Consider the following 288,358-nt stretch of genomic DNA (forward strand, 5'->3'; position numbering starts at 1 on the left):
AAAAACCAAGGGAAGACGTTAAAAGAGAACACAGGGCCCGGATCTTCTGTCCCACGTGTCTCCATTCCAGCGTTACCTCTGCTTCCCATCGCCTTCTGTGTCCTCAGTCCTTGTGGACCTCAAGCTGAGCAGGGAGAGGGCCCGGTTCTCGGCCGTTCTCCTCACACAGGAGCTGCAGAGGGCCGGGCCGGGGCGGCACGACTGCCTCCGGGCGAGTTCATAGGTGCTGAGGGGAAGACCGAGCGCCCGGACCTTCGTGCCGTCTGGAGTCTGAGCCCTGTCTCAACTAGCGGGGAAAATGAAAGCCTCGGGGAGCAGGAATTGGCGGGTAACTACAAGTTCACAAACCGAACATCCCTGAGCATCGACTCCAACATCAGAGGGCACCAGACCCACTGTCCGGGGCCCGCGGCGGGCCGCAAGACGGGGAGGTGCTGGAGGATCTCTGGAACTTGTAGTTCGCCACGGCCCCCTCGGGGACGCCCGACCGCGGCCTGGAACTACAACTCCCAGGTGGCATCGCGCGCCGCCCGTCCCTCGGCCCCTCCCCTCTCGGGCCCGCGCAGGAAGCCCCCGGGCCTGGCGGCGCGGCCCCGCCCCCCAACGCCGTCACGCTTGTTTACCCCGAGGCCCCGCCCCGCGCGCCCGCCCGCGGGGTCGCTGTCACGCGGGTAATGCATATTCATGAGGCGCGCCGCCCGCCGGCCTCCCGCCCGGCGCTCCCGGCGCGCGATTAATATTCAATGAGGCCGGCTCGGCGGCTGGCTAGGCGGCGCGAGGCGAGGGGCGGGCCGGGGGCGGTGGCGGCCGGGCGGGCGCGCGGGATGGAACACCGAGACGCCGACGGAGCGCTCCGAGCAGCCACATAATCGCCTGGAACGGCCGCGCGAACGCCACTGGCGGCGCCGCCGCCCCCCGCTCGCTGTGCGCCCGCCGGCCCCCGAACCGGGGCCGCGCCGAGCCCCGCCGCCATGGAGCCCGCGGCCGCGGAGACCCGCGCGGAGGGCCGGGCCGCGGCGGGCGGCCCCGGGCCCGCGCTGACCGCGGCGCCGGGCCGGGCGGGAGGCGCGGCTCGCAGGCGGCGGCGCGGCCCGGCGCCCCTGCCCGCCGCCGGCGGGGCCGCTCCGGGGCCGGGCGCCAGCTCGCTGCTGCTGAGGAGAAGCCGGCTGAAGAGGAACGCGTCCGCCGCCGCCGCCCCGCGCCCCGCCGGCCTCCCCGCCCCCGGCCCGGCCGCGGCGCCGCCGTGCTCGCGGAGCCTGGACCGCCGGGCTCTGCTCCCGCGGCCCCGGCAGATGCTGCCGCTGCAGCCGTCGGACCGGGACTGGGTGCGGCACCAGCTCCAGCGCGGCTGCGTGCACGTCCTCGACCGCCACCCGGCCGCCAGCCGCCTGCGCCCGGTGCTCTGCACGCTGGACACCACGGCCGGCGAGGTGGCCGCCCGCCTGCTGCAGGCGGGCCCCAGGGCCGGCGGAGTGCTGAAGGTGCCGGGCCGGGGCCCCGCGGGGCCGCCGCCCGGGAAGGCCGCGCTGGCCGCCGTCGGGGGGCCGCCGCCGCGCCGCGCCTCCCGCGCCGGCCCCGCGCCCGCGGGCTGCAGCCTGGGCACCCTGCGGGCCCCGGACGGCGCGGGCCCGGCCCCCGAGCCCGAGAGCCCCCGGCCGAGCCCGGGCCCCGAGGGCGCGTCGGGCCGGCCGGATCCCTACTGCTCGTCGTCATCCGAGGAGCTCGAGGCTGACCCGGGCCAGCCCCGCCTACGCGGCCGCTCTTCGGGCGCCCGGCCGCTCTCCCCGGCCGCCTCCCCGCCACCGCCGACGGCCCCGAGAGGCGTCGAGGCCTCGGGCGGCGCCGCCCGCGATCGGCCGGCGGAGGAGAGCCCGGACGGGGACGCGGCGGCCGCGGAGAAGGCGCCCCCGCCGCCCACCCTGTATGTGCAGCTGCACGGGGAGACCGCGCGGCGCCTGGAGGCGGATGAGAAGCCGCTGCAGATCCAGAACGACTACCTCTTCCAGCTGGGCTTCGGGGCGCTGTGGAGGGTGCAGGAGGAGGGCCTGGACTCGGAGGTCGGCTGCCTCATCCGCTTCTACGCAGGTAAGGCGGTCACCTGCACCCGCGCCGCGCGCGCCCTCGGGGCTCTGTTAGCCCTTCGCGGCTCGCGCGGACGACCCGTGGGACCGAGCCGAGCGCTTCCCGCCGCGGGCGCGGGGCAGGCGGCGGGGCCCCGGGTGCACATGCTCCTGAGAGGAGCCCCGCAGTGCCAGTGCCGCCTTCGGGCTGCGGGGCTTGGGGCTTCAGGGCAACTTCACGTGCAGTGAAACCAGCGGAGGAAAAGGACCGCGGGAAACGTTCCGGAGCACCCGGCCTGCGTGCGACCGTGCGCGGCCGGCGGCGCCCGCCCCGAGCTCAGTCCGGGTCGGCCGGTGCCCTGCTCCTGCTCCCCGTCCTGTCCTTTACCCACTTGGTCCTCGGTGGAACCCGGCAGCCACGATCCTCTTTAGTGATACTTTTCCTTAGCGCTTCTTGGCTTTATTTCAGTCTCCTCTGCAAGTGTACTTCTTGCATCAGAAGTGGTTTTGCCTATTTCTTTCTCTCAGTTTCTCCCCTCTAACCTTTATAGCCAGAACTGACAATGTGACTTCCAATAGGGATACATAGGGGTCACAGTAGGACTTTTGATTGTCGTCTCTCACTGAGTGTGATCTAAAATCCTCCGCATCCTTTTTCATTTCTAGATTAAAGATCTTAAATTTTTTCATTGGGATAGAATTGATACATTAGATCAAGTTCTTGACCAGGGGTGACTAGTGTTTCTCTTTTAAAGAGTTGGCTGGTGCTAAATTAGGGAGCTATGGGTCCTGGCTATATATTTGAGCTTAATAAGTTCTTTATGTCCTTTTCCTCTGCTGGTTTGAAGAATCATGTTTTAGTGGCAAGGAATTTTATTTAAAACAAGGTTAGTGTAATAGTTAGACAAGAAGTTACATCTTCCCCAAATTTACTAAAGTAGTAAATTACTTCTGCGCTTAGGCTGTAGGTGTGGTGGAAAGAGAGTCAGGCTTGGAATCGCATCCTCTGCAGCCATTCCCTCCACCTTCATGCTTCTGGTCCACTCTTGTGTTGTAGTTGCAGTTTAGCCAGTTTGAATGAAGAGCTCTTTACTCCTACACTGAGATATGCAAGACTGGTAGCATTCCTGGCGAGATGTTCCTTTATGTTTAATTGAGGTTTTTCTGCAATTCACGTGGATTTCTGATGGATTTTGGCCTCATAAAGAAAACCGTATCGTAGTACAATAGCATTTGCAGTACCTGAAGATAATGTCCCAACCGGATGACAAGTCTTTAAAAAGATTATGGCCTAGAAAATAGGTGATATTTTTTTTTTTTTATAATGTGGGAGCAACAACTAAATTCTCCTCTCTTGCGGCTCATGTAATTTATAAAATACTGTTATTTTATGAAAGCGTTAAATGATAATCATGCTTGGAATGAGTGTTTTGTTAACATGAGAATGGTAAATGCCTGTGTGTGTGTCTGTGTGTGTGTAAAGAAGCAAGGGCTGTGTTAAGCATATTTTGAACATATTGAACATATTTTGCATGGAAAGAGCTCTGCATGCCTCATTTTCCTCATGATTGAGTTGTTGATCATGAAAAATGTCCATGGGAAGGGTTTTAGGTGTCCTAGTCATGGCATTTAAATCTTTGATTCCCCTTGATTGTCTCTTCAAGTGTGTCTGAAATGTTCTAAGTGGATGATATATAGGTGTTTTTTTCTTTCTTTTTGTTTTTTAAACTTATCTCGGTGTAAAGTTTACAGATTATCTTTCTGGTTAAATCTCAAATTTCTGGTGTGCACATTTTAATCTTTTTGTTCTGTTCTTCATGAAAAGCAGTAATTGTTACTTCACTCTAAACTTAACTTGCTCTGCTGTAGTATGCACAGCATAAATACATATACCCCTCTGTGTATACGCTTGTAAAGGTAGCTAATAAAATGGGGAAGCCACACATAGCATCCAGCCTATTCTTGAAAATGAAGCCTGTATACAGGAGTCCTAGAAGGAAGGTGCCTGATCAAGATGTCTAACTGCACATTTTATACAAAATTGAGTTTAAGCCAAAGTTAATATATCAAACATCTCTTTTGCTGTTCTTTGCCATAGAACAATCTTGAACCTTTGCAAGGAAATGTAATTGTTGATGAACAAAAGGGCTTTGTTATAAGGTGGTCTCGCTTATCACAGGAACATTATCAAGACTTCACATGTCATGGAGGTTTGCATTGAGCTGGGAGGAGATTCCCAGAAATTACCCCTTTGGAATGTAGGACACCCAACAAGAAAGTAGTCATTCTTTTCCTCAAGAAGAGAATTAACATTTGTTTCACAGGAGACCCTTTGAGTGGGTGTTTGTACCACATTTGTTCTTAGAATTTTGCATGTAACTTACTTTTACATTTGTCGCTTTGCGTCCCTGTGTTTATGTGTGGCTGGGGTTAAGGGTAGACTGGGAAGCTGCCTTTGGAGGCTTCTGAACGTTTTCCTGTGTTTAAATGGAGCTCGTTACCTGTTGTTTATATAGTTTGTCTGTTTATCAGTTGCTTTTTTTTTTTAGAAGCTCTTGTTGGGGGAGACTTCATTCTCTTGAGGTCACCTTTCAATTAAATTTTAGTGTTTATAACTTGGCCCAAGTGATTCTCAAAAAGGCTTTGGAAGCCATTTGTGGTTTTTTTTTTTTTTTAATATTTAAATATTTATTTAGGCAAAGTAAAATGAAAGTCTTTAATGAACTGAAAGGATTTGGACTCAGGGTTCTTTGTGATTGCAGAGCTGTGATAGAAACTTTAGTTTGAAAATCGTTACTGCTCCTCTCAAGAAGCCATGCTCTTAGCTGACTTAAAATGAGAAAAAAATTAATTGTGGCTGTATCCGAAATAACTTGCATGAAGTATTAAGTCTGTTAGGTACATTAACATTTAATTTGCTTTTAAGATCAACCATCTTAAATTTTACTTGACAGAGAGTACATTTAGGTGGAAAAAAAAATTCAAGAATTTATGTTGCTCACCATCGGTAATCAGGCTGTGTTTTGGACTCCCTGGGGGCACCTGAGTCGTTGATCAAGGGCGGTGTTACATGGTATTTCTTTATATTATTGACTCTCTTCTGCCTTTTTGGGTTAGTCATCTCGCTGTTTCAGCTCAGACTGTGACGGGGAAAGGATGTTGACAGAACAGAGAGCACTCCCACTGTGCCTGGTGAACCTTGGACAGGATATTTTTATGTGTGGCTTTCTGGGATTGCTCTGGAAAAGAGACTTCTCACCCGCTCCTATTTCTCTTCCTTTTCTCTTCTGGGAATGATCAGACCTTACATGGTTTCCTATGTGAACTCGAGGCGGGGTGGTTCAGCATTAAGCTGCAATATTGACGAGCAGTGTCTTGCTGCTGTAATCACAGCGGTGTTGAGTAGCGTGGTAGGACATGTGACACCAGCGTGTGCTTCAGCTCCTTTTAAGAACAAAGGACTTAACTCTGTTTTTTACATTTATATTTTATACTTGTTTTTGATGTAAAGTGCATGCTGTCTTGTCCTTCATTAACTGTGGTTTGATAACATCTATTAATATGTTGGGTTTATTATCTTCAAAAATCTTAAAAGAGCTTTCACATAAATTATCTCGTGTCCTTTCAGAAGCATTTTTAGGGAGGAGTCAGTGTCAATCCTCTTTTCAGACAGAGAAGCTGACTGTAAAGAGTTCTGATTCTTGCTTGTGGTTTTTCAGCTCTTGGCAGAGCTAAGAGAGCATGCCCGTTCTGTCTTAAAATTCATGTCACTTTCCATGAATCGATCTCATTTATGTTTGGATTTTTAACTTGGTTAAAAGCATTCAGGAAATACGCAATTTTTTGCTGGTAATGAGGTGATAGTATCCTCTAGTCCCAAGTGGTATTCCTTGTAAAATGTGGACGGCTCTATTTTGATCACGCTGCCTTTACCATGAAGAAGCAAGACTGGACAGTGAGGGGCAATACAGAAGGAGCACGGAAGGGCTCCGAGTGTCCCGGGGCAGATCGTCCTACGTGCATTCAAGTTGGTGTGAAATACAGCTCACCAAATGGTTCTTGATTCTCTTGCTTGAGCATGTCTCAGTTGTTAAACCATAAAATTGTCACTGGCTATAGAGTATTAGCACTTGATCTGAAAAGTGGATAAGTTCTGAAGATGGAGGTGTGACACTTCAGTTCCTTTAAAACATAGCTTTTAAGTGTCAAAAATAGCTATCATGAAAGATTTGCACAAATCTTTTATTTGAAGTAAACTTATTTGTACTTTAGTGATCAATAGTGCTTTATTAATGTCACTATGCTGTTCAGTTTTTGTAATTTCTGTATTATACAGGGCCAGAGAGTAAGTACTCTCCCTAAGTTTCATAGTTATTCCTAAAATGATGTGTGTGTGTGTGTTTTAATTGTAGGGAAAGGAGATGAGTGTAAATAAGTTTATGAAGTTTCTTTTTTGTATCTGTAAGATTGTTAAATGATTGATTTCCCCAAGATTCTTATTATTTTTTAAAGTGTAAGGTGTTTTATTTTGTTGTTCTCTTTCTTTATAGAATGCTGAATTTGATTTCTTGGTAACATAGCATTTATTGAGGTCGTGTATGATCCAAGGCTCGTATAATACTTGGCACTTTAGTTTAAACATTTGTTGAGTTGAATCTGTGAATTTTGTGAAGCAGCTGATGGTGTGTGTCCTGAATCTTCGGCTTTCCTTCCTGTTTCCCCAGGGATTGTGTTAAATGCACACACACATCTCTCCCAGGACACAGCCCTCTCCCAGGACACACACACCCACACCCACACACCCCTGCCTACTTACCTGCCTACCTCCCAGGGCAGGAGATTGGAGGTGTTAATACCTTCACGTGAATGAAGCTCTGTGTGGATTTTGAGATCCTCTCTCAAAGTTTTCTTAGGAGTTAAGGTGTGCCCCCCTCCTTTTCACAGGCATCTCTTACCTCAACTTTGAGATGAATTTAATGAGGCATCTATCAAATGAGGCGTCTCAGATTTAATGATTTGATTATGTGCCAGGGTTGAACACGGTTCAGTCTACCTGGACAGGAGAAGGGTTTAATTGTGCTGTGACAGTTGAGAGACCCTGAAGCCACTCAGTAGAAAAGCCTTTTCTTTAAAGATGCTGACATTTTGAAAAAGAGAAAGAAATGTTATTAAAACGTCCAAAATAGTCTGGGTAAATTAAGCCTTTTTTTTTTTTTCCTCTGAAAGTCTCACCTTCTAAAACCTACTGCACTCCAGGCTTCAGGGACAACACTGACGAGAGGTTTTGAGTCTGGCTTCAGGTCCCTGTGCTTCTTGGGCAGACTTTTATACTTGCCTTTGGTTTTCTAAAGACAGTAGAGTTAAAGTAAAACCAAAGAAAATTGACCATATGGATTCTTTAGACGTATTAGCTGCTTATAACCTAAGTCTGTGTGACTGGTTGTTATGAAACTTCCTCTCTAGGCTTTGGAAAGTTTTCATAAATTGAAATTCCAGGGCCTGGAAAAAATAGACTTTAATGATAGTTTGATTAAAGAACATTAGGATATTTGGTCAACTAAGAAATAGCAGCTCTTTCAAGTTATGTGATAATTGTACTTTATAATCAAGAATAGTAATGGTTACTGGATTACTGAAGGGTAATTACATGTCAATTTAGAGATAGAATGGTGTTGTTTTATATATATATATAAAATACATGCCTGGTATGCCTTTTAGTATGTTAAATGAAGCAAAGCATAACCATCCCATAATGCCACATTAATGCTGAAATGTTTCCCTGTTGTATTTTTACATTTGAGATTGCTTTAATACATTGTAAAATGTATTAATAATAAAGTGTCTTACTAAGGTACAAGTCCAGTGACTTCAGAGTTTGGGACTTAGAAGTTCTATTGGAGTGAAATATTTTGGTTATACATTATACATATTTTGTAAGTTTGTAGATGTTGATACTTTAGCAAAACAAAAAAAAATCCAGAATTTAAAAAGCTGTTTATTTGACGGCATCAGGCCTTCGTTGTAGTACGGAAGATGTTCGTCACATCATATGAAATCCTGTGGTAGGCACGTGGGCTCCATTGCCCTGTGGCACGTGGGATCTGAGTTCCCGCCCAGGGATCAAAGCCCCGTCCACTGCACCGCAGAGCAGGCTCTTAACCACTGGATCACCGAGGAAGTCCCCCGGATCCAGGATTTTTGACATGTATTTTCTGAAATGAAGCTTGTTAGAAGTAAATTTGGAGAAGGAAATGGCAACCCACTCCAGTGTTCTTGCCTGGAGAATCCCAGGGACGGCGGAGCCTGGTGGGCTGCTGTCTATGGGGTTGCACAGAGTCGGACACGACTGAAGCGACTTAGCAGCAGCAGCAGCAGTAGCAGCAGCAGCAGCAGTAGCAGCAGCAGAAGTAAATTAGTCCCCCTAATGTTACACGAAAGCATTTGGTTGATACTTGAATAAAATTTGCAATAATTTTGTTTTGGACAGTGTCAATAATGAATGGGAAAAACTAGAAATTTGAGATAATTTGAATTGGTTGATTTTTTTGTCCCGCCTCCCCCGCCCCACGTTCTTTTCAAGCAGGAAGAATTTCGTGCTTGTTGGTGTCTGGTTCTGCTGGCTTGCACATCTGATGAAGAGCAGGTGGAGAGTGTGTTTTCATGTGTCAACCTCCGTTAGTAATATGTTAGAATGTTTGAGTTTTCTTTCAGATACCAGGCATGCTTTTAAATACAGCGAAAGAAAGTACAAACTGTATTTGTTTCCACTGCCTATTTAATAATTATCTGGGTTTTACAGTCAGCTCACTCCTGACACATGGTCCAAAGAGTGTGATTCTATGAACAGAACCAGTTTTTGACTTTTATTGTCATGTATGAGAAATACATCCTTAAGGAATTGTTTCTTTGTTTCTAACCATATATTGGGAGAGCTTTTTGGGTATACTTTAGCACCTGAATGGGCTTCCCTGGTAAGTGGGGCTGGGCTTCCCTGGTGGCTCAGACAGTAAAGAGTCTGCCTGCAGTGTGGGAGACCCAGGTTCTATCCCCGGGTTGGGAAGATCCCCTGGAGAAGGGAATGGCAACCCACTCCAGTATTCCTGCCTGGAGAGTCGCATGGACGGAGGAGCCTGGGGGGCCATAGTCCATGGGGTCGCAAAGAGTCAGACATGAGTGAGTGGCGGACACTGCTCGTACTGGAATGGGGGCCACGTCTTAGGGCTTCGGAGTTTGGCTGCTGTGACCTGAGCTGGGGTCTTTAGTTTAGAGAAACAAGTCTGAGTGGGGAAGCTCGCTGTGCCTGTGGGCGTCCATTTTAACCTGCCCTGGGCTCCGAGCTCCTCCTCAGTGAGTGAGGAGCCTGGGGTAGAATAGGGTATGATCTCTTCCAGCTCCTAACATCCTGGGGCTCCGTTGGAGGGTCTGTCCTTCAGATTAGAAGGGCTAAATGTTGTCGTTGTGTTAAGTTCTCTAACCCTATCTCTCATTGGAGAAGGAAATGGCAACCCACTCCAGTGTTCTTGCCTGGAGAATCCCAGGGATGGGGGAGCCCAGTAGGCTGCCATCTTTGGGGTCGCACAGAGTCGGACACGACTGAAGCGACTTAGCAGCAGCAGCAACCCCTATCTTTGGGTTTAAAAACAGCCGAACCCCCTGCCTTTTGTCATGGAGAAAGGAACGTCCTTGGACCTAATGCAGTCAGCCTGAGGTTGCCAGCCAAAGCAGAGAACCTTTCTGGAGTAGATTAGGACCAGTGACTGGACAGACAGCACGGGGTCGCCCTCTGCCTCTCCAAGTAGGAAGTAGGAGCATACGAGATACTCGTTTATCCCGAGGACAAGTTTTATATGGAAGTCAATCTATGGAGTCCGTTAGTTCCTCAGAGATGACTGTTCTTTCTTACTGTTGGAAAGGGAACTTTGTCAAGCGCAGAAGTACGACGGGTGAAAACACATGCCTCCGGCCTGTGTCCTCCAGATCTGAAACGGGGCGTTTCTCTGGATAGTCTCTGCGGCGGCACGTGGCCGAGGGAGCTGCTGTGCAGGTCTGTGCGGTGGCTGCGCCTCTCCTGGGGGGGTGACACCTCTGGAGTTGGAGGAGACGTGCACTCTTCCTTACACACGTGTGTACACGATACACGCACACACGTTTTCCATTGAGTGTGGGGGGAATAATGGGAGGTGGTGGGTATATTTGTGGGTTGAAGGGCGTGGGTGGGGTAGATAGTCTTGGGGGGGATCTCCATTTAAAAAATCATGGTCCTTAATTATGTAGGTCTCTTTCCCCCATGTTTTAGTTGGTGACTTATTTCTCTTGTGAATGGCGTTTTCATGTCCCTTGTCCCTTTTCTATTTGTTGCTTGTGTTTTTCCTTCTGCCTTACAGATTTGCTTCTGGGGAGGGTATAGCTAGGGAAACCAACTTTGTTTTGCAGGTCGCTGCTTTCTTTGTCTGTTGGTGCTTTTACGTCAGTCTTTTCCTCTAGGCATTCAGGCTTCCGTGTCATGCATAGGAAGGCCTCCGCATCCTAAAATTTAAGAGGGGTGGGCAGGTTTAAAATAAATGTCCCGTATTTTCCTGTGGTATTTTATAGTTTTGTTTATTTCAGCCTATGTTGTTTAAGAAAGGAAGTAGGAGCGAACAAGCTGTCCACACACCTTTTATTGGAGAATAGAGTATTTCATTAGTGACTTAAACTGTCACTTTTCCTCAGTTGATGTTTTTTGTTTTTTAACTGATAGACATCTATATCATTCTTACGATGTGCTAGGCACTGTGTTAAGTGCTTTATAAATACGAGCTCATTTAATCCTCATAACAACCCAGTGAGGCGGACAGTGTTACCACCGGAGGGTTACAGGTAGACTGAGTTAATAGAGCAGTTTATTTAGTACTCTGGATTTGTCAAGCCAGCAGCTTCCTTAGGTGGTGCTAGTGGTAAAGAACCCATTTGCTAATGAGACGAGAGACACGGGTTCGATCTCTGGGTTGGGAAGATCCCCTGGAGGAGGGCATGGCTACCCAGTCTCAGTATCCTTACCTGGAGAATCACGTGGACAGAGGGGCCTGGTGGGCTACAGAGTCAGAGTTGCAAAGAGTCAGACGTGACTGAAGGGACTCAGCACTTAGCAGTATGTAATAGCCTGACTTGCTGAATGTGAAAACCTTGTCCTTAATGACCTTCGGGGGCCAGTTGGAGCAGGTCAGCGTTTGGGGAGCGTGCACTCTGAAGCAGTTGGAGCTGAGGCCTGCGTTCTGACCGTGGCCCTGACCCCGGAGCTCTGGCTCCCTCTTTCCTGTTTTGTGGAGGCAGGTAACGACCTTGAACCACATGGGGTCATTAAGATCAAATGGGGTGAGGGCAAGTACCTAGGACGGCAGGGCCCGTGTCACCCAGGCCCTGGGTCTGAGGCTGGAAGGAGCGCTGATGGAGGAGCTAAGACCTGGGCTTGACCGCCGGCTCCTTTTTTCTTGATGTGAGGTCTATGATGAACCCTTTACTCTCCTTAAGCCTCATTTATTAGAGAGAGAAGAGGTGATAAAAAAACCTGTCTTGGAGCCCTTCGTGAGGTTCAGATTTGATAACACACGTGGAAGTGCTTTGTAAACTGTGAGATGTTCTACAGATGTAGTTTGGTGCCGTTATTTTTAGAACTAGTAAATTGCCACAAATGTTAATTAGAGGTAATTAGGGCTCATTAAGGAAGATGGGCTATGCTGTTGCTCAGTGACACTGGCAGACTGTACACTTTCACTCATTCATTCAATCCCATAATTACTCTGAGTACGTACCATGTCACATGTATTTTTGATTCACAGATAACCAATTTTAATTTTCTAGGATCCCTTGAAATACCTGTAGATTTGAGGGCATGTTTGTGGAAACAAGTGAGCCAGTGTTTAGACAACAAAGGTGGAAAATGTTCTGATAGGCAGCGGTTCACCCATGACGGTAGTCACGGGGAAGGCCAGGCTCCTGGCCCACGCTGTGTGTCCCAGAAGGGCCTTGAGCCGTCATGGAGGGCCAGCGGGGGCAGGCTCTGCCATGACTCTGGGCTCCGGAGCTGTTTGCAGAAGTAATCATCAGTTATTAGTAGGACAAAGTCTAGTCGGACTAAGTTTAGGGTTAGTAATTCCAGATACTTCTTTAAGATTTACCAACCCTTTTTACCAAGCCTTTTACCCGTTTGGATCGTTTGGGCTTCACTGGGTATCATCATTTGTGAGGATCTAAGTTCTGGGTTAAGCAGATGTTAATTTTGCTCTCTTTAAGTGGCAAATACGCATACGTTCAAGGTTGCTCTGAGCCTGGCAGGGACCTCCAGAACTCTTGAAAGTCCAGTCTCTCATTTCTTCTGTAAGGCCTGCGAGGGTTTTGCTTTCTTTGGATTTGTGAGGTTTATGGGAGGTGCTGTCTTTATCTTCCAGAACGAGATACTTCCTCTTAGTTTGGTGTCACGTAAACCGACATATTAATGTAAAATTCGGAAGATGAGGAATGGTCATAACCTGAGGGTGTTGGCCTTAACTTTGCCCGTCTACTGTCTGAATTGTCATTGGTGGAGGAGATTTTAAAAACCTCTTAAGTGGACTAGGAGGAAACACAACTCTTAAGTGTTCACATAGGCAAAAACAACTGTTTTATCCATGGCTGTAAAACCCACACTACAGTTAATGGTAAATTAAGTCTTGGCTAATGGCCTGTTACAAATTTAAGTGGAAGACAAAATGTCTCTGTGAAACATTGTCTCATGTCGTAACGTGAATGGATGACACTAGAAAGAATCTTTATTGCTTTTTATGTTCTAAAAGTATGATAAACACCCTGTTTTTTTTTTTTTTAAAGTTATGCAGATCCTGGTTGACTAAGATAAGTCATGCTTCTGATTAAAATGAAAATACCTGTGATTCAGACTAATCGACATTCAGGCTGAGTACCTGCCGGTGTGTATTTCCCGCCGTCAGTGCACCGTTCTGTCCTCTGTGACAAGTCTTTAGAGACCTCACTTAACTCATTAGAATAGTATCAACACCCGACAACCTGAGTTTACGGGGAATGTTACCAGAAATGCTGGCATCAGTGTAATTACAGGGGGAACAGTTGCTATTAGCCTTTGTGATTATAGACACTAAAATTCTCGTCAGTCAGGTCAGTCGCTCAGGCGTGTCTGACTCTGTGTGACCCCATGGACTGCAGCACGCCAGGCCTCCCTGTCCATCACCCAATTCCCGGAGTTTGCTTAAACTCATTTCCATCGAGTCAATGACTCCATCCAGCCATCTCATCCTCTGTCGTCCCCTTCTCTTCCTGCTTTCAATCTTTCCCAGCATCAGGGTCTTTTCAAATGAGTCAGTTCTTCGCATCAGGTAGACAAAGTATTGGAGCTTCAGCTTCACTTGTAACTGAGTCCTGAGAAGAGCTTAATGTATTGAACCAAAATCTTAGCAATACTGTCTCTTTGATAAATTGTTGTTGTTCTGTAGTCTCTGAGTCATGTCCTACTCTTTGTGACCCCTTGGACTGTAGTCCACCAGGCTCCTCTGTGGGATTTCCTGGGCAAGAATACTGGAGTAGGTTGCCATTCCCTTCTGCAAGGGTCTTCCGTACCAAGGGATCAAACCCGAGTCTGCACCACTGGCAGGTGGATTCTTCGCGGTAAATACACAGGTACACATTGATAAATGCACAAGGACAGAAGTTTTATAAACCTGTATGTTGGGACTGCTAAAGAAGTGATGTCATTGTGAAGATACTGCACCAGGGTCCATTTCTGAGAGCAGGGGTCCCCTTGTAGTCACTACGCTTGGAATGCTGTGTTTTTTTTTTTTAAATCTCAGATTGACTTGCAGCTGCTAATAGAGAATTGGGAACTCTCTCTCATTGCTTCCTGCTTCTATACATGTTCATGAGGTCTCCCACCCCAGCCCTCAGCGATTTAAAACGGTCAATAGCCTCTTGGTTCTGAGAAGCTGATAGATTAACCCAAGCGGTGTTGACCTCTAGATAATACTGATGGATACAGGGAAGTGCTGGTGATCGTTTATCTTTAAGGCACTTTCCTAAGTACGACTGTATCAAGCGCCTTGTACAGTATCTTCTTTATCTTTTAGAAACATTTGTAATATTGGACTAAACCAGCATTGTCTTAATCATTCAGAATCTGCCGCACCCAGTGCCAGGTGTCGTGTGAACTGAGCTGCAGGCCTCACACCCTGTGTTAGGGTGACTTGGAGGTCTCTGGTGTGGTTGACTCCAGTCCCCTCATCAAATAGGAAAAGGAGTACGTCAAGGCTGTATATTGTCACCCTGCTTATTTAACTTCTATGCAGAGTACATCATGAGAAACGCTGGACTGGAAGAAACATAAGCTGGAATCAAGATTGCCAGGAGAAATATCAATACCTCAGAAATGCAGATGACACCACCCTTATGGCAGAAAGTGAAGAAGAACTAAAGAGCCTCTTGATGAAAGTGAAAGAGGAGAGTGAAGAAGTTGGCTTAAAGCTCAACATTCAGAAAACTAAGATCAGGGCATCTGGTCCCATCACTTCGTGGCAAATAGATGGGGAAACAGTGGAAATAGTGTCAGACTTTATTTTTTTGGGCTCCAAAATCACTGCAGATGGTGATTGCAGCCATGAAATTAAAAAGATGCTTACTCCTTGGAAGGAAAGTTATGACCAACCTAGACAGCAGAGACATTACTTTGCCAACAAAGATCCGTCTAGTCAAGGCTATGGTTTTCCCAGTGGTCATGTATGGATGTGAGAGTTGGACTGTGAAGAAAGCTGAGCGCTGAAGAATTGATGCTTTTGAACTGTGGTGTTGGAGAAGATTCTTGAGAGTCCCTTGGATTGCAAGGAGATCCAACCAGTCCATTCTGAAGGAGATCAGCCCTGGGGTTTCTTTGGAAGGAATGATGCTAAAGCTGAAACTCCAGTACTTTGGCCACCTCATGCGAAGAGTTGACTCATTGGAAAAGACTCTGATGCTGGGAGGGATTGGGGGCAGGAGGAGAAGGGGACGACAGAGGATGAGATGGTGGATGGCATCACTGACTCCATGGATGTGAGTCTGGGGGAACTCCGGGAGTTGGTGATGGACAGGGAGGCCTGGCGTGCTGCGATTCATGGGGTTGCAAAGAGTCAGACATGACCGAGCGACTGAACTGGACTGAGTCCCCTCACCGACACGCAGAAGAGAGGAGCAGGAATTGGCTGCAGGGTGCGGGGGAGAGATGGTGAATTCACTTTGGGTTGTGTTGCATGTAAGGTGCCTGAGGGCCGTCCAGGCGCATCTGCGGCGCTCAGGTTGCCGTGTGTAGGTGGTGGTTACAGTCCTTGTGCCGAGGGAGGCTGCTCGGTCACATGGGTGCAGGGAGGAGAGGCTGTGGAGGCAGCGCCAAGGAGCGCCTGTTTGAAAGTGGTGCGGTGGACTGTGACGCGTGAAGGATTTCAGATATGGAGACGGACACTCGATGGCGTGTGTATGAAGGATGGTTACCCGGAGAGGGACGCTCGATGGCGTGTGTATGAACTTCACGTTAACCGGCAACGTGAAGTTCGGGGGGAGATGATGCTAGTTGTTACCTTTCAGGGGGACATTGATGGAAAGGGGCTCGAGCCATCTGCTGTTGATAATGCTCTTTGCATTTTTCTGGGTTTTCTTTTCCTGGGTGTATGCATATACAAAAATGTATTAACTGTACCCTTATGGCTTGTGTGCTTTACTAGATGTAAGCTATCCCTCGGGAGAAAGAAGAGGTGTCCTGAAGGAGGAAGCCTGAACGATGTTTCTTGTGTCTCAAAGGGGAGGGAGAGGAGGGTGACAGCTGACTGGAGAGGGAGGTGAACAAGGGAACGTCCTGGGAGAAGGAAGACGGGGGAGCCTGAGCCCTCGTGGAGCTCACCGCGGGCAGGACGAGGCCCGCCTGTTCTCTGAGATTGCTAGGAAGGACGGGGCAAGACACAGGTCCCCTGTGACGTTCAGGAAGTCGGGCTGAGAAGGTGAGGAAAGTCACGTCTCAGTGTTTACTGCATGCAGCGTGGTTTTTCTGAGTGGATCAGTCAGCTAATCATCATCCACGCCGCTTTGGGGAACTTGTGACTGGGGCTTCCATCTGCACTGAATTTTCCGCAGGGCGATCCTTTCTTGGCCGTCCAAAGGCACCTGCCCCTTAGGGGAGGGGAGGGGAGGGTGGTCAGCCCGAGGTGGAGACGACCGCGGCGCGGGCTTGCGGGCTGGCGGGCTGGCGGCGCTTGCATCAGGTGGTGCGTCCGAGCCCAGTGGTTCCCTCCTCCCCATCTCTAAGTGTGTGTTTAGGCAGCGGTGGGCCACTGGGGTAGGGGTGTATGGACGTGGAGGCAGGTCAAAAACTTCAGAAATGCTTTGACGAAGCTGGGATCATGCCTTCCCTTAGCTTCTGTTTCCTTGCTGTTTAAAAGTCACTTACGGAGCAGTGAAACTCCTGTGATAGCCTTGTTTTCTCATGATGAACCAGCTACGCTTGCAGACCTGAAGGCTGGTTCTGAAGAATGTGTTTCCCATCCCTAGGTTGTCAGAGTGACTTGTGGCTTGAATCTGTTTATAAAGTGAGCATGAAGGCATGATAAATTATAAATTTAGATAGATGTAAGTCAGATTGTATAGGAGACAGTTATTCTGAATGCTCTTAAGAAGCCACGCTACACCCATGTTTTTCCTCTTGTGAGTTGTAGTAAGTGTTGGATTTCTGTTTTGTGCTCAGCACTGGACTGGATGCTGAGATTTCAAATTGTGGTTATTGAAACACAAGCACAGCTAGGTTGTTCTTAAGAATGTAATTGCCCCATTATTTACTGAAGTAACTAGACCCATCTAGTTATGTTATATTCTGGTTACAGTTTGTTTCTAAGATTTGAGTAAAGACCTTTTGGGTCACAGGATAGAAAGTCTTGAGAAAGAAACGTAATTGTTAACTCTTTGTATCAAACAGTAATTAACTTCATATCAAACAAGGTAGATTGCCAAACACACTCCCTGAGGCAGGGAGCCCAGCACGCTCTGGGAAGACCCAGAGGGAGGGCTGGAAGGAGCACCAGGCGAAGCTGGCGAGGTCAGCAGGTCAGGTGGGTGCGCATGCTCTGGCAAGTTCCGCGTGCTGTGATCTTCACGCTGCTTCCTTGCCTGCCCCTTAAATGAAATGCAAGACTGGTAGATGTGCCCTCTTGGTTGTGTCTGGCTGTAAGGGTCTTAAAGGCCACAGTTAGTGTTTTGGAACTGATTATAAATCTAATAGGAAAACATCCCATTGAGTCATCAAGCGTCACGCAGGTGTGTCTCTTTCAAGGACAGGGGCCACAGTCGTGGCATCACAGTGATGGTCATTTTATAACTTCCTCCCATCTCCTCGGTCAGAAGATAAAGTCAGGGTAGACATAGCCCTGTGTTTTCTGAGTTCACTAGCCTCTGTCTGGGACTCCTGACGGGCCCCTCTCTGCTCTTCCTGCACAGCCCACAGACGCGTTCTCACCTCACCCGGGGCTGCGCTGACTGCGCTGCAAACCCAGCATGCTCCCCAGCTGCGTGGGGCCGTGGTGTGAGAACAGAGGGCCTGTTTTTTTTTTTTAAACTGGTCTCACATTAGTTTTTACAGAAAGCTTCATTTTACCCTCTTTTTGTCCCACCCTAGCCCACTTATTTTCCCTTTCTTAGAAAAGTTAGCGTCTCTCAGTGAACGAGTATCTAAACATTCCCTGCTGTACACTCTTAACTTCCGAACTCATCCCAGCATTAAGCTGAGCTTAAACATCAGGTGAGTTTGATTGGGGAAATCAAAAAACACCAATTCAGGGGCTCTCTTGACACTTCAGCAACCCTTCCATTTTAATGAAAACGTGATACAGTGTTACAAGTGTCATACCCTGTTAGGGAGACATTTAGTGAGGTTATACCTGCTTAGGGTTTCTTTTCCCTACACTTTTGATCCACAGATCACAGATGAGAGAGAGCCCGAGGTCGTTTGTGCACAGTCGATCATTTTTGGGTCACAGGCGGGTTGACCAGCCTCGTTGTGGTCGTTCCTGCAGCTCACTCTTTGCTCGCCCTAACCCTGTCCTGGTCAGTCACCTCTTCAGTCCTTTTCCTACTCTCTTGATGAGATCACATCCTAGGACACAGGAACGAGGTTAAAAACAGCTCTTTATTTTAGGGTTCTGTTGTTATTATGGAAAGCATAAAAATTTTAAAAGTAGGCAGAAGAATGTTACGACTTCCTGTGTACTCGCCGCCGCGCGTCGGCAGGGAGTCACTGCTGTGCCATTCTTGTTTTAGCTCTTCTGCCTCGATTACTCGGAAGCAAATCCTAGACTTCACATCATCTCATCTCTGCATTTCTCTCAAGTATCCCTAAAACGCATGATACCGTGTTTTTTTTTTTTTTTAAATTAACACTAATTCCCATTTTTCAGTGAAGTCAGTGTTCAGATTTCCAGGTGTCTTAAATTTTTATGTGAAATATGATCCAAGGGTGGTCAGTGCGTTTGTGATTTCTTTGTTTTGTTTTGTCTTCTCAATGTCTCTTCATTTTAGTTTCCCTTCTCTCCTCTTCCACCCTTCCCACTCCTTTCCCTTGCGGTTTACTTGTTGGGGAAAAACAGGTTATTTGTTCTGTAGTATTTCCCATAGTCTGGACATTTGTGACTACATCCTCGTGGTGTTTACAGGAGTATGTTGAGAATTTGGGTATGTACTTTTGGTTTTTTCTTTTTGTTTTGAGTTTCACTTAGTTTTTTTTTTTTTTTTTTTGGTATTGATCACGTGAGTTAAGCTGGATCTTCTTTTGGAGGACAGAGCCAGTGCCGTGTGTCACATGTGGCTCACAGACCTGCTGTGTTTCGTGACGCGGTTTGAAATATTTTCAAATTAACTGCCATCAGCTTAGCATCGTAAAGTTCCCCATAAAAGTCAAGGCTTCTGTGTTTCTTCTCTGTCTTCAGTCAGAAGATCCAGGCATCCTGGGCTTCTGTGGCGATGCCCACGGTGTAGTGACGAGAGGTGACAACACCCTTCAGAGGGCACCATCTGCTCCGGGAGACCCCAGGCTCCATTAGAGGTCTCCTGAAGCGCTGGTACGGTCTGCGAGCCCTGCCGCGGCGCAACCGCAGTTACTTTTGTCTGCGTGGTCTCCCTTAAATTTTATGCGTGACAGTTTAATTCTGACTTTTTGCACGTTTTACTCTAAGCTGATGTTCAGGCTGTTTTCCTATCTAACAATCAGTGTTTGTTCAGAAGGTCAGAGCGCCAGCTCGAATTCCGACTGTGCTTTGTCTGTCGATCGTAAGGCATCAGAGCATTGCATTGTGTTCTCATGCCCTGTGGAAATTGGTACAGACACTTCTAGAACCTAACAGAACACTTGGAACATAGTAGGCATTCAATAAATTCTTGTTGACTGAGTGGAGGAAGAAAGGAGCCAGCAAACAAACTACCAGATTAAACAAACAGGGAAGAGAAAGGAGAGCACTGGATGGGCGTCCGGGTTTGGATTTCAGCCGTGTCGTCTCTCTGCTCCTCTCACTAGCGCGTGTTAGCAGAAGGTGGCTGTGGTGTGTCCGGGTTTGGATTTCAGCCGTGTCGTCTCTCTGCTCCTTTCACTAGCACGTGTTAGCAGAAGGTGGCTGTGGTTACCGTGTGTCTCTCTGCTCCTCTCACTAGCGCCTGTTAGCAGAAGGTGGCTGTGGTCACCTTGTGTTATCCACCGTGGGCTTCGCGGATGCCTGCCTGCCACAGCTGAGGGTTCCATCCCTGGGTCGGGAAGATCCGCTGGAGGAGGAAATGGCAACCCACTCCAGTATTCTTGCTTGGAAAATCCATGGACGGAGGAGCCTGGTGGGCTGCAGTCTATTGGGTTGCAGAATCAGACACGATTGACCGTGTGTGCACACACACACACACACACACACACACACTACAGTATGCTACACAATTTAGAAGTAACTTCTCTGTAGGTTTGCAAATGTTTATCTCATACGTCAATAACAGGTAAGTTGGGGATAGATTTCCTAAGAAGAGATTTCAGTTTATTTGTGCTTTGGAAAACAGACTAGCTGGGTTTTCCTATTTTGCCATAAGAACTTGGAGTGTAATTCTCCCTTTGGAACATCTCCTGTGTTAACAAGCACTTGCAGCAAGTGTGAAAGAGGAGAGGTGTCCAGCTGGGAAAGAGCACGAAACTTGAGGATCTTAGCAGCTGCATCGGGCATAATTTGGTGAGGCTTTGAAATCTGGCATTTGGATATTACTGAATATAATAATTTAAAAATGCTCTTGCATTTTAGGGTTTAATAATCTTATGTTATACTTACACATCCTTTAAAAATTATAATTGAGGTTTTGGTCTCTCTTTTGGCATGTAGGACGCCTACCTTAACTTCTTCTTGCTTACTGACAGACACCTTTCATACAAAGTGTGAGTGAGGATAAGTTCTATACACTTCGACTCAAAGAGGATGTTTAATTTATCAGGGGTAAAAGAACAGAAAAACAAATACCAGTAAGCATGCTCTCGCACCACCTGAGGTAGTGATGATATGTGAAATGTAATTTGGATGACCCTCAGCCATCAATACACTGACCTTTCATTAAGAAGTCTAACTCATTTTGCACATCTTTAACTGTGCTGAAATTAAAAAATGCTTAACTCCTTGGAAGGAAAGTTATGACTAACCTAGATAGCATATTAAAAAGCAGAGACGTTACTTTGCCAACAAAGGTCCGTCTAGTCAAGGCTATGGTTTTTCTAGTGGTCACGTATGGATGTGAGAGTTGGACTGTGAAGAAAGCTGAGCACCGAAGAGTTGATGCTTTTGAACTGTGGTGTTGGAGAAGACTCTTGAGAGTCCCTTGGACTGCAAGGAGGTCCAACCAGTCCATTCTAAAGGAGATCAGGCCTGGGTGTTCATTGGAAGGACTGATGCTAAAGCTGAAACTCCAATACTTTGGCCACCTGATGCGAAGAGCTGACTCATTTGAAAAGACCCTGATGCTGGGAGGGATTGGGGGCAGGAGGAGAAGGGGACGACAGAGAATGAGTTGGCTGGATGGCATCACCGACTCGATGGACATGGGTTTGAATAAGCTCTGGGAGTTGGTGATGGACAGGGAGGCCTGGCGTGCTGCGATTCATGGGGTCGCAAAGAGTTGGACGCGACTGAGCGACTGAACTGAACTGAAAGGAACAACTACTACTATTAAAAGTGAGCAGTTTCACTTTGAAAGAATCCTTCAGTGGTGTTTGTGGGTGGTGAGAAGTGATAAACTCTTATTGAAAGTGTGTGGTATCTTCACATAGTGAGGTTGAGCATTACAGGGAAGTACCGTAATACTGAAAGAAATTAGAGGCTTTTTCCTATTAGTTGATCTTAGTAAGAACGAGGCTTCCCAGGTGGCGCTAGTGGTAAAGAACCCGCCCGCCAGTGCAGGAGATAAGAGATACCGGTTCAATCTCTGGGTCAGGAAGATCCCCTGGAGGAGGGCATGGCAACCACTCCAGTGTTCTTGCCTGGAGAATCCCACGGACAGAGGAGCCTGGTGGGCTACAGTCCATAGGGTCTTCCATACGAGTGCAGAGTCGGACACAACTGAAGTGACTTAGCACGCATAGTGAGAACAACAATAATAATATCACCATCTTGTATGTAGAAATGCTTTACATTTTTCAGAGCACTTTGAGTATTGAAATAAGAATCAGTGGATCAAATCTCTGAGACTTTTCCTGATTAAAAGAAAAATTCTTAATGTTACTGTTGTTCCTTTAATTCCTGTTTATTTTTTTAAGTTAGTTGCTGGTAGTAAATGTTAGCCAATGTTTCTTTTCTTACATAAAGAAGAATCTTTGCAATTTGGAGGAAAACTGGTTTAAATTGAGGATTTGAAACTGAAATCCTATGCTAATTTCAAATGAATTGAGTCAGAGACAGTGTCAGAGGTGTTAAATCTAGATGGCTGACCACAGGATTTATTTCCAGGCCCCCAGGGAAGACAGTAATGTGTGCCTAGTGGACTGCCTTATGTATTGATAATCGGAGAAAGGTAGTTGGAAGCAAACTAAGTTTTTTATAGTGAGGCATCAGATGCTGCTGCTGCTGTCACTTTTTTTTGACGCAACTTGATTTTCTTCTTCCGTCCTACATGCTGCCTGTGACGGCCTTTGAAACCTGGGAGGCGGGCGCCATCTGAATGATGTGCTTAAGTAACGGTTTAGTTTGCCTCTGTCCAAGTAATTTTAGCTTTGCAGTATTTTTTTCTTTTGAAATAATTTCTTGTGGGCTCTTTCAACCCTGAAGTTGAGTAGTATAAAAAACACTTGTGTAACTGTCCCAGCCTTACTGAATTTAGCATTTTGCATTATTTGTTCCACATGTAATTGTTTTAAAGATGTAACCCTGTGTACACCTCATGATGTTAGCAATCTAGCACATGCTTCATGAGATTCATTCTTGTATATTATACGTTAAAAAAACGTATTTTTATTATATTTTATTATACGTTAAAAAAACATATTATTATTTAAAAGTGGTGGGTTTACAGTCTTCAAAATTGTTTGGTGGTACATAGCGATGCAGTTTGATCTTAACTAGCAACCTTGCTGAGATACTTTTAGTAATTTGTATATTTGTATGAATTTTGTGTAGTCACTCATATCTCTTGCAAATAGTTGGTGGTGGTATTTTGAGTCGTATACATGTAATTTCTTTTTCTTGTTTGTTAACACCAGTTAGAACTTTTAATATAGTGCTAAAAGAAGCTGGTGGTAGGAAACTTTGAATTTTATTCTTTATTTAAAGCAAATATGTTTTGCCATTTAATTTGATTTGATTCTAGTTGATAAAATTTATAAGTGTTAAGAATGGTATGAGAAGTTTGTTTTTAAAATCATGAAAGGAGTATTAATTTTACTGATTAGTTTTCTGTAACCTAGAGATCTTATGGTGGTGTTTTTCCCCTCCTTGAATCCGTGCAATGTGATAAATAATATATTTAGATTTTTTTTATGTTAAGTGATCCATGTATTCTTGAAGTTTAAAAAAATCACCTTGCTGAATTCAATTAGCTAATACTTTATATTTAGGAGTGCTTTATTTATGTTATACAAGTAGAACTGGCTTAAACTTCCTTTCTTCAAATGTTCTTCCCTGTTTTGGTTTCACTCAGAAGGTGAATATTCCCCCTTTTTATTTTTACTGTAACAGTTTGTATAAGATAGAAGTTACCGGTTAGTTCCTTGAAGGTTTGGTAGAATTTGCTTAAACTTTCTGGCACTGGCAGCTTCTATAGTGGTATTTCCTTTGCTCGGTCGCTTCAGTCCTGTCCAGCTGCGACTATGTGGACTGCGGCCCGCCAGGCTCCTCTGTCCCTGGGATGCTCCAGGCGAGAGTACTGGCGTGGGCTGCTCGGCCCTCCTCCAGGGGGTCTTTCCCACCCAGGGTTTGGCAGGTGGATTCTTTACCACTAGCGCCACCTGTTTCCCTTTATCTGATGGTAATGGCTCTATGAAGGTTTTCTAATTCTTCTGTAGTAAGTTTTGGGAAGATGCAGTTTTCTAAAAACATTTGAAATCTGTTTTTCAGCACTGTTGAAACCTATCACATTTTGCAATATGCCTTTTCTTTACTGTGGGTCTCACCATGGATTTGTAACTGTTATTATTCGTATTTTGAAAGAACGAACTTTAGGTTTTATCGAAGCTTTTATTATTCCCTTCCTCGCATATTTAATTAATGTATGCTTTTATTTTTAATTCCATCATTTTTTTAGTAGGAGTTCTCTTGTATCATTCCTAACTAAAGTCAGATGCTCAGCTTATTAATTTTCAGCCCTTCTTTTCTAAGACCATGTTCAGGCATTTCGGGCTGCTGTAACAAAGTACCGTGTGGACTGGGTGGGTTGCACGTCACAGAAGTTTATTCCTTGTGGTTCTGGAGACTGGACGTGTCCGACCCGGGTGCCGCATGGCTGGGCTCTGGTGCCAGCCCTCTTGCAGGTGGTGAACTGCTGACTCTCTGTGACCTCATACCTCTGAAGGGGAGAGGGGCCGTCTGGGTCTCTTTCTATATCTGAGGGCTAAGCCCACCCAGGCAGGCTCTCTCCTCATGACCTAAGCATCTCTGAAAGGCCCACGTCCTCATACCATCATATTAGCGATTAGGTTTCAACACAGGAACTTGGGGAGGACCCATAGCTGTCTATAGCAGATCATAAATATCTCGAATACACTTCAGTGAAATCCCACACATTTTAATATGAGGTGCATTAGTTTCCTTTTTTTAAAAATTTATTCTTTAATTGGAAGAAAATTGCTTTACAATGTTGTATTGGTTTCTGCCATACGACACTGCAGTTCAGCCATAATTATACATACATCACCCTCCTGAGCCTGCCTCCCCTCCCCACCCGCACCTCTCTCCATCATCACAGAGCGCCAGGCTGAGCTCCCTGGGTTATATAGCAACTTCTCACCAGCTATCTGTAGTTTTCATTTGATATGCAGTTCTAAATATTTTGTAATTTTTTTGTGCTCTTTATTTTATCAATTCTTTTGAAGGGCTTTCCAACATTTTCAAATGCATTAGAATTTTGGAAATCTAAACTGTATCATTTATCTCTAATTTTTTAGCACAATTGTCAGAGAAAGTGCCTGTATGATACTGATTCTTTGGTATTTGTTGAGGTTGACTTTGTGCCCTGGTATGTTTTTATAATTGCTCCATGTCAGCTTGAAAAGATGCATTCTACTTGTTGAGTGTTGGGCTATAATATGGGCTTCCCTGGTGACTCATTCAAACTTTCTGTAGCCTTACTAATTTCTGACTGCTCAATCTACTGAGAGTATGTTAAAATCTTTCTCAGTGGTTGTGAATTCATTAAATTTCCCCTTTAATTCATTTGATATTTGCCCTATGTATTTTGAGGCGATACTGATAAATTGCAGGTGAATCCAGAATTTTAATCTTGTTGACTGCATCTTTTTCTCATTGTTATATGACTGTTTTTTCTTTCCAAATGTGGCTTTTGTCTTAATGGTTATTTTGTTTGATATTAATATGATTCTATTAGCTCTCTTTGGTTAATATTTACTTGATAAATTTTTTCCTTTGTGTTCTTTCTGTACTGCAATTGTTGCCCTTCTTAACAGCAGATAACAGGCTCAAAATTTAATCTGAGAGTCTGGAAAGTCAATCTGTGTAATTACATTTCTATCTCTTTACTTTTAATTTTGTGTTCCCCTCACCTTTTTAGGTTTTGATTTTTCTCGATAAGGTTTTCTCCAGTTCTCATTTTACTTATTGCTCATCTGACAGTAAAACTTACTGTTTTATAATTTGCTTTATTATTTTAGTGATTATCTTAAAATACTTGAATATGTGACCTAAAAAGTTTATAGTCTCCATTTCTTCAGCATCCTTTCCTTAAAAACAACAAAAAAGTCTTTAGACTAACTTTTATAATCCTTTACCTAACATTCATGTAATTTTTACTAGTTCAGTTCAGTTGCTCAGTCGTGTCTGACTCTTTGCGACCCCATGAACCGCAGCACGCTAGGCCTCCCTGAACTCCCGGAGTCTACCCAAACCCATGTCCATTGAGTCAGTGATGCCATCCAGCCATCTCATCCTCTGTCGTCCCCTTCTCCTCCTGTCCTCAATCTTTCCCAGCATCAGGGTCTTTTCCAATGAGTCAGCTCTTTGCATCAGGTGGCCAAAGTATTGGAGTTTCAGCTTCAACATCAGTCCTTCCAATGAACACCCAGGACTGATTACCTGACCTGCCTCTTGAGAAACCTGTATGCAGGTCAGGAAGCAACAGTTAGAACTGGACAGGGAACAACAGACTGGTTCCAAATAGGAAAAGGAGTACGTCAAGGCTGTTTATTGTCACCCTGCTTATTTAACTTATATGCGGAGTATATCATGAGAAATGCTGGGCTGGAAGAAGCACAAGCTGGAATCAAGATGGCCAGGAGAAATATCAATAACCTCAGATATGCAGATGACACCACCCTTATGGCAGAAAGTGAAGAACTAAAGAGCCTCTTGATGAAAGTGAAAGAGGAGAGTGAAAAAGTTGGCTTAAAGCTCAACATTCAGAAAACTTAGCTCATGGCATCTGGTCCCATCACTTCATGGGAAATAGATGGGGAAACAGTGGAAACAGTGTTAGACTTTTATTTTGGGGGGCTCCAAAATCACTGCAGATGGTGACTGCAGCCATGAAATTAAGATGCTTACTCCTTGGAAGGAAAGTTATGACCAACCTAGATAGCATATTAAAAAGCAGAGACATTACTTTGCCAACAAAGGTCCGTCTAGTCAAGGCTATGGTTTTTCCAGTGGTCATGTATGGATGTGAGAGTTGGACCATAAAGAAAGCTGAGCACCAAAGAATTGATGCTTTTGAACTGTGGTGTTGGAGAAGACTCTTGAGAGTCCCCTTGGACTGCGAGGAGATCCAACCAGTCCATCCTAAAGGAGATCAGTCCTGGGTGTTCATTTTTACTAGTTATTTTTTTTTATTTTTCTTAACTTTTTACCCCTGAAGTTACATGCTATTACTTTTATTTAGTCAACACATACTTAGATTTACCCATAGGCTTACTGGTACTCTAAATACATAAATACACAAGGAGAATTTGTTTTAAGAATTGAGGTTTTGCAGCCTCATTTTATCAAACTCCAGACCTCTTGAGATTTGGGGGGAAAGGACAAATTTCACCCCCCGCCCCATGAAAAAGGGCACCAAAACACTGTGGTTTCATTATGAAAACGCACGTAGGAGAAAGTGCAAGCTCTGGAGCTTGGACCAGCTGATCTCTTCCTCCCGCTTCTGCCTCCTCCCGGTCTCTCTCCCCGTGTCAGCTTCCCAGTGCTCATAACAGACCACGGACCAGGCGGCCGGAACCACGGAAGGGTGTTTCTTGGGAGTCTGGATTAGAAGTCCAAGTTCAGGGGCAGGTTTGGTTTCTTCTGAGGGCTCTCTCCTCGGTTCACAGGTATCTGTCTTCTCACTGTTCTCACGGAAGCCTTTCCTCTGCACTTGCAACCCTGGTGTCTCTTTGTGTATCCAAATTTCCTCTTGTAAGGAAAGCAGTCAGATTGGATTGGGGCCCACCCTAATGGTCTCATTTTAATTTAATCACTTTTTTAAATCACCTCCAAATATAGTCACATTCTGAGGTACAGAGGTGAAGTCTTCAGCATATGAATTATGGGAAACACAGCTCATAATACTCCAATACTTTGGCCACTTGATGCTAAGAAACCAACTCATTGGAAAAGATCCTGGTGCTGGGAGAGATTGAAGGCAGGAGGAGAAGGGGAAGACAGAGGATGAGATGGCTGGATGGCATCACCCCTTCAGTGGACATGAGTTAGCACAAACCCCAGAGATAGTGAAGGGCAGGGAAGCCTGGCGTGCTGCAGTCCTCGGGGTCGCAGAGTCAGACGTGACTTAGCGACTGAACAACAACTCTCAGTACCTATGATACCCGTCTTCCAGCCTCTTTGTTTTGGCACTTGCTTTGTTGATTGTCTCCAGGTACAGATGTTGTTCGCTGGGGGCGCAGCTGTGAACGAGGCCGCAGCAGTTCATACCCTCACAAGGCTTAGTCCTAGAGAAGTCTGGTAATAGTTGCTTCCCTTCCCTGCACACGTACACACACATCCACGATACTTGTTCTGTGTTCACTGATATAACCACTGTTTTATGTACATGGAGGTATTGAGTCTTGAGGCACTTATGTTTTTATTGTTTTTCTTAGAGCTCTTAGATTCAAATTCTGTCCAGACTTATATTGAATTTTTGTGTTTGAATTTATTGCTCTTTCTCTTCCCTGTACTTTTCAGCTACTTGTGTGACTTATTGTTGTCATGCAAAGACTATTCTACAGTTCTGATTGTAGGAGACTGAATTTGCTAGGGGTCTGGGGTCTCTACGTTCTTCTGTAGTTCGTAATAACATTTTTTTTTCCTGCATCTCAAAAAAGCTATTTCTTCCTCTCTTTAGATCCCAAAGTCACCCCGTTTTGGGTGGAGGGCCTTGGCAGAAGAATGAAGAGAGAAAACGAAAGGGTTCAGGTTCAAGAATTATTGTTCCCTTCAAACACTGTTTCTCACGTACCCCAGGTTCCTCAGGGACCCAAAGTAAGGTCTGCACTTTTTTTGGTTTCAGTTTTGTTTGTTGGTTGGTTTTGTTTGAAAGCGGTAGTAATTCCCATTTGAGTTTTGAGAACTGCAGCTCAGGTGCAGGTCACCCAGAGTGGATCTTGGATTGGTTCTTAGGACGGCCGCACATCTGACTGAGCTGTGTGATAAGTTTTTTCCACTTACCATAAATCTAGTAGGCAGAATTATTCTGGAAACATTCTGTAGTATTATTTATCATCATGGTTTTAAAGTAAGTGTGAAGCATGTGGGTGTTTCTGGGGGGAAGAAGGTAGTCTTTCCCTGTTTTTGAACACTGTCTCTAAAATAATTTATTTGTATGGGAATCTGTGAAGGAGTCAAACTCAGAGGTCCCTCAGAAGTTGACCTTGAGGTAAGAGAGAATCTGTACTTCGTACGGGTGGATGAAATCATTTCATCCAGCCAACTTCCTGGTGAAATGTTTGTGTAAGAGTAAGAACAGCTCAGCTCTCGGGGGGAAGTCGGGGGAGAGAGTCTCTGGCCTTGCAGTGCAGGCCTTGGGAAAGGCTTTGGCTGGTGTGCTGCCTGATTATACTGTGGAGGAAAAGGCCGAATCCTTTCACTAGCCAGGCCCTTTGTGGAGCTCCTGAATTCCTTTAATTTAGTGGCTGCACAGAAGCTGTATTCAGAGCGTTCAGAGCCCCGTGCATCTTTCCTGTCTGGATGCCAGGCCCTATTCATGGTGCCCTCACTGCAGGGAGTTCTCACATTCATCTGGGGGCGGGGGCGGGGGAGGTGGGGTGGGAGGCAGAGGCTGTGTGGATCTTTTCTTCCCCCTCCGTTTCCTGCTTTTGCTCCTTAAAAGCGAAACAAAACCAAACCCCAGACAAAAAGCAAACTCAAGAAGATAGCTCTAAAGGAAGTTCTCAAGTGACTCCGTGGATTGATAACTCCTGGTGAATCACAGAAAAGTTGTGTCTGCCTCTGGCCTCTATTTACAAATAGTACTAGAACACCCAGAAAAAGCATTTCGGGTCAGATGAGGGTAGGAGGCACTGGAAGAATAGATGGCAGTGTGTTCCAGAGGATTTATTTCCTTCAACTGAATGTATTTTAAAGGACCTTTTTCAACCCCCTCCCAGTAAAGAATAGCTCTACGGTTGTATTAGCCGTCAAGTTGGGAGCTGACACAGAGACACGAGAGAAGAGTTCAAGTGAGCATCTGAAAATCGGAATGAGGGAGTATAAAGAGGCCAGGGGATGTTTTTCATTGCCTCTGTCTGCCGATTTTTTTTAGAAAATAAGCACTATTTTGGATTTGGTTCTGAATATGTGATTCTTGATTAATAGATGCTGGATTGCTGCTTACATTTCCAGGTTTTAAAATTAGGTATGCACTTAGGGAGAGAGCTGGGATTATCTAGATTTTGTTTTGTTCTGCGAGGCTGGTGATGGTGGAAAATAAAGGAATGATGAGTATAGATGGACTCTTGCGAGTAAATAAATAGTGCTCCAGTTTTGAATTGCCCGGATGTTATCTTAATGGGTGATGGGTAGTTAATGGTTATGGGTAATGGGTAGTTCTGTAAAAAAGGGAAGTTTGGCTTAATGATTTTTTTTGCGGGGGGTGGGGGGTGGCCTAGAAATCTTGATAAATGAATTGGATCCCTGTTAGTCTCTTCCTGTTATATACTTAGTGTCTTTTTCAGGACTTTTAGGTATGTGGTATTATTTCTAGTTTCTGAGTGGATCCTTATTGTAGCTGACCATGCAGTTATACCAAAATCAAACCAACCCTCATCTCTGTAAAACCTTCAGTGGAGAGCGAGGGGTGAACAGTTGGATGAGAGCTAAAGGAAAGGGGAGTGTGTAGTTGTGTGTTGTGCTGTGCCTTGTACTGTGTTACACATTTTTAAAATATAAACACACAAAAAATAGTTACTTAAGGGATTTGTTAAGAAGAATTTCTGACACATGGAGGCCTTGACTGGATGCATAGGAAACCAGGTATTAGAGGCAAGACAAAGAATTTTGAATATTCAGCAGTTTTCATTGAGAGAAATACTGCAGAATTTTTGTTTTCATTTTTCAGTGAGGTGAGAACGCTAATGTGTTGCAATATGTTTAAGTATATAGTTAGATTACATTGTCTTTTCTATGGAAAGCGGATAAAAATATTTCTAGTTGAATTTGTAGTAAATCTTGCACTAGAGGTTATCTTGTGTACTGATGACTAGATATTAAAATAATTTACAAAAGAGAAACGGGTCATATTTTCCTACAGTATTCTCAAGCTTTTTTGTTTCCATGCCTCAGGAAAGTGATTTCTCAGATAAAACCATGATATTTAAATTAGTTTCTTCCCTTTTTTGCATTCCCTTTCTGTATCATTTGTCGTATTTGCTAATGAACGTTATTATTTTTGAGAAACTAGTTCTCAGCTTTATGTCAGTTGTTACTCATGATGTGATATTTATCTTTTAGGATATGTGCTTGTGTAAATGACTGCTTTAAGTTTTAGCTGAATCGAGGCCAGGGGTGTGGTTAAACACCCTACAAAACACAGGACAGCCCCCCACAACAAAGACTTATCTGGCTCTGTTAATGATGCTGGAGTTTAAAAGCCTTGATCTAGAAAACATAGCCTAAGGAGCAAAAATGGAGGTCTTTGATTTAATCCCACAGCATATACCTGCCCACCAAGAACTTTAAAGGAAGAGGCAGGCTTTTATGGGAAGAACACTGTGGTTCCCAAGACTGAGAAACAAATAGACCATAATTGGAAACTAATGCCGCGCGAGGCGTTTACTTAGCCGAGTTGGAGCCTGCTGTGTTCCTCCTGCGCCTGTGCGCCTTCTGCTGGGTCCGGGCATCGTGAGGCCCTGGGGAGGGCACGCGGGCTTGGCGGGGCTGGGCCCGGCTGCACAGAGCCCCTGCAGCCCCTCAGACGGCGCTCTGGTCGGCGTGGGCACCGGGAGCTGTGCTGGGGGCCCAGCGAAGGGAGGGGTCCCTCAGCCTGGGGACCCAGGGCCGCCGTCTCCACGGAAACCGTGAAATTAAACAAGTGAAAAGTGTGAGATGAAGCTCGTTGAAGATGTCTAGGAGATGAAGCGTTTTGCCAGGTGAAGAAAGTTGGGGTACCAGCCTCGTTGTGGGTGGAGGCAGGAAACCTGAACGGCGGCCTGAGACCCTGAGAGAGTGCGGGTTTGGGGAAAGGGGCTCGGTTTGTGTGGCTGCAATGAAGGCTGCGCTGGAGGGGTGGCAGGGGATGACCGCGTCCCGCCTGGAGTAGCCCCGTGTCAGCCGCCTGCCTGCCGGCTCGTGCTGAGCGTGGACGTCAGTTTGTAGGCATGGGGAAAGCTGATTATTCGTTTCAAAAGGTTGCTTTAGGTCAGAATAAGAGGGACAGAAACAAGGAGACCAGTTAGAAGTTAATTTGACAGAGAACAAGGCAATGAGAGTGGAAACGGGGGTAAAGGAGAGCAGCTTCGGAGATGCTTTGAAAAAGAGCCTGTAGGTTTGGTGAAGACAGGATGAGGACGTAAGGTAAAAAAAAAATGAGACTGGGTTGTAGCTGCAGTGGAAATGAGGGATGGATTCTAGCTCCAAGGGACATGAAGAAGTAAACCACACAGGTCTGAGGAGGCGCGAGGGGGGCCTGGTGTTAGGTCCTCCGTTTTCAGGTGCTGCTGAGTGCTGAGGCCCCAGAAGGCTGGGGATCTTCTGTAGGGTCCTACGGGTAGGCTTGTGCCAGGGTGGGAATGCCACTCTGCTCTCTGCCTAGAGTGCGTTGCTGTGGGTTTGTGAGCTCTGCTCTGCGTGAGTCCTGGGGTGCTGCTGATGTAGACCAGGGTATAAACCCCGGGGTTGGGGTGCTCCCCAGAGCCCCCTCCTTGCGCTGGAAACAGAGGAGGCAGGGGTTCTTTCAGTAAGGTTTCAATGAAATGCACTTGTGTTTAATCCCTGTAATAACATGTTTAGGTGAATATAGTTATTTTGGAGAACCTGAGATGTTAGGAAGTCCATTCTTTCAAGCTTGTTCACTGTAATAGTGTGTTTGGAGCCCATCTTTACTGAAGAGGGGCAAGTGCATTGTCAGGGACTGGACTATGTATTTTGGGCTTCCCGGGACCTCAGTGATAAGGAATCCACCAGCCACTGCAGGAGGCTCAGGCTCCATCCCTGGGTTGGAAGATCCCTGAAGGAGGAGATGGCACCCCACTCCAGGATTCTTGCTTGGAGAATCCCACGGACAGAGGAGCCTGGCGGGCTCCCATCTATGGCGTCGCAAAGAGTCGGACACGACTGAGCGACTAAACCACACCGACAGGACTACGTGTCTTACTGTTCTGCCTGGTTCAGATGGTGGTGGTGGAGGAGTAGAGAGGACCGTGGAGCGGAGCTGTTCTCAGATGAGGCAAGGCCTGTTCCACGCAGCAGCTTCCCCTCAAGGTCATCTCCGCGAGGCTGGGAGGCTGCTCTCTGTGTGCTTCCATGGTCCTCCCCTGCTGGCTGAGTCGAATACTCTATTGGCTACTTCTTCAGAATATATCCAGGATTTGTCTTGTCTCCTCTGCTCCCTCCTCAGTTCAAGTCCTGTCGTCTCCCCTGGATTTATTACACAAGCCTCTTAATGTCCTATCTCCCTGCTTCCCAGCCAAATGAACCAGGTTCATTAAAGTCAGATCATGACACTGCTCTCAGAACTAATGGTTTCTGTCTCAGAGTAAAGGGCAAAGTCCTTACCAGTTCCTGGAACAGTGCTTGGCCTGCGTTGGGCACTCAACACTTGTTGAACAAATGAATGGCTCCCACTTTGAAGAAACAGGAACGGTGTTTTAGATAATGCATTATGAGTTTGTACTTGGCTCTGCATCAAAAGATTGATAAATGAATACACGTTTGTTTTATGTTAAAATATAGTTTTTGAAGGTATTTATGTTCACATTATTCTAAATGTTTTCATTTCAAACCAAAAAATGGCTCTTTTTTGATAATCAACTGGGTCTATATAAGTCATATACAAAGACTTACGAGATATATGGTGAATTTGATTAGAGGAAAATAACTGAGGACTTATTTTAATAATAATTAGTATGATAACTGTTGTATATTGAGCCTCCACAGTGCTCCGTAGGCGGTACAGACAGTGTGTGAGTATTGCTGGCATCTGATTTGGTTCCCTGACAGGTCTGAGTCCTCTATTCACTGCCTCTAAGAATCTGATCACTGTTATGTCAGGAAATGTGTGCAGATGCATTCAGGTGCATCTGAACAGTCCTGCCAAGTAGTGGGACTTTTGAAGTTTATTAGTTACTGGTTGCAGCATAAATATTGAAGCAGGACATGCCATACCCGTGTTCCTGACACTCTGGATGAACTTCACCTTATTCAGGATATGACATGCCTGGCATGACTTGTTTATGTACCTTCCAAGCAATTAGATGAAGAAGGGTAGTTTCCTCAAGATAAGGACTTTAGTAAAAGTTTGGCTTTTTTTTTTCCTCTGTGACTCTCCTTAGAGAAACGGTCTGTTTTATAGTTTCTTATCATGGGCCAAAGAAAAAGATTCCACAGAGATTTTTTGGATGCTCTGGGATTGAGGCTCTTGCTTTTCGTCGAAGTTGCCTCTTGGAGTTGAGTTTATTTCCTTGAGCAGGTCCTGCTTGCTGGGTCCTGACGAGGGCTGAGTGCCGGCAGCTCGTCCCAGCCCTGCAGCCTGCTGGCCCCGCCCCTCCTCCCGGCCCCGCCCCTCCGGCCTGCCCGGCCCCGCCCCTCCGGCCTGCCCGCAGCTGTTCCCCAGCCGGCGCTCTGTCTCTCCTCCCCAGGCGGGCGGGGTGCCCGCTCTGCGGCCCACGGAGAGGCCCTGCTCAGCTGTCCGCTCCGCTCTGGGGCTCCTTCCATCCTGTGGGACAGGCACGCCCATCACCTGTCCTGTCACTCTGGCCGACTGTGCCTGGGGCCAGGCCGCGCGCGTGCACGCGTGTGTAAAGGTGGGGGTGGGGGAAGGTAGGGTGTGTGTGTGCACACAGCAGTGCACGCAGGCTCCGCTCTGTGAGTTTGGCCGCTCCTGGAGCTGTGGAGGCTGTGGCCACCACACTTTGTGAAGCGCTTTTCCCGCCCGGAATCTATTATGAAATGTGTTTGCTTTCACAGAAAGCCTTCTGGTGAACAGTTTTGCTCAGAGAGGGGAGAGGGTTTGGGGGCTTGTGGTGGAAGAGACTAAAAGGCGTTTTAGAAACTTAGTCGCCTGGGCTGACTGGATCGGCAGTGGGGCCCTTCTGACAGAAACGCCAGCAGGCTGGGCTGTGCAGCTTTTGTGTCAGAGGGTAATTGCCTTGTCCTTTCTCCTCTGTATTTGCTGGAAGAGGAATTTGATGACACACTCCATGTACCAAATTCCGCATGTAAGTTAAGAGAGGAGCAGCTGAGTCGAGGTGGGCGTTTCTGTGTTGTGTGATAGAAAGCCTCAGATTGCTGTCCTCGGGATCCCTAATGTGTCTCTAGGACTAAAACAGTCTTCTTGAAATTAACAGCTCGCAGGTTCTTGTTCTTGAGATAGCCAGGTAGCGCTTTGGAATAACTGAGGAGTCAAATGAGCTAATAACTATGTTTTGTAGGCTGTAAAGGTTTAGACATTGTATTCTTGTCTTTGCTGTCCTTTGGACAGACGATCATTATAATCCGTTCACTCCATGCAGATGAGGAAAGTTGAAAGGCCCTTTGCGTTTGTGACTGGCTGGCTCGTCCAGAATCTGATCCCATCATTCTCTGTGAGCCCCCTGGCCCTTTCTTTTCTTTTCAGGTTCTTACCCAGACTGGTCTTCTCCATAAGTTACTCCTTTCCCTGGAGTAAAGAGGGAAAAGTTTAGATAGGAAGCTGCTTTAGTATTGTACTGGTAAGGTCATTTGTAGCTGCTTTGGTTCTGTTGAGCTGGGCATTCACTGTCAGGGGTTTCTTAGAAGGTGCTGCTCTCCCTTCAGGTAACGGTTCTTGCTTACTTTCCCTTAGCCAGCCCTTCTTGCCATTTCTTCACATCTGGGTAAACAGAAACATGATTTGTGAGACAGTTTTATTTTTCCCTTTTTATGTGTGCTCACTGGGAACCCAGGTTAATGTTTCTTTCATTTGTTTTTCTTTTTATTTTAAAATGTTTTAGCCTAGTTTGTATGTTTGTGCTTAGTCACTCAGTCATGTCTGACTCTTTGCAACCCCATGGATTGTAACCCACCAGGCTCCTCTGTCCATGGGATTCTCCAGACAGAAACATGAGTGGGTTGCCATTCCCTTCTCCAGAGGATCTTCCCAACCCAGGGATCGAACCCGGGTCTCCTGCACTGCAGGCGGATTCTTTACCACTGAGCCATCAGGGGGTTAGACTAGCTTATGTTACACTAAAAATTCCCAAATGATTTTAGTGGCTTAAAATAGCAAAGGTTTCATTCCTGTTTGTGTTATTGACTGTGCGTTGCCAGTGGGTGGGGGTGAGAGGGGGCCTGCACTCAGGAATCCAGGCTGATGGAGCAGATGCTCTCCAGAACGTTGCGAGTTGCCTGACAGAGGGGAAGGAGTTCCAGAGAGCATCATCTCACATGGCTTACGTGACCCGACCCCACACAACCACAAGGAGCCAGGGAGAGCAGCCCTCCCAGTGCCCGGGAGGGAGGCCCACCCCGCAGCTGGGTCATTAGGATGCCTCTGGCTGCACATGATGGACAGCCTGAATCAAGCAAGCTTAAATCATGAGGGAATGTAGGATGTCACACGCTGAGAAGCTGGAAGCCTATGGGGTCCAGACAGCAGGGCGTATGCTTAGCAGCTCAGTGACATCTTCAAGAACTGGAGTCCTTTCTGTCTCTCAGCTCTACCAGGTTGGCGTCCCTCTAGGTCAGAAGCTGCTTCAGCAGTTGCAGTTGGCACTTCCAGTAATGTTAAAGTCTCAGAAGAAGACACAGAAGAACAGCATTCTTCCTAGGAGATCTTTCCCAGAAGCCCTCAGTTAGATATCTCATGTTTCACATGTGCATTCTAAAGCAGTTACCATGGTGAGTTTAGAAATGACGATCTACTTGTTGGAGCTAAAACTAGAGGGGACTTTCCCTGAAGCACGTGACTGTGGGTAGGAGAGGTGGGCACTTAACAGAAAGAGGGTCTGGTCAAGGGTGTTGTGGAACGAGCTGCCAGCAACGTAGGCCACGTCCTCTGCAGCCAGGATGCTTGTGCATGAGGCTTTCATCTCTAGAGGTGATCGTCATGCATCTAGGTAATCTGTCTAGGGATTGAGTTATCTATCTAGACATAGTCATTTCTTGATGAGTGTAAAATGGTACATAGAATGGAGATTTGTGTGGCCAAGAGGTAACCTTTAAACCTCTTTTTCAAATAGTTGAGCAGATACAGGACTGTTTTCACAGAAGTCAGCATTACGTGCAAAGCGCCGCAGTAGGGGCCGGGTAATGCGTTACAGGAGAGGAAAGGCCTCAGCGGCGGGTAATGCGTTACAGAGGAGAAGAGGCCTCAGCGGCGTCCTCCGTTTACAGATCTGCTGCCCGATCAGCTGCTTACACTAAACAAACCAGAAATGGGCCGTTGCTTCTAGTATCTCTGCAAGTTTAATTTTCACTTGGATGGGATAAAACTCCAGTGCGACTTTAGTTTTTATTCATTTCTTGCTCTCTGTAGAGATATATCAGTAACGTTGTAGTGACTTTTCCTGCTGTGTTTCAAATAAGGCTTGATACTTCTCTGAGATTTAGAAAAAGATGTGTTCTGTCTCCTCCCTACCTCTCTGCGCAGGCTGACTGGCGATGTGCTGTGCTCGGTCGCTTCAGTCGTGTCTGACTCTGCGAATCCATGGGCTGTAGCCCACCAGGCTCCTCTGTCCATGGGATTTTCCAGGCAAGAATACTGGAGTGGGTTGCCATGCCTTCCTCCAAGGGATCTTCCTGACCCAGGGATTGAACCCATGTCTCCTGTGTCTCCAGCATTGCAGGAGGATTCTTCACCATTATTCCACTGGGGCAGCCCCAACTTCCACCCATTTTGATGAGATGGCCGCATTTTAACTCCTGAAAACCTTGTTTCTATTCTGTTCTTGTAGAGTTGCGCTTCGTTCCTCTGTCCAACCTCTGTGATGCCCAGGAAGGGTGCTGGTCCCTCAGACAGTGTAGCACACCAGGTAGAGGCGTACTTTACCCCCTTACAGCTTTATGTTTGCTGGTTTTCTTTGATTCTTCAGCAGGACTCCAGGGGCCAGCCCTGCAGCTCCTTTCCTGGCAGGGGACACCTGATCGCCTTGGTACTGGCTCTGGGTCACCCCACGCTCGTTTCCAGCGTTGCCGTTTAGCTTCCAGCCTTCCTCCCTGGCTTGCTCTTTCACCTGTTTGCAGGCTTGTGTGAACAGATCAACCTGTGAGTAGTACTTCTTGCAAATACCTTTTCATCTCGCCTGTTTGATTCTAGACCCTTAAGGTATCTGTTTTTATGAGCAAGGCCTTTTTCATTTGTGTGTTTAGGGTTTGAGACGAGTAAGTTCAATTAGTTTTCAGCTGTGGATAGTTCCAGATTATGGGCACTTCTAAATAAATACTCCTAGATTAGAGAATGGTGAAGACAGCTTGCAGTTTGACCCCCATGAACTGGTTTCCATGAGTGTAAAATGCTTTTCTTCTCCAAGTACTTGAAAAATATTCTGTGACTGTAAAGTCCATTATTATCAGATAGCAGTTATCTTTTTTCCCACTTCTAAGAAAATTTATTACTTGGATGACAGAATTACTTGATTATAGTGGTGAACTCTTTATTTTTTTTTTAACCTTTCAGGGTGTGTTTATCAAAGTAAATCATACCCTCATCACCTTGTCATCCAGGAAATTAATGCATAGCTTTTTTTTTTTTTAAAGATGAAATGGAACACCTCATTCAGGGACAGTGAACTGACATTCATCTCCCAAGATGAGAACACGGGCAAAGAGAAGCAGAGTAACTTGATGGAGAATATGTGGCTGATTGGGCTTCCCTTGTGGCGCTAGTGGTAAAGAACCCGCCTGCCAGTGCAGGAGACATGGATTTGATCCCTGGTTGGGGAAGATCCCCTGGAGGAGGGCACGGCAACCCACTCCAGTATTCTAGACTAGAAGATATGATGGACAGAGGAGTCTGGTGGGCTGCTGTCCATAGGGTCGCAAAGGGTCAGACACGACTGAAGTATCTTACCTTAGTATTGTAGACACACGCGTGCGGGCACGTCTGATAAAGGGGCAGCTTTCTGTGCTCAACCATGCTGTTACGCCACTCGTCTCGTCTTCATCTTTTCTTTTAGCTTTTCTCTCTTTCTTTCCTTTGGTATAGTTCATATTTTGCTTAGAAAAAAATGAGAGGAAGGTCAGAGCTATGCATTTCTTCCACATTTTTATTCTTTTTTAGTGAAACTTTAACAGAACTTTTAATTTTTAGTGAAACTTTTGATGAACTTATCTTTTAAACAAAAAAAAAATACAAAAGCAAAATCTTTTTTCTTCCTCTACATTTTTGTGTAGTTACAGAAACCCATAATTATCCAACAACAACAAAAAAAGTAGAGTTTCTTTTAACTTCCTAAATGTTTCCAGTGAATTGGTCTGAGGCAGAGCTGAAACATCTTGCTGTTAAGTTTATTACTTTGCTTAGTAAATCCGTTGCAGAAAAGAAAGTTTCAGTTAAGGTCTACACTTGAATTTTGCTTGTGGAAAACTTGTACCACTGGAGTGAACTATTTCCTTAAGAGTTTTTTAAAAAAAGAAGAAATCTTTTTATTTCCTCCCATCTCTGAAAATTCTTTCCTTCTGAGGATAATGAGTGCAAATTAACTTCTTTTCATATGGTGATTCTGTGATAGAAGGGTTGTAAGGTTAAATCTCTGCAGAACGGAGGCTCTTGTTGAATCAGTCCACTTCTTTATAAACCAAGAAAAAAGGAAAATCTTGTGTCTGATACCAATGTAATGTTTATAAGAACCAACTGTGATGTTTATAAGTCAAAACAGGATTTATATGGAAGTTGTATTAGTTGAATTTTTGAGTCTTACTTTCTGGGAAATATTGAGAATGGAGAGAATAGTCCTCGAGGTAACTCACAGCTGATTTTCAAACATCGGGGTGGAGTTTACCAAGTGGCCATGCTGCTACGAGAACGCTCCTGCAGAAGAATCAGAGGTAAAGAGAATTGTCTTGGGGCCTCAGGTAAAGCTTGGGAAAATGTTTTCTTTGCAAACAAAAAGTCACCATTTTCCTGTCCACCGAGAACATCCTCTAACTCCTGGGCTGCTTCATGCTTTCTGAGATGCTGGCACGTTTGCAGCTGAGTTGTTTTGAATGCATTCACAAACGTGTTTCTTTGAAACTGCAACTGATTTGGAATGCACTGAGAGATAGGAAGAGTTAACTGTGCTGGTTATGTTCTCGTTTGTGCCATTTGTTTAAAAACACTTGTTAAAATCCCTTGAATATGTGACATATTTGTTTTAAATTTCAAGATCTTCCTTGAACTGTCACACACTGATAAGGTTTACTTTCCCTTGGCAAGAACTAAGTGAAAAGGACTCATTGCATACAAGGTTGGCCAAGCCCACAGCGTAGTATACTGGTTTTGATGATCAGTTTCCTTGACCCTTATGTGCGGTTCCCACTGATATTTTTTGGTTATTGGGTCTTTTATCTCTTACCCCATTTATTTGTTTTCTAAACCCCGAAGTACTTTGCTTTTCCTTTTCGGGCCTGTTGGACAGATTAGGGTTAACTAGGGATCTTCCGATTTTGGTTTTAAAAATGAATCACTTCAGATATGTGTGTTCACGGTAAACAGCTATCAAAATACTGAAATAATTGGGGAAAATATAAATTTAATTGTTAAAGATTTCTCTTACGTTTTTACCCTGTCTGGTAATTAGATTTTTTGGCTGTCAACATCCAAGCCTCCTAAGTATCTAAATGTAATTACAGGATGAAATTATTTTTCACTTATTGGAAATCTCAGCTTCATCATCCTGTTTAATGGCATTTTTTATGGTGCTTGAGAACTATTATGTATATACTTGTATGTATCTTCAGGAACATCAGTGTACTTTTGAAATGTAGAAATTCATTGAAGTGGTGTAAGCCTGGGATTTCCCACCGCTGCCCAAATATTAAGCGGTTCAGAATTGGTGATGTTACAGTTTCCTTAACTGGTGGTTTAACTGCCTGAGAGTAGGTTGCGCCTGGACATTAGAATCGTTCCTCTGCCGCTGGTCTGTTCCTCCTCCGTGCCTCTCTCTTTTTCTTTCTTTAACTTTGGGAAAGTTCACAACTGAAGAAAGAGAACGAAGAATATTGCTAATAACGGATTTCAGCTTCGAGGAAGCAGACGCGTGACTGATCCCACTCCGTAGTCTCCCCTGTTCTCACCACACTTTGAGCTGTGAGCAGTGAGCTCACCTCCCCGCGCTTTGGGTTCCATACTTGACTATTTCTGTTTCTGTCAAAAACCATAGTGGTGCCTGCAGATAGTAGTTCCTGTCTTGCAGGTCCAGGGAGTGGATGCTGGTGGTCCACGGATTTATATTGTTTGAGCAGGACATGCTTAAAAAACTGTCAGTATTTTTAAAAAATGAGTTTATTTCCAGTATCTCTCAGAAAGAAGCAGAAAGTCTGGCGATGTGCCCACGTTTCTGCATAGAGTGAAGCATAGCTCCTGCTTCGCGTGATGTGCACAGTTCCCCGTCCCCAGTTCCGCTGAATCGCCTGCATTTTCTGTTTCTTGCCGGCCCCATAGGCACCTGCAGTCTGCAGTTCTGCTCTCGAAGCCTTCTTCCTGCAGGTTCTTCCTCGATTTTATGGCCTTCGACTTTCTGCCTTTACTGTGGCAGTAAACACTCGGCTGTATTCTCGTTTATAATCAGATGATCTAAGACCTAGTAAAGATCTAATAGTTTCTGTTCAGTATGCAGTGACTTAAATGATAGCATTTATCGTCTTTAATGGCATTTCTTGTTCTGGGAGAAAGATGTACTTGGTTTTGAAGCTTGGTTTTACCATTTTCCCAGCTGGGCGTCTTTGGACAAATTTTACATCACACCCCAGAACCCTCCAACGTGAATGGGTGTGATTATCACCTTCACTGCTCTTCGAACAGCTTCTCTCTCCGTGACTCCGACTGCTTCTGAAATGACTGTAGTGTAATGGCCTGACCCGTGTTGTCTCATCTCTTGGGATTCGGGCGGGAGCAGGGTGCTGGTGGGAGAGCAGGGGGAAGAGAGTGACCCGGAAGGCTGCTGTGGAGCTCTGAGCACCCGCTGCCATGGCCTCCACCTTGTCCGTGGGTTGCCGGCACGCAGCGCGCCCTCTGGAAGCCTCGTCAGTCTGTACCAGACCAGGGCTGCACGCCTGCCCACGGGCTGCGGCGGAAGGAAGCCGGGGACGCAGGCCCGCCTGCGGAACGTCCCATCCCTCCCAGCTCTTACCGTGTCTCGGCCCGTCCTCGTGGTGCCTGCGTGCAAGTCAGCCCCGTGTGGCCCTGGGACCCCGCTCGGCCTGTGACCTGGCGTGGCCCTGGGACCGCGCTCGGCCTGGGACCCTGCTCGGTACCCTGCTCCAGTCTCTCCCGGGTGTCCTTCCCGCCTCCTCTCTGGATGCTTGAGATCGCGCTCCTGTTCTCTCTAAACCTGACTGTTCCCAGTGGCCTTGGATGTTTTTCCCGTTGGACAGACCTAGATTCTGTCACTTCAGTTCATCAACGCTTCAAAGGGTTCAGAGAACCTCCATCTTAAACCAAAACCCCTCAGAACGAAACCCCTTTCTAGCTCCTGCTCCTGTTTCCCCTCATCTCCCTCTTTTCTTGGATAAGCAGTCATCCTTTACCCTCTTCTTTCTCAACTCGAATTTGTTCTCAGCCTCATCCAAGCTGGACTCTGCCTTTATTGTGGAAGTGATCTTCTCAGTGGGGATGGTAATAATACTTACTCATTGGATTCTGGGGAGGATTAAATGAGTTAATACTTGTAAAGCTCTTGGAACAGTGTGCCTGGAAGTGGCAAACACTCAGTAGATGCTGCTGACTCTCAGCGACCCCATGGACTGCAGCCCACCAGGCTCCTCTCTGTCAATGGGATTCTCCAGGCAGGAATACTGGAGTGGGTGGCCATGCCCTTCTCCAGGGGATCTTCCCTACCCAAGGATTGAACCCAAGTCTCTTAGATCTCCTCCATGGCAGGCAGGTTCTTTACCACTAGCACCACCTGGGAAGCCCTTTGTGGAGGAGGTGGTCTCTGAAGAGGGGTGCTCGCATTGTAGGGAGAATGCAGATATGTGCGTTTGGATGTGGGGAGAAAATGTTAAAGCTTGTGTTTACGCTTAAATTAAGCTTTACTAATATTTTATGTGTGCACTGATATTAGTAGCCATCATTATATCTAAGACATTGGGTCACGTGTCTTGAAATATCTCAAGAGAAGAATGCAAATGAGTTAACAGCCCTCCACTGTTTTTTGCTTTTTGGCATATAGAAGTCTGTTACAGGTTTTGTGGCTGTGTAAGTGGATTTATAGAGAATCAGTTTTTATTCTGTCTATTTTAGTTTTGGCTAGGCCGGGTCTCCATTGCTGTGCCGGCTCCGCTCTGGTTGTGGTGAGCGGTTCTCTGGCTGTGGCTGCTCTTGGACGTCGGAGCTGCGGCTCCCACTGCTGAGCCCAGGCTCAGCGCTTGTGGCATCTTCGCAGACTGGTTTGACACTGGGTCAGTGGCAGGCAGAGTCTTCACTACTAACCTGCTAGGGAAGCCCCATCACCTAGTTTTTAGTAAGCAAAGATTTCTGCAAATAGGAGGGTTGACGAAAGCGTGAATAATGCACGTGAACAGGGTTTGGACAGAGGAGACAGGGAAACGTTTCAGTCCAAGAGAGCAGTGTGGGGACTTGGGAGCTTCCTGCCGGCTGCAGGGCTCGGCCCCTGGTGCAGAGTGTGAGTCTGCGCTGCTCCTCAGAGGGAGTTGGCTCCGGGGGCCCGCATGCCCTCCTCCCTCGGGCAGGAGACGGTGTCTGGTCCAGCACGTCTTGCCCTGCAGACAGTCTGCATGGGGCCCTGTCCCGTCACGCTCTCAGGGTCACAGGGCAGGCCCCTGCAGGAAGGTGACGGGGTGGATAAAGCGGCCTAACAGTAGTAGCAACAAGGGCTGAAACAGCAGCAAGGCCGCTTGGGCAACTGACCTGTGCCACCCTATCCAGCCAAGGCTTTGTTAGTAGTAAAGCTCTTTATCTCCCTCTGTCTGGTTTCCTCGCTGTTTCTCACTAGCTCCAAGCTTTGCTGGGAAGAGGGGTGGGCGCACAGGCGTGGAAGGTACTGAATCTTTCACCTCAGCTCCAAAGCCTTCATCTAAACCGGCTCACTGCTCGCAGACTCTGAGGGTAAAAGACAACCAGTTTTGAAAACTAAACTGTCCACAAATGTATGCGTGCATGCTGACTCTCTTTAGTTATGTCCAACTCTTCAAGCCTATGGACTGTAGCCCACCAGGCTCCTCTGTCTGTGTGACTCTCCAGGCAAGAACCCCGGAGGGGGTTGCCAGGCCCCCCCCCCCCCCCCCCCGCGGGACCTTCCCGACCCACAGATCAGACCTGCTTCTCTCGTGTCTCCTGCATTGGCAGGCGGGTTCTTTACCACTAGTGCCACTTGGGAAGCCCAAATGTATAGTTTATGAATATTCTTGGGAGTGGAAACAATTAGGACCTGTTACTTTTATAATTCGTTGCCGTCCATAGATAGCTCCTGCAGCCAGCCCCCTGCCAAACCCTTGGGTTCCCGGGAGTGCTGCTGGGGGAGGCGAGTGGGAAGAGCAAATAGCGCAGGTGTCTCCTCAAGTAAAGCTTAGGTCCTGGGCTCTAAAGTAGTGTTGTGGTATCCCAGAATACTGAAATGAGGCAGTATCAGATCAAAAAGTTAATTTACCAACAAGAATGGAGAAAGTTAAAGTTAAAATGAGTAATTTCAAAGGGATGACCTTTCAGAAGCCCGGTGCGTCATCTGGCCCTTGGCTCACGGTGGGAAGTGGGCTCTCTGGGTCATGGGAGCCAAACCACAGTGGCTCCCACGGGGGAAGCCCTAGAGTTGGAGGGAAGGCACCGTCACTGCAGGAGACTAGAGACAGAGTCGTCTGCAGCTCTCTTTTGGGGTTGATCCTTTCCTCTGTTTCTGAGCGTTTACAGTGAGGTGTTTCAATGGTTTGGGGCCTGACTCACCTGCGGCCTAGGCGTGGAATCGTCAGTAATGACTCATTCGAGTTAATGCTGCTGTGGGGCTTTAGAGCACAGGCACTGAGCTCTCTGAAAACATTTATATTTAATTGCATTTCTGACTAGGGAAGTAGGCAGCAGCTGTTTGAACCTGGCGGTAGCATGTGGTTGGGGACGCAGAGGAGAAGATATAGCACATGCTTTTATGTTAGAGAAATTGTTCCTCCCTCACCCCAAGTCTGCTTTTATAGAACATAATAGCAGAAAGCTAATCGGTTCAAGAAGTGGCCCACTTAAAACCTGGCCGCTTTATCCAAGAAGTGGTTTGGAACAAAAGATGCTAAGATGCAGTGTTTGTCTGGCACTAATTAACCACACAGAATGTGAGGAAGAGGGTTGATGTGGGGCTCCAGGGTTCCAGGCGTCTTTGGGCTCCTAGGAGAGGGACAAGATCCCGCCAGCACTTCTGTGTCTGGGAAAAGGGGGTTGCCAGGAAGCCCTGTTTTGTAAATTTATCGAATGTCTATTTTAGAAACTATGCAGAGAAGCCTAAAATGAAGTTTGAGAACTGCAGTGTGGTAGTTAAAGAAGCCACAGCTTGGCTGCAAAATTTCAGCTGCTATGATTGAAGAAAAACAAAAATGAAAAATATTACAAAGACGACATTCTCTCCTGCTCCTCAACCCCAAATCTGTGAGTAGGCACCTTGAGAAGCAGAGGTTGAATGCAATGGAGAAGATCCAAAAACGGAACCAGACCTGACCTGTAAGGCAGGAAGTACTTCCTTATTGAGCCTGTTCTTGAAAACAACTCAGGGATGGTATCACCGTTGGGGCTGGAGAAGGCTGTTTTATAACACTCTTGGAATTTGAGTTTAAAAATTGTATTTCTCTGCAAACAGCAGAAACAACAACAAAAGACTCTCTCACAGCCTCACTTGTGTGTCTGGAATATAGGCAAAAACAGGAAAATAGGCAGAAAAAATGCTCTGAATTTTCCAAATTAGTGCCAGTAACCCGTACTGAGCTCAAACTTCATTATCTTTAATATAATTCTGCTAAGCTTGGTTATGTGGTTATATTAGAAATATGCAGTTGGGAAAGAGGCTGCTCACAGACATTCGAAGTGATAGTATGAAGCAAGCACGTGGGTGGAGACAAAGTATATCATTACCTAATCATGAAAAGGAGATGAAAAATATGATTGAAAAGCAAACACAGGGATTTAAAATCTCAGAAGCTGGGTCTATTAGGATAAAACAGTTTATATCTAGGTAAGCCTTTAAGTATTAGAACTATAGTTAAGTTATTTTATAGGCATCAAAACAGTGGTTTACATGCTGTCCTCTCTAGGGTTTTGGTGTTGGTGGGGACGACCGTCTGTTAGTGATGTCTGCTACACTCCCTAATCATCACTGCTGGATAGGGGACAGACTTCTGAAAGTTTAATGCATCATGTATAAAGTGATTGCTAATAAGGATAATGGTGAGGATTCAGGGAAAAAATGACTTCCCTGATGGTCTAGTGGTTAGGACTCGGCTCTGCCAGTGAGGAGGGGGCACAGGTGCATCCCTGGCCAGGAGGCTAAGGGCCCACATGGTTCAGCCAAAAAATTAAAAAAAAAAAAAAAGTACCAAACTTTGATGTCTAGAAAATCATTAAGAGCTGTTCACTTAGCATTCTGTATACAAAGTTTCCGAGATGATTAGTTTAAAGAAACAGAGTAGTCAGTGGGATTTGAAGCTGTAGATTAGACAGACATACATTTGAATTTTAATAGGCTGTTGGATGTAAGTCTTGACTAAAATTTTCAGTTCTGTGAAATCAGGAGTCTGGAGATAAGAAGGGTCTTAAAGAAGATTTCATGTGACCCCTGGTTTCCAGGCTGTTCTACAGAGTTTTGAAGCTTATAAAGATTATTGACCAGCTGAAAAAGATGATTTCTGATTTTGAAATGAGTAATTAGCTTTGATTGCTATGGAGATGGAAGATAAGTAACCATAATTTTCAACAAACTCTTGTTTAAATCATGCCAGGATTCAAAAGTACATGTTTTATCTTTGTAGAAGACATCTTTTAAGCTTTCACAGAGCTGACTCAAAGCTGCTTTATTCTTCCATATATGAGGAAAAATAACCTGTTACCATTTTTCAATCTGGGTTAAATGGCTCCTTGAAAGTTTTTCTTTTTAAGCCATTTTACAAATAATTTGCAGAACAATATAATGATAATGAGAAACAACTATATTAGGACTATTAAATAAGAATTTAAGAATCAGTTCGGTCGCTCAGTCGTGTCCGACTCTTTGCGACCCCATGAATCGCAGCACGCCAGGCCTCCCTGTCCATCACCAACTCCCGGAGTTCACTCAGACTCACGTCCATCGAGTCAGTGATGCCATCCAGCCATCTCATCCTCTGTCGTCCCCTTCTCCTCCTGCCCCCAATCCCTTCCAGCATCAGTCTTTTCCAATGAGTCAACTCTTTGCATGAGGTGGCCAAAGTACTGGAGTTTCAGCTTTAGCATCATTCCTTCTGAGAACACCCAGACTGATCTCCTTAAGAATGGACTGGTTGGATCTCCTTCCAGTCCAAGGGACTCTCGAGAGTCTTCTCCAACACCACAGTTCAAAAGCATCAATTCTTCAGCGCTCAGCTTTCTTCACAGTCCAACTCTCACATCCATACATGACCACTGGAAAAACCATAGCCTTGACTAGACGGACCTTTGTTGGCAAAGTAATATCTCTGCTTTTGAATATGGTGTCTAGGTTGGTCATAGCTTTCCTTCCAAGGAGTAAGCGTCTTTTAATTTCATGGCTGCAGTCACCATCTGCAGTGATTTTGGAGCCCCCAAAAATAAAAGTCTAACACTGTTTCCACTGTTTCCCCCTCTATTTCCCATGAAGTGATGGGACCAGATGCCATGATCTTCGTTTGCTGAATGTTGAGCTTTAAGCCAACTTTTTCACTCTCCTCTTTCACTTTCATCAAGAGGCTTTTTAGTTCTTCTTCACTTTCTGCCATAAGGGTGGTGTCATCTGCATATCTGAGGTTACTGATATTTCTCCCAGCAATCTTGATTCCAGCTTGTGCTTCTTCCAGCCCAGCATTTCTCATGATGTACTCTGCATAAAAGTTAAATAAGCAGGGTGACAATAAACAGCCTTGACATACTCCTTTTACTATTTGGAACCCGTCTGTTGTTCCATGTCCAGCTCTAACTGTTGCTTTCTGACGTGCATATAGGTTTCTCAAGAGGCAGGTCAGGTGGTCTGGTATTCCCATCTCTTTCAGAATTTTCCACAGTTGGTTGTGATCCACACAGTCAGAGGCTTTGGCATAGTCAATAAAGCAGAAATAGATGTTTTTCTGGAACTCTCTTGGTTTTTCGATGATCCAGAGGATGTTGGCAATCTGATCTCTGGTTCCTCTGCCTTTTCTAAAACCAGCTTGAAATCTGGAAGTTCACGGTTCACATATTGCTGAAGCCTGGCTTGGAGAATTTTGAGCATTACTTTTACTAGTGTGTGAGATGAGTGCAATTGTGCGGTAGTTTGAGCATTTTTTGGCATTGCCTTTCTTTGGGATTGGCATGAAAACTGACCTTTTCCAGTCCTGTGGCCACTGCTGAGTTTTCCAAATTTGCTGGCATATTGAGTGAAGCACTTTCACAGTGTCCTCTTTCAGGATTTGAATTAGCTCAAGTGGAATGCCATCATCTCCACTAGCTTTGTTTGTAGTGATGCTTTCTAAGGCCTACTTGACTTCACATTCCAGGATGTCTGGCTCTAGGTGAGTGATCACACCATCGTGATTATCTTGGTCATGAAGATCTTTTTTGTACAGTTCTTCTGTGTATTCTTGCCACCTCTTAATATGTTCTGCTTCTTTTAGGTCCATACCATTTCTGTCCTTTATCGAGCCTATCTTTGCATGAATGTTCCCTTGGTATCTCTTAATTTTCTTGAAGAGATCTCTTTAAGAGTATTTAAGGATAGTGAACCCAAATTCTTATTCCACGTTTTCTAGATTTTTAAAGTGTGTACATTCAAAGTGGGTAGCATTCTCTGAATACAATTAAATGCTGGCCATGTGTCATGCATACATCTAGAGATGCTCATCTTGTAAGTAGGATTCCATATTTAAATACGGGTCTAATGGTGCATCGTCCCTTCTTGTTCTTCTCACACTTGCATCATGAAAGGCCATGCTTGAGGGATTTTTTTGAAATCATGGACACCATAGTTCTGTTGACTAGAAGGCCATCATCTTTGCCCCATAATTTTCAAACATTTTCATTCAAACTAGGTTTGTAGATGCCAATTAACATGGCCAGTCTAATGAATATTTTCATTTCCAGATGTGTTATCATGTATTTCCTTTCAGTATTGGAAATGCTGGCATTTCCAATGTCTCCAGCATGTCAACTTGCAATCTACTAAGGAACCATATGAAGTAAATTTTGATGCATAAACATCATAATAGATGAATGAATACAGTTACAAACTTTTTTAAACAAAATAGTGTGGTCCAAGTTCTTGTTGCAAACTGTTGGATCGTGTCGCATTTTCTTGCTGTTTATGTGTGTGTCCTCTTTGTTCGTACTTCTTTGTCAGCACAGGGTGCCAGACTTGAGGAAAGCTCGGGGGAAAGAGTGTTCTGCTTGTTTGTTCTTAGAGAAAATGTAAAGAATTTTAACTATGAAGAAATGCAAAGAAGTGAAAAGGTGTTCTTGATGCTGCTGTGAATTTTGTGAAAAAATGACAACCTTCTTGTGACATAAGTTGGCTCACTCTGCCTGTCGTCCAGGATCTGCTTAGCTGGGATCTGTTCAAGGCCATGTAAGATATGGTCCAAGCAGTGTTTTTCCTCTTGCCTCATGTCACTCACTGCAGCTGAATGAAATGGCCTTGCTTTCCTGAGACTCCTCTGCGCCGTCAGGCACGCAGCAGGCCATGGGGAAGTGAGAGGGCGCTGGAGTCGGGGCAGCTGCGTCTCGAGCCTTGCTCTGCTGCCAGCTAAAGTGTTGACCTTAGAAAGTCACTTATCTGAGCCTCTCATGCTTGATCTGCAAACGGATTGGAAAGTTGTGATGTTTAAATTGATGATAAATGTGAAAGCTTTTGACATAACGGCCACTTAGTATCAATAAATCATCTCTACCCTTACCCTGGACTGAGCTAATATCTTGACAGTCCCTATCCTTTCTTTTAAAAGAGGCATCACCCACACTTCAAATCGTAGTAAATTTGAAAGTTGTCCTCACTTCTTGAGATGGCTATTTAAGTAACAGCCCCTCCTGTGTCCTGCCCTCCCTCGGAAACCTTGTCCCTCTCTGTTGCGTCACAGTCTGCCTGCGTTGTGAGCGAATTCTCTCAGGCTGTAAAAGCATCCGCTTTTTTCCTATGTACAAATCAAACAATAATACGTAAAATCAAATAGCAGAAGCAGAACTCAAACAAAAATAGCTCTTCCAAAAAGAAAACTTTTTGGTTCTCATTCCTATGTATCACCTTCTTATTCACTCTCTGTTTTAAGTAGCTCTTCAAAAAATAACCATAACAGTATAGTTGTTCTAAATTTTTTTGCTTTGTAAGACTGACTTCAGTGCAGCTTTCAGCCCTGTTACTATATTGAAACTGCTTTCCCTGAGGTTCTGAAAGACTCAGTGGCCTAATCCATGGGATAGAGGCAGGTGTGCATATTGAGTTTGTTCTTTGGAGGATTTTTAAATGGAGATAGCATTAAAGTTCTAACAGGCATCTCCTTAAATCGTTTTATGACTGCTGTTCTCGTTAGTACACAGGCTGAGTATCCAGAAAATAAAACAATTTAGCCTGTAAAGTGGCTATGTGTTAATGTATTGCTTAAATGTTTATAGGTTGATGATATGGTATAGATTCTGAGTCATTCCTTAGCATGTTTGCTCAGACTGTGCTATGGAGATATTTTAAATTAAACTTTCTTAATGTGACTTCCTGTGGTCCCATGAGGTTGGCTGTGGGCTTGTATACCTTTAGTTCAGGTAATGAGAGTTGCTGGCAGAGATGGGGGGGGTCAGTGATAAACTCACAGGCAGGTTTAGAATTTGTAATGACTGTGTTGTGTTCATAAGTAATCAGATCCCCTTCTGCTCCTATTAGAAGCCTTCCTGGGGTTTCCCATTGCACTGAGAATGAAATCCAAACACCCTCCCACACCTGCAAGCTCCAGCCTTCTGCCTCGCTCCCTGTCCCCCGGGAGCTGGCCCAGCCCCTCTGCCTCCAGCACACCCGTCACTGCTCCTCGGCCTTTGCACTTGCGGTCACCTCTGCCTGTAATCCTCTTCCTCCAGACCCTCCACTACCTGCCCGAGTCTCAGATCAAATGTCGCCCCCTCAGAGTCTTCAGCAGAGCCTCCCCTCACGGCACCCTGCTCGTGACCCTGCTTGGCCGCCTCCGCCCCCGGGCTGGTCAGGGATCTGCAGGAGAGCCAGGCCTGGCCACTGGTCACTCCTTGCCCTCCGTGCTGCGTCCCTGTGTCTGGAGGTGCCTCATACCTAGATGAATGGGACCCTTAGAATTATCCCCACGGAATCAAAGCAATAAAAGCAACATGTGGCTAAACAGGTACTAATTCATACAGTTGTCTGTTTGAATTACTCAATAACTGATTCACCATTTCATTACATGGTACAGAATTCAATTAGGGTGGAAGCAGATACTGTCTCTTGGGGCTGGAGCTGGTGCAGATGCGAGAATCTATCTTCGGTTCAGTTTGTCAGGTCATGATTTCTGTTGATTCTTTAAGAGAAACAGCCGAATAGTGTACATAATACGTGTGTGTGTGTGTGTATGTGTGTGTCACTCACTCACTCGTATCAGACTCTTTGCGACCCCAAGGACTATAGCCTGCCAGGCTCCTTTCTCCATGGAATTTTCCAGGCAAGGATACTGGAGTGGGTAGCCATGCCCCTCTCCAGGGGATCTTCTTGACCCAGGGATTGAACCCAGGTCTCCTGCATTACAAGCAGATGCTTTACCATCTGAGATACTAGGGAAGCCCTAGTTTTAAATATATAAAACTTTAAAGTTTTAAATTTAAAACTTTAAATTTATGTTCTAGAGGATTTTTGGAAATTGCTGAAATATCATTAGGTCTTTCTTTTTTAAAAAAAAAATTAGGTTAAATCATGGCTGAGGCAGAGTGGTAGTTGACAGCATTCTGGACTGCAGATCAGAAGGCCCAGACTCTGTTTTAGTTCTTGTTGTTCAGTCGCTCGGTCATGTCCGATTCTTTGCAACCCCGTAGACTGCAGCATACCAGGCTTCCCTGTCCATCACTGTCTCCTGCAGTTTGCTCAAACTCATGTCCATTGAGTTGGTGATGCCATCCAACCATCTCATCCTGTCATCCCCTTCTCCTCCTGCCTTCAATCTTTCCCAGCATCAGGGACTTTTCCAATGAGAGTTGGCTCTTTACATCAGGTGGCCAAAGTATAGGAGCTTCAGCTTTAGCATCAGTCCTTCCAATGAATATTCAGGGTTGATTTCCTTTAGGATGGACTGGTTTGATCTCCTTGCTGTCTGAGGGACTCTCAAGAGTTTTAGTTCTGTGAGCAGCCAGCTCATCACATGAGTCTTTTGGTCCTCATTTCCCTAATTTATAAAATAATAGGGTCTAATGAAATGACTGTAAATGTCTGTTCTCTTTTAACACTGTAAAATTATCTAATTTCAAACATGAGCCAGTCATTTTTTCATTTGGGAATTTTTATAGGTTGTGTAAATATGGGATAGTTCTCCAGATATCATTAAGCTTTTGCAACAATGGAAGATTGAATTTATCAGAACCTTAAAGCATTTAAAAGGTTGAAAAATGGTCTAGTTTGTCACAGTTGTAATTTTTTTTTGGTAGCACCTGTGGTAAGAAACACTGTATATGATTTATTGGAGGTTTGTCTTTAATAAGGGTTTGTCTTTAGGATGCTGTTTTTGGCTTTATCACTGTTTCAAGAATTCCAATCATTTTTTCCTTTGGAAATCATCTGAGACTTTATAATTGACTTGGCTTAATGCATCTACTTTACCATATCAGTTTTAAAGTTCATATAATTCTTCATTGACATTAGATACATGTCAGTTTTAAGAAATACTATAGAGTACTATGTCCCATTCTGCATTCTGTATTTCACTGGTCCTCAAACTTTAGCAGGGTTATCAACATTGCCTCTGAAAGTGAAAGCAAGTCAAATGTTAACCACTCAGTTGTGTCCAGCTCATTGTGACCATGTGGACTGTAGCCTGCCAGGCTCTTCTGTCCATGTAATTCTCCAGGAAAGAATACTGGAGTGGGTTGCCATTCCCTTCTCCAGGCAATCTTCCCGACCCAAGGATTGAACCTGGGTCTCCTGCAGTTCAAGTAGATTCTTTGCTGAGCCCCAAATTTTGGGAAGCCCCAGATTTTGCCTCTGAGGTTGGTGAGACACAGATGACTGCCCCATCCTGAGTGTCTCATCTAGTAGGACTGGGATGAGGCTGAGAACGTACGTCGCTGAATTCCCAGATACACTGATGCTGCCGATCGGAGACCTGGCCGTGGTCTGTCCAGTGCTTGACTTGTGCTTGCTGCCAGCACCTTGATCCAGAGGAGTCGAGGTCCCGCTGTTTTCACAGTGACGCGTCTCAGCAGCACCAGCCCTCTTTCCCTCTTCACATTGTGGTCACTGGTTTTATAAGCTATCTCACGTCCTTCCAGTCTCCTGCGAAGTGTGACACGTAACAAATGGTGAAACGCGACTGGAACCTCAGGCAGCATACTGCCAGTCACTTTAACCTTTGGATTGTGTGTTCAATCCAAATGTGCATTCAGAGGGGATAGGCAATTTATTCTTGTCAGTTTGACAACAGTGGCTTTAGAATCAGAAATACCTGGGTTCATAGGTTAGCTCTGCCTCTTATTGGCTATTTGAATTTGGGAAAATATAGCTTTTCCAAATCTTAAGTTTCCTTCTTGCTGAGGTGGGTTGATCGTATTTGCCTTATAGGATTTTTGTGGTGGTGGTTTAGTTGCTAAGTCATATCCGACTCTTGCGACCCCATGGACTGTAGCCTGCCAGGCCCCTCTGTCCATGGGATTCTGCAGGCAAGAATACTGGAGTGGGTTGCCATTTCCTTCTCCAGGGGATCTTCCTGATTCAGGGATTGAACTCAGGTCTTCTGCATTGCAAGCAGATTCTTTATCCACTGAGCTATGAGGGAAGTTACAGGATTTCTGTGAGGACTTATTAGATAAGGTACATAAAGTACTTTGTAGGCACTCAATAATTGGTGGCTTATAGAAAGTCGGGCTGAATAGTCATAACTTGGGTGTGTTTTCTGTCGGAGCGCTGCTCCCGTCTTGCTCTCATGTGGGTTGCTCCCCCAGCCTGTCTGCAGGAGGCCGGCCCCGGGCTGGAGACAGGGCACTGCTGCTTCCTCTTGCTTGTCTGGAGATGCTACGTTTTGTCCCTGTCTGAGCTGGCCCTGTACCCCCGGGCGCTGAGCTCTGGCTTCTGCTGCTCACGTCAGGCCCTCCCTGCTGAGGACCTGTCTCAGCCTGTCTCCCTGCCTCTGCCCTCTCTGTGTTCTGAGGTGACCTTACACTCCTCTTTCTGGCTCCATGTGGAAACCAATGTATTTGGAGGTAAGTAGCTCAGCGGTAAAGAATCTGCCTGCAATGCAAGAGATGCGGGTTCAGTCCTTGGGTCAGGAAGATCCCCTGGAGAAGGGAATGGCAGCCCACTCCAGTATTCTTCTGGGGAAACTCAGTCCGTGGGGTCACAAGGAGCCACAACACGAAGGGTCCCACGGGGACACGATTGAAGCGACTGAAGCGACTGAGCACACACACAGCTCCTCCCCCACCTGGCGTGGCAAAATTAACCTTCCCACCTTTATTAAATCTGTCTTTCAAAATGTGTATGATTTAATTTTACTGGATGCAGAGCAAGTTTTTCTTGTGCACTTGAAGCTCCAGTTTTCATCCTGGATGTTCAGTGAACACATAGCCCAGAGAAAAGAGCTTGGCCTTACTGTGTGTCCTCTTCAAAAGTACCTGTAGTCACTGGAGTTTAGCTGGTTTGGGATACATTGGGGAACTTTTCTACTGTGATTTCTGTTGACTGGGTAGAGAATTGCCTAAGAAGCTGTCTTGGCCACTAAGGAATGTTTGGTGAGAAAGTGCCAGTCGCTCCCGTCACAGACGGTGCCTGGTGGCAGTGTGAGGGGCTCCGTGGCTCTTCATTGTCGCTCTGCATTGTTTTCGATGTGGCCGTGAAGTCTCCGCTGTCCCAAGGCCTATTGTGATGCTGTGCCGTCCGCCATGTTTATGATTTCATGCTTCTCAGAAACAGAAGCGGTTTGTCTTTGTTGCATATTTACACCAACACTTTGCTGCCTGTTTCCTTTTCAGTGTGCTAATGCTGATCTAATTCACTTGCTTGCATTTGCAAGTGTGTGTAGAAAGAACAGAAGCATCAGGTTGACTACCCCAATGTATCCCAAACCAACTAAACTCCAGTGACTATAGGTACTTTTAAAGAGGATACACAGTAAGGCCAAGCTCTTTTCTCTGGGTTATGTGTCTTTGACATACACAAATGCGGTGTTTATCCAAAACATGGAGTGCGTATATATATATATGTTGACTACCATTTATTTACATAATTACAAAAATGTACAATGGATGTAAGGAACAAGACACAGCAATTTTCCTTGATTGAATTGGGATATTTAAATATTGGTACAATACTTTAGGATTGGGGCACAATATAAAGGAAATCAACCCTGAATATTCACTGGAAGGACTGATGCTGAAGCTCCAATACTTTGGCCACCTGCTGAGAAGAGCTGACTCACTGGAAAAGACCCTGATGCTGGGAAAGATCGAAGGCAAAAGGAGAGTCATCAGAGGATGAGATGGTTGGATGGCAAGACCACCTCAGAGGATATGAATTTGAGCAAGCTCCCTGAGATAGTGAAGGACAGAGGAGCCTGGTATGCTTTGGTCCATGAGGACGCAGAGTCAGACTTGATTTAGCAACTGAACAATAACAACAACATTATTGCCTTAAAAGAGATCACTTTTTATAGTCGTGTCTACATGGTACTGAAAGATATGACTTCACAGTATGAAGGACTGAATAATACGTAATAGAGCTCTCCTTGCCATTTATGAATTCTTGGTCAAAACTGTTTCATTATAGTGTAGACATGTCATGTGCAAATTTAACTTACATGAATTCAGCCACATATACATGTGCGCTCTGTGTTTTGGATAAACATCGCATTTGTACATGTCATAGAATTTACAAATGAATTTACAAGGATAATTACAGTAATATATGTGATTCTTATCCTATTCTTCACTGACTTTCATATCTATCCCTGAGTAAGATGCAACCAAGGGTAGAAAAAGTAACAAGGATAATAATTTTCAGTGCTGGAGATTGTATAGCAAAGTGCAGTGTAGTTTTTGACAGATTAAGATCAGATGTTTTTGGAGCAGAGCACTGTTTGTTTTTTTTTGGCATCAATTTGTGTTGGAGTGAAATGAATTTATTTCCTTTTATAACATTTTGAGCACTCACCATGGTTTGGGTTGATTTCAGCTCTCATTAGTAAATAGCTTTGGTGAAAGTTTATGAGACTCTCTTAAATAGTTTAGGGACCGATAAAACATCGTTCTTACCGGAAGATGGAAATGGTGCCCGTGCTAAATAAAGCTTGATGCATTAAAATATTTGTTCTTGGAGTTTAAAAAAAAACTAAAGGTAAGGTGAGTCAGCTGAGTAGTTACTTGACTTTGCTGCCGCTCCTCGGAAACCTTCATCTGAATGCTGCATTGTCACGGGCATTGCAGCAAGAGGCCAGTGTGCTGGCCCGTGAGATGGATATCTTTCTTGGCTCATGAATACCACCATTATCGGGGGATACTTGAAGCCTTGAAGAAAAGCTTTTCTTTGCCCTTTCTCCCCCCCCCCGCCTTTAAGCAGCTACCGGTTGTATCTTAACCTAATTAAAGTATCTTTCATACAGGGCGAAATGAGTGACTGTAGCATAACAGCCCCAGTAATGGGAAAAAGGGAACATTTATACTTTTAGCCAACTCATACTTGTCCAAATCTAGATCCGATTTCTCATCCAAGGGCCTGAGGATGAGAAGAAGGCTGTCCAGGGCAAGGAGGGACCCCTGCCCGCCCGCCCGTCAGAGCTGAGGCAGCGGGGGCCGCAGCTGCTCCAGACCCCGCGTTGTGGGCCTGTTGGTCTTCAGCGTCTAGACCGCGGGGAGCATCGTGCCGGCGTGCTCGCTCTGTCCCATGGCCCTCACCCTCGGCTTCGTATGGAAGCAGAGAGCGGACCGTCTCGGAGGCAGCTGCTCACCTGTGGGACAGTTTTGCCTCCCGTGAGACGTCTTTGGCTGTCACACCAGGGGGTTGTTCCTGACATCTCTGGTCACGGACAGCTGAGTGCCCATCACCACAGGAGAGCGCCTCCGGAAAGGCTCAGAGAGCCCAAATGGCAGTAGTGTCACAGTCAAAAGCCTGCTGCTGAAGCATCCTCTCGAAGGGAAAGCAGAGATTTCTGGTGTGATTGACAATCTCGCCCTGAGCGGTTTTGAGAAAGAAAACAGGAGCAGGCTCTGATTTTAGTTCCTGCCTTAAACGATGGGATAGAGATTGGTGAGTGTGGCAAAGTCATGACACAGGTTTTGTGGCCTCATCCACAAACCCTCGTCTTTAAGGAAAGAAGAGCTCACCGTCTACACTCCAGTGCAGGCCATCTCATATTTAAGTGAGTGGGTGCAAAGTCAGAGACTGCTGAAGCCACAAACATGTCTGTGTGCTCGAGAAATGAGGAAATGATCGCTAGAAGCCTCTCACTTGACTTAGAAAATGGGATATAGCCTGCTTCGGTGTGTCGGAGAAGGAAATGGCAACCCACTCCAGTACTCTTGCCTGGGAAACCCTGTGGACGGAGGAGCCTGCTGGGCTACAGTCTGTGGGGTCACAAAGAACTGACTCGACTGAGCGACTAAACAGCAAAGTGTGTGTTGCGTCGGTGGATCTGCATTTTCCTGTCATTTCATTCGGTCTTAATTTGGCTTTCTCTGTGAACTGGATCAGGGCACAAATCTACTCTCACTGACGCTTAAATCAGCAGAAGATTACAGGGATCTCTTTTTGGACTTTAGTAACTGTGGCTTCTTTTTTGACATAGTTTGCTGTAACCAAGAAACTGAAGCATGGTCTGCTCAGGGCAAAATGAGTCATGAAGTCAGGAAAAATATATATACTTGTGGAAAAAAGATTAATATGACCTAAGTGCTAGAGGAGGGGAGAATAATTTGAAAACTCATTATTTGTAACTTAAGCAAATAAATCATAGCTCCAAAATTATGTTGTTCTGAAACATGGAAAACCAGATAATTCGTATGTTTTTCTGTTTGACTCTCAATTTTAAAGGACTCTAATTGATGTATTGTTTATATTGCTCACTAAACACAGTGTCTGGATGGTGGGGAGGGAGAGAAGGCACGTGATCGCAGCTCAGACGTGCAGCGCTTCTCGCCCGAAGCAGCCCCAGTGCAGCGGCTGCCAGGCTGTCGCGGTCTGCAGAGAAAGAGCCGTTTAAGGCTCTTTTAACCATCGTCAGAAGGACCAAGAGGCTTTGGGCAGAAGCTGAAGCAGTGTTAAGATTCCCATTGTGTTCCTCGGTTTGGTTGCCTTAAACGATAGTTTCCAAAATTTAATTACATATACAATTTACAGATGATATTCAGCATCATCCAGAAAAAAGAGACAGTCGTCTCTATAGGGGCAAAGCAGTTGCTCTCTCTGTTAGAGCGGAAGCAGAAACCAGGAACAGTACTTGGGGACCCAGATGGAGAAAATGATGCTGGTTTCTAACTTAGTAACGTGACTTTTAGAGGTGGCGTTGAGCAAGCCTGACCTAGCTAGATAGTAAAATTTAATCCTGTTTATTAAGATGTGTAGCATCGCTTTTTGGAGAGGAAAATGACATTAACATAGACGTTAAGTGGTGTATGAGGCGAAAAAAGCTTCCTTATAGTCAGAAAGCGCCTGGCCTAAACCTTTCGCTTATGGTCAGAAAGCGCCTGGCCTAAACCTTTCGCTTATGGTCAGAAAGCGCCTGGCCTAAACTTTCGTCTAAGTGCTGGAACGTCTTCACTGTCAGCTGTACACGGTGCTTTTTCGCCAAGTTTCTGGCGAGTGTCTTTTCCCTGGATTACCTTGTTGGAGCTTCCAGTAGAAAGCAGTGTGCTGTCCAGCATCTCTGTTTTCGAGAGGAGAAAACCACGCCTTTCATTTCGAGAGTCTCAAAAACTGGGTGAGTGAGTTGAATTTTATCTGTATTTTGAGGACTGTTGATCAGGATGTGGAGAAATGGGAACCCGTGTGCGCTGTTGATGCTGCTGCTGCTAAGTTGCTTCAGTCGTGTCCAACTCTGTGCGACCCCATAGACTGCAGCCCACCAGGCTCCCCCGTCCCTGGGATTCTCCAGGCAAGAACACTGGAGTGGGCTGCCATTTCCTTCTCCAATGCATGAAAGTGAAAAGTGAAAGTGAAGGCGCTCAGTCGTGTCCGACTCTTAGCGACCCCATGGACTGCAGCCTACCAGGCTCCTCCGTCCATGGGATTTTCCAGGCAAAAATACTGGAGTGGGGTACCATTGCCTTTTCCGGTGCTGTTGATGAGAATATATTAATAAAATGGTCCATTTGCTATGGAAAATAATGTGTTTGTTACTAAAAAAATAAAAATTGCCTTATAATACAGCAGTTCCACTTCTGAGCATACATATACCCCAAAAGGATTGAAAGGAGAATCTGGAAGATATAGTTATAAACCCATGTTCATAACAGATAATTCCCCGTAGTCAAAAGGTAGAAGCACCCCAAGTGTCCACTGACAGATGGGTAAACAGTGTATTTCAGCCTTGTGCGTGCGTGTGCTTAGTCACTCAGTCGTGTCCAACTCTGCGACCCCGTGGACTGAAGTCCATCAGGCTCCTCTGTCCATGGGATTTTCCAGGCAAGAGCACTGGAGTGGGTTGCCATGCTCTCCTCCAGGAGATCTTCCCAATCAGGGAATCGAATCCAGGTCTCCCACATTGCAGGCTGATTCTTTGCTGTCTGAGCCACCAGAGAAGCCCCATTTTGGCCTTAAAAAGGGAGAAAACTCTGACATACGCTGCAGCATAGATGACCCCTGAGGACATTACGATCGGTCAGCGAGCCGGTTACAGAGGACAGATCCTGTGTGATTCCCTTTATATGAGGCATGTGCCTAGAGTCGTCAGCTTGTCAGATTCATTCTACCTTAGAGAGTAGAATGGTGGTTCCCGGGGCTGGGAGGAGGGGAGACGGGGGATCAGTGTTGAAAGGACACAAGGTGTTAGTTTGGGAGAAAGTCCTGCAGGTGCGGTGGTGACGCTCGCCCAACAGTGTGAACCTGCTCAGTGTCACAGAACTGTACACTTGGAAGTGGTGCACTTGGTGGGAGCGTAAATTGATACAGCCACCATGAAGGAGGGTATGGAGGTTCCTGAAAACTAGGAAAACCACCACATGACCTAGCAATTCCACTCCTAGGCACATACCCCCAGGAAAGCAAAATTGAAAAAACACCTGTATCCCATTGTTCATGCAGCACTGTTTACAATAGTAGAACATGGAAGCAACATGGATGTCCATGGACAGATGAATGGATAAAGAAGCTGTGGTACTTATACACAGTGAAATATTACTCGGCCATAAAAAGGAACGCCTTTGAGTCAGTTCTAATGAGGTGGATGAACCTAGAATTCTATTATACAGAGTGAAGTAAGTCAGAAAGATAACTATCGTACTCTAATGCATGTATATGCAATCTAGAAAAATGGTACTGAAGAGTTTACTTCCAGGGCAGCAGTGGAGAAACAGATGTAGAGCACAGACGTGGGGCCATGGGAGAGGGGAGGGGAGGGGAGATGCGTGGAGAGAGTCTCAGGGACACTTACACAACCATGTGTAAGCCCGCCAGCCAGCGGGAACGTGCTGTGTGGCTCAGGAAACTCAAACAGGGGCTCTGTATCAACCAGAGGGGTGGGATGGGGAGGGAGGGGGGAGGGAGGTTCAAGAGGGAGAGGATATATGTATACCTATGGCTGATTCATGCTGAGGCTTGACAGAAAACAACAATTATCATTCAATAAAAAATGAAATAAAATGGTGAAGCTGGGAATAAAATGGTGAGGTTGGTAAATTTTTTGTTGTGTCTTTTATCACAATATTTTAAAAAAGAATAACTGCTGTCATAAGCTTTTGTCATCTCTTTTTGCCACAGACTTTTCATTTAAATATATGGTTCTCTTGATCAGTACTAAGGAGAAGACCAGCATCTATAATTTAAGGATGCAGTTTACAAAGCAGAGGAGTAAAAGGTTGACTTTTCCACATCCACACTTATTTAAGAGTGTCTGACACCGTTGCCCTAAACAGCAGCTGCGTGTGGTGGGGTTAATGCGGGAAGCCGGCACTGAGGGCCTGCTCTGCCTCGGCCTGCTAGACGACCTCCCTGGAAGCGGCACGACTGCCACTTGGGTCAAACAGGTGATGGCATTTCGTTTTTGCACCTTTGAACAGTTTGTGTTAAGTTTGTTTCATAAGGTTGGGCCTAGCATTTAGTCGGTTAATTGAAGAAGTTGGTCAAAGTAGAGCATGAAATGGTTTCAGGTAATTTTTTGTACTTTCCTTATCCTAGACTTTGTGTGGAGGCATGGCGGTGAGACACCTCTGAAGCGTCGTCGTGAAGAGAGGATCTGAGAGGAGCAGAGAGCCCCAGTCCCTCGGGTAGCACTCCTAGGCTGACTGATAGTTGCAAGAGCTAAGCCACTAACAAACAGCTGTTCTCGCTGTTGCCTCAGGACCAGGGGGCTCAACTTTATCAGTGCCCTCCTAGTTCCAGTTTCTCCACAAACCTATTTTAATATTATTTTGTTAATTGATTCACTTTATTGAGTTTATCCAAAGCATTCAGTTTAGTTATACATATTTGTGAAGTGCAGTGAAAGTCGCTCAGTCGTGTCCAACTGTTTGAGACCCCATGGTCTATATAGTCCATGAAATTCTCCAGAATGCTGGAGTGGGTAGCCTATCCCTTCTCCAGGGGATCTTCTTGACCCAGGGATGGAACCCAGGTCTCCTGCATTGCAGATGGATTCTTTACCAGCAGAGCCACAAGGGAAGCCGTGTGTGTGTGCTTGTGTGCGTGTATATGTATGTATTTATTGTGTCACATGTTTATTTATTGTATCAGTTTATTAGGCTGTGTCACGTCTGTGGTGCACAGGTTTCTCCAGTTGTAGCTCACAGGCTTAGTTGCCACTCGGCAGGTGGGATCTTTGTTGCCCAACCAGGGATTGAGCCTGCATCCCTTGCGCTGGAAGGTGGACTCCTAATCTCTGGACCTATCAGGGAAGTCCCTCAGTTTACTTCCTTACAGCTCTCTGTTTATTTGAAAGTTAATATTATTGCAGAGTACATTGTGAGAAACACTGGGCTGGAAGAAGCATAAGCTAGAATCAAGATTGCTGGGAGAAATATCAATAACCTCAGATATGCAGATGATACCACCCTTACGGCAGAAAGTGAAGAGGAACTAAAAAGCCTCTTGATGAAGGTAAAAGAGGAGAGTGAAAAAGTTGGCTTAAAACTCAACATTCAGAAAATGAAGATCATGGCATCTGGTCCCATCACTTCATGGGAAATAGATGGGGAAACAGTGTCAGACTTTATTTTTTTGGGCTCCAAAATCACTGCAGATGGTGACTGCAGTCATGAAATTAAAAGACGCTTACTCCTTGGAAGGAAAGTTATGACCAATCTAGATAGCGTATTCAAAAGCAGAGACATTACTTTGCCAACAAAGGTCTGTCTAGTCAAGGCTGTTACGGTTTTTCCAGTAGTCACGTATGGATGTGAGAGTTGAACTGTGAAGAAAGCTGAGTGCCGAAGAATTGATGCTTTTGAACTGTGGTGTTGGAGAAGACTCTTGAGAGTCCCTTGGACTGCAAGGAGATCCAACCAATCCATTCTGAAGGAGATCAGCCCTGGGATTTCTTTGGAAGGAATGATGCTAAAGCTGAAACTCCAGTACTTTGGCCACCTCATGCGAAGAGTTGACTCATTGGAAAAGACTCTGTGGGGCAGGAGGAAAGGGGGACGACAGAGGATGAGATGGCTGGATGGCATCACTGACTCGATGGACGTGAGTCTGAGTGAACTCCGGGAGATGGTGAGAGACAGGGAGGCCTAGCGTGCTGCGATTCATGGGGTTGCCAAGAGTCGGACACGACTGAGCGACTGAACTGAACTGAACTGAATATTATTGCAAATTCAGTTGGCCTTACAGGTCTGGTTTGCACCCCCCTCAGTAGGTGCAAGTGGGGATGAGCTCTGCTGCTGTGGGGGCCGCACAGTGGGGGGCATGACGGGCACATGTCACTGCAGGGGTGCAGACGGTATTCATCTGGCGGGTGGGTTGAAAGGAGGTTGGTTAAGAGTGTTTCCTGTGTTCAGAGTCTTTACCTAGTCTCTGGGCTTGGGGAGAATGTTTCGAGTTTTATTGGACCTCAGGGGCAGAGTATTCATTCAGTACCTTCCTACCAAACATCTCATGTCTGTTTTGTGTCGTTTGGCGTGTTCTGGTAGTTTGTCTGTGAGGAAGCTGTGCCAATAGCATTTTCTGTCTGTTGAAGGCTGTGGCCTCCTGAGCGCATCTGGGAGGCCCTTTATGTTTGTTTTCTTTGAACTGCTTTGGGTCACTTGTTGCAGAAGCCCCGGGTGGTATTTCTGAGAGGTGGGTCTCGCTGCCCGGGTGTTAATGTTTTGGCGCCCTTGCGCTTCTCTGTAGGAGCTGAATGCCAGGGCTGTGGGAGGTGGTAGGGCGGGAGCCTCTGTCCAGCCGCCTGTGGCCGCCTGCAACAACTGCCCTCCCTGGGAGGGGCCCCGCCCCACGCGCAGTCCGCCCCCGCCCTCGCCTCGTCCTGGAATTGTGCCTTCTCAGAAAAGTAAAAAGCTTTCCCCTTCTGTATGCTATTTATAACAGAGCATCATTTTATGTGGTTCAAGTGAGCCTTCAGAAGCAGATGGATGAGTGAGGTTTTTTTTTTTTTTTTAAATTAAACCTAGGGTTCTCCGGAGAAGGCAATGGCACCCCACTCCAGTACTCTTGCCTGGAAAATCCCATGGACGGAGGAGCCTGGTGGGCTGCAGTCTATGGGGTCACTAAGAGTCGGACACGACTGAGCGACTTCACTTTCACTTTTCACTTTCATGCATTGGAGAAGGAAATGCAACCCACTCCAGTGTTCTTGCCTGGAGAATCCCAGGGACGGGGGAGCCTGGTGGGCTGCCGTCTATGGGGTCGCACAGAGTCGGACACGACTGAAGCGACTTAGCAGCAGCAGCAGCAGCAGCAGGGCTGTTCTCATTCGGTCTACTGGGGTGTGTCACCATAAACTGTAGTTAAAGCTTGTTATATCTTATATGTTTAAAAACACCAATCTTGAGTTTAAAATCACCATAGCAAAGCTTGATAAGGCACAGCTTCTGCTTTTGATACTGGATGAATAAACCTAAAACAGGCAGATTTATGTGAAAAGATAATCTGGATTCCAAAGGAAAGATGATTTACTCAGGATGTCTTTTTCTCCTTTTTCTTTCTTTGCTTAGCAAATTGCTCTCAATTTTTGAAATATGGTTAACTCCAATTAATTTTATGTGGACTGTAGGCAAGTAAAATCTTCCAGAATATCTTGGCCACCCCCACCCATTCTTTCCTTCCTGTCTTTTCTCCTGCAGTCATTAGTTTTGCATGTTCACAGAGTGCAAACTAATACTAATTTTGGCCCAAGCTTCCCAAAAATCACATTAAAGAATGATTTTGGGGGTAGTATCCAGAATTTACATTCCATTGTTTCCTTGTTAGCTTGCTTAATTGTATGCAGAAACTTCTTACATCTTATATTCTTTTTTTTTTCCCATTTGTATTCTTATGTCTGTTTCTGTATTGTGCAAAGGGAACCAGTTCTTCCAGGCCTTCCAACTTGGTGTTAGGAAATCAGGAGAGAGTGAAAAACCAGCTTTAACCTGCCATTGGGGTGCTAGCTTTATTTTGATCACGGGAGATGTCACCGTTGTGGCAGGGAAGCCCATAAAACTAAATTAAACAAAGCCACATCAAGGCTTGTGTCAAGGCAGTAAACCAGATGGGGAGGGCGACTCTGCCTCCGTGTCAGGTGAACACGTGGGCATGTGGGAGAGGAGGGTTGTGAATAATACTTTAGGAGTCGGAGCCGTGCTGGGCAGTTTCTTTCCTTGAGCCCTAGTGAGTCTATGCAAGACTTTTTGTTTTCGTAGAAACAAACATTCCTGGTGAACATTTCACATTCACGAGAAACATTGCTATCCTGAGAGATTCACTGCTTGAAAAATTTGAGATGGTTTTTTTGTGTGTATATGTAGCTATATGCCAGTCAAATAGTAATTTTAGTTGTTTTTGAGTGAAAGCCAAACAGTGCTTTTGTTTTTGAAGAACCTAGCACACAAGTGTCGGAGAGGGCAATGGCACCCACTCCAGCGTTCGTGCCTGGCAGATCCCATGGACGGAGGAGCCTGGTGGGCTGCTGTCTCTGGGGTCGCACAGAGTCAGACACGACTGAAGCGACTTAGCAGCAGCAGCAGCAGCAGCAGCACACAAGTGCATCTCAGATTTTGTAAAATCCTGAACTTTGGCCGGAATGCTCGAGGTGTTGTAGGTTGCAGGGGAGGGCGGAAGCCCCGGGCAGTGGGGGCTGAGCCTCCCCTGCCCGGTAGTGCCCCCTTGCTCAACACCAGGCCTTCCTCACCTCTGCTGTCCAGGCGCCAGGTGTCACAGCCCTGCCCTCCGGCTTGTGTTTCTTCACGCCACAGATCCCTGGTGTCCGTTCAGAAGGTAGCTTTTATCTGTGGCTGCAGAAATTCTGACTCGTGAAGGTAAATAGTTCCCGGCTCCCCTTGAGACCAGTTCTCTTTATATATAGCGCACATACACACACACGCCTACATACAAGAAAACTAAACGTACAAACCTTTAATGCTTTCATAGCAACAACTTAAGTTCTCTGGCTGTTTCTCTAGACACTCCATAAGGGCTTTACTGTGGTTGTGGTCCTGTGTGAAGTACACTTGCGTGTGTGCTAAGTCTCGTCAGTCGTGTCCAGCTCTTTGCCACCCCATGGACTTGTAGCCAGCCAAGCTCCTCTGTCCATCGGATTTTCCAGGCAAGAATAGTGGAGTGGGTAGCCGTGCCCTCCTCCAGAGGATCTTTCCAACCCTGGGATCGAACCTGGGTCTCATGTCTACGAACATTGGCAGATGGGTTCTTTACCTTTAGCTCCACCTGGGAAGCTCATACGTACACTTATTTGCCAGCTAATTTTAAAATAAATTCTGTGTGAGGCTATTAATTTGATGATAAAACAGTATATAGGAATAATAGGAAACATAGATTGCATATACAGTCACTGCCTTCACAGATTTTCAAAGAATTTGGAAAGATAACACTTTGTTTTTTTCAGTATCACAGTAATCCAAGTCTACGCCCTGACCTTTAACACTGAAGAAGCTGAAGTTGAATGGTTCTATGAAGACCTTACAGAACTAACAAGATAGAACTAACACCCAAAACAGATGTCCTTCTCATTATAGGGGACTGGAATGCAAAATTAGGAAGTCAAGAAACACCTGGAATAACAGGCAAATTTGGCCTTGGAGTACAGAATGAAGCAGGGCAAAGGCTAACAGAGTTTTGCCAAGAAAACACACTGGTCATAGCAAACACCCTCTTCCAACAACACAAGAGAAGACCCTACACATGGACATCACTAGATGGTCAATACCAAAATCAGATTGATTATATTCTTTGCAGCCGAAGATGGAGAAGCTCTATACAGTCAACAAAAATAAGACCAGGAGCTGACTGTGGCTCAGATCATAAACTCCTTATTGCCAGATTCAGACTTAAATTAAGGAAAGTAGGGAAAACCACTAGACCATTCAGGTATGACCTAAATCAAATCCCTTATGATTATACAGTGGAAGTGAGAAATAGATTTAAGGGACTAGATCTGATAGACTGCCTGATGAACTATGGACAGAGGTTCATGACATTGTACAGGAGAAAGGGATCAAGACCATCCCCATGGAAAAGAAATGCAAAAAAACAAAATGGCTGTCTGAGGAGGCCTTACAAATAGCTGTGAAAAGAAGAGAAGCAAAAAGCAAAGGAGGGCGAAAAGCAAAAATATATCCATTTGAATGCAGAGTTCCAAAGAATAGCAAGGAGAGATAAGAAAGCCTTCATCAGTGATCGATGCAAAGAAATAGAAGAAAACAACAGAATGGTAAAGACTAGAGATTGCTTCAAGAAAATTAGAGATACCAAGGGAACATTTCATGCAAAGATGGGCTTGATAAAGGACAGAAATGGTATGGACCTAACAGAAGCAGAAGATATTAAGAAGAGCTGGCAAGAATACACAGAAGAATTGTACAAAAAAGATCTTCATGACCCAGATAATCACAATGGTGTGATCACTCACCTAGAGCCAGACATCCTGGAATGTGAAGTCAAGTGGGCCTTAGGAAGCATCACTACGAACAAAGCTAGTGGAGGTGATGGAATTCCAGTTGAGTTATTTCAAATCCTGAAATATGATGCTGTGAAAGTGCTGCACTCAATATGCCAGCAAATATGGAAAGCTCAGCAGTGGCCACAGGACTGGAAAAGGTCAATTTTCATTCCAATCCCTAAGAAAGGCAATGCCAAAGAATGCTCAAACTACTGCACAATTGCACTCATCTCACATGCTAGTAAAGTAATGCTCAAAATTCTCCAAGCCAGGCTTCAGCAAAACATGAACTGTGAACTTCCAGATATTCAAGCTGGTTTTAGAAAGGGCAGAGGAACCATAGATCAAATTGCCAACATCCGCTGGATCATCAGAAAAGCAAGAGAATTCCAGAAGAACATCTGTTTCTGCTTTATTGATTATGCCAAAGCCTTTGACTGTGTGGATCACAATAAACTGTGGAAAATTCTGAAAGAGATGGGAATACCAGACCACCTGACCTGCCTCTTGAGAAACCTATATGCAGGCCAGGAAGCAACAGTTAGAACTGTACATGGAACAACAGAGCAGTTCCAAATTGGGAAAGGAGTACGTCAAAGCTGTATATTGTCACCCTGCTTATTTAACTTCTATGCAGAGTACATCCTGTGAAATGCTGGGCTGGATGAAGTACAAGCTGGAATCAAGATTGCCAGGAAAAATGTCAATAACCTCAGATATGCAGATGACACCACCCTTATGGCAGAAAGTGAAGAACTAAAGAGCCTCTTGATGAAAGTGAAAGAGGAGAGTGTGAAAGTTGGCTTAAAGCTCAACATTCAGAAAACTAAGATTGTGGAATCCAGTCCCATCACTTTATGGCACATGGATGGGGAAACAGTGGAAACAGTGGCAGACTTTATTTTTGGGGCTTCAAAATCACTGCAGATGGTGACTGCAGCCATGAAATTAAAAGATGCTTACTCCTTGGAAGAAAAGTTATGACCAACCTAGATAGCATATTAAAAAGCAGAGACAGTACTTTGCCAACAAAGTCTAACTAGTCAAGGCTATGGTTTTTCCAGTAGTCATGTATGGATGTGAGAGTTGGACTATAACGAAAGCTGAGCACCAAATAATTGATGCTTATGAACTGTGGTGTTGGAGAAGAGTCTTGAGAGTCCCTTGGATAGCAAGGAGATCCAACCAGTTCATCCTAAATGAAATCACTCCAGACTATTCATTGGAAGGACTGATGTTGAAGCTGGAATGCCAATACTTTGGCCATCTGATGCAAAGAACTGACTCATTGGAAAAGACCCTGATGCTGGGAAAGATTGAAGGTGGGAGGAGACGGGGGCGACAGAGGATGAGATGGTTGGATGGCATCACCGACTCAATGGACATGAGTTTGGGTAAACTCCAGGAGTTGGTGATGGACAGGGAGGCCTGGTGTGCTACAGTCCATGGGGTCGCAAAGAGTCAGACGTGACTGAACTGAACACTTTATGAATAAGTTGAATATACATTTCAAGCGTCAAGTACATCTCAAGGAAAAGAAAAAACATAAAAACTATAGGTTCATCTCCCTGTTTTGGTTATCTGCCGAGGTCCAGCCCCAGCTGATCCAGGGTACTCGAAGGGGAGACGGCGTCGGCGATTAATTTAAATATTCATCAAAGATATAAAGAGTGAGGATAGCTCAGTAGGAAAATTCAGTGGAGAAAAGAGGCTGAGTAGCTTGGTTTACACAGAAAATCAGTATAACCTGTGACACCATGTTAGCTCTGACCACAGAGGCTGCAGGCGCCCTCTCGAATAGCGGAAGGTGCCCCACCTTAGACACCTTCTCGAGTGGGTCTTAGAAGCCCAGGCAAATAAATGATCACAGAGGACCTCCGCGCTCCAGATGGAGACTCAGCTGGAATGTGAAAAGAAAGAATGACATGGGGAGACCAAGCTTGGGTGAGCAAGGCCTGTAGCTTTATTTTCAACCGGGGCTTTTATACCCTAAGTTACACATAGAGGATAATAGGGGATGTGAAATCATGCAAAGTCAGCAGTCTCTGATCCTTATCAAAAACCAGGGTTTCTTTCCTGCAAATTTATCGTATACAAATGGTTTAGGTGATTTACATCATCTTCTGGCCAGAAGGCCTATTAATATTTTATGACTCTTGACAAAGGTTTGTCAACCGTAAGACTTATTTTCTCTGAGAGTAATTATTTTAAGGTTTGGCGCCATCCTCCGAAGGTGTTAGATAAAGTTGCATTCCTATAGGGCAGAGGTGCAGTGGGTTTACAACAAAGGAAAGAATTTATTACCTTAAGGGTCTAAAGTTGCTAACACCAAGGCCACTACTTATTTTTTCTACATACCAACTATGTTAATTAATACACATTCAAGGATACAATACAGGGGATGTGGAAACTTTGCAGCAAGCATTGGCTCATCAATGAAATCCTTTACTAGTTTATTCTGACAGTTTCTAACTCTCTGAGAGGCTCTAAGTTATTTGAATATCTTAAGCTTCCTGTGCCTCTCGAGGCTGGGAGACTGTAAACAATCATATGCATATCTGTAGGAGTCTGAGTAAACTTGTCAGGCGAATTAGAGAGCTATCTGAGGCGTTTGGATTTAAATACTCCTAATGCCCAGGAACTTTATTAACTGGAGCTGTAAGTTAACTCTTTATCAGAGAGAGCGAAATGGTGGTGGGGGACAGCCCCCAGTAAAGTCAGAGGTGAGAGCACAAAGCAGTAAAGTAGGCAGACTGTGGTTTTTGGGGGTAGATGCTCGAGAATCTCCAGGGGGACTCCTGAGGCTCGATCCCGCCTTTACGTATGCTGAGCCTCCTTCCTCATGACCTTTGTCGTGAGTGGAGTGCCTCTCGCCAGCTCCCGGCAGTTATCAGGCAGTGTTGTCAATAGCAGATACAACTTTGTGCCAGGAAGCTAGTAGAAGGCCACTGAATAGCCTGGATAGACACTGGAGTATTTAAGTGCAAGCCCTGGGGTTTGGCAGAAGCGGCAGTCATAAGGTGGGAGCCTGTCAGCCTGGGACCTCAGAACTCCCCGAGGACATTTTCATGAATATCATTTATTATACTCTTACATATCCTTTAATAATGATGACTCAAGGCAATCAAAAGAGTATTAAGCATTTATTTGAATTTTGACAAGGCAGGGCAAGTTGTGGTATATTCAAAAGTATTGGAATAAAAGTTATTGCCAAAAGGATAAATTCTTGAACACCTATAAAAGCTTGGTAATCTAGAACAGCTCATGGTCCCTAGGTTTAGGAAGCCAAGGTATTCTTGTTAAAAGTACTCCATGGATTTGGAATGTTCCAGAGAAAGTCACCAGCTTTAAGTGGGCCGGGAAGAGGGTCCCCTCCCCTCCCCGTGTGGTCACGTGGCGCGCTGTGCGGAGGCAGGGCTGGGGAGGGTAGTTGGCTGTGGCTGGAGTTGCGAGGGTAGGGGGGTCATGGGCAGGAACCAGCTCTGCTGGTGGTTGTGGGGCGCGGAGGGAGCGAAGGTGCAGGATGCTGTGGGTGCGGATGCTGCAGGGTGCAGGGTGCGCTGTGAAGGGGGCCTGGGTGGAGAGTCCGAACCGGCCCTAGACTGCGGGACTGGGGCCCCAGAGGTGCTCTGCGGCTGTTCTGAAACAGGCGGAGACTGGCTTGCTTTCCTTGTTGCCTTGGCGAGTGCTTAGTAATTATTGGTTGGTTTGTACTTCTTTGGAGTTTTGTGGGATGGTTGGATTTGCTTGAAACAAATTTCGTGCAGTCACATGGTTTTGCTCGCAAGTAAAACGCCCGTCCTTAAGCCTGCTCACACACACGAGTAGGAAGAGAAGCGAGGGCAGGCCAGCCTGACTTGGCCGTGAAACCTGAAGTTTTCTCTTGAAATGTTAACGTAAAATCTCCATTGTGCTCCATCATATTTATTTTATATAATTTTTAAAAAGCTTTAATAAAGAGCATCAGTCCACAGTGAAGTTTCTGACCGCGTCTCTCTGTGGTCTGTTTGGTCCTGCACAGGTGCACTTTATTTGAGCTGCAAAGGGAAACCCAGTTTCTTGTCAGCAATTTGACAGCCCTTTGGTCATGGTTGAATGTTCTTGCTGCAGTATTTCCATGATCTTTGGACGAATGTTCTAAATTAGCCAAGTATTATGAAGTTCTGTTAAGAAAGCAAGATAGTACACCTTACATGATTGAAACTTTTTGGGAGGCAGGATTTTTAAGAGGATAATAAGGGATGACTATTAACTGAAGTGGCTAGTTAAGACTTTTTATTGAAAAGGGTGCTTTGTATTGAAATGGGTAATTAGTAACTGCAGATAGTCTCATGAATGGTTAGGAATCCAAATAGATAAGTGAGAGGATGTGAGAGAGGTCAGACATTCAGGGACTTGGTTTGATACCTTTTTCAAAAAATCACTACCCTGCATATTAATGAGCACATTACCTTTTCCTGCAGTGAGACACTTTCTTTGTTGATGAATAAGGAAATGATGAAAAGCAGTTTTTCCAGTCGGAGTGTAATCAGCCTGGATTCCTACAGGCCAGGGGAGGATTCCTGTATCACAACCTTGAGCAGACACCTTTCTCTTCACAGTGATCACATCAAGCCCGTCTTTCCATGCTGGCACCGTATCTCAAGTGAATGTTGTAGAAACAGGAAACTAAAGTCAGAGGCAGTATAGAGTACTGGCTAAGTTTCACTTCTGGACTTGGAAAGTTTCCCACCTTTCAAAGTGCTGGGGCCTGAAGACAGTTTAGGAAAAGAGTATAATCTCAGGCATAGCTTATTGAGTCTCCGGTGAGTATCTTTCAGTGTCAGGATAGACTGGGATTCGCTGTCGCATCTGCGCCCTGCTCCCCAGTGTGAAATGGGGATTTATTGCTAGTGTCCTTTCAGTGTGAATGACTTCTCGTAATTGTTTCAAATGGCATTGTACTTGTTTTCTTGGGAAAATAAATTCTGATTTTCCTGTCTTCTAACCTTCCCCTTTTGCCTCGCTCTGGGTGGCTTGCGGCGTCCTGGTTTCCTGGCCAGGCTCGAGCCCAGGGCCCGGCCACGATGGTATGAGTCCTCGCCGTCTGGGGGCTCACCCCTTCGCCTGTGTCAATCAGTGACTTCTGGTGACTTTCCTAAACACGGGCTTCCCCAGATCGAATGCAGAGGAGCGCCGTTGATGAACAAGTTTAAAAGCACGTTCTCTCTTGTATCATTAAGCTCTGAGTTTGAGTTTTTGTTGTTTTTCTTTCTTTCTTTCCTTTTTTTTTTTTTAATAATTCAACAATCCAGTAAAGGTTTTCTTTTTAAATCCCCCCTTTTTTCTTACCTGTCTTTTGAAAGTGTGGGTTTTCCCCTAAATTTGATGCTTTATAAATACCACACAAAGAAATTCCCTTGCAGTTAAGAATAAAATGTACCCACTGAAATAGAGATGAGAGCGCCATTCCATTAGAAACTTTGCGTAAGATTTATCCAGTGAAGGCAGATTACAAGGGGGTACTTGTCATGATCTGCAAGTCACTAAGCTATTTGCAAAGAAAAATCAGTCCTGAAAAAATGACTTAATGAATTAACTGGTGGGGTTTTATGTGCTAAGAAACACGACTTCCGCACATTTTGCAGCAGCGTCCCAATACTCAGCAGTACCGATTAGGAACCAGATGCACTTTAACAGTTTCCTCTTTAACACAGAGACACCAGCCTCTGCCTGCTCTTCAGCACCGGCAGCAAAGTCCATTCATCAAGTCCTGTGATGCGGAGAGGAGTGAGATAGCCTCAGTCCTGAAGAGCATTTTCGAGCAGTTGTCTTGACTGAGTTTTGTAAGAGGAGAAGAGGGGTTAACCTGCGTAGGAGGTCAGGAGGAACATTCCAAACAGAGGGGCATCCGTGAGACGTGAGCGTGTTTTGGGGTGTTTGGGGTACCACCGGTGGGTCTGGTGTGACCAGAGCAGTGGATGGCTAAAATCGAACATGCAGAGAGATGAGCCAGCAGAGGTGAAAGAGCTTTCCTCTGTGTGCTAGGGGTTTAGGTGAGGCGGTCATTGTGCAGTGGTTAAGAGCGTGGCTCTGGGTTGGATCCTGGCTTTGCCACCTGCTAACCTGCTTTACGACCTGGGAAAGCTCCTTTGATATCTGTTGCCTCCTCTGTCAGTTGGAGGTGATAATTGTACCCACCTCACAGGAAAGTGAAGAGAGTAAGTGCTCAGTAAGTGTTAGTTCCTGTTGGTGGTGGTGATGTAATTATTGTTACTGTCATCTAAAAGTTGTGGAGGGATCAGTAAGGGATATTTCACAGGGGAGGAATTAGTGACTTTAGAATTTTAGAGAACTGTTCTTGGCAAGCAGGGTGGAAGGATGAGGTATAAAAAGTAAGGTGGATAAGGCGCGTTATTGCAGTGGTCATCTGGGTGAGACAGACGAGGGCCTGAATGAAATCACTTGCAAGGGGAGTGGAGGGAGGAAAGGGTGGATTAGAGAGATTGAGAATGGAGATTTGGCTGCCGATAAATGAGGTATGGGCAGGGTGGGGGAACCCCAGTGTGTCCAAGGTAACTGGGAGGTTTTAGATTTGAGAAACAAGGGGGAAGCCAGAGAGAAATATGTGAGGAGGAGAAACTTGAGATAAGAAGATGGTGAGTTTAATTTGGATTTAAATTTCATATTTGAGGGTCTTCCTAGAAGAGAAGTCCAACAGCCAGTTAGGTACCAGTGTATAGTTCGGGAAAAGAGATCTGAGCTGACCCTGAGATGTCAGAGTTAAGAGTGAAGTCATGGAGGTGAGTGGCGGTGAGGAGCCTGACAAGCCAGAGCTGAAACTACCCACATTTATAGAAACGCCCCATATTTAGAGACCTTGGTGACGGGGGCTTCCATTAGAAGGGATCCCATTTAAAGAGATTAAAAAGAGTCTAGGGAAGTAGAAGGAAACTGAAAAATGGGAAGGTTACAGAAGTCAGGATGCGATGGGGTGGGCAGGGTGGTTCCAGAGGGAGTGTGTTCATGGAATGATGGGGACCCGGACATGGGAGGTAAAGCTGGGAGTCGGGTCCTTTCCAAAGAGACCTGGGTCCCAGGGAAGGAGAGATTCCTGTGCATCACCAGAGTTCCCGGCCCGGACCTTCTGGTCTGCGGCCGCGGTTCCCAACAGCCTCCCTTCTGGGAAAGCCTCACACCGGTTTCAGCTCCACGTGGTGTTTCGGGACCAGCGTGACCAGGATCAAGGCAGTGTGGCTGCCGGGTCCCAGCCGTGCCCGTGTTGCGTTTCTCGGGTGGAAACTGAGCCCTTGCCTTGTACTGGGGGCCCCTTTCTCCCCTCAGACGCCTCCCCTTCCCTGCCTCGTCCTGTCCCCTCCCTGCCCACCCTGAGCTCCTTCCCCGGCCCCCCGCCAGCTCTTCAGTCGCTGGGAGACTAAGGCTCTGCCCTCCCTTTCAGTTCCTTGTCTCACGGGTAAAGGCTCAAAGCTGGGTTTACCACTCACTGCTGATTCACCCTCGTGCCCGCCCGCCTGCCCGTTTGAGCCATCTCACTCTACAGAGTCACCTGACGATGGCGCTTGTTTTTCTGTGGCCGTTCCTCACACTGAGGGTCCCGGCGCTGTCTCCAATAGCCTGCTGCTCAGCTCTCCCGTGACAACAGGCGTGGCCGGTATTTGCTGCACATGGAGCTCTGCACACGCACACTGTAACCTTAGTTACAGCGACTGAGAGCTTGCCCTGTGTCGGGCACTGTGCCGCATGCTGTGCAGGTGCCCAATGTAGACAGTGGTTCAGCCTGTTTCTCAAATGAACACACTGAGGCTTGGTTTAGCGACTTGTCCCAGCTCACACCGAAAGAGTGAACCAGCAGGCAGCCCCGGGCTCAGACCCCAGAGCCTGCGCTCCACTCACACTCGTGCTGCTAGGCCATGCCCTCCCTGCCTCGGGCCAGCTGAAGGACCCTCAGACCTCAGAGCCTGCGCTCGCCACTCGCACACCGTGCTGCTAGGCCGTGCCCTCCCTGCCGTGCCGCGGGCCAGCTGAAGGGCTCTCAGACTGGGGCCCACTGGCCTGTGATTTGGGTGTTGGTTTCCAATGTGTCCAATCATCCTTCAGACCTCAGTTTGGTTTCCTGATACGGATGGGTCTCAGTGGTTGTTACCCACACGTACAGTGACTTTTTACCATAACTAATTTGCTTTCCTGAAAGGTAAGTTTTCTTTAAGAAATTTAAAATCAGCATTTTTATTCTGGGCATAAGTGGCTCTCTCCAAGATTGTGATCAGCCTTCTTTAAGAACAAGTAGAAATGTCATATAGACACATTACGCACATATATATTTCGTATATATTTGGAGTGCTTTTTTTGTGTGTGTGTTTTGAGGTGAGGAAGAAGTTTCAAGTCCTTGCCTAGAACTTTTGGTAGCTCAATATACTAGTTTGATTTTGGAGCTTGGAAAAAAATGACTTTTCATTCCACAAGCATTTATATTTGTGGGTAGTTTGTTACTGTTTTAATCTACATTTCACAGTTTCAAGTACTAGCTTTTTTAAACATGAATCACTTGGATTTTATATGTATTTATTGTTGATGACAAAAAAGGATGAAGGGCTCAGAATTGGTCCTTGTTATGTAAATATTCAGAGTGGACTCTGTAGGCCTGGGGTTTGCAGTGTTGGGGGGGTGGTTTAGTGAGTATTAGAGTTTTACTTTCATAATCATGTTCAGGATTATTTAAGTAAGTGGAATAGAAAACAAAACTCTTCTCTTGAGGCAGCAGAGGAGAGAGTAGGAAAAAACGGAAATCATGGGCCTTACTCTATGTAGCCTCTAACCTCTGAATTATCCATCTGTTCCAGCTTATTTTGGAATATGCCTCAATAGTGCTTTACGGGCAGAAGTTGGCAGAGTCTTTTCTGTAGAGAGCTGGGTAGGAGGTATTTAAGCTGTGCAGATCCCATAAATCTCTGTTGCATATTCCTGTTTTGTTATTGTTTGTTTACAACCCTTTAAAATTTTACTTTAAAAATCTAAGTCATTCTTAGCTCACCAGCCATATAAAAACAAGCCACAGGCTGGACTTGGCCCCTGGGCAGTAGTTTGCAGACCCTTGCTCTGCAGGAACCCTTTCAGTTGAGCCCTGTGATCCTCTGAAATCAGTGTAAGCTCATCTTCCATCCCATCCTCCAGAAAGGATGGTGTTTCTTTCCACCCCTAGTACCCTCTTGCTCCTCTGACTCTCAGACATTTTAGTATGGCCCGTCTCCCCTTCCTTTCCAGGTTCGCCATGTGATCTAAACTCTTATGACTCTGTTGCCTGGATTGTTAGTAATTGCCTGCTCTGCAGGTTTCTCTGCTTCCAGCCTTTGTCATTGTTCAGTTGCTGGGTTGTGTTCTACTCTTTGTGACCCCATAGACTGCAACCTGGCAGGCTTCCCTGACCTTCACCATCTCCCAGAGTTTTCTCAAACTCATGTCTGTTGAGTCAGCGATGCCATCCCACCGTCTCATCCTCTGTCACCCCCTTCTCCTCCTGCCCTCAATCTTTCCCAGCATAAGGGTCTTTTCCACCGAGTTGGCTGTTCGCATCGGGTGGCCGAAGTGTTGGAGCTTCAGCATCAGTCCTTTCAATGAATATTCAGGACTGATTTCCTTTATGATGGACTGGTTGGATCTCCTTGCAGTCCAAGGGACTCTCAAGAGTCTTCTCCAGCACCACAGTTCAAAGGCATCAATTCTTTGGCTCTCAGACTTCTTTCAGTCTTCTACTGGTTTATAAACTGTCCTGTACATAGTTCTTGAAGTAATGTTTTCTGGAAATACAGTGATACTGTGTCATCTTTTTACTCAAGGTACATTAATTTCTTGTTGTGTGACACTTAAAACTCTTCCTTCTTATCTCTCTTTAAAAAGTTATGGAGCGACCCATACTTAGAACCAGCCATATAAACCATCTTATTCATTTCCTATGTGAAGCCACAGTTTATAAAGCATATTATATCCTGTGATTACTTTCTGGACACATCTAAAATTGTTGATCATAATGGATTTTGTTGAAGTAAATTGTTAAAAGTAAATTCCAAGTTTATAAGACTCAAGGTAATATTCAGAGGCTATTAACAATGGTAAGTGCAGAGTCAGTCACTGGACTTTATGGATAGATCAGCCTCTTTAGCCTTCACAGCAGAGCAATGAGGAGGGTCCCCCTTTGCAGGCAGGGCACTAAGGCATAGGGGAGTGAGGGCAATATCAGGGTTCAGACCTAGGCTCTCTGGTGCCAGAATCCGTAGTTTTGAACCACTTTGCTACAGTGTTTCCTCAGTGAATTAATCGTTAAAAGAAAGACTTTGAACCTAGTAGAGGAAAGGAAGGAATCATTCAAACATAGCTTTAACCTTCATCTCTTTTCCTGCCAAGGTCCCAGCTCTCTTTGTATTTTGTTGTTTTGCCAGATAGTTTGTGAACTTGGCTGAACTTCATAGATGGAAGTATTTGAACGTTTGAAACAGGGAAGAGTTGAAGGTTATCAGAACAGAAAAGAGTGCAGCTCTTCTCCTGGAGAACAGTCAGGTGCGTGTAGATAAATGTGCCAGGACTCTGTCTGTAGGCAGAGAGGAGAGAAAGCATTGAACGTGATTATTCATTGTGAAAATTTGTTAAAAACATCAACAAAGCTCTGTTTTGGTCAGCCATCTGCTGGAAGATAGAAATGAACTTGTTAAGAATTTGCAGTTATTTCAGAAAACTGTTGATTACTGTTTTGTTTGTGGATTGCATATTGTCATCTGGATTGTTAATTGCTTGGGAAGAGAGATTCTATTTTCTGTTTCTTTGGCAGTCTAAGCCCAAATTGCTGTTTCTTAGAATTCTGTGTATGAGTGGGTGTTCTGTGAATGTTGACCAAGTAAGGTACAGATAGGCGATCTTATTGGACAATAGTTAACTTTGATCTTCACCTATTTGTTTCAGTTAAATCCTCAGACACTTAAGATTTTTTAAATAAATAATGCAACCCCGTTGACTGCAGCATGCCAGCTTCCCTGTCCTTCACCATCTCCTGGAGTTTGCTCAGACTCACGTCCATTGAGTCGATGATGCCATCCAACCATCTTATCCTCTGTCCCCCTCTTCTCCTGCCCTCAATCTTTCCCGGAATCAAGGTCTTTTCCAGTGAGTCGGTTCTTCGCATCAGGTGGCCAAAGCATTGGAGCGTCAGCCAGTATCAGTCCTTCGAGTGAATTTTCAGGGTTGATTTCCTTGAGGATGGACTGGTTTGATCTCCTTGAGATCAAAGTCCAAGGGACTTTCAAGAGTCTTCTCCAACACCACAGTTCGAAAGCATCAATTCTTTGGTGCTCAGCCTCTCATGACTACTGGAAAAACCATAGTTTTGACTATATGGACCTATATGGTTTCTATATATACTTACTGTCAAATAAAAACTCACTTTATTGAATGCTTTCTGTGATGCCTGAGGTTGTGAAGACTTTATACGTGTCTTCCTTCACTCTCATAACAATCTGATTTGATGTAATTTTCATTTTACAGCTAAGGAAACTGAATCCAGAGAGGTTAAGTATTTTTATTAACCGATGGGGTTGTTTTGAGTTTATACTACGTGCCAGCGTTTTTCTGGGTGCTGCGCTGACAAAAACACTGAAACGAAGAACAACAACAAAATTTCTGCATCAGGGGCTGTTGAGGAACCTGCCGGCAGTGGCAGAGCTCCTGAGGACAGAGCTGGGCTTTGGACTGAAGCAGTAGGACCCCACAGCATGCACTCTCCAGGACTTGTTTTTATGCCCATGTATATGGGCTGTGCTAAGTCGCTCAGTCGTGTCTGACTCTTTGCAGCCCTCTGGACTGTAGCCCGCCAGGCTCCTCTGTCCATGGGATTCTCCAGGCAAGAACACTGGAGTGGGTTGCCATGCCGTCCTTCGGGGGTCTTCCCGACCCGAGGACCGAACCTGCTTCTCTTAAATCTCCTGACCTGGCAGCTGGTGCTTCACCACTACTGCCGCCTGGGAGCCCAGTGTCTCCCTTACTTATGGTGTAAGATAAAGAAAGGTCAGTTCTCTTTTTCCCCTTCATCTGTATGGGTAGCTTGGATCCGTATGTTTAAGTTTCACCTCCACCAATACTTTTAAATGACTTAAAATGCTCTTAATTGAAAATGATTGTTCTGTTTCTGATGTAGTATCCAAAATTGGTGTAGTATACGAAACTGCAGACTGGTTTCTCTGCATGAACATCTACTTCTCTTTGTCTCTTTATGGAGAACAATACAAAAACTCAAGCTCAAGAGTTTTATATACTATCTTTCTCCTCAGAGTCATGTATTCATATTTTTGTTGGACACAAGAAATATCCTCCAACTTTGAGGTCATCATTTGGGTATGTGTGTATAGTCAGGTGGAGAATTGGTAAATAAAATTTTGGTAGCCTCTCAGGAAAACCAGTGATTTCTATTACCTGATTCCTTTCTATTTTAATTCTTCTAGACTGATATATTGTGATTCCGAAAAGAATACATTGATAGATTCATAAGGAAAGGAAATTATTCTTCCTAGTATTTATTGTGTATATTTTTTCTTTTCTCCTGCTGTCCTCATTTTTACACATAAGGCAAAAAAATGGTTATAGGAGTGGGACTGGCGAGCAAGTCTATTACACTTCCGCATTATTGGTTAGTTGATTCTTTTGTCGTTGTTATTTGTATTAGCCCTAAGAGTTTGAGAAAACCTTTTTCTTCCAAAAGGTAAATAATACTTCCAAGGCAAATATTTTGTAGGAAATTGGAAAGATTGTAGATGAGACTTCCGTAGTGCATTGTATATATTATGCATACACTACTTCTCTCGGTGAAGTGAGTGAAAGTCGCTCAGTCGTGTCCAATCTTTGCGACCCCATGGACTATACAGTCCATGGAATTCTCCAGGCCAGACTACTGGAGTGGGTAGACCTTTCCCTTCTCCAGGGGATCTTCCCAGTCTCCCGCATTGCAGGCGGATTCTTTACCAACTGAGCCATCAGGGAAGCCCCAAAATACTGGAGTGGGTAGCCTATCCCTTCTCCAGCAGATCTTCTGACCCAGAAATCAAACCAAGGTCTCCTGCATTGCAGGTGGATTCTTTACCAGCTGAGCTACCAGGGAAGCCCACTTCTCTCAGTAGTTGGACTATCTAAATATTGTTTGCAATGTTGAAATGTTATCTTTGAGGATGAGTTTAACATCTGTTTTTAAATCCATAATTCCCTATCTAAACAGGACTTTGCCTTCAGATCTTAGTATGAGATTAGATTCTTTGAATCTAAAGCCCTTAAGTATAGTTTTATTTTGCCCATAAATTTGTTTGGGATTATATGAGCTGAAGTGTTGTCTAAAGGGAAGATAAGAGAGTCAGAAGCTATTTGAGGAAACCCCCCAAAAATAAAATCTTGAGGTGAATACTTAATTCATTATGAATTTAAATTTGTATGTTATTTATCCAAACGTTATCAGCTTTTAGTTTAAGTCTACTCTTATGGTTTCTACTCTTATTCCCTTTCATAATAAAATCTTCTGGTTTAGTGCATGGTGAATATATTAATTGTGCTTTCTGTTTTCAAATTACGAGTCATTAAGGATTATTGTAGTATGCAGTCATTAAATTTTCTTCTTTAATATGAAATGGAAACTCTCATCTTTTAACATAGTTATTGGTAAAATGTATAGGGCTTACCCAGTGGCTCAGGGATCCACCTGCAAAGCAGGAGTCACAGGGGATGTGGGTTTGATTTGGAATACCACTCCAGTATTCTTGCCTGAAAAATTACATGGACTGAGGAGCCTGGCGGGATGTGATCCACGGGGTCACGAAGAGTCAGACACAACTGAGCGTGTACATGTGCGTGCCCGTGTGCGCGCACACACCACTCTCTCTCAGTGGTGGAGGAGAGTTCTTATAAACATCTATCTCAGTTTGTCTGCAAAGTTCTGTTTTCCATTAATTCTGTTTACTCTAAAACTAAAGGACATAAAATTAAGAAACTAGGTTAAAATTTTAAGTAATTTTAATTGTGTATATTGAAGGTTTGCCTTAAGGCTTATGGTCTTGGGAGTAGAAGCATGGACAGGAAGGCCCCAGTATTGTACTCACATGGTTATTTTAGCTTATATACCATGCGAGTACAAACAAGCTAAAGCAGAGCTAAGGTGTGTGTACCTGTGGATTATTCTGAGGGGAGCGTGTGGACACAGTTGGTTCAGGTGTATTGCAGAACTCTTCTGCTGTGTGGGGGGGGTGGGGGGGGATCCAGACTGGCAGGAGGGTGTGCTTGTGGCGGGCGCTCACGGGACGTCCGTCCACAGCGCGCGTGTGCTTCAGGGCTGGGCGGCGTTCCGCCCTCACGTCAGGGTTGGAGAAGTTTCCTCGTCACCCGACCCTGTGAGCTGACTGGCTTGTGAGAGTGAAGGTGCAGACAGGCAGAGGCTGATGAACAAGGACTGAGTGAAGGAAGAACGTTCGTTCTTCTGATCTTGGTATAAAACAGCTAGTCATGACTCAAAAGTGACTAATGCTGCCATAAAGGAGTTTGTTACTGTTAACAGTGATAACTACGGAAAATGAAAGATTTTTTAAATTTAGTATAAGACATTTTGTCATAAACGTAGTCTCTTAGAAAGTTTTATGCTTGATGTTCTTTGTTCACTGTAGTACATAATTTTGTATCCATAGCTGGTAATTAGTTTTCTTTGCGCCTAAAAACACAAAGGATTTAAATTTAGTATTTTGTTTGTGTGAAGGACAAGTTTTGTAATGGGCTTGGTTAGTTGTAAATCTGCTCTTCTTTCTGAATAGTCTGTTGGCTAAATTGTTCTTCCTCAGCTTATTTTGCTTTTATAGCTTAGGTAATTGAGGCAATGTCTTTTGTATTTGGTTTATTATTAGAAAATACCATTTATAAATGGAATTTTTCTCCTCGCGAGAAGTGTTTTCATATTTCTCATCCGCGGTTAGTTCAGCTAATTTGTTTAGACTTTTATTGAATGCCCGCTGTGTGTCTGTCATTGGTCAAGGTCATCTGAGAATAGAAAAGTAAGAGGCGTGACAATCGCTCCTGCACTGACAGGAGACAGAGAGGCTAACACTTACAATGTTCATGTGGATCATTCTCCAGGTATGACGTGTGTATAAAGTGCTATGGGACGACAGGTGAGGGAGAAGTTAATTCAGTAGGCAAAGAAAGGCACAGAGGTGGGGTGTTTTTAAGCAGGGTCTTGAAGGATGGGTAAGAATTGGTTTTCCGACTTAAATACAGACTTTAAGAGAAAATGTATTACATTATATAGAATTATATAGGCTGAACTCCATTGCAACAAGTATAACACATTTCAATAATTCATCTCCCCTCAAATTTCCAAGATCCTGTCAGCACTGTTCTTAGATTAAAAAAATAAAAAAGTTCCAATAATTCTCAGAAAGATTTCCATAAGAGATTTGAGCAGGCTTGAGACAGTTCTAAAAAATCTAATTATTGTAGTGATCCATACTTTTGATATAATTTTAAGAAATCTGTGCTTTTCCTGAAAATAAGTTAGTCCATTTTCAGATTTTGGTTCGCTCTCTGTGTGATGAGTGTTCTCTTGCTATTCTGTTGATTCAGGACTTTTTTGCCCTAGCTGTCAGATTGTATCTGAGCTGACGAGGCATAATGTGTAGATTCGTCCTACTACACGATGTAATTTAATATTTTTACTCATTGGCAGTTAGTGAATTAATCATGTTAGTGTTAAGTACCAACAGGCAAGAATAAATGCCATTTAAAACTTCTTAAAAATTGTTAATATAGAAGACTCCCAATTCCAAATGTGAAATCCCCAAATTAATGTAGAAGTTTTAGGTGGTTAGCCTCAGAATTTAGTGACTTAGAGTAGAGGGGGGCATGGAAATAACCAGGGTAGTATTTGGGGATGGGAATGTGTACGATTAATTGAAACGCTTTGTGACAAGGCGGCCCGTGTGGCTGGGAGGACATGGGCCTGTGTGATGGGACCGTGGGACCAGGAGTTGCTGAAGGGCCAGTTCCGCAGAACCTGCTAGGCTGTTACACACGTTGGCTGTTACTCTGAGTTAGGAAGTTACAGAAAACTTTTGAACAGCATAATGAACACAATCCGATCTGTCTTTAAAAGTACGTTTCTGGATGCTGTGTTGAGAACAGTCAAGTGCTGTTCTGTGGGTTTGGAAGGAAGGATGGAATTGCCTTTTCCAAAGATGGGTTACTCCTAGAGGAGTAGAGGAGACATACAAGTAGACAGATGGTTTAAGGGAACTGGAGTTCAAGGCAAGACGGGCTGGAGACACAGACTTGAGAAGCTGAAAGTGTGATGTCATGAATCCATACTTTACATTCCATTCATGCGTGAAGTCATGTAATTGTTGCACTAATTATATGCAAACAGATACTTGTTAATCTCTTGCGCTGAGTACTTGTCTACAATAATTGCTTTCGTTTGGAATCAGTATCTAATGTGATCTCCTAGCACGCTGTACTTTTTCTCTCACGGTTTCTATCAGATTATACTGTACTTGCCTGGTTATCTGACTGGAGACTGTGAGGTTTTCCTGTCTTCTAGTAGAGAGATACTCCGATCACGTAGAACTCAATTTACTATCTATGTAAGGACTGGAGTACTAAGTGTTACTACATTTGAATTTTTCTCTTTTTTTAATATTTATTTTACATGGAAGTATCATTGATGAAATTTTCATTTCTTAAGAATATATATCTTAGGGAGCTCCCTGGTGGTCCTGTGTTGGGATTCCTGTGCTCAGGGCCCAGCCTCAGTCCCTGGTGGGGAACTAGAATTCCATAAGCCATGAGGCCAGAGAAAGAGGAAAAAGAACATGTATGTTATAGGAAAGCTGGAAACCAAAACTGTACTGCTGCAGACAAAAATGCCTGCGTTTTTTTTTTCCCTCTTTCTCTTATCCTTGAAGGGGTTACCTTTGGAGAGTCAAGACCTCTGTGGATCACAATGAAAATTAAGTCATAACTATGTAGCTTTTTAAAGGACTCCACATCATTAGTTTGAGAGAAGCTCAGAGTGGCTATACTGTGACTGTCTTATTCTATCCAGAGTTGAATACTTCTGAAGAGGTATGAAGGGTAAGCATTAGAAAGCCTGTGAAAGTGCAAACATGCTGCTTTTCCTTTTAGCGTTAACTTGCACGCCTGACCATCCTCCTCAGTGATAACCCCACAGCTGGATGAGCAGAGACGCACCGCGTTCTGTCTTTAAAACCTTGATTTTAGCAGATCGCTCACAGAAATGACAGCTACATCACACACACGTCTGACGGGGTCCCTCTGCCCTCTTCCAGAAGAAGATAAGCCAGAAAAAGGTACAACAGTAACTGAAGGAACTATTACCATTATTTAGAAAAGTCAGGAACACTAGGGAGCCGCTATAAACACAGATGATTAAAGAGATATCAGAGGAATAGTTCACATGTAAGTCATAGAAAGCTGCAACTTTGTACCAAGGAGGACTTCTGATGATCTGCGGGTGTATGTTTTCCCTGAGAGCATCTTAAAGGAAATACTGTTCAGGTGACTCCCTTCTAAATAGATCACTGCTTTATTAGGAGTTGGATTGGGGGAAAGATGGAACTTAAGGCCACTGAGAACACTGATGTTCCCATTTCCTATCCCACTTGAGAGAATAAAGGCCTAGAGAAGTGAAGGACTTAGCTAAAATCATAGAGCCAGCCAGCGGCAAAGCCTGCCCCAGAATTCAGGTTTCCTAACGCTCAATCCAGTCTCACCCTTTGTAATTCTCACTTTAGAATGAAATAGTGATATTGTATTTAAAGTAATAGTAATATATTTATTATTAGCCTTTATTTAAAACCATGAGAAATCTGTTCTATATATTAAGTTAAAGACATTTTTCCCCCCTTTCCGAATCCATGAGAGAAACCAAAACTCAATACCCACAGCGTGAACGAAACACGGGTTTGGTTTTGGTTGAACTTGACCTGCGTGCTCCTCCGTGGACTAGCGTGTTGTCTGCCGGCGAAAGGTGGATCGGAGCCAGCACAGGTGCGACATCTGCAGCAGCTCAGGGCCCTGGAGCGCGCTGCCGCGGCGCCGTGTCTGGGTTACCCAGCTCTTCTCGTGCCGTTGGGCCAGGTCCTGGTGACGGCATGACCGTGTCTCTTTCTTTCTCTTAAGAGAGCCTCCAGAAGCGAGCAGCAAGGACCAGATTTGCCCCCAAACCTCTGGAGGGAGGGACGCTCTGCCAGCACCTGTTTCCTGGGGCTGTTGCAACAAGTGATGACAAGCTGGGTGACTGAACACAACAGAAATTTGTTCCTTCGTATTTCTGGAGGCTGTAAGTGCTCCCCTGAAGGCTGAGGGGACTCATCCTTGGTTTACCCAGCGTCTGCGGTTTCCAGCAGTCCCTGGGCTCCCTGGCTCTGCAGCTGCCTCCCTTAGTCTCTCGCTGTCGTCACGTGGCCCCTGTCCCTCTGTGGGCCTGTGTCCAAGCTTCTTTTAAGGACACTAGTCACGGGATTAGGGCTTATTCTAGTCCAGCATCACCTTATCTTAACTTGATTGCATCTGCAAAGACCCCGTTTCCATATAAGGTTGCGTTCACAGCCACCAGGGGTAGGGCTTAAACATTTCAGCTCATGGCAGAGGACGTGAATGACTGCCGCTGTGGCTGAGAGGGTGGAGTCTGTTGTTGGCAAAGGATGACCGCGGTTAGACCAGCGGTGTTTGGGGGACAGGGGTGGCGAGACTGCTCCACTGCTATGCACATACAGTTGTTGATCCAAGAAAGTGAGAAGGTTAGATTTGTAGTGATGACCTTGAATACATTTAAGCAATTAAAAACTTTATTGGTGTTTCTCAGCACGTCGTGCTACTAACTGAATGTTGGGGACTATTTTTTGGTGATTTTTCTTACCCAGAATGTTGGTTAAATAAGTAAGTGTGTTCTGTTTGCAGGCCAAGTCATTTCAGTCATGTCTGACGCTTTGAGACCCTGTGGACCAGAGCCCGCCAGGCCCCTCTGTCCGTGGGATTCTCCAGCAAGAACACTGGAGGGGGTCGCCGTGCCTTTCTCCAGGGGGCCTTCCCAAGCCAGGGACAGAACCCATCTCTCACGTCTCCCACGTCGGTGGGAGGGCTCTTTACTACTGCCCCGCCTTCATGGGGACAGAACACCCACGCTCTGTTTAGCGTGTGACAACCGTCGTGCGCATCCTCTGCACCCGAGCGGGCATTTCAGTTCGCCCTCCAGTGGGTTTATTTAATCGGTGGATGCTGGTGGTGTTGGGGGTTGTTAATAGGCAGCAAAAGTATGTAAAATTATTGAAAAAATATGTTAAGACTGTGATAGTCTTCAGGGTTAATCTTCATGGTTTTTAAGTCCTCTTCGAGTGCTAAGAGCTTTTCTTAAATATAGTTAAATAAACAATGAGGTTTGTTTAACTTAGAGGGAAGTGAAGTGCTAACACTGTCAGTCGACTAATGTACTGATCACTGGACTTCAGCCAAGCCCATCGCCCGACTGCAAACAGAGTCGTGAGCTGCTTCATGTGTCTTCAGTAGTTTGAATTTCTGCATGTGACGCTTAGAGACAGGATACTTTCTGGCTGGGGCATTTTTGTGCTTAACAGTTAAAAGTCCAAATGCTGTATTGTACCTAGCATTCTTTTTGGAGCTCTGCTAACAAGAATTACTTAATCTTAGGTGATACTTCATGATTAAATGAGTTTTACGTGTAAGCTGAATGTATTGAAAATGTACTCTGATAATACTAAAGGCAGTACTATATTTAATTCTCAAATTTAAAATGCTGTAAAGTTAGAGAAAATAAGATTTCTTTAGATCTGGTATCAAAAGTGTAGTAGTAGATGTCCTTCCAAAGTTCATGTCCACCCAAAATCTCTCAGTGTGACCTCAGAATTGTTGCAGATATAATTAATTAAGATGAGGTCTTACTGGACTAAAGTGGGCCCTCAATTCAGCAACTGGTGTCCCCCAGAGGGAGGAAGAGGACGCACAGAGACCCAGAGAAGAAGGTGACGTGTCAGCGGGGCTGAGGTTGGCATTACACTGCACAGCCAGGGAGGGTTGAGGGTCGCCACGAGCAGTGAGGAGACAGGCTCGGGGCACACACTGCACCCAGGCTCCAGACTCCAGAACTGTGAGAAGGTGGATTCTGTTGTCTTAAGCCACCCGTTTGTGGTGGTTTGTTGTGGCAGACTTAGGCAGCTAACACAGTTTAAGATTCCAAGACTGACCTCGTTGAAATGAAAGATGGATCATTTGCTGTTCTTTGAGTCACTCTACCTACTTTTTAAGCTGCTGCTCAGAGTCACTCTTGTTGATAACTGGCTACCATTGCGGTGACTTGAGAAGAGTGTATCCCTTCATTGTCACAGCCCCACGCCCCTTCTGTGACAGGCAGCCTGACCAGTCACAGCCCTCTTCCCTGGGTCTTCGAAGAAAGATAGAAGTTCGGCCACCTACTGATGCATGTTGGGGTTCCCAGTTCGGAAAGTTTGCTTATGGGATATGGTGGGAAGAGATGGTTGGATAACATCACCGACTCAAAGGGCATGAATTTGAGCAAACTGGGAGATAGTAGAGGACAGAGGAGGCTGGCGTGCTGCAGTCCATGGGGTCACAAAGAGTCGGACATGACTTAGCAACTGAACAACAACAAAAATAACTGTGTTAGGGAAGTTCTAGCTACTGCACCAACCAGCCATGCTGATCTTATGCTTTAACGGAAATTCTAGCTACTGCACCAGCCAGCCATGCTGATCTTACGCTTTTTCATAATACAGATTTCTTTTGTTCTTGTGGTCTAGTCCATTGCTGATGTTTCTAGTCAGGCATCTCCAGCTCAAGTGACTGAGGGACCTGGGCTCCTTCTGTCTTGGGGTTTCGCATCCCCTTGAGCCTCCTCAGAGAGTTCTTCCTGCACCATCTTTATCCAGCCGATCAGGGGTGAGGAGCCTGCGAAGGAACACTAGGATTGCAGGAGTGGTGGAGGCCACGTTTGTTGGCCAGAATCAGTTACGTAGCTCTTCCTGAATTCCAAGAGAGGCTGAGAGATGTGGTTATTGTGTGTCCAGGAAGATGAAATGGGATTGTTGGCCATCCAGCCAGTCTCTTCCAAAGTAACATGTGTGATATATGCTAGTGTATACAAGATAGCACTTTGGTACATTTATATTTTAAACATCATCTGAATATATTTAGTAGCCGTGAAGCTTGTGTTTTATTACTTTGGATGTGGGATTTTGATGTTTCCAGTGTATGTTCTAAGTCATTTCTCTCAAACCCCCGGGGTGTTTTGAGTAATGAATTTTTAAAATTTGTTGCCATACTAAAATTAAAACTTCTCTTTGGTAACTTAAGATTGAAAGGTATGACCTGGAATTGCAATACAATTGTAAATAAGTCTATTACAATAATATATCGCTTCTGTAAACCATGGTGAAAAGGAAGAGCTGACTTTTGCATTTCTGGTACGAGATTCCATTCTAGTACCTAGAAATTCACGTTTCTCGAGAGTTCTTATTCTGACCACTTCATTGTCTGGAGAATGAGCTAGCAAGCACTTCTTTCCTATTATCAGCAGGTTCTGGAGGCAGATGTTGCTCTCTAGTTTTCAGGGACACTGAGAATGACGGATAAATGGGCGTGAATCCTGTTTAAACACAAGCCTTCCTTTACCCTCCAGTCTGATTCTTTCTCTTCTAGGTATCATCTCTGTCACTCATCTTTGTGTCAGAGCTGTTTTGTTTGAATGTTTATACGTGTATTGTTTTATTATCATACTCATACATTATGATGAAAATAAGACAGACTTTTTTCAAAACTGTGTATATACAGTAATGAATTCAGCTGAATGACTCACATTTGCCCATTGATAGTATCTCTTTTCCTTAAAAAAAAAAAATCCCTGTGTTTCTAGGAGAAGAAGCTTGAAATAGTTGGCTGATAATTCCAGGCAGATGTTTTCCTTTATAATATAACAAGATTCCTAAAGCCTGGGAAATGGATTGTGAACCACCTCTTTTCTCTCCCATCCCTTCTTTCCCCCAAAAACGTAGCTATAGTTTTTGTAATTTTTCCGTGGATGTTGAGAACTGGCTGCTTTCTTTTGCCCAAACATTGGAGCGATCCCGTTGATGCAGCAGGTGCTTGTCGAGCCCTCGGGCGGTTCCGCGTACTGCACTGGGCTTTGGGCCTGCACGCTGTAAAAGCCACACCGAGGAGGCTGTGTGCTGCGTGTCTGGGCTACACTGGGGTCTCCAGGCCAAGGGCTGTGGTAGTTGAAGGAACTCCAAATCCCAGGACGACTGAAGTTCTGGGGTTCCTGATCCCTTTGAAAATTAGAAGAATTACTAAGGATTACTAAGAAGAATAAATTATTTGGTTACCAAGGAATTAAATCAGAATTTTAGATCTGAAAGACTTAATAAATAGCTTTTACAATAGCAAGCAGGGTAAAATTCTTGCTCGTCAACTACAGCTGTTTCCTTCTCAGTGTGGTTATCTGAAAATGCTCTTTTTTACCCATTGCTAGGGTTTTGCTGCTTTTTTAAAGTTACAATCAGTGAATAACTTATGGCAGAGTAACGGTTCTCTCTAACTTTTCCTGTTTGATGAAAAGCTGTTCTTTGATGGGGTTGGGAGCAGAAAGGAAAAACAGTATGGAGTCCTGCGTGAAATTCGAATGCTACCGTATTTGTCTATGTACAGATACAAAAGTGTTTCTCCCATAAATTATAGGGTTGTGTTTTTTTTTCTGAAGTTAATTTTAACCTTTCTTTGAAAAGTAGTGACTTCACATGTCTTAGTCAAACACAACTACAGGTATCAACAATGTGAAACCTGCTTTCATTGTGGGTAGTGGATGTGGGTTCATTTTTATTAATAACGTGGCTTAGTGGGCTGTTTTTTTTCCACGCGTTCTTAGGATTTCTGGAAAAGTTATTCATTTCTTTGGGGAAAATAGTAGAGGCATGCTTATTTTTGCTTGTTTTGATTTATAGCTGATTTTGAGTTGCTGGCTGGGAAGAATTGGTAAAATTGAAGAGGGGTTTTAGGAATCATAAAAAATACAAGTCATGAACTTTGATTTAGCAGTTCATAGAATGAAAATTCAGAAATAATCATCAATAATGAAGAAATGAATAAACAAATAATAGTATATGGAGTATCTTGCAAGTCTTTAGACAGAAAGGCTGAGAACTTGGGAGAGTATATGATATAATTTGAGGAGGCTAAGTAAAGCAGGACATAACATGCTGTGCATGTCGTCAGTATGTAAATGATTCAAAATTTAAAAAAGAACTGAAAAAATTCACCAAAATGTTTATAATACTGTGGAGAAATTGGGATTATGTTGATTTTCTTGTTTTTAATTCCCCTTTCTCTTAAACTTTTCATGATAGAGCTGTGCTTAAGATAATAATTGAAAAAATTTAAGTGCTAATGTAGTGGATTATATGTGTGATTCTGAGAAAGTTCAAAATAAATATCTTGAAGTTTCCTGTAAGTAAATTGTAGAAATGGGCTAATTGTGGGAGATTTTGTAATTTTTTTAAGAGATTTCTTATAAGTTGAGGAATAGTCATTTGTTTGGAATGTGGCTGAGTGTTAGACATTTCTGATGTTTGTTGTTGTTTAAGGACAGTTTTAGAACTCCTGAATCTAGATTTAACATCTTTGACGTAATCAGCCTTGTAGGGAAAAGGGTAGGAAGTCAAATGAATGTTATCTAACACGGTAGAGGAGTGGAAAATAAGGTTTTCAGAAAATTGTTTTGCTCTTGAAATCTTTGTTTTTATTTATAAAAGTCAAATTATACATTGTCAGTATGTATTATAAAATGAAAAGTGAAGTCTAACCCCATCTCTCAGAGAGAACCATTGTGGAAAAGATTTTTGAATCACACTGCGTCTTAATGTGGCTTTGTAGACGTTGTTCTTTGTAACCCTGTCAAGGCATCTTGGCTGAAGTCTATTCTTCTAAACAGAGTAAACTGAAATACAGTGTTTGTTTTGTTTTTTGCTACGTCTTAGAGAGGAGTAATGTTGTGGGTTATCCAAACATTGTTCATGCTGGACTTCAGAATTTTTATCTTAGTATTTGCTTATGCATGTGTGTGCCTGGCTGGAATGTTCCTAATAAAGCGCCGCGCAGTGAAGCCTTGGCTCAGCTGGAGCTGCGGAGCTGCCTTGCTTCATCGTCCTGATTCCCACACCCGCAGCAGTCTTCGTCACCTCTGACACAAGTCACAATTCGTGTCTCCAGGAGGGAGTGAGTGTGTTGTTTATTCTTTTGAGAGCGGATACTGGATTTAGGCATTCTCAGATTTGAGATCTAGTTATTCCTGAGGCCTCTAAAACCTCGTGATATATAGTAATTCGTAATTTTTTGGAGACGCAAATTTTGAATCGAGCTTGAGGCCCGCTGCCCAGCTTGGTCATTTCAGAGAAGTTCAGCTGCTTCTCTTCACAAATGGTGTTTTATGCTTTAATGCTGGTGCCTTATGCTGTTATTCTTTGTGGAGAGGCACCACAAAAAGCAAGGCAGCTGAGAAAGCAGGTGATGAAAATTTGGAAGTCTACCAAAGTGATCTTTTTTTTTTTGCCAGAAAATAGAAGTTATAGGTAATTTAAGAATGTCAAATGTGGTAAAAAGCTTAACAAACCTATGGACCCAAGCAAGTCTACCATTCACTGGGGTGGAAATGGCAACAAAAAGTTAATCAAACTGTTTCAGTGACTGTTCTAACCAAGGATGGGGGCGGGGAATGCTCATCAAATGAGGAAGAAAACTCAGGAGAATGTTGGAAAGGCTTTCGGTATGGTCTGACCGTCACAGGAAAGATGAGACTGCCACTTCTGGGAAGTAACAGATGGTGAAGGCATGGAACTGACAGGTGCAGGTGGATTTGGTGAAGTTTTTTAAATGTGGATTTTTGCCAGATACGAAGTTAATGAGAGGAGACCACACCAGCTAACCATCGAGGGCTCCTGGAAGTGAGCTGAAGATGCTCATAAAGCAGCAAAGGGTTAGCATCTCTACGAATGCTAAATTGTAATGAAACCTACATTTGAAAAAAATGGCTTCTCTAAATACATGTCCCATGAAGAGACGTGAGCATCAGATATTGAGACAACTGAGAATAATTTTGATGATGGAGGGGAGGGAACTTTAAAGATGTCTGGGAAACAAATCTAGTTCCGTGTGAGGACAGAAGTATGGGAAGGAAGGAAGGGAGTTAAGAGGCAGCCCCGTTCATCCTGGCTGGCTATCTCATCTCCCCAGAGTCACTCACCTGCTTCTTCCGTCAGTGTTAGTCAGCCACATGCTGATGATCCACCAGCTCAAACAGACATTGGTAACCTGAGAGCAGAACTCAATGGGTTTGAAGTTGTGGTGCTCAGACCTGCAGCATCAGCAAAATCTCATACCCCCACCCAGAATTACTGAGTCAGAAACTCTGGGTGGTGGAGCCTCGAAGTCTGTGTATAGCGAGGTTTTCCTGGTGGGTTCAGTTCAGTTCAGTCACTCAGTCGTGTCCAACTCTCTGCGACCCTGTGGACTGCAGCACGCCAGGCCTCCATGTCCACCCCCAACTCCCAGAGTTTACTCAAACTCATGTCCATTGAGTTGGTGATGGCATTCAACCATGTCATCCTTGGTCGTCCCCTTCTCCTCCCGCCTTCAATCTTTCCCAGCATCAGGGTCTTTTCCAGTGAGTCAGTTCTTCACATCAGGAGGCCAAAGTATTGGTGCTTCAGCTTCAGCATCAGTCCTTCCAATGACTGTTGAGGACTGATTTCCTTTAGGATGAACTAATTAGATCTCCTTGCAGTCTAAGAAACACTCAAGAGTCTTCTCCAACACCACAGTTCAAAAGCGTCAATTCTTTGGTGCTCAGCTTTCTTTATAGTCCAACTCTCACATCCATACATGACCACTGGAAAAACCATAGCTTTGACTGGACAGACCTTTGTTGGCAAAGTAATGTCTCTGCTTTTTAATATGCCGTATAGGTTGGTCATAACGTTCCTTCCAAGGAGTAAGCGTCTTTTAATTTCATGGCTGCAGTCACCGTCTGCAGTGATCTTTGAACCCAAGAAAATAAAGTCTGTCACTGTTTCCCCATCTATTTCCCATGAAGTGATGGGACCAGATGCCATGATCTTAGTTTTCTGAATGTTGAGTTTTAAGCCAAGTTTTTCACTCTCGTCTTTCACTTTCATCAAGAGGCCCTTTAGTTCTTCTTTACTTTCTGCCATAAGTGTGGTGTCATCTTTTCCCCAGCAATCTTGATTCCAGCATGTGCTTTATCCAGTCCAGCATTTCTCATGATGTACTCTGCATATAAGTAAGCAGAGTGACAGTATACAGCTTTGACGTACTCCTTTCCCGATTTGGAACCAGTCTGTTGTTCCATGTCCAGTTGTAACTGTTGCTTGCTGACCTGCATACAGATTTCTCAGGAGGCAGGTCAGGTGGTCTGGTATTCCCATCTCTTTCAGAATTTTCCACAGTTTGTTGTGATCCAGACAGTCAAAGACTTTGGCATAGTCAATAAAGCAGAAGTAGATGTTTTTCTGGGACTCTCTTCTTCGATGATCCAGTGATCATCCTGGTGGTTTGGTGTGCGCTGAAGGCTGAGGCCCTCTGCTGTAGGTTGTCTTCATGCAGCAGTTGCTTTGGCATTTTATTAATGTCATTTGGTATATACTAGACTCATCTGCAGAGAAGGCAATGGCACCCCACTCCAGTACTCTTGCCTGGAAAATCCCGTGGACAGAGGAGCCTGGTGGGCTGCAGTCCATGAGGTCGCTAAGAGTCGGACACGACTGAGCTACTTCACTTTGACTTTTTGCTTTCATGCACTGGAGAAGGAAATGGCAACCCACTCCAGTGTTCTTGCCTGGAGAATCCCAGGGACGGGGGAGCCTGGTGGGCTGCAGTCCATGAGGTCGCACAGTCGGACACGACTGAAGCGACTTAGCAGCGACTTAGCTGCAGCTTAGCAGCAGGCTCACCTGACTCTATGGAGAAATTGAGCAAACTCTTGGAGATAGTGGAGGACAAAGGATCCTGGTGTGCTACCAGGGATGCAAAGAGTCAGGCATCACTTAGCGACTGAACAACAACGTACATTACACAGAATGTATAGTCATAGTTCATTCCTTTGTTTTTATAAATTCATGGCTACTTTTACTAGCTAATTTTGTAGTTTATATTAGAATTTGCTTTGATGGGTTTTTTTTTCCCCCTCAATTACTTTGGGCCTGTGTTTACATAATCTGTAAGAATGTGAAGGGCTAGCACACGTCTTCCAGGCACTGTTTTCATGAAATTATATGAACTCTAGTGGTAGTCAAGAACTTAGAGATTAGAGAAAGGTTCATGGCATGGCATTTCTCGACAAATTCATGGCTACTTTTACTAGCTAATTTTGTAGTTTATATTAGAATTTGCTTTGATGGGTTTTTTTTTCCCCCTCAATTACTTTGGGCCTGTGTTTACATAATCTGTAAGAATGTGAAGGGCTAGCACACGTCTTCCAGGCACTGTTTTCATGACTATTATAGGGGAAATTATATGAACTCTAGTGGTAGTCAAGAACTTAGAGATTAGAGAAAGGTTCATGGCATGGCATTTCTCGACAAAAAGGGTCTACCCTAATTTGGGAGATATAAATAAGCCTAATCAGATTGAGTAGCTGTCAGTAAGAAGCAAGATTTACTGGGCAGTTGACTTTGTATATTTTGATCGGATGCATAAATGAATGCTCCTTGAATTCATTTAGCAGCTGGCTGTCATCTCCATTAGCTGAAAGCAACGAGTCTTGGTTCTGCTTCAGAGCTGCTGCTAGCATGCCTTGCTGAGCTTACTTAGATTTTCAGCTCAAAAATTCCCAGCTGCCAGTTCAGAGAGAGGTCTCTGGACCTTATTATAAGGTCATCTAAATCCTTCTGCCCAATCTTGAAATGATCTTGGGCAGGTAATTTAATTCAGTCTTTCTGACACTGCAGGTGGTCAAGAAGGATTTAAGGATTTATATGCAATAAGAAACACTCTTTAGAGTTTTGTCAGTCTTAGCTCTGAAGGTAGAGAAGATGAGGTGAGAGTTGAATGCTCTGAGTCATTCCTGACCATTTTCAGCTCTAGGGACATGGTAAATTCTTCCACCAACCCTTACTTTTTGGTGCTGTGTTATCATGCCAATGCAGGAGACCTGGGTTCTATTCCTGGATCAGGAAGATCTCCTGGAGAAGGAAATGGCAACCCTCTCCAGTGTTCTTGCCTAGGAAATCCCATGGACAGAGGAGCCTGGAGGGCTATAGTCTGTGGGGTTGCAAAGAGTCAAACATGACTGAGTGACTGAACAACAACATTATCGTGAATACTTTCTATCTCCAAAGTTTTAGAAATTGTGATTGCTTCAGTGCTGTTCTTATTCTTTCTTTTGACTGTTTCAGTTACACCAGACCCTCTTAAGTTATATGTGCTCATATGAGCTCAGTTGCTAAGTCATGTCCGATCTTTGCAACCCTGTGAGCTATAGCCTACCAGGCTCCTCTGCTCATGGGATTTTCCAGGCAGAAATACTGGAGTGGGTTGCTATTTCTTTCTCCAGGGAATCTTCCCAATGCTGGGACCGAACTTGCAGCTCCTATGTTAGCAGGCAGGTTCTTTACCGCTGAGCCACCAGGGAAGCTCCACTAAGTTCCACAACATTCTGTAAATATTTTTGTAGATTATTTTAGGGAAATGGAGGCTATTAATGCTTCGCTATGTTCAGGTAAACAGAACTAAGTGAAGCCAGCACAGTAAGGTTGTCTTAGTTATTGCCTCAGAACTCAGTGGCTTAAAACTGCACACATTTATGGTCTCACAATTTCCGAGTCAGGAATTCTGGAGTGGCTCAGCTGTCTCACTCTGGCCACATTATTGTGAAGACTGCAGCCAAGGTGTCCTGGGGGCAGAGTTCTCTGGCTTGACCAGGACTGGAGGGTCTTTCCCGTGTGGCTTGCTCACGTGGCTGCAGAGGAGGCCTCAGCTCCGTATTGGCTGTTGGCAGGAGGGTTTAGTTCCTCACCTGGTTGGCTTTTTCATGAGGTTCCTTGTGTGTCCTCATGACATGGCAGCTGGCTTCTCCAGAGAGAGTAATGCTAGCAGAGGTAGGGTGGAAGCTGTGCTTTTTATGACCTGGTTTCAGAAATCACCAGTGGCTCAGACGACAAAGAATCTGCCTGCAATTCAGGAGACCCAGGTCCAATCCCTGGGTCGGGAAGATGCCCTGGAGGAGAAAATGGCAACCCACTCCAGTATTCTTGCCTGGAAAATCCCATGGACTACAGTCCATAGGGTTGCAAAAGAGCTGGACACGACCGAGCAACTAAGACCTTGACTTTCTCACTTTTCAGAAGTTGCAGCGGCCGTTGAGTCGGCTACACTCTGTTTGTTAGAAGCGAGTCACCGAGTGCGGCCACAGCAGAGGCAATGGGGTTGGGCTCCACCTTTGAAGGGGGGTGGGGGGAGAATTTTTAAAAATTGGTGGACTTATTTTTAAACTACCACAGTGATAGGCATTGGAATATATTAATATTTGGCAAAGACATGTAATTGGTAACAGCCAAATTTGCAGTAATTTCTATGGTGTTCAGCGGTCTCCTAGTTAAAGCAGGTGTTTCCACTGCTATATCTGTTCCTGAAGCTTCTCATATTTTCCAGAGTTGAAGATTAAATGGGTTTATGGGAAAATAGAACTCGAGAGAGGTAGGACTTTAAGTCCAAGCATCTTTATAACCAAAACACTAACAGAAATAGTAACGGATACCTCAGGAGATAACCTGGACAGTGTAGCCTGGTCTCTTACTGTGGGAGTTGAGTTACCTTAGGGAATATTAAAAATGCACAGTAACGTAAGAGTAGAAATGTTGGCTTGTGGGCATTGAGACTGAGTTTGCTATGGGCTTTTCCCTCTGTTTTTGAAAGTTATAATTCCACTCCCAGTATTCTGGCTCCCCTTGCCTACAATAAATCCTTGTGGACGAATGCTATACATACCATGCTGACTTCATTCCCCTCTGTGTGAGCTGTTGTTTAGTTTCTAAGTCATGTCTCATTGATTGTGACCGCATGGACTGTAGCCTGCCAGTCCAAGCTTCTCTGTCCATGGGATTTCCAGGCAAGAATACTGGAGTGGGTTGCCAGGGGATCTTCCCAACCCAGGGATCGAACCCACATCTCTAGTGTCTCCTGCATGGGCAGGTGGATTTTTCACCATAGGGCCTCCTAGGAAGCCCATATATGAGTTAATTAGTATTAATGAAACATATCGTGGCGGAACAGACTGTTGGGCTTCCTAGCTGGCACTAGTGGTAAAGAGCCCGCCTGCCAATGCAGGAGACATAAGAGACGTGGGTTTGATCCCTGGGTCAGGAAGATCCCCTGGAGGAGGAGATGGCAACCCACTCCAGTGTTCTTGCCTGGAGAATCCCACGGGCAGAGGAGCCTGCTGGGCTACAGTCCATGAGGTAGCAAAGAGTCGGACACGACTGAAAGCAGTGTTGCGCTAGCTAGACTGTGGTCCGTTTTCTTTAAGTACTTCTCTTCTAATCCTGTTTGTTTATTTATTTAACAGAATTCCCTACTGGACTCGCCTGGTGGTCCAGAGGTTGGGAATCTGTTTGCTAATGCAGGGGGACACGAGTTGGAGCCCTGGTCTGGGGAGGTCCCACATGCTGGGGAGCGGCTGTGCCCCGAGCCAGAGCTCCTGGGCCCACGCTCTGCGGCACGAGGAGCCCCCGTGCTGCAGCCACAGAGCAGCCCCTGCACAGCAGCGAGTCCCCACGTTTGTGGCAGTGCAGAGATTGTTCTGTTTACATTTGTTTTCAAAGGTAGTATGACGACACCCCGCCTACCCAGAAGTGACCCGTTTGGAAGCCCGCACTACTTAGATTAATACTTTTAAATACAGAAGTCAAGCAGGACGGACCTCTGAGTGGAGGAAAAGACTTACCACAAAGTTTAGTCCTTTACTTGGAAGAAGGGTAGAAAGCTAGCTTTCAGCCTTTTGTTTTAGGATCGATTGTAAAGTAAGGTAATACATTAGAAATTCTTTATATACTCATTACTGTCAGTCATTGGAAAAGAAGAGCCAAAGAACTATGGTAATGCTGAAGCTTGGAGGTGTTTTTAGACAAGAGCAGATAGCTCTTCTAGTCCATTGGATTCACTGAATTTCTGAATGTAGTAATATAGTGAGAATCCACACCTTAAAGAAAATATGTTAAACATACTTGTATAATCTATGAAAGTGAATGGTAGGTGTTTGAGAGAGTTAAATTTAACTCTGTGGCACTTCGTTCCAGCCAACATGGAGTGACAGAGACTGCATTTACTCTTTAACCTAAAAGAAATAAACAACTAAAAACCAGGTGAAATACATGAATCAGCTGTCAGACACTGAGCATCAGGCAGCACAGGACACAAAACTCCACATCACACGCACGTTGAGAGAAGCAAAACAGGTTGAAACAGGCCTACAAAGGTGCCCTCTCACTGATGGTGGGAGAGCGTTCAGGCTTCAGTTGCAAGGAGGAGGAACCCAGGCAGAACCTGGTATTGACCCTGCATTCAGGAGACAGCTGGGAGTCCATTGAGGCTACATAGTTTGAGTATAAAGAGTAAGGTGCTGGAGGGAGAAGAGCCACTCAGAGTCCTGGAGATGTGCGGGGAGTCGTCACTGAGCCTTCAGCTTCGTGCTGACCCGTCGTGCGTGAGGAAGATACTGTGAGGCTGGGGCTAAAAACCACTGAGGAAGAGCAGGGGGACTAAACCCGGACGCTTGCCCAGGGCCAGGCCCAGAGAGAGCCTCACAAGTCAGAAGGCATCCGTTAACAGTACTGCTTACTAATACTGTCATTATAAATCTAGACTTAAGGCGGCTCAGGTCTAATATGACAAATCCCAGAAAACAAGCCTTGTAAGAACCAAAGTGTTTTCAGCTAACTTAATTGTGTCCCAGAACAAAACTCCATCATATTCATAAAGATACAAGAATATCCAGTTTTCAACGAGATAAAATTCATAATGACTAGCTTACAAACAAGTGACCATGTGTGCAAAGAAGCAGGAAAATATGACCCATAAGAGAAAACCATAAAGCTGACACAAACGATACAGATGATAGAATTAGTTGACAGGTACATTTAAGTAGCCATTCTAATTACATTTCATATATTTATGAAGATAAAGCAGAATTAGGAGTGACATCGAAGATACATACATATCTTTTGTATGTTTGTATACATATCTTTTGTGTGTTCGTATGTGTATATAAGTATGTTTACCCACATATACCCAGATCTAACTTAGAGGTGAAAAGTACACTGGATAGAATTAACAGGAATTAAACACTGCAAAAGAAAAGGTTAGTGAGCCTGAACCACAGCTTGCAGGAATTTGTGGAACGCCGTTAAAGCAGTACTTAGACGGAGGTTTATAGCATTTAAATGTGTATGTTAAGAAAAGGAAAAGTGACCTCAGCTTTCATGTTAAGAAAATAGAAAATAAGTAAAAATTAATCCTAAAATTAGTAAGAGAAATAAGAATCATAAGAACAGAAATAAATGAAACAGTCAACAGAAAAACAATAGAGAATGAAACCAAAACCGGTTTTTTTGTGATGTTTGATAAAATTGGTAATGTAATTAGACTGATACAAGTATATGTCTCCTAAACTAATGAAGTAAAAACAAAAATAAACAAATGGGGCCTAATTAATCACAAAAGCTTTTGCACAGTGAAGGAAACCAGAAACAAAGCAAAATGGCACCCTGCAGAATGGGAGAAAATATTTGCAAACAATGTGGGCTGAAAGGGATTAATTTCCAAAATTTACACACAGCTTATACAACTCAGTATGGGCAGAAGACCTAAAGAGACATTTCTCCAAAGAAGACATACACATGGCCAACAGGTACATGAGAGAATGCCGAGCATCAATAGTTGTTAGAAAAGCGCAAATCAAAACTGCAGTGAAGTATCACCTCACTGCACCGGTGACCGGAGGGTCAGAATGGCCATCATCGGAAATTCCACAAGTAGTAAATGCTGAAAGGTTGTGGAAAAAAAGGAATGCTCCTGCACTGTTAATGGGAATGTAAATTGGTGGAACCACTAAAAAACTAAAAATAGCATTACCATAGAATCCTGCAATCCCACTCTTGGGCATGTATCCAGAGAAAACCCTAATTTGAAAAGATACATGCACCCCAGTGTTAATTGCAGAACTGTTTACAATAACCAAGACATGTAAGCAGCCCAAGTGTCCATCAACAGATGAATAAAGAGGATGTGGTGTGTGTATGTACATACACCGATGGAACATTACTCAGCCATAAAGAGAAGGAGATAATGCCATTTGCAGTCACCTGGATGGACCTAAAGATTATCAGACTAAGAGAAGTAAGCCAGGCAGAGAAGGACAGTATCATAGGATAATGCTTATATGTGATATCTTAAATACAAATGAACTTATTTACAGAAGAGGAAAAAAAAGTCATGTTAGCAATATCAGAAATGAGAGAGGTGATAATTACAAATTTTTATTAATATTAAAAGTATAATAAGGAACTATTGTGGACAACTTTATGTCAACTATATGAAAAATGAAATGAGCAAGCCTTTAAAAGGTCAGACTCCAAAGTTAACTCAAGAATAACTAGATAATGGAATAACATAGTCCAAACTCTAGTATAAAGTTGAAATTGAAGTTAAATACCCGCTCCCTGCAAAAAAAAGCAAAAAACAAAGACCAGAAAAAATAAGACCCCAGATCCAGAAGTCTGCACTGAGAAATTCAATCACTATCGTGGTGATCAGTGCACTTAGTTTTTAGCTCATTTATAGGTGTGTATATGTCACATCTTATCAAATTGCCATGTGCCAAGTGATCAGAGAGGAAAAGAATGTTTTAAATCATTGTGCTGTGGTCAGGTTTCTCTCTCAGCTTGAGACACTTGTTCTCGCTGTCCATCTTTCCTCTCAGATCATGCAAGAGAGGCCTTAAATCTGAAGGATATTTCTAAAGGAGGAGTTGTAACAATGGATCCAACTGTAAATTGATGGACATTGGTTCCTTGTGTGATGTGAATATTTATTAGAGCATAGACAATTTGAATGCCTGTGATTTGAGAAGTTTCAGAATTGACAGCTAAAATAATTTGCGTCATAGAATAAGGAAGTCTGATGCAAAGGGCTGTGCCCCTGGCTGACTGCCAAGCTGTCAATTACTTGCTCCTCTCTGGGTTCCCCAGAGCCCAGGTGACACGCAGCCTCGTTCTGAGGGTGCGCCTGAGCTGGGGGCCCCTGGCAGGGGAAGCAGTCAGCAAGGACATTTAAATCCAGAGCAGACGAGAGCGATTTGATTCAGACTGGGGTGTTAGGGCATTCCTGGGACAGACTAACCTTGAGAGCGTCTAGGACTGTTCAGGCCCTGTGGAATTTTTCTAAGGGGGGAGTAAAAAGCCAGTCTCTGTTGATATCCCGTATTTTTCTCTTGTGGTACCGCTTCCAGCCTTAGCCGTGTCTATCGGGGACTTCCTAGTCCTCTCTATTTGCTGTGGGGCTTTTTTAGGATTCTTGAGGAGTTGGAGAATTGAAGGGCTGCTCCTTATGTACTGCTGTCATCTTTTTCTTCAGTGTAATTACTCACAGGTCTGTATACACGTGACAGGTGAAGGAGTGTCCTTGAATCCACACTCAGATGTGGCTCAACAAAATGCCTGCTTCTTGTATTCGTGTGTGTGTGGTGTGTAAGTGTTTACAACAGATCCCTTGTTAGAGAATGTTAGTGTATTGCAGTCACGGAAATTGGATTTGGGAAATCCAGTTGCCCAGTGTCTATTAGTTTTAGCCTTGCACAGGCCTTTCCCTCTCTTCTGAATCTCTTCTTCTGTCCCCCTTCCTTCGAGGAGGAGACTGTACTGTGGAAAGCGGAACTGACGCTGGGAGCCTGGGCGTCTTTCTGTCTGAGGCTCAATGGACTTAGCAGATCAGGGCAAGTGGGTGGCTGTGGGCAGATCCACCACTGGCAGGCTCTGTCAAGTCACATCTAGTTTGAAGTCTCCTGGGCTTCCTATCCCGTTGTGGGAATGTCAGCATTGGGGTAGACAGACAACTCAGTGGAGCTCTCCACAGAGGATGCTAGCTGTGTAGTTGTTTACTAGGCCAGAGTTCAAAAAGCTGAAACCCTTTTAGATTTCATTCTCGCCCAATGCCAGGAAATTCATGCAGTGTACAGTATGTATTTTATAAAGCACTCTGATATACTTGGAGAAAGAGGAAGTGAAATTCAAACCCACTGGTTTTGTTATTTGCAAACATTTTTGCCCAAAGGTATGTATTCAGTTCAGTCGCTCAGTTGTGTCTGTTCTTTGCGACCCCATGGACTGCAGCACACCAGGCATCCCTGTCCATCACTAACTCCCGGAGCTTACTTAAACTCATGTCCATCGAGTTGGTGATGCCATCCAACCATCTCACTCTCTGTCGTCCCCTTCTCCTCCTGCCTTCAATCTTTCCCAGCATCAGGGTCTTTTCCAATGAGTCAGTTCTTTGCATCAGGTGGCCAGAGAATTGGTGCTTCAGCTTCAGCATCAGTCCTTCCAATGAACACTCAGGACTGACTTCCTTTAGGATGGACTGGTTGGATCTCCTTGCAGTCCAAGCGACTCTCAAGAGAATTCTCCAACACCACAGTTCAAAAGCATCAATTCTTTGGTGCTCAGCTTTCTTTATAGTCCAACTCTCACATCCATACATGACTACTGGAAAAACCATAGCTTTCACTAGATGGACCTTTGTTGGCAAAGTAATGTCTCTGCTTTTTAATATGCCATCTACACTGGTCTTAACTTTTCCTCCAAAGAGCAAGCATCTTTTAATTTCATGGCTGCAGTCACCATCTGCAGTGATTTTTGAGCCCCGCAAAATAAAATCTGTCACTGTTTCCATTGTTTGCCATCTATTTGCCATGAAGTGATGGGACCAGATGCCATGATCTTAGTCTTCTGAATGTTGAGCTTTAAGCCAAGTTTTTCACTCTCCTCTTTCACTTTCATCAAGAGGCTCTTTAGTTCTTCACTTTCTGCCATAAGGGTGGTGTCATCTGCATATCTGAGGTTATTGAGATTTCTCCTTGCCATCTGGATTCCAGCTTGCACTTCTTCTAGCCCAGCATTTCTCATGACGTACTCTGCATATAAGTTAAATAAGCAGGGTGACAATATACGGCCTTGATGTACTCCTTTTCCTATTTGGAACCCGTCTGTTTTCCATGTCCAATTCTAACGGTTGGTTTCTTGACCTGCATACAGATTTCTCAGGAGGCAGGTCAGGTGGTCTGGTATTCCCATCTCTTTCAGAATTTTCCACAGTTTGTTGTGATCCACACAGTCAGAGGCTTTGGCGTAGTCAGTAAAGCAGAAGTGGATATTTTTCTGCAACTCCCTTGCTTTTTCGATGATCCAGCGGATGTTGGCAATTTGAGCTCTGGTTCCTCTGCCTTTTCTAAAACCAGCTTGAACATCTGGAAGTTCACAGTTCATGTAGTGTTGAATCTGGGCTTGGAGAATTTTGAGCATTACTTTACTAGCATGTGAGATGAGTGCAATTGTGCAGTAGTTTAAGAATTCTTTGGCATTGCCTTTCTTTGGGATTGCAATGAAAACTGACCTTTTCCAGTCCTGTGGCCACTGTCGAGTTTTCCAAATTTGCTGGCATATTGAATGCAGCGCTTTCACAGTATCATCTTTTAGGATTTGAAATCGCTCAGCTGGAATTGCATCACCTCCACTAGCTTTGTTCGTAGTGATGCTTCCTAAGGCCCACTTGACCTCACATTCCAGGATGTTTGGCTCTAGGTGAGGGATCACACCATCATGATTATCTGGGTCTTGAAGATCTTTTTTGTACAGTTTTTCTGCATATTCTTGCCACTTCTTCTTAATATCTTCTGCTTCTGTTCGGTCCATACCATTTCTGTCCTTTATCGAGCCCATCTTTGCATGAAATGTTCCCTTGGTATCTCTAATTTTCTTCTCTTTCTTTGCATTGATCACTGAGGAAGGCTTTCTTATCTCTCCTTGCTATTCTCTGGAACTCCGCATTCAAATGGGTATATCTTTCCTTTCCTCCTTTGCCTCTTTTCACACCTATTTGTAAGGCCTCCTCAGACAACCATTTTGCCTTTTTCCATTTCTTTTTCTTGGGGATGCTCTTGATCCCTGTCTCCTGTACAGTGTCAGGAACCTCTGTCCATAGGTCTTCAGGCACTCTATCAGATCTAATCCTTTGAATCTATTTGTCATTTCCAGTGTATAATGGTAAGGGATTTGATTTAGGTCATACCTGAATGGTCTAGTGGTTTTCCCTACTGTCTTCAATTTAAGTCTGAATTTGGCAATAAGGAGTTCATGATCTGAGCCACAGTCAGCTCCCAGTCTTGTTTTTGCTGACTGTATAGAGCTTCTCCATTTTTTGGCTACAAAGAATATCAATCTGATTTCGGTGTTGACCATCTGGTGATGTCCACGTGTAGAGTCTTGGGTTGTTGGAAGAGGGTGTTTGCTATGACCAGTGTGTTCTCTTGGCAAAACTCTGTTAGCCTTCGCCCTGCTTCATTCTGTACTCCAAGGCCAAATTTGCCTGTTACTCCAGGTATGTATTGGGAGGGGGTCAGATAGTTGTTGGATTTTCTTGAGACCTATCTTTGGTGTTGCTGCTCTTCCTTTTTCCTTCTCCAGTAGATATTTGACATCTACCAAAACCACTTGGCGTTTACGTTAGTTTTAATATTCATAAGAATACAGTCTCTTGAATCTGTTTCTTCTGCTAGCCCTTGGCAACTACAGCAAACTTCCAAATAAATAAGACCTCCTGGCTTGGGACCTGTTCAGGGGCACGTGCCCCCATCAGTTTGTGAGCGTGGCCTTCGGCGCTCTCTGATAAATAGTCTGTGTCTAGTACTGAGAAGTATCCTCCTTCTCGTTAATACAACTCCGTCACTCAGTATCCAGTGATTCTCCACTCAGTTGATGGGACTTGTCTGAATGTCACTCTTCCACGTTTACTCATCTGGGAACTGAGGCCTCTTCAGACCTCAGTTCTCTGTCTGCGTCTCTGTGCATCTTTGTCCGCCTCCCTCCCTGATTTACAGGCACTGCAGCACACCATCCTTCTTAGACTGGCAGTAATTACCTTTGAAGGCTTAGCTATGTTTATAGAGTGGTATTTTCTTACTAGAAAAGTCATTCATTTTTAATCTCCTTGATACTCAATGTACATTGAATAGCTGTAGGAAAAAGAATATCAGGGTAATCACATTAAAAATGATTAGTTTCGTTAAATGCCAGCTCTTGAATGTTATCTTTCTATATCAGTCTGTATAATATTTTCTTCTTAGTATACTTAAATTAAGTCTCTCATTCATTAAAATTTTGAAGTCATTTCTTTTTTAAATGTTAAGTGAAATTGTGAAGGAAAGAGCAGAAAACAAAACTTGGGTTTACAGCACACAAGTTAAAATGGCTTTTTCCCTGGGGTTTTAAGGAAAAAGTTCTTCTTCACTTATATGAAAAAGAACATGTGGAGGTAGATATAGTAGATCTTATCATGGTGTATTACTGCTGGTTTCAGATTCTCTTAATTGTAAATTAGAGCCTCAGTTATCATTTAGATGGTTCTAGTGTAATTCTTTTCCGTTGTCCAGGTAATTTATCTGCTATGCTGATGAGTAGCAAAACACCCATTTCTCTAAGACTAAGCTGTTTGTTTGTGCTTGTTGTAGGCAAACCTCACAGCACCGGTAGCTCTGAGCGGATTCAGCTCTCAGGAACGTACAATGTCCGTAAAGGCAAGATGCACTTGCCAGTGAACCGATGGACCAGACGCCAAGTCATCCTGTGTGGGACCTGCCTGATCGTGTCATCTGTGAAGGACAGTGTGGCCGGGAAGATGCACGTGCTGCCGCTCATCGGTGGCAAAGTAAGTGGAAAACAAGCCAAGCAGGGCAGGCTTTCCCGCCTCCTGAGGAGCTTTGCTTTGAGCCGTCCCTGTAGTGAGGGGCGGGTGGTTTTCACTCATCATTCCTGTCGTGCGTCCGTCGGGGCATTTTGGGTGGTGGAGTTTTGGAATACATCACTGCCATTGGCTCACACGAGGCCTTGGTGATGCTTGCTTCATTAGTGTGTGTATCTTGGGGCTTCCCTGGTGGCTCAGACCGTAAAGGATCTGCTGGCAGTGCAGGAGACCCAGGTTCAGTCCCCGGGTCGGGAAGAGCCCCTGGAGAAGGGAATGACTACCCACTCCAGTATTCTTGCCTGGAGAATTCTGTGGACAGAGGAGCCTGGTGGGCTGCAGTCCACGGGCTCACAGAGTTGGACACACTGAGCGACTAACACTTTCACTTTTTCACTCAGTTTCTCGTGCCTCATGGTTACGAGACTGAAAATAGAGCAACTGGAATTTCACTATTATATTTTAGACTATTGGTGATTATTTATGAGAAGATATCTTTTGATATTGTGATAACATATTTTGTAGTGTAGTATAGTGATCCCTGGATTCCCTGGTGACTCAGACAGTAAAGTGTCTTTCTACAATGCGGGAGACCCGGGTTCGAGCCCTAGGTTGGGAAGCTCCCCTGGAGAAGGAAATGGCAATCCACTCCAGGACTATTGCCTGGAGAATCCCATGGACAGAGCAGCCTGGTAGGCTACAGTCCATGCGGTCTCAAAGAGTCGGACACGACTGAGCGACTTCACTCTCTCACTCTCATAGTGATCCCCAGTCCATGACTTTAGGATCATTCAGGCGTGCTTATCGAAGGTTAGACTCTTCAGCAGGAATCTCTGATTCTGCTTTGCCTCACCTCTCTGCTTGTGTTCTTGTGACCAGTGGGGTTAGCATGCTTAGTTTATCACTACAGCTAGTCGTGACTTGTGAACCTGAAATGCGTCTCCTTTCAGAGAAAGCCCATGATCCAGCTGATAGATATTCCCAGCATACTGACTGCTTTCCTTTGGACATGTTAGCTATTTTATTTCTATCATTTACAAAATAGAAAGAAAGAGGTTGCGTCGGAAGATGTTCTATTCTTGTCTTTGCCAGATTTATTTATAAACCCCAAGCATTGGTAAGAGTATCATTACCATAATTATATGTCAGTATTTCCTGATTTTTAAATGATATGACAACCTGTTAATAAAGGGAAAGGCAAATTTAGATTAAAAAAAAAAAACAGATTTTTGGAAATCAGGACCATATTAAGAATTGTTTTCTTGGGCTTCCGTGGTGACTGACTGGTAAAGAATCTGGCTGCCAATGCAAGAGACATGGGTTCAATCCCAGGTCCAGGAAGATCCCAGGTGCCACAGAGCAGCTAGGCCCGTGAGCCTATGCTCTAGAGTCACACCTGCTGAAGCCTGTACGCTCAGAGCCTGTTCCCCACGAGAAGCACCAGGTCCTTGGCGCTGCAGCGAGGAGCAGCCCTCACTCTCCACACGCAGCAGCGGAGACCTGGCATGGCCAAAAATAAAAATAAATAAATAAGTGATTTTTTAAAAAGCATTAAAAATTTTTTTTTCATTACCATTTTCCCCCTGAACAGGCATGGGAAAGCAATCAGGACATGGAAATTAAAAAGAGAGGAATATAAACTAAATATAAAGTAATTTACTCTGTTAAAGTAATTTTTTTTTAACTGGCAAATGTTTGATTTGTTGATTTCAGGGATTAGAAATCAAGAGGGAAAGAAAAGACCAGATGTGTGCAGTAGTAAATGGTGTTTTGTTCACCTGCTGGGTAGCCCAACTTCATTCATGAGTTTAAGTTGTTCTTTCCGAATGCGTAAACAGCCCATGTCAATTCCTCCCCCCCCCCCCCGCTATTATCTATTCTAGTCTTAACTCTAATACTTGATTGTTAACAAATAGATGTGGCTGGTCTGTGAGGCATGTTTAGGTCTGTTTCATTCGTCTGTTTTGAAACTTTGGCTTCTTAACTTCTGTCTGAGCATTGAGTTAGTGGCAATTTGGATGGATGAATTACTGAAAACTCAGTCGTTACTTAAACTCAGTTATTACTTCCATAACTCATCATTGAAAACTCATGTTTAACATTTGATGCCCCGGTAGGTGAACAGTCTGTTTCTTACTTCTCTGTGATGTTGGGCATTTGCAGAGGCAAATTTAATATAACTATTTATTAAATACCCTCTATAGGGAAGCCACTTTGCTTGGCATCCCAGAAATACCAGGATGGGTAAGTCAGCATCTCTGCCTTGGAATACCTTATAATTACTACCCGGAAGTGAAGGACGGACCACCATACGCGCTCCACAGAGCGGCAGGAACGTAGTGTGGGAGACAGTGGAAGGGGAGATTCGTCTCGTGGGGTGAGTCAGGGGCTTGTGATGGAGGAGGCAGCAGTTAGGGTAGAACGCAAAGAGCGAAAAATCTCTTGCCATCTGAGGAAGATGGTCAGAAAGCTGACTGTGCTCTGAGAAGCAGCCGCAGGAAAGCAGTGGTGTTCAGGTAAGGTCAGAGGATCCAGTTGTAATTAGCATTTTCATTCAGAGCTAGAGGCTTGTTCCGTTTCCCAGGCCTGTTATTGGATGCCTGTTATTCTACCATTGAGTGAATTGAAAGTTAATAGCTTCTGTTTCTCACACACAAACCTTGTAAAACCTGTTTTGTGCTACGCCTTTAAAATAATGGAGTATGTTGAAAAATTGAGTCTTTTAAAACCTGTTACCAAGTTAGGAAAAAATAATTCACTCTTTGCGGTTTGAGTTTTCTTTAATCTGTGTTCCTTTTCTCATTCTGTTCTGTTGTTAAAAAACTGAGAATGGAAGGAATTTTTGTTTTGTTTTGTTTAATTTGTATAGGAGCTAGAAATGGGGTGTGAGATAGATGGGTCATAACCCAGCTGTGATTGCTGTAATAGTGAAACTTGATACAATACTTGAGCATGATCATTAGTTTACATTTTCAAATGTAGAATTCAAATATGAAGTTAAATAAAGCTTTATTAAAACTTCATTGTTGAAAAACATTTAATAAATAAATTTTTGTTCACTGTGCAATTATTGTATTTAATTTCTCCTTTAAAATTTAACATAAAATTTAGATAACTTATTTAAACTAATCCTTGAGGTAGTATTTGTCAAGTCACAAAGCACAATAAGTTGAGTAACTGCAGCTTATTACTCAGTTTAGAAACCACAGCAGAATCAGTACTGGTGTTTCTGCCGGAGTTCTCTTTTTACCTGTCACATTACCTCCTCCTGACCTAGAGAAATCCACTGTCCTAGGATAGGTATTCATTATTCTCCTACTTTTTTGAAATAAATTCTATCACGTGACTTTGCTTTGAGCTTATAAAACTGGGGTCACCCTGTTTGCAGTTTCCTGTGATTGAGTTTTTCGCTCAGTGTCGTGTCTCATAGTAAGAGTCCATGTTGCTTGCTGTAGATCCTGGTCATTTCTCTATAAGGTTACACTCTGTAAGTGTTCCAGGTTTCCAGAATTTCTCAAGTTATTTTCTTGTTGATGGACATTTGTGCTGCTTCTAGTTTGTTATGAAAAATTCTCCTGAGATGGTCTTATTTTGATATACCTCCTGGTATACAAGTAGTTTTTCTAGAGCAGCAGTTCTTAACTCTTGTTGCTGTGCCTGAAGGGACATTTGGTAATACGTACAAGCGTTTTGATTGTCAAATGAATGGATAGTCGGTTGACATAAGCTTAGTTATGCTGTGGTAACAAAACGCCCAGATCTCAATGCCCAACAGTTATTTCTCGCTCACATTTGTCCAGTGTGAGCTGGTGGAGATTTCTTTTTTCAAATGATTGTGTAGGGACTCAGCCTGATGGAGGCCCTGTCTCTTACAACGTGGTGGCTTCCTTCGCTGCTAAGGCAGGGGAAGAGGCGCCTGTAGAGTCATTCGCTGGCTCTTGTTGGAGAAGCGACACATGGAGCTTCTGCCACTGGCTCACTGACCAGACTAGTCACATGAGTCCGCCTGAACTGCAAAGACTCTGGGAAAAGCAGATGGTGTGCTCGGTTAATACCAGTATCTCTTGCTGCAAGGGGACACTATTGGCATCTAAAGTGCAGGGACTCAGAGTAAGATGTCATGCAGAAATATTAGACAGTGTACACAAGAACTATTCAACCCAAATCTCTGTGATGCCTACCCGAGAAATACTGCTCTTAAGAACGCAGTTGCTGGGCTCTAGGGCACTGTGCACGTTTACTCTTACAAGGTGATATCCAGTTGCTTCCAAGGTTGTTGCGCCATTTCATACTCACATTGGTATACAAGTGTTCCTGTTTCTCTCCATCGTCACCAGACTTTATTAAGGTATGACTGATAGACACATACTGTTCATTCTGATAACAACAACATGCTCCTTTGTACCCTTCTGTCCTGCTTTTCTGCTCACTCCTGCTGCTGCTGCTAAGTCGCTTCAGTCGTGTCTGACTCTGTGCGACCCCATAGACGGCAGCCCACCAGGCTCCCCCGTCCCTGGGATTCTCCAGGCAAGAACACTGGAGTGGGTTTCCATTTCCTTCTCCAGTGCATGAAAGGGAAAAGTGAAAGTGAAGTTGCTCAGTCGCGTCCGACTCTTAGCGACCTCATGGACTGCAGCCCAACAGGCTCCTCCGTCCATGGGATTTTCCAGGCGTGGATACTGGGGTAGGGTGCCATTACCTTCTCCGTCTGCTCACTCCTACCCATTCTCAAAAAACAAACTGATTTCTGTCAATGCAGATTAGTTTAAATAGCATTTTTAAAAAATTATATTTTCTTTTTGATGTATAGAAATGTGGTTGATTTTTGAGTATTAATCTTATATCCAGTCACCTTACTAAATTTTCTTATTTTTTCTAAAGTCTGTGGATTTTTTCATGTTTGCTGTGTAGCTAATAATTTCATATTCAGATAATGGCAGTTTTCTTTCTTCCTCAGTACATTTCTTCATCTTCTTGTAATGGCCAGCACTCTAGTACAGTATTGAGCAGAAAAAGTAAGAGAGTGATATCACATCATTAACACTGAAGTGTGCCTTAGATAAATACCCTTTGTTGGCTTAAGTGAGTTATCTGTGTTCTTAGTTTGATAAAGGGTTTTTATCATGAATGATGAATGGGAGGAGAATGTTACCAGAAGCTTTTTCTGCAACTGTGGGGGCGACCATATGACTTTCTTTTTTTAATCTGTTAACATGATTAATGATTTTATAGTTCCAATAACATTAAACCATCTTTCCTGAGGTAAATCCAACATTTGTTCTTGATATATTTTTTTCCATATTGCTGAATTCTGATGCAACATTTTGTTCAAGGTAAGCATGACTAAGGTTGACCTTTAATTTTCCTTTCTGTTACTGGTCTGATCTGTTTTGGGTTATACTGGCCTCATACAATAGTTTGGGGTCCATTTCTTTACTCGTTTGGTGGATTAGTTTGCAATGGTCTATTTCTTGGATTTTTTATAAAACTCACCTACAAAATCACATGGTCCTGATCTTTTCTTGATAATTAAAAAAGTCCTAATTTATTTTGATGGTAATAAAACGACCTCTGTCTGATTGTCTTCTTGACTTGGTGTTGGCCTTCCCAGGTGGCACTAGTGGTAAAGAGCCTCAGAGACGTGGGCTCGATTCCAGGGCGTCCCGTGGGCAGAGGAGCCTGGCAGGCCACCGTAGTGTCACAAAGCAGGCATGACCAAAGTGACTTAGACATGGGCTCGATTCCAGGGTGTCCCGTGGGCAGAGGAGCCTGGCAGGCCACCGTAGTGTCACAAAGCAGGCATGACTGAAGTGACTTAGCGTTAACAAAATATGTTTTTCAAAAAACTTGCCACAAAATTATTTATAATAATCTCTCTTTAATCCCTGCTTAATATGTTGTCTTCCTTTTCATTATTAACATATATTTCTTCAATTGATATCATTGATCAATATCAATTGATATTCAATTTTGTTAGCCTTTTCAAAGAATTACTGTTTTGCTTTGTTAATATTCTCTATTGTGCATTTGATTTTTATTTTATTAACTTCTGCTTTTTATTATCACCTTCCTTCTGCTTGAGTTCACTTTTTTCCCTAAGTTTACTAGATGCATGGCCAATTAAATTAATTTTCTGCCTTCTTTTCTAATATGAGTATTTAAAATAAAATTTTCTCTGTGTACCTGCTTATTACAGTCCATAAATTTCAATATGTAATATTTTTAATGGTGTAATTCTGAGAATTTCTAAATTTTGACTCCAGTTTCTTTTTTTTTAACCTGTTGTTTAGAAGTATATTAATTTTCTAAACATTGATTTTTAATTTATTTATTACTGATTTTTAATTTGACTTTATTTTGGTCCCGGAACATAGTCTGTGTGATATTGATCTTTTCAAATGGTTTTGCATTTTCTTTGTGACTTGATTTGTGGTCATTTTTGTAAACAAGAGATAGGAAAACATTCATTCTTTAAGTAAAACATAGGTGTTTGTGTAATATCATGTTACTTTATTATTTGGACTTTTTCTCCTTATGAAGAATTTACTGGGAGTAGAAATTTGATTCGACTATATCACTGCATTATTGGGACTTGAAATTTCTCATGGTAGGCTTTTATTTCAGGTTAATCTCAATTTCACAATAAACTAAAAGAAAAAAAAAACTTAACATGCTTGAAAACCTCTTTTTAAAAAGGCATGTAATTCAGAGCAATACAAAAGTCCCCTAAGTGAAAATCCACCTGCAGTAAAAATTCTTCAGTAAAATCTTAACTGTAGGTCCTCCTAAGAGGAAGTAAGAACCTTGAGAGTAGAGAAGGATAAGCTGTTCCAGTCTGAAACAGGAAAATGAGAATTTCACTATTGAGGGGAAATCTAATGAAGGTAAAACCCCCTTTTTGGTTTCCTTGTGATTCAAATTGGCTGGTCAGACTTGAGAACTTACATGCTTGAAGCATGCTTGAAGCAGTGAGGGGCGCCCAGAGGGGTGAATGCAAAGCCCTGTGTCTCTCTGGTTCAGGGAGGAGGTGATGAACTATGCACATGTCCTGCTTTCTGATGCGCTTTTCTCACTGTTTGTTTTTACAGGTAGAAGAAGTGAAAAAGCACCAGCACTGTTTAGCATTTAGTTCTTCTGGACCTCAAAGCCAGACGTACTACATATGTTTTGATACATTCACAGAGTATTTAAGGTGGCTTCGACAAGTCTCCAAGGTAAGCAGGAATTTTGTTCAGCTTCTGGCTGGCTCAAGAGTTGCTTCTGCTTTACAAAATATAGTTATACATTCTTTTTTTTTTTTCTTTTTCCTCCAACTACTGCCAGTAGTTAGAAGTGTTTAGTCTTTTTTAAAGCTCACTTTAGCAAAAAGTAGCTTTTTAAAACTTGTGTGTTCATTTGCTATTTTTGTTTATACTTAAAAAAGAATTCAGTACGTAGACTGTCATTATTATCTTAGTGGTATAGAGAAGGAACATGAGGTTAAGAAATTTAAGGGACTGGCCCAGGGTAGGACAACTAGAAAACCACAGAATACCCAGAAATTGTCACAAATTTCCCCTTTTCCTCTGACCATCTCTTCTTATAAGCAGTCTAATCTTGTACTATCTCCGTTTCACCTTTTCAACTTACGTCTTTTGAATGACTTAATTCTTTTTTTGTCTTAATTATTTTTACCACTTCATAGTCCTCTGTTTAAATAAGATTACCTTGACTTATGAAACAAAATACTTCTGTGTGTGTGTGTGTGTACAGGAGCCCATGATAAAGTAAAGAAATGGTTGTATTTCGGGTGCTGTGTGTAAGGATATTTTCTGCGTCCCCTTTGTAGAAGTTTGTATAGTGGGATGCGTGGCAGTACTGTGTGCCTTGGTTTTGGGTGTTTATGAAATGATGAAACCTCCCTAGGGTGCAGAAGCATTAAAATGGAATTTGCTTTCATATTTTGGAATTTATAATCCAGTTTGTCATTCAAGTTTGGTATGATTCAGACTGCTGCATGATGTAATTATTTGCCAAGTGAATGAGTAACTTTGAAAGGAATAACTTTGTAAAGCAGTTAAGAGAAAAGATAATATTGTTTAGAAAATCACTCAGAAATACTGGTTGCACTTGAATTACCAGGGAAAAACTGCATTCTCTGGTGATAATGGTTTTCTTAGGAACGTTAGTTTTTCCTTTTAGAGAAGGTGTGGACAGAGTTTAGTTTGATAGAACTGAGAAGATTCTCCCAATCTCGTAGGCAGCTGAAGCTTTCAAATGCACAAGACACTTCCCCTACTGGAGAAAATGGGAAGGATGACACTTCTTCAGATATGCTTGTAGAATTAATGTGATGTAAGAGGCAACCAGTATATCCGTCTCATTGTTTTGAAATTACTCTTGTGGTTGCTAATGTGAGGAGACAAATACTATATAATACTGTGCTTTTAACATTAAGTGGTTGTATGGGTTCAAAGCAGTAAGTCGATGGCCCGCACTCTATTCAGAATAAAATGCCAAACTGGTCAAGGTGCTATTTAAATTTCTTTCTGCATGGAAATGTTGATTTTGTTTTTAACTATTTGTGTTGGAATAATCTTCTGTTTACAGAAAAGTTGCAAAAGCAGTATGGTCTCCATATAGTCCTCCTTCAGTTTCCCAAACATCTAATATTACCGTGATCTGTATGTCAAAACTAAGTAATGTACTGACGCTGGTACATTACTCTGAATTTATTTATATTCTACCAGTTTCTCCATTAATGTCACTTTTCTGTTCTGAGATTGACTCTAGGGCACTATAGTGCATTTGATTGTCATGTCTCCTTTGTCTGCCCTGGGCTCTGACAGCAGCCTTTTGGAGTGAAGTAATTTAAGAATGGCAGACATCGGAGAGAAAGATTGCTTTCTGAAAAGTCAAGGTAGGGGGACAGAGGGCAACTATTTTAATAAATGCAGATTTTAGATAGATACAGTGTCTTCCTTTTCTCCAACCTTAAAAACCAGATACACATTTCAAAACTTTTAGAAGTTATTATAGTTAGTGTATTAAAAGGGAAATGAGTTGTAAGGAGCTGGTTAAAGAGGTTAGGTATTATGGAAGGCATAAGAGTGAGAACTCCCTGGTTGGGTATGAAGCCCATATGAAATGTGGCCACAATCTTTAAACTTTGTGTGTTGAGGACAGTCCTATGATAGTGTCTTTTCCTTCGACCCAGCTTCCTGGGAGCATGGGTTGGGACTGCTGGGAAGAGAGTGAGAACTCGGCTCTTTGGGGTAGCATGTGTCTGGGCACCTGGAGTGGCACGGGCTGACGGTCACAGGGCACCTCTGCTTCTGGCTTCCCCTTCCCATTGTCTGTTTTTCCTCACATGTAGCTCTTAGGAATTTACACAGTTTAGTCGCACTAGAAGTTACTATGGAAACAGTTTCTTTTTCTTTTCTTCTTACTGAGAAACAAAACATTCCCAGAAAGGATTATCCATATCCTGATGTTTAAATGAGGATTCATTTTAATAATAAGTATCTGAAAGAGAGACAAACCAACACCAGAAAGAAATATCTGAGTTTCTTATTCTTAATGACCATCCTCACCCATCAGGTTGGAAGGATACAGAAAAGTGAATTTCAGTGATTTTTTATTTAAAATGAATTAGGTCATTAATTTAAAATGAAAACTATTTTCAATTGATGCTTCTGGATCTTTGGTACAAGAACAATGTTAATCTTTGTTCTAATTTTTTATTTGATTCTGTGAACATTTATAAAAGGTTATTAATTAGCTGACTTCTACCAAGACAGGCTCTTATATATGTATTAATTTTTAAACTTCATCTTAGGACTTAGTGTTGCTTGCCAGAACAACGGAGAAGGCAGTGGCACCCCACTCCAGTACTCTTGCCTGGAAAATCCATGGACAGAGGAGCCTGGTAGGCTGCAGTCCATGGGGTTGCTAAGAGTCGGACAAGACTGAGTGACTTCACTTTCACTTTTTACTTTCATACATTGGAGAAGGAAATGGCAACCCACTCCAGGATTCTTGCCTGGAGAATCCCAGGAACAGAGGAGCCTAATGGGCTGCTGTCTATGGGGTCGCACAGAGTCGGACACGACTGAAGCGACTTAGCAGCAGCAGCAGCCAGAACACCACCCAAGGCTGTCCCTTTAGAGTTTTTAATTTGGATCAGATGTTAGCGGTAGATGCTATGCAGGAAATAGCTCCTTGGGGAGGATTATTTAATACAATATTGATTGTAAAGGCATCCCTGAAATATTAATGCAGGCATGCTTTAAAAAGTCAGCAAACATCCTATTGTATGCAGTGTAAAAAGGACTCTTTCCCCAACATGGATACATGTCCAGTGTTTTTTTTAATATTTTTTAAAAATTGTTTTAATTATGAAAGTATGATAATGCATTTACAGGAGACTTGGAAAATACAGAACAAAGTTACATAGTTCCACTATATATTACAATTTTTTTAGGTAGATAACTGAAGATTTTTAGTTGGAGTTTCAGTATCAAACTCTCAAAAATTAATAGAATGGATAAACAAGTAGAAAGGATATAATAGACCTTATGAGCACTATGAATCAGTTCAACATAATTAAGGTTGATGCAGTTTTCACACAACAGCAGGATACAAATTCTATTCAAGTTCCTGTAGACTGTAAACCAGGAGACACTGGAACATATCCAGGGACATAAAACAAGGTGCAATAATTTCTTGGCCTAAAGGTATTGAAATCATACACTCTGTTCACTTATCACCGTGGAATTAGGTTCAGTTCATTTCAGTTGCTCAGTCGTGTCCAACTCTTTGCGACCCCATGAACCGTAGCACACCAGGCCTCCCTGTCCATCACCAACTCCCAGAGTTTACTCAAATTCATGTCTATCGAGTCAATGATACCATTCAACCATCTCATCCTCTCTCGTCCCCTTCTCCTGCCCTCAATCTTTCCCAGCATCAGAGTCTTTTCAAATCAGTCAGCTCTTCGCATCAGGTGGCCAAGGTATTAGAGTTTCAGCTTCAACATCAGTCCTTCCAATGAACACCCAGGACTGATAAAGGATGGACTGGTTGGATCTCCTTGTAGTCCAAGGGACTCTCAAGAGTCTTCTCCAACACCACAGTTCAGAAGCATCAATTCTTTGGTGCTCAGCTTTCTTTATAGTCCAACTCTCACATCCATACATGACTACTGGAAAAACCATAGCCTTGACTAGATGGATCTTTGTTAGCAAAGTAATGTCTCTGCTTTTTCATATGCTGTCTAGGTTGGTCATAACTTTCCTTCCAAGGAGTAAGCGTCTTTTAATTTCATGGCTGCAGTCACCATCTGCAGTGATTTTGGAGCCCCCAAAAATAAAGTCTGTCACTGTTTCCCCATCTATTTGCCATGGAATGATGGGACTGGATGCTATTAGTTTAGAAATCAAATATCAAAAGATACTTGAAAATAACCCATATATTTTCAAGTGCAGTGTGACATTTACCAAGAACACGTGCAGCGCGGTTTCAGAGTGGTTGGGGGGCAGTGATGTGGGGGTGAGGGGGTAGCTGAGGAAGGGAGTTTCAGAGGCTCTCTGGTCAGATACATGACCAGGTAGCCTGACTGTCCACTTTTGTGGCCTGCTTTGCTGCATGGATTTGTTTCAGACATGTTGACTGATCCTGTGGATTCTTTTCAGAGTGAGTCTACACGTGACTCTGTTGCCTGGAGACAGACTTACTTTAAAGTCCTAGTCACTTCTGTAGCGCTGTGCTGTCCCACTGGGAAGTTTGTTTCTTGATTTCAAGGAAGGTTAAGGGGATTCAGATCACTGATTTAGTGTTGTGCACGAATCTTGGGTTTTTGGCTTGTTTTTGTTGTATTCCCCCAACCCCATGCAATAAGTATTTAAGTAATTTAATTAAATTAATTGAAGTATACATGAAAGTGGTTTTAACTTTTCATTACAGGAAATGTTAAATATTCAGAAGTAGAAATAATTGCCCACATACCTATGACTCAGCTTCCACAGAGGTCGGCCTGTGGCCAGTGGTGTGCATGTGTGTGGCCCCACGACGTGAGTTCACAGGTCATAAGGCCACATGGCTGGTCCACAGGTCTCTCTCCTTGTTGATCGGCGGTTAACATGGTGCCTGTGGCCGTCACACTGCTCATCTCTCTTTCTTTTAGTATCAGTCATAGTATTTTAATTTTCGGTGTTTTCTCTTTTTAATGGAAAAAAAAAAAAAAGGGACCATGTTGAAGTTGCTGTGATATTTTGGTTCACCCTCAATATGCATAGCATAAGCCAGTCAGAGTCCCATCTCGTGCGAAATTAAAGATCACATGAAATGATGAGTAAACATCACCCTTTATATAAGAATAAAATACATGGTCAATCACAGTCGAACTTTTGCCTTCATGTACTTAAAAAGTGTTTTATTGTCCAGATTTTACTCAAAGAGTACATCACTAACCAGAGTCAGGGATTTCCTGTGTAATAGGATTATTTCCAGCATATAGATCTGTGTCATTTGATGTAGTTGCAAGGACCCTTTAAGGTCACTTAGCATCTTGTACACATGTTTTACCTCCTAACATGAAGTGTAATTTAGGGTGTGTGCTGCGTTTTGTCAGGTTCGCTGGTCGCTTGTCTTTTCAGGCTGTGCTGTAGTTGGTTACATTGTGGGTATAAGGGTAAGAAGTTGTACTCTCAACCCTATTCTGCTAAGACGCCATGGAAAACTCCTCCTTCACATTTTGTACCCATTGTTTAGATAAAGGATCACAGTCGTTTGATCCTGGCAGTCTATGTCTCTGGTAGAATCTGAAGTAGAATGGGAGGGTCTGAGTGACATGGATTTTAGTTTATGGTCACCCCTATACCTAGAATATTGCTTTTGTATCAATTCTGTAGTGAAGGTATGAGAAAAATTTGGAAATGCATTATATGAAGTGTTTAGGGATAGGAAGCATTGAGGAGGTGATGAGCAGGCAGAGTCCTGAGGAGGGATCTTCACCGGGAGGCAGGGCAGAAGCGCGTTTCAGGGAGAGGAGACGTCTGCAGGTGCAGCTGCGCACCGTGTGACATCAGCACGTCTGCGTGGCGTGGCGGGGAGCAGGGAAGGGCACAGGAGGAAGTGCTGCAGGTCTGGGTGCTTTCGTGCGTGTTCATTCTATTTTCCTGGGAAAACTCAACTACGTTACCCACTAGTTTAACTGAATTTTCCAACATGGTAATGGATTTGTTCCACAACAATTCATACTGTGGAGTCGTTCCTTGTTATAGATATAAATAGCAGTTTATGAAATTAGGGAGCTTAGAAATTCTTCTTTAAATTTAAACTGATTTAAACTAATGATAAAGTATTTTGTATTACGTTAAATTTTGTTTTTGTAATAATCAGGTTAGTGAAAATAAAATGATCTCTTTGCAGTTATAATGGCACTTCATCTTGTTTCCACATCGCTAATCTTCCCCCGGCCCGCACCATGGTAACTATTGGTTCTGAAATCCTAGTTAATATATCTCTAAAGAAGGGATTTTTCCTTCATTCTAAGTCATTTCCATTTAAAATTACTTAATTCTCTTTTCTTCACACTTTTTCAATCCGCTTTTGTGCTGATGGAAAAGGTAGCTTGTTTCCTTACTGTATCCTGACCGAACCCCGTCTTGGGGAAGCAGTGCTCCTCAAGTGCTTCTGTGTGAGGCTCACCCAGCGTCTCGTCTCCCTCCTCCCAGCCCCCGGCCGTGCCTCCACGGGTCACTCCGCACCTCTGTTTAGGGCCGGCGGGTGAGGGCAGTGAGAGGGGATGAGAGGGTACTTGCCCCACCCTTGCTTGTGCCAGGCATCCTTCCAGGTTCCACTTCTAGCATCCAGACTTCAGCAGATGGAAGAAATGTATTGCACATGTGTGTTTTATCTGTATGTTGTTGTTAATCTTTAATAAAATACATTCTAGGTTTCAAGAAAGGAACTTACAGCCATGTTTTAAAGTAACAGTATGTGATTTTAAGATTGGGAAGTAGTTGCCAAAAACATAATGTTCCTTGTAGTTTTCTGTAATAATTGGCTTAACAGTTATTTGGCGTTTTCTTTCAGAGTGGTCTTGGGCCTTCCCTGGCGGCCCAGTGGTTAAGACCACTGGCTCCCACTGCAGGGCCTGGGTTCCCATCAGGAAATAAGACCCTGCGTGCCTCACAGTGAGGCCAGGAGATGGACTGAGAGATAAGACGGTCTCTTGCCACTTTATTTTTTTTAAGTGTTCTTTAACCTTAAGTTCTAGTCATCATCAAGTGTCTCTTAGTTGAGTGACTTAGCATTTAAGATTTGAGAAGGACCTTGCGGACTTGCGACTGACTTCTCTCCTAAATAAAAAGGGCTACCGCCTTTCAGAGACCTACGGTGTCTCACAAGACAGCTCTTCCTTAGAAGTGAGCTGAGGTCTTCATCCCTGTACCCTTGGCTCACTGCTCTGGCTTAACCCAAGGTGATCATTGCAGTCCCTCTCCTGTTTGATGACCTCTTAACTATTTAAGTTTCTACGCCTTCCCCCATGCCTTGGCAATCTACTTTTCGGAGAAACACCTCTGATAATTGCAACAATGCCCTCATCACTTGGCGCCCAGATTCCTTCTCTCCGTTTTCCTTTGGGTACTCTGCAGTTTCTTGATAGATTTGCCATACCGTCTGGAGCACAGAGGATGCGTCCACTGTTGACTATTCTTTAGACGTTATTCCAAAATGAGTGAGTGAGTTATTCATTCATGAGGTCAGCAGCAGAATCAAAAGACTCTTTGTTCCTCCCCAACCCCAAATTGTTAATAGGTATGTTTTGTTAATAATAAGGTCATTTAGCCAAGTGAGCTGATGTAACAGTGACAGCAAATGGTGGTAACTAGCATTCTGGTGCTCTTCCTGGGTGCCAAGGCCCGTTCTGGACGCGCCACAGTGTCCCTGTAAGGCAGGTACTCACGACACTGTACAGGGCCGGGCTTCAGAGCCGAAGGAAGGAGCCCTTGAGGAGATGTCGTCATCGCCGTCTCACGTGAGGGAATGGGGTGTGAGGAGCCCAGCATCGCTTCATGCAGGGAGTTCTGCTGCCTTGCTCCTTTCCTTTTATTTTACTTCAGTGTTTTACAGCCACCTGAAGGGACGAAACAAACCAAACTTCAAATAGCAACTGAGATTTATTTACTGAAAACATCAAAGGGAAGGTTCAGGGCTTCGTGTGCACAGTTGTCGGTAGCCTCCAGGCCGTTCAGCAGTAGAGCAGAAGGTGGTTTATAGGCTGTCTGTAATGCTGCTGAGGGCACCTGAGCACCGTCACTGCACGGATCACTGACCTTCCTAAAGGATGACCAGGAGGGACTTAGGAGGTCTGAGATGCCTTCTGAGTCACTCAAGGCAGCTTAAGTCGGTTTTGGTGTTGAGGGCACTGCTGTTGTCTACCTCTTCCAAAACCGGTCAAGTCTGGCTGCATCAGGAACTTATCATACATGGTTAACCAGATCTCTGCATCTGGTCGTATTATATCTTGAAGTTCAGTCACTTTCATCTGAGTGTTAGACCAGTGTAAAAATACATGGTGTGTGTCCATGTGAACCGAGGCACTTCAGTTGTGTCTGACTCTCTGTGACTGTAGCCCACCAGGCTCCTCTGTCCATGGGATTCTCCAGGCTAGAACACTGGAGTGGGTTGCCATGCCCTCCTTCTGGGGATCTTCTTGTCCCAGGGATCGAACTTGCATCTCATGTCTCCTGCGTTGGCAGGCAGGTTCTTTACCAGTAGCGCCCCCTGGGAAGCCCCCCCCCCCAAATAAATACATGGAGTCTTAATTTCCATGATATATTTACTTACCTTGGAAGACGCCAGTGTTTGTAACCCAGAGTATTGGATTATCTGCAACTATTCTGAAGAGTTAAATTCTTCTACCCACTGGTCTGATTTATTTTATAAAGTAAGGAATACTAGAATAATTGAAAAAATACCAGTGAACTCTCCAGGTTAAACATACCAGACCTTGTATGTTGGACTGGAACTTAAACATTGAGGTGTTTGTATAATTTGTATTTTAAATAGAAAACCAAGTAGCTTGCTTCTAGACTATTTAGAAATATTTCTGTTTAATGTGAATTTGTTATTTCTTATAATAGAAAGTTCGAAGGTAAGATTTTTGTGGTTAGCGATCTTCCCCGTCCTTTGTGGAGGAGTGGCCCCCCTTGGGGAAGCGCTCACAGGCTCTCCAGTGGTCCCACTCTAAGGAGCTTGTTTACATGTATTCTGCCAATAAGGAAATGAGGAAGGAACTCTGAGTTCAGATTTGATCTCCACCCAAGCCGAGTCCTGTTTTTCTGTTCTTACCGAGAAACACAATGGGATTTCTGTGTATGGAAAGGCAGCCACTCTTAGCCTGGAGACCCGATGAGCAATGCTGGAGGCCTTGGGGACCTTCTCCGAGCCTTTCACCGTGCGTGCGGCTCCAAGAGGACAAGGCTCCAGGCCTGCGTGTCTGGTTTCCACCGTCCCATGAGCTCCTGGGACACGTCCCACAGCTCTGCCTGCTCCTGGGGGTGTAGTGGCAGTCTGCACGGGGGCCTGTGAGGACCTGTCCATCTTGTCCCGAGAGGGGACCGTCAGCGCTGGACAGCCGGGGGCTCCGGGTCTGTGCCCTCTGCTCCTCTGCACCATTGCACGTGCCTTTTTGAATTATGCTTGTTAGGTATCTGTGCCCTCAAGGGGCCTGTGTTTTGAAGATGATCAGTCCAGGGGCTGTTTCCTAGAGGCAGGTGGTAAACACGCTGACGGGACCCCCCTCCCCTTCACTCACCTGGCAGAGAGGTCGGGACGCCCAGCAGGAGCTCTAGGTCTAAATTTCTCAGAACTGTTTCTCCTTATTGGTATGCGTGCTTAGTCACTTCACTCTTGTCCAACTCTTTGTGACGCTGTGGACTGTAATCCGCCAGGCTCCTCTGTCGGGGTTCTCCAGGCAAGAATACTGGAGTGGTTGCCATTTTTTCCTCCAGAGGCTCTTTCCCACTCAGGGACCGAACCCGCGTCTCTGGCGTCTCCTGCATTGCAGGCGGGCTCTTTAGTGCCGAGCCCCCAGGGAAGCCCAGCTTTATTGTTAAACCCTGGTCCTTTTACAGTGACTTTCGTTTGTGTGCTTACCTGTCAGTAAGTCATCTGTCTAACGCTTCTCTTCTCTTTCTCTCTCTCTCTCTCCTTCCTTCCTCCTTTCCTTTTCCAGCCTGCAGCTCTCTGTACTGTTTTATTCTTTGGTCTCTTAACTACAGTTAACAGGTCCCTTACAGTCTTAGGAAGCCTACTCTTGAAACTCACAGCCCCCTTCGGGAACACTCGCGCCCACTCAGAGTTCCTGCTCGCCTTTGTGCTTGGCTGTGACGGCCTCTCCACATCCTCTTTGTCTTCGTTTATTTGATTACATCTGGTGGTTTAGAATACTGTGTAAATTTGTGTATTTTATTTCTTGGATTTTTAGCTGTTTCATATCATTTACTCATTTAAGGCAAAGAAATAATTCCCAATGCGAGGATCAAACCTGGGTTTCCTGCATTGCAGGCTGACTCTTTACCATCTGAACCACCAGGGAAGCCTAAAGAAACAATAAAATATCAGAACTTCAGGTAGAACTTAATAAATCCAAAATCGGTATTTTGATATGCCCCTATGAGGACATTATTAATGTATATATTGTAATTAATTTTATAGGAAGGTTTTCTGCATCTGCTGTTAAGCAGATTTTATGAAATGATAATGAATGCAGGTTCAAGAAATGAGAGGTCATTGAGAAAAGATCTGGAATCAAGGCATTTCGTGTGTTTGTAGAATTTTTTTTTAAAGAAATTATTTCATGTTTTGGAGCAGTGACAGTTTAAAGTTTATTAAAATGAGAAAATCTTTGATTTCAAGTATTATAAAACTTTTATTGATGAGGATGAAATTGAAAGTAAGTCGTTAGAGTACTTAGCTAGTAAAGATGAATAAACTATTATAAATTTATATTCTCCTACATGTTTATGCCTTCCCAAAGCATTTGGAAGGGGGGAGTGGGGTAAGAATTAAAACTAAGTAAATTAAGGTTAAGAATTCTTTACAGAAATTTAGTGAACTCCCCAGAGACTCTCCCTATAGCCAGGGCATAATTTCCCAAACCACCGAAGGCTAGGCCAGAGCAATTAATGACTCATAAAGCCAGTGTACAGCAATATTTTACTTTGCACAGCGGAATTATTTATGCTGTTTCAGCTGCTTCAACCACGCCTTTCAGAATCATTTTGTTTGGTTTTGAGTCTGCTTTGCGCATAATAAGGATAAATAGTATTTCACTATAGTGGGGAGAAAAAACTCATCTGGTTGTCATTCTGAACTTTCCCTTGCTTATGAAAGATAATTGTCCACTAAGTGAATGGTAAGAAAAATGTGAGTGACATAGAGTGCAGGCCTCTTGCAAAAGGAGGATGATAATTTCCGAAGCACAGAGCAGGGATGGGTTAAGGCTAGGAGAGAGGCACCCAGACTCAGAGATCGCTGATGCAAGGTTCCTAACAGCTGGCAGAGAGACGATCGAGGAAAGGGTCCAGCTGAGTGGGATGGTGGAGTTGCATAGAAACCTAGTAGGTAATCTGGAAAGTTTGTTGTTCACATTACCATTTTTTTATGGTTAGTCTGCAGTGTTGTTTGGGGAAATAATTCGAGGGCCCAGGGAGCTTTTTGTTCATATGTGTTCATATGTTCCAACCCTCAAGCTGGAAAAGAAGACTTCTTGAGCCAGTGGCTGGGCTGTGTGTGTGCACTCAGTCGTGTCCAGTTCTTTGCAGCCCCATGGACTGTACCCGCCGGGCTCCTCTGTCCATTGAATTTTCTGTCCATGGCAAGAATGCTGAAGTGGGTTGCCATTTCCTTCTGCAGAGGATCTTCCTGACTCATGGATCAAACCCATGTCCCATGCATCTCCTGCATTGGCAGGTGGATTCTTTTACCACTGAGAAGCTATGGTTGGGATTCATGTGCATTTTAATGTATTTCCCAACGTGTATAGGCTCATGGGGGAAAATATCCCATTTGATTTACTGAGTCTAAATTATTAGCCTCAAAATTTTTTGTCATTTTTAATACAAACTAGCACTGATTTCCCAAGCCATGGTGACTGGACCTGATCTTCTGAAACCTGACTTCGTTCACATATGGTTCACTCCTGTCTATGAGGAATGACATCAAACCGCCTTGCTCTGGGCTGAGGGCTCTGTTAGGATTGGACCGTGGCAGTTGCAGGAGCCTCCCTCTGGGTGGCACTTGAACTTAAGGCTGTCATTCAGACTCTGTGTGGCTGGGCTTTCTCCATGCGACCTTGGGCCGACCCTTCAACTTGCATCTTTGAAGTGGAGATCAGTCCTTATTGTGCTGAGTTACTGTGAAGATGAAATTAAAAGACGCTTGCTCCTTGGACGGAAAGCTATGACAAACCTAGACAGCATATTAAAAAGCAGAGACATTACTTTGCCAACAAAGGTCCGTCTAGTCAAGGCTGTGGTTTTTCCAGTTGTCGTGTATGGATGTGAGAGTTGGACTATAAAGAAAGTTTAGCACTGAAGAATTGATGCTTTTGAACTGTGGTGTTGGAGAAGACTCTTGAGAGTCCCTTGGACTGCAAGGAGATGCAACCAGTCCATTCTGAAGGAGATCAGCCCTGGGTGTTCACTGGAAGGACTGATGATGAAGCTGAAACTCCAGTACTTTGGCCACCTGATGCGAAGAGCTGACTCATTTGAAAAGACCCTGATGCTGGGAAAGATTGAAGGCAGAGGAGAAGGGGATGTCAGAGGATGAGATGGTTGGATGGCATTACCGACGCAACGGACATGAGTTTGGGTGGGCTCCGGGAGCTGGTGATGGACAGGGAGGCCTGCTATGCTGCAGTCCATGGGGTTGCAAAGAGCTGGAGACGACTGAAGCGACTGAACAGCAACCACAATAAAAGGCTACTTGCTGTGAGGTGTGTGCTGCTGCTGCTGAGTCGCTCAGTCGTGTCCGACTCTGTGCGACCCCACAGACGGCAGCCCACCAGGCTCCCCCGTCCCTGGGATTCTCCAGGCAAGAACAGTGGAGTGGGTTGCCATTTCCTTCTCCAAGCGAGGTGTATAGAGGTGGCTTTCTCATTTCTTCTATTTCTTATCTTGAGGAGGATCTTAGATTTAATAGGCGCCATGTAGGCAGGTTACAGCCCCTTTGGTTAGACGTACTGACAGTTCTTTCATTTGGGAGTTGTGCAAAACATCTGTGATGGTGGCCTTACCTGCCCAGGCTGATCTAGGGGGAAGCCCTTAAATCTCCTTTATTGCAGGGCCTGGCACAGGGCAGAGGTGCCACTCGCGGTTCGGTTCTCGTGGTCGTCTTGGCCGCCCACTGCCGTCAGGACATGTCTGGTTTCTGCTCTTCATCCCTGCCCCTGTTCTGCCGTGAGCTCCACAGACCCCTTGCTTGCTGGGCTTTCATCCTGCGCCGTCCTCCCCCTGGTTTCCAGCAGAAACAGGCTTGCGGTCCAGAATGAGGAAAGAAATCAAATCAGACTTGACATTTAATCATTATCTTGTAGTTGTCCAGAGAGAGTATTTATTCAGCCTGATGCTTCAGCCGAAAGGGAATGTGTCCTCTGCAGAGTAGTCCCTGTAGGAGGAACGCCCCAGCCAGTTGACGGCTGCTGAGAGAGAAGGGCGGTGAAGCAGTGCCCTGTCATCCTCCCGGGAAGCACTCCCGAGGGCCGCACTCAGCGCGAGGCACAGGCTGCTGTGAACGGGACGGGCTGAGTCCCCCTCTGTGAACCTAACAGTCAGACAGAGACTCTTCTTGGAACTTTTGCACGACCGCCCATTTTGCTGAAGCCGGAATCTTTACCATGACCTCAAAGGAGCTGCAGGATCTCCTTACCTTTTCACTGAAGTTTTTATATTGAGATTACATTGCTTTTTTCTCAGTTGAACGCACACACACGAAGAGCACAAAGACTGATATGACAGTTCCTGGTTGTCTGACATTCTGACCTGCGTGCATGCTAGGTCAGTCATATCCAACTCTGTGCGACCCCATGGACTGTAGCCCGCCAGGCTCCTCTGCCCATGGGATTCTCCAGGCAAGAACACTGGAGTGGGCTGCCATTTCCTCCTCCAGGGCGTCTTCCTGAGCCAGGGATCACACCTGTGTCTCTTGCATCTCCTGCATTGACAGACGGGTTCTTTACCACTAGTGCCATCTGGGAAGATGCAGTTCCTTCATACTTTGTATTATTATAAAGTGAATAAACATAGATACATTCCAGATTTCCTGTCTTTCCATTCCTATTTCCATTGCCCTCCCTGCTTCCCTAGAGGCAGTCACTGTTACTAATCTGACATGGTCAGTGTACGTGCTGTGCTTAGTCGCTCAGTCGTGTCCAACTCCAAAGAGTTGGACTGTAGCCCACCAGGCTCCTCTGTCCATGGGATTCTCCAGGCAAGAGTACTGGAGTGGGTAGCCTTTCCCTTCTCCAGGGGATCTTCCCAACGCAGGGACTGAACCTGGGTCTCCAGCATTGCAGGTGGATTCTTTACCATCTAAGCCACCTGGGACTGACCAATGTATGGTGTGTAGCTTTATTGCACATGTAACTATTCATGCATAATATATGGAATCATTATGTGTGTTTGTGTTAAAATTTTTTTCATACATGACATTATACTATATGTAAAATTTTACAGCTTGCATTTTTTGATTTATTTATTTTGGGCTTGAGGTTTTTTTTTTTTTTAATCAATCCAGGTTGATACATAGAAATCTAGTCTAGTCATTTTAACTGCAGCTCTGAGTGGCAGACTCGCTCTCTCTTGTGGGTTCAGGATATGTATCCCAGAGAAGGCCTTGAATTAGCCTGGCCTGGGTCACATGCCAGTCCCAGCTCGATCAGTTTGCAGGCTCAGCAGTGTGGCTCGGATGGCTGGAGCTGCAAGCATACCCCTGCAGCTCCCACCAGGATCTCATGCATCTGAAGGCTTGTTACGGGAAGAAGTGGGAAAGGATTTGGGGCGGGCAGAAGCACAGATTGCCCCGTGAGCTCCAACCTGAGCTTGGCCCATCGGGGCCTCTGGGGGCCTCCTGTGGCGCCTGAGGCCCTGCTCTGTTCCCGTGCCCTGATGATCGCTGAAACTCAGGTCAGAGTGCGTTGATTGGGAAGGCCCCTGCAGAAGGAAACGGCAACACACGCCAGTATTCTTGCCTGGACAATCCCATGGACAGAGGAGCCTGGCGGGCCACAGTCCACAGGGTCACAAAGAGTCAGACCCAGCGAAGTGACTGAACAAAGCAGCAGCGACAGACTGTGCTCTCCCTGCTCCTGAGGTGCTTTCCCTCCTCCTGAAGTGCTCTCCCTCCTCCTGAGGTGCTCTCCCTGCTCCTGAGGTGCTCTCCCTGCTCCTGAGGTGCTCTCCCTGCTCCTGAGGTGCTCTCCCTGCTCCTGAGGTGCTCTCCCTCCTCCTGAGGTGCTCGTGAGGTGCTCTCACTCGGCCGCCGTGTGTCTGTTCTATGCCCGTCCCTCAGGAAATGGAAGGCCTGACACACCATTACGTCCTCACCACAGGTTTTCGCCTGGATGGATGAGTCCGAGTAATCCTTTCAACCTTACTTCCCGTAAATGGGTTCTGCCAGGGAATCTTGTGTGGCCGTGGCATGTTTGCACCTGCTTTGCAGGCGCATTAAATTCTGGCCTTTTTTTCACATCATTTGATTTGCGTGGGTGACCTAGCCCTGTTTGGGATTTTTCTTTTTCTTAAGGGTGAAAATTCAAGGGAAGATGAAATTGCTGAACCGTGAACTCAGACTGACTCTGTAAAATCTTTTGAGTTGAACCCTGCCAGCCCTTTTCCATCTCACAGTCCCCTTAGCTTTCACAGTTCCTTTCCAACCTCAAACGTGCCATCAACAGAGTGTTTGTCATGCAGATTTACTCCTGAATACCTTTTTTAGCGTCAGGAGAATGCGGGTTCTGGTGAATGTAAGATGTATTGGAAGTAATCACAGCAGTCGTCAGTTATGGAGTGCTGGCTCTGAGCCAGCTGTGTAGCCGTAGGTGTCGTCTTAATGCCTGTTGAACAGGTGACAAAACGGGAGTTTGGAGAGCTCAGCAGGGCCCTCAGCTTCTCTCAGCTCGGGATGGTGGAACCAGAGCCAGCCCCCCTGAGAACCACATTCTGCTGCCTTTTGTAATCACGGAAGAGTGAAGCTGGGGTTTGGTAATAGAAAAGGGCATCAAACTGATCACAGACAAGCAGTGGCGTTTTTGCCGTAAAGCTTTGGTGAAGATAGAGCGTGAGGAGGCATCAGCCCAGATCCTAGAACAGTGACCCCACAGCCTTGGTGAGGCGAGAGGAGCCAAGCTTTGTGTCAGCGGTCCTGAAGCCGTGTCCGTGGTGTAGATTGGCACCGTGGTTCCCAGCGTACGAGAGAGAGATGTGCAGGGTGCCCAGAGCTGTTTCTGCCTCCAGCATGCCCTGTAGCCCTGGGACTCTGGCTATCGTGGGAGTCATTTAACTGGGGATACTTTGAATATGTGGATAAACATTTAGACGTACAGTAAATTTCTCTTAGATTACCCACATGAAGCAAAACTGACACTGTGGGAGACATGACCTGAAAAATTTACAACAGGCAGTAGTGGAATCTGATTATGTGCTGCTGTTATTATTAAACATACGTGCAAGGCCACTGAGCGTGCTTTGCTTTGTGCTGTTTTTAAATCAGTATTTACAAGGGCTTTTGTTTAAGTTCAGCCTAGATCTTAGTGTCTATCTTCCAACCCGGTGTCTACTCTAAGGTCTTACATTATTTAGCTTTGAATTCTCTTACCGTGAATGTGTTTGGGAACATGACCCCTATAGCTGAAGGGGATTATGGGTCTCACTCCACCTGGCAGGATAACCTGTGCTCTTTGTCACCTGTCTCCTATACTAAGTTACTGTCAGCACCTTCCAGGGAGGGACACGATTTCCTCCCTTGGTAATGCTTTAATACTTTGCTCAGTTCTGTCTAAACACTCTTGGTTTAGATTTGAATAATGGTGCTAATTGCATAGCGAGTCTGTGTTCCCAAATGAGGTTATCTTGTTTCTGTCTGTGGAAAGCAGTCACAGGGCAAAGGATGCTGTGAAAACTGAACTGTGGCTTTTCTCCCCCGTAGGTCGCATCGCAGCGCATTAGCTCAGTGGACCTCTCCTGTTGTAGCTTGGAGCATCTGCCTGCCAACCTCTTCTACAGCCAAGACCTCACTCATCTCAATTTAAAACAGAACTTTCTAAGGCAGAATCCCAGTCTACCAACTGCACGGGGGCTCAGCGAACTGCAACGGTGAGCATGCAGAAGCGGGTGGATAATTAGGAAGGGGAGGAGGTGCCAGCTGCTGATTGTTTCTTGACTATTCTTAGTGGAAAAGCTACAGTGGGGAACCTTTCTCTTTCAGAGGCTGGGTCATAGGACTTTGGTAGTGAAGACACTGTCAGTTCTCATTCTGAGATTTTTTTCAGGGTGCCTGCCTTTCATGAATGATTTAGATATTCATTAACTGGATACATTTGTGCAAGAAGAACGCTTCGCCTAAACCACTTGTATTTCTTAACCAATCTACAAATGCGTCTGGGAAAAGTTAATATTTGGTGTGTTACTTCTGAACTATAGGGGTTTGGTCAGATACTTCTTTCAAAATTTACAGAAAGGTCAGTTTTTTCCATGATAAGATGTTTTCTTCGAAATCTAAGAACTAAAGTTTAAACCCATTAATACCACATCATCTGGGTGATTAGCGTCTAGGTTTCAAGAGTCACATGGTAAATGAAAAGGGTCTGCTCTTTTATAACTAGAGGGCAGGGACTTTAACCTACATCTTTCTGAAACAGATTGAAGGATTTACCAAATTAATTTCATTTTCTTTCTTTTTTTTTTTTTTTTGAGTAGTGATCAATCTTGATTCTGTGGTGAATAAATAAAGCCTCTGATGCTTACGTATTTGTTGCAAATATATGAGACAATTACTCCAGAAGGATATAACTTTTAAAGAAAGAACGAATAGTTCATTTGTTTGTAAATGCCTGTTAATGATCAGAGATTTAGCTATGATCATTAACCACTGTGGTTATGTGTTTATGATTTTTAACATCCAGAAAGAATAATCCATGAAGTATTAATATGAAGTTTGTGTGGATATGTTAGAGAAGGGAAGAGTGTTTCAGTTGTCTTTTCGGATGATTGTGAGTATTCTTTGATGTGCTCAGTCGCTAAGTCGTGTCCGACTCTTTACGACCCTGTGGATTGTCGTCCGCCAGCAAGAGCACTGGAGCGGGTTGCCGTTTCCTCGCCATGCGATCTCCTGCCGCAGGGATTGAACCTGGGTCTCCTGCATTGCAGGAGGGTTTAAGTGCTAATTTCTTACATGTGGATTTCAATGCGGAATGTAAAACCCTTTCAGTAGACTTTTAAAATTCTTTTACATTAGGATACTTTGGTCTTCCTCGCACTTCGAATGGATTTTTGCCCATACATCATTTCAATGCATTAAGTATTGGTCATTTGGAAAATACTGGTTTGTTGGGATAATACAGATATTCCAAATGTTAACATTCTTCGTTATGCAGTTTCGAGGCCGTTGTTAATATCACCACTGATCTCATCAGAAAAAATCCTGAAGTATTGGGAAGTTGTCAGGCTTACTGGGGAAACGAGTTTTCCAGCATTTTAAATTTCAGTCCAAGCTTGAAGGCTCCCCTTGGCAACAAATGCTGTCAGTGAAGTGACCTTCCCGCTTCCCTGTGGAGAACGCATCCGCCAAGTGCCCAGGTCTGAGCACTGAGCTTGTCGGTCGTGCTTTGAACTGAAAGCAGTGTCCGTGAACACTGTGACCGGTCTGGCTCACAACTCAGTAATCGCACAAGCGTTTTCCGTGGGTAACGGCACACTGAACGGCACTGAAGGTGGCCGAGCGCTCTGTGTGCCCTTCATGTTGTATCACCCAGAAAGTGAAGAAGGCACACACACGGGTCGAGATGTAATACAAATAACTTTCTTGCCCCCAAATGGGCAATTTTAAAGTAAAATTGGTGTTATGCATTTTTTGAAAGAGTATTTTGGTTCTGATGGACTGGCCAAGAAGAGTCCTGGGACAGTGGGGACAGTTTGGTGCCTCAGTGAATTGGCTCCCTGGACAGTAAGAGCCCAGAAAGGTGTGCTCAAGCACTTCCTTATTCTTCCCTGGAGCTTCGGTTACAGTGAAAGGGAACCACAGGGAACTTCTCAAACTTAGGTGTTTATATGCCCTATGCACTGATAATAACTATTTTTACTGACTCTCCTGTAATAGTTACTGTGATTTTTTTTTTTTTGCTAAAGGGTAATATCATCAATTTCCGTCTATGGGGTCACACAGAGTCAGACACGACTGAAGTGACTTAGCATAGCATAGCAATATCATCATTTAGTCTGTTTGGGGCATTTGAAAATTTGTTTTTGAAGTATTCTTGTGTATTTCCCATCAAGAATTTTGCATCATGCTATTCAGTCCTGCCATCTTAGAACAGAAAGGGGCATTACAGTTTATCCAAACCAATACTTTCATTTTAGAAACGAGGTAGAGGAAGATGTGAAATGCCAAAATCAGATTAACATTTACCTTCTGGGAGCCAGTTAAGGGGATGTGATTTGGGAATGGTTTGAAGAGGGTTTCAACTACATCCATAATGTTTATTTCTTTAAAAAAAATTAGAGACAAATAGGCAAAATGTTCAAAATGTTAATATTTGAAAAGCTGAATAGTACATACTTGGATGATCATTATTGTTTTCTGTATTTTCCTATTTGTGTATTTCATTATAATCCCCAAATTAAAGCCTAAACAAAAAGAAAATAAAAATGCTTATAATAGCATAGGGGAATATGATAGCCCCAAAGAGTCAGCATTTATGGACTAAATAAATAAATCTCTGGGTAGAGGGATCTTGAGGAGCATTGCCTTGCCTGTTGGTGCTTTTAGAAGCACCTGATTGATCCCCCATATCTGTTGATTCCAAATCTGTAAATAGCTTTTCAGTGCATCCACCCTTTTCCTCTGCTTCCCATCTCTCAGCACACACCCTCTCCAACCAGCTGTCAGCTCTCAGCTGAACTGTTGCAGCAACTGGAGAAATGGTCATCTTGCTGTCATTTTCCCACTGCAGTTCACCCTCGTTAGTTTTCTTGCCTTCTATTTTGTGCCTGTCTTGGTTTTGTTTTGCATTTTAAAAAATTTAAACTTTTGTCCCATGAAAGTAATATTTTATATAAATTTTTAAGAAATCTTGCAGTAAGACAAGACACAGGTGCTTGGAACTCCAGCCCCTCCTTACACCATGTCCTGCCCCCTAGACAGCTGCTTCTGATTCTCGGGGCTCCCTGCTTGCTGTCTTCTCCATCTTCCCACCTATCTGCTGCTGTTTTTGAACTTTTTGTTATTGGACCGCAGTTGACATCGCTGTGGAAAATGGCGATTTGCCTCTCCTCCCTGTCTCCAGCCGCTCAGCCCGGGCCCCGACCACTGCTCCCCTCAGCCTCTCGGTGTGGAGGTGTCCATGTTCGGTTAAGTCGCTGTTGAAGGCTGACGTCACTTCGAGTATGCAACTGTAATTCATCCCTAAGGCACTTAAATGCGACTGGATGGTAGCGTAGAGATGAGTGTCCTTTTCCTTTTCTCTCGTGCTGTTCAGGTGACAGAACTCGAACCCTCTTCTCAACGCCCTTTTCCTGGAGACTGCTTCCTTCCTGGAGCCAGCATGGCTGCTGCTTAGGGGGTCTGGTGCCCGCCTGTTCTCCTGGGGGTGCCTTTCAGCGTTTTCCTGATGACGCCCTTCTCGTCTCGCTGGGGCTTTCCATATGTTGTCCTGTATCTCGCGATCCCTTCTTGGTTTACTCCTCCTTTTTAATGGAAAATCTCCTAGGATCTTCCCGAGAAAGGGGACATGGGAGACAAATTTATTACATACTTTGTATCTCTAAAAATATTTTCTCATGTGTTTGATAATGTGACTGGTTTCAGGATGGGAAAACATGTTTCCTCAGGATTTTGAAGCCAGTGCACTGTTGTTTTCTAGCTTCTACAGCTGCTGTTGAAAAGCGTTACACTCTGCTGAGCCTTGTCCTTGTACACCTTCTTTCTTCTTCTTTTTTTTTAAACAACCCTAAAGAGGTTTTCAGTTCAATTCAGTCGCTCAGTCGTGTCCGACTCTTTGCAACCCCAAGAACCGCAGCACACCAGACCTCCCTGTCCATCACCAACTCCCGGAGTCCACCCACACTCAAGTCCATCGAGTCGATGATGCCATCCAACCATCTCATCTGTCGTCCCCTTCTCCTCCTGCCCCCAATACTTCTCAGCATCACGGTCTTTTCAAATGAGTCAGCTCTTTGCATCAGGTGGCCAAAGTATTGGAGCTTCAGCTTCAACATCAGTCCTTCCAGTGAACACCCAGGACTGATTTCCTTTAGAATGGACTGGTTGGATCTCCTTGCAGTCCAAGGGACTCTCAAGAGTCTTCTCCAACATCACAGTTCAAAAGCATCAATTCTTCAGCGCTCAGCTTTCTTTGTAGTCCAACTCTTACATCCATACATGATCACAGGAAAAACCATAGCCTTGACTAGACGGACCTTTGTTGGCAAAGTAATGTCTCTGCTTTTTAATATGCTATCTAGGTTGGTCATAACTTTCCTTCCCAGGAGTAAGTGTCTTTTAATTTCATGGCTGCAATCACCATCTGCAGTGATTTTGGAGCCCAGAAACACAAAGTCAGCCACTGTTTCCCCACCTATTTGCCATGAAGTGATGGGACCGGATGCCATGATCTTCGTTTTCTGAATGTTGAGCTTTAGGCCAACTTTCACACTCTCCTCTTTCACTTTCATCAAGAGGCTCTTTAGTTCTTCTTCACTTTCTACCATAAGGGTGGTGTCATCTGCATATCTGAAGTTATTGAATATTTCTCCCGGCAATCTTGATTTCAGCTTGTGCTTCTTCCAGCCCAGCATTTCTCATGATGTACTCTGCATATAAGTTAAATAAGCAGGGTGACAATAATACAGGCTTGACGTACTCCTTTTCCTATTTGGAACCAGTCTGTTGTTCCCTGTCCAGTTCTAACTGTTGCTTCCTGACGTGCATATAGGTTTCTCAAGAGGCAGGTCAGGTGGTCTGGTATTCCCATCTCTTTCAGAATTTTCCCCAGTTTATTGTGATCCACACAGTCAAAGGCTTTGGCATAGTCAGTAAAGCAGAGAGAGATGTTTTTCTGGAATTCTCTTGCTTTTCCCATGATCCAGTGGATGTTGGCAATCTGATCTCTGGTTCCTCTGCCTTTTCTAAAACCAACTTGAACATCTGGAAGTTCACAGTTCACATATTGCTGAAGCCTGGCTTGGAGAATTTTGAGCATTACTTTGCTAGCATGTGAGATGAGTGCAATTGTGTGGTAGTTTGAGCATTCTTTGGCATTGCCTTTCTTAGGGATTGGAATGAAAACTGACCTTTTCCAGTCCTGTGGCCACTGCTGACTTTTCCAAATTTGCTGGCATCTTGAGTGCAGCACTTTCACAGCATCGTCTTTCAGGATTTGAAGTAGCTCAACTGGAATTGCATCACCTCCACTAGCTTTGTGGGTAGTGATGCTTCCTAAGGCCCACTTGACCTCACATTCCAGGATGTCTGGCTCTAGGTGAGTGATCACACCATCATGATTGTCTGGGTCATGAAGATCTTTTTTGTACAGTTCTTCTGTGTATTCTTGCCACCTCTTCTTAATATCTTCTGGTTCTCTAGGTCCATACCATTTCTGTCCTTTATCGAGCCCATCTTTGCATGAAATGTTCCCTTGGTATCTCTAATTTTCTTGAAGAGATCTTTAGTCTTTCCCATTCTGTTGTTTTCCTCTATGTCTTTGCATTGATCGCTGAGGAAGGCTTTCTTATCTCTCCTTGCTATTCTTTGGAACTCTGCGTTCAAATGGGTATATCTTTCCTTTCTCCTTTGCTTTTTGCTTCCCTTCTTTTCATGGCTATTTGTAAGGGCTCCTCAGACAGCCATTTTGCTTTTTTGCATTTCTTTTCCATGGGGATGGTCTTGATCCCTTTCTCCTGTACAACGTCATGAACCTCTGTCCATAGTTCATCAGGCACTCTGTCTGTCAGATCTAGTCCCTTAAATCTATTTCTCACTTCCACTATATAATCATAAGGGATTTGATTTAGGTATTACTGGAATGGTCTACTGGTTTTCTCCACTTTCTTCAATCTCAGTCTGAATTTGGCAATAAGGAGTTCATAATCTGAGCCACAGTCAGCTCCATGTCTTGTTTTTGACTGTATAGAGCTTCTCCATCTTTGGCTGCAAAGAATATAATCAATCTGATTTCGGTGTTGACCATCTGGTGATGTCCATGTGTAGAGTCTTCTCTTGTGTTGTTGGAAGAGGGTGTTTGCTATGGTCAGTGTGTTCTCTTGGCAGAACTCTATTAGCCTTTGTCCTGCATCATTCTGTACTGCAAGGCCAAATTTACCTGTTACTCCAGGTGTTTCTTGACTTCCTACTTTTGCATTCGAGTCCTCTATAATGAAAAGGACATCTTTTTTGGGTATTAGTTCTAGAAGGTCTTGTAGGTCTTCATAGAACTGTTCAACTTCAGCTTCTTCAGCATTACCGGTCGGGGCATAGACTTGGATTACTGTGATATTGATTTGCCTTGGAAACGAACAGACATCATTCTGTCGTTTTTGAGATTGCATCCAAGTACTGCATTTCGAACTCTTTTGTTGACCATGATGGCTACACCATTTCTTCTAAGGGATTCCTGCCCACAGTAATAGATATAATGGTCATCTGAGTTAAATTCACCCATTCCAGTCCATTTTAGTTCACTGATTCCTAGCATGTCGATGTTCACTCTTGCCATCTCCTGTTTGACCACTTCCAATTTGCCTTGATTCATGGACCTGACATTCCAGGTTCCTATGCAATATCGCTCTTTACAGCATCGGACCTTGCTTCTATCACCAGTCACATCCACAACTGGGTATTGTTTTTGCTTTGGCTCCATCCCTTCACTCTTTCTGGAGTTATTTCTCCACTGATCTCCAGTAGCATATTGGGCACCTACTGACCTGGGGAGTTCCTCTTTCAGTGTCCTATCTTTTTGCCTTTTCATACCGTTCATGGGGTTCTCAAGGCAAGAATACTGAAGTGGTTTGCCATTCCCTTCTCCAGTGGACCACATTCTGTCAGAACTCTCCACCACGACCCATCCGTCGGGTGGCCCCACATGGCATGGTTTAGTTTCACTGAGTTAGACCAGGCTGTGGTGCATGTGATAAGATTGGCTAGTTGTCTGTGATTGTGGTTTCAGTCTGTCTGTCCCCTGATCCCCTCTCTCGGTGCCTACCGTCTTACTTGGTTTCACTTACCTTGGACGTGGGGTCTGTCTTCATGGCTGCTCCAGCAAAGCGCAGCTGCTGCTCGTTACCTCGGACCCTGGGTAGCTCCTCTCAGCCACCACCCCTGAGCTCGGGCGTGGGGTGGCTCCTTTAGGATTTTCTTTTTTGGCACTCTGTTCATTTCAGCCACTAAGATGAACACTTGATCTGAAAAAAAAAAAAAAGTATGTCTTTCAGTTCTGGAAAACTTTCTCATATTTTGTGGTAGTTTCTTCCCATTTTATTTTCTCTTTTATTCCTCTGATTCTTCCTCTGAATTCCTGTTAGGCAGGACCTCCTCGTTTGTCCTCTGATGCTCTAATTTTCTTCTTAATACCCTACTTCTTAACAACATTTCTCTACTTTATCTTAACCTTCTGAATTTCTGCTGTCCTTATTTTTCAAGAGGTCTTTCTTGTTTGTGTGTTTAGTGTGCATTTTAGCAGCATTCTGTCCCCACCGTCACCCCCCCTTCCCCACAATGGGTGCACTTCTTCCTTTTCTGACGATGCATCTTTTGCTGTCTTGGTTTCTTTTTCTTGTTTGTGTCGGTGTCTGACTCTCATGTTACCTCACTGGTGATCCTTTCGGGCTTCCCAGGTGGTCTAGTGGTGAAGAACCCGCCTGCCAGTGGAGGAGACGCAAGGGTCTTGGGTTCCATCACTGCGTTGGAAAGATCCCCTGGAGGCGATCATGGCATCCCAGTCCAGTGTTTTTGTCTAGAGAATCCCATGGACAGAAGAGCCTGGCGGGCTGGAGTCCATGTGGTTGCACAGAGTCAGACACGAGTGAAGTGACAGCACGCACAGTGATCCTTCGCTGTCTGTTCCTCTTTAATGGGAGCCCCTGAGAAGTGAATTGGGTGCCGAGGTCTGTGGGCGAGGTCCTCCCTGCATCTTCACGGCAGGGCTGTCGAGGGTGAGCCTTGTGGCTTTGTTGGGGAACTTCCAAAGACAGTATCTGTGGGTCTTCTCTCTGGGGTGAGTAAGTATTCTTTTGGAGAAGGCAATGCCACCCCACTCCAGTACTCTTGCCTGGAAAATCCCATGGACGCAGGAGCCTGGTGGGCTGCAGTCCATGGGGTCGCTAGGAATCAGACATGACTGAGCGACTTCATTTTCGCTTTTCACTTTCACGCATTGGAGAAGGAAATGGAAGCCCACTCCAGTGTTCTTGCCTGGAGAATCCCAGGGACGGGGGAGCCTGGTGGGCTGCCATCTATGGGGTCGCACAGCGTCAGACACGACTGAAGCGACTTAGCAGCAGCAGCAGCAGTGTTCTTCAGGGCAGTGCTTTGGTCTTCCGCCTGGAAGAGCATGCCGGGCCCAGGGGGTGAAGCGGAGGCGGAGCTGGAGTCTGGGGCTCAGTGTGTGCATTCGTGGTTGCCCCTGCTTTCAGAGCAGTGCTCGCTGCGTCCCCTGATGTCTTCAAGCCAGGGTTCAGTTTCCTCAGGGAGTAAACTGGGGAGAGGACCTGGGGTCTCATTTTATTCCTTATATACTCTTCGAAAGTCTTTTCGTACAAGTATAACGAAACTGCAGTTTGAGTGAGCACGTGTGGGTGGTGCGCGTGCTGCGCAGTCGGTTCCTGGTGCCCTGTGCCCTCCTCTCGGCCCCAAGGGTGACCGCTGTCCCCACTGCTGACACCACGCAGTGCTTCTGCCTGTTTCTGTTCATAATATCTGTGAGTCGTGTAGTACGTACTTAGGTCCAGCATCTTTCATTTGCATTTTTAAAAGCAGAACAAAACATATCCAGTTACATACTATCAGCTTGCACTGTATAGTATGTAGTTTTAATATAAAGCTGTAACTTTGATTTAAGGGGGAAGACTTTTCAGGTTTTCACTGCTAGCCAAGGTTCGTTAAGTTTCTGTGACGTTATGTGTGGGGGAGACAGGCTGAGGGGGCTTGGTTTGTGGGGTCTGAGCATTTTGTGAGGATGATGTTGTGTTGCCCTTTGTTAAAAACAAAATAAAGCAACAACAACCACAACAAAAAACCCTAGGCTTTAAACCAATTTCTTTACCACCACATACTAATCTGAGATTTTGGTCTCCCATCCCCATTATCCGTGAAGGATTTTATTGCTAAGTTTTCAAAGTAGTAAGTTTATATGTGTACATGCACACAGGTGTTCAGTACTAGAAATTGAAATTATATATATTTATAACTCAGTTATACTTCAGAAAGTGCTAGTGTGACTTATTTAGGATCGTACAGGTAGTATGGTATTTTTGAGATATGCCATATATTTAATTTCTTGTTTTTAGTTGCATGTTGAAGGAATTTTTGTTCATCTCAGGTGTGTCTTTCACAGGGAATATGTTAGAGAAGAACCAAAGGATAATTTATTTTTAAGTTTTTACCAAATCTCAAGGGATGAATTTCTAGGTTACAGTGTTAGGGCAGATATCCAGAGAAAAACTTTACATATAATGCATTTATAACAGGCGTTGTGAGACTTCTTTTAACCACATATCCCCCTAATTATTCTTTCTATTGCAAATTCTCACCTTAACCAAACGAGCAGTTTTCACAGAGCATCTAAAGCGGCGTTTGCAGCAGCATTCTCATTATGGAAAGGTGGCGTGCTGCTGTCTGCACACAGGCCAGCAGCTTCAGAGGAAGCATTGTTCTTGGAACTCCGAGTGTCTGTTTTTCCTCTGTTGGCATTGCAGCTCTTCAGTTAGTTTTCAAAGACCGAGGAGAGGTGAAACCAGAGTCGTTTTTGGTAGTTTCAGTGGTTTCTTCCCGGATTCTGTATGTGACTAACAATTACGGTGCGTCATTGACCTCTGTTTATTAGTAGGTACTATTTCACTTATATTAACTGTATTCCGCTTAGGTGTTGCAGGTGGTATTAGTCCTAAGATTGTTAATACAATACATTAAGTTTCTTTGTAAAGTCAATGAAGAGGACAAGTTTTTGCTGGCTTAAATTCAAGGAATATAATTTTCCTTCCTTTGTCTTAGTTTTATTGTTTTGAACACGGTATCAAAGCAGTGTGAACTTATTTATACTAAATGATTTTGGTGTTCAAACATTTGAAATGTACTTTTACATTAAAAGAGCTGAACCTGGCCCTTGTTAAAGTTTCATGAGTGGTCGTGTTGCGCCGACAGGTCTGCAGTTTGTGGGGGCGTCTGTCAGAGAGCTCCTCGGCGGTGACAGTCCAGTGCCGTGCTTACAGAGAGCAGGGTCAGAGGAAACTCAGAAGCAGAGTTTGATGGTAATAATTTGTATGTGTATGTTTCTGGTCGCTTTTCCATGGTGCTTCAAAGGTTGTCTGATTAGACGTGTAATTCCTTTAGCTGAAAAGATAAGAGAGATGGGAGGGGTGAGAATTTTTCAGATGGGAGTGAAGGAATGAAGTTGGGTTAGGTGTGCAAGTATGTGAGTGTAAAAGAATGAAAGCCGTAAAGAAATGAACATTGAGAAACTCGTAATTATGCCTGGCATTTATCAAGTACTTTTCTTCTTAGAAAGCTCAATTTGCTACATTTTGAGTCTCCATGAAATGAAAAACAAGTGACCTTATTTCCTGCTCTGTTCTTTTGGGGATCTTGACATTGTAGAGCTACAGTTAGTCATTTTAATTGCCTATCCCTACCAAAATCTCCAGGTCTTTATAGAAAGAGAAATTTTAATTTTTGTTTTTGTCAGTGATTCCTGAAAACTCACTTTTAGTGGAAATAGTGATAATTCATTAACATAGTGGAATCGGGAGTGGCATGCCAAAATATTTTTTCAGCTTATTTGCCGAACATAGATTGCAGTACTCAGAACAGTTTCCGCTTCTGTGAAGATGCTCTGTCATATAAAAAATGCTACAAGCGAACAGGAGCGGCTCATTGCTGAAGAAGGGGCACAGCCGATGCGTTAGAGACAAAACACAGCACAGTTGCTGCTCAAGGAGAGAAAACTTCAGGAAGGAATTTCCACTGCTGGGTTTGGTGGAAGACTTGCCAAGTGTTTAAGGAATTTCAGAGACTGTATGGAATGCCCTTCCTCCAGTTAACTCTTCCCAACACTGGATGTTCCTTTCTTACACAGCTTTGCTTTTCAGATGGAATTTTGATCCTCTTGGGAAGTTTTCTAGCTCACACAGTTCCCCTTTTCCTTCCCTGAGCGTCTGATCAAAGGAAAGCCTTTGCTTACAGCTCGGGGCACTGTGATTGTGCAGCCCAGGATGCCCTCCTTGGCTACGGCTCCCAGCCTCATTCCTGGCCATAATAGCCTATTTTCTTCTTCCCTCGTACAGTGTGTTTAGAAGAGAGCTCAGAGAGAAACAAAAGCTTTATTTATTAACCAGACTGCATTAAATTCGGTTTGCTCTGTTGACTTCTTGGGATCCTTTAAGATGTTCTTTAACTTTTTTTTTTTTTTTCCCACTGAAATAAAAAGTGGGCAGGAATCTTCAGAACCCTTGGCTTGAATCCAGCAAGGCTATTGTATTCTGGCCGGTTCTATTTTTCTGTTTATTTTCGAGGAGCTCTTTACTGGACTCTCAAGTTTCAACTGTTAGAGTTTAATGTTAAACATAATATTTGCAGAAATTTGCTATTCTGCGTGGAAACCAACTTTCCCCCCTGCCTAGCTCTTAGGGGACAGGTTAAGCATGCAGCAAGTGGGCCAATTTTGTGGTTGTTGATGGTTTAATATCATCGTAATTGGGGACTTGGAAACATGAGTAACATCGTTACTGGTGACTCTGAAACAGGTTTCAGTCGCTAGCCTGAGGCTGCTGATAGAAGCCAGTGGTGTTCCTCTTTCTTCCTGTCTCCCCTGCCTCACGTCAGACGCACACGGTGACTGGAGCGCCTCTGACAGCACACACGCGGAACTGGAAAACCAAAGGCCCACGAGGGTTTCTCTTGGTCCTGAGTGTAATTTTGTGATTTGCTGTCCCTCACTGTCCCCTGGAGCAGTCGGGTTCCCGCCGTCGTTTCCATGGCGGGTTAGGCCGGTGCTGGAGCTGGCAGGGCACTTGACGGAGGCCTCCCGATGCCGGCACGCCCATCCTGCCCTGGTGATGTCTTTGGGACTCGAAATTAACAAGAAACCTAAGGGAAGGTCTGACTTTCCAAACAGTTGTTCTTTCCTCCAGTTTAAAAATTTCTGCTAGAAGCCTTACTTTCACCCCAGTGTGTGTGTAGAGGAAGCACCAGAAGGGAGAGGATGGTGGTCATTCGTTCATGTGGCACACAAACCTGTGCATTCTAGATAGGTTATATCCCTGTTCAGTAATTTCCGTAGGTGAATAGCAGTGTCTTCATCTGGAATTCGAGGCTCTCTGAAAAGTCTTTAAGCATCCTTTACAACCACAGCTTGCTTTCTGCTTAAGAGTGTACTTGCTTACTGTTTTCCAGGAATAGAGCTTTTGCCCTCCAAATTAGTGTTTCTCAAAATGTGATTTGTGCAGTGCCTACATCAGAATCACCTGGGGTATTTACTAGAAACAGAGATTCCTGGGTTTCATCCCAGACCTGCTGACTCAGAACCTCTGGTGACGGGGCAGACCGCTGCCTTCCAGCAGTGCTTCCTGACGTCGGAGGCACGGTCGCACCCCTGTTTTTTCTGAATGTTCTCTTTTAGATTCCCCATCTGCCTATTCATGTCCCTTTGAGACAAGTGACATTTCTGTAAGCACTCGCGGTATTTTTTTCCCAGTACGTTTTCATCTTCTGCTTTTCATTATAGCAGCTTCGCTCCCAAGCTGTGTCCAGGTCCTTAAGGGGAAAGCTATGCCTCATTCACACATGTGCATGCCTCACACACCTCTGTGCCCAATGCAAACTCTGAAAGTGTCCAGTGAGTGAATGGTTCAGTCCTAGGATCAGATTTTTATTATACCTACTAAACTTTGGGTATTAGGTTTTTTTCTGTTTAAATACCAGATATTCCTGGTCTGTTCGCGATACAGACTTTTAAGCGTTTCACATCTAAGCGTGTTTCCATGACATAAGTCTTCTCTCCAGCCTTAGCTTGTGTTCACCGTCTCCTTTGGTAATCTGATATCCTTGCAAGAGACGTCACCTGGTTTTCACTTTTACATATCCTTGTGTGACTCACCTGGGATTTTATCCAAGTATACTGTGTGGGTCTTCTCTGCTTTGAGAGTAGAAATAGCTGTCTGTTTTCTGCCTGTTACAGAAATGGTTTCTTATTTGTCCTGCTAGTGGGGGCTTTTGTGCTTAGTTGCTCAGCCGTGTCCCGCTCTTTGCAACCCCATGGACCACCAAGCTCCTCGGTCAGTGGGATTCTCCAGGCAAGAACGCTGCAGTGCGTAGGCATTCCCTTCTCCAGGATAGTGTGGTGGTTAGTGTTAAACATCCTTCGAATAGTGTCGTGATGAAATTGGCTAACTATGGGCAGATCTGTTGGTGAGAAAAATGACAAAATGTAGTCATGGATAAAATGAGAAACTATTTGATAAGAGAGATGTTTAACTGTAACTTAAGATACCTTTTTTTAATTGTCTTGCCAGTTTATGAAAGAATCAGAAAATGACAGCTTCATGCCACTTACGACTTACTGTTTTCCTGAGTTAGATGGTGCAGAGCTCCTGTGAGCTAGTGACTGCTATTTCCACGTGGTTACCGCCTTGTGGTTTGGGGTGGTCCTCTGTGTAATGTGATTCCTGGATTCACAGCAGCCTGCTCCGGCATGCTGCTTCCTCCCCTTGCTGTGGACAGGAACTCTGTCTTGTTGGCTGTTGTATCCATAGGGTTAACTGAGTCTAGGATTTGGCACAGAGGAAGTAGCCAATAAATGCCTCTTGTTTGAATTATTCTTAAAAGGGAAGATTAAAGTAAAAATTTCTCTCTTTCGGGAATGCTCTAATTTGCCCTTACAGCAGCATGAACATTGGAATTATTGCCCACACTTGAGTGCTCCTTGTTTCCTCGATGGTTATTTTGGAAAAATGATGTCTGTGTGTAGTAGCTTTGGTTTACTTATTTGGCTTTTTTAACATCTGCAGCAGTTTTTAAGAAAATGTTGCTCTGATCCTTCTGTGGCCATAAATGTTAAATTTTATCCAAGTAAAAACATGCATGTGTTTATTTTTGTTTTTTAGTCCTATGAGAAGGTGTTATGGTTGTTTTGCGTATACTGACAGTCATTTACGGTGGTGAGGACTAAGATGGGGTGGTTTCCATTTATTTTGCTTGAATGTTGAGAAGCCGGTTCAGTCAGTTCAGTTGCTCAGTCATGTCTGACTCTTTGCGACCCCATGGACTGCAGCACGCCAGGCCTCCCTGTCCATCTCCAACTCCCGGAGTTCACCCAAACTCACATCCATTGAGTTGGTGATGCCATCCAACCATCTCATCCTCTCCTCTCTCGTCCCCTTCTCCTCCCACCTTCAATCTTTCCCAGCATCAGGGTCTTTTCCAGTAAGTCAGTTCTTCGCATCAGGTGGCCAAAGGATTGGAGTTTCAGCTTCAACATCAGCCCGAATATTCAGGACTGATTTCCTTTAGGATGGACTGGTTGGACCTCCTTGCAGTCCGTAGGACTCTCAAGAGTCTTCCCCAACACCACAGTTCAAAAGCATCAAGTCTTTGGCGCTCAGCTTTCTTTATAGTCCAACTCTCACATCCATACATGACCACTGGAAAAACCATAGCTTTGGCTGGATGGACCTTTGTTGCCAAAGTAATATCTCTGCTCTTTTAATAAGGTGTCTAGGTTGGTCATAACTTTCCTTCCAAGGAGCAAGCATCTTTTAATTTCATGGCTGCAGTCACCATGTGCAGTGATTTTGGAGCCCCAAAACAGAAAGTCTCTCGCTGTGTACCCATCTGTTTGTTGAGAAGCTGGCAGTGGGCTCCATTAGCATTAGTTGCGCTGAGCTTCCCAGAAGGACCCTAGTGGGTGCTAACCATAAACAAAGCCAGCAGGCCACTCAGGCCTCGGAACAGAATGTTGTGTGTACGCGGCTTCGTTTCCGAAGTTGTAAGGGGACAGCAGGGAAAAATGCCGCCCTAAGAAATGAATGGAAAAGTCACAGTAAGAGTTTGGTGCCAGGGCAGTACGATTCAGGGGTGCGGAGAGGAGTGTGATGCTCCGAGGAGCCGAGTCATGCTTTCTGAAGTGGAAGTTCCCAGCAGTTCTGCAGCTGCCCAAAGACTCAAATGTTTCTCATGCCACACAGCTGCAGGTGAGTCCGAGAAGAACATGGGGCAAAATGTATTCTCTCTTTTCTTCATCATCCAGGAGAAGAGAGACTCTTAAGTGTCTGTCAAATTATTTTTCTTTCTTATAATTATAGCATGTCCAGGTTGCCCTATATCATTCCTGGACGGGGGCAAAAAATATTAAAACAGGATGTGGGAGTAAGTTCATAAGCCAGGACAGTTTCACATTGAAGGAGTTTGAGTTTGAGGAGTCTGTGGAGGATGAGCGGGAAGCCGCTGAGTGATGTCTCTTTCATTCTTTGACTTAACTAACATTTCTCGTGAAGAAAGGACTTCAGTGCACATTTTACATCCTTCCCAAGATTTCTTCTTCTAAAGCTAAAAGAGGAAAGTTACTGTGTCTGACTAATAACTTTATTAAAGCATTTTGCTGACTCAGGGCCACAAGGCGGGCTGTGAGGAAGAACAAAAAAATACAGGCATTTGGGAAAAAAGAAAAGAGAAACAATAAATGCAACTGGTTTTCACCCAAGCCTTTTTCTTCGTCTGTTTTACTGGAACAGCACCACACTTTTCTCTTTTTATTGTCTTCCCCTAGTGCATGAAATTTATTTAAATTGAATAGAAATCCAAGTGGATGGTTTATTTAATAAATGGTACTGGCATATTTAGTTACCAGAAAAACAGAAAAAAAGCAACTTGGACCTTCATTGAACATAAATATTAGGTGAAATTAAAATCTAAATGTAAAAAATATATAGATATTAGAAGGAAATACAGGAGAATATTTGTGCCACTTTGCGGGTAAGAGGGGCTTTCTCAAGCAAGGTGAAAAACATAGATTCCACAAAGGAAAAAGTTGCCAAATTTGAACAAATAAAACTACTGTGTGGCTAAAGTCAGCGTTAGCAGAGGGAGAAATGAAGCTGTAGGCTGGAGTATCACGCGACTCGCGTGGAGCACACAGCACCGAACGGTACGTGGTATTCAGGGAGCTCCTACAAATTACTGTGTAGAAGACGAACAGCCCGGGAGAAAAGCAGTCACAAGAATATGGCTGATTCCAGAGGTGAGCTTCACGAAAAGATGAACTTCACTGAGAAAGAGCCGTTGAAATGAGCTGGTACTTTTGCCCATCAGATTAGCAGCAAAGCTAACGTTAACAAAGGCGGCTAACATTAAAGGCAGTGGAGACAGTGCAGGAAGAAACCCTCTGCGACTGGGAGTGTGAATTTCCACAACTTTTGATATTTTTTGCTGTATGTATTAATACAAATAAGCATGTAGTAGGAGATACAAACTCTTGGGTGTAAGACAGGCTCAAAGGTGCACAGCACGGGGAGTGCAGCCAATGCCTTGTGATAGCTGTGGATGGAAAGTAACCTTTAAAAGTCGTATAAAAACGAGAAAATTTAAAAATGTTTGGTTGTACATACTCTTAGACCCATCAGTTATATTTTTAGAAATACAGGTTCACAATCTCTAATCCAAAACTCTTGAGGCTATTTGTGGCTCAGATTTCAGAGATTTTCAAAGATAATACTGTACATATACTGCATAATATATAGGTTTGGGAAAACACTCCATAAGCAAACACCGTTGTATTTCTAAGGGAACAACAGATGAATATTCACATCACTTTAGATCATTTTTGCCACCACATGAATCAAAGAAAAATCTCTCAATTTTTAGAGCTCTTTGGGTTTCAGAAATATCCATGGCATTGGGCAACCATAAACCCTGCAAAATAAAAATCACGGATGCACAAACAAATAGGCTGAATTATTTCTGCCAGCAAACGACTGGCAGTAGTCGGTGCTGGTCGGCGCAGCGCTGGAGCAGAAGCTGGCGCGCTCGTGCTCCGTGTTGTGCAGCTCTCAGAAGAGTGAGTCAGACCTGTAGGCGCTGCCACAGAGAGAAGACTTGTATTAGGTGAGAAAGGAAGTTGGAAAAGTGCGTGGTACAATCCCGCTCAACAAGTAGGGAGGGAAGTTATCTCCAGTTTATTCATATGTGTGTTTTAGAAGGAAGAAAGCTTTGGAGGGATGTAATCTGCACACTGGTTATCTCAGGAGGATGAGATTTGGAAGGAAGTAGGGCTTCCCTGGTGGCTCAGATGGTAAAGAATCCACCTGCAATGCAGGAGACCCAGGTTCATTCCCTGGGTTGGGAAGATCCCTGGAGGAGGGCATGGCAATCCACTATAGTATTCTTGCCTGGGGAATCCCATGGACAGAGGAGCCTGGCGGGCCACAGTCCATGGGGTTGCAGGATCACACATGACTGAGCGACTGTACCACTGCTCTTGTCTGGAGAATCCCATGGTGAGAGGAGCCTGGCAGGCCACAGTCCTTGGCATCGCAGGGTCATGGGGTTGCAGGGTCACAGAGTGACACATTACGGAGCGACTAAGCACCCACGGGGAGACTGCTAACATTTTGTTTACCTGTTTCTCGAGGTTGTTAAAATGGGCACCTATTATTTTGGTAACCAGATAAAAGCACTTTTTCTCTTAGAAGTGAATATAGCTTGTATTATAGAGCACTGGGAGCTGGCACTCTTCATTAAGATGCAGCGTCTCCAGACCACAGGGGAGCCTGCTTTTCATAATTAATAATTAATGGAAAGCAGGGGGCTAAGCCTGGAGTTACGCTTACGGCTCCGGCCCTCAAGCAGGGCCTTCATTACTCAATACTGAAACCTAATAATTTCCAACCTGTATTAGCCTGTCCCCCTACAGGGAAAAAAACAAGTTAAACTCGAACTGTTACTATGAAACGGAAATCTAGTCTCCCAGGGAACCTTTTTATAATTGACCCACTTGTGGGGAATAATAACTCCAGAAAGTAATATTGATTTTTCTTTAACTCGTTGAGTAAGACAAATGCAGTTTCCTCTTCATGAGTGCAGTGTGTGACACTCATTTTAAACACATTTAGATTGTGTTTAAAAATAGAACTGTTTCCACCATGCTGTCATTTTATTTTACAGTCATATTTTCCTAGTGCCTTAGTTTTTCCTTTCTCAGTACCCTTAGTTCCTGGAAGGAAATTTACTAAAGATTTAGGTGGATCTAAAGCTCAGATAGTCATCATGCTATTTATTTGGTTTTATTTCCTAAATTAATATGGGCTGTATATAGCCCTTACTTTAACTCAAACATAGGAAGAACCTTATATATAAATCTTTGAGTGTCGGTAGATTGAGGCTGAGAAAGGAGGAAAGATTAAGCAAGTCTATGATAGTAATAAAGCCCAGGCCAGGGAGGTATATGAGAATTGATAGCATTTGTGTATTTGTTTTTCTCATCTGTGATGTCTCAGAACATTTATTTGCCTTTTCTTTCCTACCCTTAGAAAACATGACATCTCTTCATTTTCTAAGGAGTACTTGCTCTCAGGCAGTTTTTCTAGAGGCCAAAATGAAATCAGCTGGTAGATCTGTTTTTAAAATTTGCCGGTGTTATTCAGTCACTCAGTCATGTCCAACTCTTTGTGACCCCATGGACTGCAGCACACCAGGCTTCCCTGTCCTTCACTATCTCCCAGAGTTTGCCCAGACTCATGTCCATTGAGTCAGTGATGCCATCCAACCCTCTCATCCTCTGTCGTCCCCTTCTCCTACTGCCCTCAGTCTTTCCCAGCAACAAGGGTATTTTCCAGTGAGTCAGTTTTACGCATCAGGTGGCCAAAGTATTGGAATTTCAGCTTCAGCATCAGTCCTTCCAGTGCATATTCAGGGATGATTGATTTTCTTTAGGATGGACTGGTCTGATCTTGCAGTCCAAGAGACTCTAATTCTCTGATACCACGATTTGAAAGCACCAGTTCGTTGCCTCTCAGCCTTGTTCATGGTCCAGCTCTCACGTCCATGCACAGCTACTGGAAACACGATGGCTCTGACTGTGAGGACCTCTGTCGGCAAAGTGACGTCTCTGCTTTTGAATATACTGTCTAGGTTTGTCATAGCTTCTCTTCCGAGGAACAAGCATCTTTTCATTTCATGGCTGCAGTCACCATCTGCAGTGATTTTTGGAGCCAAGAAAACAAAGTCTGTCACTGTGTTCACTTTTTCCCTTTCTGTTAATGTTTGCCATGAAGTGATGGGACCAGATGCCATAATCTGAGTTTTTTGAATGTTGAGTTTTAAGGCGAATTTTTCACTTTCTTCTTTGACCCTCGTCGAGATGCTCTTTAGTTCTTCTTCACTTTCTGCCATTATAGCTGTATCATCTGCATATCTGAGGTTGTGATATTTCTCCTGGCAATCTTGATTCCAGCTTGTGATTCATCTAGCCCAGCACTTTCCATGATGTACTCTGCATATAAGTTAAATTAGCAGGGTGACAATATACAGTCATACTCCTTTCCCAATTTAGAACCAGTCCATTGTTCATGTCCCATTCTTGACCCACATATAGGTTTCTCAGGAGATAGGTAAGGTGATCTTTGTGGATTTTCCAGTTCGTTGTGATCCACATAGTCAAAAGCTTAAGTGTAGTCAGTGAAGCAGAAGTAGATGTTTTTCTGGAATTTCCCTTGCTTTCTCTATGATCCAATAAATATACATAATAGAGATATAAGGAGTTGGATGCATGAATATGATGCATGTTAACGTTTGGGTTAATGTAAGAAACTAAACACCCTTTCCTTTTGTCGAGTTGAATGATTTGTTGGAGAGAGTAGCTTGGAAGATGTTAGCGGGGAATTTAGTGACTGAGGAACAAGATCCATTTAACGTTAAGTGAAGCCTGTAACGCCGAAGCATGCTGTAGTGCTGTCTAGGTTGACCAGGAGGCTAGGCCCGTGCGAGGACAAAACGAATGGCTGCCATTCCAACAGCAGCGTTAAGCTGTGTGCCCTTCCGGCCCTGCTGTTGATGAGTTATGGTTGAGAAGCTAGAGAGAGAGGAAAGGGAAGTAGGTTGAGCCCCTGGAAAGCAGAGCGCGTCTCGTGTCTGCAGGCAGCATCCTTCTTCCTGTCCTGTCTCCCGCTCCTGTGAGCACAGGAGCGCAAATGGAAGAAACACCGTTTGCCCTGGCTGCAGTGACGTGTCCCCTCAGCGTTTGCTGTCCCCGCCTGTGAGCCCCTCTCGCCTCTCGGCCCCCACTTTGCAGACCATCATGCATTTTGCTATAGGGCCTTTAGGATACCTCGTTTGCAAGGGGCCTTGATGATTTTTTTCTCACAAAACACAATCAGAAGCTTTTTGTCTCTGTAGATGACCAAGAGTGTTTAGTTGATTGTGCTCTTGTGTGACACCTGAGATGGAGACAGAAGTGTGCCTGGAAACTTCAGACTAAGTCAGACCGGAGTTAACACTCACACTGCCCACCGCCATTTGCTCAATGCAGAACTGTACCATGGAACTTCATTTGGAGAGCTAAGATCAGTGTTTCTTAGAGTGGATGAATATTAACTTGATTTCTTCTCCCTATTCTGAGCTCTGTTACAGAACAAACGAACGTGAGTTATATCTCTTTTCTTAAAATGTTTTGTTTGCTCTGTAAATGTAAAGTCAGACTTCTCAGGTTGTTGAGTGGTTTGGGAGTGCAGGCTGTACCTGAATCTGTGTGCAGGTAAGTGTGCATAGAGTTCACAGTGTTCATCGTCCTCCAGGGCCGACAGTGACGCCCTCTGTAGGGCAAGCGAGGGTGGAAAGAGTGCTTTCCACTCACTACTCTGAGGCCATTCTTCGGCCTGTGACTTAGAATGATTAGTAATCGATATCTGTTTGCCTCTAACTCTCTAATAAGATGTAATGAGAAAGCAGGAGAGAGGAGAAGTCCTGGTGTATCTGTGTTGAGTAGCTTGCTTTAACCTTGGCACACTGTGTGGGCCTGTGTGTGTATACCCAGGCAAGAATACTGGAGTGGGTTGCCATTCCCTTCTCCACGGGATCTTTCCAACCCGGGGTCAAACCCTGGTCTCCCACATTGCAGACATATTCTTTACTGAGCCACCAGGGAAGCCCATACATATAACAGATTAAACACACACACACACACAGCTTCTTTTCCTTTTAATTTCTAAAGTATCAAAAAGAATCTTTTTATTGATCAACTGATAACTGTAATTATCACAATCATCTTTAAAATAATTTTATGCATCTTCCATCGTCTGATGCATGGATTTGCCTCTGCTTTCCTATATTGAACATGAATGAAGTTCCTGTAACTTCTTTTCAAAGATTTAATTTTATGGTTTGAGAACTGTTAATGTTAGTTTTAAAAATAAAATTATTTAAGCTGTTTCACCAGATGTGTGTTTTTCCAAAGTCAGCCAAATTTTATTTTAGAATCTGGATCTGTGCACAATTGATTACTTACCTGTCTCACCTGTTAGCATGACAGAACTAAAAATCTTTTATTTTGTCGGAGACAGAGATTTCTAGTCTTTTCTTCCGTAATGGTGTGGGGTCAGCTTGCTCCCTCCTCTGCATTCTTTTTCAAAGGGAGGAAAGATCACGGGCCTCTCCTGATCGCCCATCTCCCTCTTAGCTGATCGTCGCCCTGAGGCGTCTGTGTCACTCCTTTGAGACCAGAGGGAGGGGGTCCTAGGTGATCCTTCTTACTTTCCTGGGGAGGGGTTTTTGAATCAGCAGATGCGCATAACCTGGCAGCTTTCCATAGACATAAAGAAAAGGTGGACCTCTAAGAAGACGAAGGGTTAGAGTTTCCAAAACAGTTGGGTTTTACTGTGTTCTGATCAAGAACTTGAGTTCTCAGAAACAATCATGCTTTGTTGGCTGAACAAGCCTACTGCATGCTGTGTTCGTTTCCGGAAGCAGTTGGGGGTGCAGGGCCTCCTCAGCGAGGTGGGGCCGGAGTGAGAGAGGTTTCAGTTGCTCGGACTGGGTTCAGCCCTGGAGGGTGTAGGTTCCAGGGCAGGCATGCAGACGGAGGCCTTAGACCACTTAGCTAAGTGTGTGAATTCTAATAAACTAAAACCTGTTACTGAAACAGATTCTCTCCTCCTGCCTTCACACACAAACTTTTATGACCACCTTTGGATTCAAGTTTAGAATCCCCAGACCCCTTGGGATTCTGTGGCAGGAAGGGGGACCCCTTCCAGGGCCTGACACTCTCATCTGACACTTGGAGATGAATTGTGCGAGGAGACACACGGGCTGACAAAACGAGACTTTATTGGAGAGGGGCGCCAGGGTGGAGAGCAGAGGGGTCAGCGAGCCCAGCAGAGCTGCTCTGCCACGTGGCTCGAGGTCTCGGGTTTCCTCGTGATGGGATTGGCTTCCAGGTTGTCCCTGGCCAGTCATTCTGACCCAGTCCGCCCTGGGCCACGCAGTGCTCGGCCAAGGTGGATGCCAGAGAGGAGGACTCTGGGAGGTGGGAGGACGTGGCGTCTCCTTTGACCTTCCCCGAGCTCTTCCTGTTGGTGGTGGCTCATTAGTTCCATGTTCATTACCAGGACCTCTTGATGTAAAAGAACTCAGGCAGCTGGTGCTTGTGGTGCCAGCCGAGGGGCAGTCTAGTCCACGCTCCCCTAACAGTTCTGCGTTGGACAGGGAGCCGTCTAGTCAGTATGTTCCCCTAGCGGTTCTGCATTGGACTGGGGGCAGTCTAGTCCGTGCTCTCCTAGCGGTTCTGTGTTGGCTCTGGTGGCCCGGGGAGCCTGGCTCAGTGGCCTGAGTCTTCTCCTCTCCCGCCTCTAGCTCCATCCCGCATCCTGCAGGGACCAGGACCCCACAGCCCGTGGGCCCAGGCTCCGTCTGCTGCTCGGGCTGTGGGCACAGTGTCCTGGGCGGGTGGGCCTACAGAAGAGCCCCGCATGAGCACTGAACAAAGTTTGCTCCTTGGAAGAAAAGCTATGACAAACCTAGACAAGCTTATTAAAAAGCAGAGACATCACTTTACTGACAAAGGTCCATACAGTCAAAGCTGTGGTTTTTCCAGTAGTCATGTACAGATATGAGCGTTGGACCATAAAGAAGGCTGAGCCCAAAGAGTTGATGCTTTCAAACTGTGGTGTTGGAGAAGACTCTTGAGAGTCCCTGGGATAGCAAGGATATCAAACCAGTCAACCCTGAATATTCATTGAAAGGACTGATGCTGATACTGAAGCTCCAGTACTTTGACCACCTGATGCAAAGAGCTGACTCATTGGAAAAGACCCTGATGCTGGGAAAGATTGAGGACGGGAGGAGAACGGGGCAACAGAGGATGAGGTAGTTGGATGGCATCACTGGTGCAGTGTTTGTAGTTTGAGCTCACCCTGGGCACTGGTGAGGACAGGGAAGCCTGGCGTGCTGCAGTTCATGGGGTCGCAGAGTCAGGCACAACTTACCAAATGAACAACCACAAAATCAAAATGATCAGTTCTGAAAAATTGATAGAACTTACATGTACTAAGTCTCTGAAATCCAGTGTGTGTTTTATGATTAGAGAAACACGTCAGTTTTGACTGGTCCTGTTGCAGGTGCCCAGGAACCACCTGGATCTACCGGTATTGTGCCAGACAGCACAGCTGTGGGGGGAGGGAGCCTGGACTCCTTGTTATATAGGGACTCTTGGCCTGTAGTTATTATTATTATTTATCTTTTCTCTTCCACTTAAGTTTGTCAGCTGCCTTTTACTCATTCAGCTCACTACTGATTTCCTTTCTTCTCAGCAGTGGTGTGGTCCTAGTAAATTGTTTGTATAGATGAATGTATCTTTTCCCCCATTATTGACAAATACTTTTCCAAAAGCCAGTGATTCCATTTTCCATCGTGAGTAATTACTGGAATTGTAATCCTTCCATTCTCCACTTTCTGAAGTCTTTGTGCTATATTCTGTTGGATAATGTTCAGGATTTTTTTCCTTCATAGAGGAACTTCTTAAAAAACAGTTTAGTTTAATTTCATGCATATTTTAAAACTGTGGCCAGTTCTACCAAAGGAGGGAACAAATCTAGACGGTAGGGTACTGTTTTTGTTTGGACTGGAACAGCAGTTTTATCTATTTCAGGACAAAGTTGCCAGAATTAGAAGGGAAAAAAAGCATCTAGTTAAATTTGAATTTCAGAAAAACAAAGAATATATATTTTTTAGCATAGGTAAGTCTCATGCAACATTTGAGACATACTAAAAAATATTTGTTGTTTGTCTGAAATAGAAATTTAACTGGAGCCCTGTATTTTATCTGGCAGCTTATCTCAGGATTCTTTTACTGTCTCAAAAATTGAGGACCCTAAGCAGCTTTTATTTCTGTGGATTAAGCTGTTGATATTTACTATATTAGAAATTTAAGCTGAAAAATATTTTAATATATAGTAATTAATTTAGAAAACAAATAGATGCCATTCTTGATAACATATATATTTTTTATGAAAAATAACTACCTTCTAAAACAAAAGAATAGAAGAATATCATTGTTTCATGTTGTTACAAATCTTTTAAATCCTGGCTTAGTTGAAGACGGTTGGATTCTCAGGTCTGTTTCTGCTCCTAAACAAGTGTGCTGTCACAGAGATGTGTGCTGTCACAGAGATGTGTGCTGTCACAGAGATGTGTGCTGTCACAGAGGTGTGTGCTGTCACAGAGATGTGTGCGGTCGGGAAACCTCCCCTGGACATTTGGGAGGAAAGGAGAGTGACAAGAGGCAAATGACACCTTAGTGTTGTTTTGAACATAATTTTGAGCTTGAGAACCTCCTGAGTGGGTTTTAAGGACCTCTTCCCTTGCCCCCCAACTTTGCTTTGAGAACTCCTGGGCTGGAAATAATAGACCCTGTAATTCTGGCTTGTGTCACATAGATCATGGATAGTCAGAATAGAGGATGAAAATTCTCTTTCAAGAAGGACTAATGAGTCAAATGGTAAAATACAAAATTTTTTAGTTATTATTTAAGTTTAGCAGTAATTCTTAAGCTTTGTTTTTTACTTCAGAGTTACTCCATCGTCCAAGAAAACCGCTGTCAACCTGTCAGATACTTACATTGTCAGGTTTCTATCTAGAATAAAATGTACATAGCTGTTTAGAGCAAAGCTTTACATTTTTTATTTAGAATTCAGTAAAGAAGTCATATGACAGTTTCTTTAAAATGTTGACTGGATTGAATTGAGTTTATTTTTAAGATACTGTGTCTGTTTTAGGCATTGTACACCTTGCCTAGACTTTAGGCATGGCCAGTTTTTAAAATAATTGACATAATGCAATAGCTAATCAGATTCGCTTCTCAATAGAAAATGTGTAGAGGTTGGCAAAGAACCAAAGTGAAAATTTAGAGATGACTTCTTGAATTGCTTTAATTGCTTGGACAACTGAGAAAATGAAAGAGCCATTAACAAAAATAGAATAGGAGGAAGTGCTGGTCTGGGATAAAGATGGTAAGTTCAGTTTTGGCTGGAGGTGCTGTTGGCAGGTCAGGGGAGAGGAGAGGGGCTGTGACAGGTTAGAGAGCATTGTCCACGGAGCAGGGAAACAGCGCCAAGGAAGGCAGGATAAAGAGAGAGAGGAGACTGACGAGGACCAGATCTGTGATGCCTGACTGTGCAGTAGGCAGGAGGGAAGGAGAGAAGGTCTGGAGAGAGCTGTGGACTTGCCAGGTGGCTAATGGTGAAGAAACCGCCTGCAACACAGGAGACATGGTTTTGATCCTTGGATGGGGAAGATCCCCTGGAGAAGGAAATGACAACCCAGCCCAGTGTTCTTCCCTGGGGAATCCCATGGACAGAGGAGCCTGGTGGGCTACAGTCCACGGGGTCCCAAAGAGTCAGACATGACTGAGCGACTCAACAACAGCAGCAGGAAGAGGCAGTGAGGAAAGTGTGGTTAGAGTGGGGTGAGCGGAGCTCCTCCAGGAGGCTGTGTGGCCTGCAGGATCGAGCGTGGGGCTGAGACGAGGATGGCGGCCGGTTCTTCAGCTAGAGCTGCAGAACTGGGTGCCCCGGAGAGAGTGTGGTTTCGATAGATTAGGAGGCTTTTTATTATTTCAGGTTTGGGTTTTTGACTTGTCTGAGAAATCCTAAAGAACTTTTCCTTCTTCTCTGTTACTCACACAGGTGTTAATTAAGCCAGCCAAGGTGAAGCTGAAAGTCTCACTCCAGCAAACTCACCTCCTCAGATACTCAACCTTGTTTTAGAGTGACGCTTGTTTTAAATAGAACCCTTATCTTTTAGATGGAGCACCAGCCTTAGAATCTGAAGATGCACTGCCAGCTCTGCTTTTGGCTCGCCCTGTGAGGGCTCTGCTCTGCTGAATTAGAGTCGGACTAGATTATCTCTGAGGCTGTGCTGAAGTCATGTGCTGTTACGCATCTGTGACATTGGTCTTTTCTTTGTTTTGTTTTTGTGATAGGTTCACCAAGTTGAAGAGTCTTAACCTTTCCAACAACCATTTAGGGGACTTCCCACTAGCGGTCTGCAATATTCCAACCCTGGCTGAGCTCAACATGTCGTGCAATGCCCTCCGAGCTGTCCCGGCCGCCGTGGGAGCGATGCACAAGTAGGTCCTCCAGCCTCCCTGCAGGCCCCCCGAGGCCCCACCCAGGACGCTGCGCTGGGGCCATCACACAGGAGGCTAGTCAGCCTGCTGTGCTGGTCGTAGACAGCTCTGCCCCAAATCGAGAGATCATGCTCTTGTGTAGAGTTCATTTTGTAGCTTCTTTGAGAATCTTGTAAAAAATTAAAATATCCTCGTTTAGAACCAGTGATCCCTACAGATGAATGTGTCTAATATAGGAGGAGAGGTTATTTTCTCATTTCCTGAGTTAACGTTGAATTCTAAGACTTAGAAGTTAGTTTTTTGGTTTTTGGGTTTTTTTACGTGTTTGCTTCCAGTTTTATTAAGTGAAACTACTTAAAATCTTACACATGCTCATTAGGAAACTGAAAGTGTTAGTTGCTCAGTCATGTCCACCTCTTTGCAACCCCATGGACTGTAGCCCACCAGGCTCCTCTGTCCATGGGATTCTCCAGGCAAGAATACTGGAGTGGGTTGCCATTTCCTCCTCCAGGGGACCTTCCCAACCCAGGGATCTAACTTGGGTATCCCGCATTGCAGGCAGGTTCTTTACCAGGAATATAAATACTATGAAATACTATAGCAAATACAACAATAAATGTTTTAGAAGCTCCCTAAATCCTACTATCTAAAAATCTTTATTACCAATATTAGGAAAATGCTATGGGATACATTTTCCTTTCCATTTATACAGAGAGAAGGATGGATGTACAGGTGAAAAGTGATATCTCAGTATTTGCATTTCTTTTAGGAGAAAAGTACAGAATCTTCTCATATGTTTAAAAGTCAGACTTAGAAGTTAATTGTTTTAAATAACAATGAAAGATGAGTATTTAGGCTGATTCACATTGCAGTCAGCTTGTGGTATTCCCATTTATGCCTATCCAGGTTCAGAGAATTGGTCATAATTTTAGTTTTCAATAAAAGATTAAGATGCTTGTCTCTGATCTTTTCTCTCTGGTGTATTATCACCTCAGGCCCTGCCCTTAGCATTTTGCAAAGGACAGTGCAATATATTTCCTTTTTCTGGTAAGAGGATCTATACTTACACAACTCGAATGTTAATAATAAAGATGTAAAGTATATACATTCTCTTTATAACTCTTACATTTTCTTTGCTAGCTTACAGACATTTTTGTTGGATGGAAACTTTCTCCAGACCCTTCCTGCTGAGTTGGAGAACATGCATCAGCTTAGTTATCTTGGTCTTTCTTTCAATGAATTCACTGACCTTCCAGAGGTGCTGCAGAAGCTGACAGCTGTGGAGAAGCTCTGTATGTCTGGGAACTGCGTGGAGACGCTTCGGCTACAGGCGTTAAGAAAAATGCCTCACATTAAGCATGTGGATCTAAGGTAACCACTTTAAAGAACTCTATCCCGTGTGAGCGGTTGGCTTGTGTCTGGGATGTCGGTTGTAGCCCTTCTGGTGGCACGTTTGAGCGGTTGGCTTGTGTCTGGGACGTTGGTCGTAGCCCTTATGGTGGCATTCTTCCGTCTAGACAAGCAAGCCGGTTAGTTGCAATTAGGACCCACTTTTCTGTTTTCCGCCAGAGGGAACCCTGAAACTTCTTATATTTTTTTTTCCCCCTCATCAATGAGTGACCATCTGTCTCAAAGGTCTTAGTTGATTTTGCAGGTTTGAGCCCAGTTTTAATTAGTAGCGCCATCAAGTCAGAGAAAGCTATTTATGGTGAATGAAAATCATGTTCCTGAGAGCCAGGTGGATTTTGCTCTCCCTTATCCCTCCCTTTCTGTGGCTTGAGGCACTTGATATCATTGAGCTCCTCTCCTTTCTTTTTTTTTTCCCCTTCCTTGGCTTCCTTAATATAATATATTCATTAAATTTGTTATTAAATTTGTTTAATTTCCTCTCTCTCCATCCAGATGGCTCTTCCCTTAGTTTACTGTTCTTTATAAAAATGTAACCCTCATCATCTTTTGTTAGGCCTGAGTTTGGCTAGAACCTCCCCTCTCACCCCTTTGCAAGAGCAGGGGACCTGCATTTTTTTTTTGGGGGGGAACCTGCATTTTGAATTCTGATCACACTAAACTCCAACTGAAAACACCCACACATCCTCGCTTACATCATAGATGTATTTTTGTATGTACTTTACATGTGGATGGGCTTTAAGTTCCTGCAAAGCAGCATATTGGGTTTAAGGCTTAATATTAACTTGCCCAATTTGATATTTTTCAATGAAAGTAACTTCCCCATTGGAGCTAAAGCTCCAATAACTTTGGCCACCTGATGTGAAGAGCTGATTCATTGGAAAAGACCCTGATGTTGGGAAAGATTGAGGGCAAGAGGAGAAGGGGGTGACAGAGGATGAGATGGTCAGATGCCTCATTGACTCAATGGACAGGAATTTGAGCAAACTCCGGGAGATGGTGATAGACAGGGAGGCCTGGCATGCTGCAGTCCATGGGGTCGCAGAGAGTTGGACACAATTTAGTGACTGAACAACAGACTTCCCCATTAGCCAGGGAGTGGTGAGCACGTTAAATCTTAGGTGAGATATTTAATATTTCTGTGCAGCTGTATTCTCATCTCTAGATTACAGTTAATAACAACGTAATTCATAGAGTTTGGGAAGGAAGAGAGTAAATGCCTCTCCCTCAGCAAACGTTCCATGTTGTTCTCATTACCTGGTGAGAACTCTTCTGCTCATGAACCCTTCTCTGCTGTCATTCTTGGCATCTTTTCCCCTCTTTGGACTTTCTTTCCTTATTTTTCTGCCTACTTTCCACCAGACCTTCCCTCAAGCCTGTCAGAGTTCATCAGTACAAAGTAGCAGCATTGCCTTTTGCTCCACTTTCATCTCCATTCTTCCAGTGTGGCCCAAGGAACCCATTCATTCCAGTCCCACAGAGAAGTGGTTTGCTTTATCTTTCCTCAGACTGAAAGAGTAAAGGCTGTCACACCTGGGGATGTGTTAGCAATTTGCAGACATACAATTCTTAGTTCAGGGAGACCAAATGGTAACAATTTATCTGACTGAGAACTTTTTGAAGGGTGACAGGATAGGGAGCTGAACACATTGTATTCTTAACTTTCTTTCTGAATTTGTTAACCTTATTTGCCTCTGAGTGGTGGCTCAGTGGCAAAAGAATCTGCCTTCAGTGCAGGAGAGGCAGGAGATGTGGGTTCGATCCCTGGGTTGGAAAGATCCCCTGGAGGAAGAAATGGCAACCCACTCCAGTATTCTTCCCTGGGAAAGTCCATGGACAGGGGAGCTTGGCGGGCTGCAGTCCACGGGGTCACCAGGAGTCAGACACGACTGCAGTGACGGGGTCACCAGGAGTCAGACGCGACTGCAGTGACTGAGCACCCACAGCACACACAGTTGGGTTTAGAAAACCTTCGTATTCAAGAATTTGAGCTCTTTTTAAATCAGAAGCCACCCAGAGATGTAACAATGGTCATATTGCTCTCTGGTAACAAGCATGAGAGAGGATTTGTAAGTTACCTCATGTTAGAGAAGACATCATTTTCCTTGATATGAATTAGCTTCCAAACCAGATCAATCTGTTTGGAAGCAGCTGTTCTTATTAAGAGTTTTGTAAATTCTTCAGATTTCTAGTTCAAACTGGGTCTTTTTAAAAATATGAGATCAGTTACAGGATATTTAGAAATCAGAATAGACTTTCATACACTGTAAATGTTGAATGATCGTGAGTAACTGCTTCCCTCCAGACTGCTGAGCTGAGAAGATAGAAGTCTGGTCAGATTTGCTTGTGATTCTGCCTTAATATTTTATGTTGAAGCCAGTGGGGTGACTTAAGAGGGGTCTCACTCAGTCCCTGTGAGCCGAGGGCTGATTCTAGTGATTGCATTTCTGATCCTTCAGGTGGAAACAGTACATCAAGTTAAAAGTAATCAGTTTTCTTTTAATCTTACTCTTTTTCTCACATTGACGTATTTAAGACTGATACTGTTTTTTCTATGGTGTAGTGAATATTCTCGCCTCTTCTCCAAACTCTGGATGTTATGTTTCTCTCCTTGATCACTCCTCTCTCTGTTCTCTGCCTTGAGGGTTGGTCGCCTGTGCTCACTGGACCCCATCGTTACCTACCGTCTCCATGGTAAACACTCTTCATCTTGCTCGAACCCTTCTTTCTCATCTTAGGATCAATTCCACTTCAGCTGCCAGCAGGATAATTTTGCCTTGCTTTCATCTTTTGACACACTTAACCAAATTACATGTGAAACAGAGTTTAATTTTTTTTAATGTATTTTTAAATTGGAGTATAATTGCTTTACGATGTTGTGTTAGTTTCTGCTGCGAATCAGCTGTATGTATGCGTGTGTTCCCTCCCTCTTCAGCCTCCTTCCCACCGCCCCCTGCCCCACCCTTCCCCCAGGCCGTCACAGAGCACTGCGCAGAGCTCCCTGGGCTATCAGCAGTCTCCCAGCTGCGCGCGGCGGTTACTAGCTGCGCATTTTACACGTGACAGTGCTCATGTCAGTGCTGCTTAGTTTATCCCACCTTCTACTTCCTGTCTCTGTGTCCGCAAGTCTGTTTATACATCTGTGTCTCTGTTCCTGCCCTGCAAATAGATTCATTAGTACCATTTTCCTAGATTCCATATATATAAGTTAATATACAGTGTTTGTTTTTCTGACTTCACTCTGTATGACAAAGTCTAGGTTCATCCACATCACTATAAATGACTACTTTCTCTCTTTATTCAGCAAGTTCTTTCCCATGGATCCCTATTTTTGCCGATAGCACCACTTCATTGGTTCAGTTCAGTCACTCAGTCGTGTCCGACTCTGTGCAACTCCATGGACTGCAGCACGCCAGGCTTCCCTGTCCATCACCAACTCCCAGAGCTTACTCAAACTCATGTCTATCGAGTCGGTGATGCCATCCAACCATCTCATCCTCTGTTGTCCCCTTCTCGTCCTGCCCTCAATCTTTCCCAGCATCAGGATCTTTTCTAATGAGTCAGCTCTTCGAATCAGGTGGCCAAAGTATTGGAGTTTCAGCTTTAGTATCAGTCCTATAGGACTGATTTCCTTTAGGATTGACTGGTCTGATCTTGTAGTCTAAGAGACGCTCAAGAAAATTCTCCAACACCACAGTTCAAAATTATCAATTCTTTGGCGCTCAGCTTTCTTTATCCAGCGCTCACATCCATACATGACTACTGGAAAAGCCATAGCTTTGACTAGACAAACGTTTGGCAGCAAAGTAATATCTGCTTTTTAATATGCTGTCTAGTTTTGTCATAGTTTTTCTTCCAAGGAGCAAACATCTTTTAATTTCATGGCCGCGGTCACCACCTACAGTGATTTTAGAGCCCAAGAAAGTAAAGTCTCTCACTGTTTCCATTGTTTCCCCATCTGTATCCCTTGAAATAGTGGGACTGGATGCCATGATCTTCATTTTTTCAATGTTGAGTTTTAAGCCAGCTTCTTCACCCTCCTCTTTCACTTTCACTGCTTTGTCCACAAAGGTCCGTCTGGTCAAGGCTATGGTTTTTCCAATAGTCATGTATGGATGTGAGAGTTGGACTATAAACAAAGCTGAGCACCGAAGAACTGATGCTTTTGAACTGTGGTGTTGGAGAAGATGGAGAAGGCAATGGCACCCCACTCCAGTACTCTTGCCTGGAAAATCCCATGGACGGAGGAGCATGGAAGGCTGCAGTCCATGGGGTCACTGAGGGTCAGACACGGCTGAGCGACTTCACTTTCATTTTTCACTTTCGTGCATTGGAGAAGGAAATGGCAACCTACTCCAGTGTTCTTGCCTGGAGAATCCCAGGGATGGGGGAGCCTGGTGAACTGCCATCTGTGGGGTCACACAGAGTTGGACACGACTGAAGTGACTTAGCAGCAGTTGGAGAAGACTCTTGAGAGTCCCTTGAACTGCAAGGAGATCCAACCAGTCCATCCTAAAGGAGATCAGTCCTGGGTGTTCACTGGAAGGACTGATGTTGAAGCAGAAACTCCAATACTTTGGCCACCTGATGTGAAGAGCTGACTCATTTGAAAAGACCCTGATATTGGGAAAGATTGAAGGCAGAAGGAGAAGGGGACAACAGAGGATGAGACAGTTGGATGGCATCACCGACTCAATGGACATGAGTTTGGGTAAATTCTGGGAGTTGGTGATGGACAGGGAGGCCTAGTGTGCTGCAGTCCACGGGGTCGCAAAGAGTTGGACACAACTGAGCAACTGAACTGAACTTTCACTTTCATCAAGAGACTCTTTAATTCTTCTTCACTTTCTGCCATAAGGGTGGTGTCGTCTACATATCTGAGGTTACTGATATTTCTCCCAGCAATCTTGATTCCAGCTTTCACTTCATCCAGCCTGGCATTTCACATGATGTACTTTGCATATAAGTTAAATAAGCAAGGTGACAATATACAGCCTTGAGGTATTCCCTTCCCAATTTGGAACCAGTCTGTTGTTCTATGTCCAGTTCTAACTGTTGCTTCCTGACCTGCATACAGATTTCTCGAGAGGCAGGTAAGGTGGTCTGGTATTCCCATCTCTTTCAGAATTTTCCAGTTTGTTGTGATCCACAGAGTCAAAGTCTTTAGCATAGTCAATGAAGCAGAAGTAGATGTTTTTCTGGAACTCTCTTGCTTTTTCTATAATCCAGCAGATGTTTTCAATTTGATCTTTGGTTCCTCTGCCTTTTCTAAATCCAGCTTGAACATCTGGGAATTCTCCACTCATTGTTGAAGCCTGGCTTGGAGAATTTCAAGACGCTATTTTGCTAGTGTCTGAGATGAGTGCAGTTGTGCGGTAGTGGGAGCATTCTTTGGCATTGCCTTTCTTTGGGATTGGAATGAAAAGTGACCTTTTCCAGTCCTGTGGCCCCTGCTGAGTTTTCCAGCTCCACTGGTTATCCAGACACAAGATTTGTGACTGTGTTTTCTAGTGTGCCTCCCAGATGCTGTCAGTTCGTCTTGGGCACCAGTCTCACTCTCTGGCCCTTACTTTTTCTTCTCACTGCTGCTCTTGCCTCCTCTCTGCGCTGTCTGCTACCATTGTACAGCCTCTCATAGGCTCACTCAGAACCTTAGTTCTCTAACTCAAGATACTTAGGCTCTCATTTCTGGTTTCAGGCCCCTAGCCTGTGCATCCCTTGAGGATGGGGCTCTAAGTCTGGTTCTGTCCAGAGTGCGGTCCTCCAGCATGTGCTAGCAAACCAACTGTTTGCAACTTGTTTTAAACAAAGAGATCCATATAGTAATTGATACTTAATATCTTGGAAACATTCACCATTGCCACAATATTCACGTAGACCCACGTAAGCAGACGCACCTCGTAAAGGGAGCAGATTAGGTTGGGTGTTGGCGAACTCGACGTGGTGCGCCGCAGTGTCCTAGTGTGTGCCTGTCCTTTTGTGAGCGATCAGAGCTTGGGAAAATAGGTCCTTCCTCCTAGGTAACTAGAGGAGCACTACTCTCATTTATACAGCCTTAGTCTCTGTAGTGAAAAGGGGTTAGTCGCTCAGCTGTGTCCAAGTCTTTGCCACCCCATGGACTGTAGCCCACCAGGCTCCTCTGTCCATGGGATTCTCCAGGCAGGAAGACTGGAGGAGGTTGCCATGCCCTTCTGCAGGACATTTTCCAGACGCAGGGGTCGGACCTGGGCCTCCTGCACAGCAGGCAGACTCTTTGCCGTCTGAGCTGCCAGGGAAGCGTGTGTCTGTGAACCCGCAGTGTTGGCACACAGCAGGCCCAGTGCTTGATAAATGGTGAGGACCTGCCCAGCTCGTGTCCGTGTTCTCACTCCTCTCACTCGGTGTGCGCTCCTGAGGGGCCCCTGCGCACACACGTGAACCTCAGCCCGAGAGTCCGAAGGCCATTCAGCTCCTCCTCATGGACTCCTTGCTTCTCCCATTTATGTCCAATGAATTCTGACTGCTCTTGGGGTTCAGATGAGATCCTTCCTCTCCCATAGCATCTTTTTTTGACCATTCTGTATGTTTTATACATCATTTATGACATTGGTCAGTCTTCCCTGGTAGCTCCATCAGTAAAGAATCTGCCTGCCAATGCAGGAGACACAGGAGACACGGGTTTAATCCCTGGGTGGGGATGGTCCCCTGGAGAAAGAAATGACAACCCACTGCAGTATTTCTGCCTGGGAAATCCCATGGACAGAAGAGCCTGGTGGGCTACAGTCCATGGGGTCACGAAAGAGTTGGACATGACTTATCGACTAAACCACCACCATGACACTGATCACAGACTTGGATCCTCTTGGCTTCATATTTTAAAGCATGTGTGGTTTGAATTACCAAATCTGTCGGCACGCCCCTTATCTTATTCGTCTCTTACTGACACACAGCCTGGGGTCGTGGTTGTCCCGTCTCCGTGGCCCCTCTCATGTGCATAATACTGGCACATGCGTCCCCCTCATTGCTCAGCGCCGTGTGGGACAAGGAAGGTGTCAGCCCCAGTGTCCAGGTTAGAATGAGACTTCCTGGAGGCTTAGGTGATGGCTCAAGGTCATATGTGTAAAGTGTTCATCAGCAGACTGGAACTAGAACATTTTCTCACTGCGGACCTACACACAATAAATGCTCAATGAGTATTGATGAAATAAATAAAATGCCTCTGTTAACTGAGGAGATTATTGGAAAGGAGTTTTCACAACATTTTGCCTCTTTGAAAGCTCATCTGAAGTAGTCATATTATTTTGTGAGCCTGAAACCTTTTGATATTTGCGTCCTGATAAGACTTGACAATTTAAAGTGAATAGTGGCAATGACCTCCCTGTCATTGTAAATTTTATTTTGTCTCATTAAGTCCGCTATGTATTTGTGTTGGTGTTAATACAGTGCAGGGTTGGGGGTGGGCTGAGATTAGTGCATCATGAAGGTGATTTAAAGCATAGACTCGGGAGAACACAGGACAGTTTTCAGTTCCTGTCGTCTCTTGTATCCAAAAGGAGATTTGGGTTTAGATGAAAGAACTGACTTATTGGAAAAGACCCTGATGCTGGGAAAGATTGAAGGCAGATGGAGAAGGGGACGACAGAGGATGAGATGGTTGGATGGCATCACTGACTCGATGGACATGAGTTTGAGTGAGCTCTGGGAGTTGGTGATGGACAGGGAGGCCTGTGTGTTGCAGTCCATGGGGTCACAAAGAGTTGGACATGACTGAGTGACTACACTAAAGTGGTTCTGTGTACATATTCTAGTAATCTAGTGAGCATTTGGAGATAGGCCAATCACTGAGTTGAAGCCCGTTTTTTAATCTTACAACCTGGAACAGAAAAGAGAAGGAGCAAAAAAAATAATTTTAAATCCCGGGGACATTTGAAGAAGCCACATGCTGTCCTTGTGGCTGGACAGATCCTAGCTCTTGCTGTCTTGTCCCTCATCCTTGTGTTCCAATGGCTTTATGATACTGCTATTAGAAGTTTAGTTCAGTTCTCTCATTTTATTTTTTTTAGATTTATTTTTTAAATTTAAAAAAATTAGTTACTCTCATTTTATTTTTTCCAAGGGCTGGAAACCACTGCAGAGAATACTTGACTTTTTTCTAAGTTCCTTCTCTCATATTAGTGCTCTTGTAACCAAGTGCATGATCTCAGCACTCTGTTGGCTTTGTAAGGAGAAGTAGGAGGTTCTGCTGTTTGTTTGTACAGGAGCTGGGCGTAGCCTAGCAAACTAGGACTGGAGAGTTCATCTGTTTTTCTCCACTTTGAAGCTAGATGTGTTTTTGCATTGATTCCTAGTCCCCTTACCACTAGCTTATCTCCCTGGCGCCTTGTCCATGGCAGTGTTAGTCCGTGAGCTCACCAGTGTTTATGACCCAGGCTCTGCCAGGTTTTCCTTGCGCCCTGAACGCGTTGGGCCCCATCGCGATCCTTTGTTCTGTGAGTTCACAGTGAGTCCTACATGCCAAATATCAGTATTTCCTGCGCTTTGCTTTTTCAAGCAGTATTTTAAAGATGGAGATGGTTTTGGTAATTAATCCTTGGTCTGGAACCAGCTATGGAAATTCAGATAGGCTCACACACCTGTTTCTGGTGCATAGGTGGTCCCCATTCTTTTTTTTTTTGTTTCCCCAAGCTCACCTGTTAGCTTGTCCTTTATGGCTGCTCATCTACCTGCTCACTTATCCCCTCTCCTTCCTTCAATACCCAGTGTAGCTGCGTGTGCTTAGCAGGGTTTCCTGGGTTTTGTTTCTTGTATTCTTTCAACCAGATTCTTAGAAATAAATGTTTAAATGATTTTCCCCCCTTGAAATGAATTAAGATAAAAATCAATATGCATGATTCTCTTCCAGTCTATTAATGGTCTAAATTGCATTTCAGAATATAGTTTCAAAGTTAAGACCTCATGGAGTTGTAGCTGGAAGTAGCCAGGGGACCTAGCTAGTGAAGGGAGAGCAGACTCCGAGAGTAGAGAGGTCAGGGAGCGTGGGCAGTGAGGCTCGAGGCCTTCCTGGTGCTCACATCAGGGGTGGCTTGTGTTGACAGCACTGCCTTTGACTGTAGTTTCTGTTTATGTCCTTTTTCTCTCAAGACTGAACGTAATTAGGAACCTAATAGCGGACGGAGTGGACTTTCTCCCTCACGTCACTCAGCTCGATCTGCGAGACAACAAGCTTGAGGGTCTGGATGCTGTGGTTTTCACCAACCTTGAAGTTTTACACTGTGAAAGGAATCAGCTGGTGACGTTAAACGCCTGTGGCTGCTTCCTCAAAGCTCTCTATGCCTCTTCTAACGGTACGTGACGGAGCCCACATCAGAGCTCCTTACTTGGTTCCCAGATTCATTCAGCGCACCATCTTCCTCCTGGCTTTGACTCTTCTTTCCTCGTTTAGTAAAATAGGAGCCAACTTTTGCTAAGGTGGAAATCATGAAAGAGTGCTGTTTGGTATTTAAAGCAATCAAAAGGAAGGGCTTATAGTTCCTGACTTGTTTTTCTCATATTGTGACATTTAAATAAGTTATTCCCACTGGTGATTGGCTCTTCAGCTTGAAGAGCAGATGTGGGGGTGGGGGCGGGCGATGGGAAGTGAACTGTTTATTGGGCCACTTGTGAAGATAGTGAATCTGGAGAGTGAAAGTGGAAGGTAGGTCTATTATGGATGCCATACAAGGCCTCAGATTTCCTGCTCCACCAACAGAGGACCTCACCGCAAGAGAAACCTACATTATATACCACAGGGCCATCCCAAAGCAAGAGCTTTATTCATTTAATAAGGTTGCCTCCTTAGACTTCGGAGATCATGGCAGTTCTTAAAAAAGAAAAGGTCATATGGGCACATGTTTGGTGAGGTGAATGAAGATTTCTATCCCTTCCCGTCAGACAGCTGCATGGAAGCGAGTATTTACTACTGCACGCTGAACAGACGTTTATCAAGCGCTTGTCTTCTGTGTCGTGCAGCGCAGGAGTACTAAAGGAGAGGAGTTCTTTCTTTCCTTTTTCTTTTTTTGGTTTTAATGAATTTACTGTCATTTCAGTGGAGAAATAAACCAAACCTCAGATTACTGCAAGTCACCAAAGGGTTATAGGATTTGGCTAGTCTGGAGACATGAAATAGGTGTTGAAGAGGAAAGAATCTGAATGTGGTTCATTTGGTAGATGAGCAGAAGGGAATTCTGCTCTCATAGGTTCCTGCTGGGAAGTGTTAAGATGTACTTATGGGATGCATGGCCTGGAGTCAGATGGTGAAACTTTGAAGCTGATACAGTAAGCTGTAGAGATCCAGTGGAAATTTTTAGTGGAAGAGGCAAGTGATGAAAATGAAGCTGTAAGACTGTTAATGTGAAAGCAGAGTCCAGAGCACCCAGATGGGACAAGAGTAGGGTAATCCACCTTTCCACCAATCCAGGTCATTGCAGTGGTTTCCTGTGAGTTAGTAGGGATTTGCAGTTGGGACTACAGATGTCGATGTAGGACATCTGCTCAGAGGTGGTACCTGAAACGATGGAAGTAAGGTAACCAGAGAAGAGACCTGGTACCAAAAGTAGACTTCCAGAACCATCACAGTTAGCTGGGGCCACATTAGGAAGCCAAGAAAAGCTGAGCCGCTGAAACACTTGGTCAGTGTTTAGAGAAAGCAGAAGGGCATCTCGAGACTACTGCATCTGAGAAGCAGAGCCCTTGCTGTCACTTTGCATACAGTTTTGAGGAAGGCTTCCAGATTTCAGTAGAGGGAGTCCTTTCTGATCCTCAGGAGTGCTATTCCAGTGAATAGCACAGAGTGAAAAAGGCACAAGCCAGGACGCATTTGATTATATGCAAGGAACCCTGAATGTTTAAAAAAAGCAATGATATTCATACAGTTAATCTTCCAGATAAAATTTAGGCTGTATAAAAGAGGAGTGTCACAGCGAGTAGATGGGGAGAGGTAGGAAAGCAGAGTGAGTGATTTATTTCAGTGTCTGACTAAGACCTTGTGACTGAATTAGAAGGTCTGTGTACTTCCCTGTGGTTTAGAAACAAATGGATATATTGTGCTTCCCAGCCTAAACAAACAATGGAGAATGAAGCACAGGAACGATTCTACACATGAAAAGAGTCTCTGTGTCACTTGAATGGTGATGTGTTTGGTTTTGTTTTTTTCCTGCTTCCTAGAGCTTGTCCAGCTTGACGTTTGCCCAGTTCCGAATTATCTGTCCTACATGGATGTCTCAAGGTAAGAAGCCAATTCCTGGAGCACTCTAGGGTCTGTGTGAAAATTATCTAGATAATTCTGTCTAAACCTGAGCATAAGAACTTTTTATATAAAATAGGTAACTAATGAGAACCTCCTGTACAGCACAGGGAACTCTACTCAGCACTCTGTGGTGACCTTCATAGGAAGGAAATCCAAAACAGAGGGGATACGTGTATACAAATAGCTGATTCACCTTGCTGCACAGTGGAAAGAACCTGTAAAGCCCACAGCACATTGTGGAACAGCTACAGCTGTGTGAGTCGCCCAGGTGCCTCCGACTCCTGCGGCCCCACGGACTGTAGCCCACCAGGCTCCTCTGTCATGGGGATTCTCCAGGGATGGCCATTCCCTTCTCCTGGGGATCTTCCTGACCCAGGGATCAGGTCTTCAGCTTTGCAGGCAGCTTCTTTACTGTCTGAGCCACCAGGGAAGCCCTGCTTCTATATCTTAAAACAACTATGCTCCAATAAAAATTAATTTTGAAAAAAGAATTTTTTATATATCTTAAAGATAAACAATGCAAATTAATATCCAGTAGTGTTGAATACTTACCCTCCGAAAATGCATGGGGCTGTCAGTCTGTGTAAGTTGCAGCACAGGAGTCGTAGTGTCACGTGGACACCGATGTGAACACCGGGTTTGCACTTGAAAGATGAGTCAGTTGAGGGTTGTATGGCTGGAAGGCCCAGTACTTCTGTAATTGTATCAGCTGTATTTTCATGTTTTTCCCTGAAATGATGTTAAGTTCATTAAAAATATATTTTGTGCTCTGTCTCTTTTATTTTCCCCCCCTTTTTGTACATATCTCCTTACTGCTGCTCCTGCTGTTTAGTGGCTAAGTCGTGCCCAACTCTGTGACCCCCATGGACTGTAGCCCACCAGGCTCTTCTCTCTGCCCGTGGGATTCCCCAGGCAAGAATACTGGAGTGGGTGGCCATTTCCTTCTCCAGGGATCTTCCCGCCCCGGGGCTTGAACCCGTGTCTCCTGCTTTGGCAGGCAGGTTCTTTACCACTGCGCCCCCAGGGAAGCCCCAACTCTCCTACTTGGAGCCCTTAAACAGTGGTGACTGGCACTGCCAGAGTGGGGTTTCCGTACAGGCTGCTCACTCTTCTCAGCTCACTTGTGCACAAGCTCACCTCCTCACCTTGTATGCAAATTCACTACTGCCGTGTGTCATATCTACTTGGGTTTCCACAAATATTGTAGTAGACTTTTTCCTGAAGGCCTGAAGCATGTATTGGAGCAAATTAGACTTTCATAATCTCCACACACTAAATTGAAACTCACTTTTAACGTAATTCCAAACATAATAATCCAAACTTTGCTGAATGACCACAGTACATAGGAGTATGTGGCCTCTCAGTGTGACAGGTAACTCATTTCAGTGCATAAAATCTGGTATAGCTGCTGTGTAATTTGCCAGATGCAGAATTTAGTCATAAAAGTATACAAACCTAGATATTTTAATAATATCCTCAATCATACTATGTAAGAACATGTCAGAATTTAGCTGATGTGAGAATGATTGCAATTACAGCTTTGAATTTATAAAATCCTTTATGAGTGATTCTTCATACACTTCCTAGTAAATTCATGTCAGTTTTCTGTTTAATGAACTTGTAAGTCTGACGCTACTCAAGTTCTTCTTATGTTATCAGCCTTGAGCAGTGTTATCTCCAGCGCTGAAACACGAGCGCAGGACTGGGGTCTGCACGTACGGGTGCATGGAAATGTCTTGCATAGATTTACTCTAGGGAATTAGCCGTAGAGTGAACCTAGTTTTCTTTTATTTAAAAGATGTAATTGCTAATTGGTTCCCATTGAAGCCCTCAAGTGAAACTGAATCGGAAACTTGTGTTGTGCTAGTCTCTGAATTCTGTCCTTAAATGCTGTTCACCTTTTTTTTTTTTTTTAATAAGAAAAATTCTCATGTTCAGAGCCTGTTCTGTAACATGCTCTGCCTAATCCACCTCCCAAACTGTAGGACTTTTTCTCTTAGAAAACCCTCTGCGTCTGACCCCTCACATAGCTCTGGGTATTTCGCCCTCCTCTCTGTGAGTATGTTTTCCAAAGGAACTGAACTCTTACTCGTTATGGTGTTTACTAGGTTCTTAGAGTGCCTCAGGGTCAAAGTTCCTGGCTCTTTTATCACTTAGAGTAGTTTTGTTATTTAGTGTTTGCTTATGCTGAAGGGTACTTTCACTTGCCTACCTTAATGAGATGTTTTAGAGGTAGACGTGCGCGCGCGCGTGTGTGTGTGTGTGTGTGTGTGTGAGAAAGAGAGAGTGTGCGCTTAGTCACTCAGTCGTGTCCGACTCTCTGCAACCCCATGGACTGTGGTCTGCCAGGCTCCTCCATTCATGGAGTTCTCCAGGCGAGAACCCTGGAGTGGGCTGCCACGCCCTCCTCGACTGCTACACAATAAAGTAATTCAGTGTGTCAGTCGGTAGACCTTCAAAGCCAGAGCAACATGTACCTATACAAACACTAAATGAAAAATAATGCCTTGTTTTCTATATTTTAATTGAGAAGTTGATATAATAGCAAAAAATTTTATTCTACTAAAATCCTTGTTCCAAGCCTCATACTTTTCACAGACTTGTTCATCTGTTTTTAAAGAATGTTTACATACTGATTTAGATTTTTTTGTGCCTAGTCATTTCACATATTTTAAAAAGAAGATAAAAAGCTAACCATCCATGACTAAGGAGACATTCAAATGCAGTAATAGATTTATCAAAAAAGTGGTCAATCATTAACAGTTAACATTACCATTGGTTTAGTTTCTTGTTCCAGGACTCGTGGCTGCTGTCCAGTGCGTAAGTGGCTGTTTCGGCCGCTGAGCCCGAGTCTCAGGGTCGGTGTGCGTTTTCATCGCCACCGTTGCTGTTTCCACGTCGCTGAGCCCGAGTCTCAGGGTCGGCGTGCGTTTTCATCGCCACCGTTTCTTGCCTTGTCGGTGGCAGTGGTCTCAGGGTGCCTTCTGAGGCCCTGGGGAAACTTCATATTAATGGTAAAAATGCAGATTGGAAAACAAAGCTATTATGCCATTTGACTTTTTAACTGCAGGTGTGTAAATATGTGTTTATTGGTTTTCCAATGGAAGACATCTTCTCCCTAAACTTACATGGGTTTATAGACATTTTGGGACAGTAACTCTGAAAACCAGACTTTTTTAGACTTTGGAGATAATACAAATGACGTTACTGTGTTCTTTCCTGCTTTTTCTTTATTTCTTATTCCTTATCACATCCTGCTTCAGGTTAAAGTAACTGCACATATCTTCTTGATTTATATTCACTGTAATTGAGTATTTCCTTTGAAGTTTTATTTGTTGTATGTAATTATTTTGACTTGTGAACCATGTTTTGAGCCACATTCCAACCAAAGAAGAAACTGTATATTCTTACATTTAGGAACTGTTTAGAAAACGTACCTGAGTGGGTCTGTGAAAGCCGAAAGCTAGAAGTTTTGGATATTGGCCATAATCAAATATGTGAACTTCCTGCACGGTGAGTATTAAGCACAGATTAAGTTAGAGAATCTCAAATAAGATGAACAATGGAAAAAATTGCTGGTTCAGTGTTTAATTTGTTATTATGAACCCCTGAAAGAGTTTCCTTTCAAACCTTATTTCGCATCTCTTACCTCTCGTGGGACCGTTAAGAAGTAGTATTTCGTCATGTAGTGACAGGTTGACTGAAGCTTTGACTGCTAGCCAGACGTGGCAAAGCTGTGTGGAGGCTGACGCTCGGTGGGACTTCTCAAATAAGCCAAAGAAATGTCCAGAGACTCTGCAGATGATACGGCTGGTTCACCTCGGTAATCTTAATCCTTTCTCAAATAAGCCAAAGAAATGTCCAGAGACTCCGCAGATGATACGACTGGTTCACCTCGGTAATCTTAGTCCTTTAAGACTCTTTACTTTCTGTCTATTGTCTCAACGTGTCTGTCTTCTCATAGAAGAAATCTGAGAAGAATTTAATTTAAAAACTAAATTTCCATTTTTAATTCCTGGAAAGCTGTTACTTTTACTTTGTTTCTCAGCCTTATATTATACCTGGAAGTTCAGTCCATTTGAAAATGCTGAGTTTTATGCTCAGTGAGCTTAGGTGAGCCAGCGCAGAGCCCGTCACCATTATCAAAAGGACTTTGGATGGCAGTGTGTGTGTGTGTGTGTGTGTGTGTGTGTGTGTATGGGACGTGGAGAGAGAGACCCTTTTAGAAGACAGCAAAAACGACAAAAGGTGACTACTGACGAGGAAAAGTAATTTGTTAAAAACAAGTCTTTTCCTGTTGTCTTTCCATCTGCTTCTCTCTGCCCCGCTCTGGCCTCCCTGATTGAGACGCGCAGCCTGTTGGGGTTTGAGGCCCCTATGTCACCGCAGACTGTGACAAACATGTAAATACACCAGCAGTCATGTGGATACAGGATAACTGATCTCTTACCCAGTTTGCCTGACTTAATTAATCTTTGATTTGCTCTGCACTAGTACAGGATTTGGGGGATCTAAACAAATGCTTATTCAAAGCAAATCCAGATGCTCTATTGCTGTAAACTGTAAGCAGCGTGTGCTTTTGTGTGTGTTTAACACAGGGGACAGTAACAGTACATATTGCTTGCTCATTTAATAGTGGTGTTTAGTTGCAAACTTTGTATCAGCCCTGTCGTTGATCTAATATCCAGGCCAAGACCGCGATTCATTAGAAACTGACTGCATTCAAGCTTTGTTTGTCTAAGTGATGTGTGTGAAAGGGTTTGACAAAACAGAAATTAATGTTTAGAACCAGAGATGGATTGAAAAGAAAAGAAGCTATTGACTCTTCATCCAAAAGAATCAAACAGATTCTGCCATTAGCATGCACATTTATTCTGTAGTCGACAAATCTATTTTCTTACATGGAAAATGAAGAGAAAGATTGTGTTACCTTCCTTCAGCTATCCTTCTATTTAAGGGTAAAGTGTGTATGTGTATGTGTGTCTGTGTGTGTGTGAGAGAGAGACAGATAATCCCGTCCTCTGTGGACCAAATCCAGAGTTACCGTTAGAGTGAGCGTCCCAGAGGCCGGCCCTGCGGTAACTGGCCGAAGACCATCCTGGACGCCTTGTCTTGTCTTCCAGCCTCTAAACCTGCAGAGGCAGGCGTGTCCTTAACTGTGGCCCCCGGTGTCACCAAATAACAGGTTGGTAGCATCTTTGTGAGCAAAGATTCTCATTTTGATAAAGTGAATAAAGTTATGGCTGTAAATTAGAGTGACTGTAAGAACGTTTGAGTGAGTGAGGTCAAGATGATGGAAAGCAGGAGGCAGCTGAGGAAGTCTCGTTCTTCGATGTCGGTGTGAGTGAGCTCTCACTTCAAGTGACCCGACGTGAATCACAGCCTCGCTTCCCCAAGTCCCCAGGCTTCTGTGTTTAATGCAGGACGCGCTTTATTCTCTACAACTGTTGCTATCTCGAGTGATCATAAAGCAGATTTCGCTTTGATGAACACAAACTCATCATTTATTGCAGTTTTGATAACCCATTGAAGAAACTGTCACGCTTCCCAACAGCTCGTTTAAGGCTCAGAAGAAAATGCTGCAGTGAGCCCTTCTGTTCTCTTTAGAAGGGAGTCTGCTTTGGTCCAGGATGAAATCAATGAGAAAATAAAAGTAATCAGATTCAAGGAAGTAAAGAAAGGAACGAATAATTACTGTGAAATGCAGCTGAGGAAAATGTAGCGTTTTTTTCAGTGGGCATTGGTAAAAGTTTATTTGGACAAAAGCACCCTCATTGAATGTTGGTCCTGTAGGTGAAAATTGCTCAGCTGTGTTTCTTCAGAGTCTTTTGTGGGCAGAAGCGCCTGTGCTCCGGGCGGCCCTGGGCGCAGACCTTGAGTGGGAGCGGGTGGCCTCCCAGTCTCCTCGTGAGGCTGACAAGATGAGGCCGCTGCCTTCAGCGTCTTCGTGAAGCTCATTTTTCCTTTTCACAGAGTAGAGCTGCTTTGTTAAATAGTCCTTTTCATAGTTTTTCCCACCCTCTTTTTTTTTGAAGTATGGAAAGCATTGAAATATGAACAGCTCAAACTTTGAGCTTATCTTAAAATGAATTTGCAATTGCTCTGGCGCATTTAGGTTTCTTGGCGAGGTGATTTTCAGTCTTCTCCTGCTGTGTTCGTTTTTAAGCCTTCACCCCAGGTGAGCCCTCAGTAAGCCGCCTTCTCTCTCTGCCCCTGTTCACACAGCCTGTTTTGCAACAGTAGTCTCCGGAAACTGCTGGCAGGACACAACCGGATGGCCAGGCTTCCTGAGAGTCTGGAAAGGACCTCCGTGGAGGTCTTGGATGTGCAACACAACCAGCTCCTGGAGCTGCCGCCCAGCCTCCTGATGAAGGCCGACAGGTAAAGCTGTGGGTTTGCTCTGCTTGTTCACTGACTTGTGAAATGCCTCTTTGTTAGCAGGCTTGTCTCAGCTGTGTTAGTCACTCAGTCATGTCCAACGCTTTGCGACCCCATGACCTGCAGCCCACCAGGCTCCTCTATCCATGGAATTTTCTAGGCAAGAATACTGGAGTGGGTTGCCATTGCCTTCTCCAGGGGATCTTCCTGGGTCGAACCTGGGTCTCCTGCATTGCAGGCAGATTCTTTAGCATCTGAGCCACCAGGGAAGCCCAGCCTTGTCTTAGGTGATCTCAGGCCATCTCAAGTGAAATTTGTGACTATCTGAGGCTTCCCTGGTGGCTCAGACGGAAAAGAATCCGCCTGCAAGGCAGGAGACCCTGTTTTGATCCCTGGGTTGGGAAGATCCCCTGGATAAGGGAATGGCTATCCACTCCTTATGACTATCTGTCTGCATTTGTGAAGAAAATGGTATTGCCAGCCACTTCCCTCACCATTTTGCGGAGATAGAGGCAGGAATATCTTAGAGAATCTTCCTCAATTTTGATTCCTTAAGTACGGTGATCCGTGCATAAACAAGGCTGTGCTGGGGGCGGGGTGTGATAGCAGGATGAGAAGTTTGCCCCCTGGTCAAAACCCTGCAGGTCACTCGCACTTAAAGGAATCATCTCAGGAGTCTCCCTTCTTGTCTCCACATATTTAGGACTTTGGGCAACAGAGATATTTTCCAGAGTTTTTACTTTCTCTTTTTTTTAAATTGTTCTCATCTTTACCACAGTTTCCCCTCACATTTGAACTATTTTCTTTTTGGACCGAGTTTTTCTAAATTACTTGTTCACTAAGTATTAAAAGACGTTGTTTTGATCCGAGGAGGAAGTTAGTTTAAACATTAAGTGAAAACTCTTTTCTGTGAGGAGTTACCATGGGCAGAACTTTCTTTCAGGAAAGCTGTAAGTAGCTGTGCATGTTAAATTACTTTGGAACATCTTGTTTGCTTCAGAGCCCTTATGCATGAAACCGAAACGCCCCACAGCCTGGTGGCCTAAACTGTGCTGGTCTCTGCGGATATTTGTTTTAGTGAGTGGCCGTAACTTCAGCAACAAGATGAAGGATCTGACTTTTACTATGCCTCATGATAAAGACAAAAGTTAAATTTAGTTTTGTGCTTCCCTAAGAGAAAGACATCATGATGGATCTTTTTGCTTTAAAAAATATTTCAGGATGTGTGGTTTTTTTGCTTTGATTTTGTGGGTGAAATAGCAATTGAAGAACTCTGGCTCTCCTGAACTGAATTAGATAACGGTCCCCAAGCCCTCAGGGCTCACCCTGCCATCGTACTTATCACACACACACTATGTTTAATTTCTTGCTTGCTTGTCTAGCCCCACTCACAGATTACAAATGCTTAGGTCGTTTCCGTCACTTATTGTTTGATCACTGAGTTCTGTCCGATTCTCTGTGACCCCATGGACTGTAGCTCGCCAGGCTCCTCTGTCCATGGGATTTCCCAGCAAGAATACTGGAGTGGGTTCCCATTTCCTTCTCCAGAGAATCTTCCCAGACCAGGGTTCAAACCCATGTCTCCTGCATGGGCAGGTGGGTTCTTTCCCACTGAGCCCCCAGGGAAGCCCTTCCATGTCTTGACTTGTTAAATAGTGCTGCTGTGAGCTGGGATGTGTGTATCTTTTTGAACTAGAGTTTTCTGCAAATGTGTACCCAGAAGCTGGACTGCATGGTCACTCTGTCTTTAGTTTTCAGGGAACCTCCATTCTGTGCCCAGAAGCTGGACTGCATGGTCACTCTGCCTTTAGTTTTTAGGGAACCTCCATTCTATGCCCAGAAGCTGGATTGCATGGTCACTCTGCCTTTAGTTTTTAGGGAACCTCCATTCTATGCACAGAAGCTGGACTGCATGGTCACTCTGTCTCTAGTTTTTAGGGAACCTCCATTCTATGCCCAGAAGCTGGACCGCATGGTCACCCTGTCTCTAGTTTTTTAGAGAACGTCCATTCTATGCCCAGAAGCTGGACTGCATGGTCACTCTGTCTCTAGTTTTTAGGGAACCTCCATTCTATGCCCAGAAGCTGGACTGCATGGTCACTCTGTCTCTAGTTTTTAGGGAACCTCCATTCTATGCGCAGAAGCTGGACTGCATGGTCACTCTGTCTTTAGTTTTTAGGGAACCTCCATTCTGCTCCATAGTGGCTGCCCTGGTTCATGTTCCCACCAGCGGTGTAGGAGCCTTTTTAAGATGTTCAGTAAATATTTGTTTAATGAAAGAGAGAAAATTTAAAGAATTTTAAATACTACCCTTGATCTTGGATTTGCATTTTTTTTATTGATCCTCTTTTTTAAAAGAAATCTTTTTATCCAGATGTGACTTCTGATAATAAATGTGTACAGCTCTTAAGCATACTGCTCCGTGAGCTTTTACGTACATTTATACCCCACAACCATCACCCAGATAGAAACAGAGAACATTTCCTTCATTCTTTTCCTTCTGTTTTCCTCACTGAAAAATTTATTCTCTGTACTTAATGTAAGTTACAATGAATTCCTACTGGAACAGTTATTGAGAAATAATGCTATTGTGAGGAAACGGGATTGCCCCTTTGTAATGGCTGGTGCTGTGTCATTGCCCTGACAGAGAGACAGCGTTTCAAGATCCTTTAAAGAATTGTTCTTGCTTTTGCATTCACATGAAAAGACAGCACACAGCCTAGCAGGAGCTCTAGTCTTGTTTTCTTACTGTTATGAATATAGGATGAGGTTTCTTCCCCTGCGGAGAATTCTGTGTCCTGTTGTAACCTTGTTTTCTTTCCTGAGGCTAGCTAGGCAAAATCTGGGCGCAGTTCTGTAATGGGAGTCTACTTGTTCTCTTGGGGGATCTACGCTGAATTGGTAGAAAAAAAAATAAGTAGATGCATTTGGGTTTTAGGAGTCTTTGAGATAAAACTGAACTCTGGGTCTTGTAAGGTCGTGGCTCGCAGAGAAGGTAAATAGAGCTGGAACTGTCCAGTAGATAGTAATCACTCTTGTTCATTTCTGAGGATTTAATTCTAAAGGGACACTTGTATACGCGTTGCATTCTGAGGCGTCGGTAAGCAGTCTCTGAGTCTCCCAGGTTCCAGGCGCATCTGACGGCATGTGTCTGAGGGTGTGCGTACAGTGGTCCAGGAGACGCTGCGTCCGTGTTCAGATGTGTCACATGAGGAGCTTGTTCAGATGAGGCCGTCCTGCGACCCCTGGGGTCGGGAACTGCTGCGCTGACTGTTGCCTCGTGGCCCTCCGCCAGTCCCCCATGTTACCTAGGCTGTACAGTCCCAAATGGACAGGGCTGCCTGTATGAGCTGGAATATTTCTAGTCACACAGTGTGAAAACCTCAGGACCCGAGTTGAGCCTCTGAAGGAGGACCCTTCTACCCAGGGAGGCAGAGGAAGCCGAGCCTGCAAGTGAGAACTAAAGGCGTTTGGGCAGAAACGCCCTTGGCCGAATGCACAGGCCTGTCCAGGGCCAGCTTTGTTTTGAAAAGCAGGGCTGTCTTGGGGGACGTAGGCAGCCTCCGCGGGTCTTGAGAGGACGGCAGGCCGTGTTCAATGCGGCTCTGGCCCCGGAGTGCTCTGGAGTAACAGGCCGAGGCGACTGGGAAGGGCAGGCGTCCTGCTTCTCTCCTGTGAGAGAAAAGCAAGCGACCCACAGGGGCTGAAGTGAGAAGCGTTCCAGAAGGCACACTGCCCTCGTTTTCCAAGAATGCAAGAGCTGCATCTCTGGTTTGAGTCTCTGGGGCAGACTGGGTTATGAAAAGGGTGGGTGAAGTCGATGAGGTCTTTTTTGAACGACGTTCTTGTATTTTCTCTGGGGCAGACTGGGTTATGAAAAGGGTGGGTGAAGTCGATGAGGTCTTTTTTGAATGACGTTCTTGTATTATCTCACTCGTTGGAAGACAAGAAAAACAGAACTTAAAAATTGAAATATGGTTGACTTATAATATTATATTAGCTTAAGGTGTACAAGGGCATAGTGATTCAATTGATGTTTATAGGTGACGTGCTATACGAAGTTATGATAAAAATACTGATTTTATTCCCTCTGTTGTACCATACTATTTACTGCCTCTTAAAGGGTTAGTACTTTTTTCTACTTATCCCATTTCCAAAACCTAAGTAATTGAGGTTTTATCTACCTACTTTAAGAGTTTTTAATTGAGATTAATTAAGATTTTACGTTGAGGCATAATTTACATTCAAGAAAATGTAGGGATAGAGTATATTTGGCTTGATTAGTCTGAGGGGAAGGAATAAACTACTACCGACATTGTTGGGAGTAGGTCAACCTAAAGACATGAAGCTTAAAATATTAAAAGAGGGCTTTTTAGGAGACAATCGTCACAAGCCCCTTCAGGTGGTTTCAGCTGTGATTTAATTTACTTGGTTCAGGATGGCCGGTGTCTTACTGACCTTGTCGGTTTATGTCACCGGTTTGGGTGCTGCAGGAAATTGAAAAATGACTAATCCTCAAGGTACTTACAGCCTAATGCCAAGTTTAAAATAGCTGCACAATAAACTAATAAAACATGGGGTTAGAGGGAAAAGAAGAATGTAAATGATAGGGTTGGTTTTCATTTAGGCTCCTGGTATGCAGAGCAGCTTTCTGTTGTATAATACAGAGCTTTGTATTTGGCAGATGGCTCCAGGCAGCGATGAAACTGCTTCAGTTCTCCTTCTATTCAGTTTGCTTCATAGTACAAATCTTTAAAAATATATGTAGATGCTCACTTTTTCTTTCTTCTTTTTTTCTGGTAATAAATTATTGTTACCAGTTCTGTGGTTATGTAACTGAGGAAAAGGCCTGAATATATAAGTCTTTGTGTCAGACTTTATTTTTGGGGCTCCAAAATCACTGCAGATGGTGACTGCAGCCATGAAATTAAAAGACGCTTACTCCTTGGAAGGAAAGTTATGACCAACCTAGACAGCATATGAAAAAACAGAGACATTACTTTGCCATCAAAGGTCCGTCTAGTCAAGGCTATGGTTTTTCCAGTGGTCATGTATGGATGTGAGAGTTGGACTGTGAAGAAAGCTGAGTGCCGAAGAATTGATGTTTTTGAACTGTGGTGTTGGAGAAGACTCTTGAGAGTCCCTTGGACTGCAAGGAGATGCAACCAGTCCATTCTGAAGGAGATCAGCCCTGGGATTTCTTTGGAAGGACTGATGCTAAAGCTGAAACTCCAGTACTTTGGCCACCTCATGCGAAGAGTTGACTCATTGGAAAAGACTCTGATGCTGGGAGGGATTGGGGGCAGGAGGAGAAGGGGACGACAGAGGATGAGATGGCTAGATGGTATCACTGACTCGATGGATGTGAGTCTGAGTGAACTCCGAGAGTTGGTGATGGACAGGGAGGCCTGGCGTGCTGTGATTCATGGGGTCGCAAAGAGTCGGACACGACTGAGCAACTGAACTGAACTGAACTGAAGTTAGAAATGGTTTAGTTTGTTCTCTAAATAGAACTTGTGCTTGGAAGCTTCATGAGAGGTCAGAAAAACATGTGTTATTGGAGAGAGCAAAAGGTTGAACTCTCTTTCTAGGGAGATTTCTTTAGATCTGAACCTGGCTGCTAAAATGCAGTATCATGGTTTTAATTGCATAATGTCTGTGAGATATTACAGCTTTGGGATGGTGTCTTTTGATCTGCTTGACCTGGTAGCAGTTAACTGGAGAAGAGAGAGGAATCTAAATTAGACGACTTGTAGTGATATCCTCGGCTTCCTCTGAGAACTTCAGGCCAGTTTTCCCCCATACTTGTGTTTTTTGGCTGTGCTGGGTCTCCGCTGCTGCTGGGGCTCTTCCCTGGTTTGGGGGGCGGAGGCTGCTCTTGGCTGCGGTGCACGGCTTCTTGGTGCTGTGGGTCCCCCGTTGCAGAGCACGGGTCTAGGGCACGCCAGCTCAGTGGTTGTGCTTCCAGAGCACCTTCAGACCGCTTGTATTAAAATTCTTATGACGTGAATCAGCAGTTTAAGTTTATGAGTTTGCTCTCCATGTCTTCTTTGAATGTCGTGTCTTTGACTGGCAGCGCAGTAGCTGTGGACAGATGTGAAGTATGTTGGACCATAGTTGCCAATCAGTGGACTGTGATTTTGAATCTTGTGATCAAGACAGGACTTGGTTCTGTGAGGGAAACTGGCAAGTATTCTAATCTGGATCTTAACTGGCCTAGTCCTCCCATCTTACTGAAGTTGAGAATTTTCTTGATGGAAACCCCCAAAAGAGTTTCAGATAATCAGTGTCCTTCAGCAGATGGACAGGAGTGGTGTGAGGTCCCTGTGGGTCACCGGGGTGGGTGGGTGAGGTGCCGCTGTCCTGCTGCTGCTCCTGAGAGCTTGGCGGTGGCTGATTCCTGGGCCATTTTGCGTTTGCACTCTTACGTCATGGCCAGAGAACTGCTTCTGATGAGATAAGCCTAATTAACAAAGCCACAAGGGGCCCTTTATAGGAGAGTTATAGATTCCTGTTATAAGTGGAGATTAGGGTCTGTTTTTTCCCCCTGGTTGGAGCAAAATAAGGTATTTTCAGGGGATGGGAAGGAGGAGAGAGTGTATATGTACAAATGAAGTACATGGTAATTATTAAAATATCCCCAGAATATTAGTCACATTACAGACCATAAGTTTTAGTGACTCAGACAGAATGGGTGTAAATATCAAAGGGACTAAAAGGGAATAGAAGATTTGGGAAAGCGTGATCAATTGACCATGACAACTGGTGCCTTTTGGCAAAGATAGAAAATTTCTGACATTTTGAAGAGCTAGATTGCCTGTTATTATTTTTCCTAAGGGAAGAGAGCTATCTTGTGAAGTTCTGATGTTTTGATAGCCATAGTGAAATAAAATAGTGTTTCTCAAAGGGTGTTCAGGATCCCCTAGATTACCTACTAAACATGCATTTTTCTGGCCATTTTCTCATTTCTACTGACTCAACTTGGCCAGTCACCAGAATTCTTAATTCTGTATAGATTTTTGAAGCCTGTGTGCTGTGCTTAGTATTCAGTCATGTCCAACTCTTTGCAACCCAATGGACCACTGTAGCCCCCCAGATTCCTCTGTCCAAGGGGATTCTCCAGGCAAGAATACTAGAGTGGATTGCCATGCCCTCCTCCATTGAAACCTTACCCTGACCTAATTAATAAGAATATCTGGGAGGTAAAGTTGAGAATCACAGAACTTCCGGAATGAGAACGTCACTTTTGTGTGTTTTTGCTAGAAGTGCATTACATTATTCTAATGATAATAAAACATCAAACAAATCTAAATTGAGAGACATTCCACAAAACGTACTTTTTTAAAGTGTCAAGGTCATTTGAAACAAATTACACTGATTAGAGGAGACGCATGAGGCACGGTAAGGAAATGGAATGTGCAGTCCTCAGTTGGATTCTGGAGCAGAGCGGGGACGTGTGTGGGGTGACTGGCTGAGTCAGGAGAAGGGCTGAGATTAGCTTACAGCGTTGCCTCGGTGTTGGTTCTTAATATAATTACACCCAATTTTTAAAGTTAATCCTTTTTGAGTTCTTGTTCAGCAGGTCTTCCATCTGTATGACCTTTGTTCCCTTGCCCTGTAGGCTTATGATCTTTATTGCCCAAGCCAGGCACATTTTCAGACCTTGCCAAATAATAACGTGTGCATTCTGTTAGGCTGTACGCATGTACTTTCTCTTCCCATGCAGTCTCACTATTAAGCGGCATTGCTATACAATGAATAATAGGCATCCTTTTTTCAAACTGGTAAGTGGGGATGTAGTAATTTAGTGGGTTTCTACCAGCACTTAAAAAATGGGATAGAAAATATCAGTGTAAGACAGAGTAAGGTTAAATACTGTTGCAAGAAACTTTTGTTTATATGTGTGTATTTTGCATCTTCACTAGGCGGTCATGTAAAATGTTGTACTCTTAGTTGCCACTAATGAAAAGTTTGAAAGTCCCTGCTTTAAGAGCTACCAGTCTTTTGAAGATAGATGAAGTTGTTAAAAGCATTGCGTTGTGTAGACACATCAAAAGTAATTTAGAGTATTTTGTTTGACACCTCTTAAGGATTTTTAGGGCCAGAAATCAGGGGGTTGTATAAAAGTTAAAAGGATTTCACTGCGCTTAGGGTCTTAAGCTTTTGCATTTTTAATAGACCACAAGTCACAGTACCTATCTGCATAAAAAATAATTCGGATGCAGAATACCTGGTCTGCCTGCAAATACATAGATCTGTGGCGGCACCAATCCTATGCTTCGTTTCAAGGACAGAATTTAGCTGTAAAATTTAAGGGTGTGCTGGGAATTACTAAAAAAAAAAAAAAAACAGAAGCAAAACAGAAAACCCTAGAGGAGCCAGAACAGACGGACAGAATGTGCCAGGGAAGAACAGAGGGATTGCTCAAGAACCAGGAAGCGGATTTGTCCCCTGCGCCGTGGGCAGCTCTCCAGATGCTTCAGGGCAGGAATCCTGTGTGAGTGTCCTTTCTGTGCAGTGTCACACTCTCTGCTGAGGAACAGTTTGAGTGCTGTGCCGTGTGTCCCGTTATTTTAGGGATGGAGTCTGAAGTGTATATGGTGTGTGTGTGGTCTTCACACTGCCCAGCAGGTGCTCTGCTTGACCTCCAGGGTTTTGGGGGAAGATGACATGAAAATGTCCTCAGGAAAATGTTTTATTATTTCTGTTTCTGTCAGTTCAATTTTGGAGAATTGTATTAGGTAATCGTGGGCTTTCTTGGGGCTTCCCTCATGGCTCAGATGGCAAAGATCTCTGGGTCGGAAAGATCCCTTGGAGAAGGGAATGACTACCCACTCGAATGACTACCCACTCCGCTCTTCTTGTCTGGCAAATCCCATGGACAGAGGAGCCTGGCAGGCTGCAGTCCGTGGGGTCGCACAGAGTCATACACGACTGAGCGACTGAACAGTGCCCTTTTCAGTCTTTAAGATCAGTGAGATCTGGGTTTATTTCTGATTCTGTCACTAATTTCCCAAGTGGCGTTAGTGTCAGAGAACCTGCCTGCCAGTGTGGGAGGCGAAAGAGACACTGGTCTTTCGGAGCTTCCCCGGTGGCTCAGGATAGCAAAGATCCCTGAGTTGGGAAGATCCCCTGGAGAAGGGAATGGCAACCCACTCTAGTATTCTGGCCTGGAGAATCCCATGGACAGAAGAGCCTGGCGGGCTATAGTCCATGGGGTCGAAAAGAGTTGGACATGGCTGAGCCCACGTGCGCACACACACACAGCCACTAATTACTATTTAACAGCAGCCAAGTAATTTGACTTTTCTCAGCTTCAGTTTGTCTTCTGTGAAATAGAGCGGGGGCATCTCTGGACGGTGGGGGGATCGGATGAAACAGGAGATCGGAGGAAGCACTTTACCGAAAGACGGCAGTGACACGCAACTGCTTTTCTCGGGTCTTTATGAGAGGGTTGAGTCGTGAAGGGGGTTCTATGGATCAAAGTCTTCATGGCGTATTAAACAAATCTTTTATGCAGTTACTGCAAAAATCTGCAAGGGAGAAGCTTGAGGACGTTCTCCCATACCATACGGAGTTGAGACCTAACTCAGTGCTTTAGGAACTTAACTCTCCGGAAGGTTTTGAAAGCAGAGGGGGGTAGGGTTTTACACCCTATTTATTGAGTAAAACTGTTATCCAGACTGGAGACATTTTACAGAATTAAAGCAGTTGCTCACTCTGATGGATATAACACGTAGACGATTAAACCAACTTGATCTGCCTTCTGCTGAAATGTGCGGCTGTGTGACAGGTGTGTTTATTTCTTGAAGGGTGGGCATTGAATTTAATTTCCCTGAGACGATTATAATCAGAAATGCTTTTAGGCCAGTTGTTTGCTCTGTGACCATTAACTAACAAGATGATTCAGTCAGGCTTGATTCAGTTAAAACTCAATCTTTCGAAACCAGCCATGTAGTTTCAGCTTAGTTTTATTTCCTGGAGGGGTGGAATGTGGGATCCCCCACCTCAGTTTCCCATAAAGTATGTATAAGCTTCAGTACAGGCACATTTCAACAAGATGAGTGGACAAGTCTTTCTGGAAATCACTTCCGTGTTGTAAGGATTTTTAAAGTTCCTTTAGTAGTTTTCTAGGTGAGCATTCACTAGTCAATCTTTTTTCCTTTTTCAAAACAAATTTCCTTCTTTTTTTCCTGGCCTAAAAATAATGCAAATATTCATGACTTAATTTCTTTTCTTTTCATATGTTTATAACTACATATTTCCTAGAGAATTGTGTTTTAATGAGATTGTCAGAGTTTCTCAGTTAGCCCTATTCCAAAATGTTTTAGGGCAATGCATTTTAATGTTTTATAATTCTACACTGGAGTAATCCTAACAGGGTATTTAAGTCAGGTGATAAAACGAAAGTCGTAAAAGAGCTTTAAAGAACTATGGTGCTGGAATGGGTTTCCTTCCTAGTTCAAAACCATTTCAGAAACTTCATGAATGACCTTTATTTTCTTCTCTGTAGCACACACGACTGTAATTTCCCATGACTATTTATGGTCTGTACAGCCCTTTTCTACTTCCTTTTTTTTTTTTTTAAATGTCAACAGAATATGTGTTTCTTTAATGGAAAATGTTCTATTTGGGGGAAGCTGCTTTTCCTCAGCTATGTTATGGAGTTGTGTGAGTGTGTGTGTGTGTGTGTAAGTGTGGGGGCTGCAAGATCAGAGAGTATTGAATTAGTGGATTGAAAGATTGGAACGACAGTCTTGGTGGTGACTCCTGAATACAGAGCCTTCTTTTTATCCTCAATTAAAAATATCTGTACCTGGTATTCCAGAGTCTTTCTTTTTAAGGAAGATTTTATTCTTTTTTTAAACTAAGTTATGGTAAAATAGTCCCGAATTGAATGCAGAATGTGTCAAACGTGGGTGGTTTTGAAATGAGAGAAAGTCGGTTCATTAACATAGTGGTTCGTTCCAGGTAGGGGTTGGGGAACAAGGCAGCTTTGGCCTTGGGGACCGTGGTAGGTGGTCCTGTGGGCTGGACAGGGGTCAGTCACTGTGGCCCCACGATGGAGCGCCCGTGCTGCAGATCACCGGGACGCAGCAGAGTTGTCTGTCTGCCCAGGTCCTGCTCCACCCTTCGCTTCCCTTTTCAGTGACTGGGAGCCTGATCCCAGCAAGGATTCTGTTTCAGTTCTCCAGCTTTGCATTTTCTATTTATCTGTGTTTCACAGTAACTAAGGAAGTATTACAGTTTTTGACAGTTTTAGTTATCTCAAGTATAAAAACATTCTTCATAGTTTAGCTGTTGTTCACACTGTCATTTGGGTTACTGATAGTGTATATTAATACGTGTTTCCATGTAAACTTTATTAAAGTATAATATAAATACAGAAATGGGACCATAAGTATGAACGTGTCAGTTGCTCACTCGTGTCCCGTTCTTTGCAACCCCATGGACTGTAGCCCGCCAGGCTCTCTGTCCATAGCATTCTCCAGGTGAGAGGACTGGAGTGAGTAGCCCATTTCCTTCTACTGCAAGTATAGTACTTGATAAACATTTTCAAAGTGAACACACTCATGTGACCAGCACCCAGAGTGAGAACCAAAGCGGTATCATACTGGAAAAATTAGAAGCTATCTTCTAGACACTGCCTCCCTTCCCTGACTTTTAATATTGTATATTAGTTTTGCCTGATTCTGAACTCTGTAATTATGGAGTCATGCAGTGTATCCTGTTATCTTCCATCCTATTGATACATGTAGTTCTTCATTTTCACTACTATACAGTATTCCATTATTTTACTACAGAACAAATTATCTCTTGCAGTTGTGAATATATGTCAGTAAAATATGGTTTATACAGCATGCTGAAAAGGACTTAGTCACTATGTGATTTAGTTATATTGTGATCTAACATCTAATTGTTTTATTGCTATGAAAACTTTTATTTTAAAATAGGCAATTGTGTTTCTCTTTCTTAAGACAGAATATTAGCTTTACCTTATCACTTTCCTTTCTACTCCCCACCAGCTATAAAATATGACTTCCTTTTTCTTTTGTACTTCCATAAAAATTTATTTCTAGGGAATTCCCTGGAAGTCCAGTGGTTAGGACTCCATGCTTCCACTGCAAGGGGCAAGGGTCAGGGGACTCAGATCCTGCAAGCCACACAGTGTGACCAGGAAAAACAAACAAACAAAATTGATCTCTATCTCTTTGTAGTTAACACATTTAGGTAATTATTGTGTTCAGTATAGATTGTGGAGTCATATATCTATATGCCTGCCAAAGCTAAAACCTATCTTTAAATTCGTGTTTCTAAACCCAGTTTCCAGTATGGTGGGTATCTGACAGGAAACTTCTAGATTTGTTGAGAATTCTGGGGTGGAGCTCTGGCTTATCAGCACGATTTTGTTGTTTGTCATCGTAGCCTGAGATTCCTGAATGCGTCTGCAAACAAACTGGAAACCCTCCCTCCAGCCACACTTTCAGAGGAGACCAACAGCATCTTACAGGAGTTGTATTTGACGAACAACAACCTCACAGATAAATGTGTGCCCTTGTTAACCGGACACCCCCATCTGAAGGTTCTTCACATGGCCTACAACCGACTTCAGAGTTTTCCCGCAAGGTAAAAGAAGATTGCAGAGTGACATCCTTCATTGCATTTCTGAAAATGGGTTCATAGATGAAAAGGCAAAAACGAAAATGTTTAGTTTCCAAATAGTGTAAAGCTTATTCCTCTTTTCTATAAGCCATTATCAACATTCCACTAAAAAGGAATGTGTTTATTTTTCTAATATGAATGTATCCAAGGACCCAGTTGCTAGACTGTTCTTATGATTTTGAAACAAAGTATGTTATTTACAGGTTTGTTTTTTCTTTTGATTAATTAAAAAAATTAACAGTATGGCGAGTGAGAATTAGAACCTTAATTAGGAACCTGAAGGTTCTTAATTAGCTAATAGCTTTGGATTTGTGTTTATGGTATAAAAAGCAGTGGTGGCTTATTTGATCATAGAAACTGTGACACTGGAAATAATTTATGGCTCTCAGAAAATTCCACTTGTAAGTCTATTTTAATTTGAATTTGTAATCTGGGAAACAGTAGCACTGTATCTTGCTTTGAATGGATCTGCACACTGAGCCTGCCGTGGAGGACTTACTCTGCTTCTCTGTCACTGGCATTTATCCATTTAACAAGTCAGGTCCGAGAACTCACATCCACACACCAAAGAAGCACACACTAACCCCTGGGTATTCTGCTGTTAACTGCAGCTTAGTACTGGGCCAAAGCAGAATACCGGCACAGCCTCCGTCTGTGGCCATCAAGGTTAGCAGTCTGTTGAAGCCCTTACTAAAACGGGGAGGCCCAGGTATGCACTGACTCCTAGTATTGCTTTATTTTGTAGTATACATTTATTTTCTCCCAATCATTTGATGTTAATGTTTAAGTTTTTCTTTCTTTTTTCTTTTTAATTGTTATGTATTTTTCTTTTACTATGGAATGAGGTGATATTTTTAGAAGAAAACATGGTGGTCCCATAAGAATAACACCCCTGAAAGGGCTCCCCGTCCTCTGAGATGGTTAGAGGCCAAGCATGGCTGTCCCCTCAAGCTCTGAGGGTTCCCCCGCGCAACCCAGGCCACTGGTGACCGCCCTAAATACAGAAACTTGGTTTTTTTCCCACCTTCATTCTATGTTGAGGCATGGAAATTTCTTTAACATTTTCTTCCTTGGGCCTGATTTCCATATTTTGAATCTTTTTTCATGCCTGTTGCTTATTGATTTCTTCCCATTTCTTTTCAAAATATGTGACATATTCAAATAACAATCTCTTACAAATTCAGGCTGTCAGAGATGGATTTCTTCACAGTCTGTACATACAGGGGTGTTTGTAGCGTATCCTAACACCATGTTGAATGTTTATGATATTAAAAGATCTGATTTCATCAGGTAAAAACTTAGTTCTTGTATCTTTGGTATATATCTCAAGTAATCAAATAAAGTAGCGTTTATTTTTGAGAGAGAACAGAAGGGCAATAAAGGGTTTCTCGCTAAATTGTTTGGACGGTTTATTGTGACAAGTGAAACTGCAGCAGGCAGGTGAGGTACCAATAACCGTGGTGCCTATTAAGACTCCGGCATCACCCAAGGTGGAAAAGGGGTCAGAGGAGTGATGGATGCATCTGGGGCTGCGGGTGGGGCGGGGGAACTTTCTCCCTCTAGATTTACAGAAAATAAAGGAAACCCCTAACTCTGGAATTTTTCTTTATTTGGTTACTGTAATTATTGATTTATGTAACTAATGTTAATTCTAGACTATAGGTTAAGATTAAACAATAAAAGACATCCTTAAAAAAAAACGTTAAATTATATTCAACATGAAAGTCGCTCAGTAGTGTCCAACTCTTTTGAGACCCCATGGACTGTATAGTCCATGGAATTCTCCAGGCCAGAATACTGGAGTGGGTAGCCTTTCCCTTCTCCAGGGGATCTTCCCAACCCAGGTATCAAACCCAGGTCTCCTGCATTACAGGTGGATTCTTTAGCAGCTGAGCTATCAGGGAAATTATATTAGGGTGTGTTATTAAGGTAAAGTCAGAAAGGTGCTTTCTTTGTAGATATTTAGCAGAAGTTGAGAGAAATTTCTTTGGGTACAGATTGAATTTGGCTCAGCTAGAAGGTCTCTCAGTGGCTCAGACAGTAAAGAATCCACCTGCAATGCAGGAGACCTGGGTTTGACCCCTGGGTGGGGTGGATCCCCTGGGGAAGGGAATGACTACCCACTCCAGTATTCTTGCCTGGAGAATTCCATGGACAGAGGAGCCTGGTGGGCTACAGTCTGTGGGGTCTCGAAGAGTCCGACACGACTGAGTGACTGACACGCTAACGCAGACAGTCTCGAGGTGATCCGGGTGGCCCGTCAGCATTCTCCTCAGCACCACTTCGTTATCACACGTGATGTCAGAGGAATTTGGGGAGTGGGTTTCAGGAGAAAGCATATCTTCATATAAGCCTTCCCGCTTCTCCTCTGTATCCCCTTGAGGTCTCAGGGCCAGTACAAAGAAACCCTACTCTTAAACTAAGGTCTTTAAAGCACATATACTGGATTAATGCAGACTTTTGACCAATTCGAGTAGGATTTTCACTGCAGTTCAGACTAAGCCACATAGCAAAGTGATTGTTGTCAGGATATCTTAATTCACACGCAGAGTAGGAAAAGGACATCCGTTTTTCTTGTTGTTGCCAATTTAAAGAGTTGAAGCTAAGACTTTTTGTTTTGTAGTAAGAAAAGTGTTAGTTTCTCAGTCCTGTCCAGCTCTTTGCGACCCCATGGACTGTAGCCCACCAAACTCCTCTGTCCTTGGAATTCTCCAGGCCAGAATGCTGGAGTGGGTGGCCATTTCCTACTCCAGGGGATCTTCCTGACCCAGTGATTGAACTCAGGTTTCTGAACTCGGGTTTCTTGCATCTCCTGCATTGCAAGCAGATTCTTTGCTGTCTGAGCCACCAGGGAAGCCCCTGTAGTAAGAAAAGAGGTGTTAAAATACTTTGATCCTCAAAAACAGTAGTGAAAAAGTGATTCAACAAATCATTTGTTAAAATGATTCCGAGTGAATCTTTAAAGAATCTTCAGACTAAATTACCCTTTGGTTCTCATTATCTATTATTAGTATTTTCTTTTTAAATTTCTTTCTAGTTACTTTGTGATTTGTCCACCTTGGATTTTCTCTTTTTTTTAGTAAAATGGCGAAACTGGAGGAACTTGAAGAGATCGACCTCAGTGGGAATAAACTGAAGGCCGTGCCGACGACCATCATGAACTGCAGGCGCATGCACACCATGACAGCTCACTCCAACTGCATTGAAGTCTTCCCTGAGGTGATGCAGCTCCCGGAGATCAAGGTATGTGGTCCGAGCCGTGACCCCCAGCCTCAGGCCGAAGACGTGCTTCCTGTGAGTCACCGGCTCAGGATGCCGGCACCCTCTGCCGGGTTCCTTGGAGTGAGGACGCCTCTGTTGTTCTTGCTCCATCCCTCCTCGCTGCTGGGCCACGCTGCTGAGTTGGCCGAGGTGGGAAACCAGTAAACAAGAAGCCCTGGGCTGGGAGTGGGGAAGGTGGCTCAGAGGCCAAGAGTCTGCCTGCAGAGACACAGGAGACTGCGAAGACGCCCTGCTGGAGGGAACGGCTGCCCACTGCAGGGTTCTTGCCTGGGGGTCCCATGGACACAGGAGCCTGGTGGGCTACGGTCCGTGGGGTCACAAGGGATCGAACACTACTTGCGACTGGATGTGAGCCGCGTGGCCACCTCACTCGTTCCCATCTGTCTAACAGCACCTGTCGCACCTTTTTCCAGGGTGTCTGTGAGACTCAGAGACTGAGCCAGGTTTGATAGGAGTTTGAAAGAGCCAGCAGCACCCCGCACCCCACACCCCGATTAAACAGCGGCATCCCCATGGCGCTGTGGGGTAGTAGCAAGTCCCTGTGCAGATGTAGTCTCACTGCTGTTTAAAGACCAGACATGCGCTTCAGTTGAATGATGCTGGCAGAACAAGTAGTATCTCCCATTTGGTAGGCAAGGAAGCTGAGGTGCTGAAAAAGAAGGTGGTCTGTGTCAGTGAAGACGGCAGCTTGGTGGCAGAGGCTTTCTACACCTCATGACTATGGCAGTCTCACGGGACGAAACCAGTTCACTAGCAGGAACGTCATCTAACAGTTTTTTTTTTTTTTGGGCGCAAAGAGTAAGAAGTTCTTTCATTTGTGTCTCAGCATTTCTGATTATTAGTTTTATGCTTAATAAAGAAAAAAAACTCTGGTTATAGACTCAGGATATATTCTCATCTCCTAAAAAGGAACAAATGTCATCCTGTTTGAAATCACTTTGAATAGCATGAACGATTTTTCATCACAGGAGTACATTTACACGGTTGAGGTGTGTACGAGCCATGTGATAAGTGTGTGTGTGTTTGCTTTAGGCCATGAAGTATTTTATTTTGAGCACTGTAATCTCGTATATGACTGTGGCATTTTGGAATACTTACTGAAAATTCACAGAATTTTTTTTTTTTTTGCCATGCCGTCTGGCTCACGCGATTTTAGTTCCCCCACCAGGGATGGAACCCGGACCCCTGCAGTGGAGGCACAGTTTTAACCACTGCACCACCAGGGAAGTCCCAGAAGTATTCTATTTTTACTTTATAGTACCTTTTACAGTGGGTAAGAGGTGGGCTTCTGAAGGGAATATATCTGGAGTTGGATTCCAGCTCCAAGTCCCTTAATTGTTCTGTTCCCTCATCTGTACAATGAGGGAAAGAACAGCACAGAGTCACAGTGTTGCTGTGAGGATGAAATGGAATAAAACGTGCAGAGCGTCTGAGGGAGGAGTAAGAACTCTAGCGAGAGCACTAAATGTGGGCCATCATTAGTGACGAGGCCTCCGTAGGGGTCAGCTCTGATGTTGATTATGTGGAGCAACTGTTCTGGCTGATGATCAGCAGAATCCAGGAAGCCTGTCACTTAAGCACAGGCTTCTCTGATTCCAGCACAGGAGCTGTGCTGACAGCTGAGCCTGCCGGGGGCTGCTAGCCGGCCCATCCTGGGAGGGGGTGTGGTGTGTCTCGGGGGCTCATTAAACAGGGCCCTGTGCACCCCGCCTCTCGGTTAGCCTCCCGTGTGCTGCTCTTACTGTCTGCACCTGTCCTTTAATGTTACCAAACTCTTAGCTGTTGATTTTTTTGTTTTTAAGTATCTGGTTTAAAATGTGGATAGACGTTTACATTTTTCAAGTTTTGACTAGGTTTTGCACAATGTGAATGTTGTCCTGCAAAAGCAGACTTTCTCTTAGGCCCTTGCGTGGGCTCCCGGCCTTTAAATCAGCGCTGTTGAGTCTCATGTCACCCCTTCCCTGCATCTGCCCTCTGTGCCCTGCTGGCAGCCTCTGCGTTGTGGGGTGGGGGGGGCGGTGTGTGGCCGGAGCTGCAGCAGTGGCTTGCAGGGTCTCAGTTCCTCCCCCAGGGTTTAAACCCAGGCCTCTGGCAGTGAAAATGCAGGGTCCTAGCCACTGGGCCACCAGGGAAGTCCTAGAGCCACTTTTAAAACTTTTCTTTTGGTATTATTTTTTAATAGTTTTTTTTTAATCCCAGATATTATATCCTGGCATTTTCCTTATGTTAAAAATGCCCAGTCTTTCTGATCCAGCAGTCCCATGACCAAGAGATGTTTGTTGTTGGGGTTTTATTTCAGGGGGGGCGGTGATGAGCAGTATCAAGTATCCTTTACATACAAAAGTATGAACTTTGCAGTCCTGGACAGATAGTGTTATTGAAAAAGTAATAGTTACATTGTTTGAGAACTCTGGGTTGATATTTTAGTGTTATTTCATATGAGAAACAACTCATTCATATTTCATATGAGACTATTTTAAGTAGCTGTGTAAGTATTTACACACATTTAAACCATCAAAAGAAAGCTCCTGATAAAAGTAGTGGCTGTAAACAAATGATAAAATACCGGAGTCATTACTGCAAACTGAGCCCTAAAGCATGTTTTTAATATAAAAGAAATCATTTTTTATAAGTTGAAATACTCTAGCCTATGTTAAAATTTTATTGTGTTTCAGAATTTTATTGCAGATGGTGAGAATCCATCCGCCTGCAATGCAGGAGACCCAGGTTTGATCCCTGGGTTTGGAGGGAAGATCCCCTGGACAAGGAATGGCAACCCACCCCAGTATTCTTGCCTGGAGAATCCCGTGGACAGAGGAACCTGGCAGGCTGCAGTCCGTAGGTTGGCAAAGAGTTGGACGTGACTGAGTGACTGACACTAGTAATCCTAGGTTATATTCTTAAGGCTTCTTGAAAATAAAGTGCAGTAATTGTAAGGTGTTTCATAAAAAGTATTAAAATTATTGCAATTATAAACATTAGGAGATAACATAAGTTAAAGAAGAATAAGGTCCTGTTGTATTTAGCTAGTTCTCTGTGAGCAGTCTCATCTCTTAAGACATTAAAGGAGAGGGCTTGTTCACAGCTTTGTTACCAAAGCTTTAAAACCAATTATCATTTAAAAGGATAAACAAGTTTTCTTACTAAAATATATATACTAAAATGTAATTTTTGAAACTTGAAAAATTAGGCCATTATTCACATACCCCTAGAACAGAGACCACATGCCTCCCCTAATCTTGGGTAAAACGTAGGTGTAGGCTTGCCTCATTTTGGTGCATTTAGCAAGATCTCGCAGAGTGATCGTCAGGCAACAAATTCTCTATGTGGGCCAGAAGGTCATGTAAGTTAGTAGGAAAAAAGTTAATTTTGTAGAGTTTTCTGGTGCACTCAAGCGCACCCAGTCGCAGAAGCTTTGTTCCCTGGGATTACTGTCTTCACCGTTGTTCGGCACCTTCTTCGAAACCCACCACCAGTCCTGTGTTCTGGAGCAGGTCGTGTTCTGTTCTGATTCTAAAATAAACACACCTCCTTCTGGGTACAGATCCGCCGTCAATCAGCTAGAGAGGAAAACCTGGCCCTCGAGTCACCACGTCAGCCAGGCGTGGCTTGGCTGGTCCCGGCTGACGTCCTCGTCTAGGCCCCCAGTGCTGGCGGCCCAGGGAGCAGCGGAGCCACCTGGGCGGCCCTCAGCCCCTCTCGCCCAGGGGCCCCTCACCTCACTCCACGGCCGCCACATCGATAGTGTAGCAGCTTTGCAACAAAACCCAAGCTCCTCGTTGAATTACTTCCAATTAGTGACATATTCCTACCGTTTTTGAAGTGTGGTTTAAGCAGGTGAAATTAATGTGTGACACAGCAGATGAAATTTAAACATATACCAGCAACTTTTGTCAAATTTTTCGTTTTTCTGTAGGGTCCTGATTCTGGCCACTAGGTGAACAGCATATTTTAAAATGTTAAGTTCTTCCCAGAAGGTTATTTTCATGTTTGTGCTGTGAAGTAATAAATCAATTGGATAAGTCGAGGGACGTCATCTCTAGGACTGCTTTTTTCCCTGGGAAATGGAGTATGAAGTGTGTTTAATATGCCACACTCTTGAGAACAGTGGATCCAGGAAGTTGAATTTCCCTTGGAATCAAGCCATGTTTGTTGTTTCTGAAGCGGGATGAGGGCAAGAGAACCAGCTCAGTCATAAACACAAAGCACACGGGGAAGTGGTGGGTCAAAGTGGGTGAAAGAAAAGGCATTAATTCTTCAGAAAGGAGGGTAAGGGGGATAAAGACACACCAGGGACCAGTTAGGTGGCGGTTTGGGTGGGCTAGCTGACCTTCTAGACTCAACAGGTCACCTAGGAACTGAAATATCCAAAAACCAGGAAGCAGAAACAGTTGTCTTTCTGGTCCTGGAGTCTGGGTATTCGTTATTTAGGAATTCTTCTAAAATTTGGGGAATCTGGCACCCATTCCTGTTTGGAACAAAAGCTGCGGAAAAGGCATGAAGCAGTGTCTTCCAGGACAGGGCCATTGAAGCTGCTTTTCTCTCTGCCTCCCTGGCCACACAGCCCACAGGAAAGCTGGGCCTGAACAGTCGCTCTCTCTCAGAGTCGGGGTAAAGTGTTAACTCAGACAGATTGGTTTGTTTTTTTAACTCAAATTTGAAAAATTATTTCAGTAGGTCTTTTAAACACAAAGCCACTCCCTTTCCAACAAATGCTGCTTCTTACGAGGTGGGCTGTGTGCATGCAGGTAGGCAGCTGGCCCCTGAGAGTCCTGTGTGTGGAGAGCGTCCCTCCAGAGGCGCCCCAGGGAGGGGAGCACTTGTGGCCGTGCGTCCTCAGAGAGCTTGGCTGGGAAGTGGGCACTGCCATGCTCTCGACAGTCTCCTATCCACAGGGAGAAGAAGTGAGATCATACGCCCCGAAGTCTGGAATATGGCCTGCAGTCATCTATAAACTTCTGTGATGTCTCCTTTCTGATCTAAAATTACATGCTAATTTTGTGTTCTACTCTTTTACCATTTCTTTTAGTTTTGATATAAAAGTGAAGGCTCCACAGTCTTCTAAGCAACACTGACGCCCCCAGAAGCACAGGCCAGGTGTCCTGTAACTCTGTGATATACCACTGAATCCCCAAGGGCACACATAACCAGTTTTAAGAAGAAATGATGAAAAGGAATTGCTTAGCTTATATGTAGGATGCATTTCATTAAAGTCAGATTTTAGAAATAGTTTTGGTGTTTAAGGGAATTTACCTGTTTGCAGAAATGGAATAGTAATTGGTGGATTGAGGGTTTTTTTGAAAAAAGTTTTACCCTGATGGTCATTTTTTTCAAGGTGTTGCCAATAAGGTTTCCTAAATCTAAAACCCAGTTGAGAAAAATCAGAGATACTGTGTATAAACTTAAAAGGAAGGGCCTTTACAAATTAATGTAGAAAGGAGTGGCAGCCCAGTCTAGTATTCTTGCCTGGAGAATCCTATGGACAGAGGAGCCTCGTGGGCTGCAGTTCATGGGATTGCAAAGAGTCAGACACAACGGAGCAGTTAACACTTTTACAAATTGAAGTTCTTCTTTTGCTTATTCAGTCAACAAGCATTTGTGGAAGACTATTAAAAGAACAGGAAATAGTGCTTGTAAGCAAAGCACTTACTATCTGTGTTAACACCAGAGGTTGCCACCAGATAGCAACGTCCTGTAATTTTTAGGAATAAACCTCCTTAAGTGTGCACAGCTATATTAGGGGTGTTTCTCCACTCAGTCTGCCCTTAATGAAATGAGTTACCTTCTCATGCAGAAGCAGTCACATTTAAAAACATATCAATTCCTTTGCAGTGCTACTTACTCTAGACTGAATTTAACCTAAACGTGTATATTGCAGTTCCCATCCTAACAGATCCATTAAGATCCATTCATTTATTCAGTCAACAAATAAGTGCCTACCAAGTGGTAGGCATTCATTTGTTTGTTTCTCCTTCTGGTGAAAGCATCGTTTGAGCTCCTGCTTTGTGCAGTGTGCTAAAAACGCATCAGACGTGGGAGCAGATGCAGCAAGGTAGCGTAAAGAGTTCCCTTCACAGAGGACGGTGTGCCAGGGCACAGACAGGTGGGAACAGGTTGGCACGAGAGCTCACTCTGACAGCTGAACACTGCGTGAGAGGAGGCAGGTGCTGAAAGGCAGGTTGAAGGCCACAGCTGACCAGCTGAGGACCTTGGGCGCAGGTTGAAGGGTGGCAGGGGCGGCAGAAAGACTGAGGCTGGAGTGGAATGAGGTAGAGCAAGCCACAGCAGAAAACCACCCTGGCAGCACCGTGGGGAGTGGATCAGAGGGAAGGGAGGCTGAAAGCAAAGTTGGGAAGCGGTCATAGTCCTCAGGGCAAACGTAGGATGGTGGAACTAGACGGCAAGGAACTGGCTGCAGGGGGTTCAGGACTGGTGACCAGATGGGCCTGGGCGGGCTGGTGTGTGAACCCATCTCTCAGGATCTGTATCGCTGTCCCCAAGGTCACCTTTATAAATGATACCCCGCTGAACTCGTTTATAATCTGGTAATTTAAAGAAGGAGCAATTTTATGTCTATGGAATTGTAAAAGATTAAATCTTTAGAGGTAACATTAAAAAATGTTGCTAACCAATTTCATAAAATTCAGTAATGTTCCACAATGTCTTTAATCTTTCCCCTTAATACTCTGACCTCCGAATTCGTTTGTGTCAACTGTTTAGCCTTCTACATTACCCACACCTGTCAGTCCTTAAGCTCATGTTTCATCACCATCAGGAGAAGCATTGACACTGCGTGGTGTTTTCTTTTCTCTGTGCTGATGTATACAGACCATGCTACCAGAATAGCCCGTTACGAGGCAGTGTTATCAGAGTTTCATTCGAGTCCAGGTGACACGAAACCATTATTTGTAATTGGAAAAACAACAAAAAGGACGAGATGACCATGTCCCTATTATTAACATTTAGATTAAGTGAATTCTTGCACTTCTGTTGAAAGTATTAAGGCTATCAAAGGTGATGAGAGTGCAGATCTAGAATAAGTGAAATGTAATGAAATTGTACCTACAGTTATGATTTTTATATTAATAGGCTAAAGAAAGATATAGAATTCTAACCCTGATTGTGTTAAGGTGTTAAAGGCTGGTGGTGGTGGCGTAGTCACTAAGTCACGTCAGACTCTCTGAAACCCCATGGACTGTAGCCTGCCAGGCTCCTCTGTGCATAGGATTCTCCAGGCAAGAATACTGGAGTGGGTTGCCATGCCCTGCTCCAGGGGATCTTCCCAACCCAGGGATTGAACCCAGGTCTCCTGAATTGCAGGCAGACTCTTTACTGTCTGAGCCCAGGGAAGCCCTGGTCCATTGTAAATGTTTAGGGCTTAACAGCAGACAGACACAGTTCCTGCATTTCGCTGTCATAGTGCAGTGAATCGTCAGACCAGTTCTCCTGCAGCAGAGCATTAGAGCCACTTGAACCACTTATGCAGACCGTGTCTTCTCGTTTCCACTTTTCCTTCAGTGCGTGGACCTGAGCTGTAACGAGCTAAGCGAAGTCACATTACCAGAAAGCCTGCCTCCGAAGCTGCAAGAGCTGGACCTGACTGGAAACCCCCGGCTCGCCCTTGACCACAGAGCCCTGGAGCTGCTGACGTGAGTCCCTTGTGAGGCGCGCAGCCCCGCCCTGTTCCCTGAGGAGGATGCTTGCTGCTCAGTGCAGACAGGAAATGGGATGGGAGGCGTCTGACTTACATGGTCTGTCTGCACAGACTTGAGTGAAGTGATTTGTGAGTCTGTAGTTCACCAAGATGGACGGACAGCCAGAAAGTTTTTTCAGATAATTGGATACTCATATGTCCTTCCAGAAAGTTTTTGAGAAAGTATCCAGACAAAAGGAGATGAGAATAATGGAGACAAAGTAGGAAGGGAGATTTAAAGACACAGGAGACCTACAGCTCTCTCCACTGTTTTACCAGGATGCAGAGCCCAGGCCCCTCAGTGTGTCCAGACCTTAGTTTTTTCATCTTTAAGGGAGGGTGGTCTACACACTGTCTAAAGGACTTTTCAGAACTAAGAATATATGGATTATCAAGACATATTTCATCCTTACACAGGTAACTTTTGAGTGTTAAATATGAAATGTCATTTTGTGTTAAAAATGTATAAAAAATTGTTAATAAATGGAAGCAGCTCTTTGGAGAAAAATAAAAGTCAAATTTCTATTGCACACCAAAATAAACTCCAGCTAAATTAAAGAGTTAAATCTATAACATGAAATAATTTTTAAAAGAAGAGATCATATAAATGTATTCACAAACCAGAAAAGAACTTTTAAGGCCAAAAAAGAGAATGGGGGAATCGCAAGAGAAGTCAGTATATATAGATTGGTTTTGTTATTTATGTTATATATAGTTATGTATGAGTCAATAATGCTAAGTACTCATTCAAGCAGAAAATAAGCAAAGGACATTAACATTTAATAAACAAAGTACAGATAGTTACATGAAAAGATCAATGTGCAGCTTTATTAATGTATCAAGGAAATATTAAATAAAATATTTTAATGATAACATTTTTCCCCTCAAATTGGTGCTAATGGAGAATTGTCCATTTATATAACTTTTTAAAAAAGCCATTGGCTGTGTCAGACTTTTAAAAGTATTCGTATACCTAAATCAAGGTTTTCTGTGGTAAAAATTTTATTCTAAAAAATAATCAGAAATGTGTTAGGGATAGTCATCAAGATGTTTCTAATTACACTTAGGATGAGTATAAAATCACATGGGGAGATTTTCATGATGTAATTAGAAAAAAATGCGGAACCATATAGATAATGGAATGACCCCACTATTATACAGGCCTAGGACAGGGCCCGTTAAACTCTCTACCGAAGAGTACACGTTACTAGAGCACCCAGAGTGCCTGCCGTGAAGCGCGCTGCGCTCCCGGACTTACCACGGTTAGTGACGGACAGTGGCATCACAGCGCTCTTCAGGTAAAAGCGCCGCCCTCTGTTCAATAGCTAGACAGTTGTGGCCCCTTAATCACAGAGGTCCCGCACCTAACGTGTAACGTAGGCCCTCCGTCGAGGGCTGGCTGGTCTGTTCTCCACAAGGCAGTGTCGGTCCGTGTGGTGACCCCTCCACGGGGTTAAAGCTCCAGCTCCCAGACCCCTCAGCCTCCTCTCAGGATGCACACGAGCCCGCGCCCGCTCACTTCAGACGGCTGCTTCCAGACCCCTCAGCCTCCTCTCAGGATGCACACGAGCCCGCGCCCGCTCACTTCAGATGGCCGCTCCCAGACCCCTCAGCCTCCTCTCAGGTTGCACACGAGCCCGCGCCCGCTCACTTCAGACGGCCGCCCGTCACACTGTTCAGCCAGGCGGGGGATGAGTGCTGCTTCACCGGAATGGACTGGGGTGCAGGGGACAGGGTTACTCTTTTCTTTAATAATCAGCCTAGGGAATGGAGTTCTTTAAAGGCTCTCTGTTCTGTTTGTTTTTTTTGTTTTTTTTTTTTTTTTAAGTATAAATGTCTTTAGAAAGGAACCTTCCATTTTTCTCTAGAGTTCAGAAAAGTAAGCAAAAAATGCAGTGAGAAGCTGTAAGATATGCCTTAAGAAACCCAGTGCATTGCTTACCATGGTACATGGATCAGTCTGGTACCAGGCCATATGGAAAGCAAACAAGAGCAGGTCTTTTTTAAATACCCCTTTTATTGATAGGTTTGAAAAGAGGATATATCCCACTGATGTAAAATGAGATATTTTATTTCAGAACTTTCCATTGGCACCATCTGTGATATTTATGTTTCTTAGCTTTTTAGGATAAAGGAAAAAGTGAATGCCTTCTGGTAATTAAGAGTAGAAACTTCTGTTTAATGAAATAGTTTCAAATTTCAAAGAAATTGCCACCAAATATTTCTAGAATCAAAGTTAATATTATTAGATATTGATTTATTTCTGAGTTGACTGCTTCTTGGGAAAGGTATTCAGTGTTTATTATATTTTGGAGTTAATAAATGCCAACAGATAATTTAAATTCCTGGTCTCAGGACAGAAGTGTTTAGGTGTTGAGGTTGTATGCCCTTTCTCTTAAGTAATAGGGGAAAAACTAGTGGCCATTTACAAACAGGGATTTATCTCGCCATGTGGTAGGCAGCCCTTTAAGAACCTGCCGCATATTAAGAACCTGCCGCATATCTGTATGACTTCGTGTTCATGGGCATTGAATCCTTTCTTGTAGGCTGGTTTTTAATGAACTGCGTTTGAGGGTTTACTCTTAATATTTCTGTTCAGGGTCCTGTTGGACCAATTATAGCATACCACAGCCAAGGTGAGATAAGAACTTGTCTCCCCGTTTATATGTATGTAGCTAACATTAAATTTATTGAATTCCCCTCATTTATTTCATAACTTTATGATATTGGTCTCAGCGTGGCTGGCTGTGCCCGTGAGGAAAGAATTGGAAGCGTCAGGGAGCGGCAAGTCCCCAGTAATGTTTCGTAAATATGTAAAGGGGGTGATGTGAGCAGGTATTGGATTTGAGGATGAATGTTGCAGAACTCTCTCGCGTTGCCCAAGCACAGTATGGTTGTAGCTGAGGTTTTGTTCTTTTCACATCTGGGCTTCATGTTGTGAGAACACACCAGACTTCACTAGTTCGTGTTCTCATGCCAAGGCTGAGAGCCTTTCATCCCAGCAGAGCTCAGCCGCCCAGGGCGGTGAGTGTGGAGGCTCAGTGCCCGCCATCAGATGCTGATAAACTGGCCTCCGTGCTCTGTGTGCGTGCCCCTGGGTTTTCATTACGATGAGTAGCTAGTTCTCGCTGCTGATAAATGTTTCAGACACATCAAACACAGTGAGAAACGGTAAGTACAGAGAGCTTAGGTGTGTCTCGCTTCTCAGGTCAAGGTAGCAGTGAGCACCTGTTCTGTTTTAATGATTCCTGGCTCCTCCGTTTCTCTGATCAGTAATATCCGCTGTTTCAAGATTGATCAGCCTTCGGCAGGAGATGCTTCTGGAGCTCCAGCCGTGTGGAGCCATGGCTACACCGAAGCTTCAGGGGTGAAAAACAAGTAAGTTGAAACTTTGGAATGAGAATTTGCCCGCCCGCCTCCCCACCGTAGCAGGGCAGAGAGAAGCCCGTCGCTGGCACGCACACCCGCATGCCACCTGTATTCCAGCATGCTTCCCCAGAGGGAGGCCACCGCATAACTTAGGCGGGAACATTAGCTCAGCCCTGCTTGGCAGCACACCCACCCTCTTTGTGAGAGAAGTTGCTAGGAGACGGTGTAACTGACACATTATGTCTCTGTGAGACTCCCGTGTTTAGAGAAGGCGTGAGTATTGAAATGCATCCCCGCTCTTTTGAAAAGCCCCTTTATCTTTCTCTGAAGCCTGTTTACCAAGCAAAACAGGGATAGTATTAAAGCAGCAGAAGTAGCCTTGATTGTCCTTACTTGCGATCCCTTACGGTGCTGACAGCATTTCTGTGGAGCTGTTTTTTACAGTCTCAGTCAGCTTGTCAGGAGTTTGATGTCCACTCTCTATAATGTCAGCTGCTTGTCTTGCCACCAGGTCCTATCCATCTTAATTCCTTTCTCTTCCCTCTTTTCACCAACCTTCCCTGTCTCACATGCAAGTGTTGGTTTCTTGAGAATCGTAATCCTGCTCTGCAGGCTTGGTTTTTATGAAGGGGTGCTGATAATCAGTGTGGGTGAAGAATCCGCCTGCAATGCAGGAGACGTAGGTGTGACACCTGGGTGGGGAAGCCCCCTGGGGGAGGGCATGGCAACCCCCTCCAGTATTCTTGCCTGGAGAATCCCATGGACAGGGGAGCCTGGCGGACTACAGTCCAAAGGGTCACAAAGAGTCGGATGCGACTGAGAGACTGCACAGCAGCGGCAGAAAAGCCAAGGAGCCTGTAAATTAGAATAGTTGTCATTTAGTTAGCTAAGAAATAGATAGGAACACCACGCATTCGGAGCGGGCGGGCCGGAGCGGGAAAGTGCAGGACGACCTCAGGAGAGCTAATGGCCTTCAACCCCAGGTGCGCATTAGAATCAGTCAGGTGAGGAGTACTGAAGAACATTCTCCAGCGTAGGGCCATTAAACCGGAATGCTTTAGAGCCTCCCCCAGGTGATTCTAACGGCATCCGGGACTGAGCACTGCTGGCTCGCTTTCCTTCGTGGGAAGTAAAAGAACTGTGGCTGCCACGCTGGCCACTTTTCCTTCGGTCAGAAAACAGAGCGGAACTCACACTGTGGGTCTGACTCGTCAGTCCTTTGCTCTTTCCCTGAGAGTGTGATACAGTTTATTACAGAAAATGTAGGCTTCCTTTACTACGTTAGGAAAAGTCCCTTCTATTCCTAGTTTGCTAAGAGTTTTTATATGTGTATCAGATTTTTTGTCATAGGCTTTTTCTGCATCAGTTGAGGTGATCATATTTTTTCCTGTCTTAGTCTGTTGGGATAATGAATTGTATCGATTTTAAAATGTTGAATCCACCATGCATTTTCAGGATAAGTTTCAATGTGGTCATGATGTATTACCCTTTTTATATTCTGCTGGGCTCAGTTTTCTGCTAATTTGTTGATCACATCTGTATTCACAGTAATTTTTTTCTTGTGGTGTCTGATTTTGATATCAGGGTGATGCTGGCCTCACCTCATAAACTGAGTTGAGGAGTATTTTGTCTTCAGGATTCCACAGTCTTCTAAGTTTCTATAGCCTTGATATTATTTCTTCCTAAATTTTTGCTAGTATTTGCCAATGAATTCCACCTGGGCCTGGAGTTTTCCTTGGTTTATAACTAAATATACGATTTCTTTAATATAGGATTATCTCTTTCTTCTTGAATGAACCTCAGTAATTTATGTCTGTCAAAGAATTTATCCATTTTCATCTAGTTTTCAAATTTATTGGCCATAATATACCATTACCCTCCTTTCAACATCTGTAGGATCTGTAGTAATGTCTCTCCTGACTCTCATCCCGGATAAATTTGTCATTTGTCTTTTTCTCCTGATCAGATTAGTTTCAGGTCTATCAGTTTTATCGATAATTCTCAAAGAACCAGCTTTTGGTTTCATTGAATTTTTTTGTTGTTGTCTTTCTGTGTTCTATTTCATTGACTTCTGCTCTTATTTTTATTATTTTCTGCTTGTTTGGATTTATTGTGCTTGTAAATTTCTAGCTTCTTAAGGAATAAGTTTGGGTCACTGATTTGAGCTTAGGGTATTAATATTCTAAGCATTTAGAGCTATAAATTTCTTCCTAAGCAATTTTCCCAGTGTGGTTGGAGAACATACTTTGAATCACTTGAATCTTTTAAAATTATTAAGGCATTTTCTGGCCCAAAATATGGTTTATTATGGTATATATTTTATGTGCATTTGGAAAAAAATTGGGTAGGTTGTCATTTAGATCAAGTTTGTTGAAAATGTTCAAGCCTTGACTGTGCTCACTGATCTTCTGTCTGCCTGTCAGCGCCTGAGGGACTGTGATTAGAGGCTTCTCAGTTTCTCCTTGTGGTTCTCTCAGTTTTGGCTTCATGTATTTCAGAGCTCTGTTATTATGTGCATAAACATTTAGAATGTTAGTTTGGTGATGAACTGACCCTTTAATCACTATAAAACAACTATTTCTGTAATATTCTTCATGCTGAGAAATACTTTGTCTGGTATTAATGTAGCTGCTCTAGCTTCCTTTTGTTCAGTGTTAGCGTAGTATAGTTGACCCTCAACTACATCGGAATAAGAGGCACCAACCAACCATCAGAAATCCATGCATCACGTTACAGTTAGCCCTTTATATCCAAGGTTCCACATTTGCAGAGATTGTATAGGACTATAGTAGTATTAGAGGGAACAAAATTAGCATGTAAGTAGACCCATGCAGTTTGAACCTGTGTTGTTTAGGGGGCCACTGTATATCATTTTTAATCCTTTTTGCTTTTAACCTATTTGTCTCCTTATGTTTAAAGTATATTTCTTATAAGCAGCATATGGTTAAGTCTTGTTAATATAATCTGAATCTTTTTGGGAAGTGTCTAGACCATTTTTATACTTAATAAAATACTGATGTGGTTAGGTTTGAATCTGCCAGTTAAGTAACATTTGTCTTCTGTCTCATCTGTTCCTGATTCTCTTTTTCTTCATTCTTTTGGGTTGTTTCTCATTCCTTGTTATCTCTCGCATTTGTTCTCACCGGTTCTACTCTGTGTGTGTGGTTTGCTTCGGGTCTGTGGTGTAACCTCGACCTTGTTCGTTATGGTCCGTCCTCTCATGTGTGTGACAAGAAGCACACGTGGTGACTTCCGCTCGCTCCCCTCGTCTTCGTGTCGTGACTGTCACGCTACCTCTGCTTTTGTTATAAACCCCAGGATACGTTATTATAATTTTTACTTTAAACAGTTATTTCCCAAAGTATTTCTCAACTTCAGTATTACTGACATCTTGACCCAGATAATTATCTGTTGTTGGAGAGCAGGGGAGGGATGGGGAGTCCCGCGCATTGTAGGATATTTAGCAGCACCCTCGGCCTCCACCCCCTGGATGCCAGCATCACCCCCATCCCAGTCGTTATCAGCAAAGACAACTCCAGGGGCAGAGTGTCCCCTGTTGAACCACTGTCTGTCTCCTTTGTGTTTCTGCTGCACCCTGCAGCATGTGGGATCCTGGTTCCCCAGTGAGGGGTCAAGCCTGTGCCCCCCGTAGTGGAAGCATCAAGTCTTACATGGATGGCCAGGGAAGTCCCGAGACGCACTGTCCTGACGGGATTTTTAAAATAATAAAAAGAAAGCGTTTCTATATACTCACCTGTGTGTCGTTTCCAACGCGCTTCCTTCGTTTGTGTGGAACCAGATCTTCATCTGGCAGGCCATTCTCTGCTCCACACATTTCCTGTTTCTCGCAGTGCCGTCTTTTGTATGTGCATTTGAAAATGTCCATTTTGCACCTTCGCTTTTGGGAGCTGTTCTCACTGGTATAGGAAGCAGAGCTGACAGTCTTTGTGTCCGTCTTGAAGACGCTGCTGCTCCGTCTTCGGCCTTGTTTCTGACAAGAGCCCTACTGTCTCTGCTCCTTCGTTCCTCGCAGGGTGTGCCCTTCTTCTGCCCCCGAGTTCAGTTCAGTCGCTCATTCGTGTCCGACTGTTGGCAACCGCATGAATTGCAGCACACCAGGACTCCCTGTCCATCACCAACTCCCGGAGTTCACTCAAACTCATGTCCATCGAGTCCGTGATGCCATCCAGCCATCTCATCCTCTGTCGTCCCCTTCTCCTCCTGCCCCCAATCCCTCCCAGCATCAGGGTCTTTTCCAGTGAGTCAACTCTTCACATGAGGTGGCCAAAGTATGGGAGTCTCAGCTTTAGCATCAGTCCTTCCAGTGAACACCCAGGACTGATCTCCTTCAGAATGGACTGGTTGGATCTCCTTGCAGTCCAAGGGACTCTCAAGAGTCTTCTCCAACACCACAGTTCAAAAGCATCAATTCTTCAGTGCTCAGCTTTCTTCACAGTCCAACTCTCACATCCATACATGACCACTGGGAAAACCATAGCCTTGACTAGCTGGACGTTTGTTGGCAAAGTAATGTCTCTGCTTTTGAATATGCTATCTAGGTTGGTCATAACTTTCCTTCCAAGGAGTAAGTGTCTTTTAATTTCATGGCTGCAGTCACCATCTGCAGTGATTTTGGAGCCCCAAAACAGAAAGTCTGACACTGTTTCCACTGTTTCCCCATCTATTTCCCATGAAGTGATGGGACCAGATGCCATAATCTTAGTTTTCTGAATGTTGGGCTTTAAGCCAACTTTTTCACTCTCCTCTTTCACTTTCATCAAGAGGCTTTTTACTTCCTCTTCACTTTCTGCCATAAGGGTGATGCCATCTGCATATCTGAGGTTACTGATATTTCTCCCAGCAATCTTGATTCCAGCTTGTGCTTCTTCCAGCCCAGCGTTTCTCATGATTTACTCTGCATATAAGGTAAATAAGCAGGGTGACAATATACAGCCTTGACGTACTCCTTTTCCTGTTTGAAACTACTCTGTTGTTCCATGTCCAGTTCTAACTGTTGCTTCCTGACCTGCATACAGATTTCTCAAGAGGCAGGTCAGGTGGTCTGGTATTCCCATCTCTTTCAGAATTTTCCCCAGTTTCTTGTGATCCACATAGTCAAAGGCTTTGGCATAGTCAATAAAGCAGAAATAGATGTTTTTCTGGAACTCTCTTACTTTTTTGATGATCCAATGGATGTTGACAATTTGATCTCTGGTTCCTCTGCTTTTTCTAAAACCAGCTTGAACATCTGGAAGTTCCTGGTTCACGTATTGCTGAAGCCTGGCTTGGAGAATTGTGAGCATTACTTTACTAGTGTGTGAGATGACTGCAATTGTGTGGTAGTTTGAGCATTCTTTAGCATTGCCTTTCTTTGGGATTGGAATGAAATCTGACCTTTTCCAGTCCTGTGGCCACTGCTGAGTTTTCCAAATTTGCTGACATACTGAGTGCAGCACTTTCACAGTATCATCATTCAGGATTTGAAATAGCTCAACTGGAATTCCATCACCTCCACTAGCTTTGTTCATAGTGATGCTTCCTAAGTCCCACTTGACTTCACATTCCAGGATGTCTGGCTCTAGGTCAGTGATCACACCATTGTGATTATCTTGGTTGTGAAGATCTTTTTTTTTTTACAGTTCTTCTGTGTATTCTTGCCACCTCTTCTTAATATCTTCTGCTTCTGTTAGGTTCATATCATTTCTGTTCTTTATCGAGCCCATCTTTGCATGAAATGTTCCCTTGGTATCTCTAATTTTCTTGAAGAGGTCTCTGGTCTTTCCCATTCTGTTGTTTTCCTCTATCTCTTTGCACTGATCGCTGAGGAAGCCTTTCTTATCTCTCCTTGCTATTCTTTGGAACTCTGCATTCAGATGCTTATATCTTTCCTCTTCTCCTTTGCTTTTCATTTCTCTTCTTTTCACAGCTATTTGTAAGGCCTCCCCAGACAGCCATTTTGCTTTTTTGCATTTGTTTTTCATGGGGATGGTCTTGATTCCTGTGTCCTGTACAATGTCACGAACCTCAGTCCATAGTTCATCAGGCACTCTATCTATCAGATCTAGTCCCTTAAATCTATTTCTCACTTCCACTGTATAGTCATAAGGGATTTGATATAGGTCATACCTGAATGGTCTAGTGGTTTTCCCTACTTTCTTCAATTTAAGCCTGAATTTGGCAATAAGGAGTTCATGGTCTGAGCCACAGTTGGCTCCTGGTCTTGTTTTTGCTGACTGTATAGAGCTTCTCCATCTCTGGCTGCAAGAATATAATCAATCTGATTTTGGGGTTGACCATCTGGTGATGTCCATGTGTAGAGTCTTCTCTTGTGTTGTTGGAAGAGGGTGTTTGCTATGACCAGTGCGTTCTCTTGGCAAAACTCTGTTAGCCTTTGCCCTGCTTCATTCTGTACTCCAAGGCCAAGTCTGCCTGTTACTCCAGGTATTGCTTGACTTCCTACTTTTGCATTCCAGTCCCCTGTAATGAAAAGGACATCTTTTTTGGGTGTTAGTTCTAAAAGGTCTTGTAGGTCTTCATAGAACCGTTCAGCTTCAGCTTCTTCAGCGTTACTGGTTGGGGCATAGCCTTGGATTACTGTGATATTGAATGGTTTGCCCTGGAAATGAACAGAGATCATTTTATCGTTTTTGAGATTGCATCCAAGTACTGCATTTCGAACTCTTTTGTTGACTATGATGGCCACTCCATTTCTTCTAAGGGATTCCTGCCCACAGTAGTAGATAATGGTCATCTGAGTTAAATTCACCCATTCCAGTCCATTTTAGTTCGCTGATTCCTAGAATGTCAACGTTCACTCTTGGCATCTCCTGTTTGACCACTTCCAGTTTGCCTTCATTCATGAACCTGACATTCCAGGTTCCTATGCGATATTGCTCTTTACAGCATCGGACCTTGCTTCTATCACCAGTCATATCCACAACTGGGTATTCTTTTTGCTTTGGCTCCATCCCCAACCAACACCTGGGGAGTTCCTGTTTCAGTATCCTATCATTTTGCCTTTTCATACTGTTCATGGGGTTCTCAAAGCAAGAACACTGAAGTGGTTTGCCATTCCCTTCTCCAGTGGACCACATTCTGTCAGACCTCTCCACCATGACCTGCCCGTCTTGGGTTGCCCCACGGGCATGGCTTAGTTTCATTGAGTTAGACCAGGCTGTGGTCTGTGTGATTAGATTGACTAGTTTTCTGTGATTATGGTTTCAGTTTGTCTGCCCTCTGATGCCCTCTCACAACACTTATCATCTTACTTGAGTTTCTCTTACCTTGGGCGTGGGGTGTCTCTTCATGGCTGCTCCAGCAAAGTGCAGCCACTGCTCCTTACGTTGGACGAGGGGTATCTCCTCACCACCGCCCCTCCTGACCTTGAATGTGGAGTGGCTCCTCTTGACTCTCCTGCGCCTGCACAGCCACCGCTCCTTGGACGTGGGGTTGCTCCTCTGGGCCGCTGTCCCTGGCAGGCCTGAGATTTCCTGGAACTAAGGAAGTGGCTCTTAGATTTCCCCCACCCCCGCCTTTTATCCCTGCACTTTTCAGCAATTTGATTTTGATGTGCCTCAGTTAAGCTTGATTGCTTTTGCTTGCTATTTGTTGAGCTTCTTGTATCTGTAAGTTTGTCATTTTCTCCAGATTTGAAATATTTTTATCTATTAATTCTTCAAAACGTTTTTCTGCCTGTCTCTTTTCTCTTTTGAAGACTCCAGTTCCCTGTGTGTTAGGCTGCCTGAAGTCATCTCCCCACTTATTAATGCCCTGGCTTTTCATTTCTCCCTCAGGTGTTTGTCCATTTTGGAGAGTGTATGGGACACAGGCACCCTTCATGGAAGCAGTCTAAGTGGAGAGACTGCAGGTCTCTGGAGTGCCTGTGTGGCTCTCCTCCCGCCAGTGCACACGTTTCCTTTACTTTTCCGGAGCACCTGTGCGGCTCTCCTCCCGCCAGTGCACATGTTTCCTTTACTTTTCCCAGTGTTTTGGTTGTGACTCCGTTTTTGCTCCTTGTGGAAGTTTTCCTTAATAAGCATTTTGTGAAAGAATGTGGACATACGCATTCGTAATCTGGTGTTATTCCCTGTGCCTCTTACACTCTTTCAGTGCTATTTAAAAAAAAAATCTTCAGCAGAAGAGAGTGGGAGAAAGCCATGAAGCATAAATATGTGCTTATCATTTTTCTTCACTTATAAAAATTGGTTGATGTAAATTAGCTGGGGTTTAGTTTTGTTGTTGTTCAGTCACTGAGTCATGTCCAGCTCTTTGCCACATCATGGACTGCAGCACACCAGGCTCCTCCTCTTTGTTTTCTGAAGTTTGCTCACATTCATGTCCATTGCGTTGGTGATGCTATCTAACCATCTCATCTTCTGACACCTGCTTCTCCATTTGCCTTCAGTCTTTCCCAGCATCAGGGTCTTTTCTAATCAGTTGGCTCTTCATATCAAGTAGCCAAAGTATTACCTATTCTTAATCTACTCAGAGTCACGAAGAAAGAGACAAGACTGGATTAGGCGAATGGGAGAAGAACCACAGCTGGGTTGGGCATGGAGAAGAAAAGATGAGTTGACTCAGCACAGAAGCGTTTTTCTTTGCAGGTTGTGTGTGGCAGCCCTGTCGGTGAATAACTTCTGCGATAACCAGGAGGCCCTGTACGGTGTGTTTGATGGAGATCGCAACGTGGAGGTGCCCTACCTGCTCCAGTGCACCATGAGCGACATTCTGGCAGAGGAGCTGCAGAAAACAAGGGACGGGGAGGAGTGCATGGTCAACACGTTCATCGTTATGCAGAGGTAGAGCTTCCGGCACTGCTGCGGCTTCATGCTGGTTCCCGGTCACGCTGTAAAAGGCCAGGAGTGAAGGCATTCTCCCTGTGTTGTGTGTGTGTGTGTGTGTGTTTGTGTGTCTGTGTTTGTGTGTGTTTGTGTGTCTGTGTGTGTGTGTTTGTGTCTGTGTATGTGTACATATGTATCTGTGTATGTGTACATCTGTGTCTCTGTGTGTGTGTCTCTGTGTGTGTGTTTCTGTGTGTGTGTCTCTGTGTGTGTTTCTGTGTGTGTATGTTAGCTCTGTGTGCCTGTGTGTGTGTGTCTGTGTGTGTATGTGTGTGTATGTGTCTCTATGTGTGTCTCTGTGTGTGTGTGTGTTTATGTGTGTGTGTCTGTGTCTGTATGTGTCTGTGTCTGTATGTGTGTGTTTTTGTGTGTGTCTGTGTGTGTGTTTCTGTGTGTGTCTGTGTCTGTGTGTCTCTGTGTGTGTGTGTGTCTGTGTGTGTGTCTATGTGTGTGTCTCTGTGTGTGTATGTTTGTATCTGTGTGCCTGTGTGTGTGTCTGTGTCTCTGTGTGTGTGGGTGTCTCTGTGTGTGTATGTGTGTGTGTCTGTGTGTGTCTGTGTGTGTCTGTGTGTCTGTGTGTGTCTCTGAGTGTGTGTCTGTATGTGTGTGTCTTTGTGTGTCTCTGTGTGTGTGGGTGTCTCTGTGTGTGTGTGTGTCTGTGTGTGTGTCTTTGTGTCTGTGTGTGTGTGTGTCTGTGTGTGTGTCTTTGTGTCTGTGTGTGTGTGTGTCTGTGTGTGTGTCTCTGAGTGTGTGTGTTTGTGTGTCTGTGTCTGTATGTGTGTGTCTTTGTGTGTCTGTGTGTGGGTGTCTCTGTGTGTGTTTATGTGTGTGTCTGTGTATGTGTGTGTCTTTGTGTGTGTGTGTGTGTGTGTTCGTGCACATGCGCATGCATCTGCTCAGTCATGTCCAACCCTTTGCAACTCCATGGACTGTACAGCCCACCAGGCTCCTCTGTCCATAGGATTTTCCAGCAAAAATACTGAAGTGGGTTACCATTTCCTTCTCCAGGGGATCTTCCCAGCCCAGGGATCGAACCCACGTCTCTTGCATCTTCTACATTGGCAGGCGGGTTCTTTACCACTGAGCCACCTGGGAAGCCCTGTTCAAGACAGTGTTACTAGAAGAATCATAGGCCTTTCCCTAGAGATTCTGGTCACCGTGGAAGTTGTAGAATGTTGTTTCTAGCTCTGAGGGCTGAATGTCATAAGCATTCCCACGTTCAAAGCCTTGGTCGCTCTTTGTCACTTTAAAGGCTTTGTAGGTTGTGAAGGACGTGCCTGTTGGTATTGTACTACAAACACTTGATCCTGTGGGACCAGGAAGCAGAGAGTGCTTCAAAGGTCATGGGAACAGTGACGATCTTTTCTGCTTCTCTTCTTTTTCTCTCCCTTGATAATCTGCCAGAGGAAATATCTTTGTGGCAGGGCTAGAAAAAGTGTCTGCTGAGGAATGCTGCCCCAGAGAAGCCTTGACAGCTCCCCCAGGCATGAGGACTCCTGAAGAGCTCAGTAGATGCGGCCCAGTGAGGTTCTTCGCCGCAGCTCACCTCGGTGGGCGTGTGCAGTTAATAATCGATGCTGATAACAGCTAATATTTAGTGAGCCCTTAATATATGCTAGTCATTGTTCTAAATGCCTTAATGCTGAGAGGCATAAGACAGGGACATCTGTCTGTACATCTGTCTCCTTTTCTGTTTTGACCACCATCTTGTTTCAGAAAAAAGGAAACACATATTATACACACACACCACACACACACCCTTCACACAGCCTTCACACACCCTTCACACAGCCTTCACACAGCCCAAACAGGCCTCCTTTTTATGGGCCTCAGGCACTGGGTCAGCATTAAGAACTTGAGACTCTCAAACCCTGGTCACTGGATGCACTTCTCCCAGATACAGCCCGAGTCCCGGCTTGGCTGGAGGAGTCATGGCCTCGCACAGCAGGGAAGCCATGCTGCCTTGGTGGAGCCTGGAGCCCATGGCCTAGACGTGCCCGAGCTGGGGTCCAGAGACCCCTGCTGTCCACCCGTCTCCGTGTCGCTTCCCGCCTCGTCTTCCCTGTGGGTTAGCGGGGTGTGGGGCGTGTGCAATGCTCACGGTCCTCGCGAGAAGCCTGCGTCCTCTCTGCCGATGTCTGACGCCTGCGATCAGGCTGCCCTTGCTACTGTCCCTGGTGCCCCCGGCCTGACCTGCAGGGTCTGCCCTCGTGAACAGCAGGGTCTGTCCGTCTGGACCTTCCTGCTCCTGTTGTGCCCAGGTCAGTCTGGAGGCTCCGCCAGCCTTGGGCCTTGCCACCAGAGGTCTGAGCGCCTTTTGATTGCCAACACTCGCAGGTGCCTTGTGTATTCAGTGAGCTCTTTGGAGCTCCTCCTTAGACGGTCTTTCCTGTAAACATTTGAGGATGGACCTCATTTGTCCGGAGAGTCTCACTGTGTAGGACAAGAGCATGAATGACCCAGTGTGGGAAGGCTCCTGCCCGTAGGCAGCGTGTGAGAGAGGGGCGATCGGCCGCTCCGATGCATCGGGGGTGTTCACGCCTGCTCTTGTGCGGTGGTTCCCCCTCCAACCCTCTCGGGAGCAGAGGGTGAGGGAGACGCGGCCGCCCCTGTTGGTTTTGGCCGCGCTCAGACGGGCGCTGCAGGCCACGCCGAGCCGGGTGAGGGTTCTTCATCCCTTAGTGGCTCCTCAGGCTTTCCGTGGGAGCAGGCCCCGCCCAGCTGGGAGCAGGCCTTGCGTGTGTGCCCATGTGTGCGTCCAGTTTCGCGGGCTCCCCTGAGCTTGGCGGGGCCTGCTTTGGGGAAGGCGCCGAGTGGAGCCCCGAGCTCTGCTTCCCTGTCCCGTGTGGCCGGCGGTCGTGTGGGTTCTCAGCCCCATCTCTTTATTCCAGGAAACTGGGCACAGCTGGACAGAAGCTCGGAGGCGCTGCTGTCCTTTGTCACATCAGGCACGACCCTGTGGACCCTGGAGGACCCTTCACCCTGACCTCCGCCAATGTGGGCAAGTGCCAGACGGTGCTGTGTCGGAACGGCAAGCCGCTGCCCCTCTCCAGGTCGTATGTCATGAGCTGCGAGGAGGAGCTGCGGAGAATCAAGCGGCACAAGGCCATCGTCACCGAGGTGAGGGTCGTCTTCCTCAGGTTGTGGGGGGACTGGGAGGAGGCCGCGGAACTGGCCGGGGAGCATCTCTCTCGGCGTTCTGTAGACGCCAAAGCTGATCCAAGATTCCAGATCCGAATCCACAGCATCTGAGTAGACTCGTGCAGAATACAGAACAGGGCCCGGCAGCCTCTCCACGTCAGGGCCCGGCAGTCACCCCGTCCCATCCTCGGGGCGCCCACAGGGGGCTGAGACCTGGCGGCCTCTCCGCATCAGGGCTGGGTGGTCACCCTGTCTCATCCTCGGGGCACCCACAGGGGGCTCAGGCCCGGCGGCCTCTCCACGTCAGGGCTGGGCGGTAACCCCATCTCATCCTCGGGGCACCCACAAGGGGCTCGGGCCTGGCGGCCTCTCCGCATCAGGCTGAGCGGTCATCCTGGCTGTTCTTCAGGGCACCCACAGTGGGGCTCAGGCCATGCGGCCTCTCTGCATCAGGCTGGGCGGTCACCCCGTCCCATCCTCGGGGCACCCACAGGGGGCTCGGGCCCTGCGGCCTCTCCGCATCAGGCTGGGCGGTCACCCCGTCCCATCCTCGGGACACCCGCAGGGGGCTCGGGCCCTGCGGCCTCTCCGCGTCGGGCCGAGCGGTCATCCTGGCTGTTCCTCGGGGCACCCACAGTGGGGCTCAGGCCATGCGGCCCCTCTGCGTCAGGCTGGGCGGTCACCCCGTCTTATCCTCGGGGGAACCAGTGGGGCTCAGGCCTGGCAGCCTCTGCACATCAGAGCCGGATGGTCACCCTGTCCCCTCCTCAGGGCTCCCACAGGGGGCTCAGGCCCAGCAGCCTCTCCGCTCGGGCCGGACGGTCACCCTGTCCCCTCCTCGGGGCGCCCACAGGGGGCTCAGGCCCTGCAGCCTCTCCTCATCAGGCTGGGCGGTCACCCCGTCCCCTCCTCGGGGCTCCCACAGGGGGCTCAGGCCTGCAGAGGTCACACTGCCTGCCCTCCTCTCCTCCTGGCTCTGGGGCCTGCGGGCTGTCACCTTTCAATCTCAGCGCCTTGGTTTCCTCCTGGGTAAAGTGGGCCTGGTGAGGTGTCTGTCTGGCCTCTCAAGGCCAGTGTACGTATCAGTGTAAATTAACTAGTTGTTGATTCAGTTCATGCCTCCTGCTGCACTCAGATAAGTTGGTGAGTGGTTCTCAACCGGGGGCCATTCCCCCATCAACACCACGGACACGTGGTAATGTCCGAGGACATCTCTGTTGTCACAACTGGGGTGGAGAGCGTGCATTTGGCACGTAGCCAGTAGAAGCCAGTATGTGTGCGTGTGTGTCAGTCACTCAGTCTTATCTGACTGTTTGTGACTCCATGGACTGTAGCCTGCCAGGCTCCTCTGTCTCTTGGATTCTCCAGGAGTGGGTTGCCATTTCCTTCTCCAGCAGATCTTTCCGACCCAGGGATCAAACCCTGGTCTCCCCCCACATTGCAGGTGGATTCTTTACCGTCTGAGCCACCAGGGAAGCCCAGGTAGAAGCCAGGGACGCTGCTGAGCATCCCATGGTGCGGGGCGGCCCCTCTGAGTCTCCATGGTGTGGGGGTGCAGGGCGGCCCCTCTGAGCCTCCACGGTGTGGGGCGGCCCCACCGCACAGTCTTTGGCCCAAAAGGTCCCAAGTGCCGCTGCTGAGAAAGGCCGTCGGGCTGCAGCACAGCCTCCAGAATGGGCTGGAAGAGCTGGACTCCGTTCACATGTTCATCCTGCAGTGTGGGTCCCCTCTGTGTGCCTGAAACGGATGGACGCTGTCGATGTGATTCCCGTGTAGACACATGTCTGCCCACAGGAGGTGTCCAGTCTCGTCTCGTCAGTAAAGCCTGAGGAGCGATGTGATGCCCAGGTGGACAGTGGTGGAGGTCTGCAATCAGCAGAGAGAGACTGACTCCAGGAAGGCTCCGCCCAGGGCCGTGAGGAAGACAACTCAGGATCTCCCGTGGGAGTCTGGGAAACGAGTCTGCCTCTCGATTCCCGTCCCCTTCCTGTTCTAAGAGCAGGGAGGACTAAAGCAAACACTAGACACCAAGTAGGGAGCAAAGAGTCTCAGATGGGACTGAGTTAAATTATTAACCGTGTATTGAGTTCCGTGCTCAACAGTACACAGTGCAGAGATTAACTATTTCTGCTGAAGAACTTGAATCAAGAACCAAGCAGCTACACCGTGGCTCCTCGCTCCAGCATCGGAGTAAAAGCTTTTTACTAGCAAAGGGTCTGAAACTTTGGTTCATGGTTCAGATGGTGGGAACCCAGCTGGACTGAAGTGGGAGGCGTCATCATCATCTCCATTTGCTGCCAGGAAAGTCAGCTCAGGAATTTCGGGAGCCGCCTTTCTCCTTGAATAAGTGTCTGCCTCTCCAAACACTTCACTTCTCCCCACCTAGTCTCACCGATTTGTCAGCCTCCTTCAGGTTAAAGCTCCGCCCACTTTTGGACCTTCCCACGCCATCGCCTGCTGGTTGCTGGGCTGTGGGCAGTGGTCTGAGATGGGGGCCATCACGCTGAATCGCACCTGCCTAGGAGGGTCTGCTGCCCCCCGGGTGGCTCAGCAGGCCCTTCCTCCCTGGACCCCTGTGCGTTCCCAGAGATGCTGATCAGCCCTTGTTGCTGACTTAGCCAGATGATGGTGTGCTTTGGAACGGACAGGTCCCAACACAGGGAATGCATGAAGCGCTTTCCACGTGTCCCTCCTGCTCCCTGCTGGCCCCAGGCTTCTGCCTCGGGTTCTGATGACAGGTGGCCGGGAGCCCCTCACAGGAGGTGGACAGGCCTGCAGGGCGGGCAGGCCCCGGAGCTTCCCCCAGGCAGGAGCCCCGCCCCCAGCTCTCGGTGGTAACGTCTGCTTGGCAACCCCTCTCTTTCCAGGACGGCAAAGTGAACGGAGTGACCGAGTCCACGCGCATCCTGGGCTACACCTTCCTGCACCCCAGCGTGGTGCCCCGCCCACACGTGCAGTCCGTGGCCTTAAGCCCCCAGGACGAGTTTTTCATCCTGGGCAGCAAGGGGCTGTGGGACAGCCTGTCCGTGGAGGAGGCCGTGGATGCCGTGCGCAGCGTGCCGGATGCGCTGGCCGCCGCTAAGAAGCTCTGCACCCTGGCGCAGAGCTACGGCTGCCGCGAGAGTGTGAGCGCAGTGGTCGTGCAGCTCAGCGTTCCCGAGGACAGCTTCTGCTGCTGTGAACTGGCCGCCCTGCCGCCGCCCAGCCCCGGCGTCTTCGCGCCCGCCGCCGGTGTGGCCGTCCGGGAGCGGCCGGCCGACGGGCTGGGCGCGCCGTCCTCCAGCAGTGGGCTGGCTTCCGAGATGAGCAGCGAGCTGTCCACATCGGAGATGAGCAGTGAGGTGGGCTCCACGGCCTCGGACGAGCCGCCGCCGCCGGGCCCGCTGGGCGAGGGTAGCCCCGCCGGCCCCGGCGAGCCCCGCTGCGCGCTGCACCCTGGGGGCGCGCCCAGCGCCTTCCAGCGGCAGCTGTCCAGCGCCACCTTCTCTAGCGCTTTCTCGGACAACGGGTTGGACAGCGACGATGAGGAGCCCATCGAGGGCGTGTTCAGCAACGGCAGCCTCGTGGAGGTGGCAGCGGACATCCACTGCGGCCGCACCAGGGACGGGGAGCGCCGGCGGCCGCCCGAGGCCGCCGACGAGGGCGTGGGCGCCGCGGAGGACGAGCCGGGCGCGGCGCGGCGCGTGGACGGGGCCGCGGGGACCATGGGGCGCCGGCGGGGAAACGGCTCTGTGGCCCCCCAGGAGCGCAGCCACAACGTGATCGAGGTGGCCGCCGACGCGCCGCTGCGCAGGCCGGGCGGGTACTTTGCGGCCCCAGCGCAGCCGGACCCCGACGACCAGCTCATCATCCCCCCGGAGCTGGAGGAGGAGGTGAAGGAAATGATGAAGCAGCGGCCGCCCGCGCCGCCGCGCCCGGGCCCCGCGGAACCGGCGGACTGCAGCTGCGACACGCCGCTCTGACCCGCCCGGGCCCCGCAGACCGGGCCGCCCGCTGGCCACACGCCTCCGCCTTCCGCAGGCGCCCCTTCTGTTGGCCGTTTAAAAAATAATAATTACCACTTTTCTTCTAGTGATGCTCTACCCATATGATTTCAATTTGTTAACCTCTTCCCCTAACATATCAGATGTGTAAAGACAAAAAACAAAAGGTTTAATATATTACAGAGAAACAGTTAATGTAATGTTTTTTAAAATGGCTTTTTTGTTCTCTGTGTGGAAGGCAAGGCAGGTTGCCAGTGCTAAATGATTTAATAATATTGTAATTCTGTATTTCTTTGTGGGGGGAAGACGTTTTCTTGTTTCCCGTTTTTTTGTTTTGTTTTGTTTTGTCTTAAAAACGATAGACATTTGTAGAATATGGAGACTAACTCCTAGGAGTTGTTTTACTCTGTCAGGTGACTGAAGTCACTGGGATTCACTAATTTTCTCTGAGAGAACCGTTGATTGAGAAATTTCTATTGTAAATAGCTCTGTGTTGTATAGTGATGCTTCAGAAGTTTTGTAGCTTTGGCGTGAGGGACACAGACTGAACAGCTGACTCCCCTCCGGCCCCGCACCCACACGGTCCCCCGGCAGTGTGCCTGAGCCCTGCTGAGGGCACTGCCTTCAGATGAGTGGATCTTAGCCACTGGAAGGGACCTGGCCCCAGGGGCCGCTGACCCTCTCCTCCTCTCCTGTTCCCACCAGCCCCTTTTGCAGACACTTTTTAATTGTGTTCCTTACTGCTGCCACAATCAGCATGATTGTGTAGCGTTCAGTTAGATCCTTTACATACCGAGAGTTATATTAAAGCAGAATGCACAAATGAACATGTCATAATTTTGGTATAAATAAATACAAAATTTACAAGTCCTGGACCCATCTGCTTTTGTCTGGGGAGCCAGGTGTGTCTTGCAGATGATCACGCCCAGCTTGGGTTTGGAATGAATGCATGTGCCTTTGGGGTTATCTGGTGCTTCCGTCTTTGATTTTTTTCTTTTGAAGGAAAATAACCAAACAAGTTAAACTACCTTGAATGAAAGTAGTGAAATCCACCCTATAGTTAACAATATGTGTAGCTGGTTTACAGCGTTTCTATTTCTGGTTGTTACTGTGTAGAATAGGTATTAAAAAGGGGTAAGGTGGCATAGAGGAGATCCCAGGAAAATCCCACAAAGCCAAGTTTATTTCCCTTTCTCTCAGGGGCCCCTCAATCATGTGAACCAGTGTTTAGTCAATCTTTTTTTTTTTTAATTGGATATAGTTGTTCTTTTTTATATTGGAGTGTAGTTGATTAACAGTGCACATACAGAGTGAAAATCCAGAGCCGACTGCTGCACTCCCCACCCCTCTGCGAGTGTGCCGTGGGGTCCTCTAGGGGGTCCCGCGCTCCTGCTGGCTGCCTGGCCCCACTTACAAATGGCACTGTCCCACTCTGCACCTGTGACCCGTGTGTCGCGTCCCACTGCACCTGTGACCGTGTGTCGCGTCCCACTCTGCACCTGTGACCGTGTGTCGCGTCCCACTCTGCACCTGTGACCGTGTGTCGCGTCCCAGTCTGCATCTGTGACCGTGTGTCGCGTCCCAGTCTGCATCTGTGACCCGTGTGTCGCGTCCCACTCTGCACCTGTGACCCGTGTGTTGGAGACGTTCTGGGTCTTCGCCGCGCCTCATGTGGACCAGCTTTGCAGGTAGAACGGTTTCCCTCCTGCAGGTCTGCCCTCCAGAGGGGTACCTGGCAGATTCAGTGACGGGACGCAGCAACTAGTCTCTCGTGTAGACTCCGTAATGGGCTGTCCGTGCCCTCTCTGGGTGGCCAGATGAGTGGACCGCTCCTTGTCTTGGTGATGCCGTTCTTCACTCCACGGCAGGCTTCTTGTACACTGTGCGCTGTGCAAACCACCAAGACTGGAAGAAGATGGAGCTCATCTCAGCCCCATAAGTGTGGTTCCCAGGTGGCGCTCGTGGTTAAGAACCCACCTGCCATGCAGGAGACATATAGACATGGGCTCCATCCCTGGGTCGGGAAGATCCCCTGGAGGAGGGTATGGCAACCCACGCCAGTGTTCTAACCTGGAGAATCCCATGGACAGAGGAGTCTGGTGGGCTACAGCCCACAGGTCACAAAGAGTCGGACATGACTGAAGCGAGTCGACTTGGCACACGCACAGCCCCACGAGGGATCAGTGACCAAGAGCGGAGACCCAGGCAGGGCTCTGCTCTAAGCACGGAGCGAGGCCGGCTCGGGACCCTGCGCCCGGGGCTCCACTCTGGACCTGGAATGAGGCCAGCTCAGGACCCTGTGCCCTGCCTGCTTACCGGCACCCGGCCCACCCGTCTTCCCGCTGCTCCGGGCGGATCTGAGCAGACCCGGAAGGCTCAGCACTCTCACCTCATGCCTCAGTCCCTCCAGAAGTTCCAGGTGCTCTCTGACTCCTTGGTGTGGAACCCCCTGCGGGTGGGGCTCATCGGTTGCCTTGTGTGGCCCCCGCCCCAGACAGACCATGTGGACCCCATCCTTCCACAGCTCACCCCCAGAGAAGCCCACTTCCGCCCTGAGCAGGGCCAGCATGGGCAGCATGACCTGGGGGTCCACGGAGGATGCCCAGCAGCTGCTTGTGCCAGAGGCGGCCGCTGGGACCAGCGAGGCTGCACCCAACCTCTGCAGCTGACGGGGCGATGGGGCGTGGGCGTGGCTGTTTCCCCAAGACCTGCAGCTCGGGGCACGCTTGCTTCTAGTTCATTATCCCAGCAAGTCCCACTGTCTACTCGCCCCATGTAAGGAACTCTGGAGATGAAGGACAAGACTTCACCCTTGGGGAGCGTGGGGCCAACAGTGAGTGAAAGAGGCCGGTGGGCACAGGGCTCCTGCTCGGCCTCTTTGCTCTTCCCTGGAGCTGCCTGAGGGGCCTTCACTGCAGCCCACTGAGGTGAAAGTGAAGTCGCTCAGTCGTGTCCCAACCCTGCAACCCCATGGACTGAAGCCCCCCAGGCTCCTTCCTCATCCATGGGATTCCCCAGGCAAGAGCACTGGCACTGAGTGGGTTGCCATGACCTCCTCCAGGGATCTTCCCAACACAGGGATCGAACCCGGGTCTCCTGCGTCGCAGGCGGATTCTTTACCCTCTGAGCCACCAGGGAAGCTCACTGAGGTAGCATCTAATGTACCATATGTAGAGCTGCTCATAAAGCTGGAAAGTGCTTAGTATTTGGAGATTCCCCAAAGCCACGGGATCTGCAGGGTGAGTGTGAGGGACACGGGCTCCCCCTGCCCCCCCGACTCCCTCCTCCTCTGGGAAGGCCAGAGGATTGGGAAGGGATGCAGAGCTCCAGCGAGGCCGGAGCCTTGCTGACACACTCAGAGCCCCCATGAGGACCCTGGGAGTCGCGGGTGTGGGCTCAGCTGCAGGCTGCCCCCGGGTGTGCCTGCCATGGCTTCCCAGAGGGCCCCGGGTGCCCTAACACCCAACCGTCTGACCCGGGATGGTGCCATGACGTCCCCTAGGGCACAGGGGTCCTGACGCCCAACTCATCAGACCTGGCTTCTCTCGACGGCTTTGTCACAGCGCCACCTGCTGGTGAGATGAGATCTGGGTGGAAACGGGCATGACTCCCTTCTTTCTCCATCTTTCACTCTTCCAGGACAGATTCTGTCACTCCTAGACCTGAGACAGAAAGCACTCCCAAGCACTATCGAGTAGTCAGAGAAGCCACGTTAAGCCATGTTACTGTTCCCCCTGGAGTTCTGCTCTGTCAGGTGGAACGGTTGACTGGTTCCTGTGATGGGCACTGTTTTTTTCTGGGAAACCAACGTGCAGACATATCAAGAGGTGTAACAGGAATCATGGCATTGACCTGGGAGAGAGGAAGTCAGTCTCCAGCGTCCATCTAATCCTCTGTTCCTCATAGTGGAGAAAGGGCTTCCCTGATGGCTCAGCTGGCAAAGAATCCGCCTGCAGTGCAGGAGACCTGGGTTCCATCCCTGGGTTGGGAAGATCCCCTGCGACGGGAACGATACCTACTGGAGTATTCTGGCCTGGAGAATCCCGTGGACTGTACAGTCCATGAGGTCACAAAGAGTCGGACACGACTGAGCGACTTTCACTTTCATAGTGAAAAATAAAAACTGTAATACACTTTGGATCTAATAGGACTGTACCTGAGAGTCAGCTCACTGCTGACACTGCCCAGTAGGGAGATAAAGAACAATTCCCATGGAAACCTCATCAGAAGGTATTTTGGATTCCCACGGACATGTCAGGAAATAGAATTTTTGTAAAACATGAGGGTTATGGTATCTGCCCTCCCTACCTCCCCATGGTCAAACCAGGCAATTTGTAGACAGACAGTAGCATGTTATGTAAGTGGAAGTGTTGTCTTATTGTAAATGAACACCTAAGGGTGATCAGAGAAAACATAATTGGGACACAGCAAAAATGCTTTTTTAAATTAAAATCTAGAGAGAAAACAAAAAACTCCTAGAGAAACATCTGTTGGAACTGTTACAGGAGGAAGGGATGAAGTAATGGTACAAAAGGCAGGTTTTCTCATTTCTTGCCACTGAATTTCATTTTCTTTCAGTTTATCCCCCAAAAGGCATTTTGGGCAAATGAATCTACACTCGCCTTATTTCACTGTTGCTGTTGACCTGTCGTGAACCGACTCCTACCACTGCAGAGTCGGAAGATCGCTGTAAAGGTTGTCCCCCACCCCAGCCTTACCAAAATTGCAGCCAAGTTCAGACTTAGCTTGGCAAACCCATTACCCTGATCGGTAACAAAGTAGGAACTCCAGCGAGCAGACGAAGCTCTGGGCGATGACAGGAAGTGCCGCAGACCACCCCGTGCTCAGCCCTGGGCCCCGAATGGGGGACTGGCGTGCCCAGGTGGCCATCTGACGCCCTGCGGTTGTGGTCTCAGCCAGTTGAGGGTGATTTCGGGCCCTGCGTGTTGCGCACTGCCTTCCAGAGGACTGAAGCTGAACCCTCCATGGCAGAACAGGGGCTTAGAGGGCCCCAGGCGGCTTTCCATCTCCCGGCCGTGTGGCCGCGTAGGAAGCCACACTCCCTGCGTTAAGACACACACACAAACGCTACTTTTGTTGGGTTCCAGTTCATCATGCTTTCGTTTTCTTCTAGATCAGAAGCATGATGCTTTATTCTGTCCAAACAGGAACGGCAGAACCTGGAGAATCCTGTCCGTCTGCCTGTGACTAGAGCTGCTCCCATTGCGATTCCTCTCTTTTTCTAAAGCCACGGAAGTAAAAGTGGCTTCAGACTGAATTTCAAGTACTTTCTAGTCATTGCTTTGGTCTTATTCTAATAAACTGAACTTCCCCCTAATTCATGCTCTTATCTATTTGGAGGAAAGTTGAAATGGCAGCTCAGATCATTTCCCAAATGGGGCACCTCCAGCTGTTGTCTTTTCCTGAACTGGTTTACAGGTCATTTGCTTTTCTGCGTCTTTAGGAAAACTGCTTTGCAGTTAACATTTAGAGGTTCTTGAGTCAGTTTTACATGTAAAAGAAATTGCCATGTCAGCCAGGAATGAACTGTGCACACAAAACGAAGTCTCTTGTTAGTTGGATGGTCAATACATCTTAAGAACTCTTCGAATACTGCTTTCCCTAGAGCAGCTCAGGTTTATGATGGCTCACTGAGAAGTGTCCCACCCCGGATATCCTAAGCATAGTCACTCACATCTTTTCCTCAGAAGATGAAACCACCCTCTGTCTCAGGTAAACCCACAGGACTTTTCCCCCTAGAAACCTCATTAAGCATGTATGACAATGCTGTCTGCATATCATTTGTGTATACTCTTCCTGTAAACGTTTTTAGGAGTCCTCCACTTTTCAAATTTAAAAGTCTCATCACAGCACTAGCCTGGCAGTCCCCTGGTTGAGAGTCTACGCGTCCACTGTAGGGGCATGAGTTAGGGTTAGGGTTAGGGTTAGGGTTAGCGATGCCTAGGCGGTGAGCTAAGGTCCTGCACGCAGCGTGTCACAGTCAAAAAAACCATGGCGTTCCTTGGATTATAAGCTGTTGGGTTTTGTTTTTTTTCTCCTTTTCCGTTGTCAATACACGCTCTGAAGGATGAGATACTGTGTACTGGGGGAGGAAAAGGCAGTGGGCAGGCAGCCTGAGCCCACCAGCGTGCCTGCGTGGCAGCCTTCTCGATACCGGAAGCCGGGCTGAGCACCGGGGAGCAGGAATGACCCGAGAAAATGACCCGGGAGCCCGCCCAGTGCGCACCCCTGAGCAGAGTCTAAACCGTCTGCAGATGGGCTTCTGTGCTTTCTTGCTGGGGCTCCAGACCGACCTGCTTGGTCGAGCGCCTACAGGCAGAGGTTGAGCCTCACTCTGAGCAGAAGCGCCGGGGTGGCCAGAGTGCAGGGAGAGGACCACGGGAGTGAGGAATAAACCACGTTTTGAAAGATGCGTAGAATGCAGGGGCGGGTGGGCAGTCAGGGCAAAGACTTGCTCCTGGTCTGAGTCCACCCCCGGCTCAGAGCTCTCTCAGCCCCGCCCTGTGCGGAGCTTCTCCGTCCACCTTCAGGGGTTTCTGCCCTGGATCCCGTGCCATAACACCGCTCACTTCCCACCTCTAGGTCACAAAGGAGGCCCACGCGCCATCAGCGGCTTCTCATCAACGCCCTGCTCTTCTGCCTGCATTCCTTCCTTCCCGCAGAGCCGAGGCCCCTGATGGCTAACCCTAACCCTCGCACAGCGCCTCCTCCTCCTCGCGGGCCGGGCGCCGAGGGTGCGGGCGTGGGGCAGATGGACGCTGGGCCTGCGCCCGCAGAGCGCTGAAGACTCGGCTCTTGGGCGGAAAGCAGGACTAACGTTCCCTTGCTCATAGAACACCAGCAAGACCGTGTCTGGTTGTTTTTCTCCAGCTGGCGGAGTTTCACTTGAGCAGCTCTGTGTCCCCACTTGGGGGATGACGGAGGCGGTGGGGGTTAGGAGCGCACCGGCCCCAGGGCAATCCTCCTGCAGCCCATCCTCGGGACGGAGATACACATGCCCATCTGTTGACAAAGTTTGCACACTCAGGATGAACTTCACTCAGTAGGAGGCGGCGGCGCTGCATATCCTGGAGGGAAGCCCTCCAGTGGTCGGCACCCCCACCCCAGGCTGGACGTGCGCCTTGGCCTCCGCTGGAAATCACTGACTTGTCACTTCAGCCAGGCTTCCGCTAGAAGCACCCTCGGGTCTCCAGGCTCCGTCCTTGAGCTGAGTCCATCCTCCACCGTCCACTGGGCCAGAACGAGCATCAGCGGTCTATCCCGGCGGCGCCCTGGGCCGCCGCGGCCTCCAGCGCCTCTGTCTCCTCCGCCGGCCTCGGCTGCTGCGCCTCCAGCTTCCAGCTGCCCTGGGGGCTACAGCTCAGTCATGACCAGGCCCGGGCCACTTCGAGGACGAGGCCGGCGTCTGCGCGCCTGCGCTCTCCTTGTTCGGACCCCGCGCCGCCCCGTTCCCCCCGGCTCTGCCTTTGGCCGCCTCTCTGCCCGTTTCGCAGGCTCTTCCGCCGGATCTTAAGGGCCAGGCTCCGTGCTCCTCCTCTCACGCACCCAGGCTCCTCCAGTGGGGGCTCATCCCCGGCCCCTCCCCGGTCCACACGCCCCCGGGACCCCCTCCCAGGCCTCAGGCCCCACGAGCGCCGCGGGCCTCAGATGGGCCCCTCCGCGAGCCCGCCGGGCGGACCCTGCCTCCGGGCGGCTTCGGACGTGGGCCTCCGTGGATTCGTCCAGCCTGCCCGCGGTTCTACCACAGGTTGGCACGGAGAAACGCAGGGCCCGCGTGCTGCCGCCCTGGCAGCCCCTCTGACCGGTCAGAGCTGGAAGGAGCTTTGAGTTTCAAAATGTCTGCCGGTCAACAAAATGTTCGTTTCCTCCCTGGATTGAGGGCCGTGACTTGTGTTAATTCAGTTCTTGGCAGGAGCTGCAGGCGGCGTGGGGTGCGGTGGTGTCACCGGTCTGCGGAGGGTCCCTTGCTGTCCGTGGGAGGAGTCCTCCCTGTTTGAGTCCTGCTGCGGGCACTCCATGCCAGGCTGGCTCAGGTCGGAGGTGCAACCGTTCTGAGCTGTTGTGTGGACTAGGCGTTTCCCTGGTTCAGTTTAACAGAGGAGCCCCCCGCGCTGGGAGAGGTGCCTGGTGAGCTGGCCGCCCACCCCTTACAGGGTCACCTTCTGTCCAGGGTGTGTTTATTAACAGCCTGGGAATAGACCACTTTGTCTGTGGTTAGGTTTTGCCCTGTATCTCTATTTTAAATTGCTTATTTAGTCCAGGACAAGCCATTTCACATTCTCCATAATCAATAAATATCAAGTAAATTCTTCCAAAACCAAGTGGAAACCACAGTCTGGATAATGAGCTGACTTGCGCCTTTAATGAATCTCTGCCACGGTCGCCTTGGTGGGCAGCTCACTGCTTTCATGACGTTCTTCCTGACCGGACACAAATTAGAACAGGCACCCTTCGGGGTTTTCTCAGGAAGCACGACTCATCCTAGCACATGGAATGGACGTGGCCTGATTCAATCAGACTCCTCCAGGACCTGCTGTAGGGCCTGGGCGGAGGGTGTGTGCACACAGCGGGCCCCTGGGGGCCCAGCACCACCAGCGCGAAGCCTCCACCGGAGCCTGAAGAACAGAGTGGTCTCCGGGAGTGTGTGTTCGGCCCTCAATGCACAGAGGAACAGCTGGATGTGGAAGGAAAATACCAGCTCTTCCCTTTTTGGGGGTTTGCATTTCTGCAAGTTGTGAGAGTTAAATTCATATACCGCAGGACTCCCCTGGGACACCAGGGGGCCTTCACCTCCCTTCCAGTGCAGGGGGTGAGGGTTCGATGCCTGGTTGGAGAGCTAAGATTCCACAAGCCTCGTGGCTGAAATCGCGGCCAAAAAACCAAAACATAAAACAGAATCAACAGAATCAATATCGTAACAAATTCAATAAAGACTTTAAAAATGGTCCACATCAAAAAAATCTTAAAAAGAGAAAAATCATACCCTGCTTTAGAGAAATGTCGGACGCTGCTTTGCCTTAGTGGTTGGCTTGATCTTGATGGCAGCTCTAGGAGGTGAAGACTGATATAATCCTTGTGTTTTCACGGGAAGCACAGGCTCAGGTGGTTCCAGGGATGAGCCGCAGGTCAGGTCACTGGAGGTGTCCGCCGCCTGGCTGGCCCCCAGGCAGTCTCTTATCGCTGTTGTTTAACCATTTCCTGGGTGAGCCCGTCTTCACCATGTGATTACATGGATGTATTAATAGCTTCCCTGGGGGCTCAGACAGTAAAGAGTCCGCCTGCAACAAAGGAGACCCAGGTTCGGGTTTGATCCCTGGATTGGGAAGATCTCCTGGAGAAGGAAATGGCAACCCACTGCAGTATTCTTCCCTGGAGAATCCCATGGACAGAGGAGCCTGGTGGGTTACAGTCCATGGGGTCGAAAAGAGTTGGACACAACTGAATAACTAACACTTTCACTTTAGTTTTTAAAGGAAACGCCACACTGTTCTCCATAGTAACTATTGGTTGCATTTCAACTAACAATGCAAGAGGGTTCCCTTTTCTCCACATCCCCTCCACCATTTATTGTTTGTAGATTTTTTGATGATGGCCATTCTGACCGGTGTGAGGTGATACCTTATTGTAGTTTTGATTTGCATTTCCCTAATAATAAGTGATGTTGAGCATCTTTTCATGTGTGTGCCAGGAGATCTGTATGTCTCCTTTAGAGAAATGTCTTTTTAGTTCTGCTACCTATTTTTTGATGAGGTTTTTTGTTTTTTTGATGTTGAGCTGCATGAGCTGTTTGTATATTTTGGAGATTAATCCTTTGTCAGTTTTTTCATTTGCAAATATTTTTCTCCCATTTGGAGGGTTGTCTTTTCACCTTGTTTATGATTTCCTTTGCGAGGTAAAAGCTTTTAGGTTTAACTCAATCCCATTTGTTTATTTTTTATTTATTTTTATTACTCTAGGAAGTCAATCAAAAAAGATCTTGCTGCAATTTATGTCATAGAGTGTTCTAGCTATGTTTTCCTCTAAGGATTTTACAGTGTCCAGCCTTGTGTTTGCGTCTTTAATCCATTTTGAGTGTATTTCTATGTGGTAGGGAGTGTTCTAGTTTCCTTCTTGTCCGTGCAGCTGGCCGGTCTTCCCAGCACCGCTCCCTGCAGAGGCTGTCTTTTCTCCCTGTGTACTCCTGCTGCTTTGTTACAGATTAGGTGACTGGGTGCTGGGGTTCGTCTCTTGGCTTTCTCTCCTGCTCGGTTGATCTGTGTTTCGGTTCCTGCGCCAGGACCACACTGTCCTGATGACTGCAGCTTCCTTAGATGGTCTCATCTCTGCCTCCTTCTGTCCACCTCCATCAGCCAGATCTGATCCTGGCTCAGATGTCACCTCCTCAGAAGGGTCTCCTTGACCACCCAACCTAAGGTGGCCCCTTCAGAATCACCCTGTATTACATGGCTGCATTTTGATTTCTTCATATTCTTTGTCAATGCTAACAGGAGCGTGTTTATTCTTTGCGCAGTATTCCTTCGTCATGTTGGAGGCTTCATGGGAGTGAAAACTCACCTGTAATTGTGAAGTGTCCCCAGTGCAACCAACAGTACCAGGCCCCCAGGCGGCAGGTGACCAAACCAGCCGTCCAAGTGGACGTGCAAATGACTTCCTCCTCCTTCACCGTGACTTCTTCTGAAGGTCGAGAATGGCTTACAGAATACTTGGGATAATTCCAGGCCATGGTGGCTGCAGAAAGTCGAGGGAGATTTTGTTTTGACAGCATCTTTTAGCCTCAGCTTTCTTAGTCTGGTGAACTAAGTGCCGGGGGTCCCAAGTGAATGACCCCGGGGATTCAATCTCTTACTGAGGAAGATCCCACCCAAAGGTCACCCCTGGGACAGCCCAAGCAGAAAGAAGCCTGGCAGGTGAAGGATAGTCAGGTCATGGAGGGGTTGATGACATAAAGGGCACATTGGCTTCCAGGGAACGGGAGGGGCCCTGCTGGGAGCCAAGGTGTGGGAGGGCGGAGGTCATGTCCTCGCCCCTCGCCCCCCCAGCAGTGTGGACCCCACCCTCCTGACTGCCCCGTGGTCGGTCACACAGACTCCTCCTTTCGTCTCACAGGATGCGTTTCCGGGGCCTCTCGCCAACCTCTTGCCTCTCTTCTCTTTGCCAAATCCTAGGGCCAGCTCTGTCTCCTCCTGACCTCTCTGAAGCTGCTGACTCCATGAATCACTTTCTATCACTCTTGGCAGGCTTCCTTACAGAAAAAAAAGCACAAAACCCCTTTTGCTAGATTAATATTGACCACAAAGGATACATTTTACACTTTTTTTTTTTTAGTCTCATTTTTCAATCTCAATGGATTCAACTTGTTGCAGCTACAATACATTGCAATTAAATATTGGAGGCAGGAGCTGGGGACAAAAAATATCAATAGAATGTGTGTTAAATATTGAAGTTTTCAAGATAAAAATGAATCACCTTATTATTTCCTGTGGACAGGCAACTGCTTAGCACTGCGCACTCCCGGTGGCAAAAGCATCGATCAGCGTCTACGTGTGCCCACAGCTTTGAGCACAACGGCCAGCACTCTTTGTGGCGTTTGTTCCCTTGAAGCAGGCACTCAAGCCAGGGTCGTGGTTCCCCCTATGACAGCAGCAGTATGTGCAGGGCTGGGACACCAGTGTCTGGACTCAGGAGACTGTTGAGTTTGAGGCTCTGTGGTGAGCTCACACTAAGGAATGCTCTGCTTCCAGCTGCTCTGCCCCCGAAATAGATCACCAGTGACAATGCTCGAGAAAGAAATTGGAGAATTACTGTTTGAGGGCAAATTCCAGACTGCTGTACCAGAACTTATTCACACACACACAGAGTGGATGATGCCCTGAGTGCAGTGCGACTCTGAGTTTTGAAATCTTGATAGAATATACTGGATGCACTCTAATGGCAGACAGTGAAGAGGAACGAATGAGCCTCTTGATGAAGGGTGGAAGAGGAGAGTGAAAAAAAAACTGGCTTAAAACTCAACATTCAAAAAACAAATATCATGGCATCCAGTCTGATCACTTCATGGCAAATAGATGGGGAAACAATGGAAACAGTGAGAGACTTTGGGGGCTCCAAAATCACTGCAGACAGTGACTGCAGTCATGAAGGTAAAAGATGCTTGCTTCTTGTCAGAAAAGCTATGACCAACCTAGTTGGTGTATTAAAAAGCAGAGGCATCACTTTGCTGACAAAGGTCCATACAGTCAAAGCTATGGTTTTTCCAGTAGTCGTGGATGGATGTGAGAGTTTTCTTTATGGAAAACTGACTGCCGAAGAATTGAAGCGTTTGAACTGTGGTGTTGGAGAAGACTCTTGAGAGTCCCTTGGGCTGCAAGGAGGTCAAATCAGTCAATCCTAAAGGAAATCAGTCCTGAATATTCATTGGAAGGACTGATGCTGAAGCTGAAACTCCAATACTTTGGCCACCTGAAAAGACCCTGATGCTGGGAAAGATTGAAGGGGGGAGGAGAAGAGAGTGGCAGAGGATGAGATTGGTTAGATAGCATAAGTGACTCAACGAACATGAATTTGAGCAAACTGTGGGAGAGTGAAGGACAGGGAAGATTGGTGTGCTGCAGTCCATGGGGTTGCAAAGAGTCAGACACGACCTACCAGTTGGATAATGACAGCTGGATTCTAACACCTGTTGGGAGACTTTTGTCTCAAGAGGCTTTAGCCTCTTGTGTGTTGTTTTTGATGATGATTCCAATACAGAATCCACTTCCAATACACAAATGTGGAGAAAACCATGAAGTGATCTGAGTGCGCATGTTCAGAGATGTGTGTCCTATCTGAGGTTATGAAGCTAAACCCACACCTGAGCTCAGGATCACGGGTACCCGTGCCCTCACAGGCACACACACTCTGCACACACGCTGCTGCCCTGAGTGCAGTGCGGCTTTAACTGAGCTTTGAAATCTTGATAGAATATACTGGACGCACTCTAATGGCAGAAAGTGAAGAGGAACTAAAGAGCCTCTTGATGAAGGTGAAAGAGGAGAGTGAAAAAAACTCTCATCATTCTCATCTGGTGGTGGGTACCCCCTTGCAGATCTGTCTTTAAGCAACTGGTTTTAGAATAGATCCCTGTGTGAGGTTGGCTTTGTCCTGGGTCTGATGCTCTGGAAACCAGACTGTAGGCTGGGACGGGAGACGGGCAGAGTTGACCTGACGTCTGCAGTGGACACAGTGCACTGGGGGCTGGGTCTTGTGCCAGGAGGGTCTGAGGTCAGGCAGGACCGGGGGCACGAGACTAACCACTCCAGGAGATGAAGGGCCATCTCCACGAGTCCTGAAAGGTTTGGGAACCGTGCATCTGATGGGGTCATCAGAACTGTTGGTGTGTTTTCCCCGCTGTGGTTCTCCTGCCCTGGCAGGCAGGTTCTTTACCACTGAGCCACCTTGGAAGCCTTTCTTGGCAGTGAGTCTCAACCCTGGCTCCACACAAGAGTACTTGGGGAGTATTAAAAAAAGATGCCAGGGTCGCACCCCGAGAAATTCTGATTTAAGTGGCCTGGGGGTGGGACCTCCATGAGTATTTTTGAAAGCCCCCAAGGTGATACCATTGTGCTTCCAGGGGGAAATCATAGTAGTGGGAGGAGAAGGGGAGAAAATGGAGAGTTCTTTCTCCAGCTCTGGGTGAGGAAAGGACTCAAGTACCCCATTTAATAACTGGAAACCAGAGCACTGTTCACAGAACAAGGCCTGACATGGTGCTTCACCTCAAGAGACTCCTTCAAGGTCGGGGACAGGGCCGGACAGGGCCACCAGTTCCCAGAGCCAGCTGGCCTGCAGGCAATGCATCTCCCCTGGTAAACGGGCGCTTCCTGTCAGAATCCCTGCATCTGAGGGGAGGGTGGGGACAGTGACAGGACCCGCATCTGAGGGGAGGAGGGTGGGTCAGTGACAGGACCCGCGTCTGAGGGGAGGAGGGTGGGGACAGTGACAGGACCCGCGTCTGAGGGGAGGAGGGTGGGGACAGTGACAGGACCCGCGTCTGAGGGGAGGAGGGTGCGGACAGTGACAGGACCCGCGTCTGAGGGGAGGAGGGTGCGGACAGTGACAGGACCCGCGTCTGAGGGGAGGAGGGTGGGTCAGTGACAGGACCCGTGTCTGAGGGGAGGAGGGTGGGGACAGTGACAGGACCCGCGTCTGAGGGGAGGAGGGTGGGGACAGTGACAGGACCCGCGTCTGAGGGGAGGAGGGTGGGGACAGTGACAGGACCCGCGTCTGAGGGGAGGAGGGTGCGGACAGTGACAGGACCCGAGTCTGAGGGGAGGAGGGTGGGTCAGTGACAGGACCCGCATCTGAGGGGAGCATGGGGACAGTGACAGGACCAGGACCAGGAAGTGGCCGCAGCTCCCGAGTGGCAGCAACTCAATTCCCCAGAGGAGCACACGTGGGCCCCGGACAGGGCCAGAGGGCACCGCTGGCGGAAGACCTCAGGGTCGCCATTGCATGGACCCCCGGAGTGACTTGGGGGACCTGGGTGGGGCGAGGTGAGCTCAGCCCCGTGGCCAGGTGACCCCTGGGGAGAGAACACCCCTCCTCTCTGACTTCCCATCAGAATGAGGGTGCGTGAGGTATCCAGCTGGTGCTTCTGGATCTCAGGCCTGGCCCTTCTGCAGGGCAAACCAGTTAACCTTTGAGCCTCAGCGGGGTGAGAAAACACGGGTCCCCTGGCAGACTTCCCAGAGGTTAACTGTGCCCCGTTCCAGCGCCTCTGGGAAGCCCTGTGGGCCCTCGTCGGGGTCTCCTCCCCGCCCTGCTTCCTCTCTCTCTGCACCTTCCTTCAGGCCCTGTCTCATACTGGCTTGAATTAAACGTCAGCGTCTAAAGTGGCAGAGCTGGCTGGAACTTGGAGTCTGACACGAGGATTTTATTTTATTTTAATTCACAGGATTTTATTTTCTTTTATTCACACCAGTCTCTTCCACTGAGTTAAAAGTCCAAGGCGTCTTAATAGCAGAGGTGTCATCATTTGTACAGCGCCCTCCAGCCTAAGGAACACTTACGTATTTATCATCTCGCCAAACTGTTGAAGTCTGAAGACAGACGCAACTACACCTGGACCTTGTCCAGTCTCTGCGTTATCAGGTGCAGAAGCTTCCCACCTCCAGACCACCTGTCAGTGAGAGATTTTTGATGCTCGAAGAACTGATTCCTCTTGGAATTCATCAGAGCCACCATACTGTGAACCTGAACTCTAAGGAGCAGTGTTGGAGCCAGACTCACCCGAGCGGACCATCCTGGGTGGCCATTTTCTTGTCCAGGAGCAGCCCCTCTCCCTTTATACCCTCCCTCCTCCAGCCTGTGCACTTAAGCCCTGGTTGTTGTTTAGTCGCTCAGTCGTGTCCGACTCTTTGTGACCCCATGGACTGCAGCAGACCTCCCTGTCCATCACCAACTCCTGGAGCTTACTCAAGCTCATGTCCATTGAGTCAGTGATGCCATCCATCCATCTCATCCTCTGTCGTCCCCTTCTCCTCCTGCCCCCAATCTTTCCCAGCATCAGGGTATTTTCTAACGAGTCAGTTCTTCACATCAGGTGGCCAAAGTATTGGAGTTTCAGCTTCAGCATCAGTCCTTCCAATGAGTATTCAGGGTTGATTTCCTTTAGGATTGAATGGTTTTATCTCCTTGCTGTCCCTGGGGGCAATGTGGTAAGCACACCCGCTTCCATCATCTCGGACAATTCCCCGAAGGTCCTGAAGAGGCTTTGTGTTAACAGTTGACCAGGTTGCCCGCCCTGCCCACCTCCCCTGGTCTTGCCCCCTCTGGGGTCCATCTGTCAGGGCTTTTCCTCTCCTCAGGGCCTGAGTGTGGTGCTATTTCCTGGTGAACCAGACTTTGTAATAAAATCCTGCACAAGTAATCAGCTCTGAGTGGGAAGCGCAGGTGGCTCAGATGGTAAAAATCCACCTGCCAAGCAGGAGATGTGAGTTCCATCTCTGGGTCAGGAAGATCCCCTAGAGAAGGGAGTGGCAACCCACTCCAGTATTCTTGCCTGGAAAATCCCATGGACAGAGGAGCGTGGTGGGCTACAGTTCATGGGGTTGATTGTAAGGAGTGGGAAATGAGTTAGTGACTAAATCAAATTATGCATCGAGCAGTAACCATTTGCACTGATGTCCTATTGCAGAGCCTCACGTGGCTCTGAGCACAAGTCTGTGCAGCCAGGGCCCTGGGGGTGAGGCTGTGCAAGGAATGTGGGAGGCTTCTGGGTGGAGCTTTCTGATCATTTTGCATGATGTACTCTGCATACCTCTGGCCTGGTGTGCTGCAGTCTATGGGGTCGCAAGCCGGACATGACGGGGCAACTGAACAGCAACAACTCTGCGTGTAGGTTAGACAAGAGAGTGACAGTATACAGCCTTGATGTGCTCCTGTCTCAACTTGGAACCAGTCTGTCGTTCCACGTCTGGTTCTAACTGTTGCTTCTTGACTTGCATACAGATTTCTCAGGAGGCAGGTAAGATGTCTGTATTCCCATCTCTTTAAGAATTTTCCACAGTTTGTTGTGATCCACACAGTCCAAGACTTTAGCATAGTCAATGAAACAGAGGTAGAATTTTTTTTAGAATCCTCTTGCTTTCTCTATGATCCAACAGATGTTGGCAATTTGATCTCTGATTCCTCTGCCTTTTCTAAATCCAGCTTGTACATCTGAATGTTCTCAGTTAAGATAAGCCCCAAAGATGGCATGTTATAAACACTGTTCTGCACCTTGGTTTTTTTCACCTAATAGTGTATCAGAGACCTCTCCATGTCTGCACTTAGAGATCTTCCTTACGGCTTCTTACAGTAGCGTGCCTACTGCTTCATGAAGAGTGGACAAGTTTTACTCAGTCTGTGCGTGGGTGTTTGGTTTGTTTTCTATGTTTTGCTGTCACATATAATGCCATCATGCTTTGCACAAACACTGCTTTGCTTTGCTTTCCAGTGTCTCTTTGGGATAGATTTCTAGAAGTGGGATTCCTGAGTCAAAGGATAAATGTGTATGGGATATCAGGAGGCATTGCAAGTTCCCCTTCCTAATGGTTGTTCATACTGTTTTGCATTAAAAAAAATTTACCCGTGCCACGAGGCATGCGGTCTCTTAGTTCCCTGACCAGGGATTGAACCTGCACTCCGTGAACTGGGAGCATGGCTCACCCTCCTGACTGCAAACACTGTGGATGACTTCTCCCTGATTTTGGACTATATATAAATGGGGTCACTTTTGTATCTGCCTTCTTTTGTTCAGCATTGTGAGATTCACCCATTATATCATGTGTAGCCATGGTTGGTTCTTTTTTATTGCTGTGTAGTATTTCATTTTTTGAGTTATGCTGCAGTTTATGTATTCATTCTACTGTTCGTGGGCATTTTAGTCGTTTCTTCTTTGAAGTGGTTATGAATAGTGTTGCTATTAACATTCTTGCTGAATTTCCGTGGAATTTTATACCTAGGAGTGGAATTTCTGGATCATAAGGTGTGCATATTCTCCAGTAGATATGGATGATTGATCTTCTGGAGTATTTATACTGAGATGCTCTCATTATCAGTATGTGAGATTTAGTTGTTCCATAATCTCATCAAACCTTGGTATTCTCTTTTATTTATTTAATTTAATTTTGTGCTGATGTTTGTGACCCCATGGGCTATAGCCTGCCAGGCTCCTCTCTCCGTGGAATTCTCCAGGCCAGAATACTGGAGAGGGTAGCCATTCCCTTCTCTAGGGATCTTCCCAACCCAGGTCTCCCACACTGAAGGCGGATTCTTTATCAGCTGAGCCACGAGGGAAGCCTTACAAAATTTTATTTTAATGTTGAGCACCTTTTAATATGTTTAATGTGCTTATTAGTCCTTTGGTTATATTCTTTTGTGAAGTAACTATTCAAGTCTTTTGTTCACTTATCTGTTGGGTTGCACATCTTTTTCTCGTTGACTTCTAGGACTTTTTACATATTCTGAAGATAAATTATTTGTTGGGTATATGTACTATGTCACCTTACACTCTGAGGCTTGCCTTTTCACCTTCTTAATGTTGCTTTGATGAGTAAAAGTCTCTAATTTCAATTAAGTCTAGTTGCCCAGTGTCTTTTCTAGAGTTAGTGCATTTTGGATTTTTCCTGTTTTTTCCTGGATGATCTGGCATTTCATATTTTACGTTGAGTTCTGCAGCCCATCTGGAGCTGGTCTCTGTGTGCAGTGTGAACCAGGCGTCCAGGCTGCGTTCCCTCCCACGTGTTTGTCGGTAGGTCCGACGCTGTCTGTCCAGGTTGCTCTTTCCTTGTTGCACTGTCACCACGGTCGTCAGTCAGGCGATCACGCACGTTTCGGTCTGTGTCTGGACGTGCTGAGCTGTTTCATTAGTTTACTTGTCCGTTTTTATGCCTTTATCACGCTGTCTTGGTTGCTACAGCTCTATAACAAGTCTTTTTTTCAATTGTAGAAAAATACCCATAACATAAAGCATCATCATTTTAACCATTTTTAAGTATACAATTAAGTGGCGTTAAGTAGCTTCACAGTGTTGGGCAACTATCACCAGCATACACATCCAGAATTGTTAAAATTTCAAACACTAAAAATTTTTAAATTTTACAAAGCATATAGCATAACGTGTGCGTCTTAACCATTTTTAAGCGGACAGTGCGGTAGTGCTAGCATATTTACATTGTTGTGCAACAGATCTCCAGGACGTTTTCATCTTCTGAAACACACTCTATACCCATCAAATAGCAACTCCCATTTTCCCTTGTCTCCTAGGAACTTGTGCTTTCTGTGACTCTGACTCTGCAGACGCCTCGGAGAGGTGGAGCCGCCAATGCTTATCCTTTCATGTCTGCTTATTTCACTTAATAATGTCCTCAAGGCTCCTCTATGTTGTAATGGGTATCAGTTTCCTTTCTTTGCAAGGCTGAAGGATATCGTATGCGTAGACCACATTTTTGTGTATCCATTTATCCATTGATGGGCAACAGTTTGCTTCCATCTTTTGGCTATTGTGAATAATGCTCCTATGAACATGAACAAACAAATGTCTACTTGAATAGATCAAAACAATTCTGGAAACTTCCAAAAAACAAAACTGGAGTTTTCCATGTACCTCCAAGTATTTACATAGCATTAAGTGTGAGAAGTAATCTAGAGATGATTTAAAATATACAGGAGGATGTGCGTAGGTTATATACAAATACTGTGCTATTTTCTATAAGGGACTTGAACATCCACAGATTTGGGTAGTCAGTGGGAGTGGGGGCCCCCTGAAACCAATCCCCGTGAGATACCGAGTATTTCTGATCATACCGTAGTGACCCTGCCCAAGCGTATGGCCCCCTCTTCTTCAGGAGAGACGGTGGGCCCCTCAACACCCGTCTCTTCTCAAACTGTCTCCTGGTTCTTGCTCCAGGCTCTGTGTCCAACTCACAGATGACCCTGAGTTTTGGGACCCCAGAAGAACTCACTCATCCTTGGTCACCTGCAGGTCCCAGCATCATACGCTTGGGCCCACAGGTGTCCTGGAGCTGAATGTGGAGGAAAGAGCGAGCCTGTGTTCAGGTCTGCGGTCCCCAGCCAGCTTGGCTTTGGTCAGTGAATTGGCTTGTGGCTTATTCCTTGGGCATGCAGTCAGAAGCCTGGTGGGGTAACGCGTTGATAGACAAGCTTTGTTCTTCATCTTCTATCTTCCCCTGCCTCCATTTCATGCACCAGAGAGGCTCTGAGAGACGGGGCAAGTTCGAAGATCAGTCTGCTTAGTGCCAGTAGCTCTGTTTCTTTGGAATTGCTTGAGGAGTTGCCTTTAGGGGCTTCAAGAGGGAAGAGGAAAGAAGTTGGTAGGCTCAAGACTAGCAAGAGCCAGGTCTCTGGTGAAGTGGCAATGCTCTAAAAGGTTCCCATGTGGGATGCCACATCGCCTGGGCCCTGGACACCGGAGTTGCCAACAGTGACAGAGATGGGAGCCCTCAAGCAAAGCGCGAGTGGCTGGCCACTGGTTTGGAGACACAGAGTAAGCTTGGGCACTCAGCAGCAACCAGGAAAGACGAAGGAACACAGGTGTCTCCCAGGTGCTCTGGGTTGGCCCCAAACATTAGAAGCTCAGTCTTGGGCTAGAGGATATGGGTGTGTGTGTGTGCACATGAGTAGCTAATTAATGGTGGTCAAGGTTGCGTTTCCTGTTAACTTGGTGGATGGCGATTTTTAAGGGTTGGATTGTGTCCTCTGAAAAGATATTTTGAAGTCTAACCTGTAGTACTTCAGAATGTGACCTTATTTGGAAATAAGGTCTTTATAAAGGTGAGCAAGTTACAATGAGGTCACTAGGGTGGGCCCTAATCCGTGATGCCTGGTGTCCTTACAGGAGGGGAAATTTGGACGAAGAGACACAGGGAACACCATGAGCTCCAGAGCAGTGAGAGGACATCCTTTTTCAGGGGTGTATAGTTGATTTTTTCAGGGGTGTATAGTTGATTTTTCAGGGGTGTATAGTTGATTTTTCAGGGGTGTATAGTTGATTTTTTCAGGGGTGTATAGTTGATTTTTTCAGGGGTGTGTAGTTGATTTTTTCAGGGGTGTGTAGTTGATTTTTTCAGGGGTGTGTAGTTGATTTTTCAGGGGTGTGTAGTTGATTTTTTCAGGGGTGTGTAGTTGATTTTTCAGGGGTGTGTAGTTGATTTTTTCAGGGGTGTATAGTTGATTTTTTTCAGGGGTGTATAGTTGATTTTTCAGGGGTGTGTAGTTGATTTTTTCAGGGGTGTGTAGTTGATTTTTTCAGGGGTGTATAGTTGATTTTTTCAGGGGTGTGTAGTTGATTTTTTCAGGGCTGTGTAGTTGATTTTTCAGGGGTGTGTAGTTGATTTTTTCAGGGGTGTGTAGTTGATTTTTTCAGGGGTGTGTAGTTGATTTTTTCAGGGGTGTGTAGTTGATTTTTCAGGGGTGTGTAGTTGATTTTTTCAGGGGTGTGTAGTTGATTTTTTCAGGGGTGTGTAGTTGATTTTTTCAGGGGTGTGTAGTTGATTTTTTCAGGGGTGTGTAGTTGATTCAGTGTTGTGTTAATACATTTTTATTGTTCAAACCACACAGTGGTTCACAGTATCGTAGCAACCCTAGGAAACCAATACAGAGATTCAGAATTGGATTAAGGAGACTAGAGAAAGGCAGTATTTCTTACGCACGTGGATTTATGAACCGAGGTTCCCACCAGCTGGCAACTGGAGAGCTAATTTCCTGAACATCGTGTGGTTTTCTGGAAAAAGTTTCTAAGACTGTCTAGTATCCTTCAGCTGTCCATTCAAGGTTACACTATCTTCTCTCTGGAAAGCGCTTTCCCCTCCTTCAACTCTCCCAAGCGTGTGGTCAGGCGGATTCCACGCCACTGCTGAGCAGAGAGGGTCGGGGCCAAGAGTGCGCTTTGGGTTCTTGGCCCCTGGGCCAGCCTGTCTCTCTGCTGTCAGGACTTGCCCTGCCCTGTGGTCAGCATCCTTCAGACAGAAACTCCCTTTATGGTCACACTGTGATCCCATCCCCCGGCAGAAAGCAGGGATGAACAGAAAGTTCCCACGATTATATGGAAAAGAGAAGCCAAAGTGAGGAGGACTGGATGAGGGCGGGCTGAGCTGGCCCCTGGAGATGTGAGGGTGACTCAAGCTCAGCAGGAGCTGGTCAGACGCCCTGTTTGATGAGAAGCTAGTGCAGACGTGATGCCATGGATAATGACGTGTTTGCGAGGTCTGTACCTCCCCAGAAGTACCTGGCTGGTGTGGTTTGGACCATATCATGAACGCTGCGCTCAGGGCCAGCATCCGGTTCCCCCAGGTGTCCCCTGCACTGATGAGCTGTCAGAGCACAGGCGTCCAGGCAAACGAGAGGGCCCCGTCCTGGTTTGGATGGGAGACTGGGGTGGCTGAGGGGTGCCCGCATCCTGCGAGGGCGGGCTTGGCTCTGATGTGGGAAGGGCTGGGTCGCACAGGGCCGCTGGGAAAGAGGTGGTCATGCTAGGGTCATGCTAGGTCGGACTGGGTGGAGCTGTTGAGCAGGGGCTTCCCAGATGGCAAACAGCTGCCCCGGAAAATGTTTACACCAAGGATGGGAAGCCGAGGACGCAGCCTGCAAGGGGAGGGGAGGGGATCACTTCCTGAATTCTAGCACGATGCCTCTGACTGCAGACAGTTTCCAGTAAAGCCCCCCTTCATTCATTTCACTTGTAGGAAACTTCGAGTTTGCAGCAAGATTAAGAAAAGTTTTTTTCATGAGCAATGATGAAAACAGTAAGAATAGACCAAGAACAACGTGGAGGGTCTTAGAATTTGTCATGAGGCCACTAGGGGGCAGAGGAAGACAGCTCTTTGGAGCCGGTGAAACCACTGCGGGCCCCAGTCCTTTCCCACCGTAGAGCGCGTGAGTTAAAAAAAAGAACAAGCGTTGCACAAGGATGGCTTTACCACTATCAAGAGCTTCTGGTATTCGGAGGTAGTTTGTATTTCACAGATAGAGTGTTGAGTATTAGATGGAACCCTGCCTGTAACTGGAACTCAGTGAGTCAAAATTCACTCAGACCTGCTGTTTAGCACGTGTTTCTGGCTTACGTGTGCCCGTGTATAGGGTCACTGTCTTCAGAGAACCCTCACTGAGCTGCTCTTTTGGCTGCTGCTATTTGATTTAGAAGGGAATAACCTCAGGTCCAGTCTTGATCTCAGAAAAGTTTGAAATTGTTACTTGTTGTTCAGCCGCTCAGTTGTGTATGACTCTGCACCCCATGGACTGCAGCACGCCAGGATTCGCTGTTCTCCATTGTCTCCTGGAGTTTGCCCAGGCTCATGTCCATCGAGTCAGTGATGCCATCCAACCATCTCATCCTCTGTCCCCTTCTCCTCCTGCCTTCAGTCTTTCCCAGCACCAGGGTCTTTTCCAGTGAGTCAGCTCTTCGCATCAGGTGGACAAAGTATAGGAGCTTCAGCTTCAGCATCAGTCCTTCCAGTGAATATTCAGGGTTGATTTCCTTTAGGATTGATTGGTTTGATCTCCTTGCAGTCCAAGGGACTCTCAAGAGTTTGTTACTTCTCAGAGCCTGTTTTACTGCATGATGGACTTTTCCACTGAAACCATTCCTGCCTCACAAAGCACGAGGGAAGCAGACAGTAGTGCATGGTGGCCCCGTCACCAGCACAGTGGGGCGCAGCGGCATACCTCTGTGGGCGCCTTATACCTGGTGAGCGCCTTGTAGTTGGTTCTCTCATGCCAGGAATATGGGCCTTCCCTGGGGATTCAGATGGTAAAGAACCCATCTGCAATGCAAGAGACCCAGGTTCAATCCCTGCGTGGGGAATATCCCCAGAGAAGGGAATGGCAACCCACTCCAGTATTCTTTCCTGGAGAATCCATGGATAGAGAGGCCTGGTGGACTGCAGTCCATGGGGTGACAAAGAGTTGGACACGACTGAGCAACTAACACTTTGAAGCATTTGATGCAGTGATCTTGTGGGTTGAATTAAAGTACTTTTTGACCCTGAAGGCTTATCTCCCCCCAGTTCTGTAAAGTGAGGATGAAAGATAACATCCCATTCAAAAAATCTGAGGCTCTGAGGACTTCTTTCTCCAAGTTGCTTCAGTCAGCAGATGTTTATGAGCTCTGTGTCAGATTTGATGAATGTTGAGGGGCTCAGAGATTAATTGAGGAAACAGACACATGACCTGAAAACAGAGTGTGGTCTGAGGTGCCATAGGAATGTGTCTGGGGGGCTATGCAAGCAGAAGAGGAGGTTCCAAGGCTCAACTGAGGAAAGCGGACCCGAGAGGCTGTATCGATGTGGTCACTTTTAGCTCCTCCGGCTCCCCCCAAGCAGCTGGCAACAGCAAAGCCAAAACCACTTTGCAGGGACGCTGCTGTGTTCCACATCACACAGGATTCTCGCAGAGAACAAAACGTGATCCTCCCTGTGGAAGACAAGCTTACAGTAAAGATGATTAATTATAAAATGCTAGAGGACACAGTCATCAAGAGTTAAGTGTCCACAGCAAACATTGTAGCTTTTAGGTAATAGAATATTCAGAAAGCATGGAGTAATGCATTTAAAATATAAACCACAGATGAGCAAGTAATAAATGGAGATAGATATGACCAGATAGATTCGAAGAAGAGCCAAACAGAACTTGTAGAAATGAAAAATAGGATTATTTAAATAAAACACTCAGTGGATAGGGTTAAGCAGCAGCTTAGACACAGCTAAAGGAAAAGTTTGTAAATTGGAAGATGGAGCCAAGGGGAGATTGAAAATATTAAAGAGAGCTTAAGAGGCATGAAGGATAGAATAACATGAACTGTCATATCCTTGATAGGAATTTTAAGCTGGAAGAGAAAGAATGAGACAGTGGCAATCCTCAAAGAGATACTGGCTGAGTTCTTTTTTGTTTGTTTGTTTTTTAAAGAATTAACAGAAGACATGATCCTTCATACTCAAGTGGTAGGGAGTCCTGAGTAATACAAGTAAAAATATAGGCACACCTACAGATGAAAATAAAATTGCAGAACACCAGAGAGGGAAAAGAGATTAAATCTCTCTTGATAAAGAAACCAGAGATTAAAAAACAAACGGGCTTGCCTGCAAAGCAACGCAGCCCCCTGAAAACAGCCTTCTCAGCAGGGAGTCAGAAGTGAAGGCACGTGCCAACAGAAAGTGAGTACCAGGGCAGGCTCCAAAAGCCAGCCAAAGGGTTATTCAAGAGCAAGGATACCATAAAGACAGCTTCAATTAAGTAAGAGTGGAAAGTTTATAAAAATAGTTTCATTTATTTATTTTTATCTGTGCTGGGTCTTCATCGCTGTGCAGGCTTCTCACCACGGTGGCTTCTCTTGTTTGGAAGCACAGGTTCCAGGGCGTGCAGACTTCAGTAGCTGTGGCTCCCGGCTCTAGGGCACAGGCTCAGTAGCCGTGGCTCCCAGCTCCAGAGCACAGGCTCAGTAGCTGTGGTGAATGGGCTTAGCTGCTCCTCGGCATGTGGGATCCTCCCTGATCAGGGATCAAACCCGTGTCTCCTGCACTGGCAGGAGGACTCTTTCCCACTAAGCCACCAGAGAAGCCGAAAGTGGAAAGTTTACCCCTAGCAGATCCTCTGTAAAAAATACACTATTAAATATACTTCAGAGAAAAAGCGTAAGTTGGATCTAAAGGAAACGAGCAGGATACAGAGAAGCCTTCTGCTTCCCCTGCTGCTCTTGTGCTCCATTTCTCATGACCCCTCCACCTGCGACCTCACAGGGAGGAGGGGCAGGTGAGGAGGGCGCTCACGGATGAGGGCAGGAGCACGTGGGGGCCCTCCTGTGGCGCCACTGTGCCAGCGCCACGCAGCCTCTGTCTACTTACATCTCTGGCTGGGGTTCTCTGTCAACTCACCCCTCCTGGGACGGAGGCTGGAGGACCCCAAAGTGCATCACGGGGCCTCCAAGCCCTGTGCTACAGCTCAGGCTCCAGAAGGAGCCGCGCTTCTGGTTTTGGGAGGGAATCCGTCACCGATCCCTCCATCCTCCATAGCAGTCTCCCACTGTCTTAGGTGGGCGCCCATCTTTGGGATCTCTCTGAGTCTGACCCTAAGACAGAGACTCCAGATGGAGCAGTTTATTTGGAAGATGATCCCAGGAGACGCTGGCAGGGGCATGGGGACACAGGACAGGAAAGTAAAGGCAGCTAAGCACGTGATATCAAACCGGCTGCCGCCGTGGGTGACTGAAGCTTATACCTGCTCAGAAAGCTCTGGAAGCCAGTGTAGAATGTGCCTCTGAGAGTGTCCTGTCTTGGGGGTAAGGGAGCCAGGGTGCTCATACACCACCCCTTGTCCCGCCCTGTTGGGAGGCTGTTCCAGAGGCATCCATTCCTGGGCACTGTGGCCTGCTGCGCCAGTTGCAAGGAGGGTGCTCCAGGTCAAGAGAAAGTCTTTGGGCCACAGGACAAGGTCCTGGCCATTGGAATTCCAGCCTGTCATTGCTGAAGGGGAAGGACAAGGGTGTGGACAGGCTCGGGCAGCATCTGCTATTGCGCCTTGATTCCAAGCCTGCAGGAGAGCGCGCTTCTTTCACAGGCAGCACAAAGACCCAGCCAAGACACCTTTCTCGGGGCCAGAAAGGTGCTTCGGAGCGTCCCGCTGCTCACTGGCCTTGTCTGAAGGAACCCTGCCGCCTCCTGGTCCTCTTGCAAACCTTGGGAGGGGTTGCAGGAAGCCTGGGGCTTTGCTCTCATTACAGGGACAGAATCTAAAAAAAAAAACAACACCCGAGTGTGTGCCTTGTCCGCCAGCTTTGCTAGTGGCCTGGCAGGCCGTCAGCAAGCAGATGTGCACTCAAAAGACCACGCAGGTGCAGCTGGCACCGCAAACAGCAGGTGATGCAAAGGAGCAGGAAATTCAGGATGCCTCAACTCCTGGCTGACTTAAACTCCAAAAAATGACGCGCCTTTATATTCCTGACGTTCGCCCAGGTTTGAGTACTATAAAAAGAACTGGAGAAGAATAAAATTAGAAACACACCTTTTGGCATTCTTAAAATAAAATGGAAAAAAAAGCTCTGGGGACTGACAGGAAGAACACCAGAGCAGGCGGCATTACTCACTGCCATTTAGCCTTGGCCGCGCCCGCGCGGGGTGGCCTGTCCCGTCCCACTGAGTGGTTTCCATGACCCCGCTCTCTTCTTTTGTTCCCTTCTGTGCTCTACAATTTTATCTTAAATGCCCAGTATTCTACAAAGTCTCTAATAGCTTGGACGTTCATTATCCGCAAGGGGGTTTCAGTTCACTGCTGCTAAGTCGCTTCAGTCATATCCGACTCTGTGCGACCCCATAGACGGCAGCCCACCAGGCTCCTCTGTCCCTGGGGTTCTCCAGGCAAGAACACTGGAGTGGGTTGCCATTTCCTTCTCTTCTGCAGTTCACTACCTCCCCTAAAACAAAGATGCTACCTCTTGCATGTTCTCTTTTCAGCCTCTTCTCTCTATGCCGTTTTATGGTTGTGAGGAGGATGGGTCCCAGTGGAGAGCCCTGCGTCCACCTTGGCAGCTGTTAGAGAGACTCGTATATGAATCTGTGAAATCTCCATCCTTCCTAGAAGACAGCTGGTGCTTCCCTGGTGGTTCAGCAGTAAAGAATCCATCTGCAATGCAGAAGATGTGAGTTTGATCCTTGGATCAGAAAGATCCCCTGGAGGCGGAAATGGCAGCCCACCCCAGTATTCTTGCCTGGGAAATCCCATGGACAGAGGAGCCTGGTGGGCTCCAGTCCAGGGGGCTGTAAGAGTTGGACATGACTGAGCGACTAAACCAGCGCCACAGGAGAGTATTTGAATTACGCCAGGCCCCAGTACTTGAATGAGAGTCTTGTTATACTTCAGGATCATGCCAGGCCCCAGTACTTGAATGAGAGTCTCGTTATACTTCAGGATCAATTTCAGCTTTATCTATTCATTCTATCCATCCATCAGTCTGTCCTCACATCCACCAACCCACTGCTCCATCACATCCCTCCCGCTTGGGAGCCAACCTTCTTCCTTCCATCCCAGCCATTTTCGGTTCATCTCTCCAACCAAGCCAAGCAGCTTCCCCCAACCCTTCCTGCCTGCCTACCTTCCTTTTTCTTCCTTCCCTCTTTCAATTAATGCGTCTCAAATAATCATCCTTCCATCTATCCACTCACTTATGGCAACCATCCAAGTGATCAAGTGCCTCTGAGCTAACTACCTAAGCATCGAAATCCAGAGGTAAAAATATTAGTTTACCCTTTAGTAACATTTTTTTAAAAAAAATATGTAACTGAGGATACCTTTTCTTTTCATGGAAATCACTTCCTCCAGAAATATTTGTGAATCTGCCCACATGCAGTGGTAAGCCTATTCAGGGAAAAGTGGGAAGAGGATTCTTGAGAATGTCATTGTAGTTCAACACAGGGCCCTGAACCGAGCGTCTCCTGAGGGATGCTCCCTCGTGTCGGGGAGCCCCTCCTCTTGTGCATTTTCACTGGGCATCGCAGATGACCTTGTACACTTTCCTAGTGGAGCAGGAACTGAGACCTTCTAGATGTCTGGGAGGACTCTGGGAATGTGCACAGCAGGCAGAATGAGCCATGTGTTAGAAACTGGGGTCCAGACCCAGCTTCACTCTGATGGCCTGGAATCTCCCAGCAAACCTCCTAACTTCAGTGTCTGTTTCTCCACATGGAGTTATCGTGCCCTGCCTGCTTTCCCATAAATTGTGTGCAGACTGCCCCAAAAGAGCTTCGAAAGCCACCAACTATTTCTTTTAAAAATTGTTTATTTCTTAATTGCATAAATTGCTAAATGTCAACAGTAGAAAACTCAGAAGATCCAAATGAGAAAAAAATAAAACAAACAGACATAAAACTTTTAGCCCCACCACTCAGTTCCCTTGACATGTGTCCTGTTGTTCAGTCGCTAAGTCGTGTCCGACTGTTTTCAACTCCAGCCACACATCAGGCTTCCCTGTCCTTCACCATCTCCCAGAGTTTGTGCAAGCTCACGTCCCCTGAGTCAGTGATGCCATCCAACCATCTCATCCTCTGTCGTCCCCTTCTCCTCCTGCCCTCAGTTTCCCAGCATTAGCATTTAATGAATGCTCAAGCTGAAAAAGCAGGTTCCATAACAGGATATATAGTAATGATCCCAGGATTTAAAATTACACATATATTGGGAAGATTATTTTAAATTAATTTAATTCCAATATTGATTCATAATATTTAAAAAGTTAGATAAGTAAAAAATAAACATTTAAATTGATCATGCCCTACTATGTAGCTATAACCACTGATGACATTTTGGTGTATTATTCTCAAATTATTTATATCTATGTCTACATTTTTACAAATATTACATCAGATCATACAAATATGTAATCTGCTTTTCCATTCAATGACCAACTTTTCCATTCAAAGACACGTCAATACATATACAGTTGACCCTTGAACTGCACAGATTTGAACTTCATGGATTTTTTTTTCAAAAAATATGTACTACGGTACTGCAAGATCCATGGTTTGTTGAATCCCCGGATGTAGAACCATGAATAGGAGGATCAACCATGAAGTTATATGCAGACTTTCCATTGCAGGAAGTGGGATAGCACCCATCACCCCAGTTGCTCAGGGTCAGCTGTACTTCATGTTATTTTAATTAGCTTTTACTGTTCTATCTTGTGACCCAACCACAGTTAATTCAGCCCATCCTCAGTTAACATGTCCATCTTCCAAAACTTGTAGTTTTCCCCTGTGAACAACATACAGCCAAGATACTTGCAGTGAAATTTTGTGTGTGTAATTTCAGAATTGTTGGACTGCTTATTCTCCCATTGTGATATAGGCGAATCTTCACACTTCAGAAATGTTGAACTATTTCAGAATAGTCCATTTCAAAAATGTTGGAGTGTTTATTCTCCCGGTGTGATATAGGCGAATCTGCCTTACCCCCTTATAAGAATATACTTAGCTAAGTCTAAATTGGAAGCCCTTTCTTCCTTTCGGCAGTCAGTACAGAAAGGGGAGGATGGAGAGTCTGTCTCCAAGCCTTACTCCATCCGTCCAGACTCCCCACCTAACAGATACGCTCTTTTGGTAGCTTTTCCCTAAATTCCTTCAGATTTGCCTTGCAAAGCCAAGAGAATGCAAATATAAACTCTTATCTTCCACCCCTTTTGCTACACAAAGTGGCAAGTCCTATGCACTGTCCTGACTGTCCTGAAGCTCGCTTGTTTTTCTCAAGAGACGCAGTAGAGCGCTTTCACATCCGAGCTGAGGACACGCCCCCTCTTGTTTCATCAGTGAAGCGTCCATCCCAGGGAGGCCTGGTCTGGAAGGAGCCCCCTGCTGGTTGCAGTTTCCTACCACAGGCAAGGTTGCAGTGAGCAGTCTCCTGTGTGCATCCTCTTCTATGCCTGCCTGAGGCCACAGGGTGCATTCTCAGAAAAGGGATCATGCATTTGTAATTTTTTTTTTTCGGCTGCACCACACAGCTTGCGAGATCTCAGCTCTCCGACCAGGGATTGAACCCAGGCCCTCAGCAGTGAAAGCTCAGAGTCCTAACCACTGGACCACCAGGGAATTCCCCACGTACTTGTAATTTTTGATGGATGAGACACAATCCCCTCCATAATGGAAATACCAGTTCACATCCCACCAGCAACATTCCACAGTGCCTGTCTCTCCACAGACCAGCTGACAGAGCATGGTATTAAAAAATAGGATTTTTGCCAGCGCAGTGGATGAAAATGTGTTTCAGGGGTGCTTTCTGTCCATGATGCCCACATTTTTTACTGGATTCTTTCTCTTTCTTTCACCTTATTTCTAGGTGCTCTTTTTTTGTATTAGGAACTTTTATCATGGCACCCTACTCCAGTACTCTTGCCTGGAGAATCCCATGGGCAGAGGAGCCTGGTGGGCTGCAGTCCACGGGGTCGCTAGGAGTCGGACACGACTGAGCGACTTCACTTTCACTCTTCACTTTCATGCATTGGAGAAAGAAATGGCAACCCACTCCAGTGTTCTTGCCTGGAGAATCCGAGGGATGGGGGAGCCTGGTGGGCTGCCGTCTATGGGGTTGCACAGAGTCGGACACGACTGAAACGACTTAGCAGCAGCATCCCTGTTTTATCATATGAACTGCAAGATTTTTTTTTTTTTTACATTTGTCATTCAGAAAAAATTAGCCTACAGTGGTTTTTTTCCTTTCCATGCAAAAGTTTAAACAGTGTGCGAGCTCAGTGGTGTCCAGCTCTAGGCGATCCCGTGGGCTGTAGCCTTCCAGGCTCCTCTGTCCATGGGATTCTCCAGGTGACAACACTGGAGTGGGGTGCCATGCCCTCCTCCAGGGGATCTTCCCGACCCAGGGACAGAACCTGTCCCCTGTGTCTCCAGCATTGCCGGCGGGTTCTTTACCACTGAGCCACCCAGGAAGCCCTTAAAGAGTGGAGTGGAACATACTGGTCTCATCGCCGGGCCTTCTAGACATCAAGTCGCAGGCTGGCAAACCAGGGACAACGATGGGACAGCGATGTCCTCCAGGAGGGAGCACTCCCAAGCCTCCAGGGGGGAGCACTCCCAGGCCTCCAGGAGCCCCGGGCAGGCCCAGAGCCCAGACTGCCCGGCAGCTCCTTGGGTTCTCAGGGGCTGGCTGCCTTTTTTCTTTTCTTTTCTTTAAGCCTCATTTCATGGGAACAGGAGCACTGTAAGTATCTCACAAATCCATTTAGCGAGAACAGAGGGAACAGAATCGGGAGCGGGCTTCTGTCGGGGAAACATAACACGGTCAGGCCTGTGCCTGCAGCACCCGCGGCCCCGACGCTGTGACTTGGGCTGCAGTTCTCCGACCGCCCAGAGGGGGCAGCACTGACAACGGAAGGCGATGTGCTTCCCGGTGTGGGTGGGCTCTTCTGTGTACACGTCACAGTTTTGTTTTGTCTTGTTAGCAATAGAGTGGTTTCACTTTTATTGTCAAAGTCCACCATTTATTAGGCTGCACATCTGCAGCAGATCAATTTTTAATTTATACTTATTAAAACTTTTTTTGTTTATTTTTTTTAATGGAGGAAAGTTGCTTTTCAGTGTTGTGTTGATGTTTAAATGGCACTTATTACAGCCTAGGACTTCCCTGGTGGCTCAGACGGTAAAGAATCTGCCTGAAATGCAGGAGACCCTGGTTTGACCCCTGGGTTGGGAAGATCCGCTGGAGAAGGGAATGGCAACCCATTCCAGTGTTCTTACCTGGAAAATCCCATGGACAGAGGAGCCTGGCAGGCTACAGTCCGTGGGGTCACAAGGGATTGGACACGACTGAGCGACTGACAGTTTCACTCCCATTGCAGCCTAGCAGTTTATGAACTGTGTCCCGAAACTGGGACAGGAACTGGGAGGTCTTTGGACGTCCCTGAGTAAGTAAGGATGTCCATCTTGGCTGTTCCTCTTGCCTCGGATGCAGCATTCTAGGAGTCCTGGGGCTGTAAGAATCGTGCAGAAGGGGTTTAAGAGTCCAGCAAGCTTCTGCGCTGGCCAGAGTGGCTCCCTCTGAGGCAGCTCTTTTAGCCCCGTGGCGTTAACAGTGAAAACACGCACTTAGCCCTAACAGTGCCAGGCTTGGAGTCCTTATGGGTGGGGACACCAAAGAACAGAATTTAAGAGACTTGCCCCAAACTACCCGCCCAGGATGTGACCGAGCTGGAATCTGAACTCAGGCAGCCCGACTCCAGGGCGCAGGCTCCTAGTCAGTACACAGGGTGGTCTCAGTCAACGACTGCTGCTGCTGCTTAGGCACTCAGTTGTGTCCAACTCTTCTGCAACCCTATGGATTTTAGCCCACCAGGCTCCTCTGTCCATGGGATTCTCCAGTCAAGAATACTGCAGTGGGTTGCCATGCCCTCCTCCAGGAGATCGTGCATTGGCAGGCACATTCTTTACCACTGAACCTCCTGGGAAGCCCTCATTTAATGACTGAAAGTGAAAGTGAAGTTGCTCAGTCGTGTGTGACTCTTTGCGATCCCATTGGCTGCAGCCTACCAGGCTCCTCTGTCCATGGCCCTAATCACTTAATGACTACTGCACACCTCAGAAGAGATTGAAAGGGAGGACAGGAAAAGACAGTTAAGAAGGAATAGAGGAAGAAAACCGAGCGACTTCGATACCACTGCCGCGGCTACAAGTGCTGGCCACTGTTAAGAGGGTGGTTTCTATTTCCATGAACAGAGGAGCCTGGCAGGCTGCAGTCCATGGAGCTGTAAAGACTTGGACACAACTGAGCGACTAACACTTTCACTTCCTATTTCTGGAGAAAGCTGGGCCAGGGAACTGGATCCCAGGGTTCCAGGTTCAGCATCTGAAACCACCCTAGCTCTAAGATCTGGGGCAAATTGCTTCATTTTTACTTATTTCTCTTGTTCTTGTTATGGTAAAAAGTGCATAACATAAAACTTAATGTTAATAATACTGCTCTGTTTCCCAGTGTGCAGTACAGTGGCTTTCAGTATTCACAGTACTCGACAACCATCACCATGGCCTACTTACAGAACTTTTCCATCAGCCCAAGCAGCAACTCCATTCTCATTCAGCGATAACTCCCCATTCTTCCCCCCCTAGACCCTGGTAACCACTGTGTACTTGCTGCCTGTGAATTTGACTGTTCTGCGTACCTCGTGTGCGTGGAATTGTACTCGAGTTGTCCTTCTGTGTCTGGCTTATTTCATATAGCATAATAATGTGCTCGAGGTTCAGCCACATCTAGTGTGACTGAATTCCTTGTGAAGGTTCAGTAAGATCCTGTTGTGCACATGTTCAGTAGTGTTCTGTTGTAAACTTGCTCACTAATACTCCACTGTACTCATGGTCCGCCTTTTGCGTACCCACTCACCTGCTGACGGACCGCTGGATTGCTTCTTCCTCTCACCAGTGCTGCCGTGAACACTGGACCTGAGCCCTGCTTTCAGTTCTGGAGTCGGTACCTCAGAATGCAATTGCTGGGTCTCCTACCAAGTCTGTGTATAATACTTTGAGGAACTTCCAAACTCATTTTGTTTTCAACCAGGAGACATTTTCCCCTCATTTGGGAAATGCATACCCCAGGCATACACTTCCTAGTCATTTCCTGGGCCAACGAGCAGAGATTTTCCAGCCTCTTCTCCCTGAAGTGTCAGGCTTGCCAGAGTCCAGTCTGTGCGGTGCTCACACGGCTGGAGCCACAGGCCCACACTCGGGTGCCCCCTCGCCTCCTCTGGACTGGGCGCCCGGGCATCAGCCCTTCCGTCCATGTCACTTTCCACGTTCATTCCCTTCATAGTTTCTCCTTCTCCACAATAGAAGTCCTATGAGGGTGGAGGTGTTTTTTACTCTAGTTTTCTATTATATCCTCAAATCATAGAACGGTACCCGGCACACAGAAGGTACTCCAGAAGTAAGAGGAAGTGCCAAGTCTTTGTATGCATCATCTCACTGAATCCTTAACTCTGCGAAAGGACACTTATCCTTGCTTCGTACCCCCGAAACAGGACCAGAAAGTTTCAGTAACTTCCCCAAGGTATCACAGATAGTAAAATATAGATTCTGCATGTGATCCGCACAGGAATGGAACAGACAGGCAGCAGCGTGCCGAAGGACACGGGTACTCCTCAGCCACCCACGAGCTGTTCTTGAGACCCCAGGGAGGCTGCCCTGCCAGTGGGCACGTGCCCCTGCCCCTTCCTGGGTCTGGACTTGCCCCAGGGCACCACTGTCCTCAGGGCCCAAGGAAGCGCCCCCCACTCCTCTGTCCTCAGTGGGCACCTTGTCCTTAAGGCCCACACGGAGCCCGGGCTAGGGAGCGAGCCTGACCGGAACGTTACGGCAGTGCCAGGGTCATGATGCACACGGGGAGGATGGCGGGGTCCTGGGGCTCAGGCCTGCACCCTGGGCTCCCCATCGCACCCCCGGCCGCGCTGCGTGCTGGCCTCGAGTCAGCAAGCTCACGGCCCCCAGCGCTCGCCAGGCATGCCCCCTTCCCCTCACCGTCTTAGACGTTTGCTGTCTTCCAGAACAGAGAGCCGCAGGCCGGGTGACTTCAACAACAGAAGTTCACTACGTCACTTTCTGGCGGCTGGAAGGTCCGGCTGAAGGTGTGGCAGGCGGGTTCCTTCCAGGGCCCTTCTCCTTGGCCTGAGGATGGCTGTCTTCTCCCTGTGTCTTTTTTTTTTTTTTTTTAATTATTTATCCATTTCTGGCTGTGCTGAGTCTTTGTTGCTGCTGGGGCTTTTCTTCAGTCGAGGCGAGCGGGGGCTCCTCTCATTGCAGAGTGCGGGCACGGACTTCGGTAGTTGCATCTCCCGCGTTCTCGCTCTCAGGCTGAGTAGTTGCGGTGCACGGGCTTCGTTGCCCCGAGGCATGTGGGCTCTTCCCGGACCAGGGATCGAACCCATGTCTCCTGCATTGGCAGGCGGATCCTTTACCAATGAGCCGCCAGGGAAGCCCCTCCCTGTGTCTTCACGGGGTCTTCCTTCTGCGTGTGTCTACATCCTTATCTCTTCTTTGGAGGACATTTGTTAAATTGAATCAGGGCCCACCCTCATCACCTCATTTTAATTTAATTACCCCTTTCCAAATACAATCTCCTGAGGTGCCGGGGGCTAGGACTTCAACAGACAAATTTGGGAGGCAACACAGTTTAGCCTGTGACAGCTCGGCCAGAGGAGCAAATTTCTCCTCTCTCCTGGAAGTGAAAGATTTAGCTCCGAGTTGCAGCCAAATCCGTGGCCTCTTCCAGGGACAATGGCTAATGCCATCTCTTGGTTTCGGTTTCTCCTCTTGAGGGAGATTCTCCAGCCATGTGGTTATGAGTGGAAGAAAGTGTGTCCACGGGGCACGGTGCACTAAACCAGCCACCATGTTGAAAAGCTGTAAAATTCTGTGTTTCAAAAATGCTTCCAGAGAATACGGGTTACAGGATGGTGTGTAAAGGGGTGTGGGGTCAAGAGATGGGGTGTCGTAAACAGAAGCCTGTCCTCAGCCCAGAATTCCACTCTTGCTGGAGTCTCAGACCCTGATTTTAATGCCATGAATGAAGCCGTCACCTGTCCTGTAAGAGCAGACACTCCAGCTTCGCACGTGTCAATGTGGCCCACAAAACCCGGGTTCTTCCTCTCCTGGAGCCGTAAATTAAGGTCCGCTCTGCGCTCATCTGCTCGCCAGGTCTTGGCAGCCTTCTTTGGACCTTGGGGCTCTTTGAGTACTTACAGTCTTTGTTCAAATAAGCAGCCTCCTGATGGCTGGCCCCCATGCGAGACCCACATCTGGAAACCATCCCTGGTCTTGGCCCAGGCGTTCAGGCCTAGGGGGTGTGTGTGCGTCAGGTAGAGCCCGCCCGGGGATCCACACGCCAGGCCCCATGCAAGGCAGAGGTCTTGGGGGCTGGGGGCTGGGTTTGGAGACCGTGTGTTCGGTTGAATCCCAACGGGCTACCTGCCAACAGCACCACATGGGTGTTCCCATCCTACCATCCTTCCTGGTTTCCTGGTAGGGCCCCCAGTGACAGGCTTGCCACTAACATCCAGCCTGCAACCCGCCTGCCTCGAGGCATCTCACTGGTGCCGCCACCATGGCTTGGCCCGTGGAGGGAAGTGGATGTCTGAGACTGGGACTGGGTCTCTCCATTAGGGGATTTATACCTGAGATTCATGGTGCAGGCGTGAGGATGAATAGTTTGTGCAACACAAAGTGCTTAGTTCAGCGGGGGCTCAGATTCTTAAGGAAAACCCTGTGCTATAAAGCCAACAGTATAATACAGCGTGACCTAATTTGGAGCAGTGGCACCTGTCCAAGGACAGGCCCTGCTCACTATCCTGGAGGCTCAGTGAGCATCAAAGAATAGTTTATGTGCAGGAAGCAGGTAGCGTTTCTGGGAGGACCAGAGTTTGAGCAAATGCTTGTAACAGGTATCTGTGTCAAGCTGCCAGCCATTATTGACAGATTTGACGGCTGACTGGTCCTCTGAGCCAAGAAGGATCCTCACTCATATGTGTGCCTGGCCTGACCTGTTGGTTTTCGGTTTTATTGTTGTTGAATGCATTTTACAATTTCCCAAGAAGAAAATTGTAAAAATCCTGAATATTTATTGGAAGGACTGATGCTGAAACTGAAACTCCAATACTTTGGCCACCTGATGCAAAGAGCCAACTCATTGGAAAAGACTTTGATGTTGGGAAATATTGAAGGCAGGAAGAGAAGGGGATGACAGAGACTGAGATGGCTGGATGGCATCACTGATTCAATGGACATGAGTTTGAGCAAGCTCCAGGAGTTGGTGATGGCAAGGGAGGCCTGGCGTGCTGCAGTCTATGGGGTCACAGAGTCAGACATGACTGAGCGACTGAACAAGATAAAAGAAAAAAATTATTCCTCAAATTCCAACCTCAGAGATAACTGTTGTTAAACACTTTGATTTCTATATGCTGAATCTTTTCTCATATGTATGTATAAATACTTTCTAAAATAATCAAAGACAGTCATTCTGTAATTTGTGGTTCAGTTGCTCAGTCGTGTCTGACTCTCTGCGACCTCATGGACTGCAGCACGCCAGGCTTCCATGTCCTTCACCATCTCCTGGAGTTTGCTCAGACTCATGTCCATTGAGTTGATGATGCCATCCAACCATCTCATCCTCTGTCATCCTATAATACTGTTCTAGAAACTCCTTTTCATTCAGTAGCTCATGATGTTTCCATGTCAAAAGCTTACAGCTGCCTCAGTGGTCTTAAGAGGAGCGGTACTGCCACTTAGGAGAGGACTAGAAACCAGCGGAGGCATTTTCAGCCGTCACAGTCAGGGTGGGATTGCAGAGAGGTGGGGAGGGATGTGTAGCTGGCACTTAGAAGGCAAGAGACCAGAAATTAGGTGTTCTGCAAAGCTTAGTCCAGCTCAGATTTTGAATGTCCTGGTGGATATTTGCAACAATGGGAAAAAAATCTTAAAATGATTTCAGCCCAACTCCTTTTTACGTATAACCACAAAGCTTTTTGGCCTGGTTTTAGTATACACTGAATTTTGTAGCAATGCAACTAATGAGTTTGGTTTTGTTTATACTTTTTACTATGAGTTTTCAACTCCACCGTTTGGAAAACCTCATCAGCAACAGGAGAGCCGCTCCCAGGTCTGCGTCAGTATTCTGGCCGCCTGGGTCCGTCTGTGCCGTGGTCACTGCATCTGTAGTGCGTGTGCACACGGGGAATCCCAGGGGTGTTAGTGGTGAAGAACCCGCCTCTCAGTGCAGAAGACACGAGAGGCGTGGATTCAGTCCCTGAGTCGGGAGGATCCTCTGGAGGAGGGCATGAGGGCACGACATCCCACTCCGGTATTCTCGCCTGGAGAATCCCATGGACAGAGGAGCCTGGCGGGCTCGAGTCCATGGGGAAGCAGCTTGGCATGTATACACATTACAGGGAAATTCACTTACCAGCCTCTTACGTGCAACGTCAGATGCAGAAAGTGTCTACAAGCACAGTGGTCCTTATCTTGCTTCTATTAAGTCCAGCTTATTTAAAAGCAGAGTCGAGCATCTGGTTTCTTCATTATATCTTCAAATGTAGCTGCGCCTAAAAATTTGCAAGTTGCAACTGTTATCTGTCAGCTCTGTAGCCCTTCCAAGCCCTGCTCTCCATCTCCGGGGTCGGAAACCTCCAAGTTATATCTTCCAGATTCCTCCCCATCTGACTGCATTGAGCGTCTGCCAGTGGGAAACACTGGGGAGGCTGGAAGAGGAGCGCAGGGAGCCGGTGTTTCCCCGGGCTCCGGGCGGCGTGCTGTGCGTGGTGGCGGCCGCAGCGCTGGCCACCGAGGCCCCGCGTCTCTCTCTTCCCTCCTGCTTCTCCAGTTCCGGGGGGTGGTGACTCCGTGTGGCTCCTAACCCAGGAGCCGGTGTTTTCCCCGGGCTCCGGGCGGCGTGCTGCGCATGGGGGCGGCCGCAGCGGCCTGGCCACGGGAGGCCCCGCGTCTCTCTCTTCACTCCTGCTTCTCCAGTTCCGGGGGTTGGTGACTCCATGTCGCTCCTAACCCAGGACCAGCCTGGCTTCCTCTGCTCTTCAGCCCTTCCCAAACCTTTATAACCAGTTCCTGGATTAACTTACTTCTGTTTGAAATACCTAGAGTGTTTTGTTTTCCCCATTGGACATGAATGGATTGAAAATGCTTAGGATTTTTATCCTGTCTGACTTGTCTAATGTTGTAGGCAGCCCTTCTATCCCTTTTTAAGAAAAAAAAAGCACGTACTTAGGTATACTGCCTGTGAATTTCATTTCAGGATAACAAAGGGGGATTGCAAAGCATTTATTGCTTTAGAAAAGTAGTCTTGAGCTTGCTAAGAGTTGAAAGCAACCCACACCATCGTTCCACTTTCGCACGTCCCCTTGTCTGACATCGAGAATTATTTCAGACTTTCCATTGCACTAATGGAGCTTCTTCAGAAACCCTACTGCTTGGGTTTCCAAGGCATTTCAAAACTTTCAGGGCACCTGTTTCTAATAGAACTAGTTCTGTTGCAAATATCATCTCCATCCTGGATGTGAGTTTTCATAAAGAAAGGCCAACAAAAATTGCACTTGCAGAATACATGCTCCCCCATAAGAGAAGCCACCACAATGAGAAGCCTGCTACCACCACTAGAGCGTGGCCCCTGCTCGCTGCAACGAGGGAAAAGCCTGCGCAGCAATGAAGATCCAGCACAGCCAAAAATAAAAATAAGTAAAATCTTAAAGGTCACAACAGAATGAAAATATTTAGAACTAAACAGTAACTAAAAATTATAAAATTATGTACCAAAACGTACCAGATGCAGCTAAGTGGTGCTTAGAGAACAACTTACAACTTTAGATGTTTTTGTTAGGAAATAAAATCTAAAACTTAGTAAGAAAAAGAGCCAACTTAAGACTTACCGGAAGGGGATATATGTATACTTGTGGCTGATTCACATTCTTTTAGAACAGAAACCAACACTATCATAAAACATTTATCCTCCAATTAAAAATAAATAAATAAAATAAAAAAAAAAAAAAACGAAAAAGATTTAGAGGGAAGAAATAGCAGCATAAACCCAAAGACAGTAGAAAGATAATAGAGGTAAAACAGTAATGAATGAAATAGAAAAACAAATACCATGTATTGATGCGTGTATGTGGAATCTAGAAAAAGGGTATAGATAAACTTGTTTGCAAAGCAGAAATAGAGACACAGATGCAGAGAACAAATGTGGGGTGGACTGGGGAACTGGGATTGACCATGTGTAAAATAGATAGCTAAAGAGAGCCTAGCACAGGGAACCCTGAAAGCAAGTGAAAGTAAGTCATTCAGTCGTGTCCGACTCTTTGCGACCCCATGGGCTGCAGCCCATGTCCATGGGATTCTCCAGGCAAGAATACCGGAGTGGGTTGCCATTGCCTTCTCCAGGGGAAATTCCCAACACAGGATCTTTCTGGGTCTTCTAGACACAGGGATCAAACCTGGGTCTCCCGCACTGCAGGCAGATTCCTCACCGTCTGAGCCACCAGGGGCTCCTGGTTTAGCACAGGGAACTCTGCTCAATGCTTTATGATGACATACGTGGGAAGGAAATCCAAGGTAGAGGGGACATGTGTACATATAGACGTGCAGCTGATTCACTTTGCTGCACGACAGAAACTAGCACAACATCGTAAAGCAACGATAACTCCAATAAAAAATTAATTAAAATTTTAAAAAGAAATTAATGAAATAGAACACATGTATGAGAGGATCGACAAAGTTGTTTTGGGGTAGGGGAAACAAGAATCTAGTGATATTTATCCAGAAGAAAAGAAAACAAACACGAATAGACCGCATTAGGACTTTGAAAGGGTACTGTGAGCACCAGTGAAGCAGAGCGAGCCAGCTCGCTGGAGGGTGTTACAAGCAACAGCGAGTGATCTTGTTGCCCGCCAGTGGCTTAGATACAGCCATTCCTTCTTTGATAAAACGTTTGAATTCAGTTCAGTTCAGTTCAGTCGCTCAGTCGTGTCCAACTCTTTGCGACCCCATGAATCACAGCACACCAGGCCTCCCTGTCCATCACCAACTCCCGGAGTTCACTCAGACTCAACGTCCATCAAGTCAGTGATGCCATCCAGCCATCTCATCCTCTGTCGTCCCCTTCTCCTCCTGCCCCCAATCCCTCCCAGCATCAGAGTCTTTTCCAGTGAGTCAACTCTTCTCATGAGGTGGCCAAAGTACTGGAGTTTCAGCTTTAGCATCATTCCTTCCAAAGAAAACCCAGGGCTGATCTCCTTCAGAATGGACTGGTTGGATCTCCTTGCAAGGGATTCTCAAGAGTCTTCTCCAACACCACACTTCAAAAGCATCAATTCTTCAGCACTCAGCCTTCTTCACAGTCCAACTCTCACATCCATACATGACCACAGGAAAAACCATAGCCTTGACTAGCCGGACCTTTGTTGGCAAAGTAATGTCTCTGCTTTCGAATATGCTATCTAAGTTGGTCACAACTTTCCTTCCAAGGAGTAAGCGTCTTTTATTTATTTATTTATTTTTTAGTTTAATTTTATTTTTAAACTTTACAATATTGTATTAGTTTTGCCAAACATCTAAATGAATCCGCCACAGGTATACATGTGCTCCCCATCCTGAACCCTCCTCCCTCCTCCCTCCCCATACCATCCCTCTGGGTCGTCCCAGTGCACCAGCCCCAAGCATCCAGTACCGTGCATCGAACCTGGACTGGCAACTCGTTTCATACATGATATTATACATGTTTCAATGCCATTCTCCCAAATCTTCCCACCCTCTCTCTCTCCCACAGAGTCCATAAGACTGATCTATACATCAGTGTCTCTTTTGCTGTCTCGTACACAGGGTTATTGTTACCATCTTTCTAAATTCCATATATATGTGTTAGTATACTGTATTGGTGTTTTTCTTTCTGGCTTACTTCACTCTGTATAATAGGCTCCAGTTTCATCCACCTCATTAGAACTGATTCAAATGTATTCTTTCTAACGGCTGAGTAATACTCCATTGTGTATATGTACCACAGCTTTCTTTTTTTTTTTAATTTTATTTTATTTTTAAACTTTACAATATTGTATTAGTTTTGCCAAATATCGAAATGAATCCGCCACAGGTATACCTGTGTTCCCCATCCTGAACCCTCCTCCCTCCTCCCTCCTCCCTCCCCATACCCTCCCTCTGGGTCGTCCCAGTGCACCAGCCCCAAGCATCCAGTATCGTGCATGGAACCTGGACTGGTGACTCGTTTCATACATGATATTATACATGTTTCAATGCCATTCTCCCAAATCTCCCCACCCTCTCCCTCTCCCACAGAGTCCATAAGCCTGATCTATACATCAGTGTCTCTTTTGCTGTCTCGTACACAGGGTTATTGTTACCATCTGTCTAAATTCCATATATATGTGTTAGTATACTGTATTGGTGTTTTTCTTTCTGGCTTACTTCACTCTGTATAATAGGTTCCAGTTTCATCCATCTCATTAGAACTGATTCAAATGTATTCTTTTTAATGGCTGAGTAATACTCCATTGTGTATATGTACCACAGCTTTCTTATCCATTCATCTGCTGATGGGCATCTAGGTTGCTTCCATGTCCTGGCTATTATAAACAGTGCTGCAACGAACATTGGGGTACACGTGTCTCTTTCCCTTCTGGTTTCCTCAGTGTGTATGCCCAGCAGTGGGATTGCTGGATCATAAGGCAGTTCTATTTCCAGTTTTTTAAGGAATCTCCACACTGTTCTCCACAGTGGCTGCAGTCACCATCTGCAGTGATTTTGGAGCCCCCAAAAATAAAGTCTGACACTGTTTCCCCATCTATTTGCCATGAAGTGATGGGACTGGATGCCATGATCTTCGTTTTCTGAATGTTGAGCTGTGTGGATCACAATAAATTGTGGAAAGTTCTGAAAGAGATGGGAATACCAGACCACCTGACCTGCCTCTTGAGAAATTCGTATGCAGGTCAGGAAGCAACAGTTAGAACTGGACATGGAACAACAGACTGGCTCCAAATAGGAAAAGGAGTACGTCAAGGCTGTGTATTGTCACCCTGCTTGTTTAACTTATATGCAGAGTACATCATGAGAAACGCTGGACTGGAAGAAACACAAGCTGGAATCAAGACTGCTGGGAGAAATATCAATAACCTCAGATATGCAGATGACACCACCCTTATGGCAGAAAGTGAAGAGGAACTAAAGACCCTCTTGATGAAAGTGAAAATGGAGAGTGAAAAAGTTGGCTTAAAGCTCAGGGTTTGAATTAGCTGATCTCAAACAGAAAGCAAAATGCAGTGCTGCTTATTAGCTAATGATCATTTTGTGAAAACACAGATTCTGACTCATTAGGTTTGGGTGGCACCCAAGAATCTGCATTTCTTTTTTTCCTATTCCTACGTTTTGTTTAATTTGCTTATTTACTTTTATTGAAGTGCAGCTGATTTGTGAGGTGGTGTCAGTTTCTCATGTACAGCGAGGTGATGCAGTTACACACATATATATCCTTTTCAGACTCTTTCTCATTACAGATTATTACCAAGTATTGAATACCGTTCCCTGTGCTAAACTATATGGTGGGTCCTTGTGTATTTATCTATTTTCTATGTAGTAGTGTGTGTATCCATTAGTCCAAACTACTAATTTATTCCCACCCTTTCCCCTTTGTTAATCATGTTTGTTTCCTATGTCTGTGAGTCTATTCCTAAGTTTTTTAAATAACAAAATTATATTTGAATATGTAGTCCATGAATTTTACATAAGAATTTTTTTTTTCATTTTATGGTGTATTTAACTATTGCCTTGGCTTTATGGCAGATTCTTTTTTTAAAAAAACATTTCAAGTAAACTTTATTTATGGATGTTGAAATGTGAATTTCTTATAATTTTCACGTCATAAAATAATAATCTTTTTTGAATAATATTCAGCTACTCAAAATGGTAAAAAGCCTCCTTAACAATGGGCCATACAAAAATAGGGGATGGGCTGGGTTTGGCCCATGGCTATTGTTTGTTGACTTCTGATCTAAATCAGTGCTGCTCAAACTGTTAAAAATGATATTTATTTATCCTTGGCTGTTCTAGGGTCTTCATTGCTGTGCGGGCTTTCCTTGAGTTGCGTTGAATTGTGGTTCACGGGCTTCTCATTGCGGTGACGTCTCTTGTTACACGGCATCAGTAGCTGCAGATGTGAGCTCTGCACTTGAGGCTCCCAGGCTCTAGAGTGCAGGCCCGTCAGTCGTGGCGTACGGGCCTAGCTGCTGCACGGCATGTGGGATCTTCCCACACCAGGGATTGAACCTGCGTCTCCTACGTTGGCAGCAGGTTCTTTACCACTGAGACACGTGTGTGTGTGTGTGTGTGTGTGTGTGTGTCCTAAGTCACCTCAGTCGTGTCCAACTCTTTGCAACCCCGTGGACTGTAGCCTGCCAGGCTCCTCTGTCCATGGGATTCTCCAGGCAAGAATACTGGAGTGGGGTGCCATTTCCTTCTCCAGGGGAACTTCCCCACCCAGGGATGGAACCTTGTCTCTTCCGTCTCCTGCATTTGCAGGCAGGTTCTTTACCACTAGCGCCACCTGGGAAGTCCTGACACCAGGAAAGCCCTCAAACTTTTTTTTTTTGGATGTGTAATTGATGTACAAAATTGTAACTTTCAAATGTACAACATAGTGATTCACAATTTTTAAAGGTTATATTCCATTTATAGTTATAAAATATTGGCTATTTTCCATGTGCTGTACAGTATATCCTTGCAGCTTATTTGCTTTATACTATGACCAACCTAGATAGCATATTAAAAAGCAGACACATTACTTTGCCTACAAAGGTCTGCACAGTCAAAGCTATAGTTTTTCCAGTAGTCATGTATGGATGTGAGAGTTGGACCATAAAGAAAGCTGAGCGCAGAAGAACTGATGCTTTTGAACTGTGGTGTTGGAGAAGACTCTTGAGAGTCCCTTGGACTGCAAGGAGATCCAACCAGTCCATCCTAAAGGAAATCTGTCCTGAACGTTCATTGGAAGGACTGATGCTGAAGCTGAAACTTCAATACTTTGGCCACCTGATGCAAAAAAGTGACTCACTGGAAAAGACCCTGATGCTGAGAAAGATTGAAGGCGGAAGGAGAAGGGGCCGACAGAGGATGAGATCGTTGGATGGCATCCCTGACTCAATGGACAGGAGTTTGAGCTCATGTCCAAGCTCCAGGAGTTGGTGATGGACAGGGAAGCCTGGCGTGCTGCAGTCCCTGGGGTCACAAAGAGCTGGATGCAACCGACTGAGCGGCTGAGCTGAGCTAGTGGTGTGGGGCTCTCAGTCCCCTCCTCCTGTCTTGCCCCTGCGCCTTTCTGTCTCACTGGCAACCACTGGTTTGTTCTCTGTGAGTCTGTTTTTTATATTCACTAGTTTGTATATTTTTCGGATCCCACGTATGTGACGTCACACGGTGTTTGTCTTTCTCCGACTTATCTCACTAAGCAGAACGCCCTGCGAGTCCATGCATGTTGTTGCAAATGGCAAACTTTCCTTTTCTTTTTTTGGACTGTCGTGTATATATACACCACGTCTTCTTTATCCACTCCTCTGTTGATGAACATTTAGATTGCTTCAGTATCTTGGCTATTGTAAGTAATGTTGCTATGAATATTGCGGTGTTGAAGTATTGTTTTTGTTTTTCCAGAAATATATACTGGCGGCTACAATCCATGGGGTACGTAGAGTTGACATGACTGAGCAGCTCACAGCTTCGCTTACACCCAGGAGTGGGGGCTGGGTCACCTGTAGTGCGACTGTTGGCTTTTGAGGAGCGTCCATGCTGCCCCCACAGTGGCTGGACCAGTCTGCCCCGCCAGCAGTGCCCAGGGCTCTCCTTCACATCCTCACCAGCGCTCGTTGTCTGTGGTCTTTTTGATGATGGCCATTCTGACAGGTGTGAGGTGATGTCTCATTGTGGTTTCGATTTGCATTTCTCTGATGAGTAGCCTTTTCACGTGCCTGTCGGCCAGAGAATCTGCACTCCTAACAGGACCCCTGAGGGTGCAGGTTTGGGCCGTATTTGAGGAGCCAGGCCCCAGGCTCCGTCAGCCTGCCCACCAGCGTTTCTGCTAAGCAGACTCTGTCCTGCTCTGTTGCCTTTTTATTCCAGTTACTCCCACACTCCCAAATCCTTTCCATCCCCCCCAGATATAGTACAGCTAAGCTTCATCAGAGATGAAACCTGAAATGACCTTGAAAGAAACTGAAAAAAAAGCATGAAACAAGCTGAGGATCGGCTAATTTTACTGCAAGTTGCCGCTAAAAGGACATCATTCTTTCAGAGGACACCTACAGTCAAGCCTTTTCTCTTTCTTTTGTTATGTTCTGTTTAGATGAACCAATTTCCTCTATATTATGGAAAATGAGGGAATTGAAAAGTGCTGTATGGTCATAATGCCTGCCAATACTTATAATGACAAACAATTATATAATGCATTCATTGGCAATAAACACTATGAAAATGTCTCTTTTAACTCTGTAAGTGAAGTTTCCGTTTGTCTTCATACAGTAATTTAGAAGCGTATCTGCTGCTGCTGCTGCTAAGTCGCTTCAGTCATGTCCGACTCACTTCGACCCCATAGACGGCAGCCCACCAGGCTCCCCCGTCCCTGGGATTCTCCAGGCGAGAACACTGGAGTGGGGTGCCATTTCCTTTTCCAATGCATGAAAGTGAAAAAATAAAGTGAAGTCACTCAGTCGTATCCAACTCCTAGCGACCCCATGGACTGCAGCCTACCAGGCTCCTCCATCCATGGGATTTTCCAGGCAAGAGTACTGGAGTGGGGTGCCATTGCCTTCTCTGAGAAGCTTACCTTAATTATCCCTATATCATGCACGGTTGAATAAAAAGTCAGTTTGATGTGCAGTGTGGGATTAAAAAAAAAAGTATCTTACATAATGCCTTCTAAAGCATGAACTCTAACATCAAATTCCTTTTGTGCAAGTCAAGGAGAAATTGATGAAGTCATTTTGCTTGGGTGCACAAAATGAGAATTTTCTTTTACTTACACTTTCTAACAATATAAGGTTGTCATCTTTAATATTTAAGTTCAAGGCTGGAGGGAAAAAGATATTTATGCACATATATGTACAATCTGGGCTTCCCTGGTGGCTCAGATGGTAAAGAATCTTCCTTTAATGCAGGAGACCCGGATTCCTTCCCTGGCTCGGGAAGATCCCCTGGAGAAGGGAATGGTTACCCACTCCAGTATTCTTGGAGAATATGTTCTCCAAGATGTCCTGGAGAATTCCACAGACAGAGGAGCCTGGTGGGCTACTGTCCACAGGGCCGCAAAGAGTCGGACATGACTGAGCAACTACCAGCAAATCTTAGTCATCTGTCCCCAAATACCTGGAACCAAACAGAAGAATAAAATACAGTGCTCAGGCCATCCCAGAAAATGTGCAAGCTTTTAGATAAAGCGTGGCATAGTCACTGGTGTGACAGCCCCCCTTGCGGTGCCTTGTCCTCCTGCTGGGGCACTCTCCTCAGTGTCCCGAGTCCATTGTCCAGCGCTGATGAGCAGGAGGAACTGTCCGTTAGAGGCACGGTGTCCCGAGTCCAGCCTTTGTCCAGCGCTGAGTGAGCAGGAGGAACTGTCCTTGGGGTGCCTCGTCCTGCTGCTGGGTGCTCTCCTCCGTGTCCCGAGTCCATTGTCCAGCGCTGAGTGAGCAGGAGGGACTGTCTGTTAGAGGTCAGACCTATCACTGGACTGGTACGAGCAACAGGCCTGCAGGGATGAGTGTCCAGGTGCTCATGCCGTCTTCAGCTCAGCTCTAATCAGCTTCACCTCAACACAGAAACTGACGTGGAACCAAGTAGGCCATTTACAAATTTCACAACCCAAGCACCCAGGGTAAGCAGCCTACCCTGTGTTTCGAGTGTAATTCTAAGACAGCAGGCCTGAGATGCCTACCCTGTGTTTCGAGTCTAATTCTAAAACAGCAGGCCTGAGATGCCTACCCTGTGTTTCGAGTCTAATTCTAAAACAGCAGGCCTGAGATGACATGGGTGAAAGATCCAGGGCCTTGACCCCGAGCCCGTGGCCCTGAGCACCCTTCCGTGGCAGCCTCGTCCTTGGTCACAGAAGCCCAGCAGAGACGTTTATGAGGAAGACCTGGGTAGACACAGGGCAAGTGGAAAACAGGGAAACAAGACACTTCATTTCTCAAAACTGTGTTTTCAAGGACTTCCCCAGTGGTGCAATGGTTAAAATCTGCTTTTCAATGTAGGAGACGCAGGTTCAACCCTTGGTAGGGGAACCAAGATCTCACACGCCTGGGGGCCTCGAAGCCTGGAGACGCTGGAATGTTGCCACGGAGACCCAACGCAGTCATAAATAAACGAATATTTTAAAAAACTGCAAAAACTGTGTTTTCAAAAGCCTAGCACGGGCTTCAGCCCTCTCGATAGTGTTTCCCGAGGAAATCTAATAACATCAGTGGCTGTTTCCATATCTGGCTTAAGAATTGAGGCCCAGGAAAACTGCCTTTTGCAAAAGCGTTCCCTCGTGAAATTCTCCACTATTCATGGGCCCACCTTTCCACAGGTGGGCACCTTGAGGCCTAGACAAGTTAAACTGCGCCATTTAAGCCCAGGGCTTCCAAACGCCACTGCGTTTCTCTTCCTCGCCGCTGCTCACCTTACAGTAAGGCAGCAGACAGCTCAGATTCAGATCTGCCTCTCACAGCTGCCAGGAAACGCCGAATAAATGTCACAGAAATGATCCACGCCCAGGTAGCTGCTGTGAAGAGTAGCGGTGAAGGGATATTTCTAAAAGTTTTCCAGGAAAACACAAGCATGGCGTCCAGCATTCCAACTGAGCGTCAGTTGCTCAGTCCTGTCCGACTCTGCAACCCCATGGACTGTAGCCCGCCAGGGCTCTCTGTCCACGGGATTCTCCAGGCAAGAATACTGGAGTGGGGTGCCATTCTGTTTTCCACGGAATCTTCCCCACCAGGGATCAAACCCCTGTCTCCTGCATTGCAGGCAGATTTTTTACCATTTGAGCTACCAGGGAGGCCCTATTCAACATTATACGCAGAGAAAAGGGGAGTAATGTGTTTTAAATCCTCAGAAACATGTGTTCAATCTAGAGGCTGGCCCTCTGATAAACTGGCTCAAGTGTGAGGCAAAAGAGGTTTCCAGACATCCCAGGACTCAGAATCCCTACCTCTCATTCGTTTGGCATAGCAAGTGAGTGACATTTATGCTCCGCACAGATGAAGGGGTAAACCAAGATAGAACTAAGACACTGGAAGGCGGATGCAACCCAGGAGAAGCGTGAAGAGAAGTCTCCGGAAAACAGAAGAGCGGCAAGCTCCCCCGGAGCAGGAGGCAGACGGTCCCGGGAGGAGACCCTGAAGTAAAGGGGCTCCTTAGAATATCTGAGACGCTGGGTCACTAGGCTGGGGCTTTCCTGGTGGCTCAGTGGTAAAGACCCCCCTGCCAATGCAGGAGACCCAGGTTCCATCCCTGGGTTGGGAAGATCCCCCAGAGAAGGGAATGGCCACCCACTCCTGTTTTCTTGCCTGGGAAATCCCATGGCGAGAGGAGCCTGGCAGGCTACAGTCCCTGGAGCCCGAAAAGAGGCTACTGAGCGACTGAACAACAACAGATCACTGGGGTCAGATAAAAGACAGACAGATGGCAGGACTGATGGAGTGTCTGGAACAAAATAAGTAATATTCACAGTCATAATAATGTGCTTTAATTTAAAATAGTGATCCATCACAACAGAGAATTGATACCATCAAAGATGGGGAAACCAAGAACAAACCATAAAGCATATTATATAATAATGGGAAGGCGGTTGCCAGAAGCAACAGCTAGGAGAGTTCAAAGTGGTTCCTCCAGGTGTGAGCACTAGAGTGTGGGGAGCGGGCCAGGGAGGCCGCCAGGAGGGTTGGGGGCCACAGTGATTCATTTCCCGCCTTCGGGCGCTGCGGAGTCCGGTGCTCCTTCCTGTCCAGCCCAGTTTTGCCCCTTTGGGTTCAGAGGTTTCTATAGTTAAATAGTTTCTATGGTTAAATAGTTCAGAGGAACTATTTGAAAGTTCTGTAACTTGGAAGTGGTATTGTCACTTAGAAGTAAAGAAAAAGAAAGAAAAAAAAACAAACTTAGTCAAGCATGAAAAAACTCAAGAGCATAACAGAAAAGCCCTAAAGCCCAAATGAGTAAGGTTGGTTTCTTGGATCCAACAGAATCTTCTGTCTTTTTTCAAATGATGTGTCCATCCCTTATTTCTTAAGAGCAGAGCTGACGCCCAAAACGTGCTCTTGCTGGGCTCCTGCAGGCCGGGGAGCCCGCTGCTCTGCTTTCCGGAGCCTGCGTCAGTGTGTGTATATGACACCACGCTGTGTTCCGGAAGGACTCGGGAAGAAGTCAAGTTACAGGAAAGGGCTTACATCTTTAAAAGCTTTTGGAATTCTCATTCAAACAATTTTATTCCCAGAGCCATGAGTGAATTTATATTTTAGAAGGCAATGACAGGAGAACAGCTACTATTTATTGAGGGCTTCTTTTGTGCCAGATACTGTGGTAGAAACCGTGTGTGCGCTGGCTCGCCTAATCCCTTCACAGCCGTTCGGAAAATGAGAAAGCTGAGGCTCAGAGGAGGCAAGTGACTTTCTCAAGCCAGAGAGCAAATAAGCTGTAAGGATGAGATGTAAACCAAGCTAATGTAGCTCTGTTTTTAAAATTTCTATTTATCTTTTAAAAACATGTATCTGGTATGCCAGGTCTTAGGTGTATGCGGCACGTGGGGCCTATTTCTTCGACCAGGGATTGAACCCGGGTCCCCGCCATCAGGGGCACAGAGTCTCGGCCGCCGGACCACCAGGGAGGTCCAGCTAACGCAGTTCTAAAGCCTGTGTGTTCAGTCCTCAGACCTCGTGGCACAGAGAAACATTTGTTGCAGATGCACACGGGTTATGCACATACGCACATAATGGATGTGGTAACGTAGCCGGAAGACCTGAGGTTGTTGGGATACTGAAAGCTCAAAATGTGCTAGCTGAGTTGCACAGGAAGGAGCACGGGACCCGGGAGACACGGGAGCCTCAACGCTGCACAGCCCGGCTGGGGGTCTCGGGGACCCCCGCCCCACTCTGTCTCCTCCTCCACCACACGGGAGTGTGGATTCCACCAACTCCTAGGTCCTAATGTCCCACTATTCTAAAAGTCATAGGCAAAGTCCACTTATAATCCCAAGGGTAAAGTAAATAAAATGTTTATAGGGCTGAAAAATTATAGGGCAGACATGACTTTACTTAAAAAAAACAAAACCTCTCAGTTGGAATTAGATGGCATCTTAAAGAGAAAGCTCTCTATTAAGGAAAATATGCAGTAATCAAAAGCTTGGAGAAGAGGCTGAGAAAATGCCTTTCTCTATGGAAAACCTGGTCCTGGAAGCTGCTGTTAGGAGGACAAGGCAGAGAGTCATATGCAAAGCATCTCAAGATTCAGGATGCCAAGGGCGTGATGGTGACTCCAGTCTCCACTGGCTCCCTCCAAAACCACTCAACAGAAACACACAGCCTACGCGTGCCTGGTGGTCTGCCAAGACTTCAAGATGACTTTCCCAGAGCTCCACTCAACCCGTGTCTCTTTATCTTTTTATTTTATATTTAAATATTTATGTGCATGCTAAGTTGCTTCAGTCGTGTCCAACTCTGTGTGACCGTATGGACTGTAGCCCTCCAGGCTCCTCTGTCCATGGGATTTCCCAGGCAGGAATATTGGAGTGGGTTGCCATTCCTTGCTCCAGGGGATCTTCCCGACCCAGGAATCAAATGCGCATCTCCTGCATTGGCAAGTGGGTTCTCTTCCACTGAGCCACCAGGGAAGCCTTTGACATGTTTAACTCATATTCAGTATTTCTATTCATAGGAGCCACAGCAATCTAGCTGTAGAGGGTTCCGTTGGGGTTGATAGAGAAATAGCCCATGCAGCCTATGCTTGGGTATTTAGAAACAAAGCCAATAATCAGAGGCTCACCCTGGGTGACTTAATGACTTGGATCTTTTATTCAAATCACTTTAACAAATGGAGTCTTCCCACAAGCCCTGGGCACTCTGCCAGGCACGGTGAGCAGTTGGGAGATGCTTTCGCTCTGGTTGCTTAGAGGATTAGCTGGGAAGACCTTTCTGTGACCCCTCTTGCCTACACGTCTTCTTGTTCAGCCACTCGGTTCTGTTTGACTCTTTGCGACCCCACGGCCTGCAGCACGCCAGGCCTCCCTGTCCTTCACTCGTTGCAGCTGCCTAAATTAGTAAGATTTGCATGTGTTCAGGTTGTAGGTAACAGCTGGGATCATTGTTCACATCTCAAACTGGGCTGTGGACCTCTGAGTGTCTGAGGATGTGATGGGGGCCTGTAAGTGCCCTATGATAGATATTTTATTAATTTCATATTTTCATTTTGTTGCTAACTTAAAAAAAATTTCTGTCATACAAAGTGAAGTAAGTCAGAGAAAAACAAATATTGTATATTAATGCATTTGTATGGAATCTAGAAAAATGGTACTGATGAGCCTATCTGTAGGCAGGCATAGAGACACAGATGTAGAGAAAAGACTTGTGGTCAGAGTGGGGAAGGAGAGGACAGGACAAATGAGACAGGAGCACTGACGTGCACACACCCCACGCGCAAAGCAGATCTCGCGGGAAGCTGCCGCAGCAAAGGCAGCTCAGCTCGGTGCTCTGTGACGACCTCGAGGGGGCGTGGGGACTGGAAGGCTAAAGTCCTTGGGGTTGCAAAGAGTCAGACACGACTGAGTGACTTCACTGTCACTTTTCAAGTAACATTGCTATGAAAATTATTTACGCGAATACGGAGATCCACATGATATTTTCTCTTTCTGTGTGTGTGCTAAGTCGTTCAGTCGTGTCCAAACCTTCGCAACCCCTTGGACTGTAGCCCCTCAGGCTCCTCTGTCCATGGAATTCTCCAGGCAAGAATACTGGGGTGGGTTGCCATTTCCTCCTCCAGAGGATCTTCCCGACCCAGGGATCAAACCCGCGTCTCCTACGTCTGCGGCATTGGCAGGCGGGCTCTTCACCACTAACGCCACCTTAAAAAGGCCCAAGCGCTGCTCACGCTTACAAACATGCAGGCAGCAGGGAAGGGGGCAGTCAGTCCCACGCGGCCCCGGGAGGCAGGCTGCTTGTTAACAGAAGCTCAGAGAAAGGAAGCAGAAGAGCTGTCCTGCTTTGTGCCAAGAAACCCGCATCTCCTGGAGCAGTGGATTTCAAAATGGGCTGCTGGAGCTCATAGAATAATTAAAGCTAGACACTCCTCACACATTTTTGGTTGATATGTAAATTTTTCATCATAAGCTACAGTAGTCACAAAAAATGTACTTTCCAGAGTGCTTGTTAATATTGGCGTTTGAGAAACAAACTGACCCAGAATGAAAACCTCCATCATTCATTTAAAAAAGGATGTGAACCCCACTTTTACTGAGTGCTTGGGACATCTGTGTCCTTCTTTTTTCTTCTCAAGCCTACATTCCCATTCTACTTCTCCCACAGAATTCTATTCTGATGGAAAGTCTGTGCTTCAGGGTAGTAATTGATTGCTCAGTTATACTTCTCTGCCACAGATGTATGCATATAAATTCGAATTTTTAACTTTAAATTTCCAGTGAGTGTGAAGCATTAAGCATTCATTTTCATCTGGATAAAATGGAGTTATTGCTATAATTATTATTAGTTCGCAATTGATCACAATATAAATATATTACAAATGTTGATTGGATATATAATTGTTACATATAAAAAGTCGTTAGAAACGCCTCTCTTAAAGCGTGGGTTCGTCCACAGCCGAGCATTCCCGACTGCGCAGTAAGACGGGCGCAGCGTCATTCCTCTGTAGCTTCCGTCTGTACGTATGTAGGTTCTACAGCTCTCTGTTCCCATAAACAGAACCCGGGCATTTTGGCACTCAGTCCTTTGGACTTCTTCCAAGAGATATTTCAAAAATCACATTCTACTCCATCTTCAAAAATTATTCTATTAATCTATCAGCTGACAACTCAGTTAGGTCCTCCTTCAATTTTATTAAAAGCCAAAAAAAAAAAAAAAAGAACCCGACAAGAAACCGATTTGCTTTGAAAAAAAGATTTGTTATCCAGTCATTGGAGTTATTTAGTTTCTCAATTTGGGGAAAATATAACCAAAAAGGATGGATATGTTAAAACTTAATAAATGACAGCTGACTATGCTTATTATTAATGTCTATCATGTAGGCATTTTATTTCACCCAAAAATATATAGGAAAATCTAAATATTGTTAGTTAATCTCAGTACACCTTTACTAATAGGATATTTTTGATAAATGCAATTACCTTATCAAGGGCTTTACATCTATTTTATTCAAGACACTGGAGCAATCATTTAGTTCATTTGATTTATGGAAATTGGCTGTCATGTAAACGAATTAACAAAGTCAGTCCTCTGTTGGCCCATCAGTCAGCCAAGTTAGACTGCGGTTTCCTGTGAGAAAAGGTCTGCTTTCCTTTCTCAGTTCAGGAGACTGTTACCCTGTGTCTCCCGGGTGACATCCCACGTCCCAGAGAGCAGCAGGGGAAAGCAGGAGCCCACTTCCTGTTGTGCTCCGCCGCTCCCTCCAGAGGCAGGCGTCCGGTCAGCAGTCGCGCGCGTGAGACGTGCACGCGTGCGCTGTGCTCAGTGGCTCAGTCAGGCCCAACTCTCTGCAAGGCTATGCGCTGTGGCCCAACAGGCTCCTCTGTCCATAGCAAGAATACTGAAGAGGACTGCCATTTGATCCCTCCAATCCAGGGACCAAACCCACTTCTCCTGCCGTGGCAGGTGGTTCTTTATCACTGAGCCACCAGGGAAGCTCGTTTACACTATACTGTAGTATATTAAGGTTGCAACAGCAGTGTGTCTAGAAGAAAGTACAAACTTTAAAAGTATACTTTATAAAAAGTACATACCTTGAAAAAATGTCTTATTGCTCAAAAATGCTCACCGTCCCCTAAGCCTAAGTCATAGTAATAGTATCAAAGATCATTAGCATCAGATCACTGTAACAAATACAATGATAATGAAAAAGTTTGAAATATCGCAAGAATTACCAAAACGTGACAGACACACAAAGTGAACAAAGGCTGTTGGGAAAATGGTGTGGATTGACTTGACCCATGCAGGGCTGTACAAACCTCAATCTGTAAAAACCAGAGTATCTGCAAAGCGAATAAAACAAAGTGTGTCTGTACTGCAAATGTTAGTTCAGCCTAAAAAAAAGCTCCAAGTAAGTATTGGTCAAGGTTCTAATCCAAATGGTGGAGAAAGACTCTTTGCTGGATTCACCCATCAGTGGTTATGTGAAGAAGCAAAAGCCAGCAGTCAAGACAAGGAACTGGAGGCTCCACCGCCTCCAGCAGCCTGCAAAACGAACAAGGAGGCCGGGGACCCAGGAAATGCACTCTCCTGGAGCAGAGGTCAGAGCACTTCTCCCAGAAGGATTCGCTTGAGGTGTGTTTCGGAGAGCGATGCAAAGGATCGCTACAGGTGCCCTTGAGCCCGACAGCGGACGGGGATCAGGGCGTCCTGAACTGCTTTGGAGGGCGAGGGTGTGGGGCTCTGTAGGAGGCAAAAGGAAAGAGTGTGCTTGTTGAGCGGCGTGTCTCAGTGCTTCTGAAGCAGGTGGAAATCACAGCCCCAGTCCCTTCACCATGGGAACATCTCGGGTACAAGTACTTCTCTGCATATTAAGAGGACTATTTATAGTTTTCAACGAAAGGCAATTATGTAAAGCACTACTGTGTTATTAGGTATCTGAACAATACCAGGCGTGTAGGAACTGTTTGCAAAGATCTCGGAGCAGTTCAGACGCTGGCCGATCTGCCTCCTCCGGGTTGGAAGGCATGGATCCCTCTCCCCGCTGCAGCAACACCCCGGGGCTCCAGCTCCCGCGCGCACTGACGCCCCAGCGTGGCGTCACCAGGCTTGTCCGCCCCGCTGAAGTCACGTTTGCGCCGGTTCTCCAGGCGTGCGGGAGCGGGTGGGAAATGCGAGCTCCAGCCCCTTCTGGGACGACTTGGACAGTCCTCCTGCATGTTAGGGTGGTTACTCAGGCTCACCTGCTCTGTGGGGCTGATGAAGGCAGCCAGCTGCCGAGCTGCAGGGGTGGGGGTGAGGAGGAGAGCCTGTCCCGACGGCCAGGTGTGCACAGCTCCTGAAAGAAGACGGAAAGGACGGGGCTTTCCAGTCCTACTGGGCAGAGGGATCTTTGCAAATCAGAGCTTGACTTACACATGATGGTGTCATGAGTTTCTGGACCTTTTGCTGGGCTTCGCTGGTGGCTCAGTGGTAAGGAACCCGCCTGCCAGTGCAGGAGACGTGGGTTCAATCCCTGGGTAGGGAAGATCCCCTGGAGGAGATCACCCCCACTCCAGCATTCTTGCCTGGGAAATTCCACACGCAAAGGAACTTGGCAGCCTACAATCCATGGAGTCCCCAAGAGTCAGACACGACTTTGGGACTGAGCGCACTTAGGCACATGTCATGACTTTCTGGACATTTTGCTACTTCTTAAACATCTCCAGGAAATGGCAACCCACTCCAGTGTTCTTGCCTGGAGAATCCCAGGGACGGGGAAGCCTGGTGGGCTGCCGTCCATTGGGTCGCACAGAGTCGGACACGACTGAAGCGACTTAGCAGCAGCAGCAGCAAACATCTCCATTGCAGTCAAGCCCTGTTTTCTAAAACAACTCCGGACAATTTGCAGCTCTAATGAACCTTCCCCTCTCTCGTGGTTTAAGGAAGTGTTCCCCAACCCTTGAAAATGAGGATGTGAACGCCGATCTCATGGGGGCTGTGAGTGTGCAGTCCCGAGCAATCTCTTCTTGTCTCTTTGTCTGTGAATCACATAATGAGAAACTGCTGGGAGGAAGAAATTAAATTCAAAAGTAAAACAGTAGAGCCATGAGAAGAGACCCTTACAGAGGGGAAAGGTGGTCTAAACCCTGTTGACTTAATAAAGAGGAAAATGTAGGTGTGAAAGGGGGGTTACAGAACAATTAGGAGGCTGGTCATCAGAAGGGCCATTAAAGCAGTGACTGGTGTTGGGAGGAGGGACGACCCCGCTGCCGCTGGAGACGAGGAACCAGGAGATCGAGAAGGAAGCTGGGAGGTTGCTTATAATGCAGCCCATCCAAGCATGTGATTTAATTTCATCTTGAACCACCCAAATCCTCTCTTGAATATTAGGTTCCCCTGACTGGCATTGTGTGTGGAATTCTTGTCTTTGCCCGTGAAAGAGGAACCCCATCACAAAGGCCCAAAGTAATTACATTTTAAATAAACTTAAGCCACCAATTCTTAAATGGGTCTTTTTAATTTCAAGGCACAACTTTATACTTAACTGTCATCCCTCCACATTCTACTTCTTGGTTTTAGCCGTTGAGGATTAAGTGACCATTTGGTTGTTATTTTGGAAAATCAGAAATATGATTTGAAACACTTAAAAGAGGGCCACGTCCTGAGTTAAACCGAAATGCAACTGAAATACCTTAGAGCAAATAGTGTTTGGTATTCAATGTCATGTACGGGCTTCCCAGGGGGCACGGTGTAAAGAATCCACCTGCCAGTGCAGGAATACGCAGGAGATGTGGGTTCGATCCCTGGATCAGGAAATTCCCCTGGAGGAGGAACTGGCAACCCACTCCATATTCTTACCTGGAGAATCCCATGGCCAGAGGAGCCTGGTGGGCCACAGTCCATGGAGTCACAGAGAGTCGGACACGCCTGAGCGACTGAGCACGAGCCGCTCAGTGTCAGAGGAGCCTGAGTGTGAGCACCGAGGCTGGCCTTTCCTCAAACTGACAAACAGAGCCGGGTGATTGAAGGCAGCAGATCCTGCTGGACCCAAGGTCAGGACCAAGGTCGTGTTCCCTCCTGTGGTGTCTCCTCCTCTTTACTGAGAACAGATAACCCCTCCTCAAAGCAGAAACACAAAGCCCAACTTTCCACCTTCCAAACCCAGAGCCTGAACTTTCCCCCTTTGGACACGTGAACAGAGAAAGACAGGAGCAGAGAGACGCCGAGAGCGCTTCCTTCTTACAACCTCGTGAACACATCTCCCGATGAGAAGACAGTTCCCCAGGACCCCACTTAATAGTGAATTATTGCTTTAGCATATCAGCTTGTACCCTAGAGGCCGAAAGGAATTACGGAAAATGCCTGATTTACTTTTACAAAGTGATTTACGCACAGGGGTGTAATCTGTCTCAATAAATCTGAAGTGTCTACAAAACAAGGCTCTCCTGAGGTAACACAAACAAGGCGATTTCAGTCCTGTAGTTATTCACCACCATGGGCTCAGCTTCCCTCCGCCTGGATGCTGGAGACAATGAACACGGCCTGTTTCACTCACTCTGTCACGTGAAGACCGCTTTCCTCCCGTGGAGGGAAGACGGGACGGCAGTCGGGGAATCGCCCCCTTCCCTCCCCTCTCGCCCCCTCTTGGAGATCGGCCCTGGGATGATCTGAGACTAGGGCGCTCTTGACGCTGCCGGGGGCTTTTCAGAAGGACGCGGAGCTCTCGGGCCCACAGTCGGCAGGACGAAGCGTGTCTCTCTTTCGCCAGGTCCGCTCTCCCTTTCATATTTACCTGCCTGTCCTCTGGTTCTGCAGTTGGATTCGTAACTGAACGGTGAAGCTCAGGTTCAAAGACTCGGACAGTTCCTGACCTGGAAATCAGACACGGCAGCTGCAACTAGATTTTAAAGAAGGCCTGTCTTTTGTGACTTCATGGAGGAGTCTGAGTTCACAAAACTCTTTTCAACCTTAATATTTATTGAGGGCATTTCCCCAGAGAGCATTTGCTCAGGTTGCTGCTGCCAGGAGCTGGAAATATAGTTCACTTAAAAGCGGTCTTATTTACACAACTTGAGAATATTTATGTCACGACCACTGATTGAATGTTCGGCCCATTTTCTTATCAGCAGTGCATCTCCCCCAAATGAGAAACCGTGATAAGGACTACAGGGACTGAAATATCCATCTAGTATGACAGAACCAGGTCTGCATTTAGGGGGAAGAGGCTACGAGTCTGGAAAAAGCTGCCCCAACAGAAAACGTCTCCTCTGTGTACTTGACCATAATAAAGCTCTGATCAAATTCAAAATCCTAAGACACACACTCAAACTTATTCAGACAAATTACTTCTCTTCCTGAAAACCATTTTGTAAGCCTGAAATTTCAGCAGAGAAAGGATTCTAACCATTTCCAACTAGTTAAAAAAAAAATCTCCTTCCCCTTCCCCACTCCCAAATTCTTCCTAATGAGGATCTCAAAGTAGGAGACCCCAGCCTGGGTCTCCTAAAGAGATCAATAATTGGACAGAGACGCATGCACATGTACGGATGTGAGAGTTGAACCATAAAGAAGGCTGAGTGCCGAAGAATTTATACTTTCAAACTGTGGTGCTGGAGAAGACTCTCAAGAGTCCCTTGGACTGCAAGGGGATCCGACCAGTCAATCCTAAAGGAAATCAGTCCTGAATATTCATTGGAGAACTAATGCTGAAGCTGAAGATCCAATACTTTGGCCACCTGACTCATTGGAAAAGACCCTGATGCTGGGAGAGATTGGGGGCAGGAGGAGAAGGGGACGACAGCGGATGAGATGGTTGGATGGCATCACCGACTCGATGGACATGAGTCTGAGCAAACTCCATGAGATGGTGAAGGACAGGGAAGCCTGGCATGCTGTAGTCCATGGGGTCACAGAGAGTTGGACACGACTGAGCGACTGAACAACAGCAACAATCCAGGAACAAAAACAGCCCTGGGAGGGCTCAGAAGGCCACTTGATGGAAGAAACCCGAGGGTAAGTGCCCGGAGTGATGAGGAGCACAGCTTCCCTTCTGCCTGCGTTGCCCACCCTTGAGCCCATCCCTGCTCTGTGCACAAAGGAAACCGCCCCCCAAGAGTTCCCTTTCACAGGAACGAGAGAGAGGGCAGTGAGCAGCCTCCCAGCTTTGGGGGCCCTGCACCCCGATCTGCTTTGCTTGCACCCCCTCATGCATCCTCAGTCTGTGCAGTCGTGTCTGGCGCTTTGCGACCCCGGGGACTGCAGCCCGCCGGGCTCCTCTGTCCATGGGATTCTCCAGGCAAGGACACTGCAGCGGGTTGCCATGTCCTCCTCCAGGGCATCTTCCCAACCCAGGGATCACACCCGAGTCTCACGTCCCCTGCACGGGGATCACACCCGGGTCTCACGCCCCCTGCACGGGGATCACACCCGAGCCTCACGCCCCCTGCACGGGGATCACACCCGAGCCTCACGTCCCCTGCACGGGGATCACACCCGAGCCTCACGTCCCCTGCACGGGGATCACACCCGAGCCTCACGTCCCCTGCACGGGGATCACACCCGAGTCTCACGCCCCCTGCACGGGGATCACACCCGAGTCTCACGTCCCCTGCACGGGGATCACACCTGCATCGACAGGCAGGTTCTTCACCACCAGCGCCACCTGGAAACCCTGAAGTAGCTAAAAGTAAAATAATCTGGTACTGGATATGTAAAAAGATGACATGGTGACATCAGACACATAAAATGTGTGTGTGGGGCAGTCAGTGGGTAGAGTTTGCATGTGCAGTGGAAGTTCAGTTATTACCAGCTTAAAATAGACTTCTGTCTCTAAGACTCTTCAAGGGAGCCTCAGGGTAACCACGAAACGAAACCCTTGGGTAGGCACGCACAAGATGAAGAGAAAGGAACCAACGTTCACCGCTGTGGAAAGTCATCAGTTTACAGAGGAAGATCACAGGAGAGGAAGAAAGGGACAAAAACTGCAGAACAGAGCGAAAGCAGTCAACAAACCGGCAGTCAGGGAGGCAGCTCAAGCCAGCCCCACGCTGGGATCAAGAGAGGTGTGCAGCGTGGCATCTGTTGTCCCCAAGCTCCCCTCAGGGCCTTGTATGTTTCATCATGACCTAGTTCATCGGGTAGATGGCTTCTCAGGGACAGAGGACTGTCACAGGCCTCTCAAAAGAATGGCGTGAGGACGTCCCTGGCGGCCGTGGTTAAGATTCTGTGCTTCCCCTCCAGGGGCAGGGGTCCCATCCTTGGCCTGGCAACCAAGATCCTGCATTTCCTGACCCGCATGCCATGCAGCTCGGCCAGAAAAATAAAGTGAAATAAAGATATGTTTAAATGTTTTAGATAGCCAGCGGGAATTTGCTGTCTGATCAGGGAACTCAAACCTGCTGCTCTGTGACAACCTAAGAGGAGTGGAACGGGAAGAGAGGTGTGAGGGAGACTCAAGGAGGAGGGGATGCCTGTATGCTGCTGCTGCTAAGTCACTTCAGTCGTGTCTGACTCTGTGCGACCCCATAGACGGCAGCCCATCAGGCTCTGCCATCCCTGGGATTCTCCAGGCAAGAACACTGGAGTGGGTTGCCATTTCCTTCTCCAATGCATGAAGGTGAAAAGTGAAAGTCAAGTTGTTCAGTCGTGTCTGACTCTTTGCGACCCCATGGACTGAAGCATACCAGGCTCCTCTGTCTATGGGATTTTCCAGGCAAGAGTACTGGAGTGGGTTGCCATTGCCTTCTCCAGGATGCCTGTATACCTATGGCTGATTCATGCTGATAGACGGCAGAAACCAATACGATACTGTAAAGGAATTATTCTCCAATTAAAAATAAATTTTTTAAAAATTAAGGAAAAAGAACGCTGTGGAACACAAAATTGGTTTTGTTTTTTATTTTTAGCTCTAGCATTTAGGAAAGACCTGGGGGGCACAGAAAAGCCATTTCCAGCCCCAGAAATCACACCTTGCACCAGAGTCACTAGGATGATGGAGGGCTTGCTGCAAATCCATCTTGAGCCCCCGTGTAGAGCCGTGAGATTTGCCGTGGGCTGGGGATCCCAAGATGACTAGTGCTCAGTCCAAGCCCCCTGCCTTCTTTGTCTCTGGGGCAAACAGATACAAACATGCAGACCTCGTTTCTCAGTCGGCAACAGTGATCTTTGTCGAGGCGGTTTCCAGTATGTGAGCACGCCCTCAGCCCTGGGTCTGCTGGCTGGGCTTGACTGTCAGGGGTGCAGAGCTCCCATCAGGTGAGAGAGGTGAGCAGGGTGGCCAACCACCGCCCCAGGGAGGGTGAAGACAGCATTTACCACCGCACTGCCCCGTCCTTGGCGACCCGCCACGGTTTGGATTTTGGCTTGAACACCCCCAGCTGTGAAGGGTGGGTTTTTCTGTTTTCACAAGGTGCTGTTTCATTTGGCTTGGTTTTGGTCTTGATAGGAGAAATCCCAGATTCTGCAAAAGGTGCCTAGCATTAGTTCACAGGCTTGTTAAACGTCCCCTTCACAGGAATGCAGAAGGCTTGTTCTTTACAGTGGAATTAAAAAATCACAAAAGCGGATACGAAGATTGTTATGAAAAAATACACTGCGTTTTCATTGCACGTGGGGCGATTCGAAAATATAGATCCATTCACTGTGTGGTTCGTTCATTTTATTTCTAAAAAGTAAGTCGGCTACAGCGCAATCCAACCGCACTGGGACAGCACGAGCAGCGCCCTTGCTCTCTGGTGAAGTGAGGCCGCCCCATCTGCACCGCGTTCTGGCCCCAATGCGTTACCTGAGCCTCATCATCAAGGAACAGTTAGGCGATCCTAGGAAGCAGAAGGGTCTATAGGACAGTTGGTATGAACTTAAGATCCAAGTAGTATAAAACAGGCAAGAGCAAACAGGAAGGCAGGGGGCTATTCTGTTACAATGTTTTGAGACTAAAAAAAAAACACGTTATGAACTGCAACTATATGGTACAACTTTTTAAGGTACAAAGGACGTTGTGACAATGCTTGTGGAATTTGAATGTAGACCGTACACTATTCTCTATTACGTATGTTGCTGTTCAGTCCAGTCCAGCGCTTTGCGACGCCATGGACTGCAGCACGCGAGGCTTCCCTGTCCTTCTTATAATATTATGTACATTATTATTATTTATCTTAATTTAAAATAGATATTAAGGCAAATTTTCTTCAGTGTGATAATAGGGTTGTGGTGGAGTTGCAGGACGCTTGCTGAAGTATTCATGGGTAAATGTCCTGCTGCCTGGAACATCCTTTCAAATGGCTCAGCTGAAGCCTACGTATATACAAGAAGAAGAACATGTTGCCCAGAGAAGAGGCAGAATGGGTGCCCTTTCCTGTGGGAGATGGAGTGTATCCTAAGGGGCTCACCCGGCCGGGGTTCTCACCTCTGTTCCTGGTGAAAGATTGAGATAATAAAAGGCATGACGGTTTGATTCCTACTTGGGAATGAATTCAATGCTGTAACTCTGAAGAACCAGCTAAGCAACTTTAGGTGCCAGAAGTGAACGCACCGTCCTTGGAAATGAGAATCCGTGCTGCGGCTTTATGGGCAAACACGCCGCCGGGACTCGTTCTTGTTTCTGAGTCTGAACTGGGGACGGTCCTGCTCCAGAGGTCGTGGGTGCCGTGACTGTGGTCTCACTGCTGGGAGACCGTTCCCGTCTGAAGCGTATGAAGCATGTTGTTACTGCTTGGGGGCCAGGTTGGAGCGGGAAACAGGCCATTTTCAGGATGGCTGTGCATTTCCCTCCTTCCCAGCCGAGCTTTGGACCCTGAGCCCAGACTCCCCCGCCTCCCCCTCTGCTCAGGCCCGGAGGGAGCTGTGATTGCCGGGCGGGGACAGGGCCGCGTCCACCCCTGGGGGCCAGGAACCAGCCCCACCCGGGCACTGGATCTGAGCGCTCGGTGTGAGGCAGTGCCCTCCGCCTGCTTTGCCCGGGGCCTGAGTCAGGGCTCTGCCAGGCTCACCACCAGACCTGAGAGTGGAGAGAAGGCACTGGGTTTTCGAAGATCACCTTGCAAATACCAAGAGAAGCACTCCTTCAGTTTCTACCAGGGGTGCTCAACAGCTCTTCAAGGGGATACATAAGCCCTGACCGGAAGGAGACAAGCCAGGATTTGTCAGGAACAGCTTAGCTGAGTCAATAATTCCCAAATTGTTACTAATGATTTGGTTGAAAATGAGTAACTTGTAGCGCCGTTGGTTTCCTCCTTCCCTCCCTCTCTCTTTTCTTTTTCTTCCTTCCTGTCAACAAATACTGGCAAACTGATGCTCCAAGGGACACTTGTAAAAGCTTTCCTTCCTTTAAGCGCTGTGGCCTGTCTTTCCAGAATTCTTCCACTTGTTTTCCTCCTTCCCCCTCCCCCAGTCTGTGATTGATTTTCATCCAGTTATTCTGACCTTGTGTTGGTTTGTTCGTGCCAAGTTGGAAGCAACCAAGTTGTCCAATAATAGGAATTTAGTTGGAAACAAGTCAAATGGTTAACAATAGTGTGTTGCTTAAATAAATTATAAAGGTGTCTTACATTATATCCCCAAACTTTAAAAGTGATAACATCCATTTCTGCCTGTTTCTAAACTTTCATGAACACATTGACAGATGAGCAAAGCAGGTTAAAAGTAAATCAGAAAAAAGTTAAACCTAACACAATTCCAGATAATTTTTTTCTGCTGTATCATCTATGATGTAAGATCATTTTATTTTTCTAAAATCAGCTGACGTTCACTACATTGAAAGAGCTATTTATGTATATATATATAGTCAAGCGAAAAGAAGATAACAACGGCAGCAGTGTTTCCAGCCATCTAGTGACAACCATGATTATTTCGGTACCTTCCCAACCAGATGATGTTCTGCTCACTGACCTAAGTTTCCCCTCCCCCGCTCCACCCCACCTGGCTTCTGTCAAGCTCCGCAGTGACGCTCATGCGGCTGAGTCCTCAATCCTTAACCCACAAGATAGGCCCCGCAGACACGCCCACTCGCCCCACACTGCCCCTGACACACCACAGGTATTTGTGAGTGGTCTGCGGATAATGCCCACCACCCCAAGATAGTCCCACCGTAATTCTGAAAACTGTAACTGTTACCTTTGCGTGCTTAGTCACTTGGTCATCCAACTCTGTGACCCTATGGACCATAGCCTGCCAGGCTCCTCTGTCCATGGGATTTCTCCAGGCAAGAACACTGGAGTGGGTTGCCATTTCCTTCTCCAGGGTATTTTCCCGACCCAGGGATCAAACCTGGTCTCCTGCATTGGTAGGCAGATTCTTTAATATCTGAGCACCAGGGAAGCCTTTGCAGGTGTGATTAAGGATCTGGAGACAGCAGTTATCCAGGATTAGCCAGGGAGCCTTGAGCGTGATGATGTGTATCCTTGTAAGAGGGAGGCAGAGGGAAGTTCAGTGCACTCACGGAGGGGGAAGCGATGTGAACACAGAGCAGAGACTGCGAGATTCTGGCCTTGCGGGCTGGAGCGATGACCTCAGGCCAAGGGAGGCGGGCATCACCGGAAGCTGGACGTGACAAGGAGCAGGCTCGTCCCCAAGTCCTCTGCAGCAGGCACTGCTGACACCTGGGTTTCCGCCCCGAGATACAGGTTTCGGACTTCGGTCTTCAGAGAAGACGCCTTTCTGTTGTTGCCAGCCACCCAGTCGATGGTGATTCGTCAGCGCAGTCACAGCGGTCAGTAAGTATTTTTAGAATAAATGAAAGAGACACATTTGTTTTGTTTTTGCAAAAATGGGTTCACTCTGTGCCCTAATCACGTTGTGACTGTTTCTGCTTTCTGCCCAGTCTTGGGAAGCAGAAGGCGGCTTCTATCTTCGCTCAGCGCTTAGCCGTGAGCCAGCTGGCTGCAGCCTCTGAACAGGTATGGAGAGCCACGCACCTGCTGCTCCTCGGTTTCACGAATCCGTTGCAGCGCGCTCACTGCATCATGCAGGGGTCGGGGGACGAGGAGAACGAAACTCAGATAAGCCAGGAGCCTCGCCGTAGCCACCAGCACTACAGCGCTACCACTCAGTGGGCTCATTCAAATTCCTTCTCTTCTCCTTCAGACAGAGGAGGTGTGGTCAGAGCACACAGGTGGAGCATCCTGGCCACGAAGGACTCTGGACATAAGTGCAGAATAAGGGTCCAGCTGAAGGGACGGATCTGGGTGTCTTTTGCCCAGAAATGTGATTTAGTGTCCTAAAGACAGCAAAGGAGACCACAAGATAAAAGGCAGAAATCCGGGGAAGCAGATTAGACTCAAAAGAAAGCAGAAATTATGTTAGCACTGCAAGGGAAGTGAATTTACTTCTTAGGTTTTCAAACTTACTCAGAGATGGTTTTATGAGACCATGTGGCTTATGTAGGGTGGATGTCACTGATGCGCTGGTCTGATCTTCGAGGAGAGAAGGGCAATGAGAAATGCACAGGAGACAGAGGACGTCAGTGGAGCCGGAGAGGAGAACTCACACAGGAGGCCAGGAGACAGCGTGTACACAGCAGTGAGGGGTCAGCACGGCCCCGGGTGTGTGGTCGGCAGTGTGTGAGCAAAACGAGTCAGACGTCACAGCAAGACCGAGGAGGAGGACTCTGCCGGAGCCAGACGTCAGAGCAAGACCAAGGAGGACTCCACTGGAGTCAGACAGCAGAGCAAGACCCTGGAGGAGGAGGACTCCGCCGGAGTCAGATGTCAGAGTAAGACCGCGGAGAGGGTCTCCACTGTCATGAGTCTCCATTCGGGACCTGTTGAAAATTCTCCAACTCACCCAGGACCCTGGTTCTGCAAACATCGAAGACGAGTATTGACGTAACGAGGTTTTCTTCACAGTTGTTAAAGACTGAGTTTTTGTTCAAATAATCTCATTCATCTGAACTGTTGGCTGACAGGTATTTCTTATTAAACTATCATAGCTCTATTGTTCTTCCTCAGCTGATACACGGGTTTTCAGCTCTGAGAGAGAGCAGTACCTTTTGTGTAGAGTGTTTCCCTTCTTTCAAGTGTCCTCGAGGATCTCCCCTGTGGTCCAGTGGGTAAGACTTCGTGGCTCTACTGTAGGGGTCACAGGTTCGATCCCTGGTCAGGGAACTAAGATCCAGCAAGCCATGAGGTGACGACCAAAAAATAAGTTAATAAAAAAACAAATGTTGAGTGTTCCTTGGATCGCTACAACGTCTCTTCCTGAAAGCGAGCAGTCTGAGGTCCCCAGGGGCAAGCTGAGCCCCCACCCTCCACAGGTCCTAAGATTAGGAAGGGCAGAAGATCAGGCCACATTTCCTGTTCTCTCAGCTGCCTGAGTTTAGGGGCTGCTCGGAGCGTGGCCGTGGGCTTCTGTTCTCCTTTGAGCGCACTTGGCACTTCCCCGGCTGAGCCGTGTCCGGCAGGCAGCGCCGAGGCCGCTGGTGCCTGTTGTGAGCGCAGCGGCTCTGACACTCCCGGCCACAGCTCACTGCTGCTCTCACTCTCTGTTGCTCAGGGAACCAATATCCTGAATGTCAGACTCAGGGTATTCTAGTTAGGTTCAAAAATGTTCCGTCTCACTCGGGCCATCGCTTTGCTCATCTCGCACTCCTGAGTCACGCTGGCCCCCCAGGAGTCGCCTCTAGCTCTAGATCACCTGAGACCCGCGGCTCAGACGCCGAGAAGGCCTGGGACGGACGCCCCGGGACTCACGTGCACCAGCCTGCTGTCCCCAGAGCCCCCAGGGCCTCCGCTTTGACCTTCCGAGGGCCTTGCCTTTACTGCCCGATGACAGTTTAGTGCCCCCAGGCACGCTTGGGCAGAATAACTAGGCGGGCACCCAGTTAATCCTGCCACGTGAAAGGCTGGCCGGCACTGAGGGTTAGTGAGGAAAGCAAGCACCCGAAGCAGTCGGCGTGGAAAAGCCACCCTTGGCGCTGATGTTGGCTTTGCCCTCTCCCTACTGCTCACGGGAAGCAAGTCCCTTCCCTCTTTCATCTTCTTCTTTCTCTCTTTTTGGCTGTGCTGGGCATTTGGTGCTGGGCAGGCGTTCCTCTGGTTCTGGTGAGCGGGAGCTACTCTCCAGCTGGGGGCACAGTCTTCCTGCAGGTTGGTGGCTCCTGTTGGGGAGCGCGGGTTCCAGGCACACAGGCTTCAAGAGTTGTGTTTCCCAGGCTCAGCTGCTCCCCAGCATGTGGGATCTTCCCAGGTCAGGGATCGAACCCATGTCTCCTAAGGTGGATTCTTTACCCCTGAGCTGCCAGGGAAGCCCTCATCTTCTTTAACTTGCCCATCTCTCCGTCACCACATCTTCTATTGCCCCTGATCCACCCCATCGTGGATCAGGCATTGTGTTAGTTGCTCAGTTGTGTCCAACTCTCTGCGACCCCATGGACTGTAGTCCGCCAGGCTCCTCTGAACATGGGATTCTCCAGGCAAGAATACTGGTATAATTGCTAAGTCGTGTCCGACTCTCTGCGACCCCGTGGACTGAAGCCTGCCAGGCTCCTCTGTCTGTGGGGATTCTCCAGGCGAGAACACTGGAGTGGGTTGCCATTTCCTCCTCCACAATCTGCTCCATCCTCCACAATGGGGACACTGAGCAGCTCTTAGTCCCATGGAAGAGAGAGACAAGTAAAGAAATCGCAAAGCACAGTTTAGACCAGAAGCTTCAGGGCCAGGGGACTTGTTCTTGTACGCTTTGTGCCTGGTATTTATTGAGAAAAATAAACAAACAATTTTTGAGAGTTATAACTGAACACATCTTCAAAGAGCTATGAAGATCTTCAGAAGACAGGGGCCGACTGACTCAGCAGAGGAAAGGGACAGGCATGGCCCGACCAAGTGCTGGGCCGTCTACGAGGGGCTGGCGCTGAACCTGCGGCCTTTTTCTTTTTTAATATTTATCTATTGATTGGCTGCTCCGGGTCTTACTGCAGCACAAGGGATCTTTGGTCTTCGCTGTGACACGTGGGGTTTCTAATCGCAGCCTGTGAACTCTTGGTTGCAGTATGTGGTCTCTGGTTCCCTGACCAGGAATCAAACCTGGGCCCCCTCCACTGGGAGCACAGAGCCTTAGCCACGGGGCCACCAGGGATGTCCGGAACCTGCAGTCGCACCACGAGCGCTGTGTGTGGCAAAGCCCTTTCTGGACACCCCAGTCCTCAGGGACTCTTCTCTTCTGAACTTTAGCACTTTGTTGCCTCACGGCACTGTTCTCATATGGATATGTCCTGCCTGCTGCTCAGACGCTCAGTCGTGTCTGACTCTTTGCAACCCCAAGGACTGTAGCCCGCCAGGCTCCTCTGTCCATGCGATTCTCCAGGCAAAAATACTGGAGTGAGTTGCCTTGCCCTCCTCCAGGGGATCTTCCTGAGCCTGGGATCGAGCCCGTGTCTCTTAAGTCTCCTGCATTGGCACGAGGATTCTTTACCACTAGCACCACCCACGTGTCCCTAATTAGACTATAGTCTCTGAGCGACTATAGTTTATTTCCCACATGTGTCGACCGGATGTTCGTAAGTATAGTCACTCTTTAACAGGACGTATTCTACTTCGGGAGT

General features: G+C 45.9%; 1 protein-coding gene and 1 long non-coding RNA gene across 5 annotated transcripts; one reads left to right on the plus strand and one right to left on the minus strand.

Moving 5' to 3' along the window:
- The first annotated feature begins 876 nt into the window (after nt 1-876).
- Nucleotides 877-220,250, plus strand: PHLPP1 (PH domain and leucine rich repeat protein phosphatase 1). Of its 4 annotated transcripts, XM_061400373.1 has the most exons (17): nt 877-2,085; nt 106,050-106,246; nt 113,368-113,493; nt 130,478-130,644; nt 157,215-157,361; nt 158,502-158,732; nt 167,889-168,091; nt 169,950-170,010; nt 173,449-173,544; nt 176,257-176,412; nt 188,836-189,036; nt 192,153-192,315; nt 199,873-200,003; nt 203,321-203,425; nt 212,020-212,214; nt 215,148-215,376; nt 218,265-220,250. In XM_061400373.1, exons 1-17 carry the CDS (start codon nt 972-974, stop codon nt 219,357-219,359), a joined length of 4,617 nt encoding a protein of 1,538 aa, XP_061256357.1. In that variant the 5' UTR covers nt 877-971; the 3' UTR covers nt 219,360-220,250. The 4 variants fall into 4 exon arrangements, with proteins under 4 accessions (XP_061256357.1, XP_061256358.1, XP_061256359.1 ...); XM_061400374.1 differs by lacking the exon at nt 173,449-173,544; XM_061400375.1 differs by lacking the exons at nt 173,449-173,544; nt 176,257-176,412.
- Nucleotides 72,152-74,853, minus strand: LOC133237827 (uncharacterized). Its single transcript, XR_009733376.1, has 2 exons — nt 74,703-74,853; nt 72,152-72,908 (listed from the first exon to the last, which is right to left on the minus strand). It is a non-coding gene; the product is annotated as an uncharacterized LOC133237827 (long non-coding RNA).
- Nucleotides 220,251-288,358: the final 68,108 nt, after the last annotated feature.

This window comes from Bos javanicus, chromosome 24, assembly GCF_032452875.1.
Source record: "Bos javanicus breed banteng chromosome 24, ARS-OSU_banteng_1.0, whole genome shotgun sequence".
In the NCBI taxonomy this organism is placed as follows: Eukaryota; Metazoa; Chordata; class Mammalia; order Artiodactyla; family Bovidae; genus Bos; species Bos javanicus.

Coding starts and splice junctions, on each gene's coding strand:
- PHLPP1 (XM_061400373.1), top strand. CDS start 972: ATGGAGCCCGCGGCCGCGGAGACCCGCGCGGAGGGCCGGGCCGCGGCG. Junction 192,316..199,872: donor TGCAGCTCCCGGAGATCAAG/GTATGTGGTCCG, acceptor CTTTTCCTTCAG/TGCGTGGACCTGAGCTGTAA. Junction 212,215..215,147: donor ACGTTCATCGTTATGCAGAG/GTAGAGCTTCCG, acceptor TCTTTATTCCAG/GAAACTGGGCACAGCTGGAC.